A 265,471-nucleotide genomic window follows, 5' to 3' on the forward strand; every position below is an offset into this window, starting at 1 on the left:
TAATAGAACTAATAAAGACAACAACCAAACCTCATTGTTACCACATTTGTGTTACGACCCTAGGCTGAATGATAGGAGATGATAGGACAGCACACGTGTAGGGCCATAACATAGTCCCAGAACGGCCCTGGCAATAAGTTACTGTTGATTTCATCACAGGATTGCCGCCTTCCCAGGAATCTGACTCTATCCTTGTCATTGTCGACAGATTCACAAAGATGGCCGTGTTCATCCCGACAACATCACGTATCACGTCTGCCAACTTTTCAAATCTTTTCTTCCAATTCGTATATTGTCGATATGGTCTTCCAGAGACTTTGACGACCGACCGCGGAAAAGAATTTGATGCTAGTTTCTGGCAGACATTAGCTCAATTATAGGAATCGTGTTGGAATCTAGTGATCCAATTGTTAACAAGGTCACGTGAAACTTTATAACATTATCCTTATTGTTATACATATGTCAGAACCTTGGAATTATGACATGGAATATAGCCACTAAATAATAATGTAACGTAGATTGCATTATTGTGACCTTTTGGTACAGAGCGTGGATATTAATTATTGGTAATATTCATGACAGTCCTTCAGCCACGTTCCAGTTTAACCAACTATACTATTTCCTCTGCACACACAGTATCCTGTGTTCTTATATCCTTTCCTTGTACATAATCCTGACACTCCGCTGTGTTGTATAGCTTGTTGTAGGTCTGGCTCTGTCCATTATATTATTCAACCCGGAACACAAGCGTTCCCTGAGCAGTAGAAGAGATATATAAGGAGGAATATTATAATCTGTCTTTTCTTTAGACAGTTATTTCTATGTATCGACCAGTGATAGATTTGCTGTTCTCTGAACTTCAACTGTCATAGCTATACCATATTTATATCTGGTATACCTAGAATATATAGGCAACAAACGCAGTGTGACACCAAGTTGTCAAGACTAGGTTGTTGAAAATAATACGTTATTTAACCGTCCAACGCAATAGTTAATTAACCTCCTTTACTGTGTATATAGTTGGACTCACCATATATATACTGTCACATAATTTTAGATTAAAATACGTCTCTCTTATTCTTCTTTCTGCATTTTCAACATAGGTCACTCGGGAGGTTACAGTGCTTATGCCCTTGGGATGAGATATTACTTAGTAGTTAGGTTATGATATATAATGACAGAAAGCTAGATTCATTCTCTGGGGTTGTGTCTCTGACACAAGTGCTTTCAATGAGCTATCTAATTAGACGTGCCAGTCATCAAGTGCCTACCTATTATTTGTTACTTATGTGTAGACACAGAAGTGCCTCACTGAGTTGTTGATGATAATGACTATGCAAGAACATTATATATTGATGAAATTCCGAAAACAGCAAAACTAGTACTGGTTGTATGCATAGAAATAAGGTATCTAAAGAAAAGATGAATTATAATAAACCCATTCATATATATGTTTTTCTGTCCTCAGAGAACGCTTGTGATCTTTGTTGGATAATCACATTGGACAAAGTTAAATCTAAAACAAGAGGCAGTGTAGAATGCTAAGGCACTTACATTATTCTTTGAAAGTAGTGAGTAGGATGAATAATATGTTTTTGGGAGACAAGGAAATTTATTTATTCCTCCCCATAAACCCTCTTCATTTTTCGTTTTTTTATCATTCATCTTATGTTAACTCTTTCGACAAGATTCTTATGTGAGTACAACACTTTTTCTATGCTATGCTCTCCTTACGTATGATTATTCTACAAACAACTATAATCTGTCAATCCACGGAACAGACGCTTTCCTCCCTGGAGGGTCGACAGCCTTGGCCGAGAATGTTTGACCACATGATATCTCATTTCATACATCACATTCGTTGTTAATGAAGGATGATGTGGCTAACTCATCCACACAGCGTGTCTCATCCTTCCTTCTCAAATAATTAATTCAAATCATAGTAGATATACGCAATGAATCAGCCCAATAGGATTGACTCTTGGTTATTGCAAGACGATGAAAAGCCGTGGGTTTTATTACTAATCAATGGTAATTCTGTTAGCTTATATCTATTGCTTCAGGTTGACAATCACTGAAGACCCCAAGCTTTCCAATGCATCTACAATTGTGTTGCGAAGACAAGATCACACTCTAGGCAACATGCTTCGAGCGTAAGTAGACAGATACTCAGTCACCAATGATTTACACTAAGCTGGTTTTTTAGTCAACTGCTTCTTGATCCTACAGTCATGTTTGCTGGCTACAAAGTCCCTCATCCCCTTGAAAACGACATTGTCTTGAAAATACAAACAGACGAACGCTCAAATCCTGCCGATGCGCTGAAACGTGCCTGCCATCTTCTCATTCGTCAAACGATGCATATAAAGACTCAATTCCAACAGCAGGCTAAGAATATTGAGATAGGTATGGACCCGGAGCAACGAATTGCTCCCACGGGGGTTGAGACGAGGTACGATCCATATGGTGATGGATTTGGAAGAGATGGTAACATCGTGGTGGGAACTGGACAAATTAGAGAGAATGTGCAAGACGTGTATGACTTCTAGAAAAATTGCAAGTTACAAGCTCAATGTTTAGGCCCAATTGTTGTATCTATATATGTATCAACGGTATACGATCACTATGTTCAGAATGAATCATACCTAATTATTAAGGAATTGTCTAAATGACGCAAAATTACTCATCTTTCGTCTACAAAATTGAGAGGCATGGCTGTTTCAGTTATACATTAGCATGCAGACAGACCGCTGAATCTGATAGAGTTTAACTTACATGCAAGGTCTCTCTCGTCTATAGACTTAATGAGGTCTTGTCGGTTCATGCTACCAGTTGTGAGCACAAACTACACACTTAAGAGACTTCGTCATGATTATCACGTACTAAAAGCAGGCACTTCTCAAATTGTTCCAAAGAGATTCAGTAGTAACACCTTTTGCCCTTTTCCCATCTGTCTCGAATCCATATGCCTCACTTGCATCTGCATGTTGTAGTCGTAAAGCATCTATAATAGCCTGAGCTGCTGCAGGATATTGACCGAGATTCATGTAAGAAATGCCGAGATTGAAACTAATAGTCGATATGAACTTAATTGATATCATCACATGAACAGACATACCGAGCACGGACAAAGTTTGGATGCAAAAGAAGGGCTTTGTTATAATAATGTATAGCTTCATTAGACCGTCCGCTATTAGCCCGTGTTGCGCCAAGACGATTGAACAAGAGCCAGTCCTATAGACCTACACATCAGCACCGAGTCTTTGATAATTTGACAGAGATACGCACATTTGGCCTGACAGCCAATGCTGCCGAGAAACAATCTTCAGCCTTCATGTAGTCCTCGCCGCCCACCATATTAAATAATACGCCCAAAGCGACTTGTACATCTGCATCAATTTGACTCGGGTTTCTTCTGGCAATGTTGATCAGTCGTTCAATCAAGGCACTTCTACTATCAGGCTCCGTTATTGCTTCGAATTGTTGATCATTTTGACCAAGATTGATCCAGCGATCCAGCATGGTACAAGCCGCCTCGCCTTCATTCTCATTTGTGTAACTCACGGCCAGCGCCAAATATGCAGGGCGGAAAGTAGGCTCTATTTGAATGACCTTGGAGAGGGCTAGAATGGCTTGGTCTTCACGTTCGTTTTCCTGCTGTTTGAGGCCCAATGTGTACCATGCTTCATGTGATGTGGGGATCTCTTGGACTCTTGCTTCGAGCTCCAATACACTCTATATATAATCAGCCCCGAGAGTTACAACAAGGGGGACTACAATTGACTTGCCTTTATGGTCGGCGAATCATGTATCAACATTTCATGAATCACCTCATTCCTGTTAGCTGCGTATGGATTTTTCGCATGGAACAGATATCTTTCAGAATTCTCTCTCAGCCTCATTCCTCTCAATTGCGGTTTCGTTGGTGTATTTTTGTATAACTGCTCCTCACCATTTTGCAGCTGAGCCCATTCCTCGTGCTTTCCCACACCTCCACCCATGTCACTATGTGCGTAATTAATCTGTCCATTGAAATGAGCAAACACTTCTTCATCAATGTCGTCTGTGAGTCCAGCTTCACTCCAGCCCCAACCAGAGCCCGGAATACTTGTATTGGAAGCCAAAGCTTCTTCTAGCTTATCTGGCACGGTGCTGCGTTCTTTGTCTAATGTTGAATGTGCGAAATGGACTGATTTTTGTTTATCATACTCAGTAGCGGCTTGGACCTCTTCACGGGTAGATATAGTCGATTGAACGATCGCTTCTTGATCGCGAAACTGCTCCTCCCAAACCTTGTTATTGTTTGTAGAATTACCGTTTTGGAATGATGGTATATATGGAGAAGGGGAAGCATTTGACATTAAAGGCGCCCAAGAGCTGAGAGCAGGATAATTCTTTTCCCCTTGGGGATAAGGGGAGGACTGGTAGTTCACTCGAACATGTGTATGAGATGGTGTCCCGGAAGCTGGCTTTGTGTCTTGTTTCTCTGCCGTTTCGTTCCTGAACTGCTCTAGCCATAATCCATTCTCTTCTCTCTTAACAAAGCTAATATCTGACACAATATCTTCGTTTTGCGTCAGAGGGCGCTCCTGCATAACGATGTTCCCATTTCCGATACCTCTGACCAAAGACATGAATTTACTTTGCTTGAGTTTAGGGTTTTGAGAGAGAACAGTAGAATCATTATCCATGGTTTCAGCAAAAGAGCGAGCGGTGAGAGCTAGAAGATCTTGCGGCTCGGAAAAGTTTTCTGAATTTGTTGAAGAATTTTTTCCGTTGTCAGCGACTGCGAATCCCTGTGGATGTTCATTAACGTGTCGCTGAAATGGTGGGTGATCTATGCTCGAAGTGAGGTGATCAAATGGTACATTGACATAATTTTGTGGTCTTTGTTGGCGTTGAAGGTGAGAGGTTTCCCATGGTGCAGGCCCTGCCGCTTGTGTCGATATCGCCTGTTCTCTGGTCTTAGGAGGGGGGGTATGACCTGCGAACTCGTTTATCCAGTTTGGGGAGCTGTTTGACAGCCGGTCCTGTGCATGAAACTGTTGAGGAAATTCTTGAGCCCATGGGACGGTTCTGTTGTGAGACTGACTGGTACCTGGAACAGAGGACAAGGTTGGAGAGAGATGTTGCTTTAGGGAGGATAGGTCAAATGGTTCTGATAACGTCGGCTGAGCATGTTGAATAACCAAAGAGTGCTTATGAGTATGGGAAGTGAAAGGCTTGAGGCTGTCAGGTTTATTGTCCATGGCTGTTTCTGTGCACACTCACTGACTTTGAAGCGCTTGCTCCATGACTGGACACCAAACGATCCTAGTACTGGATGAGCAAGGCATTATCATATTATAGCCCTCTACTTACCTGCTGTATTGCCCTATCCACATCCGTCTTCCTCGCCAGAGCTTTTACGGCGTTGGAAGGCCCGCATTCCATCGCTGCTCCAGAAAAGAAAGTTTCCATGATAAAAATAAGATGAATAAAGCAAAAAGATTTCTTAGTCGGATATTTGGTTATAGCCGGGTAGCGGCAATGGCCCTCCTGCGAGGTCAGGAACAATCTTAATAATCTCTTTGTGGTGACGTAAATAATTTTTTATTCTATTTTCCGTCATCTTTGTTTCCAACCACTTTTCATGTCTATATCGATAATTTTATTCTTTTGGCGAAAAATAGAAGAGACGTTGCTGAACGGACATGCCTGCGAGCCAATCCCGCCGCGTCTCAGAGGTTACGGACACCCAAAGACTCTCTTTCAAGCATTTAGCGGAAGACGAGCCTTCCATTGAAAACCAGAGGGAGCAGCCATCGACCTCGCTATCATTAAAATCTCTCTTTAGGGGGCGAAAGGCTAGCATTGACGGCGACAAAGGGGAAAACTCTAAGAAAAAAGCAGCAAGAGCATCTATGCTTTCAAAACGAGACCTAGGCTTCCAAGCGAATACTCAATTTCGCGCAAGCAAGCCCGTAACCACACAACAAACAAATGCGGATAGAGATATCATTTTGGCCAAGTACCAAGAACCCAAACTTTGGACATCAGAACATGCAAAGCAGATTGCCTCATCAGCACTGTTTTCGGGAAAATCTAGTCCTGCAGCTACTATTTCTCTAGAGGCCCATCAAGACTCAGTTCAACAATCTGTTAAAAAGGGCAAAAAACAGTCACAATCGCAATCATGGCAGCCAACGTATCCTATTGTAATTGCTGAGCGAGATAATTCTGTTGTAGGCATGGACGTAATTGAGCCTCCCATAACCAGTGGCGCTATAGCTGGAGTAGCTGGGAATGAAAACATGAAGCGTCGATCGACAATTATCTCTAGTTGTGAAGGAGAAAAAGGCAATATGACACAGCCATCATCGGAACACAATGCCCATGGTGGTGTATCAAATCTCCCAGACAAAGAAAGAATGGACCATTTGAACTGGAAGGAGAAGACTATGAAAGTCGAACAGGCTGAGCTTGCTCCTACTGTCCCAACTTTCGTATTCAGCCAAAGCTCTAATAGACCAAACACTGGCGATCACGCTCCCCCTGATAATATTCGCCATGCTCCCATGCCTTCTAGTGGTCCCGTGTATACTGCTGTTTCCTTTCCAATGCTTACACCTTCGTCATCATCTTCTAGAATACAACCTAGTACCCATCTGCGAAAAGCCACTGTGATACACTCCCCACCTATGCCGCAGCCCATCAAAAATCTCCCCACACTCACCAATCTTGCGGGCTTAGCTGACAGCCACTGTGGCGAGTCAGTCTCCACTCCTGGTTGGGGCGATTTAGCCAGAGAAGGTGGGCCCAAAACTCCTGGAGGGAGTGTGGGATCTCCTTTTTGGAATGGGCCACGATCACCGAGCTGCAATGGGCCAAGAACTCCAGGGATCAGCAACTTTACCTTACATTTACCGTCGCCCAAAGCAAAAAAAATCCCTATGACAGAGAAAGAAGCTAGGAAGGCGAGAAAAGCAATGGTGGGCTCTTATATCTGCTATAATGCTGTCCCGCTCACATACTGCAACCATAGCCTGTTATGTTGCGTCAGCCGACTAACACAGATGAACAAGAACGAGATGGCGAAGTCGGAGAAGCAGGGGATGATGAAAATGTAGACTCTGATGATGGGGAGGCCTCAGAAGGAAATTCTGATGATGAGACAGAAACAAAAAGAATCAACCCCAGTGCAGAAAATAGTTCCGCAGGATTCATGACAAGGCTGCTTGGGCAAGCGAAGCCGAAAGAAACAGAGATGCCGTCGATAACAAGCAATATAGGGAACAGTACGATGAAAGAAAATGGTAAGTTTTTTCTATAAATGCCGCATCACTAACGTATTATTACAAAGACATAGTCACATCTTGTGAAGAAGATACCCTAGTTAGCCGGCGACAAATCACTTCACCTCCCCTACCCAACTTCCAGACTGTTCCCAGCCCAATAGTTCTTCCCAAAGCTAATGGAAAATCGCTTTGGTCTCTCGAAACACCTTCAGAAAGAACGCAAAATGCACCATGGGCTCACTTCACCTGCGAGACTCCAAAAGCTACCTCTAGGTATGACATCCAGTCAGAGGCAAAACCGACAAAAAATAAAGCCATTGATGTAGCCATAACTACGATAGTTTCCACGGAACGGTTGCCTTATTGCAGTGAGGTTACAACACCACAGAGCGTTTCCGGTTACTTTGACAGCCAACCCACTTCATCAACGACTAGTATCTCTACCTCTCCTAGACCTACTGATACGTTGAGAGACCAAGCCAGTGAAGCGCTGTCCGTAGGAAATTACAATGCAAGGACGGAGATTACGAAGAATGAACAAGCGAACCAGGAGAATATTACCGAGGAACCCGCAAGAAGCATATCAGGGGAAAGCGGAGACGAAGACGACAGAATGGATGAGTATGGCGGGAATAGCAACACAAATGAATTTTCAGCTTTAGCTGAAAATTCTAGTATTGGGGCGAATAAGCAAGTACCGCTAGCCCTCCGCCCTGTAGCTAGTCCTTCTACGGTGACTCAGTGTTCAACACTTCTTGGTCGCCCCTCGCTATATAGTCAGACATCAATTTCTATGATCAACCTACCATCAACCGCTTCTACTTCCAGTACTCAAAGTAATCTCTCGAATCGTGCGCCAGTGGAACCAATCTTTGAGACAGTGAAATCAGGTCAGCGAATCCCTTTCCGTATCAACCTACCACCAAAGCAGCCGTTGACTGCCCATGGTCTTGTGAGCCCTACTGAATGGGCGAAACCTCCTCCAACGCCTGCCGCAGGTTTAAACAACTTCAATCTTCTTTCATCGTGCAAACAAAAAGGGATCGAGTTGAAAAGAAGAAGATCAGCAGATGATTTGGTAGTGCTGCCCCCCAAATATGAGTCATTGGATCACCCTTTTTCTACAGCCTTTGCGCCTAAGCCGAGAGAGGAGGAAGGGCGAGAGGATTTGCCTAGATACTGGTGTGCGGTGAGCATCCCATCCATTGCTTTTTAAATCGTTTCTTGACTTAAAGATATTTACAGGTTCATATTGAAGGAATGCTGCAACGAAAGATGGAGTTTATGGCGGAACGTAAACTAGGTGTAGATCCCACTAACGGAAAGCAGCGTATTGAAAAAATTCAGGCTCGAGATCGCAGTTGGAAACGCCTGTATTTCATCCTTCATGGTACAACTCTCCTAGTGTACAAATTCGATCCGCATCGATTCCCGCTTAAACCCACTGCACCAGTGCCTACCATAGAAGAAGAAGATCCGGAAGAATTTTTACATGTCCATCCACCTCCTGATCGAAAATCGAGAGGATCATTAAGTGGCACTATAGGTGCTGGAAGTAGAAGAAGTTCAATCATAGAGGAGAGAAGGGCATCTGCTACGTGCCTAGATAACCGGCTTGGATCTGAGGAGGGTTTAAGCTTGGGTATTACAAATAGAAGATTATCCGAAGAGCGGCCCTCGACCCTTAGTATCCCTGCTTCTAGTGGACAAATTTCAGAGTCTAGTCACACCAGTATTGAAGCAGGATACAGGCGTAGCTCGCTATCTACGGTGCACAATTCTGGTGGAGAATCCAATGTCAAAGACCCAGCTCTGTTTGGATTGAGTAGACAAAAGAGGAACTCAAACGCTGGTTCAAACAATCAGCCTCTGTCAACTATTCATGGGTCAATAACGACTCCTTTATCAAGTCATTTCCAACATAATGTTCTTGTCAAACAATACTCATTGAATAAGACAGAAAGCGGACTAGCCGCGGACTACCACAAAAGGAACAATGTAGTTCGGATCCGGGCAGACGGCGAACAGTTTCTGCTGCAGACTGAAAGTGCTAGAGATACGATTGACTGGGTCGAGGCAAGTCTTTTGCATTCTTCTGACTATTTATAATTGTTGATCGAAAATATAGGCGTTCCAGGCTGCTACAAACGTGGCCAAAGACCTTGATGAGCGTCTCATGCCTAAAATTATTACATTGCCTAGACGTCGTAGAAGACGTAACCCCAATAACAATGAGAACAGTGCGACAACCAACAACACTGAGTCGGCAAGGGATGCTACTGCCGCTGAGCGTGATAGAGAGAGGATGCTGCGAGAAGATCAAGAGGCTGTAGCGACATGAGTTCTACTGTATTAATAGAGATAACCAACAAAAGGGGGAAACAGATGTAATCTCGATTTTGAGACACTTTCTGGAATGAAAGTAGGTTGAATCTATAAAACATTTACTGCATTTTGTTATCAACTATCATACAAGTACGAATACTACGATAGTTAAAGCTTTCGGAGCCTCGCTGGAGTTTTAGGTTTATGACTTCTTGTTAAGTGACCTTTCCCATCCCCAAAAACGATAACCCACCAACCCCATGCTGCTACGAAGGCATTTCCTCCGCCAACAAATATACCCAAGCCACCAAGGCCACCTGCGTTCCAAAGCACTCCGCCAGAAATAGTTGTCAAACCCACGAGAACGCCCAATAGAGGACCTCGGGATGGATTTGGGGTAGGTGGGGTATAGGTGGGTACAAGGATAAAAACAGATATTAGGGCAGTTGCGATGAGACCTAATGAAAGAGAGAGACAGAGCGTATATTCGAGGGGAGTAAGTGCATCATAATGATTATCTCTCAAAGCTGCCATATTGGTCGCATAAGCGGTAGTCGGAGGTGTTTGGGAAAAGAAGATGAGAATTCTAGGAAATAAGAGGAGTGGTAAAGCAAGGATGACGAACCTGTGATCCTCAGTGATGAACATTGAATCCAAAGTCAATACAGGAGGCTTACCAAGAGGAAAGCACAATGCCCCATATAGAAGTGGCATCCATTCCGCCTTCTTGTAAATACATCATTGCTTTCGCTTTCTCTTCAGCCACTCTATAAGCCTGACCCAGAGAACTTGTAGGGACAGCATTGGCTGTTGTTGAATGCCGAGGAGGAATGGGAGGGACTGATCCTCCGAGAGGTTGCATCTCTATGGGGTCTGACATATCAATTGTGTGGTTGTTGAAGTTAAGTTTTGAAAAGTAGCATTACTGTGAATGTAGAATCTTTTGTTGCTAACATGATATTACGTCATATATCCGGAGTATATCTTATCTCCGATGTTGCTGTTATTTCTAACCATGGTTTCCAAAATGTGTAGTAAAATCACATGCATTATCGGTGACGGAGCACCATAGCATAACAAAGGGTACAGCCTGTCAAGCAACAGACCTGATTGCATACATGGAGACGAGCTCAAGAATAATGTTCCATAAAGCAGACGCTCCAGTGTTTACAATGTACTCCTCTCCAACCACGGCCTTTCCTGCCATGATGCTCTGATGTAGGCTCCTCGTCGTCTTTCTCGTTCCATCAAAGCCAACGCTTACACACCAAGCGCTGGATCAAGTTCCTGACTGACACTATGTTCTGAAGCAGTGCGGCCATGCTGTCCAGGGAAACTCAAGGTTCCACCTCCTATTATGGGCAGACCGTTTGATCCAAGCATCATCCCATTATGCATTCTAGTAGAGCTAGGAGGGTGGGCATGAAGAGCTGAAGTCTGTGAAGGATTAAAAGAAGGAAGGGACGCGAGAAGGGCAGGATTAAAAGCTGGGGCTACTTGAATGTTAGCAGGCGCCGGAGCCGACGGTCTTGTAGAGATATTCTGTGCAGATTGGTGAATGGCATGTGAGCGCGAGAGTGGTCGTGGTGGTGCTCCGGGGACGGGAAGAGGTTGGGTAACCATATAGTCATTAGAGAACGAGGAAGCAGAGTTTGATGGGTTGTCGCTTGAAGTAGGACGACCATGAGAAATGTGGCTGGTGTTAGTGATTGGAATCGTTGGTATGGATGGAGCATTCTGTACAAATGGTGCATTTGTTTGGTCAACATGAGTGTGACGTTGTTCTCGCGTGTCTGATGAACGAGAAATTCGGTCGACACTCGCATTGCCTTGCCTCATTGTCGTCTCTCTGGTCGAAATTTTTCGCTTTTTCGTAGTAGGACTTGGCGGTGGACTCTGTCCGTGTGTGTAATAGTCTTTTGATCTACGATCATAGAGATGTTGTTGCGTAGAATAGTCCCACTGCGGTCCTCTAGCCTTGCGTGCTTGAACGAGAAGAGAATTCCTATAACGTGTTAGAAAAAAGAAACAAAAAACGTTGCATTCCACTGACCAGTAACTAGCACTTGATTCTATACTCTCTCTCTCCTTCAGATTTAATGATTTCTCTTCCCTTGGCATTTGAGAAAGAATCTCTTGTGACGATGGCTCTGAGGGTGTTATGCCATTACCCAGCATCTCCTGTTCCCGCGCAATCTCTGCGAGCCGTTTTTGACGTTGCTTCCAATGTAGATGCGAGAGGTCAGAATGGATTGTTTTCCGTGATATTGCTGGACTTGAGGAAGGCATTTCTGCGGTTGAATAGTAATAATAATAAAAGCAAATGAAAAATAGTTGAGGTGGAATTTAATTAATTATTAGTCCTTCTGCATTTCCATCTTCAACTTGAATTTTTATACTATGCCATGCTTTTTTTCTTTTTGTCATTCACAATCTTACTCTCATTATCCAGAGGACAATCAATCGTGGTTCCCTCTACCTCAACATTGCTGCTCAATGCTTCTCAACCACAGCTCTCTCTCACAGTCCCTGCCATGGATGCCCCAGTCCACATGGTTTTCTCCATCTGCCAGCTGTCAAAGAACACATCAATAACACCGACGGCCTTAGTTGCTGTTGGAGATCGCCCATCGTTCCTCCCTACCGCCAAGCTGACTCGAGATGGATATTCGGGGGGTGTATCAGTGACAGCAGGAGGATTGGGATACAACAAGAGAGCTATAAAAGACAGCAGTACCTGGCTGCTGCAGTGGAGCTATGGTTTTGCAAATTGGACAGCAAACTCAACGGAGAGCGATATCTTCATACTACTTGGTCTCAACGTTGACAGCCAAGGGAATTCCGTGACATTAGATATTCCATCTGGAAACGTCGTCGTACAACTCGCAATCTCGCAAGGTGAGTAGTCTACCAGGGGCGGTTGACATTTGCTGATTAGTATAGACCCGATTTATTCTCTGTCAGCAGCATATCCTACGCTTGGAGATACAACTTCTTCTTCTGCCCTCATCTTTTCTCCATTACTGTATTCTTCTCCTCAGACACAACCCTCCTACCCCAATTATACCCTTCCTGGCGCCCAACTGGTTATTCCCTCTGCCTCCTCATTAATGTCGGAGTCTCTAAACAGCAGTCTCACAACAGACCTTTCACTCATCCTCATACCTACAAATTCTTCTCCTACCTCACTTGGACTCGACAATTCCGTTTGCGCCATCAACGCAGCCTTGAACCAAAGCAGCATTTCAGGTGTAAACAACACCATCTATCAAAGCAGCGAACCAGAATGGATGGCGATAGAAGGGAGAGAAGGATTCAGAAAAACGTGGGTATTGGAGGGATTGCAAAGCGGCACAAATTATACCGCCTGGCTGAAAGACGGCCGAGGGGTGCTAAGTCGACCGGCATGGCTTGTGACTAAACAAGGTATATTCAAACCAAAGAATCAAGCTTAATAGACTAATTGCAATCACAGAGGGTTTTGCCTGCCAGTTAGTCATGCCCAGTTCCATTTGCCCAGGTATAGGTTATGCCGCTCCATTGCCAGCAAATTATACGACTACAGCCACTACAGCAGGCCAGACATATAATGTATCGCTCATAAGATCTTTGCCAGACAACCTAGCAACTGTAATCACTAACAATCTTGACGCTTTTTCTACCAGCCTGCTTTCAAAGGCTTGTGGCAGAGACCTCTACTCGCACGTGTCGTCTTGCTTGGATTGCTACAATGCGTATAGGGATTGGCTATGCCGCATGGTGATCCCTCAATGCGGTGTATCGGACTCGCCTTCTGCGAACATTACTTCTACCGTCACCGGATCCAGTATATCCACCATCTTTCCCTCTCCGTCAACCATACACCGTACTTCTTCAAATCCTCGTAACCCATCACTACCTGCGCCCTCCTATGATTATGACGAACTACTTCCCTGCATGTCTACTTGCAATAAAGCAGACCGCACATGCCCTGTATGGCTAGGTGTCAGATGTCCCAAAAGAAAAGTAAATGCAGCAAAGAGTTATGCGTTTGTGGGAGATGATCATTCATTTGGAGACGGCAGCGAAGATCAAGGCGTCATTGCGGCAGACAGATGGGGGAGAAGATGGTGCAATGGATAAAGCATGGAATGAAGATGCATATTACATTAGGGTTTTTTTTTTTTTGAATGTTGTATCAATACAATGCATGTCCAGTTTCACATTATGTCCGGACATTCTTGCCACTGGGACTCACAACAACCTCCACTTCACTTTCCATATTCATCATTTGACTAGTAAGTCATTCGTGGGTTTATATATCAACTTTTGTCTTTTTCCTTTTAACTCGCAGAATGACAAGCTGTCAAACCACTGCACCTTCCCCGTCCATTAGCGTACCTCGGCCACCAGCTCTACCTGAAGAGAACCCTTGTCTTTCTCCCCCCTCTCTCCAAATGTCGCCCAACGCCCCTTCAGTTCCTCCACCAGCTAACTTCACAGTCCACGGCGGCGCGGTTGGTACAAGAACAGTGGCAGAAGCATATGCCGACGCTCATTCCCATCCAGGTAAGTCTTTTAACATTTCCAAGGCGTTAATTGAGTGTTTGTCATTCAGCCAACTGTAATACCTTCCATGCTAATTTCGAAGGTGGCATTTTGATTAACAACTCCAAGGAAAAAGAGAAGAAGCCTATCTTCGACTGGATAACGCGAAAGCTCAATGCGCGACGCGCGACAGTCAGCGAGGGCCCGCATCGCGCCAAACAACCTAGATCTCGACTGGCTTCCATGCCTAAAGCGCGTGGATTAGGTCTTTCTAATGGAAATGGCAACAATGCGAATGGTCGTCCAGATAATCGTTTACCGCCTATTGGCCGAGCGGATACCTTTCGGTCGGTATCATTCTCTGTATCGAGCGCTGCAAACACATTTGAAAGGGATCGACGAAGAGAGGCCAACAACCCATACCCATCCCTTCCGCTTGGCCCAGCAGGTCGCCATAAGCAGCTAATGGATGAATCTGCTATTCAGAGCGGGACGATTGGTACCAGTGCGAGTGGAGATGGACATAGTCGAGAAGGGAGTGGAAGAATATGGAGCAGAAGGTCCAGTAGAAGCAAGAGTATAGAAGGCGGCGAAGGAGAGGATAGCAGAGCAGACGATGATGCTTCACTAAGGCCTTTTCCGCCTTCGGTGAGGGCTTCTCCAACCCAATCATCTTTTAGGTCGAGATCGGCATCGATGCTCTATCCAAATACTGCTCTTCAACGCCCGCAAACTACATTCTCGACATCGTCGGGGACAGGTCATGAAGAAGCGAGTGAAAACGGGAGCGCGGGGGACGATGAAGATGACGAAGAAAGAAGGAGAGAAGGCTCGATTAGCACCAAACTCACAACCTGCATCAGCTTTGATTCCAGTTCAGGTGTAGCGCACATTGCGCAAGCGCCACTTCAACGCCATTCATCTTCAGAGCTTTCATCTCCTCAACATGAAGCATCAGCTGTCTTGCATGCTAATGCAGGAACTTTGACTCCACCAATTTCACCAATAATCCCTGATGCTTCCGCGACAGCGCCTGTAGTCGCCCCCAGTTCTATACGTAATTTGGTACAGGCGCCAAAACACTCTAAACCTCATCCCTGCTACAATCCTCGACCATCATCTCCTCCAGAACGGAACGCGTCGACCCTCACACTTGCTTCTTCTACATTTGCCATCGCCTCTCCTGGACAAATTCACCGTCCACCTAGCCTTATCACTTCACCCAGTTTCGTCGCTTGGGCTGGTCCATCGACGCCGTCTTCTCCTCCGAATTTGGTTGACAGAGACCGTGAATATCCAGGGTCTACTTATACTTCTCATTCATACACTCATTCCTATGGTGGCGGTCATTTGTCAATTGGTGCGCCTTCGGTTAGTCTAAGTGTCCGAGGTATCAGGAGCAGTGGAGTTGACGGAAGGGCAGATAAGGATGCTAGCGTCAAAGCAGTGAGGAGAAAAGGTAGCTGGGAGAGTTATGAGAGCGGATGGAGTTGGCGTGGTGCAGGGACTGGTCCTCCAGCAAGTGGTAGCATCATGTCTACACACCAAGTTCCAGGAGCAACATTGGCCGCCGAGAAAGGGAACTTGACTGAAGGGAAAGACATGGGAAAGATACCAGACAAGCCATTAGTCATTGCTATCAATTAACAAGACTGCCATTAAATATCCAATGGAGGAAATTTGTATGTAAAATGAGCGCATTTTTTGAAACATTTGTTATGTGGTATGTAACAGTCAGTGGTTTGGAGCAAATCATACAACAAAAGATACCAAATTTAATCTAAATACCCCACCACAGACTTCCGACTCCCTTAGCATATCCTACAATTTCATTCCCGCTCAGCTTGGACTCTCCATAGATACGGTCAACGAATGTGATGGGCACCTCGCCTACTGTATAACCTAATGCTCGGGCACGAACAATAATTTCCATTTGAAACACATAGCCTTTGGACGTGCAACGGGATATAATGTCTTTAATGACGGAAACACGATACAACCTATATGCTGTAAACATCTGGCTTCTTTCGCTCTGATGGCGATGGACTTACCTGAAACTGCCAGTGAGATCGCTCACACTTGGTCTCAGCACAGTATCAGCCAAATAATTAGCACCTCTGGAGACAAGTTTCCTCTTGATATCCCAGCCATAAACGCCTCCTGGGCCTAGACCGATAGGAGGGGAACCAGATGTGGGTCTGGGAGAGGGGTGAGAAGAATATCGAGTACCAGTGACAATATCGAGATTATGAAGTTTTTGAAGTTTGATAAACTCTGGAATAAACTTGGGCTATTATCGCCGTTGGTCAATTGTTCAAGACGAAGATGTACAGCAAGATTGACTGGGTTTAAATACGTACATGATGTGAAAAGTCTGCGTCCATGATAATCACAAAGCTCCCCGTACAAAAATTTAACCCGTGAACGTAGGCTGTCCTATATGAAGATCAGCCACTGCAGTGCAACACGAGCACAGAGGACGCCATATTTACCCCAGACCTAATTTACCAGCACGGGGTTTCAAAACCTGGCTTTTGCATCAGCAATATCATGATTTTTCCAATGAGCTCCAACACCTACGACATGATCTTTCCCGTATACACCTGCCAACTGCATTGCAACCTCTTGTGTCCCGTCCGGACTTGCATCATCTACAACGATAACCTCCCACAAAACCCCGCTATATGCACAGTCAGATTCTATCCTAGACACTTTGGTTCCCATACGTTGCCCACAGAACGTTGCAAAGTAAACACTCACGCAGCTTCAAATGTCTTTGCTAGCAGCCACACAATCACAGGAAGGTTCTTGCGCTCATTGTAGGTAGGGAGAATGACCGAATACTTGTCATCAGCTAATAAATGGACCGTGATTCAACTGCTAGTCTTCAAGCCGATCCATAAACCCTAATGTACATACGAGAAGGTTTGGCGGAAGCAGCGGTAGAAGGCATGTTGATAACGTAGGAGCCTGACATCCGACTGGAAATTCCAACTATTGCGACTGACGTTTCTTTAACAAGAAAGATGTAAATGAAAGAAGTGTGGAGATGATTCAATTACGTAACGCAAGGCCTATTAGGATTTTAAAACTAAATATGTAGACACAACTCTGTAATAGATTCAAGATTGAAATTATAAAAGTTTTGTATGTTGATTTGACAGCCACCAAGTATCTATCAAAGACCAGCAACTGATCATAACCCCCTCCGTACGTTCTTGATCTAAACTGAAGCTTGCGAAAAAGCGACATGAAAGTTTTCCGAGTTGTTTTATAGTAAAATCCTATATCATGAACATCTTGGATGAATTTGAATGATGAGATCCGACTTGTTATAGCAGTTGTCTGTGGACTGCGAATCTGTACGGTCAACAATTATTCTTGCAGATATACGGACTTGTATCTCATTCGATTAACAAAACTTGACATGCTTCAGCAATTAACGCTATTTTAGTTACATGTTGAGCACCAGCAATGAAGCGTGGATGCGGCTGTCTCACAAAATGATACATAGCACCCGTCTTTTGCATTATAATGCCTTGAACTCTTACAGAATTGTAACAATTTGCCTTTGGTCTCAAAATCTCGTCCAGAATGTCGTGTACAGATCAATGCTCGCTTTCTTCTTTCTGATGTCGCATGCGTTAATGCACAGACACCGTCGGCTTTCTACTGTTTCGCAAATTCTCTCGTATACTCTCAGGCTCAGTTACTTCCTCGATGGGAGGGACCGATGTAGCATAAGCTATGTGTTTGTTAACATCATGTTTGTGTTTAGATGATTAATCTCACTTGATGCTTTCCTTATGGTCGACCTACTAGGTGGTAATGGATACATCTTTGGATCGATTCCATTCCTGCTATCTATGCTCACGTTGCTTCCGTTTCCCTTGTAACTCTGCCCACTCTGTGGAGCGCCAACTTTGGCTCGCGTTTGCCGAGACGAAGGTCGAGAACGGATTGCATGAGAGTAAATAGGGGGATTGTCTTCGTCCGTTGCAGTCTAAAGATTGCTTAGCATAGCTTCCTTCGGGTAATGGTGATACTTACGGAGACTGTCGTCCTTTGATCATACACAGTCTCTTTTCCGCCAGGGAGTGGCACCTCTCTTGCATATTCAACGGTTTTTACTTCTCTACGAGTCACGTCTGAATTCTCATGAGAAGAGTTATCCGGCGTATAGCTATATGCGGTAGGTGCCACGCTTCTTGTAGCTGGAAGGGGTATGTCATGGGGTTGCCATAAACGTTGATCGCGGCTACGAGATATTCCCTGTGGCTGAGAATGAGACCTTGCGTGTGATCTTGTGCTAGGTGCATGAGTGTAGGAAGTAGGTGCAACACTCCTGGAAGACGGCAATGGAACATTTCGCGGCTCTATTTCGTGCTGTAATTGGCCATGCCCTATATCATGGTTTTGGTGATGAAAAAGCAGATTGTGAGAATGAGAGCGTATGTGCGTCTTTGCTTGCGAATAGGTGGGAGGAGAACGAGGAATATCAACGCTAAAGCGCTCACCTCTTTCCCCAGGAGGAGTGTCAAGTACAATAAGATCTCTCTTTCCTGACGTTATAATAGAGGGCGCAACGATGGTGGTGGCTGGCGTAGGAGTATAGTGGGTTTCTGGTGACATTTGAGATGGCAGAGCAGCCAAAGTTGGATTGTTTGATCGAGATCTTGAAGACTGATTGTTTTAAAAGTCCGTTTATTTTGTTGATAGGCATAATGAGAGTTACAATTAGCATACAATTGGTACATTGGTAAGCTTTGGTCCTTGATCTTGTTTAATGCTGAAGAACGTCGCGGAACCTTGAACGTACAGGTGGTTGAACAGTAATCTGTTGATGTTGATACAGATACATTGCGGGACAATCACAGAAAATCATCAAGAAAACAAGATATTGAGGGATAAATAGAAGCAAGCATTATAGTCCATGTGAGCTGCTACGCATACCAAGACATCCTCTTTCCGCCACCTACAGTTGGTGCTTTCATCCTATTTGATTCTTCACCCCTTTCACTGCCAACGCCACTCAATCCAAGTGCGCTTGTTCGTGCCCCTTGTATATCTTCGACAGCTCCGCTGATGGTTGCAGGTGCCAATTTGGGTGGCACAAACATGTCATGTGACTTTGGAGGATGATACATAGATTCAGGCTCAGGTAGACTGTCGTTTACTCGAGCAGCAGGATCGTTCTGGCGATCATTATAGAGAGCCGATATAGAATTTGGTTGTGGGGGCAGTCGAGGTTGATAATCTGAACGCGCTCGCGGTTGACTTAAAGGCTGCGGCATCACAGGCTATGTAGACTGTGTAAGCTTATACTTAGACTAACTTGTCGCAACTTACATTAACTCGGTGCCTCATATTAGGCATTGAAGGAGCAGGTCTTGGAGGCATTTGAGATGCTCTCGCAGAGCTGGCCATCGCTCCTCGATATGAGATCGGGATCTGTCCCTGTTGTAGTGATGGCGGAGCCTAAATACAATCAGCTGTGCTATAGCACATCGAGATAGAGAGACTGACCTGATTGGCAGGAATCATGCTGACAGGCCTGCTCTCCTCATCAACTTCTTCTATCTCGCCCAATTCAGGCTCCAAATCCAAATCACCTCTTAACGCGCCAGCCATTCGGTTTCTCGAAGATGGAACATTACTGTTTCGCAGTCCTCTTGATGGTGTGTTCATCTCTGAGTTGCGACCTCGGAAATCAGAGTTGGGGGATTGAAAGTTGGATGGGTCCCTTGACCTGAGTTTATCAGCAGTCTTATTTTCATTTTTGGGGCTGTATACTAACGACGGCAATCCTATATTAGCAGGATCTATTCCACCATTCTGGCCTTGCAGAGGGAAAACAGGATATCTGTCACCATCAGGAATCTGAGACATGGGCCGGTGATGGTGATCATAATTGCGTAAACCGTCAGAAAGGCTCATTCTTCGAGGCCGTCTGCTAGACCCATTCGTGCTGGAAGCTTTAGCCGCTGGACGGGTGGTTTGAGAGCGGCCAAGAGGATTTCCATTGCCTGGAGTAAGCGGAGGAAGGGGCTTGTCAACATGAGAGACACTGTCATTGATGTGAGATCGCCCTCCGTTGCCCGCTGGATCAGTCGTAGAGGGAACCATTGATGTATGAATAGTCTTAGATCTGTCTCCGGCCATCATCTTTTTCAGCTCCGGGTCATGCTCTACTCGGTCAAGATAACTGTCATTGAGATGCGGATTAGAAGCAGGTTCTGGCATTGGAAGATGTACAGTCGTAGAAAGAGCAGTTGGAACTCCGATGCCAAGGCTGTTAGGGGGGAACCTGGTAGGCTGGGTTTGGGAGGAGGAAAGCTGTTGAGTCTGTTGTGGTTGCGTGCGAGGTGTGTGGTACACATTAGGCTGGGCTCCCTGGAAAGGAATGCTCATTTGAGATTGTGGCGGCCTGTTTTGTTGAATCATTGGCTGCGTTTGAGACGTTGAGGTCATGAAGGGCAATGTTGCAGGTGGATGCTGCATCCCTTGAGCATATGGTTGGACCTGAGGAGGAGTTGGAGTCTTGTTCAAAAATTGAGCGGCAGCGCCATGTTGCACTGGATCAACTTGTAACGTTTGGGGAGCTGGAGGCCCTGTCTGAATCTGAGGCATATGTTGAGATAGCACGTTCTGTTGCGGAGCCTGTGCTTGAGGTGCTACCTGCTGCTGGGTACCATTATTGCCGTTCAACTGCGGGAATGCTCCAGGATTGTTAGCAAACCACTCCATAAGCTCAGCAATGCTTTGCATCGGTATCTGACTGGAGTTTGGTTGCTGCTGAGATGCCTGTTGGGTTTGCTGAGTGTATGCGGTCTGCTGAGTGTTTTGTTGTTGAGGTGGGTTGGCGATGGGCGATTGGAATTGCGGGGATTGAATGTTGATTGGAAGGTTTGCAGGTGTCTGATGCAAGACCGTTCCTGGGAGTGCTTGTATAGGCTCCACTCCCGGTATAGGGGGAGCACCACCCATCCAACGTTCAGCTTCTTGCCATGCCTGAGACAAAAGTTAGCTAATCATCTGCAGCAATCTATACTGAACTAACCTCAGCCCGTCCTTCTTCCTTTCCTTGAGCTCTAGCTTCACGGACTCTGAGAGCTTCATGATACTTCCAAAGCCTGCGCAATCATTAGAGTTGAAATGTGGCTGAAAGACAGTTGCTCACTTGTCTCTCGCCTCCTCAAAACATCTCTGCAGCCTTCGCTTCTCCTCGTCTGTCTTTTTACCCTCTTCTCTAGCTCTCCTCAGCGCTCTGACGGCACTGGCCCATTCGTTTTGGTAACCTTTCATCTCATCTTCTCTAATGCCCGCCTCTTGTTCAATTTGAGTACGAGCTACTTGTTCTGCAATCAACTTCGCCTGCAAGTCCCGCAGTTGCTTTTCAGCATTCTCAAGTCGAGCGGTGGCAGTTGCCAAAGCTTGAGCATCCGTGATTTGTAAACGTGTAGTCGTCGCCATCACATCATGGTCTCGACGTGCTTCAGCTAATAAACGGTTGCGCATAGCGTGCATGCTGTGACCGCTAATCAACAAATGACGTTAGTTCAAAAATAAACACCCAGCTCGACCTTGGCAGACCAGGACTTACATGTCGCCTCTTGTTCTAACACTCGTAGGGCCTACAGTCATTTGCTCTTCAAATCTGTGTCCCGTACCAGGCGTTCCTTGCGTAATGTTGTCTTGCGACCAGTACGAACCCTCATCCTGGGAATGAACGTCATCATAAACTTCTAGTCCGTTCGTGCGAGTATCGTCACGGTCGAGAGATGCGCCGTCTCTGCGTGCAGAGGCGGCTATCGTTGAAGGCGCCCGAGCAGCAGGGCGATACATACTGACCGAGTCGTTGGGCGCGAGCTCTGGCACAGGGTACAGTCGCTGATAAGGCTGATTGGGGTCAGGTTGGTTGGGATCGAGAAAATAATTTCTGCCACTGGCCCCAGGCTGGGTATTCGAAGTCGGATTAACCTCAATATCGTGACTGGCAGCTAGCCTACTACCAGTCCTTCTTCGAGGATGCGGCGCCTGACCTTGCGCGTTTGGCGTGACAAGTTTTGGCTGATTAGCAGTCGCAAAACTTCCAATAGAATCAAGCTGTTCGTTGAGACCGAGACCTTGGAGACGCTCGTTCAATGCGTTGAGACTAATTTAACAGGATAAAGTCAGCGCGGTGGCAAGAATGCAGAGAATATAACATGCAGAGACGCGGCGGTGGTGCGTCCCCAAAAATCCAAAAACGTTTTCTGGTAATGGCGGTGAGATGTACCCGGGGAATTGTTTTTCGCCCACCACACAAACAAAGTAGGCACGGCGCATACCCTGTTGGTGCTCGAAATTCCCGCTGGCGAGTCCAAATTTTGCCCAGCAGCAGAGAGATGCACTCACTCCAACAGCGCCGTCTGCTTCATGTCCCCGCCGAAGCCTCCTTCAGACATGCTCTTCTCGAAGCCCTGCATCACCGGCATCTGGTACATGAGCCCGTTTGTCGCGTCGTGGTTGCCCATCCGTAGTGGTCTTGTGGTTGCAAACGGGTGCGTGTGCGGCGAGAAATTCCAGTCGTGGACTTGTTGGTGTGAAGGATGCGATTGTGCATCTCTGTCGTTTTGAACACGAGCAGAACCCATAGGCAGGCCGCCTTGGTGTTCCATTGTTCAGTAAAAGGAGCACCCAAAAGCACAAAGGGCAAGAATAAACGAAACCGAAATGGGAATGGAAAGGTAAAAGACAGATTCTTTTGGACGCGTCAATCCCGATTGCTACTATATAAAGTCGTCTTGCTACCCAGTTGCCTTTTTGCCACCCACGTCGCGTCGCCGAATACGGGCAATCCCAACGTCCCATTCCGGCAAAACAGCGAAAGCCCAGCGAGCCTAATGGGGAAATCGACGCGTCGGACAAGAGAATAGTCAAACGCGAACCATCCTTTGGCTTATGTGGCGCCGGAAGCGGAAGTGAAACGGCCCAGCTACCATTATATTATTCCGGCGTAACGGGTGAGGCCATATTACGTAATTTAGTCGGGCGCTGCCATGCGAAGGAACGGGGTATGGTAAAATGGAAGCCAGGCCATGGCATCTTGCATGTGATTCGACTTGTGAGATGGAGTAACACAGGCAAAGTGGAGCCATTGGTGGGTTATCGGTGCTGAGTAGCTTGTGATGTATATGCATGGTGATGACATGAACTGGCGGCGAGTGAGCGTATTCGAGGGAAAGAAGTGCTGAAGAAAGGAAAAAAAAAAAGGATAAAGATACAAAAAGAAGGGCCCAACTGGGAATTGAACCCAGACTACATCCAAACTATGCGACAATTACCGCGGGAGCATCCCGAAGGATGCGTGCGACGATTACACTATTAGGCCTTCTGCGGCGACAGCTGGCTTTATTCTTTTATCAATGAGGCAGTGGATGCATTGTTTTATAATCAAAATATGAGTCATTGTACTTGTCATATTCAATGGTTGACTTTTTGCATCAAATCCATTCTACCAGACCTCGGTCGCTTCTCCACCAACAGTTTTTTTAATACATGTGTTGGATTGTGGAGCGAGTTACTGGTAACTGAGGAAAGTTAAACATTCTGGCACGTATCTATTTTTCTTGTTCAACATATTGTGCTTTACTTTTGTATATCCATTTCGCTGCTTTACATTGCGGTGTATCCCACTAAACACATAACTGTTGACTGTGTGTTGCCCAAGAGGATATATTCGTGCTATGTGGATGGCTCGATAAATGATATCTTGTGCATTGAATCGCCCCTGTGCCCAGGATAAATGATTTTAGTCATCCACCTCTGGCCTCTTGGGCAAGGAAATGTGAGGAGAGCTGAGGATACAGTGTATATGGGCAAAGTGGCGTAAATGAATGAACCAGGATCAGATTAGCCACTGTGGAATTCGAAGGAGATACAAGTACTTTCAATTTGTAGGTATTCAGAGTATGAACGTGGCTGTCTTTGTTTAGCTCAGCCAGAAGAAAAGCTTTGCAAACCTCATCTCGTGCCAAGGCCTTTCAGTCTCATTCCAGACCTTGCCCCAATCCTGGTATTTAATACTATATGTCTTATTTCTGCGACACTGTACCATCTTGGCAGGTGTGTCTTGCTAAAAAATAAGCATTACCGTAGAATATTGGTCTAACCCCGCTGCTCACTGAGCACTTTGTGTTTCACGTTGGGAAGTGGAAAAAACTCGAATCTATTAGTTGTTAAACATGCAGTGGTTACTGATCGAGTCACGATAATAAAGCGAGGTGAACTTGACAGGTGTTTGACAGGAATAGGATGGATTCTCGGGCTTTGGATGGAAGACGTCGGGACGAGAGGTACTGGGACAAGATGTATCTATCTGAAATAGACTCAAACAGCTATCAAGATTCATTCCTTGAGGAACTATGAACCACAATCCCTTCCTTATATCTTGTTTGCTCAATGTCCTTCAGTCAGGTTCTAGTTCAACCAACTATACTATTTCCTCTGCACACACAGTATGCTGCGTTCTTCTATCCGAACCTTGTACATGATCCTGACATTGTTGTGCAAATAGTTAATATGTTCTATAAAATTTTCCCCGCCGCCTTTTTGTGTATACTTTATCACTCAGCAATCCTCGTTCATCTAGACTTCAAAATCACCATAAATTGCTTGTCATGAAATGCCTAATACATCTTATGGTCTCACAAAAATCATTGTATCTCCTCTAACCCTTACTTCTTCTTTATCCTCTCCTTCACCATCCCACACACTTATTCTTGGTATCTTGACCCATCCGCTGCCACCTACATTCACACAATCCAATTGTACGTCCACCTTTTGGTTTGATAGAATTGGGGGGATATGGATTGCGCGATCGCCGACAAATACAAAATTCTCTGCGATTTCGACTGTGACAGTGACTTGAGCGGCTGGATGATTAGGATGTGTGTTGAAAATGGACAGAATAACGGGAAAGGGGATGTTGGCAGAAACTGAAGAAGGAGATGGCAGATGGAGAGTAGAAATCAAAAAAGAGTCAGTAGGTGGTGGAAGCCGAAGAGGTGGTAAAGGATATGTGGTCTTCACGCTTGCACCCAAAGGGTCACTGCATTGGTCACGCCAATCTGTTAGTCTATAGCTATAAGAGCAAAAAAAACTGTTAGAGACGGGCACACCTTTTCCAAGTGAAGGCGAGTTGGGCAGGAATTTCAGTAGGAATGCCTACAGCGCCTCTGTGTCCCTGCGTAACATCAAAGACGACAAAAGCGCCGTAGGATGTTGCCAGATTCCAAGCTGATGATTAAATCAGCGGGCGACCACTCTTTGGCTCAATCAGTCTTACTTTGAGGAAATTCAGAGGTATCCAAGGATGATAAAACTTGTTTGATTTCGTCATCCTTTTCCTTGTAGACCTATATCAGAATGACACCCACACACAACCTGAAGTAGTGCTCACCAATCGTATCAGTTCCAATGATTCAACAATTACCTCCTTGAGTCCGCCTAGCTTAATGTCTATACCTACCATTGCCTTACCCCCCTCCTTTCCTTTATGAGTCCATTTAATGGTAGTTTCCACTATAAATGTTTGAAGAACAGGAATGACGATGGTATGGTTCGTTTCCTCTGTTATTTCCGGTAAAGGTGCATTTGAAGGCGTAGCATTGGCAGGAGGAGAGCGACGAAACGTAGATTGGAGTGAGAAATCAATGATTTTCGTAGAAACTTTGGGCGGCGAACACAGCTGTAGAAATACTGCATGCTTTGAGCCTGTCTCAAGCCGAGGAAGGGGAATACTTTGGATCAAAGTTGCAGAGTGACGATCCTCTACTTTTATTGATGATCCTAAACATCCGTTTAGCCAATTCTATCAGCGATTGACGAACATGACTTACCATCATCGTCCCCGTCTTCTCCTGGCTGCAGAAAGATTGATAGCTGTGCATCAAATCCTCGTTCATCGTTGTTTCGGATTTGAAGCTCAATTGGCAACATGTCGTTAACATAGGTTGAAGGGTGATGAATAGCTTCCAGATGTATACGATGTGGTTGAGGTTTGAAGCTTACTAGTATAAGTATAGCTTATTGTGATTGAAAACACTCACTGAACAAATTCTGAAATGGTGTCTGCTCGTAAAGAACCATTCTTTGTTTGCCATTCACCAATGTTCCCAGGGGTGAAAATTAAGTCAATGGGCCAAGCCCTTTGTACAAGCGACAGCTTTATACCCGAGATAGATACCTCCCCCTCACTATCATTTGTAAGGTAGCCATTGATAACAAGATTTTGACCTGGTCGCCATTGTAGTGGCGCGTACTTGTCTTCTGTGCTAACTATCCGAACGGGGTCATCTTGGAGTTGTTCAGGTTTCTCGATAGAAGGAGTGAGTATTACTGGAAGTCGATTATCTGAGAAGATAATTTCACATGATGCGAATTTCAGATCATTGATGATAACGTTCTCGGGGCAGTGAAGGACAACTTGATATGCAACGGATTTTGAAATGGCAGCTTCAGATTGCCAAAAGCCCACTCGTACATCCACTCGAGAGATGTTAAATTTCAATCGTTAACCGCATAAAATCGCTCACATAAATCCATACCCTCTTCGCCACTCATCTCCATAACAATTGACTCCGTACTTGTGGGAGTGGTCGTCTATGCCAAGCCATCAGCTTGAAAGGCTCTATTTGTCACGCAAGTAAACAAACCTCAAACATTGATAGTAACTCTTCTTGCAGGTTTTTCCTTTCTCGCATATCCATATCACTCCCCCCACACATCATTTCCAAGCTCAGCTTACACACTTCCTCAATGTCACCAGTCTCTTTTGAACATTTGTACCATAAAGCTTTAATTGTCTTGACAATTTCAGTCCATTTGTCTTTCTTGAAGGAAGTGGAAATACGGTCAAAGAACCGGACTGCCATGTCATGCTGATTAGCTTGATGATATGTAGATGCGATACGAAATGCAACATAGAGAGCGAGGCGGTTGAATGGTGGATTATGGTCCTTGAGAAGTAAGTAGGCTTTGGAAAATAGCTATAACACAAATTCAGCCTGTTACGTATCAGAGGCATGAGGACTGTTATACCTCAATCACCAAAGCTGTATGATCAACTTTTTTCTCATTTGCGAACCCTGGGGCTGCGGACACGAAGCCTGAGGTTTTTCCTGATTCTAAATCCAAAGCGTCGCTCTATATATGGTGCTTTAGCGAGCTTGAAGACGAGCATTCGCTCACCTCAACCTCCAAAGCTTCCTTGAACCTTTTGTACCTTTCAATGCTACAGCATGCTGCTGTATAATAGTACATGGCAGGATGCTGTAGCGTTTGAGATGGATTTGTAGAAGAAAGAGGCGTGACAAAATACTCCGGGTCTTGAGAGATGACAGATGAGTTCAGTGTTGGGAAAGAGGGCACAGGTGTACTGGTATGTAGACCATGTGATTGCGCCATTTCCAACAATTCTGCAAAGATACGGTATCTTTATAGACACCAATTAGTTAAGTTTTTCTACATACAAAAGTTACTTGCTGTCGTGCAATCCAGCTCCAATACTCAAATGTTTCTTCACCAATACCCCAGCCTTTCGAGAAATCACCAAAACGCTTAACATGGACATAGAACGATGCTAGGGCACGAGAGCCCTCGGAATCATACAGAGCTAACTTGCAAATCTATGATGTGTTCTTAAGCCACATGCATATTGTAGGCTACGAAGAGGGCTCACTCTTATGGCTACGCAATCGGCTAGAACTTTTGCTTCTGCCCACCTTTTTGTCCGAGGAGAGAGTATCGTTGTTGATGAAAACATTTTGGCTAACTCATTCCAGCAATCTTCATAGTGCCTTTGTAAGGAAAATTTAGCGATTACACTTTTTGAATCGAAATGGAAATGCACCTTCGAGCAACATCAATTTCGCCTCTAACTTCTGCAAACCACCCCATTTTCCAATCATATCTTACTGCCCATCCTTGCGGACTAAGTGCTTTCTGTCCACAGGACGTCGTGATCGGGGAATGTGAAGGTTGACTTGCGGAAGCTCGATTTTTTTTCCGGCGTACTCTTTTTGAATGAGCTGTGTAATACTCAAGAGCTGAATCGTAGAGGGCTTCTTGGATGGAAGAAATAAAATCAGGTAGCTGATCTGCTGCTACCGGCGAAAGAACAAAGAGAGAAGCTTTGGATGAGAGAGACGATGCACGACGGACAAAAGATAACCGCGGGTCAAGCGCAGGTGAGTCAAGTGTCCGAAAACTTGCCATGAGGACAACTGTTAGTTTGATACCTCTTTCCCCCAACCTCCTCCTCCTATCCCCGATCTGTTTGACCAGCAAATCGTCCATTTCTTTTTCCTTCTCTTTTTCTTGCGTTTCTCTCTTCTCCTTCTCCTCGGCTGTTTCCAGTCCTTTGGGTATAGGTGGTGACTCATACAGTCGCAAAAAGAGGATGAGGACAGATGGAACAAGCTCTGCGTGTTTACGAACCCACACCGGGGCAATCAGGCCGTCTGGGTAGAGCGGCGAGGAGGAAATGAGAGGGGATAATGGCGAGTGAGGCGAAGACAATGCGTCAGGAGTAGCCGAGCTGTCTGAGGGCTGTATCTTTCTCATGGGCAAGCGAACTGCCTTGTCTACAAGGATGATACAAAAATCCTTTCTCTCTCTCTGACGCAGCCATATCTTGGGATCTGGCTTTAAGCTTGAGAATACCGTGCGTAAGTTACTTATGAGTTGCGTAAATTGACTATCTGAATTGTTCATGTCATCATTGTCAATAAGAGTATCACAGTCAGTGTCGCTGCTCTGGTCCAGACCAGCCACAAACATGAGTGGCCGTGGATGGGCCAGAAACTAGATTGTATTGAGATTGAGCTCATAAGTACAAACAATCCGAGTCCTTACTCACTTCTATGGGATAAGAATTCATTTTGGTGCTTGAAAGATGAGATGAAAGAGGTAATAGAATTGTTAATAACTAAAAACACTTATGTTACGTAATCATTGCAACATGTCTTGCATAAACATCACCTTCATCTTGACTTTTATGCACAGACCTCTGCTTCACTACATTAATTACCATGTTGGGCGATAAAAACCTCGACGCGCCGCAGCCAGTCCGGTCAACCACGATATATAATTACCAGATGCGTTTGCTCAATCGAAATTCACCACCAGCAACTCCTATAAAAAGGGCAGTCGCTAAAATGCTCATTGATACTTCTTCCTCTTCTTCTTCAACGCCGCAAAAACAACAACCATCTCATGTCAGAGGAGCAAAGAGCGTGGACATTGCTAGGTTGCAATGGGAGGCAAAAATTGCGGAGTCACAGCCAACCAAGTCCGCTGCCCAGGATGATCGGATACCTGTAGAGCAAACAGAGGACAAACACTCCGCTTCGTCTACGGCAAGAAAGGTTGCCAAGAGAGCTACTGTCTATGGCTTCAGTGAACACGACAGCAACAGTAACATACCTATGGCTGCCTCTGCAACTTTTGCCCATCCGGATCAGGAGCAGCCTTATACGTTGCTTGAATCGACCGATTCTTACATTTCGCCTACTGTTGATGGAGAAAGCTTGAAAAGCGTGACGCCTTCGTCCAGGTCTCAATCTATTGAAGAGAGGCTTGCCGTTGCCAAAGCAAACGCACTTAAAAGAAGGCAACTCAGACAACAAGAGAAAACGGTTTGCGACACTCAATCATCCATAGAAAGCTCTGCTACTTTATCTCAATCACAGAGTTTGGTTATTGAAACACGACCAGATAATCTTGATTCTCTCACCCAATTGGAGAAAAACGATACTAAAGTCAGAAGGATGAAAGATCAAGCTGAGAGCAAGAAACTGCGAGAGAGCGTGGATACGAATTCACAAAGAGGGAACAAAGACATGAAATCTATGAAAGCACTGGACATACAGAAGCCTACGGTTTTAGGTACCACAATTGAAGATGAGAGGAGAGTATTTGCCACTAGAGATCAGGAGAACCTAGAGAACAAGTCAATACAGCGTGCTCCTCTAACTCCTTTAGCTTCAAAGATCGCTTCATCTCCCTTTGCTGACCTCTTTACGCCAACCCGAGCCCCCCTCGCCGGTCCAAGTACCCCCAATACTGCCTCTACACCTGTATCCCGATCTTCTTTACGGTCCATTGTTACACCACCTAGTGCAGCTCCTATGCGTTATGTACCTTCTGGCCTCTCATCCTCAGTCACTCAACCTTTATCGGAATCTGTTGCCAAACCCAACGATGGTGCAAGGAAATATGGCTTAATAAGTCGTACAGATAGAAGGAAGCTAGGAAGACATTTGCCCAGGATAGCATCAGGAGAAAAGGGGTGGAATAATACCGGATTACAAGGCCATGTTCAAGATACATTGGAGGGAGAAAGGATGTCGGCTACTATGAGGAAGGCTCTTGCTTTGACAGGGAGTAATGAAGAGAAGAATTTGTCTTCATCAATTCCAGCAACTAGAGTGACTATAAAAGAATTGCCATCTTCAATTGCACCGGGTTTGAAAACTTCTATCTCTCGAGCCACTCGTCCTCGTGACATTGTCTTGGCCCCTTCTCAGGCAGATAATCACCTATCCGGCAACGCAGCACCGTCTACGCCGTCAAAACGACGATCGCAATATATGCCATACACTCCAAAATCTTCAATACCAAGCGCTATTGGTCCCATGTCCCCTCGTCCTGAACTAACAAGTGAAGACATGAAGGGACTGATGTCTGCCGTTGGAAATCTACCGGCACGAGGAACTGCCCAGGAAGAAGATGACGGAGTCACGGGGATGTCAAATCGTCTTCGCTTGAATAAATCTCGCCTTCCTCCCTCTGCTTCATCTCGTGATCTTGCTCCCGCACCTCTCCCTTCAAAACGGCTAGTTCAAACAAATTGGATGGACAAACATCGGCATGCTTTGGGGAGTTATGAGTATCTTTGTCATGTTGGTGAGGCGCAGCAATGGATTGAAGGGTGTCTGGGAGAAGAATTGCCTTTTGGGGTCACAGAAATGGAGGAACGGCTGAGAGATGGAGTAGTATTGGCGAAATTGGCCAAAGTGTACGAGGGTGAGGAGGTTGTGAGAAAAATTTGGATGGTGAGCACGCATCAAACTCGGATGAGTCATTGTTGCTAATGACCGTGAAGGAGACAAAACATAGGTACAAGCAGTCGGATAATATCAATCATTTTCTCAATTTTGTTAGAAACGTTGGGATGCCAGAAGTTGGTTCTTTATGTCTTGTATTGCAATACTGCATTCAATACTAACTCTCCTGCAGACGTTCATCTTCGAGCTTACAGATCTTTATGATAAGAAGAATATACCTAAAGTCATTTTTTGCATTCACATCTTGAGGCAAGCGTACTCGAAACATGCCAATTACTATATGCTGATTTCTTACAGTCATTTACTTGCTTGTCTAGGCAGAGCAGAGCGTATTGGAAATCTGGTTGGACAGTTTGAATTCACCAGTATGTCGTCTGATTATTTCGTATTGGACATCAGCTGACATGCTACCAGATGAGCAGATCGCTGCGGCGCAAAGAGGGCTGCAAGGTGTGGCAATGCCTAATTTTGGTGATGTCAGCAACACTCTTGCCAAAGAAGCAAGCTGGGCGCCCACAGAGCCTGAAGAGACAGAAGAAGAATGTACGTGACCTGATAGGCTTTGAACAAAACGCGCTGACAGAGATAGCTCGTGACCGCTTGTTATTGGAATGTGAGGGTTCAGTCATTGGCCTTCAATGTTATCTTCGCGGTCACTTAGTTCGCATGTCTACTTCCCGCACCCAAGCTAAGTTGGAGCTTGCCGAGCCCATCACAAGACGGTTTCAAGCCCGCGCACGCGGTGCGCTTTGTCGAAGAAGGCTTTTGGAAGAAATTAGAGAGCGGAGATCGCTCCATAACGTGGCCAAATCAATACAAGCATCAGCAAGGGGCCTTATGGTAAGGCAACAATGGAGGACGAAAATGATAGAAGTACAAAAATTGGCAGGTGTAGCAACCAGGATGCAAGCCCAGATCCAAGGAGCAATGACCAGAATGAGGCTTGGTATCATCAAAAAGAGATTACGACAGTTTACGAAGAGCATTGTTGGTTTTCAAGGACACTGTCGCAGTTGTCTTGATCGGAGGGTCAAAAGGAACCATTGGGCTGTTATGGCTGAACCGCACATGGTGTATTCGATCAAATCTGTCCAAGCTCTCTTGCGAGGTCATCTCTACCGCCAGACGCTTGCTGCTCAGCAATGCAGGATGTTTGCTCATGTTACAACATTCACGTCTCTGCAATCACATCTCCGAGGAGTTCTAGTACGTCGCTACATGCGCACACAAGAGCAGAAAATGGACAATGCTGCTGATTGCATTGTGGCCATTCAAAGTGTTGCACGAAGCGTTTTATGCCGTAGGCGAAAACGTCATCTTATGACCACTCTTCAGCAGACGTCGCCAGCAACTGTTTCTTTCCAATCTCTTGCTCGTGCTCGTCTTGCAAGGCAGTCACATAAAAACATGCAGAAAGCTTTGGCCAAAGTTGAAGTGGCAGGATCTGTTGGGGGATTGCAAGCCTTTCTGAGAACTCGTCTCGCCAAGAAACAAACGACGGAGCAAAAGAAGAAGCTTGAGTTCGTACAACCGGATGTTATAGGTTTCCAAGCTGTTGCTCGAGGATACATTGCCAGGGAAGACTATAGATTTTGGAGAGATTATCTCCACGACCCAAAGACTCTTGGCGCGCTTGTATTCCTTCAATCTCTTATGCGAGGATTTAACGCCAGGAGACGGCTCTTCTTGAGAACAACTTATATTCATCGAAATATTGACAAAATTATCAAGATCCAAGCCCTCTGGCGTGGCCGACAACAGCGCCAATCTTACGACAAGCTCATGACTGGTGTCGATGTCGATGTATCAACCATTCAAAGCTATATGCATCTCTTAGATGACACAGAGTCTGACTTTGCTGACCAAGTCCGCATTGAAGCCCTCCGAGGTCAAGTTGTAGATTTGATTAGGGAAAACCAAAACCTCGAGACAGAAGTAAAAGATTTGGATACAAAGATCGCCTTGATCATCAATAACCAGATGTCTTTCCAAGAGCTCGCTCGTGCAAAGCGAAGAACCGAACCAGTGACGTATCAGACTCCCTCGAATGATCCGTTCTCCGGGGGCGTTCACCTGGATAGAACGATGCAGCGCAAACTTGAGCTATATGAACAGCTTTTCTTCATGCTGCAAACAAAACCCGAATACTTATCAAGGTTACTCAGAGTTCTTAGTAGTGGCGGGGAGAGTGCAGAGAAGAACAAACGAATGATTGAGGGTGTAACGATGATTCTATTCGCTTTTGGGCACGAAAGAAGGGAAGAATATCTTTTTCACAAGCTCCTTCAAGTAAGCTTTTTGTTTGGTTTGGTTTGTCAATGCTGAAGATTTTTCAAGCTGGCCGCTCATGAAGAGATCTTACGAGCCCAATCTCTCGTTAATCTTGTCCATTCCCGATTCACAATCATCTCTGTCACAACACAATATGTTAAGCCTTCTCTTGCCGGTTTCATTCGTGATGTTATTGCCCCTCACATTATGAGGATCATCAGTGCTCCCGACTTAGACTTGTGTTCAGATCCTGTGAAAGTAAGTCGTTTGTATATACTCCGTATGACGCTTTGGATAATTGACACCTTTAGATTTATATGCGAATGATTAGCGCAGAGGAGACACAGACAGGCATGCCCTCGACTTTGCCGAAAGACAGAAATGCCGATCAAATTTTACAAGAACATGCAATGACGCGTGCTATATTTATCAGGAGTGAGTCATCGATTCCAGATATGTTTTGCAATGAAGTTGAACATCACCTTAGATTTGCAAGAACTAAGAAATTTAACAGACATGTTACTTGAAGATATGTTACAAGTTCCTGAGAAGCTTCCATATACAATTCGATTGCTTGCTCGAGAGGCATTACTTGCTTTGCAGGCAGGCCACCTTTTCTAGCACTGCAAACATCTACTGACATTTACACAGAGAAAATTTCCAGAAGCAACAGATGATGAACTTGTTCCTGTTGTGTCTCGTATCGTCATATTACCTTTCATTCTTCCTGTTGTCATGTGAGTGTAGATTCCAGAACCTATCACTGATATGCTGACTGAGGCTCGCGTAGAGCGCCAGAACAATATGGTATAGCTCCTGATGGTGTTGGCACTGTTGAGCGCGGTAATCTATCTGAACTTGCTAATCTTTTCAATCACGTTGCAAGCCAAGAGTACATGAACACACCGGATCAGAGGTTATTGAGGACTCCACTTGAGGCTTTCATTACCGCAATGGCTATACCTTGGAGGGAATGGGTCTTGGATGGTAAGTGGGTCTTTTCTTGACGGAAAGCTGCCTACCTGATGTTTCTAGTTGCCAATGTGGAGCATGCTGAAGGCCATTTCCAAGCTCACGAATTGTTTGAATCGACTATCGAGGCAAAACCTATCAAGATCACAAGGGCTGATATCTACGGCACATTGAGCTGCCTGATCCAAGATGTTGATTACTTGACAGCCGAAAATAGGAAGGATCCAATCGTACCCATTCTGGAGGAGCTGGAAGGCCCGCCTATTGATTACGATCGGAGCAAAAACCCTGTCAATCTTCGTTTGACAAATCGCCTTGCTAAACCTCAATGTTGGTTGTCTTTAGATTCTTTTCAGGCGTCTTGCTGATGCACACAAACAGCTGGTGGCCCGAATGCTACTGAAAAGGCTGATTGGATTCAGGCTAAACGACATGTTCTCGCTGTATTGCGTGTTCAGACAGGTAAAACCTTGTTTGACGTGCTTGTCGCTCGCCCAGAAGAATGTCATGAACAAATGTGGGTTGAAGAAGTTCTGCGAGATATCGCTCTTGAGAACACAAGGAAGGCCCAACATGGTTTGCCACCTACGCCCGTGGAACAAGAATATCAAATTGAAAGCATTCGATCGTGAGTTTGTGTATTTTACATCAAAATTCGGCTAATAGCACACCAGATTACCATTTCACGAAGTCAAGTCTCGTGCCATCGAATTTTGTATGAAGCTCGAACGTTCCGGAAAACTTTCAAGAGAAGATCATCTTCAAGGATTATTAGTATCTGTAGCCTCAGATATTCGTCAAAAGCATCATCTTCGAAAAATACGTAAAGACAATCTTGCTGGAATGGTAAAGGCACACGAAGATATGACCAAGAAGAGGGCAGAGTACGGGACACAGGTCAAGGCATACCATGACTATATTGATGGTGCCATGGCCGAATTGCAAGCTAAGGGGTGCACTCTATTACTGTTATTGCAGACCAACGGCGTTGACGAATCATATAGCAAAAAGAAGCCGATATTCATGAGTAAACAGTATAGGCACCAAATGTCTCAGAAAAGACATGGTAAACAAGCCAAATTCGGATCTTACAAATATAATGCTGCAGAGCTATACGAAAAACGTAAGGATTTCCGTTTCGCTTATTCGCAACCTGTTCATATCTATATAGGCATTCTTCTTTCCGTAAATCAGTTCTCTCCCCGACAGTTTGACAAGCTTTTCATAATTATTTCCTCTAATGAGGTCGGCGTGTTTAGCCTTGAACTTTCACACCCAACCTCTACAACTGCCGCTGGAGGATTATTGGGAGAAGATGAAGTTCGAATGGAGGACTTGTTAGGAGCACAGTATGAGAATAAGGAGCGATTGGACATGTTTGAAGGACAAGCGACGTTTGCATTAAATATGCTGATTCACCAGATTAATAAGAGTATGTCAATGAAGACAGATGAAAAATTGTGTGCTAACCACTCTAAAGAATTCTACAGCTCGTAAAGTTACGCATTGCGGAATTCTATTGTATTGATGCTATTAGGGACTTTTTGGATTTCTATGGATGTAATGAATCGACAACTTGTTACATTTAAGTATGCACTCGTATAGCCTTTTTATGTTGGGCTTCTGTCAATTCGATTTAGAAAGCCGTCAGCTCATATCCGATCACTGAGCGTGTAAATGGCCAGCAAGCATTGCTCAACCATGTAAAGACAGATAGGGTATCGAATAGACCAGTCACAAGATGAAAGACACAGTTGGATCATGATGAACCAGATGTCGATATTGTTACATTATTATGACTCTACGTATTGCGCATTTTGTCATCTATATGTTACGAATATAAGACGTTCCCCTAGCCTTCGTCACTAAAATTTGAACCATTCAATATAGCAATCCTACTCTTCTCTTAATTTCTTGTTGGCATCTACCACGTTGCTTCCCTCCACCTCCTCACTCTCTGGCCGTTGTCCAAATACCAATAGCCCATCTTGGATGGCCCTCTCAAGTACTTCTCTCAGCCTATCGTCGGGTTCAACTCCTTCTTGCGCACACTGTTCCATGATCTTTTGTGCTTCTTCCATTAAGGCAGCAGACTGGGCAGTAGTGTAATTATCCAAAGCGAATTGTGATATCTGTAGCTCCGACGACAATCCCCGCTCCCGAACACCCGCTCCTATTCTTCCATTATTATCGCCTGGTCCTGTCAGTTCGCCCGTCAATTCTTCCAAGAGTTGAGCCACCTCAGGATGATCTTCTTTCAACTGTTGAGCTGCTGTCAAACCATCATTGTTTTTCCACTTGGCATCTGCTCCTCGCTCGACAAGAAACTTGGCGACGCACACAGATTCAACCACATACAGAGGCGTTTCGCCATCATCATCCGTAAGGTTGATATTGCCGCCTTTAGAGAGAAGATATTCGAGGAGAGGAAGGTGAGCGTATGACGCTGCAGCGTGCCTACATGGTAGGCTCTGGTCAGTTCTTGAAATTGAAGAGACAAAAGAGGGGATACGTACATGGGGGAGTAAGAGTTCTCATCCTTGTCGTTTGGGGTATATCCTTCATGTTCAATGAGGTACTATGAACGTGTGCAAGTCAGTCGAGTATGTGAGTGAAATGGCTTGATCCGAACGGGGCCGGAATCGAGAAAGAACGTAGACACGCACTTGAACACGTTCGAGGTCACCATCGGACGAAGCCACCCATAAGTTTTTACCTGTAGTTTGAACCATCTTGAGTTTGCTGAAAGCGAGCAGGAAGAAGAAGCAAAATAAATAAAAAAAGTTTCAAGTTTATGTGATATATACCAAAACAAAAACTTGTTTCTTTGAGTGGAGGTTACGGAGGTTGATGAATACTCCGTCGACTTCAAAGACAATTACGACGAAGTGACCACCAAACTAACTTCTTTACGCCTGATTCTGAAAGTTGTTGGATACTCACTTGTGCGCTTCATTCCTGTGCACTCGCAATATCGAAAGATTCTGCTATAATATATCATGGGGTTGCAAAGTTCTTTCGAGATTGTTGGACAAAAGTCCCATTCTATTTCGAGTGATCTATTTGGTTCTAATGGCGGTAAAAGATACTCATAATAATCATACACGAGTTGCCCAATAAATATCTGTGGTAGACAAAGACAGTTGAATTCGAATCCATTTTTTGTCTTGATACGGAAGAGTCGAGAAGAAAAGTCGTTTCAACAGGAGATAACTAGCCTTGAATCATGTGCCGTCCTCCGCATTCATCATCATATGACTCGTGGCGTTTTTGCCTATAGAATAAAACGTATTTCCCAGACTTGAGGCAGATTGCAAGTACAGGCCAATGGTCGCTCAATGTATCCGGATGGCTTTGCTCCCTTTTACTTGTCTTTTTCCAAAAATTCAAAGTAACCACAACCCTTATGTTGTGCGGTAAGCTTAGTTTGCTGCCTATTCAGATGAATCGAGCGATCTTGCTTGCCTTTCGCACACAATGAATGCGCTAGTTCTTGAGCAATACTGCATGATACATGGCTATAAGTTACATGCTCGCAAACAGAGTCTGGTTATTTGGAACTCTGGTTTTCAGTATGAGTTTAACTATGGATCAACCGTCAGCAGCCCGTTCGTTATTAGAAAGAGTTTAAGAGGAGAACGGTAGGATAAGGTATCAGTGAACCTGGAAACAGCACAATTATCCCTGTTTTGGGATGAGCTCAGACGACTCTTCCTATTATTCAGGATATGTTCATCATATAACGGGAAAAAGAAAGAGATCAGATTGGACGAATATGGTACTTACACTGTGACTATAAATTAAAAATTTGAATATCGTTTGTTGCTGAGTTAAAAGAAAAAGAGTTGAAGTGGAAAGAAAATTTGTGTAAAAGCTGAGTCAAGAAAGCCACGTCATCCTTACATTTACTGCTTGGCAACACTAGATACCATGCAAATGCTGCATCAACTTTTTGCGCCAAAAAAGGACATATCCGAGATAACAGAACAAAATCTATACACATTTCTATTGCCATTTGCTCTTTTCTAAATCATGCTTATCTTTCCTGTCATGCGATTTCTTTCCCTATCCTGCTGTTCATATTAACTGTCTCGTCAAATTTTATCAGTCATTTTGTTTCCTCCAAAAGAGTTTCTAAAGCTTCGACAACTTCTTCAGGACAGGTTACATGCCAGCTAGCAAGAGTCTTTTTGGCGGGAGGACCGACAGTGGTTGCAAACACGTCGTGGGGGCGAATGGCAAGTTCAACGTCGGCAAGTTCGGCAGCCTCTTCGGGTTCCATTGTTGAGGTGACTGCCACGGGGGGTTTCATGATGACTGGCTTGTCATCATCAACCCCGCCTGGCGGGAAGATGGTCCGAAGGGCACGGAACATATCTTCATCCGTCTATACACGGCCTCAGCACAACGATTGCGAAAAGGTGAGAAAGATAGTTACCTTGTCATCCCCTGCACAGAAAATCAAGTCCGCATCTGGATTCTCGTACATTAACCTTCTCACAATCTCGCCCTTGTTGACAGCCAAAGGTCGAACCTCAAGATTCTTTTTTCCGACAAGCACTGCGAAGGGTTAACCAATTAGACAATGCTGACGACACGACTCACCCTCGATAGGTCTTCTGGGTGCTAGTGAGCTCTCTAACAGATCAAGACACTGTTTACATTGGAATTCTCCAAAGTCGGGGTCAGAGTTCCGGTAATGCCAAGTGATTGAAGCCTTCTTGACTTCAATTGTGCTTCCAGTTGTCCTCTGAGTCTGTTGTCAGCTTGATCAACTAGTCCTGATAATTGTTATGCTGACCTCTGTATAATATCTAAAGATCTCCTCCACTTCATTCATCCAGCTCATATCTAAAGCTTCAGTCATGTTGATAAACTCATCTTCTCCTGGCGGTCGAACAAAGCTCCCATGTTCTGCGGACATTCCCAGATTCGTTAAGTGACCCCAATGTTCATCAAGGAATTCACCGTCACGGCCCGAGATGAGGTACACTAGATTCTTGGGGTCATTAGCCAATGCAGCGATTGCATCAAGAGTGCGTTCGGTGGGGACAGCATGCGAGGGAACCTTGACGATAGGAGTAAGTGTGCCGTCATAGTCAAAGAGAAGCAGTCTCTTCTTTGCCTTCTTGTAAGCTTCCTCAAATTTGTTGACCTCCAGAGCAGGAGTTTGATGCGCCGTGTGTTCTCCGCCAACATTTTCGAGTAGCTGTTTAAGGATAGTAGCCGCCCAAGTATGGGATGTATGACCAACAACACCTTGGAGCAAATTGGCGTGTCTCTCTGTTTTCTCTTCAATACCCATAGTAAGACCCTTGTTGATTGCGCGAGCGACATCAAGGAGATCATGAGGGTTGATTAGCAAAGCGGAAGCAAATGTCGGCGCAGTACCCATAAATTCAGATACGACGAGAGGAGACTTGGAGGTTTTGTCTTGACAAAGGATAAACTCCATTGAAGTGGTATTCATGCCATCTCGAAGCGATGTGATCAAGGCCAGATCAGCAACAGAGAGCAAGCCGAAATACTCGTCTTTTTCAAGTGCTTGGTGACTACATGTCGTCAGCAGCGATCGGCAGATGGGATCGGCTCGCTTACTAGTGATGAACAGGAGTAAAGTCCAAAGATCCATATGTGCCGTTAATATGGCTGACTAATTCTGCAGTCATCCTTTCTAATTTAGGGCTTTCAGAGAGCGCCGGCGTAGTCACTTGAATCAATACGACCTTGTTTCTCCACTCGGGATACACTTGCAAAAACTTTTCAAATGCCTGGAGCTTGTTGTATACACCTTTAGCCACATCGAGCTTTTCCCTACCGACAATAATCTTTTTGTCCTTGTAGAGTGCACGAAGAGCCTCCATCCGAGGAATAACACCAGGCTGATCTCGATCGTGAACGACGCGTTTGATGTCAATGCCGATAGGACAATACCCAACAGCCGTTACTTGCCCATTGGCATCCACGCCACCAGGAGTAGATTCGTAGCCACAAACACGTATACACGTGGACACAAAGTGGCGAGAGTAAGAGTATGTTTGGAATGAGACTAGGTTGGCGCCAAGCATTCCATCAAGAATTACCTTGCGTGCTGCCATCACATCAGTCAAGACATATGTTATCAGAAAACAACATACTAGGGAGGCACCTGAAAATTTCTGAACTAGGCCAGGGAGTGTGCATAAACATTCCAATCATTATTTCGACTGGTTGCCCATGTTCCATAACACCGAGATGGTGTCCTAGCGCATTACCAACTTGATTCAAAAGTCCGCCCAGCTTCTCAGACTTTGATCGATCCGCTATAGGAGTTTGTTGGTCACTTTCCCAATCAAAGCCTTTCCTGGCTGCATGATGCAAGGATGGTGAGGGATGAGTGGTTCCCCATCCAGCATTGGGATGGAAGGCTTGGCCGAGAGCCTCTCGAATCATCTTTGGGGCAAGGAGAAGATGGTAGTCATGACAGATGATCAAATCACCAGGACAGTAAACCTGAGCAACACGCCGTGCAAACATCTCGTTTGTCTTGTGATAGGCAAGCCATGAAGGATCAGGAGATGGAACGGTAGCAGTAGAGTCGAGCCAGAGAAGGTAATGAAATAACGGCCACAGCGCTTGGATGTATTAGCCAAAGTCAAACTCAGAATCTCTCACTCACTCTTCTTACAGAAACCCTCATAGTGTCCCTTGGAGACGTCTGGAGGGAGGAACACGGGTATGTACTTGACCTTTCCACCCTTTTCCAAGCCCGCTTCAACTTCTGAAAACTTGTCCAGCTGTTTTTCAATCTCCTTTTGGTCAAAACTATTGAATTCACCGCCAAACACCATCAATGGAGCTTCTTGAAGGGGCTGAGATTGCTGCTTGGTATTATTAGAGCCTAAAGGGTTTACGGGTGCGAGGAGCTTGCTTGCGATGGAGGGAAAGACGGCTTGTGATTGTTGCTGAGAAGAGATGGTGGTGTCTGGTTGAAGGAGAACTTCACCTGTCCAAGCTACCAGTATCTGGTCGTGGGTGTCTGAGAGACTTTTGATACCACTGACCAGTGCAGGATGAGCCGTCCTCGCGTGGATCCTCCATTTTGCGTCGGCGCTTTCAAATGTTGCCTCTGCGTCCTCTGGCTTAAACTCGGGCGTCATTGGGGGTGAGAGAACACCACCGCCTGTAGCATCCAGCACGTCTTGCGGCAAAATCCGGACAATCTCCACTGGGAGATGGTGCATGACATGGATAATGCGTCCAGAGAGCGCAAGCCCTTTCTCCTTGTGGGAAGCTTCTAGGCGTGCGACCTGAGCCTTCAGGTCTGGTAAGGATGGTGGTATCGCTGGTGTTGGGTCTGGGTGCATAGAGTCCATGTTGAGTCGTGAATGTGTGGCGAGCTTATTGTAAAGGAAAGAAACAATAGAAAAGAAAGAAGTCTTGACTTTAGAAAAAAATCGTCTGGCCACAAAGGGAGTCGGATAAAGAACGGAAGATATGTCAAATTACGTAACATATGCTATGAACAAGGGTACAACGAGGAATGATGTAACTACAAAGACACTTTTCTGACTAGAAACTTACCGGAAATGGTAATTTATTTACATTTATATTTTGTAACTGTTGTTTTAAAACACATTTGTATCTCCCACGTTTACTCTTTCAACATCAATTCTGTCTTTCTTGTCCCCAAAAGCAATGCCGTCAATGAGCATAGGGGCAGTCGAGAAGGATGGATGGAATGCCGAAGCTGAGGCATCCTCAACCCTTTTTGCAGCTTGCGTATGGCGACGACGACGAGCGAGAGGGTGGAGGATAAAGTAGAGAATGGTCACGATACCGTCAAGGACAATGACAGGGGCGTGTGACACCTGGCTAGGTTAACAGAGGAACAGGGTATACGAAACGCACTCACAAAGGCAGCAACGTCCAGGTGTTATCTGAAAAACAAGCCGGAAAAGGAATAGGCGCCCCCAAGAATGTCAACCAAGACAGCAGTGAGATACTAGTGGCTTTGTGTTTGTGAATTTCCCAATATTGCGTTCTACGTATTCATGCGTGAGATGATGTCAGTTTCACAAAAGCAGCGCAAACAACAAAGCGTCAGTCAAGAGGATAGCACTAGTTTACCCATACAATGATATCGGCCTATCCATTCTCCATCTTTGTCCAGCCTGAGCACTTGTCGATACTCATCTACGCAGTATACAAGGAGAGGCTTACCTAAATAGTATAGGCGCTGCCCGTTTCAAAGCCTGCAGAGGCACAGCAAAATGAGAAGATGGCCCAAACAATCTTGACAGAACATTTCCTTCCATAATGAAGACACTGACGCCAAAAGATGATTACCAAAACACCAAATGCTTGTGGCTAAACTTGAAGAGGGATAGAAAGCTTTTGAGCAACGATATAGGCACCTAGAAAAACAGATGCCAGAGCCTATAAACTACGGCAGTTCAGTCTGAGCAATATTAAGGTATAAACTCCGAAATATACCACATAAGAGTTACTGAGAGCCCTTTAGCTGTTTTTTTTCTATGCGATTTGAGAATTTGCAGCAAGATTTGTGTCATCCAAAGCATTGCTCCTATTGTACTGAGAGCACTCTCAGTGGCACAATCCTCCTTCATTGCCGCTCAGTGGGTATCTTCTATGCACTGTATGACCCTAGTGTGACTTCCAAAAAACAACAGTAGTTATAGAATTATAAGCAATGGATTTCATTGACATCCTAGAAAGAATAAAAACTGCCAAATGAGATGGCCAAAAGAGAGTCTGATATAATAATGAATATGTGACGTTAACTCACCAATCGCGTTAACTAAGCACGGAGTATATGCAATCTCCGTCTGTGCCTTGTCATAACATTTTCTTATCATCTTTTGACATTTTCAATAAAAAAAGTAAAAAGATATTAAAACAACAATTAAAAAGATGGGGAAGCATGACAAAAAGTCTGCCAAAGGCCGTCTGGACAAATTCTATCGGCTCGCCAAAGAACAAGGTTATAGAGCACGATCAGCCTTGTGAGTGGATAGAGCCAAAATGGGTCTGATCTCTTCCTAGCAAATTGGTTCATCTGAATCGTAAATATGACTTGCTTTCGAAAGCCAAATGTTGTATAGACCTGTGTGCTGCTCCCGGCAGCTGGCTACAAGTTGCTGAGAAGTACATGCCCAAAGGTTCTTTAATCATCGGTGTCGATCTGAATCCTATCAAGCCTCTTCCACATGCTACAACTTTTGTATCTGATATCACAACACCGCACTGTCGGCAAACACTGAAGCAGCACATGCACGACTGGAAAGCTGATCTTGTGCTTCACGACGGTGCTCCAAATGTTGGTTCGGCATGGGTTCAAGATGCCTTTACGCAAAACGAGTTGGTGCTGCAAAGTTTAAAGCTCGCAACCGAATTTTTGACTAAGGGAGGATCATTTGTGACAAAAGTCTTTCGAAGCCAGGATTACAACAACTTGATGTGGGTGTTTGGTCAGCTCTTCAAGAGTGTTGAAGCCACCAAGCCGCCCTCTTCTCGGTAAGCCAGATTGATTTTTTTGTCATGCAGTAAGCTAATGAGACTTGTCCAGTAATGTTTCGGCAGAAATCTTTGTAGTCTGTCAAGATTTCATCGCACCCAAGCACATCGACCCTAAATTCCTTGACCCCAAACATGTTTTCAAGGATATTGCCCCCCTTCCTGCTTCAATTACTGAGCCCGTCTCTTCCGTCACCCTCACGTCTTCGGCTACTGCTTCTGCCGCATCAGCTGCTGCTCGTCTTGCGGCAAATTCTCATGCACACAGCAATGTTTATGCTCCAGAAAAGAAAAGGAGAAATAGGGATGGTTATGCTGAAGGCGACTATACCTTGTATCATACAGCTAGTGCAACTGACTTCGTCAGAGGGCAGGATCCGGTGTTGCTGTTGGGAGGAATGAATAAGATTGAGTTCCGAACCGAAGAAGAGAAGAGGTTTGTTCAAGTGAGGTCTTGGGGGCACAATTATTGACTTTTGAATAGTTGGTTGAAGTCACGCCACACCACACCAGATGTTGTATCTAATCTAGAAGATCTAAAAGTTCTAGGTAAAGGGGATTTTAAAGCATTGATGAAGTGGCGTTTGGCCATTCGTCTCGAGATCGGCCTAGACGTTAAGGCAGACGCAACAGCAGATGCAACAGAGGAAATTACAATTGAGCCAATGGACGAAGAAGAACAAATCACGGAAGAGGTGTGTTTATTTCAATTATTGAAAAGAAGATCAGCTGATGATGTGACAGCTCAAAAAACTACATCAATCAAAACTCGCCAAATCCAAAAGAGAGCGTAAGCGTGCCAACGAAAAAAAGGCGCGTGAGCTGCTCAAGCTTCAGCTCAATATGACTGCTCCTGAAGATCTTGATCAAAATGATTTGGCTCTGCAGGGCGAAGAAGAAATCTTTGATTTGGAAGAGGGGGAGAATCAGGCTAGGCGAAGAGGACATGGAGGTCTGAGGGCAGTTTTGGATGAACAAGGAATGGAAATTGGGACTGCATCCGAGGATGAAATCGATAGCGATGAAGATGATGATGATGAGATACTCGATTCGGATGAAGAACGCGAGCGAAAGACTGTTGCGCTCGAAAGCCAGCTGGATGGTCTGTATGAATCATATACAGAGCGCAAGCAAGAACGAGACGCTAAATGGAAAGTCAAACAAGATCGTCTCAAAGACAAGAATTTTGATGCTTGGCACGGTATACAAGAGAAGAGTGACGAAGAAGGAAGCGATGATGAAAAAGTTGTTGAAGAAGGTGGCTGGGACGTGATTACTAAGAAAAAGGCGGAATATGGGGAAGATGACTCATCTGATTCAAGCGGAGAGTCTGACGAAGAGAAGGAGCCGGCCAAGTCCAGCATGAAATCCAGACGTGAAAGACATAAACCTGAACAGCCCCGTTCCCTTATGGCTAGCTTGCGTGAGCCAGAAAAGAGAGCCGAACAGAGCCGACAAGCTCAAGTTTGGTTTGACCAATCTGTCTTCAAGGAGGTTGACCTGGCAGCTTTGGATGGCGAAGAGGCAGAAGATGAGGATGAGGCAGAGAATGAGGATGACGACCAGGAAGATGGGGATGAGGACGACGTAGAGGACGAGGATGTTGAAATGGACGACGCTACTTCTTCTACTCTTGAAGGAGACGATGATTTCGAAATAGTACCTCAAGACCCCAATGATGATGGTCCAGAATGGGATGTGTATGATGAGGATCAGGATGAAGTAAAAAAGCAGATAATCAAAGGCAAGTCCGAAATATACAACACACTGTGCTGTGATTAATGCGCTCATAGACAAGGGTCTTCTCACTGCTGAGGCTGTCACCCTCGCTACAGCTTTAGTCAATCGTCAAACTACCGCCGACAAGTTGATTGATCAAGGGTTTAACCGCCTGACCGCTCATCATAAAGATGGTTTACCTTCTTGGTTCCTCGACGATGAGTCCAAGTTCTACAAACCCAATATACCTATTACCAAAGAAGCCGTCGATGCACTTAAAGCTCGTCAGCGTGCTCTCGATGCGCGGCCGATCAAAAAGATTGCTGAGGCCAAGGGCAGAAAGAAGATGAAAGCGATGCAGAGGATGGAAAAAGCCAAGAAGAAGGCTGATGGAGTGATGGAGTCGGATGAGATGGGTGATGCTGAAAAGTCGAGACAAGTAAGACGAATGTTGGCCAAAGCGGCTCGAGGCAAGGAAAAAGCCAAAGAGAAAAAGATTGTGGTGGCCCGTGGAACAAACAAGGGGATCAAGGGAAGGCCCAGGGGCGTCAAGGGCAAATACAAAATTGTAGATGCAAGAATGAGAAAAGAGGTGAGGGCGCTCAAGAGGATTGACAAGTCCAAAAATAAGAGATAGATGCTACGTTTCTTTTGCGTATCTCATACGATTCGATATCTGTACTTTTATACCTTTGCGATGTATATGATGTTTTCTACTGTGCGGGTATGATATGCCTCTAGCAAAAGGTGTACATACTTTACTTTTCCAGACAGCCAGAGATTGGAATTCTTCAGAGTAACTTTCCCACGGTGTTTCATCTCTTCCTTTTCTTTTCAACAAAGACTTACAACAAAGTAAAAGAAGACCAATTTATTATTATTCATTCAAGATAATACATTCCTTTTTCGCAATTTTCGCATTCCCTCTACTATAATCAGCGCATTGGCTCTGCATAGCTCAACCCACAGTGGACGCGCGCTCTCTTTGCCCCATCAACCATGGCTGAACAGGAACAAGCCATACCCGATGCAGCAGTAATAATTGACCAGCTCCAGTCAATTGACAACGTCGAGGCAAACCTGGCAGATATTGCAGCGACAGTCGTAGTATCAAAAAGCCAAGACAGTACTGAAGATAGTGGCGTGACGGAGGCAGAGCGAAAAGACCAGACTCAAGCGGATTTATTGGATAATGCAGAAGCATTGGAAACTATACTCGAGGCTGCTATACCCTCTGCTCCTGCTCCTGCTCCTGCTCCTGTTGTTCCTGCTCCTGCTGTTCCTGTTGCTACTGCTGCTATGAGTGCGTCTCAGGATCAAGCTCCCGTATTAGAACCTACTACATCTGATGTTGTACATGAGGTTGCGTTCCCGCTTCACAAAGACGAGGGAATCTCGGTTGTAGATAAAACAGCTGTTCCTCCGGAAGGTAGCATGGAAGAAGTACCTGAAACGACTGAGCAGCTCTCTGCTCCGCCTGTTGCCTCGATTATCCCTCCTGCTGCCAATGGATTAGCAGAAGAGTCTTCTCGCGCTATCCATGCTGTTCAACAAGCTAATAGAAACTCCCCTCTTATTGCCCAAGTGGTAGCAGACTCTGCTACTGGTACCGCCGCCTGGGCTCCGCCGCCTGCTCCTGTCTCGGCTACGCTTCTTCCCCTGGGTTTGACTGAAAACTCATTGAGTGTAAAGCAAAATACAGATCTAATACAAATTTGGCAGGCTGGTAGGACATTTTCCAATTTATTAACGCTCTTTGCTGGTAATCTGACATGCTTTTGCAGATCCAAAGAATCCCGAACTAATATTGGCTCTTTTCAACTGGTCAGTTGAAAAAACTGAGGTTGAAGATGCAAGGGTGTGGTATAGTGTTTTGGCTGCAGACAATCCTACCGCTAGCCAGCCGCTTCTCGCACTCATCAATTTGGAACTTGCACTGTCCAATTTCAACGAGGTGGAGACTATCTTTTCCAACACGTTGAAAGGTAACGGAGGAATCACGACAGCGACCGACGTTAGCATCTGGATGGCTTATCTCCATTATATCAGACGACAAAACCCTTTATCAGGTGGTGCTGCCAATGATACAGTGCGGACTACCATCTCACAGGCATATGAATTTGCCTTGCAGGAGTGCGGCTTCGATAGAGAGAGCGGTGAGATTTGGGATGAGTATATCAAGTTTATAGCTAGTGGTCCTGTGAGTCAAGCTCCTTCGGGATGAAGCGGAATTGTTCCAATTCTGATTCCACCATAGGCAACCAACCAGTGGGAAACCCAAGCAAAAAATGATAACCTTCGTAAAGTCTATCGTCGCGCTGTAGTTATTCCGCTCAACAACATCGAAGCCCTGTGGAAGTCTTATGACACGTTTGAAACAACGCTGAGCAAACTCACATCCAAGAAATTTCTCGCTGAAAAGTCCCCTGCATACATGACTGCACGAACAGCGCTTCGCGAGCTGCGTATCTTGACAGACCGAATACCTAAACGAACCATACCCCCGCGACCCACATTTACAGAACAGGATAGACAATCTGTTGGTGCTTGGAAAGCCTATCTCAAATGGGAGGAGAATAACCCATTAGTCATTGAAGAACCAGCCGTTTTAGAGTCAAGGATTGGTTACGCTTTGAAAAAGTGTCTTTCTGATATGAGACATTTCCCAGAGCTTTGGTACTACGCATCGGCGTATTACTCCAAGATTGGCAAAAACGACCAGGCCGTGGAAATCCTCAAGCATGGTGTTGAAGCATGCCCCAAGAGTTTTCTTCTAACTTTTGCACTCGCCGAAGCTGAAGAAAACCATAAAAATTACTCAGCATGCCATTCACTCTATACTTCTCTTATTGATCGCCTCAATCCTGATGTAGATGAACTTCGAAACAAAATTGCGCGCGAGGTCCAAGCCGCCCAAGGGCCTCCTATTCCAGGCGCTGAAAACGCTGTAGTGGGAAAAATAGGAAATTTAGACGAAGATAGCAATGAAGCTCAGCAAATCCAAGTATTGGTAGAAGAGAGAGAAAAGAGGGGCCAGCTGGTAGCTGAGGCAAGAGCAAAGGACGTGGAAGAATTAATGATCAGTATCAGTGTGGTGTGGAACATGTACATGAGGTTTGCGAGGAGAGCGGAAGGTATCAAATCTGCTAGGAGTGTTTTTGGGAAGGCGAGAAGATCGGCTCATCTCACTTGGCATGTCTTTGAGGCATCTGGTGAGTATGCATAATACCCAACCCGTAATGCTGATGATGTGTAGCTTTGGTGGAGTACCATTCTAACAAAGATTCCGCTGTCGCCATTAGAATATTCGAACTCGGCCTTAAACAGTTCTCGGAGGATGCAGACTATGTAATCAAATATTTGCAGTTTTTGCTATCCATCAACGACGATAATAGTGTGTTAGATGTGTATAGTCTGAGAAATATCTAACTGTTGTCTATAGACGCTCGTGCTCTATTTGAAAGATCAGCTAGCAAGCTTCTTGCGGGCAAGGCTCGTCCTTTATGGGATTTTTGGGCCACTTACGAGTATACATATGGCGACCTCTCGGCCGTACATAAACTTGAGAATCGTTTTGCTGAAGTCTTCCCCAACGACGCCCCTCTCAAGAGATTCGCACAAAGATGGACTTATAATGGAATCGACGAAATCGCTATCCGTGATTTAGGTTTCAATCGTGCTCGAGCAGCTCAATCTGTAACAACTACCGCGCCACCTGCGCCCATGTCTTCACTTCCATCGACCATTCCACCTCAACTACCCATTGCATCGACACCACCGATGATAATGAGCGGTTCTCAAGAATCACATAAACGTGCAGCTCCTGATACCGACCCTCGTCCTATCGATCCTGTAGCTTCTCGGTCACCCAAGCGTCTCCGAGGTCCTTCGCCCCGAAGATTTGATCGTGAGAGAGATGATAGAGCGCCTTCTACTCGATATTCTCGCGACCCTCCTACCAAGCGTTCTCTCACACCAGGTAATAATATTTCGGTACAGTACGGTTCCCCTTCGACGTACCAGATTCCTGCTAGCGACAGGGATCCAAGTGGACTAGAAAAACCTTTAACGTGGTTTATGTCGCAATTGCCTCATGCTAGAGCATTCAATGGTATGTGATAGTCTATGAGAAACGGAGGTTCACTGAAAATATCAAAATAGGCCCTATCTTTAAAGCGGATGATATCATGAATGTCTTCAACTCCGTTTCAATTCCAAATGGAAGTGTTCCTGCAGTACCAGCACGCGGGTTGCCGCCACCACACCTTGTGCATCCAACAAGGAACTACCATGAGCGTTAGTGTCTCTTCTCAAAAGACATTTTGTTTTCGCGACTGATTGTCAATGTAGCGGAAAGGGATACAAGATATGGAGGGCCTCCAAGAGGAAGATATTGAGAAATGAGAGTAATGTGTTACTGCGTAAACCTTGCCTAGTGAAATAACAAAATGCATCACCATTAATACATAAAACATGTTTTTACAGCATGTCTGTTTTTCATATATGAAACACCTCTGTATACTTGGCGAGACGGTCAACGCCAACACTCTAATCGCCGCCTGAGAACTCTCTGTAACTCATCCCTGCCTACATCGATTCCTAATTTTCTCTCAAAATCATCGAGTCCCACTGTCTCCCCCCACGCCACCGCCATTGCCTGAGCAAAGGTTGGTTCTTCATTTCCTGATTCCGGAGTCAGGGATGAGGATGTGGGAAGTGAGAGTATGCGAGCAACATGGACAAGTTTAGTCCATGGAGCATCATACGGCACATTCCATATTCCTTCCGTAAAATAACCAACAAAGACCTGCCTTGTCGCTTCCACCCATTCAGTGATCTCCTCTTTAAATTCCAAACCACCTCTTTCGCTAAACTTTGACCATCCAGCATAAACCGCCCTTTGCATGATATGCCTCGACAAGTTGTTGACAATTCGACGATAGATACGAGAGGTTACAAGAGAAGGGAAGATCGATAAGAGTGTGGATAAATGGGAGATATATGTCGTCAATGCTGCTAGTAGATGAGAGGATGGATCTGATGGGCCAGATGAAGGTGGTTGATTCCACTGCCTATGGAAGTGTGTTAGCATTGCTTACATTCGATGGGACTGAGAGTACCTTGTAAGATGCTGTCTAAGTTGATTTTCTACTTCGACTGTAACGAGTTTGACAATCATATCTTCCGCTCGCTGACATATTCTTTGAGATTGCTGAATTAATACATCAAACACTGTGGTCTTTTCTTCTATCGTAGACGATTTGATAGACTGTGGGAGGAGGGGTTCTGATTGTATTTTCCATTTCAATACCACTGAAGTTTGCAAGTTTCGAGTCATCTCCGCAAAAAACTGGACGCATTTAGATTTGTATTGAAGGACTAGGCTGAAGAGACACGCACCGTACTGTCACCCCAGCTTTCCATCACTTGTTCCATCCATTTGGACGCTAGGTATGCCTTAATAAGCTTGTCCAGACCAGCCTTACCACTTGTCAAGCTTCTTTGATCGATAGTTGCTCCACTCATTGTGTTTCCTGCACCTGTCAATGCTCCCGGCACAGTCTTCATGAAAGCCGATGAAACGTTTTCAAAAGCCTCAAGAGAGCTGGATATACGAGCAAGGTAATTGGCCAATATAGGAAGTTGAATAGTCAGGAGAAAAGGAAGTTTATATGATAGATCAGGCAAGGGAGAATACCGGTCGACAATCTGTTCTACGAGTCCCTTGACTTGACGAGCGCTGACAACTGAGCGAAGGTCTTCACCTTCTCTTTCATCGCTGACAAACCACGCGTCAGGAGAGGAAATAATCTCGTTCAATCGAGTAGTAGCGACTTGTATTGCGATTAGCGGCCTATTTTAGTGTCTGCAAGACTTACACTGCTTTTCCCCAGAGAGCCAGCTTTCAAACCAGTTTTCTTCCCGCAATACTGCTCCAACAAGTCCTTCCCACAGTGGAGCCTCTTTTTCCTCATAAAGGCTTGTATCTTTCAGGTCAAATGCTTGTAATCTTATTGCGTCGTCGAATACCGCAGTCTGGTAGATTGTGTGTGCAAGTAAAGATGGATGGCCTAATAATCGAGGTATCCGGGTGCGAAGGAGCGACAGTAATATGGGAAAGAGTACGAGGGTAAACTCTGAAGTAATAGAAATGGAGTAGCCGCTAGAGCTTGCAAGTTTTTGCAGGTAGGTAGCGAGAAATTGGTTGTGTGTATATATTTGATCGAGGATGTTGGCAAACGCCCATTCAGGCTGAGTCTGATTAGAAAAAGACTTGGTTGAAGAAGCTTACCTTGTCAACCCGATTGGTACCTCTAGCTCCCATAAAATGGTACTTGAATCGTAATTCAATGGGTTTAGCCATGGCTTGCAAGGCGTAAAGACCCTTTCCAGACGTCCAATGAGGGCTACGAAGGTTTTCTCCAAAACCATCCTCCCTAATTATCGTTAGTGCGAAAGCCTGTGGATGTCCAAGGACATACTCGGATTGGAGATAGAGGAGGTCTTGGAAAGCTTGTTCAAACGCAAGCCGTCGCTGAGCTGGTACCTCTTCGTAGATCACTTTTTTTGGCCATCCGATGCCTTCGCACGCATCTATGAGCTTCCTGTATTGCATAAGAGACAGCTGATCAGTCGGCTGCAGACTCACTGCGATAGAATACTTTTCAATCCCTCCCATGCGTGTTCCCGTACTCTGACTACGGCAGCGACAAGCCCCATATCATGAGGAAGTGTTGATTCAATGCTTTTCACTAAGTGATACAGCTCTCTGTGCTTTGGCAATACGCTCAACGGGAATGGACGGTGGTTAGCTGGGTCCAAGATTGCTTCTCTATAAACCATCAGGATTGCTCAAATCTTACCCACTAACCCAAGGATGACAGTCTTTTCCAGTATCGTCACCCACGACAATCCTGCCTCTAGGTCGGCAAGCTCATCTTGCAGCGCATCCAGTTTAGCCAAAGCGGACTGCCCTTGAGCGCTTTCTGTCTCCGAGGTATCACGGATGAGAACTGCAAGCTTGTCGGCAGAGGTATGACGATCCAACGACAGCTTTTGCGCCGATGATAAGAGATCCTGCAGTGCATCCCGAGTATCTTGCAGTAAATCCGGCAAGGCCTCTGTCGTTCTCTCAAGCTACAAAAGTAAGCAATCATCTTGTTTTTAGGATACAAACCTCTTTCTTTGCTTTGCTTTCTCTCGCTTCCCATACTGCAATCTCCTCTCCCAACTGTCTACTTCTGCCTGAGCGAATTTGAGTGCTACTTTCAGCACGGTAGAGCGCTTGTGCGTCTGGATATTGCGAGTTGAGACGAGACCGTATCTGCGATGCGATGGTATCTATTGCATGTGACTGCACCAGATCATGTATTTGCGCTGCCAACGAACTCATTTGCGAGGACACTGTATCCAGCTCTCAATTTTGTAGGTTGCTGCGAGTTCAGTTTCGTAAATAAAACGTTTAAATAGAAATTATAATTGGTCGTTTCTATTCAAATATTCCAAAGTCTTGACCAAATATATTGGAAGAAATGATGCAGAATGATGACATCACAACAAAAAACCTTTATAATTCACAACAACTTTTAAAAACCACTCTGCTTCCATACTCATAATCAAATTACCATTCTTAAGCATCCAAACCCAAGCATACATGCAAATATCCAGTAAATTAAGTCTCCTTCGATTATAAATCCCATGAAAACTAATACACTCAAAGGGCAAGCACCGCACCGCTCTCCTAGACTTGCATCTCGTTGGCAGCATGCGTAGCAGGTAGTCCTTCCTCTTCGCCGATCTTTTCCTTTTGCGTAACATCCATCTTTTCATGTTGGTGGTGCATCTCCGCAGCAAAGGTAGAGTGAGGCTTCCAACCGCTAGATCTCCTGGGCGAACCGCATTCTTCCATCATACGGTCAACTTGCTCGAGAGTCAACGACTTGGTCTCTGTGACAGACGTGAGTATTGCCCTTTATCAGCCTCACTAATTGACTCACCCCAGACGAAGAAGTAAGCGTAGAGGAAGCAGAGAACACAGGTAGAACCCCAGATGAAAAAGACACGAGAGCCAAGATTCTACGGTTGTCAACCAAGCTTCTCGAATAAATCAACAGACTTACACCCTTGTCAGTGCCAACCATGTAGGGGGTAATGACGGCAATGATACAGTTCCAGAACCAGTTGGAGGCGGTGGAGAGACCCACACCACGAGATCGGATAGGAATCGGGAAAATTTCACCAATGCAAACCCAAGCACCGGGGCCCCAAGTGGAGGCAAAGAAGAAGATGTAGATACAGATAAAGGAGATTTGCGCCTTGACGACTTGAGAGTCGTGCGGCTTGGCGACTCCAATGATACCAACGATAAATTCGCAGATAAACATACCAAGAGCACCGTAGATCAAGAGAGGTCGACGACCGAAACGCTCAATGGTCCAAAAAGAGATGGGTGTTGAGCAAACATTAACAAGAGTGGTGATCAGAGAGATGAAGAAGGGATTGGAAATTGTTCCGAGGTCGGTGAAGAATGTGGTACCAAAGTAAAAGATGAAGCTAAAACTGTTAGTCGGGAGAGAGCAACTAGACAAAGAACGTACTTAACACCTGTCCACTGTTGCATCATTTGCAAGGTGATACCCAACACTGTACGACGGAGGTTCGACTGGGGGTTTCGGAAACCGCCAGAGAAACAAGCAGCCCAGGAAGAAAAGTAGGTTTCTGAAGGAATGAGCTCCGTCTCGTACTCGTGGTTCGCCACGATTTCGTCAATTTCGTCCTTGATATAGTCAGACTCGACAGGCTGGCCTCTGACACGAGACAGCGCTGCCCTCGCATCCTCGATCTTTCCGTGCTTGACATACCAACGAGGAGACTCGGGAAGACAGAAAAGGCCGCCACCGAGGATGATACTGCATACATCAGCAAGAGTCAAACGAATACAAACTTACGCCCAAGCAAATTGAACAGCGATAGGAATCCGGTAAGAACCACTGTCGGTCCGGTTCTGAGTGGCATAGCAGACACAAGAAGCAAGAAGGAGACCGATCGTGATGCAAAACTGGTAGCCAGAGACGATGGCACCTCGCACTTTTCGCGGAGCAATCTCAGACATGTACAGGATGATAATAGCAGAAATGAAGCCGACACCGAAACCAGAGATGAGTCGACCAGCGACCAACTGCTTCGTCAGCAAATACCTCATACTCTCCACTCACCAAGCCAAGACCCGAAGAAGCCGTCTGCAGGATACAACCGACGATAAAGATACCACAGCCGCTAATAATGGTGATTCTCCGTCCAAAGTAGTCGGCCAAGTCGCCCGCGATGATGGCCCCAAAGAAAGTACCAGCAGAAAGAATCGAAGTGATCAAAGACTTTTCCCAAGAACGCAACGTGAACGCGTCCTTGGTCGCCTTGTCGGCATTGTGAGGAGGAATGGGCAGGCCCGTCATCATGTTGATGAAATAGTTCATGCCGAGCACACCATTCATGTAACCCGAATCAAAACTGCCCGCCGTCAGCTCAGCCCACCCACAAGCACGCCACCTACCCGAAAAAGATACCGCCAAACGACGCAAACACACAGAGAAGGTAAGCCTTGACCGTGACGGGGGCCTCCACCCTGTCTGGCGAGATTGGCGCTGTTGCCATAACGTGACTGCCTGGCACTATCGCTCGTCAACTATCGCTCCACAACCAGCACGTACTGTTGATAGTTCAAGTCGATATAAAAAGGCAGTCTTAAAGACACAACGGGGGAAAAGACATTCTCTCCAGAAAGCTCCTCCCTTTTATAGACACAAAGCGGAAGCGTTGGACGCACGGACCCATCGAAGCGTCTCAAACGAGAGGCTGTGCCTAACCAGGCACGATTCCTGGAGAACCGCGGGGCCGATCCTGTCACCTCGTGCGACCGCGCTCGGGCCGCCGTACGATCGACACTCAAAGTCGTGGGTATTACATAATAATGCCATAATTCACGTGACATTCAAGGAATCCGAACTGTTTCGGAAAGGGTTTCACGTGGCCGAATCTCGGTAAACATCTGTCGGTGATCGCCGGTGTTCAGGGTAGGGCCAAAGATAATTACTTTTTTTTTCTTTTTTCGGATCTTTACGTGTTGATGTTCCAAAACTTCTTTTTTTACCGGCGGCTTGGGACGACCCTGTGTCCGGACACAAAAGAACCTTTCTGTTTCTGCAGGGTTTCAGCGTACGACCACTAAAGGAAATGCATGGGCAATAGCAAGTTATGCAGGGAGAATGGCGGCGACGGTCATCCGACATTATAGGAGCAAGCGGGATGTGTTTGTGTTGAGATCGTTGAGGCTGTATGGGTGGTGGCTAGGTGGTGGCTAGGTGGTGGCTAGGTGGATGGCCAGTGGCAGGTTGTTTGGTTCCAGAGCAGCGGGAGAGGGAGAAGCGTCGAGCTTGGCCTTTGGAGGAGTCGTGGTTGAGAAGCAGCGTACGAGCGATGGTGCGCCTCTCAAGACGGAATGGGAAGCTGAAAAGGGTTTGGGTTTGGAGATGCAGGGCTGCGGAACGCTGTTGCGGAAAAAACGCTGCCACATGGGACTCTGGTAATGCGGTTGTGTCGGGATAGATGTGCGTTTGTGTATTGTGATTTGCTTGCAGCTGGGTGGAAAGGTTGTATACGCCGTGCTGGATGTCGAAAGCGGTGTGAAGGTGAGGCTGTGGGAGACAACGGCGACGGGTCAGCAGCCGTCAGGTTGGTTCGGCTCGGTATGGACGTACCCAGTGTGGATGCTAAAGATGGCTGGGCTCGATGGAGAGAAGCAAGGCGATAGAGCAGCCAGGAGAGTCCGGACAAGTTGGGTAGATAGGCGACTGACACACCAGACAAGGGACGACTCTCTTATGCAGCCCTCACGCCATTGCCTTGGCCATAGACATGTAGATAATGGTTCCATTTTTCCAGCGCAGACAGAAGCAAAGCTCGCTCATTGACGGCGAGTGTCATGGCCAAGCGTAGTCGCCTGTCTTTTTCGCCATCCAAAGACTACAGGCAGTTAGTCTTTGCTCGGATTATGGCGGCAACCTACGTCGCGTGCGTCTATAATGTCTGTTTGAAAAGTCTCAGGACGGTACATGCTTTGTAACCGGTTCTCGACAAGACGTCGGATCAAGACAGCCACCTTGACCAGTCTCGAGCGATTCGGGTCTGTAGGCGAAACCACGACGCTCATCGTCTGAATGTCGTTCCAATTGGATTCAACAAGCCGAATATCATCCGCAATAGAGCGGGTCCAACTCTCCGGAATATCTGTTCTCAACGTTGGCTCCTCTTGAAGAGCAATTTGGACCCAAAAGACAAAAAACACGTTGACAGACACTCGTCCGTTCTGATCCAGGTTGAGCAGATTGGGACAAGAGAGCACAGGTGGGCAGAGTATACTGTCGTCAAAAGTGTCGAGCTTGCTGGCGGATATCCAATGGAGCAGTTGGCTGAAAAGCTTTTCCCAATCCACCGAATCGACCAAGGGCGCTTGCATGACCGTCTTAACATCCTCCACATACCACGTCAGGCCATGGTCAGCAAACTCTTCCCCGATAAACCCCCATTCTGTCAGTAAACGTCCATCCCCGACTTGGCCATAGGTGTTGAATACTTCTTCACCCTTTTCCACTCTTCTCTCTACCCGCATGTCTATAGTATCCTCTTCCTCGCCCAGTTTTATAATCTCTGTCTCGCTGAGATGTCTCAGCCGCGGTGGCAAAGTCTCATCGTTGGCAAAGTCATGCTTACATTGCGGTAAAGATCCACATTGCTCGCAGACAAAATCGTCAGAGGAGAGGCAAGTATGGGGCGAAGAGGAATGGTTGAAAATGTCAGCAAATGGACAGAGGGCTGTGAGGTGGTAATCATCCACGGCAAACGCTCTTGAAGAGACGATACAATAAGCGTGGGCAAACGCAGAAAAGGGCGGAGGTGAGGAGAGAGGAAGCCAATGTTTGGCAGAGTCGTAAAATGCTTGTATATCTTTCTATCATGCCTGTCAGTAAGCTGGGTAGACGACAATAGCTCAAGATAGGAGATGACATACAAGACCCATTCCTGCCTTTTCCTTCTTGATCATTTCTCTTGCAGCCTCGGTTCCTCTCAGCCATTTTAGCGCTTCATGGCCGTCTTGCCATTCATCTCCATTTATCGCATCCCAAAAGACGGGCAACCCTACGCCTAGAGTTCTTGGTAAGCTCTGAAGGTAGCCATAGAATGTTGAACGTCGTTCGAGTTCAAATTCGTACACAAGACATAGTGAGAGAGGGAGAATAGTATGGGATAATTTGAATTGGGATTCTGGGACAATGCTTGATAAAGACGACGTGCGGATGGAAAATATACACTTCTTGCTCATGGAGAGTACTGTTTGATGATCAGGCAGGAGCTGTTTGTGACGATGCACTGCCTACAAAGTTGTCCTATTTTCAGATCCTCTTGGGCTACAATCCTCCATCCTTGATCATCCTCCATGCTGTCGATGGATATCCCATGCTCCCGATATATCCCTCTGGCATCAGTCCATTGGAGAAGAAGCTCACGACTGGGTGGTTGATGATTTTTGTATACTTGAAAAGGCATTCTATAAAGAATGTTTATGCAATCAAAATGAGTTTGAGTAGCACAAAATTCTTTTATTTGGTTCCATCGTTCCTTGGCCTTTTTTTCTATTCTTCATATTCATCTTTGGCAACGAAGCCGTGAAACTTGTCAATAACCTTTAATCTCATCTCATAATATATATCCCTTCCTGTTACTATTCTACGCCCAAGATACTCAAACAACAAAAATTGCGCACACAAGTCCAATTAACCATGCGCTCCCTTTTACATCCCATTTACCACCAAGTATCAAACGACACACCAGCACTATTCTTGTCTTGCTGTTCAGCACCAGTACCGCTGAATTGTGGATCCACTAGACGGTTGTCCACGTCCTGAGGTAGAAAGAACTGTTCCAAGCCAACATATGGAGCCGTATCTGTCGGTCCAGCCGAGGCGCCCAGAGATTGGCCATCAAGAAATCTTTCAAATGCAAGTTAATCATACAATCAAACATCTCCAGACTTACAATGGTAATTGATTATTCTCTCCTAGTGGTATACCAGCCTTCTCCAACGTTTCATGCGCAAACATTGAGTCAAACTCAAATAATTCCGCCGAAGATGGCGAGTCATTGATGATTTGGTTCGTTGCGTTTAAAAGAATTGAAGGGCTTGGCGAAAGTTGTGTGGTAGCGCTCATGTTCCCCATGGCGCCAGGGTAAAATGCCGAATTGACAAGTTGAGAGGGAGAGAAGGGAGTCATGGCTGATCCAGGTGTCTCAGCTGGTTTTGACACTACCGGAAGCGAAATGTTTTGTTTGTTGGGCGAGGGGATAGCACTTGGAGCAGGAATCACTTTTTGTCGACGAGCCTTGCGAAGAATGAGTCGAAGTGAACGGGCATATCGTCCGGCAGGTACTGTACTACTTGAGTTGTGTGATACACCGACAGATCAGATTTACATACTTTCAGCCAAGATAGAGGCGAGTTCCTCAATATCTTTAGCAGTCTTTCTCAAATTTAGTTCGTATGGAAACAGACGGGCAATACGAATCAAGAAAGATGCTGCAAAGGCTGCGCAAACATCTAGCAGTTGTCAATGAAAGCAACACAAGGGCATCTCAAGATACTTACGGGTATAATGCACGGCATATCGAAGACCATTACGATACTTAATTCATTATTAGCTGAATAGAAGAGATGACCATCGCTTGTATTCTCACATTCTCACCGTGCAAGCATGTGTCGAGGCACTTTTGAGCATTCCTCATTGCTCTTATCGCCAAAGCTCTCTTTTCCACTGGCATCCCTACCACGTCCGATGGTTCCTTAATCCCTCGCAGTAGCTGCGAATTTACAAAAAGTCTACAAAAGGTATTAATCCATACAATCAGAAGCAAATTCGCCATGTACGTACTCTGCATATTGCCGCTGTACTACCAAGGATTCCCGAAAGAAATCACCTTTGTCCTTTCTAAATCGATCCGCTAATTTGTGTTAGTTCGCACTGGAGAGGGAAAAAAACGATACAATTCACTGAGTACTCTGTCCCAATACCTCTCCCAAGCGTCAAAATCTTGAGTTGCTTGTTTCAATCTTCGTAGAGTACTTTCAGTTATTGGAATATCTGGAGCGGCAGTGAGCTCAATATGTAGAGGTGCTAACAAATATAAATAAGCATTCAAAAAACAAGTGGCTAAAGACGCTTACAGCGTAGGGCAGTTAGCTCAACCGTAGAAACGAGTCTGACGTCGGATGTTATTGACAGAGGATGATCGAGCAATCGTCGACATTGATGAATTGTTTCGTCCTCCCGAATGATGGCAGGCCTTCCGGTGCCATATGCCATTCTAATATGTTCAAATAATGTACGCAAACTGATACAAAAACTCACTGATGTTCCATGAGATACAGCTGTAAAGTGCGGTCATTACTATAGTCAAATATGGAATAGCTTCACTCACCCCAAACCAGACTCTTGAATGAATAACCAATGCCCTCTCTTCTTCCAATTCCTCTTTTGATTTCCCTCTGCCCATACCTGTTCTTAGTAGATGAATAAAGGATCGATTAATTCCCATATCTATGGCCATCCTCACTGCATGCCCTCCAGGTAACCAGCCATTATCTTGAAACGCAGAAATCAGGATCATGCCTTGAATTGCCTCAATGCGGTGAACAGGATTGAACAACGTTCCCTTGGCTAAAGATGATCAGATATGAGCGAATATTTTATTCTGTGAAAATCAAATCTTACCGATTGTTTCTGCATGAGCTCGACAAGCTTTTTGAACTTCGCTGTAAGGCCCTCCACCATCCCGGACCCGTGCGCCTACCCAGATTATGGCCGTGATAGAGAAAGGTGAACGTTCCCTCAACCTGCTCTTGTCAGAAATGACTTTCGAGTATATAAAAGCGTTGACCTACGACTCCCATGTATCGACGGCGGGATCATAACATGGTATAAAGTTGGACGATCCAGAGTAGAATCTAGACACAAGGCGTCAAACGCAAACGAAACAAAAACTAGCACAACGTACACTTTCATCAGCTCTTTTCCCTCCCTTTCGGTGACATATCCAGCGGCAACGGCATCAGGATAAGCATGTTGGTGCAGTTTTTTGGGCATTGGAGACTGTCCCGGTAGAATTGCTTTTGGGGGCAAATTTTGGTATTCCAAAACAGTTTGGCTCCCAGTGTCAGGAGACAAAACCCTTGCACGCTTGATTGACTTCTTGCTGTCGTCGGACATGGTGATTTCCATGTCTATTATTTCTCGCTTGCCAGCCGCTGTGACATTCGAGACGGTAGTATCACTGATCCTTTTAGCTGCTTGCTCTTCTCGTGCCCGTTCTACAGCAGCTTCAACCAGACCAGCCATGTTGGACATTTCACCAAGGGGGTTTATTATCTCTTCAGGCCCAAATATATCTGGCGGACCCACTGACCCTGCTCTTGAAGGAGGAAGAGACATGTGTTTGGTTGGGTGCTGAGGACCTTGAGAGGAAGCACTTGACGTAGAGGTAGACCACTTGTTTCCCGCTTGACCCGCCGAATAACTCTTACGTCTGCTTTCTTCAAACTGCATTGGACGATGAGAAGAATTGTTCACTGGATGGCCCTCTTCAGACAGGCCCAAGGGCTGAATGCGGGCGTTCGATGTATAGGGAGAGTAGCTATTAGAAGATGAGAAGAAAGAGGCAGACGTGGGCGGACCCATCGTGTTTGTATGCGTTCCTGATTGTTGCTGTTGAAAAGGAGCATTCGGATCGATTGTACCGCTCGGTATTGAAGGCGATGCTCCTGATGAACCCATAATCATACCTGTCAAGCCTGTATGTAACGAGGCTCCGCTCACTGGCGCATAGTCTGATGTCGTACTTGGCATTCCTGTTGGTGTATAGCGAGATCCATCAGTCGCCGCCGCAGAGGACATCCCCGCCCGAAGAGTGGTTACGAGATCTGATAGAGTGTGTTGAATGGCCGATACTTGAGATTCCAGAGATCGTATCCGACTAGAGAATTCGTCAACATCTTGCCCCATTGACACACGGCTTTCTGCCTTACTCTTCACCGACATTCGCATCACCGCCACTAGTGGATTTGCCTGGTTTCTCCATAATGCAGTCAAGACCGCTGTTCTTGCATCGCTTGCATGGCGGCTCCTCCGCTCCTACACAACGCATCTTCATGCGCCTACAGTTGTTCTGGCAGTATAGTGAGTTCATCCGTTCAGCGGTTGGCTTGTTCAACACTCACACATGCTCCTGCTCATGGTCAGTAAAGCACCGTCTATTTGCGACATCACATACTATTGACACGATTAATCGCCGCCTTCTTCTCACTCTTCCCCTCCTCCTTCTTGTCCCTGTTCTTGCCGCTCCCTATCTGGTCTTTGCGGATGTCAACTTCGCTCTCATCCAGAGAATTATCCGCGTTGTTATACTCGGCTTTCATTATATGCTGCAGAACGAGCAGAATGGCTGCAATAGTTGCCAAATATTATCCCAACACGACGTAATTTGTTGTTTGATGAAATAAATTCAGCTGAAAAAGTCAAGGTTAAAAGTTCAGCGTCCTCATATTATCTCGGAATCAAACGGACCGATTACCGTGACAAAGAGCAGCTTCGGCGATCGCCGCTTTTACTGATTTTCCTCTTACTCAATGCATTAGTATTTTTAAGTATACGCAAATATCCGACTCCAAATTCGTACTAACAAGACTATAGCAAAGATTTCTGATTATAAGGTGCTACATAAAAGAGTATTTAAGATAAGAATAATTCAATGATATAACAAAGAAAATAGAATCAGATGTGAGGCCAACCACATGTCAATTTTTACAGATTCGCAACTAGCTATGGGCAGGACTTTTGAGGGCTAGGATTTTGACCTCTCGCTCACGGTCATCTGCTGCTTTTTGCGCTCTGAGATCATCGAGGTCTTGGGTCTGTGAAAACATAAGCGTAAAGCAATTTCAAACACATTAGTCACTTACCTTTTCAGCTACCTGAGCGGTCAGCCCAGCAGCATGGTCCCGTCTCTCCTCATAGTCATTCTCGGCGTTCCTCAATTCCCCTTCTACCCTTTCATATATCTCCTTTTCTTTCAAGAAACGCAGCCTGGCTTTGTGTTCTTTAGCAACCCATTTAGACAAGCGCATCTGCGATTTACGCTCTGCACGAGCTGCTTCTTTCTGAAGTTTGGCAATGCGTTCAAGTTCCTTGATTGAGCCTTGGACAGCCTTGGCCTCAGCTCTGGCTTCTTTCTTAATAACCTTGGTCAAGCGTCGGGCGTCTTTCTTCTCTACATGGATGTCAGTGAGTGACAAATACCAAAGTCAATTCCGACGAACCCATATTTGACAATCGCCGGAGGGTGGCATCGCCTAGGATACGCTCAGATAGCTCAGCACGAGCATGAATATCACTACACACATTAGAGATTGATTCGGCAAATCTGCGAGCAGACTTACTCGCGTCCAAGCACCTCTTCTGGTTGTGTTCCAATACTGGCGCCAGCACCTCTACCAAAAGCGCCTCGGCGACTGCCAATTGTTCCGCCATTAGCGCCTCGAGACAACGTGCCATTTCTGCCAAGTGTATTTGCCCTGCTCAGGACGGTCCCACTTCTACCAAGCACTCCCGCCCTAGAGTCCATACCATCCTGAGGCTCGCCATTCACCTCATTGATAGCCCTCAACTGAGGTTGAGGTCGGTGTCCAAAAGCTGAGTGAGGACGAGGAGACATAGTACGGCCGATAGACGGATTGGGTTGGTTCGCATAATGCTGAGCATCCTCATAGGTCGCTGCATGGGGAACGGGACCGTCATCATGAAGAGACACACGACTGTGGCGTCGAGAGCCTCTGTTGCTCTGTAGCTCTCGTTGTCGCTCCGGCGAGGCAAATTCTCCAACCGCAAATGTACTAGCTTCTACCGCAGCGTCATCTTCCAGTTCCTTCTTACGAGCAGAAGCAGTTTGAGAGAGAGGTCGCAAACGTCGAGACTCATGGCCGTTTGCATGGTTGTCAATGAAAAAGTGGCCGTCACTGGAATGCAATGAACCAGTTTTGGACGATGCGCGCTTTACACTTCGAGTCTTGCCTGGAGATCCACCATCTATAGAGGCGGTCCTGGAAGTAGTCTTCACGACGGGCGCACGTGTGGATTCAGCTACAGATTTGCTCTTATTGGCAATGGGAAGCTCTGGCTCATAGGTAGTGACAATAGGTACAGATGGGTGGATATAAGATCGCGAAGGATGCTCACTGATTCTGGTATACTTTTCAGTGCAATCCACAATCGAATCATTGCGACTTACATTGGTCGTTCCAGCTTCTCCTCATAAGGTTTTTGCTTGAAATCATTAGGATCACTGTTCAGAGCCGAAATGAGCCCCGTCTTGTTACCACCTTGATCCTCAAAATACTGTTCGTCGCCGTCTTCGCTAATAATATGGGCGGGAATAACTACAGGCGTCCCATAAACAGGCTGTTCGGGCAAGGCATTCCATACCCCGGCACCTGCACCTCCATTTGTCATATTGCCAGCAGTGCGGTCCGTGCGTTGAGTTGCACGGCTCATAGGAGGGTCATTCAAATCCAAAGCTGCTGCTTTGTTGGCCAACGCCGTATCATTACCAAGTGGCTGAGAGTTGACGACAGCCATGTCTCTGTTTGTTTCTATAGGATAGGATGTATGGTCTTGCTCGATTAACGGTTGCGTTGCGGGCTTGGGTAAAGTCTGCAGGTTTGTCTGATGTCTGACAGACGGCTGTGGAAACTCAAGACTGAGAAATTGAGTCTCTTCAGTGTCCCGCTTTCGAGGATTAGTAAAAGCGGGATCCAACTGTGGCTTTATATTTGCAGGTAAAAGTACAGGTGGACCTGCAGAGGTCTTAAGAGATTTTGTAACTGAAAGGTGAGACGTAGAGCCTGTGGATACTGGCGAGACTTCCTCTTGCGGAACAGGCCTATCCTGGTCTTGCTGCTCTGAGAGAGCTTGCGGTTGAGAAGTAGAAATCACCCGCTCAGAGGGAAAAACTGCTTTGATCACTGGCCGCGTGAGGAGGCCAACTAGGCCAAGTTGTACCGTTTCGGACGCCGTGATGGGCTGTTTTAGATAGTTGGAGTTGCACTTCGGCTAGATTGTTATGAAAATTCGAGAGCCAACGAGAAAGAGAAGGGACGAAAGAAAACGAGTGAAAAGGGGTAATATACAAAGGAGAAATGACGAAGTAACTCATCTACTGTTACTAAAATGGGTAATGTAATGACGTCACAACGTCATCAAAATAATTACATTTAATTAAACGGTAACAATGTATTACAAATCTCAATTTAACGTAATAGTAATGTCAATGTAGGCTTGAGTGCCTCACTGTAATTACAAGTTTTATTACTTAAGGTTCTCGTAGAAACGCTTAAGGTCGAATACCGCAAAACTAGCACTGGTGGTGCATATGAAATGAAGTATGAAAAAGAAACTATTCTATCTACAATTATGTATTCTACGTTGACGGACTTATCCGGGTTTTCTCATGTGGCAGCGTGAAGTGCTATTCACTTACAGTCAAAGGTTTAATAATGTTAACTTGGAGTGAATACACTCATAGCATTTATTCTAGTCATAAAATACTATTTATCAAGATATACCCTTTGCAATAAATCATCTTAGCATGCAACATCTTCCTCCTGCTGTCACAAACGTTCTTGAAGGCCGTATAGTAAGTGTATTGCTTTTGTCAGTATAAAAAGTTTGTACTGACCCGTGTTCAAGGATCCTCGCTCACAACAACTCATCACTTCAAGCTCACAAACGGTCTTTATCGTCCTGACCGTATGACACATTTTGAGATAAAGAGCATGATACTGATACGGGGTGTTAGCTTCTATCATTTATACTTTCCTACTCTTCAAAGTCGGTCTTGCTTGGATTAGAAGGCTTTGCAGCAGGCTTCCTCCTGATCTGTATTGTGAGTTTCCTCTATAATAGCCCAACTGCAAAGCATCTTGGCTCATCAGCCCATGCGAAGGCTGTTGTTCCACCTTGGCCCTTTCTCAACAGACACCCTGTCAAGTTTCTCCCCGTTCGCAAACTTCACACTTTATAATACATATTACCAGTGTCACGCATGTCTAGGACTTGATTATTATGTCTATGCATGTTGTGCAACAATCCAAATAGACTCTGTGGCATGACAGACATGTTGTTATGAGGTATTGGCTGGATTGTTTCTCTCCTATATGTGGCCCGAAACAAAGTATACAGAAAGGGAAACCATAACCAAGCTCGCATCCCAAAAACCTAGATACTTGGCTATGCCATGTAATCACAGCTTCCTTGCATCCAACGCCTTCTTGGCTTGTAAGGCAGTCAGAGCAGCTACAAAAAATTAGCTTCCGATCGCACTATTGAGTGGTAGAACTTACCCCCAACACCACTTCCATCTTTGGCCAAACCCATCCTAATCCGAGCGGCCCCTTCAACACCCAGTAATACCTCCAATGCAGTCCTCACTCTCTCGTTAAAACGCGGCAAAAACTCAACCACGCTTCCGTCCATACCAACATCCACTCCTTTGTCGACGCTTCTATCAGGAGCTTTGTCATTGCCAGTGTGTTGGACTACAGCAGCAATCGCACAAGCGGAAAGCTTGCATGCTCGATCTGAGACTACTCTGCACGCCAGGCGTACAATTTCTAAGCACTCCTCGGTAATGTGACAAGAATCAACGTCAAGGAAATGAATGATGTGAGATTTGACTTCATCGTTAGTGGTAGCGCCTTCCACTGCAGAGACAAACGAGGTATCGAAGCCATAATGGGTTTCTAAGATTGTACTGGAGTAGCCGTTAAAGAGGATGTTGGAGTCAATCATGTATAAAAGAATGTTGCGTGTAATCTCGCCCAGGTCTGCGAATCAGTCAGCTCCGGTTGTTTGGCAGCGCATTGTTTGTTGACTGACACATTCCAGATATCATCTTCTCAAATGCTTGTTTTCGCCTGTCCCTTCAATCAGATGGATCTGTCTGTAAGTTTTCAACGAGACATACGGGTTGATACTCTCTCTGTCCAACTTATTGTCGAATATAGAAATCGGCAAGCACCGTCTCTATATTTTTCATTAAATCATATTTATATATTGCCAAAGCTACTCGCCTTGTTGTCAAAAGCACCCCATTCTGTGTTGACTACCATATACTTTCCAGCGTGCTCTCCAAGAGCTTCCTCCTCTCTGATCCTTTCTTCACCAAGTTTCCGAATAGTTTGGGTCTTATCAATAAAAGCACCATTGGTTCCAGTGCCAAAAATGGCACCAATAAGGGCGGGGCCATTCTGATAAGATCTGGAAAGAAGAGTACCGACAGTCTACAATGGACTAAATCAGCAAAATCGGAGGAGGATACGTCTTGAAAGCTCACATCATTCACCAATGCACTGCAGCGGACATGCATGTGCTTTCTGTCAAAAGCATCCTGTAGGAGACGCACCACGTCATGTCCAACAGCGTTCTTCGCATTGAATCCTTTCGTCCAAGTGAGAAGCGCGCCAGCGTCAATCGCTGTTTGCTCAACCGGAAAACTAGGAAAATACATGAGCAACCATTGCCATACTAGCATCTGCCTCCCACCTGAAGGTAAAGCCCAAATGCATAGACTCGCTCGAGGCAAAGATAGGAATCTCATCTTGAGCCTGCACGTCGGTCAGAAAAGCATCTACAGACTCTGCGATATAATCTACATTATGTCAGTACACTGGCAGACGCAAAGAAGAAACATGCTATAACGCTTACCGAAAAGTTCTCTAGATTCTCCTTCCTTGAGGGCTTGGGACACTTTATACTTTTGCTGTTTGATTTGAAACTTATGATTGCCTTGCAAGAGGACTAGACAGACTCGTCTATAATGCCGTCAGATATTGAATTAACTTGACCGCCCTCCCTGCTGCCCTTCACAGAAGTAGCTCAGGAGTTAGTAAGTAAATGAGGAGCTCACAAATTTGTACCTCCCAAATCCAAAGCCAAGAACGCTCTACAATACACATTAAGCATAGCAATAGAACCAACTGAAAAAGATCGACATGGACTTACCCCTCCTCAGAGCCGTCAGGAACGCCAGTTACGAACGCAGGAATCATGGCCATATCATGACCATAATTGGCTAAACCCTCTTCCATCTCTAAGCGAAAACAGCGAACGATCTCTTGCAATTTTTCATCTGTCAATAGAAAATATGGCTCAAATTGCTTGAAAACGTCCAAAGCTGTCATGGTGGTGGATAGAACTGATGATTATGAGATGAAAGATTCGCAGATGAACAATTTTGAAGTTGAAAAAGCTCCGGGAACCACAAAAGGAAAAGGCGAACTGCAAGTTACGCTGAGTACTGACTGAGTACATGCCATGAGGCAGTATCGAAGCAACTCACAATTCAAAATAAATGTATTGAGAGAAAAGTAATATAGAACAAGTTGTACAAGTCATAGAATTATCTATCCGCGACAGAACCGAGATGAAATGACATTCCCGAATTCGTTTACCACATGGCAAAGGTTCCGCCTTAGCCGGAACTTCATTTCCGCTTGATTGACTTTATTTATTTGCATAAGAGAGCTAGTAGTAATATTTTCCCAATTACTATTATGTATGAATGTACATATAGCATGTTGCGACACTTGAATGACCACTAAGATATATCGTGGACCTGTTGCTGAATCCTTTGTCACTCGGCATACTATTACAAGGGTTAACCAATTAAAATCTCTAAAATGTAACATCGCTCATTCACTCACCTTTCTCAAGTCAAGCGTTAATACCCGAGAGCTGTTTTCCTCCTGCTCTCTATAGACGCCCACAAGGCCATCTGCTTTTTCGTACCTGTAAATTTTCAGCTTGGGATGGAACTCTCAAAGTGAACTGAGACTTACAGAGTGCTCTTCAACGAGATAATCAAGAATTGCACGTTCTTATCTGCTTGACTTCGCACGTATCTGGCGAGTTTCATTACGTTAGTAGCATCCAAAGCAGCATCTATTTCATCAAGCACAAAGAAAGGCGCGGGATGGAAACTGTTCAGATCAGCGAGACTACCAAATGATGAGCAAAGTTTACTCGCCTATGAATTGCAAACAAGAGAGCAAGAGCTGCCATTGTCTTTTCACCACCAGACAACTGCTCCATCTCAGCGAACCGTTTGCCAGGGGGCATGGTACTAAAATTAACACCACTGAGATATGGTTCTTCGGCTTCTTCCAAAGTGAACCAAGCTGTACCTCCAACTTGGTTTTGACTTTTTGTCAAGTCCTTATAAATCTTGTCGATGACATCGGACATATGATTGTAAGCCTTGTTGAAAAGATCACACCTGTTCATGTCAATCTCGGAAGGTTAATGCTTCCAATATTCACTGACCTTTTCTTCTTAATGGCCAAGAACTCATCTCTTGCCTTTTTACTCTCTTTTCTCGTTTCTTCTGCCTCTCGTTCCGCACCATCCAATTCTTTTTCAACTTCATCTAGTCTGTCCACTGCTTTCATGTTAGGGGCGAGCTGCTCGATATCTGCTTTCATTTTTGCGATTTGCGATTCAAATTCCCTTCCAACTTCTTCGCCTTCGTTCTAACAAAACAGGCTTAGTTAAGGCCTGTGATAGTCTTGCTCATTTGACCTACTTCTTTGTCCTCATCTTCTAGCTTGCTGAAATCAGGTTCCACTCCATAGTCATCCACTTGTATAGGTCTTTGAGTTGCATCTTCATCTTCCATCTCAACATCCTCATCCTTCGTCGGCTAAAAGCAAATTGAGTATCCAAAGTAAGAGGAAAAATGAGACAAGCTTTACCTCTTCGATAGGCACTTTATCTAGTTTACCTCTCATCAAAGGCAACTCAACCTCTTCTAGTCTACACTTTCTATAAATCGCATGCCTTTCCGACGAGAGCTTGGCTATTTCGTCGTTCCATGAAGCAATTTCTTTCATCACTTTGTCTAGTGCTTTCTGGCTTGATCTCGCTCGGCTACGACTCTTTTCTACTCGTGCCAGGATGTCATTATAGGAATCGTTAGCCTTGGTAAGTTTTGACTTTTGATGATCAATCTCGGATTTGAGAGCTTCCAGCTCCATCTGTATAGTTTCACGTTGCTTTCGCAAGTCAGTCAGATTGGTTTCTTCCTTGCTTGCTACTTGTCGCAGAGCGGCTAGACGCTCTCGAGTATTTTTAAGCTGTGTGCTTTCGAAGTCGATCCTACACCATGTTAACTTCAATTCGTATACTAGCACATAAGGATGTTTACTGGTGTTTGACTCTAGCTTGTTGAGCAGCAAAGGCCTCCATAGCCTCATTAGCCTCCTTGGCAATTCGAAGTTGCACATCTTCATAGTCTCTAATACTGGCGACTCCAATTCGCCGACAGAACGGTCCAAATACTTTATCATCCGCTTTACGAATGATTTTATCTAATTTGGTCAACTTTTCTTCAGCAGCGGAGACAGCTTGGGAACGGGTTTGCACTTCAGGATCGAGCTGATCAATTGTCGAGTTGACATGCTCAAATTCTTCGCGTAAACCACGAAGACGAACTTGAATAGCATTCTGATGGGATAAGATGAGCCATTATTCAACGCCAGATTAAAGAACTTACAAGATCATCCTTGGCGATGGCTGTTTCTGCGTCGAGACGAGCAAGATTCCCAAGAAGATCCTCATCGTCTTTTTCTTTTGGCTTGGATCGATGAAGTTCTTCAAGTCGGCTGATATAAGTCTCTTTCAGCTTTTTGAGCCCTTCAATTTCTTTATCATCAAACTTCCTGCCGTTGGTGGACCCTTGACCGCCAGTAATCAAACCACTTTTGTGGATGACAGTGCCCTCGAGCGTAACCGCTAAGCTTAACATCAGTCTATAATATTGGTCATGGAGATATTGCAAACGTACCTTTAACTTCTTGACCTCTTTCATAACAAATGTATTTGGCCACATCCATGGAGTCACAAATCAGAGAGCTATTACAAGCATGTTGCATGGCTCGTTCAACTGCAGGATCATACTCAATACAATCAATGGCAAGGCGGGCCCCTTTCGCAAAATTGCGCAATTTTTCGGGTATGGGCTTGACTTGAATAGTGTCAAGAGGAATAAAAGTGGCTTGGCCAGCGCGTTGGTTTTTCATATACTATCGCTTGTATCAGCATATCGTACAAAATTATCGCTGGCAAGTCATACCTCAATACAGTCAATTGCGACTTTTTCATGTTCAACCACCACAGCATCAATATTTCGACCCAGAACAGTCATAACCGCTGTATCATACTTCCTTGTCACAGGTTTACAAAGGTCTACCATTCGGCCATGGACACCAGGAAACACACGCTTGAGGCCAGCAAGAGCCTCTTTGAGCTTGATCTCTCTCTCGCTCTCTCGTTTATCTACTCCAGCTTGAAGAAGTTTATGGTATGTATCTTGAAGTCTTTCGTTAATCTCAGTCTCTCGCATACTACAGGCAGCAAGATCAGCCAAGAACAGAAGAATAGTAGAAGGCCGTTGACTTGATTCTGCGCCTTTCATCCTGGGCGTGATCAAGCCTGCCCTTTATTTTCTCTCTTTTTTCGTCCATTTCGTTGATTTTGGCAGACACCTACGACTTCAGCTATCGAATTTTGACACAGTACTTACAGTTTCATTACGTTCTGCAAGAGATTCTATCTCGCCAGCAAGTTTTTCTCGCTGTCGGTGGGCTTGCTGTGACTTGTCTTCGACTGAAGCCGACAGGTCTCGCAAAGTTTTTTGCTCACGACGAAACCCTTCAAGTTGTTGGCGCTCTTGGACAGCTTGTAGATTGGCAGAAGCACGTCTGCAAGCTGTAGTAAGAATTGTATATAGTTAGACTAGATAAATCTTACAATTTGCGATACTCTTCGAGATCGACTCTCGAAAGAGTCACCCCTGATGCTTGACTTCGTTGCCTTTGTTGTTCTAAACTCAATCAGACATGCCTCAAAAAGATCTCTATCCACTTACCGCCTGCCTCTTCCATTCTTCTACTAATCTGATCCAAGCCCTGTTCAAGAGTTTTCAAATCTTCCGCTTGTCTCTCTTCGTCTTTCTTGACTCGCTTTTCCATATTATGCGCATTTTCTCTCTTCTTCTCTGAATGACTAATTTGCGTATCAATCGCGACTAAGTTGGGCTTCTACAATGAATTTATATGAGCACTGGGTTCGTCCATAGAGTTGATACCGACTTTGTCGTCATACGCCTTCTCGGCCTTTTTGACATTACCCTCCCTTTTCCGAACATTCAGTTGAACTTTTGCTTGCTCTTTTCTAATCTCGGCCAGCTCCTGTGCAGTTTCCGCCTTCGTTGCGCTCATTAGCTTGTAGCATAATCGAAGCGGTGATTAAAAAGACTTGCATTGGCATTGCGCAGATCGTTCAAACTTGTGTTAGCCTCTTCAATGGAATGTACAGATTTATCAATCTTCTTTGTAATATGATGAAGTTTCCATAAAACATGCCGCTGTATGAGAGCATTCTACATGGCTATTAGCTATGTATTTCTTAAGTTTGATATGGATAACCAACCTTGGCATCGTTCAGTTTCTCCCATTGTCTGATTTCTTCTTGTTGCTCCCTGAAGTGCCTCACTTCTGTAAGCATACTCCGTTTTTTAGAGTAATTGGAAGTTGAGGCTTCTGTGGCTTTCTCTTGTATTGCTTTGGCAGCCTCGTATGCAGGAGCAAGATCGAGGGATCCACTGACACGATCAATGAGCCGAGCAAGAGCCTTGCTGTCTTGGCTTGCAACACCCTCAACATCGCCTTGAAAAACTAGAAAGTTTTTAGCCTTGACAAGAATGTTGAATTTGGCAAGTTGACTATTGTAGTCTTTCCAGGCGACGACTTTTGTGTTGAGAAAATAAGAGGATGATCCCGACATGGAGATACTGTGCATAACGTTAAACTTTCTCACCACTCTCATTGCTACAACTTACCTTCTGCGAAAAGTCCATTCCTTCTCGTTTTCATCAATGTACACAGCCATCACCCAAGCACTTTTGGCATCATTTGTGCCTTGTTCTTCAACTGGCGTCTCTTCATCACCAACAGATTCTTCACTGGCAAGGGCTGCTCTTCTTCCACGGTAGACCAAATCCTTCAATTGGGTAGAGCGTAATTGAGCAGACTTAACTCCAAGCACAAATGATATTGCGTCCATCAAGTTGGACTTGCCTGCTCCATTTGGGCCAATGATGGAAATGAAGGGGGCATCGCCAAATGATATAACCTAAGGATGGTGAGATAAATGTCAATATTTGTAAAAGACCTGCCTGTTTGCCTCTGTATGACTTGAAGTTGTACAGCTCTAATCTCTGTAATGGCATATTCAATGTTTCATAGATGAAAAAGCAAACAAAAGTAAACTTAACGATCAACTTGTCTGACGCGACTTTAATTCCTAGTAATGTTTTGTACGCGTCGTTACAGAAAATTATATGATCCTTCCATTTAGCCCTCTCGGAAATCCTTCTCACAAAAAGTCTTTTAAGTTCTACTTTTGTAATTATTCAATGGCAACACTATTATTATCGATTTGAGAGCGATTGAACCCTTTAGCCATAACCTTTCGCCTATCAACGAAACCAGCAATTTCCCCATCTCTGAATTGCCGCCTTACTTCATCTTACTTACTACTACCTTATCCTGCCATGGACATTGACGGACGTTCGGTCGATGAGCGGTCAGTGGATGAGCATATGGAGGACATCGTCGATTGGAGAGACCCTGAAACTCAATATCAGGATGGTGATCAGGTCATGGAAGAAGACAATAACAGTGCAATTGTGTACGAAGAAGTCGTTATGGACGCTCCTACGCCTAAAGCCGAATTACCTGAATTGACTATCTCTACCTCTGCCATATCCTCTTTTGGCGTGCCATCGGTTCTGAAGGCAATACACAGCTCGCCACATACACCAGAGCTGGAAATGCGAGCCGCCACTCCGGCAAAGGATGCTGTCATCTCGCCACCAAACGAAATTTCCGAGACAAAGCCAGCCCAGGAATTAGTGGCACATTTGTCTCCAAAACACAACGTCTCTGCAGATACAGTACACGAAACAAACGCGATGACAGAAACTTCTGCTGAAATTGTTCAAGGCGAAGAAGATGTGAACACATCTGCAAGTAAGCCACCTTTCACGGCTGCAACCGGTGATTCGCAACAAAAGACGGAAGAGCTTGTACCTTCGGGATTGGATCTTGAGTCCCATGCTCATAAAACAGCCGAAACAGGTGATGTGGTGGCTGACCGACATGCTGAGGCCGTTTCATCAACAAGATCTCAAGAACCTGACGTAGTTGCCGCCGATCTTCAATCTGACAACTCTGCTAGCAAAAAGGTTTTGGAAGAAGATGACGAGTATGGAGATGAAGATTATTATGATGACGAGCCTCTTACTGCTGAAACTCTTCCAGTGATTATTCTTCACCTTCCACAAGATTGCTCCTCCCCCTCTTCTCCTGCACGAGCACTTTTTGTGCCAGTAGACAATGACCAGGAATCACTTGTGGTTTGGCTTAAAGATCGTCAGATGGATTTAGCCGAAGCAAACTTGGCTGATGTTTGGGGCGCTATTCGCGCAGAATGCGCAAGAGAAGGTCTCGTGCAGTGCGCAAGTGATGAATTGGTTATCTTTGAAAAACTCATGAATTTGAAAATGTCCGAGGTAAGTTTCTATGATCTTGGCATGCCGGATCGATGTATTAATGTCACTAAGGATGATGTCAATCTACAATCAATTACGTTCCTTGAATTGCTCCAACTTCATCGAGGATGTGACTTGCCTGAACCTGTCCAGTTGTACTTGACGTGGGAGCCTTCGAGGTTTATTACGAGATTTAATGCTATCCAGTCAGAGTTACAGATAATCAAGGAGAAAAGTGCAAGTGCAGACGGTCAAGAAGAGTCCATAGGCGAATATCAGGATGAAAGCATCCAGATGCTAGAAGGCGAAGAAGCGTATGACGAAGACGAAGGTTTTGACGACGATCAATATGGTTATCAGGAAGACGACCGAGATCAAGGACAGGTTGATCAGTTGATATTACCAAGCAAGCTTGAAACGACAGACCCCGACACCAATGACGGCGATATCGAAAACAACGACGAGCACCGGTCTGATGCGATTGGGACGTCAAAGCGTAAGTTGCCTGTTGCTGTTGTATGACTACAGCTCATGTGTATTAGCTGCCCAAGAACATAGTCAAGACGCCACTCCCCAATCTAGCCGATCTCTGCATGGGCAATCGGTGCATGGTGAGTCTATGCCCGCCTTATGTCATCATATTTACTAATTCATCAAATGTGTAGGCGATCATTCTCAGGAAGAAAATGTGGACAATGACAACAACAACGCTGAAGATGCAAAATACGATGAAGAACCAAAGGACGGTGAGAACGAAGAACGCTATGTCACTAAAAGTACGCTTTCTATCTCCAAAGATGTATTGCTTACAATGTTACAGATAACACTGATGACAAGGTGGAACTGACCAGCGAAGAGTTATCAGATTCAGGCCAGATTGAAGAGCAAGCGTTTGTTGGTGTTGATAACGGTATCAGCAACAAAAGCGATTTACAGGATGAGATAGTCGATGAAGACGATACTGATACTATCACCAAGGATGGAGATGATGTTGATGAGTTTGCCATCCCTCTACCTGGCACAGAGACTCCTGCACAGATTGTTTCTACTCAAGAAAGTGTATCTGAAAAGAATATTTTAGATACAGAAACTCACGAGAGTGAAGTGGTACAAACAAGCACGCGTGCCGTGCATATTTCAAAGCCTGAACCACTTGTCAATACCGAGCACGATGAAGGCGTCAAAGATATCAACGCAGAGTCAACCCTTGCGGATGACGATGCGCAACGCAACTCGGTTGATGGCGAAGGGCAGGATGAAGGTACGTGTGTTTTACGTACGCTCTTACTGATATTACTGCAGAAGGATATGTTGACCGCGAGTACAATGTGTCAGCTGGTGACGCAGAGTCTGTTTTGTCGAACGAAAAAGAGGACGAAGATGAAACGTATCCGAATGAAGAGGGTTACGAATCCAACCAAGATACGTTGGATGAGGATGAAGGTTTAGAGGAAGACCCAGAAGCCCTTGATCAAGCTGAGCCCACGATAGAAGATAATGGCGCACAAGTAGGTCTAGAAGGGCCATCGACGACGTCAAAACGCTTGCACGACGATGATAAAAGAGAAGACGCAGGCGAGACGAAGCGAAAGAGATTATAGCTTCGTGAGCGAGACGCTGCCAAGTTGAACATTTGGCTGATACCCTGTCAGCCAATACGTCGAGATGGTTTGTCGGAACCTCGCGGCCTCCGACATGTGTCAGTGGCGCTCAGTTGTCAGTCTGCCTACCCTCCAATCTTGTACTCTGTCAATCGGCTCATAAAAATGCTCCTCAATAACGTCTTTGACCAGCATTGCGTCTTCCTTCACTAACGAGTCTGGCTGCTCGGTACAGCTGCCATGTGTTGAGGTAAGTGAACTAGGTATGTCTACTAATTTCTCTCTCTCTCCTTGACCTCGGATGAACCCTCTCGTGGACGACCCGTTGCAAAGTCCACAGCTATAGTCGGCGATGATCACTGTTGAAAGTCTTGCTTGCCATGAGCTGGCTACGATAGCATGCATACGTTTGTATCAAACACTAACCATTAACCAGAACCGAAAACCAGGCGATGGTCTTGATGCATACACACAGGACAAACACGCCTCTCTCTCTGCTGAGCAAGCACCCTGAGCCTACTGTCACCTTTTCCGACACAAAGCACCGTCACTGCCCACAACATGATGCATGCAAACAGACTCCACCTATTAAAAATAGGGAAACATCTACAAAAACATTTCACGTAACATCGACCTCCACTCCCCCTAAAAGCCACACATTCGCCGGTGATTCCATCAAAACCTCAACACCTTTTTTTTTTTTCTGGATCAAGTTGGTATTTTACATCTCTATCTCCATCTATACATCCATCTCCATCCGTCCATCCTACGACACGTATCGCAATAATGTCCTTCAGACTCTCTCTCCTCCGCGCACCTCTCCCACCGCGTCTCCTCTCTCGCTCAGCGGCTCTTTCGACGTGTACCCATCGCGTCCCTGCTGCCACCGTCGCCGCCACCCAGCGTCCCGTTTTGGCACGCTTTCTCAACACCTCCTCTGTCGCGCGTCTCGACGCGACGCAGCCTGTAGGTGACGGTGGTGTTGAAGTGCCACCCAACTATGGCATTAACGTCGACAAGTCGATGCGGATGGACACGTGAGTGGGTTGGTATGCTTGGCTGTGGATGCTCGCTGACTGGGTCTCTCTCTCTCGCTTACTCCAAACTCGACTTTCGACGTGTTCCCTTCCTACTGGCGCTCTACGGATCAAACTTTTATGTTGCGACACCCTGAAACTGTTTCTATCGTTGGCTCTGGAAAAAATAATATTATCCATTGAATTTTCTATTCGGCGGCGAACGCCGTCATATGACTCGTCTTGACCCGAAAAAAAATAATTAAAAATTTATTCGAAACAATTTACGACGTTGCTCCGTGGGTCCCCATGGTGACCCCGCGCACACTCTCGGATTTCTTCGCAACGTTACATCGCAATGGAATAAAACAATGCCGACACTCTTTTGTTCTCTCTCCATTCTCCTTCCTTCTTTTATCGGTATTCCATTCTGTCGTTCGCCTTTCGCTGACCGTCCCTACGGACAAAACCTCCTGGACGTCTCATTCCTCCCTTTGGACCCGCAACTTTGCCGAAAATATATACGCCGGGTCCCCTTTGGGTCTGGATATATAAACCTGGGGCACTCGAAACGAATCCCGCAAATTTTTCTCTATTCTTCTTGTTTATCTTGTATTTGTTGATTCGCCATGCACCCAAACCTTTTCGCCATCGCCCGACCAACACTACCACCTCTTGTCCGTCTTGGCCCTTTGCGGACCTATGTACGTCCGTCGGTGTACCGACGGTCCTCTTCGCGACCTCTGTCGACGTCGACGACGTTGCTTCCCCGACATGGTTTTGTGCACCCGTCTCAATCGCGTGGCATCGCTGTGACGGCCATGACACCGGACGCCATGTTTAGACACCCACCTCCCGAGCCAGGAGCAGATTTTAACGTGGTCATGATTGGTGCAGGGGTGAGTCGATAGGTTTCGGCGGGGCTGACAGGTTTAGAATATCATGTTTGGGTCAGATGAGGGACCTTGGAAGTGAGTATGAGAAGTGGTGGCTGTACTGATTCTGTTCAGCCACTCTTTTCGTTTCGAACACAAGCTCGGTCCTCGACTCAAGGTGACGGCTCTTATTGACCCTTCAATTGGGCGAGCCGAAAAAGTTTTGGAGGGAAAGCGACAGTCATTTGTTGAGTCTGCGTACAAGAACACCCAGGTGTTTAGGACGATTGAAGATTATTATGCCGCACTGAAAGCCCAGGGGGGAGGGGATCCACAGTGAGTCGGCGGTTTTTTTTTGGAGTGTCACTGATTGCAATCTAGTGCGATTGTGGTCGGCTGTCCTCCTGCGTACCGTGGAGGTACAACAAAGGGAACAGACTTGGAGATCAACTTACTCAAGCTCTTTCCCAGGACGGCTTACTTTGTTGAAAAGGTGAGGGTTTGGATACGATGGTCAAACTGACGGTTTTGCAGCCGGTTGGTACGGGTACTGTCGAGGCTGCCAAGGAAGTTACCCAAAAGCTCATCCAAAATGGCAATATTGTTTCCGTCGGTTACATGCTTCGTTATCTCCGATGTGTCCAAAAGATGAAACAAATCATCCACGAAAACCACCTCACCGTCATGGCCACCAATGCCCGTTATTCTTGTGCCTATGAGGCTATTGCCAAGCCTGCTTGGTGGAACAAGGCTATCGACATGGGTCCTGTCATTGAGCAGGGAACCCACTTTTGTGATTTGTCGCGATACTTTGGTGGTGATGTTGACATCAGCAGCGTCATGTGAGTCGAATAGGCTGTTGCAAGGATTGGCTAAAATTTTCTAGTGCTCGCTCTGTCGAGTGGTACGAGACTCCTGGTCAACTTACCAAGATTCCTATCGATGAGTCCAAAATTGATGAAGAATATCGAATTCCTCGTCTTACCAGTGCCATCTGGAAGTATAACAATGGCGCTGTTGGTTCTTTCCAGCATGCTGTTGCCCTTCAAGGTCACGATTACTCTTGTGAGCTAGAAGTTTGGGCTGATGGTGAGTGCTTGTGTGTTTGAGGGTTGAGACATCCCTGACTTGGCAAAGGCTACCACATGAGATTGGTTGACCCTTACAATGCACCATGTCTCTACGTCCGACGTCCCGGAGGTAAGACGCTGCCTGTCACATCAATGACGGTCGCTGAAAACAGTTTTAGACGATCATGAGGAACGACACAGCTTTACTGATGACGACCCCTTCTTTTCTGAAGTATCTTCATTCATTGACTGTATCGAGGGCGGTCCCGATCCTCACATTCTCTCCTCCTTTGAGGATGCCACCAAGACCTATGAGTGAGGATGCTGGTCCTAATGTAACGCTATTGCTGACCAGGCTACAGACTTACTTGGGCTATTCGTATCGCTTCCGAGGCTGCCCGACAACCCAAGAACTAGGTGATAGTGGCAATTTAAAGAGCACAACAATCATTATGCATATCCAAAATGTGGCAAGACGCTTCATGTCTCTACAAAAGATTAAGTTGATTTGATATACGGCGAGGAAGGTACATATTTTGTGGATACATGTAATCAACCGACTAGGAGTGGAGTAGTTTAATATGTGCATGATGTAAACTTTAACGATCAGTATTTATCTCTGTGATTCAGCAAAGAGATGTGTTTATCACATAATAGTAATCTTTATCTGACGGGTACAGCACATGACCGAAAGACAAGGCGAGGGAAAAATGACAAGTTGAGATTTAGATTTAGAAAGACAATGAAACGGCGAATCTTTCAAGATTCGTACTTATGAACCGTATATATACAACCTTCTGCCTGTAGAATAGTTTGCTGGAGAGTGATGATAAAGCTCAGATGTCATATGGGCAAGCAGTTAGCATTGGGTTGTGCTTGTGAATGATGGTAGTAGATGAAGTTGACTTTGACAGTTCTCTGTTACATGATACCCAGCCAGAAAACATCATCAATAACAAACTCAAAAGATTCCCTATGGTATGACACTCAAACCAGAGATGGAAAAAGCAATACACAAGGGAAAAGAATTGCGTAAAGGCTGCATCCTTCAAACCCTGTTTATAAAGTACAACACACATGTCTTGTTAAACGTAGGTGTAGTCATTGACAAGAATCAAGATATCTATATCGCCCACCGTGGTAATAGGTGCTGTTTGAGTTTGTCAGATCCAATCTTAATCATAAAAGACAACCAGGACTTACCTGACGTCTCGTTCCCTACTCATACCCGCCTCTTGAGCCATGTTCAAACTGTAAAATACGATTAGCTCAATGTCAAGAGATGCTTTGGAAATTACGCATACTATCCTAGGCTGCTGTATTGTGGTCCAGACTTGTTTCTTTTCCTACTACTAGAGTTATCTGCCCAAGGAGATCGGCACCATACACACGTAACGTTCTTATTGAAATTTCTCTGGTAAATGAAGAATAAGAATCTCAAGGAGTAAGAAAGCTCTAATGTATCAGAGCTTACCGCGGAGAGAGCCCACATCTTGAAACACTGAGTATGTAGAGCTAGACACAGATTAGTTTGCTCAATTTGACCCGCCGTCAACTTACGCCGCCCACATCCACCAAGGGATTCATCATAAACAAGATTCTTCTTGTCTTCATCCGCTTGAGTCATTTCTTCATAGCAACTGTGATCATTTGTATCAACTCAACGTGCGTCAAAAACTTGCGAGATACGTACACTGGACAATCTTCACCAATTGCAAATTTTCTTTGAGAACCAGACGATCCCGCCTGAATAGAACCACTCTCGGCTTCTAACGCGTCCTCTGACAAAGCACCAGTGGCTTTGAGGTATGCTCTGTGTACACTTGCGTTGACAGCGATAGATCCAGGAGGAGCTGCAGGGGCGTTTGAAAAGATGCGTTGAAGCTCCACAGGCTTAACCATTCTCTTTGTCAGCAAGACTATGAGAGATTTCTCTATATGTGCACTCACGGTAAGGCCTTTCTGGTACCACAGCGCGCTACTGCGGGGTATTTTGAGAATCTTGAGACTACGCAGTAGAAGATGAGCGGGGTAGACAAGAGCGCTCAAAACCGACTCACAAGACGAAAATGATGTGTTTACAAGGCAAATTACCTTTGGTACAATCTGGACAGTCGCAATCGGGCTTGGGACCCATCGTGACAGTCTTTCAAAGTATACTTTAGCTTTGTTTCTTGATTTGCAGCAGTTGTCTCACATAGACATTTCCAGTGGACCCAAGCTAGGCATATGAGCGTCAACGGCATGAAAAAGTACCCAGTTAAAGCCGCTCACAACCTTGAACTGGTCGATCTTAACTGGATCAGTTTGACAAGATATTCGTTGTATCATAAACATGCGTTGAGACACAGCGCGCACGCCTATCATCATTTCAGCTCATGTTGCCGACAAATTATCAATTTCGCAGATGTACATCTATCTTGTATGGCATTTGGACACTTGACCCGTTCTCTATTTTCTTGTCAACGTCTGGCCTGATGAAAAACAAATGCAAGATAGGAGATTCACCTGGCTGGCCGTAGGTGCGTCGGGTCGACAAAAGACTCTGCTTTTCCTTTTCCTTTTCCGGGAAAAGTGTTACTTCTAGTTACACCAGTGCCTGTACGTGTGCTTGTGACTCGCTTCCTGGCACACTGAGGTAAAGTCTACAATACACATTTTAGACATGTTATATTGAGAAGAGATTACCCACCTGGGCACTTGACTGGTTGTTCGCATGAAGAGTCCGTTGCTCTTTCAGTCGTGAGGACGAACTTGTTGTGAATAGCATATCACTACTTTTCCGGGCTCGTTTCACCCTGATAGAACTAATCGTTGCAGCAAGATCAAGCGCTTTCTGCTTTTTGGGTACTGAAGGGAATAGCTTCGCATGGGCACAAGATGCCTGCCTTGAAGTGTGGTTCTCATTGCCCTTTACCAAAGATTCTGCTCTGCTTCCCCGAGTTGGATAAGTATGCGTAGCCGCCGTACTCGACAGCGAAATAACTGTCGATGTGTCTGTAGAGACTGCAGGCGGAGCCTGGGAAGGATCTGTTTCCTGGTTATAGCTAGATATAGATAATGGCGGAGCCATTTCTGGCTCTGTTTTGTAAAGGTCTTTGGACATTTTTTTAATTTATTGAAAGATGAAAAGAAAGTTACGATAAGATAAAAGAAAAAGCAAGTGGAGTAATGTTCCTACATTCCGACGGAACAGAAAACATAAAGAGTGGTTACAAACAAAAATTATAAAACAGTACATCTATTTGAAGCAATATAGAATTTTGTTGTCTATTTGGAGTGCTTCTCTGGATCATCAGTAGTCACGTCTTCGTATTCTCCAAAGTCATCATCTTGCGTCGCGCTCTCTGGACGGCTCATAGCGTGGCCATCATCCTCTTCGTGTATATCTCGTTCTTCTTCCCCTAATAGCCCTCTTCGCTCTCCTGATCCGCCTCTGATACCGCCAACTCCCTTTCCCTTGCCTTCTGCTTCATGCTCAGTATCTGAATCATCACCAACACTTCCCACCTCCCACAACACATTTTCCCTACTCGTTGAGAGTCCTGTCCTGTTATCATTACCCAGTGAATCAGCCTGACCCGCTTCTGCATCTTGTCCCAGCTTGGTCTTGGTTTGAGTTGGTCTGAGCCGCATATTTATTGACGAGGGTTCAGTTGAGATGGTATACGGATCAGCAGCTGTTTTGGTGGAAGATTTGAGCGAAAGCAGGACCACGCCAGAGATGAGTATCGCTATAGAGAGGAATACTGCTATGAGCACCCAGCGTGCATATTGACCCACTTCATCATAGAATATTAATGAGTTGATGAAGCCAAGAACGGTGTATCCAGCGTAGAAAAGGGGCACGACAACGACAGTGTCGGCGCACACGAGTGCCTTGTTGAGACATATGATTTGGAGGATGGCAGTGATAATTACGGACAAGAGACTTATAAGTGCGGAAGGATGTACAAGCTATGATCCATCAGCTTATGTTTTGCAATGAAGAACTAATCCTACAGGGTGCCCTGGAAGCCAAAATATTTTGACTACGGCTTTGGTGAAAACCAGGCAAAGACCAGCAAGACTGCCACCGGCAACGGCCCATCCAATACCTTGTAACCATGTCAATCTTTCGTCACCAGTTCTTGAGAATAGAATTTCCATCCTATCTAGAGCGAGCTTTCGAAACCTGGCCCAAATACTTCTGATAGTACGATAAACACTGACGACTTTTCCTGGGCTGGAAGGACGTGAAGCGGGTAGTTCTAGAGAAGGTGATGGTAAAGGAGAAAACGAAGCCCTGGAGCTTACCAAAGCTCCTAGGAAGGAAGAAGTAAGATAAGTCACAGATGTAAAAGCTACAATCAAGATAAGGTAGGCAATCCATGCCGGACGACTCCATAAACCGTTTAGACTAGTAACAAAAGGTCAGCCCATGGCCAAAGATGAACTATTGGTGTGTACCGATGAATGCTCAAGCCTTGTATCAATCCATGATTAATACTAGAGAACACAATAATGAGGATGACACCTAGTATAATGATAGCAGTTCCGCGAATGTCAGTAGTTGTGACCGCTAATGCGGTAAGACGTCAGTTGGCCAACAGATGCACACAATACAAGCTCACGCGTTCCAACAAGCCAGTATGCAAACATAAAATTGAAGACCAGGGATGACGAGCCGAGAGGTGCTACCCAATCTGGTCGAAGGTATTTAAGGGCTAATGGTGATCCCACTACGACCATTCAATTTCTCTACTTTGACGTATAGAATCCTATAGCACATACAAACTTGTGATGCACTAATATAAACCCAATATCAATGACCTCTCAAAAGTATACGACGGCAAACTTACATATACATGCCCATGCCCGATAGCCACAATAGTCTCATATACTCCTTCTTTCGCTGTCTTTTCGGAATGGCCTGTTGTTGGACATGATCCAGCTTTGTTAAATTCAACCCCAGAGCGTTGAACACTGAAGCTGTTAAGACTATCAATAGTCCTACCAGTGTGTTCTATATGAGCGCATCGCGCCTCAAGTGTCAGTCTGTAAACCTACAATTACAAACAAAACAAACCAAGATGTAATTCCCGTCGTCAAGTTCTGCGTCTGGAGTTGCCATGCCTCCCCCATCGAATACAGCTGAGTTATTATCTATTGACCCTAATCCCTCAAAGCTAAAGCTACTTCCGCTTGTGACTGAGATGAGAGAAGAGGTAATGGCGCTGACGAGGCTGGATGTGGAAGTTGCAGCGATAATGTCATTGTATGCTGACGATGAGTTTTGTACATTTTCCATAATGGATTGAAGTCTTGTTGACAAATGTAAAATAAAAAGGTGAGGTGCGAATAATGAAACGGAAACACTCAGGATGTTGGAGGCTATAAGGTGGAGGCCAGTTAAAAGACTTTTTTCTTTTACCTAGAATCACAGTTATGATTTATACTAACAAGGGTTGCAACCTCGTCTACCTACGTATACGACGCCATGTAATGACCAAAATGAGCCAAAGTACTACAATAATGTTGCATAATGGCTGATTTTAAGCAATAATTGATTTCTCACTATTACCATCTTCAACGCTCTGCTCAAACCCAAAGTCATCTGCTCCCAACACATCGCCCGTGAACCAGTCTACAGCGCCTCCTTCCATTACAAGCCACCTGTACTTGAGGATGTCATACACATGTGCCTCATCTGCAGACAAGACTTCAACGCCTGGTATGTTGCGAACGACACGGATAAATTCTGTAACATCGGCTTCAGGTTTGAAGGGAGAGTAGAGGAAAAGGATGGAAAGGTCCTTGGCAGAACCGAATCGTGGTATCAAGGCAGGTTTAACTTCGATTGGGGCAGAGTCAATAACGGTACCTTGCTCTTCATTCACTTTTTCCTCTGCTTGTACTGTGTTCTGGTTGACAACCGACACATCCTCGGCCGTGGATTTGGAATCTTCCTCGCTTCGAGGATATATCCAAGCATCCGCCAAAGCTCTCTTTGCCTCATTAGTCCCATTCCACCCAGCTTCGTTCAAATCTTGAACCACCCGCAATAAACCGGATTCGAGTTTTGTAGATAGCGAGATGCGCATTCCAAGTTCTCGGATCTTGCGGGGGAGTAATTGCGCCCAATTTTTTGGATAAATGGGATGGATAGGGGCGCCTCCCCGTCGAACGCCGGACGAAGCATCACCAGCTCGCGCCTTACCGGTACCCTTTTGCGGGATGAGTTTACGGCCAGAGTAGTTGACTGTAGAGCGAGACTTGGTCATCTTTGTCCCCTGGTTGTGTAAATTCATCAGCGCTCTTCGCTGTGAAACGAAAAGACAATACCAACACTTCGAAGTTGGGAAAGATACCAAACAACACAACGATGTAGGATATCTTTTCGGATAGGCTGGGCAAACACATCGGGGGGAAGAGCAATGACGATGTCTGAATCAGAGGGAAGCGTAGGTGTGGATGAGGTAAGAGAGGATATTGGAAGAAGGACTGGTTCATATCTGCCAGAACTGGTAGGAAACCATGTATCGAGTTCGGCTATACAAAGATTAATAAAAATAGTTTAAATCGGACTGGAGATATACCATCTCTTTGAAGCAAAGCACGTTCTATCTCTTCATCAGCCTCCTCTGATATCCCTTCAAAAGACACATTTGTTGGTAAATCTTCAGCCTGTGGTTCAGCTTGGGCGGTAGATGATGTGGTGGTGGATGCGAATCTGAGTGATAGAAGGGCGATACCTGGTCCCGTAAATGGACGATAAGCAGGAAAAGGAGTTGGTAGAATTGGGCGAGATTGGAATGCAACTGCGATTAAACGAGTCGCTCGTTTCATTCTGTAGTTGAGTTGAGAACGTAAAAGAAAGTAAAAGACAAAAGTTAAAAGAAAGTGACGGAAGCAAATATAACTGGCTGTGACAGTGATGATATTTGAAAATTGCCAAGTAGTAATATAGAAAGAGTTATATAGATGCATGGCCAAGTTCAGTTTCTTTTGGATGGTTATATACAGCTTCAGCAGAGCGACCTGGCAACATTCTTCTTTTATATGATAGCTCGCGAACGACCCTCTACTGTCTCATTCCATATATTCAGGAGTCTGGTCCAGTTATGCGGATATGGTTCATGTGCAACAAAGTAAATGAGGTAGGAAGCTGCGTTGATATGATGTAGATGTAGCCGCTCCTCGGACATAGCTCTGCAAATTCAAGTGGTGTACCTACAAAGCAACTTGGTGAATGAAAGCCTGCCTGAACTTTGTTCTACCCAAGTAGGATAAAACTGGATAAGGCGCTTAAAATGGCGTTTTTCAAACAAGAAATTCTCCAAATGACAACAAGTCGCGGTCGCGCATTCAAGAGTAATTGCCAGTCGAATCTTGATTTACGGCACATCGTGGTTCCAGTCATCCATTACAATGACACAAGTGCTGTTATCTAGTTTGAGAGATGGAAGGACGTAGAACATTATAAAAAGAATGTATTGAAACGATTGTAGGTACAATTGGGTACAAGCACAATCACCTTCGAGAATATGTAGAAAGTTGATAAAAACAGATGACAGATACATTGAACAAAAACAAAAAAATATGTACAAAAAGGACAAGCCAGGAACAATCGTCTACATCGGACATAAACTTATAACACCGAATGCTATTGCCGAAAATAGTCCCGTCGTGGAGGCGGTCTGCAAGGTTTCTTTGTTGAATGGACGGATGGTCAAGTCTTTATACCGCAAGAAGAAAATGTCCTCTGTGCAGACATTTGGCAAAAAAAAGGTGAGAAGAGGTATACATGAGAGAGAAGAGACAGTGCTAAAGGGCATACAGACTGCCACCGCTGTGGCCCACGTCACTCCCGGTCGAGGTCTCATCCGACTCAACGGTTCCCCTATCCACCTTGTCGAGCCGTGAGTAGTTGTCTAGCTAAAACTATGGACTGGGAGGAGATTTATTGCGAGAACTGTCAGAAAGGGAAATTGAAGGAAACCGAAGAGACGGACGATGGGGACTGGGAATGAGAATGGAATGGTCAAGGAACTTAAACTAATGATAATGTCCAGTGTTGTTCTCCGATACAAGGTTTATGAGCCTGTTCTTGTTGTCGGCCCTGAGCGACTTGCCAACCTCGATATCCGTCTCCGAGTCAAGGGTGGTGGTCATGTTTCTCAGCTTTATGCTCTCCGACAGGCAATCGCCAAGGGCATTGTTGCGTGAGTGGCAATGCCAGTCTACACATCATTCTAGTCTAATTAAGAGTATAGTTTCTATGCCAAGAATGAGGACGCCGCTTCCGCCATCGAGTTGAAGAAGACTCTTGTTGCTTACGACCGTACTCTCCTCGTTGCTGACCCTAGAAGGATGGAGCCCAAGAAATTTGGTGGCCGTGGTGCTCGTGCCAGGAGGCAAAAGGTGGGTATTTTACTACTCATCGCTTGAAACGCAGGCACTGACGCAACAACAGTCTTACCGATAAACTATTCACTGGAGTTTGGAAGTCACTTCTGCAGACATGGCTGCTCTTTCTGGCTGGAGAGTTGTGTCTTTGGGAGTGGGCCGACTAGTAGTTTATTTGGGAAGATGTATATCATGACAAAACACTATAGGTGCATGCGCATTCTGCTGTTTTGAAGATGTGTCGATGTATGACCCAACTTTTTAAATAAATTCTATCAACGTAATTAACATCATAATAACAATTTTTAAGATTAATGATTGTTTCATTTATAACAAGACCAAACACGCCATTGTATTCATAATCTTATTATACTTTTTCACAAACTTTTTTAGTCCATGGAGGCAATGCCGCCACGTCGAGCAGCTCCAGTAGTCTCGCCTGCTCGTAGCACACGAAGCACCAACCGCGGAAGAGAGGACGATGCTGAGTACGAAGGCTTTGAGGGAGAAAATATCGCGAGGTGTGCTAAATTCAATGCCACAAGCATAAAGACTTTTGCTTACGCACAGCAGCGCTAGAATACTGAGCAAACCTATGTCAAAAACAAGCAAGGCTGGCAATAGCATAGGATTCAAAGACACAAGTATCAAGTATGGTCACGACCTGGTAACTGTAGGTTATAGACTAACCCTCATCTCGTAGTATCGCTGCTGCATTCCGAGCAGCACAAACTGGGCATTTGCCTCCACCATCATCTCTTCTTCCACCACAGCAGCCTACAAACAGCTATAATAACCCTATGAGCTCCAATAGCCATTCTGCTTCAACTCAATTGAAATCACCTCACGCCATGTCTCCTGCCGAACAATTAGCCCAATCTGCCCGCGCCTTATCTCCTGTCAGGTTCTTTCTTCGGCCAGCAGACGAAGACGGCGACGAAGTCAACAGCTTCTCTAGTTTGGCAACTCCCAATACAAGTACCAGTTTTAGTACGAATGGCGATGGCGATAGTTATGATTATCATCAAGAAGAAGAGTTTGTCAAACAAGCACGACAGACTCAAAATATCAAAACAAAAGCACATATATCTGCGAGCGATATAAGAAAAAGGCGTCTTAAAGCATCTGAAGGCGATTTGCCTTACCGTCCGGCAGAAGAAGATAACATATCTTTAGCTTCAGATGATTCGGGAGGAGAAGGAGAGGGGATCGTCAAGTCTGGCGCTTTGCAAGGAAGAGCTAATACTCGAGGGAAACGAGTAGAGAGAGGTGAAGGATACCTTGGCATGGGTCTCGGAATACAACCCAAACGAAGAAAATCGCGAAAAAGTGGGACAGGGACTGACGACGAAAGTGAGGAAGGAACACCTGGTCCTAACCGGAGATGGACACCGGCCGATAGTCTTTACAGGCATTCGCCAACGCCTGCTCAACTACTCAGAGCGTTGAGTCCCAAGCCGCCTGAAAGAAATTCTACGGGACTCTCAACATTGGGAACATATCAACCACGCCGACGTCCTTCAAATCTCCGCGTCATTTTGACAAATATTCTTCACGGTACCGTCATCGGCCTTCAATTTATTGTCGAACTCAGTATACATCTTGTTTGTCGATTTATCATCTCTCCAGCTCGACTGCTTTACGGTTTCTCCAAAAAATTGATTTGTCGACTTCGGGGAAATTGGTGGAAATGGATAGGCTTTATGTTTGGATTATCTCTAGCCCTACGATCGCTTGACAATACTTGGCGTTCAAGAGGTTTTTTCATTGCCCCCAAAGCTCCCCCTGCAACCATCAATGAGCTATCTGGCCGTCTCACATCTCTCGAGTCGGCTACTGCAACTCTTTCTGATCTATTGCGTGTTTTCAGCGAAAGCGATCGTGATATACAAAAATCTGCTGTGCTATTAAACGATAAGGTGCAGAATATCGAGCATGCTGTGATTACGGAGCGTAAAAAGGCTAATGCCATGAAGGATGAGTGGACCAACGAGAAAGGTCGCATATTAACAGATTTCAACATTTTCCGTAAACAAATTGAGTTACTTACGAGCCAAGTTGACAGGTATCCAGCTTCTGTGTCATCGGATATGCCTGATACCAGGAGAATGGTAGCACTCGAGAAAGAAATATCGGAGCTCAAGGGGCGTATGGGACGTGTTGAGCAAAGTGTTCAGGCAGTGCTGGACGACGGACGGCTAGTTAGTGTCTTGGAGAGAGTTTTGCCGCCTTATATGCCAGTTCGTAAGGACGAACGAGGCGAACTTCATGTGGAGCCGATATTCTGGGCCGAGATGAAGAAAGTCATGTTAGGTAAAGGAGAAATAGAGACTATTGTAAAGCGACTGATTGGCGAAGCTGGTAACACGACGAAAAAAGAGAAACAGCCTGCTTTAACTATTGACGAGAAGAAGGTGGAAGAGTGGATGGACAAGGCCTTTGACAAAAGGGTACATCAATCGCACTGGGTGTCGAAAGATCTCTTTACGGATATGCTCAACAAGAAGCTTCAAGAGTTTAATCAAGAGCTTCATGTACGTAGACAATCCAGCCCGAGTACAGTCACCATCAAATCCTCCAAGGGAGATGACCTCACATCATTTTTCAATTCGCTTATCGATACTGCTCTCCTCAAATACTCTAAAGATACTCTTGCTCGCACAGACTACGCACTCTTTACAGCCGGCGCCCGTGTGATTCCCCATCTAACATCAGATACGCTTACTCTTCGAACTGCGTCGTCCTTGGGCAAATGGGCTTGGGGCAGTAAAGACGTACAAGGTAGACCGCCGGCTACAGCTTTACATCCTGACATCTCTGTGGGCAGCTGTTGGCCTTTTCGAGGACAAGAGGGAAGTTTAGGAGTCATGTTGGTAGACAGGATTGTGATCGGCGATGTGACGATTGAGCATGCGCCAAAAGATCTTGCGGTTGATGTTACGACAGCACCAAGAACTATCAAAGTTGTAAGTGCTATCTCGAAGCGTTAAATTATAACTGACAAAGCATAGCTGGGCTTGGTTGATTATGATGCAGGAAAAGATAAACTTGCCGATTACTGGGCTACTGTCATGTATGTGTATATAGAAGAGTACAAAAATAAAGGGCTGATTTCTCGACTTGTAGGAATGATAGTGTATCTGAGGAAGACAAAGACTACCTTCCTCTAGGGTCATTCACATATGACCCTTCCGCCCAATCGCATATTCAGACATTCCCTGTTCCGCCTGATGTTGTTGATTTGGGTATCAGCGTTGGGGTAGTGGTTTTCAAAATAGAGAGCAATTGGGGTGGAGACTTTACTTGTCTCTATAGAGTATGTTTGAATACTTTCTTTTTGCTAAGTATTAACTGACGTTGCTGTGCAGATTCGAGTGCATAGTCAATAGCACGTTTTATAAGGATGGATACTTGGCATATGTTGGTACGTTTGTATAGAGTGATTAGGCTGAAATCGAACTCTTGATGAACTTGCATGTAACTAGTATTTTTGAGCCAAAGCTACTAATCTTTTGTCGGTCAGATGTAGTGACTTTAGACGAGAGATATGACCTTGCATGAAAATACTATAAGGAACGTTTTGCATATATTCATCAAACCAAGACGTGCAAAACTCCAAGAAAGCTCCATACTCTGGCGTGACGGTGCCTAATGAAGCCAGCCCAGATGACAATCACAATACCGACAGTCAAAGCAGCTACTCTAGGGTTGGTTCTAGTGAGGAAGGCCCCAGAGGTGGTAGCGGAGGTTGTGGCGGAATGTGATGAATGATAAGTAATGACTTCTTTTATCTGTGCACGCAACTAATGTTTCCTCTGCCAGATTCACTTTGTTCTTCTACTACGCTGGTTTATCTTGTTGTCTGTTTCATTCCTTGTACAGCTTTAGCATAGATATATAATATAGAACATTTCCATAGCCTTTCCCTCAGAAATGAATCATACGTCTTACCGATAACCTACCAATCACTTTCACTTCTTTCTATTACCTTAAGGACCAACCTTATCAAATCCATCTGCCAATACTCCAAGGCCAGAGACACTCTCTTCATCTATCTACCTCTTCTCTATCTATCTATTCTATCTCCTGGTGTTGAAATTAAGCTTAATTAAGGCGTCCTACGCTTTAATACGATTTAGTTAATTAAGACGGATCCAAATTCCTGTAGCGATTTAAAGTTGTTATTCAACTTTCTCGAATGCATCTCTTCTTGCTCAAAAATCTCAATCAACAACACCTGGGACGTCCCATCGTATCCCTTCCTGACAGTATTCATCTCATCCGAGGCGTAGGTTTTGGGCTGTACCTTGAATAACGGTATTGCATCTTAGAAAGAAGAGTGATACGTCGTCCCTACGTCCACTGAAAGGTGCAGGAAGGGCGATTTTTGGTTCTTTGATAGAAGGAGCTGGTGTCTCTGTTGACGCGATAGGAGTTGTGTGAGCTGCAAGCTGGGCACGGGCGGTTTTCAACTCCTCCATGCCGGTCATGCGGTCCACCATGTCCTGTAAGAAGTTCTGGAACTCGGGAGTGGCGTTTCCGTCTTGGAAGATTCTTTGCGTTTGGTCAGACATGGTTGAGAAATAAGTCCAATAAGAGAGTAGTGGAAGTAACCGATAATCCAGGGCGAGGACACAAGGTAGAGATGAATACTGTCAAGAAGGGGTACGATGGGACGTCCCAGGAGATAGAATAGATAGATAGAGAAGAAGCAAATAGATGAAGAGGGTGTCTCTGACCCAGCTCGCCAGGAGTCTCGCCCTGAACAGGGAAGCATTGTAATACTCTGAGTATTTCAGGGGATATAGCCAACAAATAATGATACCATTGCTTGCATCATTGTGACCTTTTTGGTTCAGTGCATGTATACTAATTGTTAGTATTCGATTCATGACACGGAAGCGGTGTTTGGAGACTTTGAACTAACAGTATTGGAAGCACTATTTGAAGCGCTATATGTATTCTTGTTAGCGGCGACAGAGATGAGTAGGGAGAGTAGCTTACACCGAGGAAGAGCTCAAGTCCCTAAATGATGAAACGCAAGATGAGCTAGATCCTGCCTGAATGACGACAGTGGAGGAATATGCAATACTGCCTGCAGCGTCTGTTATCTTGATTGTGCTAAAAGTCGCCAGCATCGAGTTCACTTTTGCTCACCAGATCATTTAATCTGACAAGTCCAGCTTACATAGTGGTGCCAGACGCAACATCAACAGTCCAGACGTAAGGTGGATTGTCGGAAGAATCAATGTCTTCAAGCCAAGGGTCAATGCCAAATCAATTTCAAAACAGAGCTTGTATACCTTGCTTCCCAAAACACAAGATACAAAGAGCCAAAGATGGACACTACCGTCTCTGGCCTGCATAATGACTGCTCAGAAGATGACCGACACAAGCCAGAGGTATGCAAGTGATTGCTGAGCTTGGCATTGCATCCTCCACTGTGTCTGCAGTATCCCCCTGCTTCTTTCCGTCCGAAAGCATCCCTCTTACATACTGCCCTGCCTATAGAAACAAAGGCAGGGTTCGATCAGATTCGAAAAGCTTGAGAAAAAGAAAAGTCTTGTCGCGTCAAACGGCATAGTTACCGTCTCTTCTTGGTTCAAAGGTAAACCGTTCTTCTCTCGACGGCCAGTAGGCTGGCACTGCATGCATGCTCTCCTGCAACATGGCCCATGGATTTATCTGCAATCTATTTCCCTACAAGTCGTCAGCTTTTTTACCCCTTCACTCTATTTCACGGCAATCAACCTGCTTCCTATAGTGTGCTGCTCAATAGTACTGAGCTGCCTGTGTCTGACATACTATGCCCGCTCTCATCGCCCCTCGCAAGCACTCCGTCCCACTTACCTATACGTGCTCATCCATTTTTTGCCTTGTTGAAATGAAACAAAAGAGTTGATGAACAAGGTTGACAACAAGGATTCAAATATAAAATTATCATGTAGTCTACGCACGGACCACCGCGAAAGTGAGAGAAGAGAAGGATGGTGGCAAAGATAAATTTGTCTTTTGCAACTATTACTGACGCCCAGCTGAAAGGCAAGCTTAATGCCAGCGACACATCTCATCGTAGAGGTGGTGGAGGACACGTCCTGCGTGGTGTCTGCGAGAGACAGCAAGAGAGACGGCTCGCTCGTCAGAGCATCTGTCGACCAAGAACGTCCTTCGGTGGACCCAGAGATCAAGGGAATCCCTCAAGGATGGGTGGACGATTTCTCCGTCCCTCTGACAGAGAAGAGGCAAAAGGCTAAGCCGTTCGCTAGCCGAGACGCAAGGCGCAAGAGATTTACAGAAGCACCGCTGCAACGTCCCATGATTGCATTGAAAAGAGATGTGTCAATGATGAGCACCTTTTTCGAGACCAGAAATAAACTCTCGTCATTAAGTGACAAGATGAGAGATGGCAGAAACCGACCGCTCGAAGGACAAAAGCTGTCAAACCCGCCATTTTCTTATTGGCCACAGGAAGACAAACCTTTGTTGGCGTGTCGGACCCTGTTGCAAACCCATGTTACGTCCAAATCTCTGATAGCTGAGGCCGCCAATGTCGAAAATGATGCGCAACCAGTGATGCAGCATCCTGCGTCTATTTCTACAGACGATTCGGATGAATTCTCTGATTTGTTTACACCATCTACCAGCCCCAGAGATTCCCACTTGGCTCCGTCTATCGTTAGTAGCACTCAGTCAGTATCGTCCCACGATAGAGCCATGGCCACCAGCGAAAGAGGTGTGGTCAGCCCTTTAATCTTTGAGACCAAGACTTTTTATCCACCAGACATTTTCAAAATACTGCCTTTTGCTTCGGACTACCCGTTTGCTGCGTGGAAAGGTCCCAAAGCAGAGGATGACCCTGTCGCATTTGCCAGTGAGCCGGGCGAGAGGAGTAAAGGTCGTTTCATGGATGGAATGAGATTCGGTAACAGCACGGAAGATCAAAATTCGGCTCTTTTAGAAGGTTGCAGTGAAGTACTTGACGATAAAGCAGGGGTAATAAGAAAAGATGTTTGGTCAAGTAAAGACAACAAAGTCGACGGACTGTACAGAGTGGGATGGAGCAGAGATGTTTTGGATTTGCAAGTAACTCGGTGTGTTTAGCCAGTTTTGGCTGACTTGATTCAGAGAGGCAAGACTGCACCAGACTATGTTTGAGATAGCTAATGCCCGACATACGTTTGTTGATTTTGACAAGCCTCCCAAGACGGTATTGGACGTGGGTGATTGTTGGGTCTCATCACCCTCAGCTGATGCGAGAAAAGATTGGAACTGGTACAGGGTTATGGCCAATATCACAAGCCATTGCATGGCCAGAGACGACCATCATTGGCATTGACCAGGTTCTTTGCCAGACCAATCTCTCAGCGCTGGTTTCTGCGGAACGTAGCGCGCACGCCACACCTACACAGCCAACTCTGGCAAGAGGCGTATGGGAGAATGTAGAGAGACGGGTCAGGTGGGAGAAGGTTGACTTGTATGTCTTGTTGCTTCCAAATATCATCACACACTAAAGTAAAACAGCCTCAAAGATCTTCCGTATGATACAGGGGTCTTTGATTTCATTCACATCCGATTCGTAGGCCTTGGGGTTCCAGAGTCCAAATGGATCAATGTTCTCGAAGAAGCAGCACGTGTACTGAAACCAGGGGGCAAGATGGAAATTATCGAAACATCCTACGACTTGCCCTCTACCCTTGCCTGTGCAAATTCCTTGCACGAGATATTTTCATCCATCTTGGTCGACCATATGATCCAACCATTACCCTTCCTACCTATCCAATTCTGTCTACCATCACTATCTATCCTTGAACCAGATTCGGTGTCAAATCCTAGCTTGATTAAGACCTGGAGAGACGATGAAATTCCCGGCGCACTTCATGATGCAGCTGAAACATGGGCAACGAGTGCTGTAGAACATCAAGATATCGTGCCATTCACATCGCATAAAGAGAAGAAGCCGCTCTGGATATCAACCAAAATGACTGATGAGTTGGCCAAGGCTGCAAAAGGTAGATGGAAATTTGAAAAGATTGGAGAACCAGCACAAGAAGGTAATACCAGGGAGGTAATGAAGAGAAGAAAAGTCACGTTATGGGTATGGGTTTGTACGAGGAAATAAACATTCGATACTGCTTTGCTGAGGTTTTTAGATATATCTTGTGGTTAGAATACTGTATGCTCGTAGCTTGATGGGTTATGAAGCCAATACAGACATACATTACGTCTACAACATACAAGAAGCACAGCTTACCCACATCCCTCGGGATACTTTTTCTAATACGCTTGCACCTCAGCGGGAAGGTTTTGGCTGTGATAGGACGTTGATTGAGGTATGCTGTTAACAGTTCCTCTAAGGAATGAATGTAAGTCGGGACGAAGAGAAGACGTTGATTGAGGTATGCTGTTAACAGTTCCTCTAAGGAACGAATGTAAGTCGGGACGAAGAGAAGACGTTGATTGAGGTATGCTGTTAACAGTTCCTCTAAGGAACGAATGTAAGTCGGGACGAAGAGAAGACGTTGATTGAGGTATGCTGTTAACAGTTCCTCTAAGGAATGAATGTAAATCGGGACGAAGAGAAGACGTTGATTGAGGTATGCTGTTAACAGTTCCTCTAAGGAACGAATGTAAGTCAGGATGAGGAGAGGACTGTTGAGACGTCCGTAACCGTGACCTTTCCATAAATTCCGATGTTGCGTCAACATTACTGTCGAAGAAGGCATCCCGATCCGAGTCATCAACATTGTGTATGAGGTGTGACACTTTGCTTATCAATTCGTCGGCCTGGTGGTAGGTTTTGTCGTTAATTTTCTTGCCGTCCTTCAAGGCCTTTATGGTTTCGTCGACTATCTTGGTGCCAAACATTGAGGCCTCTTCGGCCGCATCCGGATCCAGGCTCCCTGTTTCAAAAGACATCAGCCACGACAAGACTTGGAAATGGCCAGTCACTCACATCTTTTACACATTATACGACCCGCTTCCATGGCGCTTTCCCACAGTTCCTCTTCAACTTCATGTCTGGGTCGAGAGGACGAAATATTCGCTGACTTCTCAGTCAGCCATTGATCCAACGGCCGTCCGTCCCAGGCAAACATCCGGTTCTTCTTCCCGAGGTCTGCAATGGTGGGAAGCGACGATGAGTCGCAGTGGAACCTTTGCCCTGGTACGTATCCTTCCTCTTTTTGCCATTCTGTATCTACTAATCCCGCCAAGTGGTCCCACTTTTTTATTTTATCCGGTTCGTCTCTGGGGTCGCCTTGTATAATGATGTCTGCAGCCACTCTCTCAGCGGCGTCTCTGCTTAGACAAGGCTGGTTATCTTGATTCAAGACTACCGGCATTGCGAAAAGACATGTCAGCACGAGTCACTACCCGGACGGACGCTCACATTTGTTTCTGACCGCTGTAGTCATCCCTTGTAGTATACTCATGGCGTTGCCCAACGGTCTTCCCTGGGCAATCGAGGAACAGAACTGGTAAGTATTTACCCTACCCTTGGAGTAATCTGGCACCTGTCCCGGCTTGGGCATCGCTACGCTCGAGTCATAGTTGTTATTGTACGACCAGGGAAACAGCTTCGCATTTAACTCGGCGAGCTGTGGCAGACTGCAGACCGATCAGCGCAAGCATCTTTCGCCGGACGATACTCACGATAGTACTTCACGCGAGTTTGGGTCTGTCGGAGGGGGTATTGGGTTTGGGCGAGAGGTGACGTTGGGAGCTGAGCCGTCGTCGCGAGCGGTACCAGCAGGAGGCTGTCTCAGGTAGGTCGCTGCTGAAGTATCTTGGGATAGTCCAGTATTGATCCCAAGGAGCGGTGCTGCAAAGGGACGTTAGGTGTGACGCCTATAGGTAAGAGAGAGAGTCACTCACCGCCATCGAGCTGGCTTATCGTTAACGAAGACTTCTTATTATCTGGGCTGGTGGTATCAAATCTGACAGGACGGTCTTTCCCAATGCCACTTTTCACGACCTCGTCCAAGTCAACATGGACCTCAGTTCTTCCATTCTCGGTATGAATCACTTTGAGGCCACCAAAAGTACCGTCTCCTGCTGAGCTTTGGGCAGAAACATTGACAACGTTCGGTGGTGGTCCAGAGCCTCCTGACGCAAATGGGATAGGGCTGGGTGGGCGAGTCGGTGCGACGCTCGTAGCAGGAGTCGATGCTGGCGTGGATGCAGGCGTGAATATGGAGTTGGATGAGGGAGTGGTTGAGAAAATGGATGAGGGAGCTGAACCATTCGACGCTTCCTGGCTCGCATTGCTATTTGAATCGGTCAGTCCTTGATACGGTGCTGGAGGTTCTTTCGCTATCCACAAGTCAGTCAACGTCTGTCGCGGGTCCCACTACGCACATCGAAACATGTTCCAACTAGGCAGACTAGATTTCCAGCTGTTTGCTCTGCGCCGTAATCCATCCCTCGCCCTCCTCCATGAACTGGTAGATCCCGTGGAAGACGTTTCTGGATCGCTCTGGGAAACACTACGATGTAATATCGATCCCAAACCAGGAAGAGACATGGGAGATCACCGGCGGCTGCTGCAATCGTGACGGCGTAGGTGATGTTGGCGACGGTGATGGGCTTTTTTTCTTATGGGTGATCAGTATAGGTTGGTCGGAGTGGTGAGTGGTGAGTAGTGGTGGCGGCGTGTTGAGAGGTGTCGGTGGTGGGACAGAGAGAGATGGTTGGTAATGTCGATCTGGTTTCCCCCTAAAATCCTCTTGAACGGCAAGGATATCTGTTTCTGTAACGTCAAGTAGGAAAGTGTCAAAGGAAAGGCTGGACAGGTCAAAAGGAAGCCACCCCCTCGCATTACAACTACCGCTCTACGGTAGAGATGGCCATCTTCCACCGCGAGCGGGCGGCAATGGGAGAGCATGCATAGATGGCAATATCACGGCGATAAGAGACTGGATAGAGTGCTGGACGGCATCAGCAGCGACATCGTATCCAAACGAAAACACTTGTCGCTCCAGAGAGGACAGGGATGCGATGGATCGCGAGGATGGGCAACGCACAAGACAAATGGTGACTGAAGGTAATAAAAAGATCGTCATGGCATCTGCCGCTCGTTAGCACAAGTGTTTTGAAACCAAAGGCGACATGAAAGGAAGAAGGGCTCATTGCCGACATGTCCATGCCAGTCATACACGTCCACATTCAATGACTAGAGACCATGCATAATTCATTTCACGCCTATGGCGTGTTTGTCATTAACCACCTACGTGGTCATATCCTCAGCCTCATATGCTAACGTTGATTACCGCTTGAATACTGTACAGATGAATGCTCCGTTGATTATTTCCGGGAAATGGCTAGCGCGTTTGGAGTGGTCAACTCAAGCTTGAGGTTGGCAATGGCTTGCTCCAAGGATGGCGGATCGTTGTGCACATCATTCTTGGGCTCACCGCCATGTCCGGCAGCGGCTGCTTCCACATCACTCGCTTCTCGCTCAGCCCGGCGTTTCTTGGCAGATTTGAAGTCAGGCGCAGGAAGATTGAAAAACACCCAGGGCTGGACACAGCATGTCAAAACAAAGTATACTGTATGGTGGCTATTTACTCACCGGAACACAAGCAGCGACAGCTCGTCGCATTCCTGTCGATAGACATTGAAGGCCAATCTGATAGGCAGCATTCATCCATCCAAAGCCTTCTCTTGGGACGTAATGGAAGTTGATCCCTTGGTTTCCACTACCCAGCAGTCAGACTTGGGTTTATATAAAATGAATGAAAGCTCACTATTCGGCAGTGACTAGATGACTGAGCTCTACCACATCGAATTTTTCAGGTACGATACCATTGAAATCCATAAAGGACAGCGTCATCCTGAAAATAGTTAGCGCACCGAGCAAACTTGTCAAATGAGAAAACACTGACATGTATATCCAACGGTAAGCAAGTCGAGAAGCATCATCAACAAACCCATAGCGCTCCAGACCAACCCAAGCCATGATTTGGTGAGGAGGCCAACCGTAAGGGTAATCTATACCATCCTCAGTGGTCTGCCAGGATTGAAAGTCGTAGAAACTCACCCCATTGTCGATTTGGCCTATCTAGAGAGATGACACCACGGGACTCTTCTGTACCCGATACCAAGCCACCTGCGACCTCCAACTTGGGCAAAGCGTTGCGGCTAAAAGCTGTGAGTGAAATCTGTAAGCTATCTCAAAGACGACTTACACGAGTTTGAGTGCCTGTTCTTCAGATGCGCATCCAGCCCACAAAGGCCATAGAGTAGTCGCTGATTCATAACGAGTTTGCTTTTTGACTTTGGTATCATAGTCAAAGTACATTCCCAATCCCTCATTCCAACAGAGCTCATCCATGGTCTGCTTGCGCTTAGCCGCGCGCTCAAACCAGTGTTGACTAGTTTGAGGGGTTTGGGTAGAGATTTGACGGGTGCTATCTCGGAACGCTTCGGATGTAAGTGGCCAAGGAGACAGTTCAAATTCCTCCTCAAGAAGGAACTCGTCATCGAAAACAACTTGAATGGCAGACGCAATATCATATTCATACTAGAGAGCAATTAGCAGCGTTCATTCAGCTTGACACAAAATGACTGACCTTGTAGAGAAGTGAATTGAGATCGACTGTGGCCAAGTCGGCACATTTCTTGTCCAATCGGTAAGACGTATCGTGTCCAGATTCTCGAACACCTCTATCATGCATGAAATAGTCATCAAGTTCGGGTTCGGGGATGGTGCCATCGTTGTATCCGTCAATATACTCATATACAGAGATACCAAGTTTTTGAGCATATGGCTGAATGATGTGAGTAAAATGCGTGGCCTCAGTTTCCGGAGGAATACCAAGGCCGGCTGGGCGATAACGAGAAAGACCTGTCTCTATATCTAGGGATGGCTCTTGCATCCAGTACCTATGATACTCTTTGATAGCAGCTTGAATGACTCGTTTGAGCCACGCCTTATTTTCCTCGGGCTTGCTGCGATCCAATTGATTATATATCTGGAGGGCAAAGTCGGTTAAATAGGGAGGTTGAGAACGAGAGAGATACTGCAACTTGTCAGCAATACCCGTCATGGCTCGCTACTCACGTATGATCGGTTACCATTGAGGACCTTATTGTAGTACTTGATTTCAAAGATGCAATGTTCAACAATGCTCTTGGCCAAGTCAATACGACCGTCGACAAGCAGACCCAGAGCCATAAAGTACTAATTTGGCGTCAATTCTGTTCAAAGGAAGAGTGTATAAACCTACACTGTCCCATCCATATTTTTCATTGAATCGAGCACCAGGCACCACAAACGGAAGAGCCTCAAGATGAGCTTTGCCATTGGCATCGACCTTTTCCTCCATTGCAAGTGCAAGAATACCCGGTTTGTCGTTTAGTGTTTTGACGAATGCTGGATCGTCACACACTTTGGGCAAGACATCCACTATGAGCCCGAGATCAGGCTTATCCCGTCCTCTAGAACGACGTTAGTAAACAATTGGATACATCTCACACATACATCTGGCGGTAATGCTCAGCCATCTTATCCTCTCCATAGGGGACATAAATTCTAGCACGGGTATGTTGGCTACGATTCTTGGGATCGGCGCAGGCAATCTCTAAACCTTGAGCATCAATACGTCGCGTAAGTGCGTTCCAAAAGGAATTTTTAATCATTCGCGACAGCCTGTCCACTGGGTTTTCAGCAAGGCGCGCCTCGTCAAGGACAATGTGCTTTCGGCCATAATCTCTAGCAAGGGCAAGTTCTTGAAGAAGATTGGAAAGCATATAGGTGCCCTGAGTCGATGTGAGTGGCTAAAACTATAATTATATTTGAACGTACTCGGATATCAAACGTTTTGTGAGCGTTGGAGCTTGCGGTTCCCAAAGACAAGAGCTTTGGACCTGAATCATAAATGGAGATTTGGAGGCTAATGGTCAGCACACATGACTTGCGATAGACTTACTTTCCGTCGGTATCCTCTTGCTCCAAAACAAGTCTCATGGTCTCTTTAACATCAATCAAAAACCGTCTGGGTGCCGAAGGCGTCACCTCATCTACCATGTCAGCCCGTACCCATATTGCCAACAACTCACCATGCGAAAGCCTCCTGTTTCTGGAGATTTTCTCCCCTCCCATCTGCATAGGTCGTCGTCTTGAAGCACCCGCCACATCCACCTAAACACAACTTTAGCACTACTCACCTACAAAAAGCCTTCACAAACATTACTAAACGTTCGAGCTCTGCTCCAGACTTGGGCTCCACCGTAATATTCTGCGGGTTCTGCATTGACATCCGGGAGTTTTGTCTCTACAGGCCCGAGTTGACCGACCCTCGGAGCGCCGCCGTTAGGCGGACTGGTGGACTTTTTAGGCAGCTGATCTTTCAGCGCCTCGGTCAGTTTATCCGCCTGAACCTCTACTGTAGAAGCTGCGAGAGGGTCTGGACACTGTTCAGTAGGAGTGGTCGCAGCCGATGGGGCATTGGACGGAGGGATTTGGTGATCAATAAACAAGACGTTTTTTGGGACAGGCAGCTGCAACAGCTTGTTAGCAACATTATTCCCAGTACACCAACCTTTGCCTTTTCTGCAGGTTGCATAGCCATCCTTGGGGATGGCGGGCTCATCATGTTGGGTTGGCTTTGTTGTGGTGTGGTAAGTTGCACTTGGTCGAGTAGGGGCAGAGTAAAAGTGTAATGGGTTTTGTCAATCTGAAGCTATGCGCGTATCAGCTTTTAGTTGGCGGAATGTTGTAATGTGGGTTTTTGGAGGCGAAAGGGACGACTCCCAGCTGTTATAAGCCTGTCCACCGTCTCACGTGGCATGCGAAGAAGATGTCAGCGGCGACGAGTAAGAAGCCAAGGACGAGGCAAGGGAACCCGCATAGTGACTAGCGAAGATGTCAAAAGGATACTTACAACAAAGGCTGAATGGAGATAGGTATCAAGTTGCAAGTAGAAACGATGAAAGAAGAGAAAGGTCGTCGTCCATGATCCTTTCAGAGTGGAGGCTGTCCAAGGTAGGGCGGCGTTCGCCGCTTTTGGTCTGTTGACGAAATTTCGATACATCTCAAGGGATCTTGTCCACAAATGATTGGAAAGCTTCCATTATACCTGGTTTATCTTCGATTATGGCGGCGATACAAACTACAAACGATGCCGGCATACCATTGTTGCAGTGGATAACCTCAAAAGTGGCCTGTTGTGAGTCGTATCGGCGTTTAAGGCGAGATGGTGTCATTTGGTGTATGTATGGGTTGTAGGAAGAAGCAGCAACGGCGTGGCCGTTGATCATGCAAAAGGATCGAGGTGTATTGAGAAGAGAACGGTAGCAGTTAAGATTTGTAATCTCTATTGATTCACGGTTGCATCTATCATGTTGTAAGAAAATAAAAATAAAAATACAGTACAAATAGTTTTTGTTTTTGTATTTCCATGTCGTCGCAAAATCCTATTTGGTATGTGCTTGTTATTTTGCATGCAGCTCACGTTAGATAGGGAAGCTTTGGAACCTTACTTTGTAAGGCTTGGTCTTTACAAGATCAGCGATCCAAGTCGGTCTTTTCGCTTGGATGCCAGGCGAGGTATCTATCTACTCACACTGACGTTGGTTGTAGCATACGGCCGCTACCTTGGAGAGGTGTATCCACCACATACTCCCTTCATCGGGGATCCAGCGATTACTCATACGTACCGCAGGGTATTTCTCGCTCCATACTCTGACTTTGAATCGCCTCGAGAGGCATATGACAGCACTCGAGTGATTTATGCGGAAGATGTCTGTCATACACCTCAAGAACTGGAGGAAGGGGTGAAGCGTGGCGGGAGGTGGGTGACTTATAGCGTATGGGAGATGAAGAACCCGCCAGAGGAAGGATGGACTCGAGGCGGAAGAGGTCTCGGCAACGACTTGGTCATGGTCCATGGTTAGCAGGTGCCACCTCGAGAGCAAACGTGTTGTTAATCTATCACGCGTAGGACTGGGAGACCATTCTTTGCGTTATCTGCCCCATATCAAGTATTTCCTGCAAGCTGGGTTCAGAGTTATACTGCCAGATCTGCCGTCGGTGAGTGGTGAAGATTGTGGAACGCGCTGATATTGTAGTATGGACGATCCACTGGGTAATCTCAAGAATATCTGTATGAGAGTGATTTGACACGTTGTAGGGTTCACTCTTACCTCCCGTCTCTACTACTTTTGACGTCTGCGCTACATGTTGTATTGGCTGATGTGGTACAAAATGATTTGGCCCACGGCCGGACACAGAGAAAAGTGTTTCTAAGCGGCGCGTGAGTTGCCATATTGCTGTCAGTATATGAGCTAAGTGATGTAGGTCGATGGGTGGTTGGACAGTGTAAGCTACCGTTCAATGAGTGGCAATGGTCGCCAATCATACTTAGCCTTTATTACCTCCTCAAATTTCCTCCAACCTCAAGTGCCGAAACGGTCGCAGCCCAAGCACCTAGAAAAGATGTATCGCCTCCCAAACAAGGCTCTGGCAAAGGATACGATCAAGGCGAACGGCAGTGCAGCAATGAAAAGGTTAGAATACAAGTAGCAGGTGCATTCGTCCTATGTCCCATGGTGGAGGGTACGTACATTCTAGCCAAGTCTGTCTTACATGATACTGTAGTGTCTAAAGATTCTCGACCAAGTCTGATTCTCGAACAGATTGGTCGGGCTATCGTATATTTTGCTGGTACCCTACCGCTGGCGAACGCTGTAAGAGGAAACATATCTGACGATCCAAGAGTTGAAGAAGACTTTTTCGCAGACCGTGAGTAAAGGCACGCGATTCACAACTAAATTCTACCAGCTCTATGCTACCATGGTATGTTGCGTGTCGGCACTGGTCTCGCTGCTCTAGAAGGCATGATTGAACTGCAAAAACGGGCGGGAGAGATCAATGTCCCGATACGCATCGTACATGGCAACAAAGATCGTGCCACCTCGCACATTGGGACACTCCAGCTATTTGACAGACTGCCGAGCCATGACAAGGAGATTGAGATCTACGATGGCTACGAGCATGGCAAGTAAACCTTTTCGAGCGAAGAGTCATTCTGACAAAACACATCTAGTCATGCTCAAGGTAGGGGTGGATGCAGCGGACGATGAGAAGCGACAGAGGGTACTGGCCGATTGGCTTTCATGGATGTTGCAGCGTTGTTAGTGGACTATAGAATAATATGCCACATAGATAATTCCGAAATGCCGCATTGCCAGTGTTGACGCGAAGATGCAACGCGTCCCAACAGGATTCTCTTTTGGCTTGTACTTTTTGGCTTTTTTTCTCCCTGCTTTCCATCTTTTCTGTCCTTATTACTTTTTCTTTATCCAATTCATTCATCTATTCTCCTCGGCGTACTCTCTTAATAGTGAGCCTCTCTTGCCTTGTAAGTCTGCTGCCACACAGAGTGGTCCGTGTAGACACGATCCGTGCTGGTTGGGCCGTCAAACACAATCTTCCGTCTTAATTCTGATAATTGCTTTTGAAAAGTTTTTCTATTGTCAAAACACTTTTATAGTAGAATACCATGCGTGAGGTTATTAGTGTAAGTGATTACAAGTCTCTCTGGACGTCTCTAACGCTCATCCACAGGTCCACGTCGGTCAAGCCGGTGAGTAGAGTGGCGTTGGACATGCGGCTTTGAATCTTATGGTTTACAGGTGTCCAAATTGGTAATGCCTGTTGGGAATTGTACACGCTCGAACATGGGCTCAGCGTAAGTGATAAAACAGGCATTGGCGGCTTGCAGCTGATCGATGACAGCCTGATGGTCGGCTCATGGAGGGCTCTCCTTCCGCGAGCGATGATGGATTTTCCACCTTTTTCTCAGAGACTGGCTCTGGAAAACATGTCCCTAGATCCCTCTATGTGAGCGCAATATGAAAACATTTGTTTTTTTGCGGCTGACAGGCATGCCAGGTCGACCTCGAGCCCAATGTGATTGATGAGGTACGAACAGGTACTTACAGAAGTCTTTTCCACCCCGAGACAATGATTACTGGCAAAGAGGATGCTGCCAACAACTGTGCGTGTGTCTGAGACAGGCGACACATTTGCTGACGCGCATGCAGACGCCCGTGGTCACTACACGATTGGCAAAGACCTTGTTGACAGTGTTCTTGAACAAATTCGTCGTTTGGCCGATAACTGTTCTGGTCTCCAGGGATTCTTTGTCTTCCACTCTTTCGGTGGCGGCACCGGTTCCGGTTTCGGTGCTCTTTTGATGGAGAGGTTGTCTATGGATTATGGCAAAAAGTCCAAGCTCGAATTCTCTGTGTACCCCGCCCCCAAAATGTCTACCTCTGTCGTGGAGCCTTACAACTCTGTTCTCACTACTCATACTACTCTCGAGCACTCTGATTGTTCCTTCATGGTTGACAATGAGGCGTATGTACAGAATGCGAATTGTAGTGAGATCTGACAAGTGTGTAGTATTTACGACATTTGTCGACGAAACTTGGGCATTACTTCTCCATCTTTCACCAACCTCAACCGACTGATTGCTCAAGTTGTCTCTTCCGTCACTGCCTCTCTTCGATTCGACGGTGACCTCAACGTTGACTTGAACGAGTTCCAGACTAACTTGGTCCCGTAAGTCTATTCTATATCACTTGATCACAAAATGCCGACATTATTTTAGCTTCCCTCGTATTCACTTCCCTCTTGCGACATATGCTCCCGTTATTTCTGCTGAAAAAGCGTTCCACGAGTCCAATTCCGTGTATGAGATGACCATATCATCTTTCGAGTCCAATAATCAGATGGTCAAGTGCGACCCTCGACAGGGCAAATACATGGCTTGTTGTATGCTTTACCGAGGCGATGTCGTGCCGAAGGATGTCAATGCTGCCGTTGCCAACATTCGAACCAAGAGAACTATTCAATTTGTCGACTGGTGTCCTACCGGTTTCAAAATTGGTATTTGCAACGAGCCTCCTGCTCTTGTTCCTGGTGGCGATCTTGCCAAGGTTTCTCGATCCTTGTGTATGCTCTCCAACACAACATCTATTGCTACTGCCTGGGCTCGTCTCGACAACAAATTCGACTTGCTTTACTCTAAGCGGGCGTTTGTTCACTGGGTTAGTCTAATCCATCTATTCATGCGCCATGTGCTAATCTCTATATAGTATGTTGGTGAAGGTATGGAAGAAGGTGAATTCTCTGAAGCCCGTGAGGACTTGGCCGCTCTTGAGAAAGATTATGAGGAGGTTGGTCAAGACTCCCTTGAAGTGGAGGAGGAGGGCGAGTATTAGAGAAGGATATGATGGATGACTTTCAAGGGTGTCCTTGAATCGTAAAAAGATCATAAACTGGCTTGTTGAATATAGCTTTTGCTAGTCTTTGCCGTCGACTTTTTTTTTTCTACTAATTCTCCTTCCCTTTATCATGAAAGTATATACGACTGGCGTATGTGTTGCCTGGTGTTTGTAGGCGATTGTGAATCTGAACTCTGAAAATTGCCCGATGAGGAAATACACAAAAACTTGCGCATCTTTCGAATACCGAATATTTGTTTTTGCCAGTTGCTTTCAAGTAAATTGTCCAAGTGAATGGGTTTGAAAATTGTATACACAACAGCAGGCAAGAGGAGCTGATTCACATAGCTGAAAAACACCTGGCGGCCAGAACGGGTTCAACGGCAGTCGTATCAAGGCCTATTTGTCATTTGTGGAGTGGACACAGACGACGACTCTAACCATCAGCTATGCCATTTCCGCCCGTAATGCCCATAGGGCAGCAACCACTATCAATACCATCCTCGTCTTCTGGGACTCACCAGGGGTTTGGGCTCCATACGGCAGGCAATTCGTTTCCTCGCCAAGCAAGTTTTGGTATGCAAGGCGGGCAAGGGAGCATGTCAAAGTGGGAGTCGCATCCGACAATTCCGTCACACGTCCAGTCAAATACGCTCGAAAGCAGTAGCAGCGGCAGCAGTAGCGGTGGCATGGTGAGCGGGCTGAGCGCGCTCATGCGTTCAAAAGGAAATGCAGATTCGGAGTGAGTGGTCATCTTGGTGGTGCGTTTACATGGATGCTGATTAAAGATAGTATGGCTTCGTTCCTTCCCAACGGCGGAGCTCAGTCATCTCTCTCCTCAAACCCTCATGTGGGCTTTCATCCTGCATCCTATGGAGGCGGCAATCTTGGGTTCGCGGCGATGGCTCTTGGTTCATCAGCACAAGGTGTGGCAGGGTCGTATCTTGGATCAAGTAATATGGGTATGAGTATATCACCGCCCCATTGGGGGTCGCTGGGCTCAGGAAGCTTTGTGGGCAGCATGGGAGTGTTTGGCACAAGCTTGATTAAGGAAAGAGAGGGGAGGGAGAGAGAGTTGGAAGCGAGATATGTCAAGGATTTCAGCTGTTGCGGCAAGAAACTAAACGGATTGCATGAGCTGCTGGAGCAGTGAGTTGGAAAAGAGTTGAAGAGCGGCGAAGCTGTCGCTGACATATCGTCTAGTTATGAAGAAGAGCACGCTAATCTCGCTCCAAATATGCGCATGGCAGCGCTCAATGCAACCCAAGGAAACACTCCAAGAAATGTGTCCAATCCGTTTATCCAGACGTCTTGTGCTCCAGCGGCTGTTGTGCCACCTCAACTGCAGGCACCGCAGCCGCCGCTACCGAGCGATGTTCCTCAACCTCCAGGTATGATGGATATCGAGATGGAAGATCCTTCTCCTTACCCACAACCCGTCAATATGGCACAAATTCAACAGCAACCACAGCCGTATGAGATCCGTACGCCTACCTTGGCTGGACAGAGCGGAAGCCCTTGGGCAGTGGCATTTAGGCCACAGATGTTGCCGACCCAGCCCCAATGTGTTCCACCTAGTTTGCTGTCATATGCGCCCCCGACTCCAAGTCATTCAGGCGTACCAACCCCTATATTATCCGCTCCAAGTCCCATGATACTAACTCCAGAACAAGTAGCTGCTAGAGCGGAGCGAAAGGCGCGCAAGAAGGCCGAAAAGGCAGCCAGGGATGAAGGATCGGCGAGCGAGACTGAGGCTGGTTTGGGTCAGCCGGGCGAGAAGAAGTTTCCGTGTCCTATAGAGGGCTGTGACAAGGTGTACAAACAGGCCAACGGACTCAAATATCATTTGACGCGATCAATCAATTCTGGGCATGGGACCATACCGCCTGCACAACTGGCTGCACTGGTGGGAGAAAAGGGTGGAGAGGTAGACTTTTAAGAGCTGAGCCATGATTCTTCTTTGATGGGCTGTGTTGTGCTTTGGCTAAACGCTGTAATTGTGCTTCATTGTGTCTTTGCAGCTTCAAGAAATATTCTTTGTATAGAGGGTATACCACATGGGTCAATGCCATAGTGTATGTATGTACTACATGCAGTTCGTACAGGATTGAAATAGAAATCAACAGAAAAGAAAGAAGCAGCATTAGTCCTCATCCATCTCATTTTCGTTCTCCACGACGTCCAGCTCTTTGCCTTGCACAAAACCTTGATCTTTACTCCACCTAGAACCGAGACATATTCTAAAGTCCTGCGAAAAGGTTAGCGAATAGATTCACTTCGTTCAGAGCTCACTGACCGCCATTTGAATAGCAAGCAGCTTAAGGATTCGACATTGTTCGCTCGAGAGCTTGTTTCCTTTTTTACAGAGAACATGGGAGTTGTTGAGAGAAGGAACGCCACGGACCAAGGTAGTGGTCAAGCCTAAGGCGCGAAGCTGTGGTTCCATGGAGTGCGGAAAATGATCACCAGAAGGAGGATCACTATATGGCGTGAGTATAGGACCTACAAGAAGTTAGAGAAGAACACTGAAAGGGTTAAATGAAACCTACCTGCCGGTAGTATTACATCCATAGTGGCTCTCGCACCCATCCTGGCATACTCTGGTTTATGCCACGATTGAAACCACTCAACGGTCTCGTCAATGGGATGAGAAGTGAAGAAAAGACCAACTTGGCCTTTGAGTCGCTGCCGCCAGGTCAGCCATAGTGATGGGTGCCGTAGAATTACTCACTCTTCCAATCTGGTACAAACCTTCTTGATACTCAGTTTCCGAAGTCTCGCCAAGAGCCTTCGCCATGACCTTTCCTTTTCCGAAAAAAAACCTGCCAGTGCCGCGCCATTGGACTCTGAGCTCCTTGAGGCCTTCATTCCTCATATCACCAACGCTAAACATCCAGCAATGTTCATACTTGTCTACGTTCTCTCTAATTTCGTCGACAAGAGCCTGCTTTGAGGCTTTTGTAGAGCGAGTTGGAGTCTTTGAAAGCGTTGTGATTTTGGATCTTTTTGATTTAGGCATTGTAGGTAGTTTATGGCAACTTTTTTCCAGCTGCTACACTTTATCACTTCAAAAATTATGGCGGTAGCGTCCGCAGGCACACTTCACAACAACGCCACTTGGTCGGGAATTTCGGAAATAGCTGACGTGTGGTTGACTGTGATATGTTAATTGTTTTTGTTTCTGTTTTTGTTTCTGTTTCGTCTTTTCAACTATTCGGGCTCACTGCACAATGTCTGAAACCTCAATCACAGACGTTGCTCCTCCACCTTACCCAGGAAACGACCAATATGATCTGACTCCAACGCCACACACTGCTAATCGTCCAAGGCTTCCTGAAGACAAGCGAAATTCACACCTCATTGATCGTGGGCTATAGGCTTATTGGTCTGGCGTTGGCTGACATATAGCAGTTTCCGATGATGCCAAAATTGTGAAATTCCAAACTATTGTCCGTGAAGGAAAGGAGATTGTTGTGGGCAGAATCAAAGTTCCCACTGTCAGTGGCACCAATAGTGGTATCGTATTCGAAACTCAAGCTATTTCCCAACAGGAAACAAACAGCGGACCTCATCACGCTTTCATTCTTCGTCGATACGATACCAATGCGATTTCCTTGACAACGATGTACAGAGTCGCGTTTCCTGGTGCATCAGAAGAAGACGAAAAACGCGAAATGGACTGGGTAGCGTGTATTTCCTTTTCGCTGAATATTAGCTGTAACATGTGATATAGGTCAAATCTTCCTTTGATATAAGAGGCACAAATGGCGGTCGTGACAGCGATGCTGTTCGACTAGCCGGCCAGTGGGTTTCTCGCAATCTCGCCATTCATATAGCTCCTGCTTACAATCTTACCGACTTGGTGGCGGTGAGTGATTGAGTAAACGTCTCTAGTCCCGTTGATCACTGACATTTGGCAGGCTCTTGCTCGTGCTGTTCCTGATCCTAATGTTGCTTATCGTAAATCACAACGTTCTCAAGCTGCAGCGGAAGAAATTGCTCGTCAGCGTGTTCGAACTGATGCCGAGGCTGAAACCACGACTATCGCCCCCATTTTCAATAGCGTAGAGCCCATGATACAACCATCCGGCGATTCTGCACCATCGCCAATAGTCCCTTCTTTAACCAACGCAGAATCATCGTTGCCTGCATCAAAACGTCGGAGAAAGGGCTCTGTGCCAGAAGAGACACTTGAGGACAACTCGCCTGTGATACCGCAGATTGCGAGTCACTCAGAAGATATTCGCCATGTCACTGTCGAAGCCACTACTACTATCACTTCTCCATCAGGTGCTGTCATCGATATAGACTCGGAGATTGCGCAGGCCAAGCAATTAGTACAAGATCTTCGGCAGGAACTGCAACTTCGTAGCGAAGCTGGCAATGAGCTTGAGGAGCAAGGCATTGCTCTTCCCGAAGATACACGAGGAGTCAAACGTGTAAAGGGTGATGGTGAGGGTGTAGTCATTTCTGGCGGGGCGGGGAAGAGCGATCGGATTGTTCGTACAAACAAACGAGTCTTTCAAAACGCTGCAGGCGATGCCGCCCGATTCGGTTGGGGTGCTCTTGTCTTTAGCGTCGGGCTGGGGGCATCTCTTACGTAAGTATACACTTGTTGCCCAATGATGTAGAGTTGATGTGTATTTAGACTTTTCTCTCAATACGCCTCCTCCCTTCTTTGAGGTGAGCTTCAGTCTCTTCTTTTCGCCAATATCTTCTCCTTTTTTGTCTGCGAAATTGAGTTATGGAAACTGGTTGTCTGCCTGTTCAAATAGTTCGATTTACTAATCTACTCTTTAACCTTTATCTGATCTGTGAGACAGGCGTTGATAGCTTCCATAGACTTTTCTTCGGGGACGTTGTAATGAGTGTCAACTGCTTCAATGGTTCCTTGGGTCTGCTCATATCGTTTGTCAGACTGAACTGTATGAGTAGAGTTATTCTATAGTTTTCTTCCAGATAGCGAGGTAGATTTGATAGCGTTTTATATCGTCTGTAGGTCGCTATAGTCACGTAGTGTATGTACCTAGTTCTAGGGTAGTTTAGAGATTACAGCCACTTGTGGAATCATTGACAATTGCCTTGTGATCAGGTGTATGAATGTCTTGAATGCTTCTACTGAGATGTAGCATTACAAATTTAACTAGTAGCTACCAATCAAAATCGATGTCTCTTGGACTGATTAACCTTTCTGATTTGCAAACTATATACGATACTGAATGAACGGACAAAAATATGTGTTTTTATGCGAGGTTTCCTTCCATGAGATATGAAATGCAATGATAAACCACTTTATTAAGACATTTGGTGGTCAATAAATCAGTTCCCTAAGAATGTATTTTCTGACTAACACAGAGTAACAGCTAAGATCTGCAAAAGAGGATGAATTTGAACGATGTGGAAGTAACATAAATCTATAAACGTGAACTCAGGATGCAACAAAGAAAAGATTCCCAACATTCGACAAAGCAACGTAGTTCATCTATGTTGGCGAAAAAGGGATTAACAATCATATCATAATCTCATCTAAGTGGAGTACTGCCATCTACTTGTTCACCTGTCATTTGCTTGTTGCTTTGGTATGAATGCTTGCCTACCGCGTAGCGCCCTCTGGATATTGACTAGATGAATTCCGCCGTGAAGATACTCGGCTAGAACGACTGTGTAGTAATGTTGATAATTTTGTGCCTTTTGGTGTATGCTGCACGGTAGTGTTAGGGGAATGTGGAGTAGAGGGCTCGGTAATGCTTGTAGGGCTATCATAATCTCCAATGCTCCGACTTCGCGAACGTGCAACGCCGCTGAGAAGTTGTAGCTTCTGTGATATAGTCTTGATACCTTTCCGAAAACGATCGCGGAAACCGGTTGACTTGGTGACAGCGGCTGCAACCTCATCATTCGAGACTGTGACATAAGTTTGCGTATGTGGATCTGTTCTCGATAGCCATGCAGTAGCATCGGACAAGCCTCGTAAGGTGAAGGGGTGGCACTGACTGTCAGTTACGATTGAAGGTTTCGTGACTCACCTTTGCTTGCTCCAACGTGGTTCTCTTTGTTACGTCCTTCTGTAGCAATTTTCCTAGTAAGTCTAGACACTCTTCACTTTCTTCTGTCGCAGGAAGGTTGCCCGTCCCTGTTGGAATCCTGTCTCTGCCCATGAATGGTGGGATAATATATGGATCTGCAGCAATGACTTGCATCAGCAAGTATTCATTAGGTGCGTCGAATGGTGTTTTCCCAAACAGGAGACAGTAGAAAGTAACACCGAGAGCCCAGACATCGATGGCATTCGTGATTGGGGGACGCTCATGTCGCGGAATAGTAGAGCAAGATGAGTGAGATCTGTATGACGAAGGCCGTAGTGGTTTACTAGATTCCTTACTGTTCACCGGTTGCGAAGGAAATGGATATGCCACAAGCGGAGCAGATCCTAGATTATCCCCTTTTGGAAATTCTACATGTGTACCCATAGAAGAAGGAGGTCGAAGGGTAAAAGTGGGGATTTCTTCAGTGGCGATGGGACTAGCATTCCGAGAAGTCAAATCAATTTCTAAACCTGAACAACACATTTCAGGCGCAAAAAAGGCTGGTGACCCAGCCGTTTTGGCAAGCTCGATGTCATCAACATACGCGTCTCCCTCTGGGCCTAACTGAGATGCAGCTACTCGCAAGGCCTCTGAAAAATGTGAACAACCAAAATCCGAAATTTTCACTGTGTCGTCCGCGGCTCGTAATAAATTACTTGGTTTGATATCGCGATGTATAATTCCTTGATGATGAACTGATAACAACAATCAGAATCAAGCGAAAAGATCACAACATACGATATTCTAATCCAAGTAGTGTATCCCGAAAGATCTTGCGAGTTTCTCCTACAGTCAACGCAGGCTGACTCTCTCCGTCTTTCCAGATGATCTCCCCATTTTTGCACCATTCAAGAATCATGTAAATCTTGCTAGATTCTGGGTCATCAATGATTTCTTTCATCCGCACGACATTTGGGTGATTAACTTTTTTGAATATGGCGATTTCTTTGCGAATTCTGGACCGTCAGATACTGTTGTCATATGTCAACACTCACTCGTTTTCATTCAAAAGCTTCGCTCCTCCTGATGATCCTTTGTGTCGACCGAGACCTACCAAGCGCTTTCGTTTAGGATTCCTATCAACAATTTTGATAGCCTTTTAGCACGTCAATATTAGAACAGAGGCAAGAAGAAATATGGACTTGCGTAAAATGAGTTATCTGGAGGGGCCGATGGGCAAAGTTCACCTTCATCGTCTGCTAATGGGATTTCAGTAGTCATATCTTGGCCTAATCTGACCCGACCATGGGTTCCGGATCCAATTTCAGATAAAACTCGATACTGATTTATCATCCATCTTCCGGATCCTTGATCTCGCTGGACCTTAACGGCCCCCGTTTCGATTCTGACAACTTCATGTCAGACAATTCAGAAGTCATTAATTGATAATTACATACACTTCCGTATGACTACTTTCTGCAATTGGACTTCTCCAATCACCATCATGAGTTTGAGGGGACCCTTGCGTCGACTGTTCTGTAACACTTCCATTTCTCGACAGACTGCCAGTCCTCGTTCTTGTAGAATCTTTTCTTGAAAGGATTTTTGGTGTAAAATGTTCTTTGAAACTGTCCTGAGATGACGCTCTAGGAGATGGAACACGAACGGAAAGCTGAGGAGTACGACACGCATTACGGTAGAAGACTGTTTGGGATAGCTCTAGCGGCGTAGTCTGTGAGGGAGTGGGTGAATTGTTTGATGAGTCGTGAAAGGACATAGCTCCAATGAACAGCCAGAGATGAAGTGAAGAGAATGAAATATGGGAGGATGGCTGTTGCAATGAATGCCCAGTCTATATGCTTAGTCTAATGGTTGATGATAAAGTAGAAAGATAAATAATCGAGGATAACAACCACACGACAAAGTCCAAGAATGATGACGAGCCACACGCTTGGAACTACAAAAGCGGCGATGTCCGCCAATGACATAGTGCCTCCACTTCTATCTGCGATAACATTTATCTTTTATATTTGGTTGTCCTATCTCAGTAGTTATATATGAGATTTCCGATACGATTATTCCGTACAGCGACAAGGATAAAGAGAATGACCCCGCCTCTACATCTCAACGACACGGAAACCGCTTTTGTCACTCTTCTAGACAGCTTTGCAAAACAGCAGGACCCTCCAGTAGAATGTCGAATAGCAGGCGGCTGGGTCAGAGATAAAGTCAGTTTTGCTTGTAGGAAACATGGCTTACAATGTAGCTTCTATCTCTTCCCTCTTCAGACCTTGATATTGCTCTGTCTATCCCATCTGGTCACGGGTTTGCAGTTAACTTTGTTGACTTTCTCAAAACCAAAAATATACCGACCGGGTCTGTAGGAAAGGTTGTGGCCAACCCAGATCAGAGCAAGCATCTAGAGACTGGTACAACACGGATAATGGGGCTAGAATGTGACTTTGTAGGGCTGCGAAGCGAAACGTACGCGGAGAGTCGTATTCCACAGGTGGTAGGTGTACTACAAAATATAATGATATTGACATTTAGAAATCAGGTACACCTCTTGAGGATGCGTCCCGCAGAGACCTTACAATCAATGCGCTCTTCTACAATGTTCATACCAAACAGGTGGAAGATTACACTGAGAGAGGTCTTTCAGATTTAGAAAGCAAAATTGCCCGAACACCTCTTGCGCCTCGTCAGACGTTCCACGATGACCCTCTTCGTATCATACGATGTGTCCGGTTCGCGAGCCGTTTTGATTTAACCATTGCTCCAGAAGTTGTGGAAGTGATTCGGCAGGAAGATGTCAAAGTGAGTATGAACCAATATATTACCGGCTAACAGTCAGGCCGGGATCCTGATCAAGGTCTCCAAAGAGCGTATAGGGATTGAGGTAACTAAAATGCTTCACCAAAACCCTTTTGAGGCCATGTGTTTGATTGATTCCTTGGGTTTACATCCCTACATTTTTAATTGCGATGTTGATCCTCCGCGACATGACGCTATTGCTTCTGCTCAAATCTTGAGACATTTGTTAAAAAGAGAAGATGTTGATGATGTTTTGTGGCTCGCCACGGCTGTCACTCCTTTCCGGGGCCTTACAGTAGAAAGAAAAGGGAAACATATACCAGCTTGTGTCGCCGTGATCAGTGAAGGCCTAAAAGTAAGCCGAGCAATGTAATCGAAGCCTTTGCTGAAATGTATTAGCTGTCAACTGAATTAAAATTGTCTGTCGCCAACCTGTTTGAGGCTGCGAAAAGAATAGATCCGGAAGCCACAAAAAGATCAGAAATTGGATCTTGCCTTCAACATCAGACTGTGCGTCCATGGCAGCGATCATTGACTTGGGCCATTGTCATGAATATCTTGCCTATATGGAAAGGGCATTGGAATAATGAAACCGAAATTGTGTATAATAGATATCAGAAATTTAGAGAGAGAATTGTCGCTCAGGGAATCGACGATGCTATTGATAAGCCATTGCTTCTGAACGTGAGTTTCATCCTGTCATCATCTGCTAAATTGCAGGGCAATGACATACAACGATTGCTTTCCATACCACCATCGTCCTTAATCACCACTATCAGGCAATCTCTCAACGCATGGCAGCTTGATAATCCAAATTCAAATAAAGCCGACTGCGAAGCTTGGTTGCAGGGTATGTGGGATGGCGAGGGTAGGGCTCACTGGGAGTTGAATTCGTCTGCCCCGATGCAAAACGGTAGAAAGCACCGGGATAACAAGGGAGAGAAGAGGAAGCGCTAGAAAGATTCATGACAGGTTTGAGTACCAGCAATATCCAGAATGCATATATTTCAGCCTGTTGCGAAAGTGAAAAGGTGATTTGCGATTTGCAAGGCGTGAACGGCAGTGCATTAAAGCCAATAATTTGCTCCGCTTTGTCGCTGTTAGGCACGCGACAAACATTAATTAGGTGCGCGAATCATTTTCAATCTGAAAAGTTACCTTTTTTATATTTCCATCTTGAAGATATCACAATTTTCCACATTCAATTCATCAACAATTATGGGCGCAAAAGCACAAATACTTCGAGACATTAGAAAGAGGTTATCCGCTGAGCAAATGGAGGTGCAGAGAAGAGCATTCCTCTTTGTGGCAAGAAATACAACCTTGCCTGCGCCTGTCCGCCACAAGGCGCAGCTTGGTCTCAACGCTCTGAATGGAGGAGAAGGACGAATGGGTGCAGTAAAGAACCGGTGCTTGGAAACAGGAAGAGGTAGAGGTAAATCTGAATCCTTTGTCATTAGTTAAAATCAGATCTGACCTTGTTGCCAGGTGTTCTGTCAAAGTTCGGTCTTTGTCGGGTAAGCGTCCACTGTATCTTAATATGCTGACCAGGTAGTTCCAATTTCGATTAAAAGCATTAAAAGGGGAGCTTCCAGGTGTCCACAAAGCGAGCTGGTAGATGCATGCAGTATTGTGTATCGTTCTGTGTAATCCGACGAGTAACAGGCTCAGCTCACAAATTGTTTTTTCTTCACAAATCGTTTTATTGTTCTTTTCCTGTCATATCCGATTCAGCAGAAACGAGACAAAGAGGGGCCAAATAAACCACCGATTAGTATCATTGTACCATAGTACAGGGGTCAAGATGAGCTAACACTGCTCAAAAGGTTGATGTTCCTCTTAAGCTTAAGCACACCTTCAATCACGAACATGGAAGTTTGAAGATGAAAGTTGGCCACGTTCTCATACGCGACTCACCAGGATTATGATATTGTATGTCTTTTGAAAGGGAGATCTGATACAAGCATTCAGAGGCGTACTTTTCATTAGCCCTGTCATCAATATTACGAAGATGTAATACAGCTTGGAGTTTTCAACTAGCCAATGGCCACCAGGTCTTTCTTGAAAAGAACCCTCTGTAGTTAGATGGGAGGGGCTACATCAATACACATCCATGATAATACGGAAGGCACCTAAATAGAAAGTAGTGATATACTCATCCACATATTATTGGCATGGCACTGTTCGACAGCATCCATTTCAACGCCTCTTGGTTGAGCTTGTCTCTTGACGAGATTGACTTCGGGTACGCTTTAACAGTGGTAATTCTGTGACTTCCAATACTGGTTTTCTTGCTTCTAAAACGGTTGTTTTACTTTCATTTGATTCTATCATGATAGCTTCAACTTTTGCTTCTTTCTTTATCCTCAAGGTCGGCTTGGAGAGATCGGCTGCGAACATTACAGCTTGACACCATCCTCCCATTTGGAAGCCCCATTGTTTCTCTAAGAACACCTGTGTCTCGTCATACCACTGCTTCGACATGTTCTTGCTCTTTAATCGTGAAGGGAATGAAGGATATCGCGCAGCAATGTTTGCCACATGAGTGTCGATAGGTATGACCGACGGCTATATATGACGCAACAGTGGCGGGTACATGAGCTGTGAGTTTTGTAATCGTCCAAGCGGCTCTGAACATACCTTATCCAAACACATTAGCATCACACAATCTGCCACTTTTCGTCCTACACCTTTTAAAGCCATAAGATTATTCCGGACTTCTGCGATATCCGCAGCCCTCCATTTTTCAAGACCAGCTTCTATACCGCCTTCCAGAGTTCCAAATGTGTTTCGTAACGACTGTAGAGACGACTCAATGAACGAGGCGCGATATCCGAAACCTATCTCACGTAGTGTTGACTCCAGTGTCGTTGAAGGCAAACGATGGGGAGGAGGAAATAGATGGTAAATCACCGCACCCAAGCCTAAAGGATGTTCCAAGCTGAGCAGAGGCTCTGAGAATGCTTGAGAAAACCGGTGCAATAGTGATGTTATGCGGGGTATATGGTTATTGGTCGAAGTAATAAAGCTGGATGATCAGCTCAAGACTTATCAAAGAGACTCACGCGATAAGGCATTCCCAAGGATCCTGCCGAAGCACGCGGACACCAGTCGACTTATCGTGAAGCTCTATACGCCCAAATAGGTATGGATCTTGGTTGCGCCATTTTAAATACAGCGCTTCCAGGTCGGGGAATCTTTCCAGCTGGAAATAGTCGTTGATCCACCGGTTTGTAATGGAATTGTCTTTATCAAAATTAGGTGATACTGTATCAGGATATATTGCAGTGTAGTAAATCCTGGCTGCAGACTGACGCAGACAAACAACCCGTGGGGGGTTATCGATAGCTCTGGAATACTCCTCTGTCGGTAGCGTAGGGTCGATATTAGTAACGAAGGATTGAAGAGGCAGCCTGTGCCAGAGGAAGGATTGTCCCACTGGAAGAGTATTCGCTAAAGTAAGGTTGCTAGGGCTGAGTGGAATCGAGCTCCATTCAGAGGGAAAGAGAGGCCTCCGAAGCATACTTTATGTTACAACTTGCAACTAATCCGAAAGAAATAGGTGTATGGGCGGAATCAAATTTCTTGATAGTTGAAGTGTTGCGTCGCAAATTGTTCAATTCATATTTAACACTCTCCATTTGTATCATTCACTTGTAAAATGAATAGCGACAACTTGGCTATAACCCTTGACCGCCTGAAGTTCTATGTACGCGATGCAGCGCTCACAATTACGCAAGTATGTATCCAAAGTTCCAAGTACATCCGTAGTATCTCATGAAAGCAATTGTAGTGTATCTGCAAGCCGTTAGTATCTCGACTGCATTCTCTCACTAATAATTTAGAGACGCTACTCTCAAGATCAATGGGCGACAATACAAAGTCGAGAAGCTGCTTGGAGAAGGAGGATTTTCATTTGTCTACTTGGTTCGCGACTTGTCTTCAGACAGGTTGTACGCATTGAAAAAGATTCTTGTAACATCTGGGCAGGAAGGAGTGAAAGAGGCTATGAGGGAAGTTGAGGCATACAGACGTTTTCAACATCCAAACATAATACGAATTCTTGGTTCTGCAGTTGTTCAAGACGAATCAGGAGAAGGTACAATCATTTATCTGTCAGTTTAAGCTTTCTGAAATACTCTTGCCTTGACTGAACATACTCAAGATTCCTTCCATACTACTCCCGTGGTAACCTTCAAAACGCAATGGGTGCGGCGTCTGTCACTGGCAACCGTATGTCTGAACGCAAAATACTAGAGCTCTTTCACGGAACTTGCTTGGCGTAAGTTCAACATCTGATTCAATGGATTTTGGCAATGTCCTGACAATGGTTCCAACACATTTCAGCGTTCGAGCTATGCATCATTATCGCCTTCCAAAAGTTCCAGCCACATATCCTCCAACTCAAGAAGACAACTCCATAGTTGGCGAAATGGTATTTGAGCACGATGAAGAATTGTTTAATAGCGACCAAGGTGAACTTGTACCTTATGCTCATCGTGACATCAAGCCTGCGTATGTTTATCAATTAGAAGGGATCGTTTATATCAATATGTTACAGGAACGTCATGATAGACGATGATGGAAAGCCGATTTTAATGGATTTCGGATCCACTATCAAGTAGGTCGAATTTGCGTGATTAAAACTGACAGGCAGAGCTCGCATCAATGTGGAGACCCGGCAACAGGCACTCTTAGAACAAGTGTGTAGATAACGACCATAGCTCGGCTGACAAGTAGGATATTGCTAGTGAACATTCTTCTATGCCATACCGAGCACCCGAATTATTCGATGTCAAAACTGGAATAATGCTTGATGAAAAATGCGACATCTGGGCAAGTCCAGAACAGGGCTTGCGCTGCATGAGCTATGGCTGACCACATTCGCCAGTCTCTCGGGTGTACCCTCTACGCTGTTGTTTATGGCCACTCACCCTTTGAAGTCGAAGGTCAATCCATTGCTATGGCGGCTGGAAGTGGTAGATACCGCCACCCTGAGGGATGTTCTCAAAAAATCGTACATCTCATAGATAGTATGCTTGTCGTGGAGCCAGAGCAACGGCCAGACATACAAAAGGTAAATTCCAGTGATCCATCCCAAGATTTGACCAACATTATTATGTACAGGTCATCGATATAACCGAAGAGCTTCTCAAGGAGCCGTAGCCTGTCTTCGTGATGTGGCTCGCATGACTTCCAACATTCTCATTCTTTCCGCCGCCATACGCTGATATATGTATCTCCTTACATGCTCCGTCGAGGGTGGTCGCGTCGGCCAAGGTGAAGGCGAAGCCATTATGGGGATTGCGTTTGCTTTTGTATCTTGAAGAGTAAAAATCGTTGGAGGGTATGCACCGATCCTTGGCTGCAAGCATACGCATATTAGATAACTATTAAATCTGATTGGGTATTGAGCTCACCGGTACCAAATGATAAGGTTGCATAGCATTCCATTTGCTCCACATGAAGCCTGATGGTACATTCGACGGCCTGTAAAGAGGATGAAACGGGGGTGGTGGAGAATATCTTGGTCTGGATGGATACCGAGAGGAGGCATATGTAAACAGCGGATGCTTATGAGGCATGGAATTGGATCGCAATGGGACAGTATTGGTTGGTTGATGTGGTGGAGGCGGCGGTTGATGAGCTGAGGCAAAGACACCTTCCTCCATGATTTCTTCAAAGCATCCTCCACGTATCCGAGACAGTTTCCTATCGTACATCACTTTCTCTTCGACATCCGACAACACCTCGTATGCCTCTGATATGCATGAGTCAAATCAGGCCAATTTCTCTGGTTTGTGTCCATGCGAACACTCACCCTGCACAAGTTGAAATTCTTCCTTTGCTGAGGGATCATCTGGCCGTTTATCTGGGTGGCACTGGGCAGCTGCTCTGAGATAGGCCTTTCGTACTTGCGAATTGTACTGTCATTACTCGGCCTACAGGCTCAAGAGTACCATTTACTCACTCTCCACAGGTCCTGCATCCTCCTCGATTCCCAAAATGTCGTAGTAAGTTGGAACCAATTGGGTCATGTCGCAACCCGTGATAATCTCTTGAGGGGATAAGCCAGATGTCACAACATGAGAGAGACGTGTTGTGGTGTTGTAGATGCAATAGAAATGATGAAGATGCAATGAAGGACGGAAAAAACGTGTCTATTATACTGAGGCCCTAGGCCTGACCAAACACAATACACAGGGCTTAGAGGGCAACTCTCCGTTTTAGTGGTCCTTTTAGTTTTTAAATTCTCAGCAGGAATTTTTAAACTCCTCCTTTGGACCGGGCAAACGGAAGAATGCTTGCACATTGAGGATGACTGTAAAGGAAATCAGACATGCATGGGTGTTAACACAAAATATGGATACGCTAGTTATGGAAATCATTCTAAACTTTAGATGTTGGTGAACCAAGTTATTTGGGTTCTTCCCATATGAAAGAGCGAGCATCCCTAGGAGCGCTACCATATTGGGATTGAGAATTCTTTCTATTTATCTCAATCTCATTTCGTAGCTGTTGCCACATTTGAGTATTACGTATATCATCAAAGCGTTACTCACCTCTTGATTCTCGCGCTCCAGTCGATCAGTTCGAGACTTGCAATCCTTTAACAGCTCGATATACATGGACAGGTCAATCTTTTGCAATGGCTGAGAGGCAGAGTTGCACTTGGGTGGATGAGATTCAGTAGACGAGGGTGAGAGAGGTGTACTTGAGCTACGAAAGATAGATCAGAACAAGTCGTGCCTCTGTTACGTTTTATTGATTCACTTAATCACATCGTTCTTTCTGGCATTTTCTTGGCGACTGGCCTGTAGCAGATGCTCCAACTAAAAGTCAGTAGACTCTCTTGTTTGTCGTGACCCACTTCGAAACATTTGGATCTCCAGGTCTCCATTCTCTCTTCTGCATCCTTACATCGTTGTAGGTCCTGATCCCTGGTAAAGTCAGTCCTTCTATCTCGACATGTAAGAATAAAATGACCAAAGGCGCTGAGATTCCGTTAACTGTTTGATTCTTATCTCATAATCGTTGATATGGCGAATTTTTGGTTGAGCTTCCATAATTTGATTTTGAAGCTTGGATCTCCTATTTCATATTAGCCAAAAATTAGATTTTTTCAACTTACTCATTCTTTACTTCAGAAAGTTCCCGTTGTTGATTTCTGACAACAGTTCTAATCTCATCCAATTCCCCGCGAATGCGGGCGGCTTCGGTCTGCCAAGTTGCTTTCTCGCTTCTGAAAGAAGAAACCTTATCATGTTGTTGGGCAGCCCACTTTGAATGTCTCTGTTGGGCAAGTGAGGCGTCACAGCGGGCCAGAGAAAGCTGCTCAGTCAGCGCTGTGATCTGTTTCGCTTGTTCTTTCAATCGATTGACCTGATTGTAAGGTGAGTCTTTTAATCAGACGCGAAGCAATAGGGTCTTACAAAACTATGAATTTCTGCTTCGTCATTGTTCAAACGTAGACAGCTCTTGTGAAGACGGCCTATATCTATTTTTGACTTTAGTCATGATATCGTTAAATTTTTAGATTCTAAAACTGACGATGGAGATACTGTTTTTGAATCCGTGACGTGAAACGAGCTTCCATTCGCAAAAACTCGTTCTCTTTCTGGAGCTGCCCTTCACTGGTGGTCACATCCATTGGAAGCATCATAAAGGGATCCTCGTCCACCAGGCTGAGTTGAGATGCATCATTTTGGTCGGCATTGGCCAAAGCACGGGATCGTGCCGTGAACTCTGATGCATTCACCTTGTCCCATCGCTTGTCATCACCCAATTCAGCGCTAGACGTAAAGAGAACAAGTGAAGGGTGTAACCGGAAATCACGAATTAAAGGCTCAATCCTTGTTGCAAGTATTCTTGGTGCCCATATTTTTGTCCATTCAACCGCGTAAAACTGTTCGACGTTCTTGCCCTGAATATAAGCTGCAGGGTCTCGCACAAAAGCAATGACATTTGAAGGCCAGGCGCCATACAAAGTGATGAGATATGATTGGGTTACTGTATGCGGTTCAAAAGCAGCTGGCGGAGGAACAGTAGATTCCATCGTTGATGTTGCGACCCTCCAATTGAGTTTGGAATTCGGAGAAGCGGTTCGAGTGAATTCATCGCCGCCAACAGCTTCGCCATCGATGAATGGTCTATCTCTCCACATTATGGCTCGACCAAGAACAATTGCCATGAGAGGCACTTTGGGTGTGATTGACAGTGGAGTATGGGGTATCGCTTCCATTAACAACCTCAGGCTGAGGCCGAATAGATAATTGCTAGTATCAAGTATCAAGCTGTGAAGAAGCTTCTCAGTAAAACGATGTTCCGCTAATTGTTGCATGTAAGTAGATGAACTAGTATCGGTTGGATTGTAAGGGAGGTCTAAAAGGACATCAATCAAGAGTTGTACCATTGATGTTCGTGATAAAGGGTCGTAGTATACCGTAAGACAAGAATCAAGGAGACACTAACATCATTGATCAGAAATTTGTACGTCGATTTGGATTACTTACACCAAAGTTACGTTTTCCCCATGTAACCAGTGCCGCCTTTAGTCTACTATTTGGATGCGAAACCTCACGAAGTTGATTGAGCCAGTGTTCCGTAGAAAAGACACCAGAAGACAACCCAGAGCCAAGGTAGTCGATAATATCATTCTCGCCTTTTTCGCTTGATATTCTTGGGTTTTTGGCCCATTTCAGGCCGTAAGGTCCGAATTCGGCTTGTGGAGGGAGTAGTGTTGCTGCTTGAAGGACTGTATGTAAGGCTTTGGCTGATTCATTACTCTCGGAGATAATCTTGAGAAGAGAATTCGTATAGGCAGCCTGTTCTTGAATAGGAACCTTGAAGGAATGAGAAATGTCTTCGGGGAAAGTCAGAAGGTATTGAAAAACTATTGAAAGGTTTTCAGCAAATGGTAGTATGACCCGCTAAGGCTAATGGCATGTAGAAGGTGTTTCTCACATTCGTTCATATCTTGAGAGATTCCCCGACACTGTTGCAGCCCTGGTAATCTTTTCCTTATTTCTCTCCTCTTTTCTTATTTAGTTGTGATTGATACAGCTACAAGAAAGTTTCTGTCACTAACTATCAATAATAGCGATATCTCTTCAAAATAAGTCGTGGTCATGAATATCGGACAATGCCGCACCACTTATTGTTGGCACGCCTGATTGTAAAAGGCATCCAACAGGCTTGTCTAATTTTGACCGCCAGACTCAAAATTAAAATCTGGACTTTTAATTATTTTTCAAAACACTGTTATTTTGATGTTTTCCCTTTCACGTAAATAGCAGAATGCTGAGAGCTATCCACTCCCACTACTACAACTTTTGCTTGAATATACTGCGCCGCAATTCTGTTTCATAACGACATATCACGTTAACTCAAACTATCAGCAATCGTTTTACATTCATGCCTTCGCATTTCAATTTTTTGTTATGTGAACTATGAAGATCGACTGACTTCAAGGAGAGTGAGATTCATTTGGTAAACAAAGTCTTCATATTTGATCTGCCTGGGACATTTGCAGCGTCTTCCTTGACTTTTATTAGGGAAAGCCTAGTCAACAGGTTAACGAAGCAAGTCGGGTACGTCAAATATCTCAAGGATACAGGTTGACTTAATAGTATAGCCTTGAAAGATTTATAAAATTATGCCTTAACTACATTTTTATTCGACTAAAATTCTCAAGAATATTGCTGGGTCTATCTGATGTCTATCGAGTGGCCATGCAATTCCTTCTTACGCTTAACGGATGACAAGTTACTGAACCACGGGTACATTATTCGATCATAGCCTAGCCAGGGCTTCTCAGAACCACAACAGCAAGCATGATCAGAAACAATTAGCCACGCGGACTTGAAAGTATCAATTCTTAGACCAAGCTTGTGTAAAGCCGCGTTAAAACAGATAGCGTTGTTTAGCGATGAAGTGCATCCTACTGCATTGTAAGCTCTCAAAACACTATGTTACAGTCCCCATCTTTCATCATGATGCTCTACATTGGAATATCGTTGACCAGGCGTATGCCCCACCGGCCTTTTTGCTTAAGAGAATACCTCCACGCTGTATAAATTACTCGACATCTGTCAGCTTTTGCTCAGAGATGTCAAGGAACTTGACGTACCCTGCTAACACTCTTTGGACTTATCGCTTGTGATAAGGAGTGGTCATGGCGTAGTCTTCCGAGACGTGGCAGACTTCCTCTCAATGATAAGGACCAGAGGAAAGCCATGTTATGTATTGGAAAGAACTTCAAGGCGACTTGAGGCAAAATATGGAATGAAGCAGGAGTGATTTTTACATTCCGACTTTTGGCCGCAAAGCCCAACTTTTATTCTCCAGCTGCGAGCGAAGTCATTATACATACATTGATAATTATCAAGAGGTTTGCTCGAACTGAGTATAATATCTTTTGGGACTAAAAATGAGCCACTTTTACTGACAAGAATTCTAATGAGCTTAAAGATAGAGAAAGATTTTTAAGTCATCCGCCCGACAAGTTAAAAACACTATTCTGCATATGTGCAGTTTGTCAAGCATAAGAAGGGCTGGCGTTAGGTAGCTTGGAATGCCATGAGGTACAACTTCAGATTTCACTCTCATGTTTTGAGGTCAAATAGCTCTGATGCCAACGACGTGTTGTTGAGTCTCCGCCAAAGTTAACAGCGAGACTTATGCGAAAGAAATCTTGATCAAGCGGATGAGTTGATATATCGAGGAACTCGTCAAGGAAGGAAAAGGGTATGTATTGTAGAAGTCAATGCTCCATGTCACAACAGTCAGATTTGCAATGACTTGAGGGGTATATATGTAATTTCCAGATTGAAACAGCTATTTTCTTCTGTAGGGCTTGAAATCACTGTGACTGTTTTGAAATGCTATCAAATGAAAACATTCACGTCCCAAAAACAGAAAAAAATACTTGAGCTGCTGCAGGGACAGATCATGGCACCACAGAATGCGATTTCCTAGAAGACCATTAGGTAGATAATAGAAGATATCTGAGCGAAAGAGAGCAGTCATGATGGATAAGGGTATACGCAGCTAGTCAAGGTCATAGCTAGATTTTACAGGATTGAGTTCGAACATTTTGGTAGCATTCAATATCGTAAATAGTGAACAATGAAGCAGAAAAGAATAGAGTATAGACAAGGAAATGTAAAAACGTGTAGGGAGATTTTGTCATGAATATTACCAATAATTAAGATCCACGCTCTGTACCAAAAGGTCACAATAATGCAATCTACGTTGCATTATTATTGTTTGGCTATATTCCATGGAATAATTCCAAGGTTCTGACAGATACGCTCAAAAATACGTTTACCTCTGCCGATTTGCTGAAGCATTTCGATCCGAATCTTCAGTCTGTGTGTCAAGACTGGGTCACTCGGGTGGTTACAGTGGTTATGCCCTTGGGACGAGATACTACTTAGTAGTTAGGATATGAAATATAGAGACAGAAAGCTAGATTCATTCTCTGGGGTTGTGTCTCTGGGTTGTCTATCCTTATATACATCTTCTCCTGTCCAGTGTATCCAACCCAACACACAACCTCCACCATCCTTGCTTGCTGTGTTCCTGACATTCTCCCCCTCCTAGGACGGCTTCTGTGAAGTCGTATGAAGTGTTGATTGAATAATGAAGATTCATTGAAGAGAGAGATGAAGAAGATGTAATATATTCGCGGAGACAGAGAATGGCTATTGATAATGGATTACGTAAGGGAGTCGGAAGTAAGACGCGTCGAAATGATTGTGGCAAGAGTTTTCTTTTCTCCTTTTTTAATTCATCTTCTTTTATTTTATTTTCCTAGGGTGGATAGTCAACGTTCTAAAATGGTTATAAAGAAAGTAAAGACTCAACCGGATTCTATCGATCGTCTTGATGGACGGAGAGGTCTTCCGTAATGCGAGGTGGGTCCAGTGTGGGTTCGTCTTCTGGCTGATGCTCAATAAGTTCTAGTACCCAGCCTTTTCATCCTCGTGGTATTTTCGGATGACTCGCTTTCGATTTGGTTGGCGTGCTCAAAATTCCCAGGCCAATTCCCTGGCCAATTCCTCTCAACGGTCATCTCCTTGGGCTTGGTTGAGAGAAATCCAGGAGTTGTCGGTTTGTGGTTTACCGAGCCATTTTACCAAGAATTCTTTGTTGTTCTGGGCGGACTGTCTGTCGTCAAGCACGGCCGCAATTTCAAGCAACCTAGGAGCAACTATCATCGTAGGAATGGTATCTATAGGCGGAACAAAACTCGCCGGAGTTGTTTTATCTGCAGAGGACTGGCCAAAGTCCCGACTCTCCCTCTCCACGAAGCGCCAGAGGGCTGTTGCAGGTAGCACGGGATGTATGCGCATGTGTTGGAGAAGTTTGAGACGGAAGGCGTTGTCGTTGACCTGTTGGAGGATCTTGAAGGGACCTATCCAACGGTGGTCTAGCTTCTTCGACGGGCGAACCGTATGAAGATTCTTGGTACTTAGCAATACGAGGTCATCCACCTTGAATGGCACAGGTGAGCGTTTCTTGTCGTAGTGCTTCTTCCAAATCGTTTGTTGCTGACCAAGTTGTAACCGTAGGTATCGATGCAACTTCTTGATCTCTTGTGCTCGGTCGATTGCGGCTGGAGACACACGATGAAGCCTTTGAGCTTCCAGGTCAAACAGGGACAGGGTTGGCTCATAACCAGTCAAAGCTCTAAGAGGCGATATTCCGGTAGAAGCCCTCACGTGGCTGTTATAGCATAGCTCGGCGTGAGCCAGCAGAGAAGTGTCATGATACCAACAATTAAATAATAAGCACTCGGACCAAAAGATCACAATAATGCAAGTGAAATTGCATCATTATTTGTTGGCTATATCCCCTGTAATACCCAGAGTATTATACTTGTCATTGTCGAAAGGTTCACGAAGATGGCCGTATTCGCCCCCACGACGTCACGAATCACCTCCGCCGAATTCTCTGACATTTTCTTTAGAGTTGTCTATTGTCGATATGGTCTTCCGGAGACCTTGACGACCGACCGCGGAAAGGAATTCGACGCTAGCTTCTGGCAGACGTTAGCTCAAATCATGGGAGTCAATCACCGGATGTCTACCTCTTACCACCCGCAAACAGACGGTCAAACGGAGATCGTCAACCAATGGCTGGAACAATATCTGAGACTGTACGTCGACACAGCTCAATCCAACTGGACTACTTGTAATAACTGGGCACTAGGATGACCCGGAGAAGAGGAGATAAGAGTAGGAGAGAACAGGAAGGTGTCTCTGACTTGCGACTATGGTAGAAGGGAAAAGGTGCGTTATTGTAATGAATACAGTTATGTAAGAATACCAAATAACTCGCATCCTAGTTCCTGTATCTGTGTATTGGGTTATTGTATTTGACTTGTGTATAGCATAGCATAGCTTGGACTTTACATATATATAAACAGGAAGTCTTAGACTTACCTTTTCCCTAGAGATGTTTCATACGTCCACATCACTATTGTCTTGTTCCATCTATCTCGTCTCATCACCTTGTCCAAGTACCGAGAACACAGTCAGAGACACCACCCAAATATCCTAAGAGGATCCTCGGTACCAGGATCCTGACAGTTATGTGTAATGAATATCAAGGTTAAGTATCCTTGTTATATTATTGAGAGCTAATTAACTAATTAACTACTTGTAAGATAACTCGCATTCTTTCCTGCACCTGTGTATTGGGTCTTTGTATTTGACTTGTGTATAGTATAGCACAGCTTAGATTTTACATAGATATAAATAAGTAGTCTTAGACTTACCTTTTCCCCAGAGAAGTATCAATTTTCTCACCTTGAAAATAAACAATCCAAGTCTCTAAATCTCCCAAGTCTTACTACTCCTATCTACCAGTCAGAGGCACTCTCCTCTAATAATCTAGCGGTCAGCCCTTCCTAGCGGTATTCTGATATTATGATTGATAGTTGTGTTGAGATCTACTTGTGATACATCTGAGGAGAAGACTATGAAATGTTCTATCTTATATATATATTTTACAACTGTGTAACGAAAATAAGTACATAACAGGATAAACCAACTTTGCAAACAGCAAGGCAAACCTGACCGAATGAAACATTAGTTGCGTACCTCAAATAAGAAAGTCACAGCTTATCATTCATGACAGGAGTTCTCTCTCTAAGAGCGAAGTCCTCTGAACCTTTGACAATGGATTAGTTGGTTCTCTTGGACTTATGTTTCTTTGTCGGAAAATGGTGATGAGAATTCCTATTCTCTTTTTGGAATTTCTTGAAGGCAGTTGTAAGGTGGATTCCCACTCAAGGCTCCCATGAATTGTGTTCACTCGAGAAGTCTTTCCATTGCACCAAGTACTCACAATTGTTTGACTTTGTGTTGACGCGAGAGCCGAGAATCCTATCTACCCACCACCACTGTTCGCCTTGAACTTCGATAGGCAGCGGCATATCTTATGTTTGAGACTCATGACCTGGGCGTAAAGGTTCAAGTAGGCTGACATGAAATACTGGGTGTTTTCCCATCGATGCTGGAAGATCTAGCTTGAAAGCTGGTGGCGATGGTGTAGTGCTAATGATCTTGAAGGGGCCTAGAAGACTTTGATCAAGCTTCGCCGAAGGGCAAAGCGAAGTAATATTATTTGCACTCAAGTAGACTTGATCACCTACCTTAAACACGGGTTGGCCTGTAGGCTTGGATATTTTCTTCCGATACTTGTCGTAATGCCGGGCTTGGTTGGCTTAGGTCTCTTTGAGGTTTGATACTAATTGTTCGTGGACGGCCTTCAACTTGTCAACTTGATCCTTGGCCGCTGGAACAGTGATAGTAGGAGAATCGCGGATAGAAGTAGAACTAGGCACAGCAGTTAGCGAAAATGGACTATACGGGTGGTACCCATGGTTATCCTCAAAAGGCGAGAGTTTGTCGAAGTATGGACCGAATTGTTGTAAGCAAACTCCGCTAGGTCGAGCATTGGAGACCAGTCATCCTGGTTGAAGTTGCAGAAGACCCGTAGAAATTGCTCCAGTATCTGGTTTACTCACTCTGTTTGTCCATCCGACTGGGAATGGAAAGCAGTCGAGAAGTTGGGTTTGGTTCCTAACCCATCGAGGAACGCTCGCCAGAAGTTGAAAGTGAATATCGTACCTCTATCTGAAACTATGTCAGCCGGTATACCAGGTAAACGCATTATGTTCTGTCGAAAGACCATCACCGAGTCGAAGCCTGACGATGTTGGGAGTTTTACGATGGCATCCATAGAAATAGAATGCTAGAGACGCGAAGGGATCAGTAAGGACTGTAGCGATCCATAAGGACGGTGCTGGGGGGGTTTTGTTACGTGCACATTTATGGCAACCTGCGACATATTTGTTAGTAAATGCTCTCATTCCGGAAAGAAGTAATATCTAGATAACAGGTCGAAAGTCTTGCTTTGACCGATATGTCCTGAAGCAGATGTATTGTAGGCTTGATAATATAAGTCGAGTTTTAATTGTTGGTTATCCGGAATATTCACTTTGTTAAAGAAGATTGTCTCATCTTGTAGAGAGGAGGCAATTTTGGTTGCAATGTCCAAAGTTCGCCTCTTGGGTGTGTTTTCGAGACAGGGGATTATATCTTGAACTACCAGGTCTTGTCATTGAAATGTTTCAATTTGAGTTTCCATATCTGAGCTGGTATTATCTACAATGGAGTCAATAGCAGCAAGGATGAACTGATATGGCTTCAGGAGTGTCCTAGGAGGTGCATCGGCAGCTCTAGTCCCCCCTGAAGGTCTTGACGGAACGTCAAGACATCCAGTTTGCCCATCTGAGCGCCAGAGCGGTAGATGATCTTGAAATTGAAATTGGTGAGTAACTCTGTCCATTGAGCCTGGCGACGATTTAGCACCTTGGAAGTTGTAAAGTACTCAAGGTTCTCGTGGTCTGTATAGACCGTGATCTCCTTTGCTCCTTCCAAATAAGCCCGCCAATGCTTAAAGGCTTCCACGATTGCCAGCATCTCCTTATCGTAGATCTCGTAGTTGAGTTCGGCTGGTTGAAGTTTTCGCGAGTAGAAAGCGACTGGATGTAGTCAATTTTGATCGTGTGGATGCGACAAGACGCCTGCTATGGCATAATCTGATGCATCCGTTTCAATCATGATAGGTTGATTCGTCATAAAGCGTGAAAGAATCGGAGCGAAAGTGATTGAATGTTTGAGAGATGTGAATGCCTGTAGTGCAGCATCCAGTCTATTCAAAAGGACATCCTTACGTAACAGTCTTGTCAAAGATGCTGCAATCTTGGAATAACTCTTTATAAATTGCCTGTAGAAATTAACAAACCCGAGAAATACCTGTATATCATGCACGCTCTTTGGTGCAGGCCAATTGCGCACTGCCTCCACCTTCTTCGGGTCCATCTCGACACCATCTTTCGATACGATGTAGCCCAGGAGGTCCACGTCTTGTTGAAAAGACGCGCATTTCTCCGCGTTTGCCCAAAGTGAATGTTTTTCTAATCTTTCTAATACTCGCATGACATGTTTTTCATGCTCTTTACGCGTTTTGCTAAAAAATAGAAGGCCATCGAGATATACGATCACTGACCGGTAAAGGAAATCTCGGAGAACATCGTTGATCAAATTCTGGAACGACGCTGGAGCATTAGTAAGTCCAAATGGCATTGCCTGGTACTCATAATGTCCATAGCGCGTCCTGAACGCAGTCTTTCATCCGTCGACTTGCTTGATGCGAATCAAGTTATACGCCTCACGAAGGTAGATCTTGGTAAACCATGGTGCCTCTTTGAGACGGTCGAGGGATTCTTGTATAAGGGGGAGTGGATATCGATTCTTCCTTATGATCTTGTTCAATTGACGATAGTCTACGCAGGGTCTTAGCGATCCGTCTGAATTTTTCATAAATAAGATCGGTGATCCCACCGGCCTGGTACTTGGCCTAATGAAGCCTTTCCGTAAGTTGTCTTTTAAGTATTCATCCAATGCCTTCAGTTCAACTTCTGATAAGCCGTAGATGGGACCGAACTTCGGTTCTGCACCGTCCTCGAGAGCAATAGCATGGCCCTAACGTCCATGATTCGGAAGTTTGTCGGAGTTGGCCGTGTTAAAGACGGAAAGGAAAGAGTGGAATCAGGAGGAATGATTTTTTGTAAGTCCCCTGTGGGTGGAACGTGTTCGTCGTCGTCCTCTACCGTAGGAGGATCAATGAGGCCGGAAGAACTGGGAGTGGAGATATCGGAACTACAGATGGAATTGGAATTGGAGCAGGAGTGAGACCCGGATTGAGAGTTGGACAGGATTTTGGATATCTGTGGGAAAGAGTTTTTGGGACTGGCAGAAAGGTCAGCACTCTCACGAGTTGAACAAACCTTGAGAACTGAGGAAACTGATGGAACAGTTTTGGGAACAAAGCATTGCTTCTTGCAAGGAAGAGAAGAGAATTTTAATTTGTGATTTGACCAGTTTATTCTGGGATTGTGGGTGGAGAGCCATGGAAGACCTAAGATGATTGGGTAAGTACCAATAGAAGTAATATCAAAAGAAATGATTCCTTGGTGCTCTTGAATGAACGTTTTGACTGGTGTAATTTGGTGAGTAACGACGCCGGATTTAACAGGTCGACCGTCAATGACTTGGAGTTGGAGTTGTGTCGGGTGTTCTTTCTGGACCATGGAGACTTTAGCGGATAGTTGGAAGGAAGAATTGATGAAGTTGCTTGTCGCTCCGGAGTCGATTATGGCGTAGGTTTTGTACGTTTCGTTGTCATATTGAATAGTGACTGGGAGACATAGATGGTCTCCTGAGTAGGGAATATCAACAACGGATGAAAGAGTGGTGGACAATTGACTATAAAAAGACTTATCAATGTGCATTTTTTCAATAGACTGTTTGGATTGCCCCTGTGACTCCCAAGCAGGACTTCCTACTATGCTTGGGGCCCTCCATTTTTTAAATCCTCCCTAGGTACAGTATTTGCAACATCTACTCGTCCCTGCCACTGACGGCTTCCCTGCATAGCTCTACAATCCTCTACACTATGTCCAGCCTTTCCACAATAAACGCAAAGGTTGTTTCTGCGCCCATATTCTTTCTCCTCTGCCGTAAGGGACCCCGATACTGGTAACAGCGTCAATTTCCATCGGTGTGTATCCGCGCTGGACTTGTGCAGGCGCACGATTGTAGGTAGGTTCAGTAAGGGGTCTGTGGACATACGAAGGTTGATGGGGTCGCGTAGAGTATCTCTCAATCTTTTCAGGACTCGAATACAGGTTGTGTCGAGATAGGAGATTGTCCCAAGTGAGAAACTCATCGATGAGTTTGTTAATGGAGGAAAAACGCGTACTGCTCAGTAAGCGTTCTTTGATTTCTTTCTTGAGACCCGTAAAGTACGTATGTCTCTGCGTTCCATCACTATTGTCCGTATATGCAACTAGTCTTCGGAACTCAGCAGCGTAATCCGAGACAGGACCCGTCTGTCGAAGCTCTAGAAGCTTGTCTCGCGCTAGTTCCTCTGTGTCCCTCTCTCCAAAGACATTTATAAGCTCTTCTTGGAGCCCATGTGTCACGGTCTGCCTAGTTTCTGGAACTTGGGATGCAGATTGGGAAAGTGTTCTAGGTTTTCCTTGATAATTTCTAAGGTTTCTGGGTGCAAGGTTGTTGTTATGTATTTTATTCAATGACAGACCTGAGTGCTTTTACTCAAGGACTTGCATCGAGATAAAGATAAAGAAGAAACTATATTACAATACAAAATAGCTAAGTACACCATCCTCAGATCTCGGACATTCTCTGAACTCCGCGCTTGTCACAGTAAACTGTAACAACTCTGTAGTGATCGAATTCCATGAAAATTCGTCTCGCTGTTTGAGACTTTTGGCGAATGTTTTGTAGTTTCCCCAAGGCTACGTCACTGTTCTTCGGATTCCCCCAGCCGTCAACTAAAAACTTTGCAAAGGCTTCAAAATCGTTTTTCCAAGCGCACGCCTCTTCCTCTAAATATGAAACCACTGTTTCTGCTACAGGTCCAGCTAGGAAGTTCGCTGCAAACTGTACCTTAGACTCTTCGGTTTGATAATTTGCGACGTTTAGTGAAAATTCACTTCTACATTGGAATAAGAAGTGTTTTAACGATGCCGGATTTTTGCCATCAAAACGTTCAGGTGTGATATAGCGCTTTCCAGCTGTTGGAATAACGTTTCTTGGTGGCTCGGCGAAGCTTTCGTCTTTCTTTTCTAGTTTTTCTCCAGAGTCCTGTGTCACGGCTGTCACGGCCTGCTCGACGATTGTTGGTGCAGGCTGGGAGAGTGTGTATGCGATTCTGGGTTTCGTGTTTATGGCTCAATGTATTATATTATCTTCAACAGGCCTAGAGCTTTTCTCCTGGACTTGCATAAATAATACTATGAAAGAAGAAAAGAAAAGAGCTAAGTTAAATAAACTATATACACCACTCTCCTGTTACAGTTTACTGTAACAAGCACGGAGTTCAGAGAATGTCCGAGAGCGGAGGATGGTGTACTTAGCTATTTTGTATTGTAATATAGTTTCTTCTTTATCTTTATCTTGATGCAAGTCCTTGAGTAAAAGCACTCAGGTCTGTCATTGAATAAAATACATAACAACAACCTTGCACCCAGAAACCTTAGAAATTATCAAGGAAAACCTAGAACACTTTCCCGACCTGCTTGTTACAGTCTGTAACAACAGTATATAGGCAGTTGTTACGACCCAACCATGGCTGTCCTATTGAACACCTTGTTCAGCCAGGGTGTTAGGCCTTGGTAGCTGGGAGCTAAACCAAGGTGGACGATGAAGATTTGTTGTAGAATTGGTAAGGATAATGACGATTCGCGAGCAGAGTACTCTGGGCGAAGCGTAATGTTAATAACCGGTTTAAGTATACGGTTAGAAAATGAATAATGATAATGATGATAATAATAGATGCAATGGATCTAACGTATGATTTTGGATCCTCTCAAGGATCCAATTCTAATCTACAATATTATATATACAAAGATAAAGGGCACTCGCGACAAAGCCTCGTGGGTAACACGTTCTGGTGTTACGACCCTGGCTGAACAAGGTGTTCAATAGGACAGCCATGGTTGGGTCGTAACACAGCGAGTCAGTCGACCCACTTGCCTTAACAGAAGACCCAAATACTTGGGGCCAATTTGCCTACGCTATTGTTACAGTCTTACTGTAACCCCTGCGGAGATGGAGGGATGTCCGGCGGTGGAGGCTGGTGTATATAGTTTACATTACTTGTATCTTTGTTCTTTTCTTTATATTTCTATTAATGCAAGTTCTTGAGTTTTAACTACTCAGGCCTGTAATAGAATAAACCTAGACAACTGCATCACCTAGAAAACCTAGACAACCGAGAAAACCTAGAAACCTAGAAAACCTTGAACAACCCACCAACCTGCGCTACAGAGGAATTGGGACAGGCCGTAACAGCAACCCAGCCGCTTTAACCCATTTCCTTTTTCAATGTCGTAGCGAATTCTTGCAAAACTCTTCCAGTTACCCATCCGAAGAGTCAAAGGTCCATTTCGCAACCAATCACTTGGCCGGATCAGTCGCAGAGACCGTGGTGATATACCTACAAGGGGACGCTTGTCCTTGGGAAAGCGACTTCGACGCCTTTGCAAAATTCTTGGTGAACGGCTGGGGAAACCCTATAAAGCGCCAGTTGGCCCGACAGAAACTCCAGAATATCCGCCAAAATGCTCGAACGGCAAAAGAATTCTTCTTGGAATTTGATAAGTACAGAGCGATGGTGAGTGATTGCCCGCTGGATATCATAATTGGATTTGCAGAGAAGGCGTTGAGGGTGGAGGTTTTGGAAAACATGGCTATAAAGGAAGCTGAGGATTGGGAAACCTTTGAGGAGTTCCGAGAAGAGGCTATAAAAGTGGATGAGCATCGTAGAAAAATAGAAAACCTGAAAAAGAGAATTACGGTAGGTATCCGGTCAACCGCCCTGTGCTACCTAAACAAAACTCCTCTGGTATGTACACCACGCCAGCGATAACTCCTGGTGAGCCGCCAGTTGAGTGGTTCAATGGACAGCTATCGGTGGGTGAAAAAGCGTGGAGGAAGAACAACAACCGTTGTTTAAGGTGCAGAGCACCTGGTCATATCGCCCAGTTTTGTCCAAGTGCGATGAACCAGGTGAGACACGTGCAACTGGAAAAGGGTGAGGAACAAGATGTAGAAGTGAGTAAACGTACTCGTTCCCTCCCAAGCCTTAAGCCATCAACACCTTTTCTCCTGGATCTCTACCATTGTCACGAACTAACAAGCAACCAGAAGTAAAAATGCTTCTGAGTAGCGATAGAAATGTGTACAAAAATGTGATCGCGTTATTGGATACCGGGTCCAGTGGCTGTTTCATTCAGCCTTCGAGTGCGCTATTGAAATCAGCAAAGATTACCCAACATAAGACGAAAGTAATAATGAAGTATCTTGATGGCCATCAAAAACAGTTCGACAACCTCAGTTTTACTGAATTATGGATAGAAGTTCACCCAAATGAACCAGCCATCCAAGTCCAAGCGGATATCATAGCATTCAACGGCCCAGAAATGTTGTTGGGCGACGAATTCATGGCTAAGAATGGTTTGAAGATTGATTATGACAAGCTTACAGTGACATTTAGAAAACCAAGTTCGTTCGGTACCAGTGTAAATGCTATTAAAATAGAAAAGCATAAGTGGAAAAACTCGATGCTGTATGTAAGAAGAAGTGAAATAAGAAATGCTGGAGAAAACAAATTAAGTAAAAGTGAAGAGGAAAAAGAAACAAAAGAAATTAAGCAAGTTGTTCCTTTGCCATTTCATGAGTTCCTTGACTTGTTTAGAGAAAGCAGAAGTAAAACACTTCCACCTTCTCGAGCAAAATATGACTTGCCAATTGAATTGGTCCCGAACGCGGAAGTCAAGAAAACGGGCATATACCCAATGTCACGTCCTGAAGAAGATTTTCTTCGACAATGGATAAGAGACGGACTTGCCAGTGGTCATCTACAAAAATCCCAGTCACCCTATGGTGCTCCTGTCTTCTTAATTCCCAAACAAGGTAAAGTACCATACCGTGTGGTGACTGATTACAGAGCAATCAACAACAAAACAATAAAAAGCAGTTATCCGATTCCCCGCCTAGATGCTTTAATTGAACGTCTTCAGACGGGTCATGTGTTCACAAAGCTCGACTTGAAAGGCGCATACCAACTGTTGCGCATCAGAGAAGGAGATGAGAACAAAGCGGCACTGAAGACGAGGTATGGTACGTACAATTCTCTGGTCGTTCGTGACGGGTTGTGCAATGCTCCTGCAAGCTTTCAATATTTCCTCAATGATATCTTTGAGGATCTACTGGATGAAGGAGTAGTGGTTTATATTGATGACATTGTTGTTTATGCAAACACAAAGAAAGAACTTACTGCCTTAGTTTACGAAGTACTACGTCGCCTGTGGGAAAATAAATTAGTGGTGAACGCAACAAAGTGTGAGTGGGAACAGGAAGAAATAACATTCTTAGGTCACAAGGTATCACACGGTAAAACACATCTACCTAGCGATAAGATCAAAGCAGTAGTAGACTGGCCAACTCCAAAGACGATGAAGCAATTAAGAAAATTTCTTGGGTTCTCCAGTTGGTGTCGAAGATTCATTAAAGACTATGCTCACATAACAGGACCATTATCAAAACTTCTACGCAAAAACGCTGAGTGGGAATGGGATATTGATTGTCAAAAAGCATTTGAAACATTACGAAACGCATTTGTATCTGATCCGATAATGAAATTATACGATAACTCCCAACAAGTCATTCTTGAAACAGATGCGTCGGATTGTGCGGTAGGTGCGGTAGCCTTTCAATACTTTCGAAACACAGAAACAGGGATTTTACACAAGCATGCTGTGGCTTATTGGTCACGACTTATGTCTGATACTGAACGTCGTTATTCGGTAGGTGAAAAAGAGTTACTAGCAATCGTAGATGCACTCAAGGAATGGAGAACTTGGCTATTAAGTTGCCCAGGGCCAATTCAAATCATCACGGATCACAAGAACCTCGAATACTTTATGGAGAAGCGTCAACTAGGACGTAGACAAGGAAGATGGCTTGATGAATTAGCTGAGTTCAATTTCCAAATATATTATCGACCAGGACATGAAAACGATGCTGCTGATGCTCTATCGCGTAGACCAGATTACCACATAGGCAAAGGCGTATCAATAGACGAAGCAACAAACCCATCTAGCTTCGCACAATTGTTACCTACGATGAAAGAGTGGAATGAAGAAAAAGAAGTAGAAAGGCATATTAGAGGAGTCAGAGTGAGCACAAGTTGTAATGAGAAAAACCTTTCATTGCGAGAAAAACTTATCAGAGGCATCATGATCGATGAAAACTTGGCCAAGATGCGTGCTAGTGGACTTCAGATGGTACCTTATGGGCAAACATCGACAAATCATTGCAAACTTGTTGGCTGGACAGTAGACGGATTACTAACATTCAAGGATCGTATAGTAGTTCCAGAGTATGAAGGCGCAAGACTCGATATTTTGCGTATGCGGCATGATTCAAAGTTCACTGGCCATCCCGGTAGAGATCGAACTCTTGGGATGATAAAAGGGATTATCACTGGGATCAAATGAAAAAGACGGTTACTGCCTACGTCAAGTCATGCCATGAGTGTGCTCGACATAAACCAAAACGGCATGCTCCTTACGGTCTACTACAACCTCTACCAGTTCCATCTCGTCCATGGACAGAGATTTCGATGGACATGATCGGCCCATTGCCCAAGTCTGAGGGCTACGATGCTGTATTAGTCGTAGTAGATCGATTCTCGAAAATGGCTCACTTCATTCCTGTCACAACGAGCCTTACGTCGGCTACGCTTGCTCAGCTTTTTGTCCAACATGTCTTCTCAAAACATGGAATTCCAGAAAAGGTGGTATCCGACCGAGGTTCTATATTTATTTCTCAATGGTGGCGCGAGTTTGCTAAGCTTGCAGGAATGAGTAATGTATACTCTTCGCCGTATCATCCTCAGACGGATGGTCAAACTGAGAGAACAAACCAACATCTTGAGCAGTATTTGAGTATCTATACATCTTATCAAATGGATGACTGGAGTAATCTTTTACCTTGGGCTGAATTTGCTTACAACAATTCTCCTAGCCACAGCACCGGACTGTCCCCATTTGAAGCCTTATACGGCTGTAACGTTCGATTCGACATTGACGCAATCGAAGGAAGACTCGAAGCAGCAAAGGAAAATCGAGTAGATGTTAATACATTCGAAAGGTACAAGGGAATAGAAGAGTGCATAAAGCAGGCGAATAAACGATCAGCAAAGCAATACGACAAAAAACACATACCGGCGCCAAAAATGGAGATAGGAAGCGAGGTCTTCCTGAGCACCAAGAACTTGTCAACAGAAAGACCTTCTGCCAAGTTGGAGGCTCGCTACATTGGACCGTACAAGTTGACAGCATTTGTAGGCAAAAACGCTGTCAAGCTGGACCTCCCTACAAATGTCAATACTAGCCCGATCGTTCATATCTCTCGTATCGAACCTGCCTACCCGAATAAACTCCCTGGCCGTGTACAACCGCCGCCGCCGCCTGTTAATGTTAACGGTGAAGAAGAGTTTGTGGTAGAGAGGATTGTGGACTCGAGAAGACAGAGAAAGAGGGTAGAGTATAGAGTTGAATGGAGAGGGTACACCGGGCCGGAGCAGTACGACTGGTTGCCTTCAGAAGAAGTGCAGAAACTGGTGGCCTTGGATGAATTCCATCGACTATATCCGGAGAAGCCAGGAGGACCAGCGGAAGAGCTTGAGACTGGGAAGAGGAAAAGGCGTCCGAAAAGACGGTAAAATAAACTCGAGGGAAGTGTTGTAAAGTAAACGATGTGTACTGATAAGTTCGTCGCACAGGAGTGCTTCAATTTTTCGGTGGGAGAAAGTCAGACTGTTACAGTCTTACTGTAACCCCTGCGGAGATGGAGGGATGTCCGGCGGTGGAGGCTGGTGTATATAGTTTACATTACTTGTATCTTTGTTCTTTTCCTTATATTTCTATTAATGCAAGTTCTTGAGTTTTAACTACTCAGGCCTGTAATAGAATAAACCTAGACAACTGCATCACCTAGAAAACCTAGACAACCGAGAAAACCTAGAAACCTAGAAAACCTTGAACAACCCACCAACCTGCGCTACAGAGGAATTGGGACAGGCCGTAACACCAGGGTCATTCTGAGACCATCTCTTTTGATATTACATCGATAGGAGCTTACCCTATTATCTTGGGTATTCCATGGCTTACAAAGCACAATCCCAGTATAAGCTGGGCGACCAAGAAGCTGGTATTTGCGTCCGCTTACTGTAATGAGCAGTGCCATGATGACAATATTGTTCCTTTGGATAACCTTGTAGGTGAAGAACAGAAAATTGCTGAAATTTTTGCCAGTTACCATCTTGCTCATGACAAAAGCACACCGAATGCAACCGGTTTTATCGATCCTCTACCAAGAGAAGAGGAAGAAGAAGAAGTCCCTGACATAGATCAGCTTAAGAAAATCGTCCCAACAGAGTTTCACTCATTCTTATCCGTATTCGACGAGGCAAACTCCGACAAACTTCCTGATCATGGACCATACGACCATGCTATACCTATCAAGGAGGGGACGCAACCGAAGTTCGGTCCAGTCTACAGACTGTCAGAGGTGGAATTGAAAACGCTAGACGGATACTTGAAGAACAACTTACGGAATGGATTTATTAGACCAAGTACCAGTCCTGCTGGATCCCCAATTCTTTTCGTGAAAAAATCAGATGGATCGCTGAGACTCTGTGTAGACTATCGCAACCTGAACGACATTACCACCAAGAATCGTTATCCACTTCCATTGATAGGCGAATCCCTTGACAGACTCTCAGAAGCTTCCTGGTTTTCGAAGATCGACCTTCGCGCCGCATATCACTTAATTCGTATCAAAAAGGAGACGAATGGAAGACAGCGTTTAGAACACGATACGGACTGTACGAGTATCAGGTTATGCCGTTTGGACTTACCAACGCTCCTGCCTCGTTCCAAAATCTAATAAACGACGTACTCCGTGAATACCTGGACTTATCGGTAATTGTATACTTGGACGATATACTGATCTTCAGTAAAACCCGAGAAGAGCATGTCGTACATGTGAACCAAGTACTGAAAAAGCTAAAAGAAAATCAATTATGGGCGAATGCCAGCAAATGTCAATTTTTTCAAAGTGAAATCGGTTTCCTGGGATTCATCGCGTCGAAAGACGGCATCAAAATGGATCCAAAAAAGGTGGAGGCTATCACCGACTGGAAAACTCCGAGGAATGTCAAAGGCGTTCAGTCCTTTTTGGGCTTTGCAAACTTCTATCGTCGTTTTATCAAGTCATATTCCAAGATTGCAACGCCATTAACGGCTTTGACAAAGAAAGATGTGATGTTTGAATGGACAGAAGCGGCCGAGGATGCATTCCTGACTCTGAAGAAAGCTTTTACGACCGCGCCAATCCTCCAGCACTTCTCTCCCAGTCAACCCATAGTTATCGAGACTGATGCTTCTGACTACGCCATTGCAGGTATCATATCCCATCCAGACGAACGAAACCAACTTAGGCCTATCGCATTCTATTCCAGGAAGCTCACGGACGTCGAACTAAACTATGAGATATATGATAAGGAAATGCTGGCAATCGTTTGGGCTTTTAAGGAATGGCGAGCATATCTAGAAGGATCAAAAGAAATCACGGTTTATACAGACCATAAGAATCTTGAGTATTTTACCACTTCGAAGGTGCTGAATCGTCGTCAGGCTCGCTGGGCAGAAGTACTCGCCTGTTAGCGCCTGCTCAACTCTGTCTTTGTCGCAGGTCGGGTATGGCGGCTTAGTTCTAGGTTCTTGGTTCTTGGTTCTTGGTTCTCGGTTTCTGGGTTCTTGGTTCCCGGTTTCTGGGTTCTAGGTTGCACAAGAGTATGTATTATATCAGAACAGGCGTAGAGCAAATTACTCTCCAACTTGCATTAATATAATTATAAAAGAAAAAGAGAAAACAGAGATACAAATATAAACTATATACACAACCTCCACCAGCGGGCTTCCTTCCATCTTCGCAAGGTTACAGTAAGGACTGTAACATCGCCAACTATGATTTCAAGATCGTGTATCGCTCTGGCGCTCAGATGGGCAAGGCAGATGCCTTGACGAGACGTCAAGACCTGCAAGGGGGGAGTAGAGCTGCCGATGCACCTCCCCGAGCGCTCTTAAAGCCAGGTCAGTTCGTGATCTCTGCCACTGACACTATCACAGAGGATACCATCTCAGATACAATAAAGCGAATCGAAACGTTACAACGAGAAGACCCAGCCATCCGAGAATTATTGCCGTATTTACAAGATCCAAACAAACCCCGAACTTCGGATATCAACACCAAGATTGCTCTACATACAATACAGGATAATGTCGTCTATTACAACAAGAAAATACTCATTCCACAAGACCACCAACTAAAGCTAGATATATGTCATCAAGCACACAACGCGCCTACAGCTGGACACCTGGGACAAAGCAAGACTTTTAGTCTTATATCTAGATATTGTTTCTTCCCAGGCATGAGAGGTTTTATTAACAAATACGTAGCTGGTTGCCACACATGTGCAAGGAACAAACCCGCACGACATAAACCATACGGTCCCCTCCAGTCCTTACCAATTCCCCCTCGCCCATGGCACTCCATATCGATGGATGCCATAGTCAAACTGCCTTTATCGTCAGGTTTCGACGCAATTATGGTATTCGTGGATCGCTTCTCCAAGCAGGCACATTTTGCACCCTACAAGGAGGATGGTTTTGGTGCTACCGAGCTGGCTGTGATGTTTCGACAAAATATTATGAGACTTCACGGTATTCCCGCAGACATCGTATCAGATAGGGGTACTATCTTTACTTCCAACTTCTGGCGAGCGTTCCTGGAAAGCTTAGGTACCAAGCCAAACTTCTCAACTGCTTTTCATCCTCAAACGGATGGACAAACAGAACGGGTAAATCAAATCTTGGAGCAATACTTACGGACCTTCTGCAGTTATAACCAAGACGATTGGACTACGCTACTAGACCTAGCGGAGTTCACATACAATAACGCCATTCATACGTCTACTGGACTATCGCCGTTCGAGGCGAACCATGGGTATCATCCGTATAGTCCGTTTTCGCTAACAACTATGCCTAGTACGATACCGAATACGAATACATCCCCAACATCAGTCCCTGCGGCAACAGATCAGGTCAACAAACTCAAGGAAACACATACCAAGCTAGCAGAGAATATGAAGAAAGCTCAGGAGAACCAAGCAAAGTATTATGATAGGAAAAGAAAAGACATAGGTTCGGCAGGAAACACCCCGTTATTCAAAGTAGGTGATCAAGTCTTTCTCAACACAAAGAATATTACTTCGCTTCGCCCTTCTGCGAAGCTTGATCAGAAATTCCTAGGACCTTTTACTATCATCGAAAACACTCCCTCGCCTCTGTCATTCAAGCTCGACCTTCCGGCATCCATGAACATCCATCCGGTATTCCACGTGACATGTCTAGAGCCAGTACGACCAGGTCATGAGGCGCAGAGCCAAGAACTGCCACTGCCTGTCATCGTAGACGGTGAAGAGGAATGGTTTGTCGATGACATCTTAGACTCAAGATATAATGAAGACACGGAAACTTGTGAGTATCTCGTAAAATGGAGAGGCTTTTCGGAGGAACACAATTCGTGGGAACCTTGGGAAGCTGTCAAACTTACCACTTCGTTTGCAAAATTCAGAAGAAAATATAGGAACTCTGACCATCACTTTCCTGCCATTACTCCTACGAGAAGAGTAATCAAAAGAACTCGCAAATCAAGGCAGCAGAGCTAACCTCGATACTCTCTGATGCTCAGAGGACTTCGCCCTTGAAGAGGGAGCTCCTGTAATGAATACAGTTGTGTAAGAATATCAAGTTAAGTATCCTGGTTATGCTATCGGGAGTTAATTAACTAATTAATTACTTGTAAGATAACTCGCATCCTAGTTCCTGTATCTGTGTATTGGGTTATTGTATTTGACTTGTGTATAGCATAGCATAGCTTGGACTTTACATATATATAAACAGGAAGTCTTAAACTTACCTTTCCCCAGAGATGTATCACACGTCTACATCACTATTACCTTGTCTCATCTATCTTGTTTCATCCACCTTGTCCCAGTAACGAGAACACAGTCAGAGACACTACTCACATACCAAACTACGGATCCTCATCACTGAGATCCTGACAGTATGCTTTGCGGCGAATTTCTTAGCTGGACCAGTAGCCGAGACGGTGGTTGCGTACATGGAGGAGGATTCCTGTGTGTGGAGAAATAACTTCGAAGCCTTCGCGAAGTTCCTGACTGAAGGCTGGGGAGATCCAAAAAAGCGCCAGACGGCATTAGAAAAGCTAGAGAATATCCGTCAAAATTCTCAGACAGCACGCCAAATGTTCCTGGAATTTGATCGTTACCGAGCCGTAGTTAGCGATTACCCAGCGCCTATCATTATTAGGTTGGCAGAAAAGGCTTTGAGGATTGAAGTATTGGAAAGAATGGAGTTGAAAGAAGCAGAGGAGTGGACAGATTTTGAGGAGTTTAGATCCGAGGCTATAAAAAAGGACGAACTCTGGAGGAAACTGGAGAAAATAAAAAAGGAAACATACCGTCAAAACTCTGAGAACCGTCATGTATCTTTCAAAGCAAAGCCATCGGGTACTTACACCACCCCAGCAATGATTCCGGGTGATCCACCAGTAGAATGGATTGATGGGCAGCTGGCGGACAAGGAAAAGAAATGGAGAAGGATGAATCACCGCTGTCTAAGATGCAGAGCCCCGGGTCACATAGCAGAGCATTGCAAGACTGGGAAAAAGATGGTTAGGCAGGTGCAGATGGAAGTGGAGGAGGAAGATGAAACAGAGGAAGTGAGTAAACTTCCTTACCCTTCATCCAATTCTGAGCCACCGACACGTCTATCTCCTGGGTTTTTACCGTTGTCGCGTACTAATAAACAACCAGAGGTAGAAATACGTCTGAGTAGTGACAAAATAGTTTACAAAAATGTTATTGCGCTGTTAGATACCGGTTCCAGTGGCTGTTTCATCCAACCAACAAGTGCACTATTGAAATCGGCACAGATATCCTGCTATAAGTCGAAAGTAACGATGAAATACAGTGGGCGCCAAAATGTTTCAATGTTTTCTTATTTTGGATTGGATCACCAATAACTTCCGAACGATTGCAGCGGTAGCTATCGAATCACGATGCAAGGTACGACTACTCCTTAGCTCTACAACGCATCTTCAATGACGTCATAGACTGTCTCTATTGCTGAGCTATGCGGCTTTGAAAACAGAGGCAACATTGAAACATTTTGGCACTTTTTTTTTTGAAAATACAAAACTCGTTATAGCTCCATCAACACGGCCCTGAATGACGTCACCTCTTCAATACGTCATTCCGCATGTAGCGTCATCCCGCATCAGTAGTGCGATGGTATAAAAAGGGAGACGTTTGTGCTCAGCTGCCTGAACAATAATCATGCGCGCTATTTCTACTACCCAAGTCAACAAAGCGATCTCATTGCTACATACCCGCCGTTCGTACCGGCAAATAGCCTTAGAACTAGGCCTAAGCGCCAGTACTATCAGCCGCATCCACTTTAAGCACTTTCCGTCGGATACTCCAAGAGCTAGAGGCCGCCAATCGAAATTATCCCAATCTGAAATTGATTCGGTAGCCTCTTTAATCCAACGTAACAAGGCAAAAGATGCTGTAGAACTAACAAAGATGGCCAACACCATAACCGGCAACAACGCATCTGTAAATACAATTAGACGGTGCCTGAAAAACGCTGGGTTTAAAAACGTTACGAAGAAAAAAAAGCCACTCCTCAAATCACAACACAGGCGTGCAAGAATGGAGTTTGCAGAACAGCACAAAGACTGGACTGTGGATGACTGGAAACGGGTCATATGGTCAGACGAGACCAAGATCAATCGCCTAGGCCCAGATGGAAACAACAGGGCGTGGATTAGTAGTGGATCTGGCTTGGATGAGAAATCGGTCGTTGGAACAATGAAGTTTGGTGGTGGAAGTGTCATGATTTGGGGATGTATGACATGGTACGGAGTGGGCTATGCAGCCAAGATTGAGGGAAAGATGGATGCGGACCTCTATTGTGCAATATTGGAGGACGAACTACAACAAACCATCGAATACTATGCCCTCAACCGCTCCAAGATCATTTTTCAACATGACAATGATCCTAAACATACGAGCAAAAAAGCTAGCGAGTGGCTTCAAAGTTGCAACATGAGTACTTTGCGGTGGCCCGCTCAGTCTCCCGACCTCAACCCCATCGAGCACTTATGGCATTACCTCAAAAAAGAGCTCAAAAGGGAGGAAAATGAGCCCAAAGGCATGTTAGAACTTTGGGAGAGGATTGAAAAGGTTTGGGATAAGATACCGGTCTCAGTCTGCCAAAGCCTTATAGAGAGTATGCCACGGAGGATACAGGCGGTTCTTCGTGCCAAGGGAGGCTATACAAAGTATTAAAAACATGAATTTATGTTCTCAAAAAAAAAGTGCCAAAATGTTTCAATGTTGCCTCTGTCTTCCGAGCCGCGTAGCTCAGCGATAAATACAGTCTATGACGTCATTGAAGATGCGTTGTAGAGCTAAGGAGTAGTCGTACCTTGCATCGTGATTCGATAGCTACCGCTGCAATCGTTCGGAAGTTATTGGTGATCCAATCCAAAATAAGAAAACATTGAAACATTTTGGCGCCCACTGTATCTGGATGGTCACCAAAAACAATTTGACAGTCTTAGGTTTACCGAATTATGGATAAATATCGATTCGAGCAAACCACCCATTCCAGTTAGAGCCGACATCTTACCATTTAATGGCCCAGAGATGTTATTGGGTGACGATTTTATGTCGAAAAATGGTTTAAAGATTGACTATGACACACTTACAGTGACTTTTAGGCAACCAAGTTCCCTAGTCACAGGTGCAAATGCGATTACATTGAAGAAAAACAATTGGAAGTCTTCGATTCGCATTGTACGATCAAATAAAACAGAGTGGATACATGAAAGTAAAACAAATACAAAGCAAAGAGACAAAGAATTGGAAGAAATCAAGCAAGTTGTTTCATTTCCATTCCATGAGTTCCTTGACTTGTTTAGGGAAAGCAGAAGTAAAGCACTTCCACCCAGCCGGCCAAAATATGACTTGAAAATCGAATTGATCCCGGACGCGGAAGTTAAGAAGACAGGCATTTATCCAATGTCGCGTCCTGAAGAAGATTTCCTCCGGCAATGGATAAAAGATGGACTTGCTAGTGGCCAATTGCGAAAGTCTCAATCACCATATGGCTCTCCTGTCTTCTTGATCCCAAAACAAGGTAAAGTACCGTACCGTGTGGTGACAGATTACAGGGCAATCAACAACAAGACAATCAAGAGCAGTTATCCGATACCTCGCTCAGATGCCCTAGTCGAACGTCTTCAAACTGGCCGAGTATTTACAAAGCTTGATTTGAAAGGCGCATACCAACTGTTGCGCATCAGAGAGGGAGATGAGATCAAGGCGGCGCTGAAGACGAGGTATGGTACGTACGATTCTCTTGTTGTTCGAGACGGGTTGTGCAATGCCCCCGCTAGTTTTCAGTATTTTCTCAATGATATCTTTGAGGACTTATTGGATGAAGGCGTGGTTGTTTATGTGGATGACATTGTTGTCTATGCAGACACAATGAAGGAGCTTACTGCCTTAGTTTACGAAGTGCTGCGTCGCCTGTGGGAAAACAAGCTTGTGGTAAATGCAACAAAATGTGAGTGGCAGCAGGAAGAAATAACCTTTCTAGGTCATAGGGTATCACACGGCAAGACACAGTTGCCTGATAACAAGATCAAAGCGGTAGTAGAATGGCCAACCCCAAAGACACAGAAGCAGCTACGAAAGTTCCTTGGATTCTCCAGTTGGTGCCGAAGATTTATCAAAGACTATGCTCACATGGCAGGTCCTATGTCAAGACTCCTACGTAAAAATGTTGAATGGGAATGGTCAGACGATTGCCAGAGATCATTTGAAGTGCTGCGAAATGCATTTACAGTTGATCCGGTCATGAAATTATACGATAACTCGCAGCAAGTCATACTCGAAACGGATGCGTCGGATTGTGCGGTAGGTGCTGTTGCCTTTCAATATTTCGAAAATGCACATACGGGAAGTTTGACAAAACATGCGGTGGCTTATTGGTCACGCATTATGTCTGATACTGAACGCCGATATTCTGTAGGTGAAAAAGAACTACTAGCAATTGTAGATGCTCTTAGAGAATGGCGCCATTGGCTGCTGAGCTGTCCGGGACCGATTCAAGTCATTACGGACCACAAAAACCTCGAATACTTCATGGTGAAGCTATTACGGTATTAACCAGTGCATCAATTAACCCAAAAGGGATTGTTGACCTGCTCAATTGGTCAACTTATGCACTGCCTATATACTGTTGTTACAGACTGTAACAGAAGCGTCAACTAGGACGCAGACAAGGAAGATGGCTGGATGAACTTGCTGAGTTCAATTTCCAAATATACTATCGACCGGGTCGTGAAAACGATGCTGCTGACGCACTTTCACGCAGACCAGATTACCACATAGGTAAAGGCGTATCGATGGATGAAGCAACTAACCCTTCTAGTTTTGCACAACTGTTACCTGTTATGGAGGAGTGGAAAGAGAAAGAAGTAGAAAAGTGTATAAGAGGAGTCACAGTGAGCACGATGTTACAGTCTGTAACAACAGTATATAGGCAGTGCATAAGTTGACCAATTGAGCAGGTCAACAATCCCTTTTGGGTTAATTGATGCACTGGTTAATACCGTAATAAATTGACCTGCTCACCCTTGGTAGGAATCCTGGGTTCAAATCCCAGCGGGGTGAAAAGATATTCCACTTTTCATGGCTCAGCCCCGAACCTAGATGACGTAGTTGTCTTTGTCCTAGGAACCCACCTCCAAGGCATTTTACCTTCACCCTTGCGTGGACGGCACCTTGCTAATAGTGATCATCCAGGGAGTGGTTGCTTAGAGCTGCGGCAGTTACAACGAAGGTTAAATGGGGGACCTTATAGACCGAAGTTCTGGCTCTTCAGTGGACTTGGCCCTCTGGTGAGGGAAGTCAGACTGTTACAGTCTGTAACAACAGTATATAGGCAGTGCATAAGTTGACCAATTGAGCAGGTCAACAATCCCTTTTGGGTTAATTGATGCACTGGTTAATACCGTAATACACGAATCCTGTTCAGAGAAACCTTTCATTGCGTGAAAAGATCATGGAGGGCATGATGATCGATGAGAAGTTGATCAAAATGCGCGCTCGTGGACTGCAAGTAGTAATCTACGGACGTGTAACGGTTTAACCAATGCATCAATTACCCGCAAAAGGATTGTTAATGGTGCTCGAACACCAACTTATGCATTGCTTATAACCTATTGTTACAGAACTGTAACAGTCTGACTTCCTTCACTCTGGAAGGACGAGCCTCCTGGTGAGTCACAACGCTAGGTCATAAGGTCCTCCGTTCAACCTCCATGGGACTTTCGGCAGGTCTAGATAGCCACTCCTTTCGATGACTACCCTTAGAGGTGCCTGTCCACTCGCTGAAGGTCAAACACCCTGGACGAGACGCGGGTTCCTAGGTTTACTAGATCACTCGATACTAGAAGGTGATACGTCACCTGGATTCGGGGTCGAACACGAAAGTGCAAAATCTTTCACCCCATCTACGGTTTGAACCCACGAGCGTCTGCCAAGGCTGAGCACCATTAATTTGTAACGGTTTAACCAATGCATCAATTACCCGCAAAAGGATTGTTAATGGTGCTCGAACACCAACTTATGCATTGCTTATAACCTATTGTTACAGAACTGTAACAAGTCTGTTACAGTCTGTAACAACAGTACAGTGGGGAGCAAAATGTTTCAATGTTTTTTTTTTTTGGATTGGATCACCAATAACTTCCGAACGATAGCAACAGCAGCTATTGAATCTCGATGCAAGGTACAGTTATTTCTTAGCTCTACAACGCATCTTCAGTGACGTCATTAACTGTATTTATGGCTGAGCTATGCGGCTTTGAAAACAGAGGCCACATTGAAACATTTTGCTCCCTGTTTTTTGAGAACATAAATTCATGTTTCTAATACTTTGTATAGCCTCCCTTGGCACGAAGAACTGCCTGTATCCTCCGTGGCATACTCTCTATAAGGCTCTGGCAGATTGAGACCGGTATCTCATCCCAAACCTTTTCAATCCTCTCCCAAAGTTCTAACATGCCCTGGGGCTCATTTTCCTCCCTTTTCAGTTCTTTCTTGAGGTAATGCCATAAATGCTCGATAGGGTTGATGTCAGGATCTCAGTGATGAGGATCCGTAGTTTGGTATGTGAGTAGTGTCTCTGACTGTGTTCTCGTTACTGGGACAAGGTGGATGAAACAAGATAGATGAGACAAGGTAATAGTGATGTAGACGTGTGATACATCTCTGGGGAAAGGTAAGTTTAAGACTTCCTGTTTATATATATGTAAAGTCCAAGCTATGCTATGCTATACACAAGTCAAATACAATAACCCAATACACAGATACAGGAACTAGGATGCGAGTTATCTTACAAGTAATTAATTAGTTAATTAACTCCCGATAGCATAACCAGGATACTTAACTTGATATTCTTACACAACTGTATTCATTACACATACCTTCGACTCTTCTGACGTATAACCGATTGGGTTTTGAGCAAATTCGCTGCGACACTGGAAGAGAAAATAACTCAACGAGGTCGAATTGCTACCGTCAAAACGTTCTGGAGTTACGAAGCGTTTTTCGGCTTTCACGAAGGGAGTTTTGTAAACTTCCTTGTTATCTTGATTTTCTTGTTTGACATTGATATTGTTGTTAGCGCCTGCTCAACTCTGTCTTTGTCGCAGGTCGGGTATGGCGGCTTAGTTCTAGGTTCTTGGTTCTTGGTTCTTGGTTCTCGGTTTCTGGGTTCTTGGTTCCCGGTTTCTGGGTTCTAGGTTGCACAAGAGTATGTATTATATCAGAACAGGCGTAGAGCAAATTACTCTCCAACTTGCATTAATATAATTATAAAAGAAAAAGAGAAAACAGAGATACAAATATAAACTATATACACAACCTCCACCAGCGGGCTTCCTTCCATCTTCGCAAGGTTACAGTAAGGACTGTAACATACACACTCCTCCCTGTCGGACTTCCACCCATCTCCGTGGGGTTACAGTGGAACTGTAACATTTGCCTTGTCTTGCCTTGTCGTGTCCTGCCTTGCCTTGCCTCACCTTGTCTTGCCTCGTCCTGCCAACACGATTATCAAAACCAGCGGCACCCACTTCATCTCATAAGGATCCAACCTACGGATTCTGACAGTCACCGTATATGGTTGAAACCATGTGAAGGCTGCATCTCGAAGAAGGGAACCTGTGTAGAAGATCTTATCTGTCTCGGTGATGAAGCGTGAGGGTTGGAGGGTAATTACCAACTTTACCTGGGTTAAGAATCTAACAAGCTGATCACGTTGACCAGAGTAGAACTCCGGCTGAGCGACATTTGGCTCTGCGCGTCGTTCGGTGGCTGGGTTCGAGGCTGATCTAATCTTCTGATCTTCTTCTTGGAGTTTTGCGATGCTAACTTGGTATAGCTGTTCTCGCAAATTGTAATACTCTGGGTATTTCAGGGGATATAGCCAACAAATAATGATGCAATTCCGCTTGCATCGTTGTGACCTTTTTGGTTCAATGCATGTTATATAATTGTTGGTATTTAATTCATGGCACAAATCGTCATTCTCTTGACGAAGCGTTGTGATTTCTTTATCCTGTTCGCTCTGGTGATGGAGAAGGCTCGCCACCTGTTCTTCTAGGGCGGTGTTACAGTCTGTAACAACAGTATATAGGCAGTGCATAAGTTGACCAATTGAGCAGGTCAACAATCCCTTTTGGGTTAATTGATGCACTGGTTAATACCGTAATAGTAACATTGCTAGAGCAGAAGGAAAAGCCATCGACATCTTGGAAGGCCAAAAAGCTTTAATTGAATGAACCTGAGAATGTCATTGTTAGAACCATAATTATCAGGAGTAGCATCCTCAGTGACGTACCGTCTACATGGACAACGATTAAACCTTCAAGCCGGAAAGCAAACTTTCTACTATGCTTACGATAGGAAGTGTTCTTGATCGCACAAGTGCCTTCAGGACGGAGTAGGACTGCGCTGGGGGCATTAGCACGAATACATTTCCGATAAGTTCGAGTTGTTACGGGGGTCATGTCAGTCGCGTTGTCAGCCTATGCGTGCCATACTATGTCAGTCAATTGACATTTGCAAGACAACGTAGACCAACCTTGGTGCCATGGTCCAACACACTGCATATCCTACTGTGAATGATCGAAGTGATCGACCCAACTGCGTTGAAGAATTGGGCCATGGCTCTAGAAGTCGACAGCAGTAACACCGCAAGTATCGTCAACATATTGACGTTGGCAACAGAAAGAAGTGATTAGAAGGGGAGGAGAGGTCACAAAAGAGTGCCACTTGGATTGAGCTGAAATTACAACCTGAATTTCCGGTTAACATACAGTCCATTTAAATAGGCATGACATAGCATCAAAACCAGAAGAAACAACTGACGGCGTATGGGGAAGGATTCGGCTGACTGCTGAGTGTAAGAGATTTATGGGCAGGTACCAAGGCTGTTTTTTTCTGGCAAAGACAATCTCTCGTTCCGGCTTGTCATCATGGAAGCGGTCGAATGGCCCAAGGCTAAGCTTGGAATCGAAGTAGACAATGAGAAAGAAAGAGGAGCTGAAAAGGGTATTGGAAAAGCGACTAAATGAGAGAAAGGAAAAGGGAGGATGTTTGCTAGTTGAAGGATTCTTTGGGAACGTGTCAATGATTTGATCCCGTTTACATATAGCATGTATATGAGAATATATAAAAACGGTAATGAGAATTTCTCTGGAATACTAACTACGATGTAAGTGCCTCAGCACTCTACACTGCCACTGGTAAAGACTGGAGATAAATCCGCCAACGAAGAGCCAATAAGGATGAAGAAATGGGTATTTATATAGACAAGACCGTAGAATACTTTTACTGTGGATACATCATTTTCTATGCGAGATCCGTGCTAGATTTGCTGTATCAGAACACGAATTGTCATAGGCATGCCATATTTACATCTGGTATACCTAGAATATATAAGCAACAAGCGCAGTGTGGCACTAAGTGCTTTCATGCGAACTATACAATTAGGCGTTCCAGTCATCCGCATGCCTATCCACAAACTGTTTTGTGCCAATCCATCACTCATTTTTCAACAGGTTTTCGCTTCCACATATCCTATATATAATTGGATTGCTCTTATTCCGACATTTTCAACACATTTATCAATATCAAGAACATCTAAGACCATAACCGCCGTCGACGACATACGAGTCTTGCTCATTACCTTACAGCTCAACACTGTAAGTAACCATCATCGTCCTCCTGTTCCGGGTTCCAAGGCTTCCAGCGATGGGATTGTAACTTCCATTGACAGGGTAAATGCGAAATTAGAAAAGTTTACTAGGGAGAGATGATTCTCCCTTTCATGCTTCAGACTTTCCTCAATAAATACACTCAGACTGTCTTCGTTTTTTCCTTAATTAGTAGAAGGGAGTGGACAGTATGTGGAGATGGTAGCAGGTATGCGCGAAGATAAATAAGGCATAATGCGTAATGAGTGGTGTTGTGCTCTAGATGGTAGTTCAACGAACAAGATGGCAACGGAGGGCGGCAACAACACAACCTCCAGCACAAACAGCCTAGATAGTATTATCAAAAGTGTTACTCGACGGCCCTACGGAGTTGAGCCAGAGGACGAGCTAACGTACATCATCGGCCAGAGTGTTGAAGAAAAAGCGTCGTTACATCAATCCTCAGGACGTCTTTGTCTTATGTTTTACATGGTGGGAGCTGTCCAATTTTGCTGCAACTCAAAGTTAACCGTTGTGAGCAAAGACACCCAAGAGACTATAGCTGGTTTTAACAAGAGTTAGAAGGAGAAATACAGGAAAAAACTTGATGATGAAGCCTACAGAAACCACTTTTCAAAGCAGAGCGAACTCGCCTAAATTCATAAGCGCAAGGCATAGACTTGGGAAGAATAAACAGTGAATGCCTGCAGTTAGGGGCTGATCTCGCAACGGAAGCAGCAGAAAAAGCTTATTCTGCATCTAAAGCACCAGGCCACATATCTGTTAGGATCGTGGATCTTCAAAGGTTTACGGATAGGGGGGGAGAAGTTTATCATTGATGATCAGTATGAGATTGACCAAGAGTAAGAACTGTATGAGAGGAAGCATACTTTGTTTATACTATGTTTTGAGAATGTACACTCAATTATTAAGAAGATATATAGAGTTGATAAAAATGTACAGATAAAAAAGAAAACAGACCTAACGGGCAAATGAATCATAGACTACGACGAAAACAAGCACGATGGCAAGAACCCAAATAAACTCGAAAGGCAACACATTCTCTGTTCACGACAAGCAGAACTCGATTGGAGGAATCATCGATAGGGAAAAGTCATAAAAGCTGAGGATAAAATGTATTTTGACGAAGTGGGATCGTCTAATAACCGTTGTAGAATCCAAGATATAAGGAGGTACTTTTGAAGCATTGTCAGCTCATAGCTCCCTGTAAAAGGATTTGAATAGCTGTCTTCGTCTATTCTAGTTATGTAATTGTCAGCCAAATCAATCTCGTTCCAAGGTCCTCCAGTTCCATTGTCAGCCTTACCACTCTACCACTTTCCTGACAGGTTGCTTCATATTCAGCGTTGGCGTGTGACTTTGTCACTATTTGTTAAAACTACAACCCAAGTTGCGAGAAGCCACCCATAAGCTATGAGTTGTGAGCAGGTTGTGAGTTGCGAGATGTAAGACAAAAGCAAATGTTGACATCCAGCTGTGTCTTGGCGATGTGTATTACAGTTGGTGTAGCTTGTGCAGAGAATCCAAGCCTAATTACAACTCCAGTTACCTATCAAGTCAATCAAATCATCAAACGCGAACCATAAGTCCCGACCAAGGAGTTGGTTACAACGATGTATGTACCGTTTCATCGTCAAGAGCTATCGAGTTATGCAAAAATAGTTCTTTGAGGGAATACTTGTGCAAAATAGCCTAAGCACACGAAGAAGTAAACCAGCTGAGGGGCGGAACATTGATCCCTCGTCTTGGTAGAAACGCTCGTACAGCTGAATAGACCATCAGTAATCGCCTGCTCGGAATATTGAGACTGCTCATATAAACGATTGTTGATTTTTGAAAATCACATACATCTGGTATGTTATAGGGGACTAGATGTGCAGACGTGCAAAACTCAAAGTCTTCACCAAGAGCGATCCAACAACCGTCTCAAGCAAGGAGTGGAGTGGGGTGCGAAAACTGAACTAATAGTCTTGCCAACATACGCATACTGTTGGTGACCATCTCGAAATTTGAAGATACCACTTGAATGACGTTGGACCGCCTAGAGTCTGATCGGATGGATATGCTACCGACGGGGTTTGGTGCTCTGCAACGAGAAAAGCACTCCAGGTCAGGCGAAAAGGCGATTTCCGAATGAGAATCTAAGCGCAAAAAGTCAGATCGTCAATACTGGTCTGCGACATAGAGGTAAAACACATGCCTTTAACGTGAAAGTGAAAATATCTCACATAGGGCTTCATTCAAGTCTAGTTCAACGCCATCTTCGTCTTGTAGTTGGCCCAATTAGCCAGGTTCGAGTTTGACGAGTTGGCGGACAACATACGGGAAGCATGGCCATGTGTTGTCGCCTCCTCAACGAACAACAACTGAGCTAGAGTGTTGCCAAAGATTTGTTGCGAGTGGGTGCATTTTTTTGTCTGAGGTAGCAGAGTTGTTCAAAGAGTCGGATGGCATTGTTAAGTGCTGAGTGATTGAAAGTGACGATACCTGATGACCATCAAACTTTACAGTATGTTCACTCTGCTGATGTACGCGTTGACAAGATGCTGAGGTAGATGTCGTTCAATCATCAATATTTGGGTTTCGGAGTGCTGGTAATATTGTTACATTGTTATAACGACTGTTGTACAAAAGCTGCATAATACCGCTGGCCACAGCGGACTTACATCGAATCTCCGCCAACTCTTATCCTCGTTGGTGACTTGTGGGCGGACAACGCCAATTTTCCTGAGCAACTTGTTCATCTCTTGCCATTATCTAAAAATATATCCACCGCTGAAGCATGGGCACGCTACTGCATGCTAAGTTGTCAGGTGCGGTGGAATGAATGGCATGATTTGGATCGACAAGAGCACGATACGCCGCTGAGACACAAGACACAAGAGCAACCCACCCATCATGAGACCGGTTCCAGGAGTGTATTACTATGGTGCATGGCTACTGGGTGACAATCATCCGAGGAAGCGTCCTGTTTGACAGACGAGGGACAGCACAAGTGCGTGAACGAGAGTGACTGTTACGAATACAACGAAAGAGAACAACAGTGTACATAGCAAGCAAGCATTACTCGCTTACTCATTATCCAGACTACTGCCAGCCATCTCGCTCAATGATCATCGCTTCAGCTCGCAGGAGCTCATTACTTTTGAAGGAGGTATGCTGTTTCCAATGTGAATATGCTGTTCAGTACATGATATATAAATAATGTTCATGTGATAATTAATTCACTTCGAGAATTTATTAACATCTGTTTTACCACTAAACCTTATCATTTGTTATACATTCAACACTAAAAATTATTCAAGCCGATGTCACTATCGACTCTTGCACGAGTTTCCACTACTACCTTATAGCCGTGCCTGTAAGCCAATCTTCACCATCCTTCTGCTCCAAATCCAAAACCTCCGCGATAGGGTCGTAACAATCATTCCTGTTGGGTCTTCTCCTTCTGCTGCAAAACTTTTCCAGATTTGTTGCAGTAACTTCGCTTACCTGGTGTCCACAGTAATTGATTATTGATTCTTTAATTCATCCCATAAAAGCACAGAATTCGGATTAGGGAATGAGTGATTAGACAGAGAAAGAAAGGATTGAGCCTTGATGGAAAGAGACATGGAAAATGATACCAAGAGTTTTCTTGGTCTCATGAGAGCTACTGCCTCTTTCTAAATAAGAGTCCTGTCTGAAGAGATGCACGGTGGTTCTTTAGTTTTCAAACCTCTAACAGCCAGTAGAGCCACGAGAGGATACTCGCAATCTGCATAGTTCTCCGACCCTTGCAAGAGTACCACATGGTCGCGATTGATTGAGACTTTGTCTGGCACGGCTCAGTTTGTTTTGGAACAAGATATGAAGGGCGGTAAAGCAGAAAAAATAAAGGCCTAAAAGGTGAAAAACTAGTTCTTTATAATTGAATAAGTGATGATTTTCGTTAGAACTTAGCAGTGCGTAATACAAGTTTGCTTCTTTCTCTTGGGGTGCAGGGACTTGTAACTGGGTACTCCCAGATTCTCTCACCACTCTTGTTATAAAGAGCAGGACCTGTGACACTTGAAAAAGTATGCAAGACTTTGCTTCCAGTTGTAAACTGGGTGTTCGTCGCTTTATTACTGATGTAGCGCTGTAGGCGTTGTTTGCGATGTCTATATTGTCTGCCGCTAAGCGGCGAGGCTCATGGCCTGTTAATGCTAGGTTAATTGTGGTATAATTACATGTATATGGAAACAATAAAAACAATATATGGAGGCTACAAAGTAGACGTGAGTCATTATCAGAAACACAGCAAGTGAGGATGGTGAAGATTGTGTGTTGGGTTGGATACACTGGACAGGAGAAGATGTATATAAGGATAGACAACGCAGAGACATAACCCCCGAAAATGAATCTAGCTTTCTGTCTCTATATATCATAACCTAACTACTAAGTAGTATCGAGTCCCAAGGGCATAAGCACTGTAACCACCCGAGTGACCTAGTCTTGACAAGATCCTCAGCGAATGAATCCTACTAACTGTCTTCATCTATTCCAGATAGATACATCTTGTCCCAGCACCTCCCGTCCCAAGGCCTTCCGTTCAGTGTCCGAGGATTCATCCTATTCCTGACAAGAATATGATTCTACCTTGCTTTCTGCATGACATCACGCAAGAAACGAGCAAGTTGAAAGTCAGGTACTTTAGCAGCTTAGGCTTTCATCTATTTGGAAAGACAAAACAATTACTTATTGCTAACATTGTGACAACTTGCTCAATATCACGACCGGTTTGCCACGAATTACAGGTCCTTGGAGCTATGTTTGCCATTCGTATGAAGAAACGGACAGTATAATGTCAGGATCATGTACAAGGAAAGAATATAAGAACAAAGTATACTGTGTATGTAGAGGAAATAGTATAGTTGGTTGAACGGGAACCTGACTGAAGGACGTAGAACAAAGATATAAGGAAGGGATTGTGGTTAATAGTTCCCCAAGGAATGAATCTTGATAGCTGTCTTCATCTATTTGAGACAGATATTCATAGATACGTCACTCGTCCCAAGGACTCCTAGACCAAGCCCAAGAATAACCTTACTCCTGACACATAAGCATCTGTGTAATTTAATCACATTTTTAGCCATTAGATATTAAACCAAATATCTTGTGGCTTACAGATTTAAAAGGGCTAACTATAGGGGTAGTATCGAATCAGTTTGCTTTCATTCGCTTTTCAAGAAAAGACTCACCAGATTGAAAACTCCTGTTGTACTATGATCCGAGATTAATTTGAGCGTAACTAGAAAAATAACACTCACTTGGCCATTTCCAAGGCATTTACTAACGAGTTGTTGTGTTATTTCTCCAGCTTCATGGAACAAGCCATGGTGCTCATCCGATAATGAAGCAAAATCTCTTCGATTGCGGACTTCATGGAGTACATATGAGTTCGCACCAAGACTAGCGGGGATTCAAAATCCGCTAAATATAGGTGACATTCCGAAGCTTACAATGTCCCAGCACAGCCTGTAACAACTGCGCATAAACGTAAGCAAAACGGCACTGGAGTTCATGAGCCTTTATTTTACGTGTTTCTCTTAGAAAGTGATCTGTTGGTATGTCCCGCCTAGCTGCGATAGGGAATTAGTGAGCTGGTTGTGTCTAAAATTAGTATATGGTAACACTTACCATATACACTATTCCAATAATCATACTACTCCTTAAGTGTTCCGTTACATCGCCTCAAGAGGCGATCTAGCTCGTAATTCATCTCAATAGATGTTTTTGATGACAATGTCAAATGACGATGGACAGGCCCTGTTGATTGTTGGAGATCTAATAACATTGATGTAAATCATAGATTTACTCCGAAGTGCAGCAATCATACATGTAGATACTAGGTGAATATCTGTCGATATGGAAAGGGGATGATTCAGGAGCTGTCGTACATTAGTGATGATTTCCCAATGCAAAATTACTGGGTGTCCAAATGCGAAGGACATTCTAGTCACTTAATGACAGTCATTGAGGTATTTGTGAAAGTATGTCTCATTCGAACTTGAACAGCTTTAGTGGTATGCCTGGTTAGCTAAGAGTTTTCAGAGATATACAGAGTATCGCAAGCATCTCACAGTGAACCATGTTCCCGTCCCCATCGCCACAGGCCGTTCATCGACCAAGACTACAGGATATTCACCAGATCTTATACCTTTCTCAATGAGATAAGGAAGGCACCGGTAAAGACACAGATCCATTGCCATGCGAACAGCGTGACCTAGATCAAGCACTTTCAGCATTAGCGAACCATTACGCATTGCGATCTTGTAAAAAAGCTCACCTGCAGGTCGCCAAAATATTTCGCCCCACGATACCAGTATTGCTGAGGCGTAATCAGAACAATAACCAACTAATTTAAGTACATCATGAGCCACTCATAATTTGTACAATTCCGTTGCGAGCCACAAAAGTATATAGTATATCCATGGCTATTAAGTATTAGTTACCATCTTTATAACTATATTAGTGTGCATACCAATCTTTTCTGCTTGTCCTTGTACTTTAAGTTGGGTGCTATTGGTTGGACCTATGCGATACAAGCTAGTATATAGCCAACCACGGGAATACAGATCCTACCACCGGCTTCTTCACATTTCAAAGCCACAAAAAGTGATGGCTGCTACTGAAACAGCAGATTGATGTTTCAAGCTAGCAGAGTTTTGGCAAAGAACTAACGTAATATCATATAACATATCTTTCCCAGTGTCGTCATCTGGATCAAAGCAAGACATGTATGGGACGCGTTTTTCGAAAAACCTAGATTTATAGAAGCCGTTTTAGTAAACTGTTCTCTAAAATCGGCGGAACTCAAGCACTGACGATACAAAGAACTTTTTGCCTCTAGACGGCGATATTCAACCTATGTGCGCTCTTTTACGCGGTCTTTCAAGAGTATAATCAAATGAATGTGCTGACGTTTGGCGTTTAGGCTGTCATTCTAGTGTCTTACCGTGGTGGCTTTGTGGTCACGCAATGTCAGCTTCCCATTGCAAGCACAAGAGCTCGTCAAGACTTTCTTGGATTGTCCCAATTTAAGCTTTCACAAATCAAAGACGGCTACGATTTATTTAACAATGTCATCTCGACTAAGGATTGCTCACTCTTCGACTTTTGATGACTTTGTCTTCGGAGCTCCATCATATGCACAAATCTTATTGCCATACCGACAGTGAATGCATGTCTAATCTGTCTTGTCTTTAGTGCATTTCACCTTGAGACGGCGACACTCGTCCTGGATGACCTCGATTAGCAATGTCAAATCTGGACACGTACGCCAACTACTCACACATGCGCCTGATTCCACGAGACCACGAGAAAGCAATGTGAGCAAACTTCAAGACATCCTGGACAGACCAAAACCAGTTACTGACGGATATTAGATCTCAACAACAAGGAGTGAATGAAAAAGCTATAAATGTCTCAAATCAGCAACTTATGAGCACAGTTAGACCTGTTGTCAAGACCAGAGATTTCTTCTGTACTTTGGGCATCCTCATCAGCGGAAGAAGGATATTTTCATTCTGTTGCAGTTGACAGGCCGTTCATGTCTGAGTCTTGTCAAGATATTTGAAAGAAATGAGTTTGTGAGGGAATGGCCAAATAGTGGTCGTTCACCAGTCAAAGTCGGACGGCATTTTACGTAATATACTATCTCGGAAGTCTTTGAGGCAAGGGCAAATGTGGGACAGTCGTTTTAAGGGAGATTCATGACGAGGGTCAGAGAAACCAAGGGGATCACAGTCCGTCGTATCACTCTCGTGCAAAGAGCCGTAAAGAAATTCATGCCACCTTACTTTCGATGGGCTTCATTGAGTCCTCGTAGCAATCATGACCACATCTGAAGAAGTAGCTGAGCTGTAATATTTCTGATAGAATCATTTTTTGATGGCGACAATCAGCATCTGGTTCTGCTTCTCCATGAACGGTCAACAGCAAATCCTTTCCTCAACAGTCAGGATACCGGTACTGTGGGCATGATGTGCCAGGCGACACAGCTCCGCGGTTGAATTGGCTGTTGACATTCTACTGCTAAGAAGTGTCGTTTCCCGATGCTTCAGAATAAAAATATCATGAAGCATATACAAGTCATACGAATATGCCGAAGAGAAGGCTTAGTGCTGGCTTCATCCTAGAAAGATCAATTCCTCGACATAGGGCATTGCCAAACAAGAGTCAGCTCGCGTGAAATATGAACATATGGCATTCCCTTGGGACAAACTCGCGACCAAAATTCTCTAGATAGCATGTGCTTGAGCTTTTTGAGCTTCCCATTCTCTGTTCTCTCGCTCGCGGTTTTTCAAAAGAACTTCTTTTTTTTGTGCAAGAAGCTCAGTTCTGTTGACGAGATTTGGATAGAGAAGATGATTATACACGGGTAAGATATGGAAAGAGTTTTGGAAAATGGATAGGTATCTGATATCAACAAAGTGCTCACAAAGTTCTGTGAGAGTCATAACACGCACTGTTTCAGCTCAACATGGTACATTCCTGCCCCTAAAATTCCAAACCCAATCATAGAATACACATGGCCGTGGAATGCTACATCAATATCAGCTTGTCAAGCAATATCAAGCACAGATTTCATCTGGTTAGCATATGCTACAGTCGGCGCACCTTCAAAGATAGGTCTTTTCTGTATGCCAAGTTGTAGACATCGTACACCCAGTCCGAAGGCACTGAATCCCAGAATGCTTGTGAGAAGAGTCATGGCGGAAACCTGAAGATGTAAATGAAAAATCGTATTCAGGCTTAAAAGTTTGAAGTTAACGTTGTGGTCAAGGAACGAATCGGAGTTTTCGAGAATGGCGGCTTCGTAGATTGGCCCAATCATCTTTTTCTCTTCGTTCATTTCTATTCCTTTTTCTTTTTCTTTTTCTTCAAATCCATCTGCATACACCTGAAATAGTCATATAATGAGGCCTACCGCCCCCGCACCCTCATCGATGCCAGGACGTAAGTTTGGCTGCTTTTTTATGCATGTCATGGAGTGCGGAAATCTAATGTATCGAGGTTGTAGCCAAGACCTATGTAAGTTTTTGCCAGCAATGATCTTGAGGAGAAAATGGTTACGAATGAGATGCCTGGTGCGCACGATATGGTTGATCTATAGTGGCGAAATGGGAACCAGGATTGGCACATTCGAATGCGGACGAATTTGAGAAGAATTTGAACCTGTCGAGCACAGCGCAAAATAGCAATATTGAGTGGCGCTGATCCGTCTATTTGTAGATAGGTTTATGGGGTGATATGGGAAGCCCCAAACAAAAGGGTATTAAAACATACGGTAAGGCTGTCAGCTAAATTGAGGTCTATGTACTGTCATTTTGCTCATACACATACATGCAGGTATCTCCCCCTACCGCCAGAGGCCTCTTGCTGGCATGCTTAGATCCTACATCTTCAATGGCTCCAAACGGACTATGCAGCATCTCCCTTACGTGGCTCCTCCACTCATGTTCTGTAAGTTGCATATTTCAATCGCTTTCATTACGACACTCGGTTGACATGTTGGCGTGTAGTCTACGGTGTCTATTATTGGGCGAAGCATAAGTACGAATACTATAACTCCAAACAAGGCCATTTTGACCACCTTATTCACGAAGGTGTTATCAAGCCTGGGCAGTACGAGAGGCCTGCTGTAGAGCCTTTGTCTCATTAGATTGTCGTTGTAGATCGATGTACGTGAACGTTGATTCAGATCATAAGCTCCACATTTGTCTGCCTGATACAATTCACCCTACGAGGCGTTTTCATTTGTACGACAGGTGGCAATTTGTTGAGGGTTTCTGGGTTATGCGATTGGCGTTTTCTATGTTGATATAGTTGATAGGTTTTACTGACTTATTTGAAACAAGTGTGCCACTTAATATAATCACCTAATCAGGAACAGTTGATAGACATACCATGAGCAGGTACTGCAGAAATGCAACAACAGAAAATGTGCTTCTTTGCTTAATAGTGTCAACAACATCTCACATTGGCAAATTATGTGCTTTGAATTCCACAGATATCTCTAGGGCAGAAACTGAGCTCCGTTATTGAGAATTTGATTGTGTCCGTACATAAGGCAATCATTTTCGCAAGCTCATGTTGGAACAACGAACAGAGGAAGATATCTGCCATCCTTTCTCTTACCCGTAAAACGCGAAGTTCGTGAATGACCTTACCCATCTTTGCTTCTGCTCATTGACTGAAAGTAGTTTATGAGCTTATGGTGTGGTCTAAAAATAAAAATAAAAAAAGAACGAATACATACTCAAGCAGAGAGAACGCATGTCCACGATGTACTCGGCACTTTCTGTTACGATCAAGGTCAATAGAACGATTTTTAGCAGCCAAACTGACAAAATTTCACTTACTTATCCTAGAATGTAGACCCTTCATGTTTTCAAACAGGCTGTTTTCTCCCAAGAATCACATGATGGATAAAAGCTAAGAAAAAGGCAAGGTTTCATCCCATATGAGAAGTTGTACTCATTCTTTCGCCTGTTAGATTAGCTGCAGAATGTGCGAAGGCGAAGACTGCGTTTAGTTTGGGCTACTTAAGGATTCTTGAGGCCCATAAGGCAGACATCATCTTGTCCATGTCTTTGCTAGGTTTTAAAACTGTTAATCTTGTCTCCGTCTTCTGCAACAACTATGCGAATGATACCCATCCCATGCCTGTCATTTTCTTGTAATCATATCTGAATCTGCTTCTACTGTTCTCATCTGTTATCTGCTCTAATGGCGCGTGCTGCTCTTCATCCAAGCATTAAAAATTACAGTGAATATACCGCCAATGGAAGCTTACGCAAGAGTATTATAATTCTGAGAAAAGGTTGATCCTATGTAAATGAGTTTTGTGAGTCATTGTATGTATGCCTGGATGGTCTAAACCGACTCGTTGATATATAAGACCAGATCAGGAGATTGATTGAAAATATCTGTAGCAGATTGACGAAAACACTATGCTCTAAAGGAGTACAAAGTTGGTCAACATGTTGGCTCTGCCTGCAAACTGGGAATTTTTTACATCTAAAGGTTACTTTCTGTATATGCCAGAAGAGCCACTCAACATACTAAACAGATATTTGGGATTCACTTTTGCTAATGTATACCACGTTACTGATTTGACGCGACCTGATCAACCTTTAATACTGAGATAAAAGGTCGAGATTCGCGATGTGAGAGTAGAACAGCATTGCAGGTTTCTTGTCGAGACGGTGAAAGTCTTGATGGATAAATTGAAGTACCTTATAAGATGATCTATGTATATGCATGAGATATCGAGTAAGGAATGGTACAATAGGTACTATGATATACAACAGATCCCCGCATTAGATCTACGATCGACTGTTAGCTTTATAAAGATGTTCAGAGTATGGGTCATGACTGACTAGGGACAGTTCCAAAGTCCACACCCGCCTTGCCCAAACCTTGACATTAACAGTCTCTTTGCTTTTGCCATCGGCTTTTGTAGAAACACAAATTTCTACTGAATCCCACCAACATTTCCTCTGTTGTGTTTGCTTTAGCTGTTATTGTCATAAAAAGGTCTATTGAGGACATACCGCAGGCTTTCTCCAGAATAATAACAATTTTTGAGCTGTGCTCATTTGAACTGGATCAATTTCAGGCGGTCCCTCTTTTGAAGGATCATGATTGATGCCTGTTTTGAGCAAGACAAGAGCCATTGAAAAAATGACATTGCGTTGAGGCTCGCACGCTCGGTGGCCCCATTCGTCATCGCGACTAAACCCACTGTGATACAAGCGTTAGAAGAATCAAGCACTGAAAGTTGAATGACTCACCTGACACACAGCATATCAATAAGATGCCTCTCTGCAGCGTTTGAAGAGTTGTCGACATTCCTCTCCAAGGCAGCAAAGATTGCTCTTTTAGATTCCAAAGCTTTGCCACAATTTCGTTTAAGAGCTCTCAAGTTCTCATTTGCTGCCTCTGTTGAGATGGATGTCCGAGCAGTTGCGCCGGGCTTAACGACAGAAAAGAATTCGAGCTCTTCGCGGAGGACAATTATCGCTTGTTTTGACAAGAGAGGGTTCTGCGAATGGTCGGAGAGAGCATCGACACTGGGAATGAGTTGCTGCGCATGATAGAGGCCAGGGACTGAAGCATTGCCATAGAAGGAGCTTTGGGCGCTGGACCAAAAGTTGATGATGTAGCGAAAGCAATTGGGATCAAACTAAGAAAAATCAACTGTCAGCATAAGATACTTCTCTTCAAAGGACGTGATTACAGTACGTACGTCAACGGTAAAAATGCCATCATCTGCGCCCTCCCAGCTGGCGGGCTTACTCAATATTAATCCCTGTGGGAACAGCCCAAGTAAAACACTCTCTGGTAGCAGCATCAGCATTTCTCGGTCTACTGGAAAGATTGTGCCTCTCAGGTCGAGGTTGAGACGGCTCAGTAGCTGAGGGTTTGCTGCTGAGGGATACAGTGGGTTGGAAACATGGGTGGCAGGCACAGCTGAGGTGATTGGATTAGACGAAGGAACGGCTGATGTTATCGGGTTCGTTGATGCTCGGATTGCCATCTTGCAACTTTTGAAGATGAAAAGAGAAAAGAGATAGTGAAATCACTTGAAAGGTCAGAGCGCGTTGTTTTTTTTGGCGGGGTCGAGCAGCGGCGAACTCCGCCATTTTCATAATGATTTTGCATTCCAATCCTTTCTTTATCTTTGACTCATCTTATTCTTTACTATAAAAACTTTAAGAAAAATTCACTCAATGCCACTGTAAAAGCTGACACTTGGATTCTTACCACTTCTAGTAGCCGATAAGCATGTCCAGATAAGCTTGGTTTCCGGTCTCGATCGGTCAAACGGCATCACTAGCATTTTGTCAAGAGAGAGCTTGATTGACCTAGCAACAAGGGGCATCAGAAAGTGCTTACTGTTTGTCTTAGCATATGATGTGACAGACTATCTAGGGCTTTTAAGATTTATCTGACGGCTTGCTACATTATCTTGTCCACCTCAAGCAACTTTCAGGCTGTCTCGTACTATACAAAAGGGGAGAATTCTGTCAACATACACTTTCTAAGCAGAGTGCTGTCTACCTCTGCATAGCATGCTTAGCCGAATTGGGCTCTTGTGCATACTGAGAAGCTAGTTCCTTTTGACTCCAGATGGCTGTCTTCACATCATATCCGATTTGTAAATGCCTATGTTTATCATCTCTCAAGTAGGTCGGTTCTCTCGACCAAATATACTTTTTGATAAAGGTCTCTCTAATACGTCTTATTATTAGCAACCCAAAAGTATTTGGTTCTTCGTCTATTCTTATGGATTTGAATTTTCGTACCACAAGGCCTTTCAACAGACGATTGTCTCTTTTGCATTGTCTCTGTTTTTTTGAACAAGCAAATTCCACTGTCAAAGCATCCAACATGTTTTGGGCAAAGGTTAATATATGTCCATATCTTAACAATGTCTGCTTTTCGCCAACTAGCTCTGAAAACATTTGTCACACGAGTGCCTCTCAATTTTTTACATCAAATTATCATGTAGGACTGCTTGTGAGCTAGAAAGCTTTTTTACTCACAACACGCTAAGACCAAGATTGTTAGTCATCTTGAAATAGTAGAGGATTTGAATGTGTTTGAGATATCCCATAATCTTGCCGATATACTTGCTATAACCTCGGGCATCACTATCGCGAAAAGCATAACAATGATTGTATAAGATTTAATGTTTCTGTTCTTATTATAATACTCCGAATTTCGGCAAAATCTCATTGATAGCAGCTTTGTACATTGTCTAAAAGATGCAGAAGGGCGTTATTCTGTTCCTCGTATTTTCAGCTTTCAGCTTCTTCCTCCTTCGTTCCAGCCCATCACCCTAATATTCTCGGCAGCGGCATCAGAGTATATAAATATTCTTGGGTCAGCCGTCAATTCCGGTAGTCGCCATCAGAGTGACTCAGCTCGGATGTTCCTAGGATCGGGTGGAAGGTGGAAAACAAAAGAGCCTGGAGTTCAGAATAGGGAAACTTGAACAGAAGGATTCCTTCTCCCTGCTTGCCCCTATTTCCTTGCATCAACGAGGCAAACTCATGTTCTATTCATCAGCCGGTGTTTGTTTCTCGCTTTTCAAAGCCGTGTGCGCTAATGTGTCTGGAAATGTCAAAAGACCCTACTTTGGACATATCGCTGAAAACTCCAATACTACAGATAACGAGCACCTCATGTTAAGGGCGGCATTTTATACAGGACGATAGGTTTTACCGATTGCCTATACACACCTTTCAACTATGTTCAGAGTGGAGCCGGTATACATGCTCACTGGTTGCTAGCAGACGCATGTCGTACGCATGGCCTACCGATTGTCCGGCTTCAGGGCAGTAAAAGCGCTATCCTGTCGACATTGTAAACGCGCAAAGTACAGAGCATTTTCTTCTCATTGATCCAGCCAAATGGTCAAGGAAACGAGCAGAAAAGAGGTACTAGGCAGCTATTACATATCATGATTGAGCATTAACCATCATACATTTGTATGAAGGACCGTGATATTCTCCCAAGCAGGGATTCCAATAAGCTCATAGAGTAAGGCGACCAGCCATGTTGAGTTTCGAATGCCATAATTGAGTTGTAATCGTCGCCTTCTTCTCTATAGTATGTGACTATATTGAGTAAGAATAAGTACTGTCTCGTTGAAATGAAAAGTACAAGGCTCCGCAACTCACTAACTATTCCGGTAGATGAGCTTAATCTCCATAGTCCATCAGCAAGAGCTGCTTGGAACGAATAGTACGAATCTTGAGGACCAAACGTTATAGCATATCGAACAGTATGCTATTTGATATATTATTGACGGATCTTCAAATGTCTTTTGCCTTTCTTTACTCACGTTGAAAGACATGGCATTAGACCAAGACATCGTGTATGTAGTCTTTGATCAATGGTACTGTCTGTACAAGTTTTGACTTGTAAATTTTTATAGTAAAACTCAAGTTCCCCGTTCCGCGTTTAATGTCTCATATGTTTCCATGAATTCAACATCACTCAATCCGTCAGGCAGGCAACTTCTGGAAGTCACCTCCATGATCTGTGAGCTGCGTCTATCTCGCCCTGGCAAAAACAAAAAAAATCTTGGTTGATCAAAAGAAGCAGACAAACTTGATACCAGTAACGCAGACCGCGTCACCATCAGGTGAACCTTGAGTATTGTGGTTACTGTTTTGCAGTACACTTCTCCATCAATCGTGTCTAGGTGGGTGCGAGACATTCACGGTAACCAAATCCATGTAAACTTCAAAGTGACGATATCGAAAGAAGGGGGTTTGCTGGCGAGTAAAAAGCAAAGTAAGTCGCACATTAACCCGGATCACAACACATGTTGGAGTCTTAGGTCTGTGCATACAGGGAAGACCTTTGAACTGGAGTCAAAAATCTATGATACACCACCTACACGTGGATCAGGTAGTAAGAGAGCGTGGTCAGTGGTTAAATTTCCTTATATTTCGTAAATGCGTGACATTCGTTTGCGGGAAAAACCGGCTGTCAAACACATGTCCCAGTACACCATCCTGTTACCATGCCACCTACTTGATCTTTCTGTTTAGACGTGAGGAGCGGAGTTGATGTCAAAAGGGGGCTTCTGTTAAGGCCATTCCCCATATAACACTTCCAGATGACTCTGTGACTCATAATTCGATATCTCTTCAGCATGCTCTTGCGCTTATGTGAATTCTTCTGGGGACGTAGATTTGATCTAGTTATGTCTCTTGCAGAAGATCTTGTTGAATCGCTTGAGGATATAGCCGATAGGTATTCATTGTGAGAACTTTACTTGTTGTCACAAAGGGTCAGTGTATGCTCACTACTTTTGTACAAGTTATCATACACTAGGTGGTTTTCGGCACGTCAATTGTGTAGCGAGATTTTCGGCTTGTATGTAACAAAGATGGGAAGATATTGCGCCCAAATGTTTGATCCATCGTCTGTTTACTATTTTTGTATGAGGTAAGTGTTTCCGCGGGAAAATACCTATAATAGCTTTGCTCCGAAGAGTGTTTGACTTATGATGGATTGGGTGGACGGGATAATATGTTTGCGCCTGCGTCATAGCAGTAGATAGGTCGTCGCAGTTATAACGGACGACAGTCGAGCTGTGTCGACTTTGCGGCATGGCAAATGTTCAATTGGAACAGCCGATCCTGGGATGGTTTTTTGGTTTTTGTAGGGGCATGCTATGAGAGCTGAGTCTTTTGCCAATACACTGCCTGATGTCCAATCAAAGTTGAGGACAAAGTTGGTATCGGTCAACACTCCAACATATACGCTCTTTTCCACGCCTTTTCACTTATATTGTGAGGCATTACAAGCGTAGCGAGAGTCTTAAAGCCGTATGAATTCGCGTCAAGGTCTGCAGTATTCCAATTAGCCATAAGTCAACATAGAAAAGAATCAAGTGAGTCAAATTTATAATGGCATGACTTGGCCGAGTCGTCGTCAGAACAATAATTTTGAGTTCCAAACGCACAAGAAAGTCATTTCATCGCGCTCATTATGGTTGGGCTAGAGCGTTAGGGTGATTGACATGCACAACATACCTCGAAAAGTTTCGTTGAAGCTATTTGAGTATGAATCTCAAAATATATTCCAGCCATATGTGGACATTTTCGACATAGCTTAGGCGCCTATCTGATGATTTAAGAAAATTGAAAAATCAAGTTAGGCTCGCGACAACCTATCCTCTCGTTTCTGCCTTTTACAATTGAAAAAAGAATAATGCGCTCTTGATCTAGAGAAAAAACCAAACAAAATAGAATAAAATATATGAGTCGCCGTCAGCTTACAACTTCGGCAACTGCTCTCGCAAGCAGAGGAGCAGCTAATCCAACAGGTCTTTCAGCTCGAGCAAGACCATGGTCTTACAAAAATACCCCCAAGTTTGGTTATGACGATACGACAAGCTTGGGATGGTTGAGAATGTTTAGGATACAAGACGCCGAAGGACTTGTCAAAAAGGTTGTAGAAGACAAAGAAGTCTTGAGAGGTGGGTCACCCAACCAGACCAAAAGCTGCTGACTGACTGTTTTTTTGCAGCTGCCAACAAATTCAAATTTACTCCTCCAACTGCTCCAATTCGTCTTACAACCACACTTGATCTCTCCAAGCCTACTTCTCGTTTCCAAACGAAATCCGTGTTGCTCATTCCTGTAGCATCTCTTCCCTTACCTACACCCGAAGCCTTACACAGGATCAAACTTCTCGCTGGGCCACGATGGACCCCTGGGAGACCGGGGAAGAACGAGTTTTATAAAGACGAAGAGCCATTGGGTAAGGAAGGCTGGATTAAGATCAGTGAAGAGAGGTTTGAGAACGCTCAGCAGAACAGGAGGTCTGCGTCAGATATGCTGGAAAGGCTGGTGGAAGCTGCCAGCGTACGTTTTCTGCCAATGTTGGTGACCTGTCAACAAAAGTTAATCAGTATGATTAGGATTCTAAATCTCCTTTACCTGCCGATATTCCAATAGACACTCGCCACCTTATCGCTCGGCATAGAAAAAAGCGTTCTCGTCAAAACCCATTTTTTTGGACCTCAGGACAGATGTTCTTGCCCCGCCTACCAACTGTCGGTGGCATCAAGGGCTTTCCTGTTGAATGGCTACCTGAAGAAATTCGAGAAAAGGCTGTCAAGGCTTAATGATTCACGAGATGTATTCTTTTCATCTTACGTCGTGGTTTGAGTATATATGACAAAAATCTCAGACCAACAGTCTTGACCCGATAAACAAGCCACATAGTCGTAAACCTATGCATCATTACGTTCGTAATCACAGGGACGCACAAAAAGCGAGCAGAAATCTGACACTAAACGAGAAAAACAGAGCCATCACTTTGAAGGCTGCGTAAATGAGAAAGAAATTGAAAAAATGCGCAATCACAGCCTCAGACATAAAATCTCAACCGCTTATAAAAATAAAAATTCACGCGCAAAGTGAGAAATGAATAGGTTGAGCCAGAGGTGCAAAAAGCTCCATATTAAGGGTTTCAAATTAAAAGGTAATATATAAACAAGGAAACAAAACAACTGAGACTACAATCAAGCGGACGAAGTGACTGTAGGGGCAGCGATTGGTTGAGCAGATGCAGTCTTTGGCTGAAAAGAAAACATTTGTTAGCAAGCGGCAATAACCGCAACTCAACTCACGTCCTCGAGCTTCAATGGCTCAGTCGCAATAGGCTTTTCCAATTTGGGAGCTTCAGTGGCAACACCAGAAGTCTCCTCAGCAACGGGTGCAGGAAGATCTTCTCTGGGAGCCTCGTCCTTGGGGCTAGAAACACCTTCCTTCTTTTTGGGCTTGAAAATGTCGCCAATTCGAGCAGAAAGTCGTCGGTGAGCCTTAAGATTGGGCTTGGAAGCCTTTGTAAAATGTTAACGACTGTTTCACTATAACGGACTGTTACAAACCTCTTTGTGCTCCTCTTTCTCTTCCTTCTTTTCCTCGACTTTGGTCGCCTCAGCGGCGGGCGCAGTCTCAGCAACAGGAGCTTCAACAGTGGGCTCAACCTCACTAAATCAAAGATCAGCTACATGGACAAATGTATTTCAAAGCATTTGACTCACGCCACCTTTGGAGCTTCAACTGGGGCAGTCTCCACAGGGGCCTCGGTGACAACAGGAGCCTCAGGGGCAGCCTCGACGGGTGCAACGGCGATAGCCTGCGCAGGAGTGGCCTCGGTGGCAATAGGGTCAGCCTTCTCAGTCTACACCATTTGGTCAGTGCTCGGTTGTTTTCGACGCTAAAATCTGAATAAGCTAACCTTGGGGGTCTTCTTCTCCTTCTTGGCAGGTTTGTCTTTGTTTCCAAAGAACCTGGAGAAGAAACCCTTGCCTTCAGATTTGGTCTTCTCGACCTTCTCCTGTTAAAATATTAGCGATGCCTAATATCCACTGAATGTGACTGACCTTGATGGCATTCTTCTTATCTTCCTTCTTCTCCTTTGTCTCGGTAGGCTTAGTCGTCTCCTCGCTGGGTTTGGCAGTCTCTTCAACTAGCTTGTCGGCTTGAGTGCCGTCAGCCTTGGTAGCAGGCTCAGCGTCAGTGTGAGCAGTACCGGCCTCGGCGTGGGTGACAGTGGGTTGCTTGTTCACCTGAGTATGCTTAGCCTATGACTACGCATAAAGAAAGAAAATACACACATCATCAGCAAGCGGTTCAGTAACGGTGGTGGCGGCAATGTCTTCAACGGCAGGGGCGTCAACCTTGAAAGCTTCTTTAACCTCCTCGGGGGAAGGAACGTCCTCGGTAGCAGGAGCTGCAGGGATCTCGGCAGGCTGTTTGCCAGAATCAGTCATGGGTGTTTGAGTCGAGGCGTCCAAAGATGGCATATTGAGTGTGGGTGACGGGTGGCAAAAAAGCGGATTGAGTGGTCCGTGCACAACAATGGGTCGATTTTGGCAGTTTAATGATCAGAAAATGCGGCGAAAAAGAGCAACCGTTGTCAGCAGCGTTTTATCATAGAGACAGGAATAAAAAGAAAAGAAATAGAAATAAATAGTATTTTTATATACAAAGGATTTCAAAGTGAATTCACCCGCAACAAAGGAAGAGGGATACTTTTGCCGCTTTCGTATACTTTGGCGAGCCAGACGGCTGCGGAACACAAAGGTAGCTAGACAAGCACTACAGGTCCGTACCATCGTCGTTCCAAGCGACGGTTTTGTACCGGTTTGAGCACTTCGAGTGGTACTGCCGCAAGAGCCCAGCAATACCACCAAGATGTACACATACCATTGACATAGACTAGAATCATCCATTATGGACATTCTAGACACGCCAAAGACCCATGCAAGCACGGCAGGTCGAGAAGAGAAACAGTGGCTACAAACGGAAAGAAGACATACCTTGACGGCTTGTTCGGCGGCAGACATGGTTCAGATTATTTAACGTGAAGGTGATGGAAGGAGTGTGAGATACTAGCTATAAAAGTGTGGATTGAAGACAACAAAATGGACAAGATAGAAAAGAGAAAGAGAAATTAAAATGGAGAAATGAATTAAAATTGAAAATATTAGTCTTGTTTCAACTACCATGCCCAGAAAGGAAGGAGGGAGGACGAGAGCGAGCTCAGACCGGGTGCACGGTGTTTTAGTCGCAATTCACATCCCGCTCAGCACACAACCGTTGCCCCTTGTACTCGCTCGAGCCTACAGCGGCGTTCGCCGCCTCATCCACTGCCGTAGCCTCTCACACTCTCTATACACACTCATGAAGCACAAAAAGCGACGACCTGCCGAAAGTTTATCCCAGAAAACCCACCACTATGCATTGGAAAACTATAGGATGAGTGGCAAAAGAGTCGCATACCCCTGAGCCATTAGTAGGGCTGGGTGTATCGCAACCGTGCCTAAGCTCCTGAGTGCGGCGGCGGTAGCCGACATGTGTCCCTAAGACCGGATTTAGATGCTCAAAGTCGAGTGTGGCAGCGTTAGGCGTTATCTTTAAGCTAGGTAGCTGGTGCCCTATGACAATATTCTCTAGCGGCGACTAAGCTCGTGTGGATCTTTGCAAGCTAACAGAGCATTGGGTACAAATCATACAGCAATGAATTGCGTGCTTTGATTTTGATTTTGATTTTGCCTTTGTTTCGTATTTAATCATATCATGTCCATACATCTTGTCATTCAGTTGGCAAGATTTCGACCCGTTTGGAGACCAAGGTTGTAACTCTTCAAGCGACTGGAACGAGACCGTCAAGACAAACACAAGAGTCGCTTTTCGACAGGACTATTCAGAAAAGTACCTGCCGTTGGCTAGAGATATGCTGAATGCGGACAACGCCGCTTTAAAAGGAGCCCTGTTTACGTAATTTGCCACCTCATCTCAGACCGCCGGTGTACGTGCCAGTATTTATACTGCGAGTCATTGCCTCCACTTTATTCATCCCCACCACTTCGTCGCGCACGGATCCTCTCACAGTTCAACCACTTAACTTGCCTCCACAGCCAACGCTCCCAGGCGTGCTCGGACCGCCCATTGCTTACGTACTTTAGACTTCATGCCCATATCGGACCATGTCGAGCATGAGAAGCGACTGGCTCCTGGTGGCAAGGCGGACATCGCCGCCCGGTTGCGGCGTGGTGTTGGTGAGCTCATTTCTCGACGACTATCGCTCTGTGTCTGATTATGGTATGCGTCAGTTTTAGACGTTGAGTGGGTGAATCGACGGTGGTAGGAGCGGCGCTGACTTTTAGGGGCAGGAGTAGTACAAACAGCTCTCTTTTGTCGCCCATTGTGAATCACTTTTCGTCATTTTCAGGTTTGAATTTGAAAGGGTTGTTGCCTACTTCTCCTACAAAACAGTCGGGCGCTGTGCTCAAGCACCTTGCGGAGGGCAGCAAGGCTGTATGGCAGGAAGGTGATCTCGGCGACGGCCGAGGTGTTGTGTAGGTGATTCGTGGCTTTACGGTTCACTGATGTTGGGCAATCCAGACCGCTGCTGCTCGTCACTTCTCATGCCAATGCTCTTCAAATATTCACGTTGGCTCCGTCGACCTTGCCGCAAGATGACAACGCTCCAGAGACATTTGCAGCACCAAAAGAAGTCTTTGTCATGCCGAATGTTAGCTACGATGACGACATCAAGAAGTTGGCATTGCCTGGTGTTGACTCGTCTTTACAAAAGCAAACAGCTCGCGAAATTGTTACGAGCGTTTCGTTGTTGCAGGGTCAAAAGGTGGCGCTGACGACATTTACCCCTCGAAGAAAGGCACTGGGATTGCTCGCTCTGGTTATAGTCAATCTCAAGACCGGTAAAGGTGAAACGAAGGTGGAGCTTGGAGTTGGGACCACTGCGCAGGTATACAGCTCTCCGAGAACCATCGCTGTGGTAGGTCTGAATCTCGACTTACAAAGCTAATTACATTTACAGGCAGTGTCACACCCAACACCATCCATTCATCTGCTAGACCCGATAACGCTTACACTGCAATCTTCAATTACAGATTTACTGGCAAACCGACTCACGCATCTTCCAGTTGTTGCGCTGTCGGGACGCCTTTTGGCTTACATAGTCTCAAAACCTCCTCATTCGTTTCGATCAGATGATATGGGCACTTTTGTCGATTCTTCTTCCATCACTGCGCTTAACGCGACATCGTCGACCTCATGCCCAAGACACGGGCGTTTGTCAGAAGCTAGCCAAGGAGCATTACTCAGCTCAGCGGCCAAGGTCGGCGGCGGGGTTGCTCGGAATGTATGGGCTGGTATCAAACATGGAGCGAGAGCTGCCAGTGCTGCCACCCGCTCCACACACGAAAGACTGGCACGAAGTGCGCCGGATGACACTACATTTTCTTCAGGCAGAGATATGGAAAGCAATGGAGAAATTGAAAGTCGCTCTTTGGAAGAGGAGAGTGTCTTTGAAGAGTCTTTAGTGCCAGGTTCTGCTGAAGAGGAGGTGCAAGGTGATGATTGGGTCAAAATCGTTGATCTTTTTCCAAAGAAAGGCCCTATCAAAACGGATCTTGCATCTAGCGCCTCTCGACCGACGTGTGAACAAACCTATACAGTGATTGCTCATTTTAGACTTCCATGTACGAAAACTCTTCCCATCGAAACGTCCCATCAACATGGCACACATCTTCAACGCGTTAGCTTTCTTTCTTTTTCTCCCTCCGGGACTCACATCTTGGTTGCCCCTGTTGATGGACGAAGTTTTCACATTTTAGAGATTCATTCTGTGGGAAGTTTGCAGGCAAGCGTCCAAGGAGCAGTCAAAGGTCAAGTTTGGCATCTGTATGAACTAAAGAGAGGCCACACCGCTGCGACCGTCACTAGTGTCGCTTGGGATAAGATGGGAAGATGGGTGGGTGTGAGCACAGGAAAGGGGACCGTTCGTGAGTCTCTCTACTCTTGACGGATGCACAAAGAGCAGTGCTGAAGGCTACTAGATGTATTCTCCATCAATCCTAATGGAGGTCCCCCATCTGCTTTTACGCATGTGTGCAATAGTTTTAGAAACCCTTCACAATTCTACCCTCTTTCTACAACTCTCTATCCAGTGGCTCGTTTCCGCCCTGGTCGAGTTTCGTCAGAAAACTTCTCTCCTGAGAAGTCAAGTCACCCCAATTTTGAAAATGTGTTTCATTCTGGCACTGCCCTTGCCTTTCTGTGTTTCCGCTCCGACTCTTCCTTCAAAAGGACATTCATGCAAGATATCGGGATTCATCGACCCGATACAGGCGTGCTCGATTTGGCCAGATTGTCTATCTACAAAAGACGACAGAACCTAGGGTCAAATGCTGAAGAACAGAACAATGATACATCATCACAAGGACCAGGAAGCGCACTTTCACATATGATGCGCATCAAACCATTTGGAGAACAGAGTGATTTGGCCGTTGATGGCACCATTGAGATTTGCTGGATGTTGCCCGGTGCTGCCGAAGAAGCATTGAAATTATCTGATACTTCGTCCTTATCCAAAGCCATGAAGAAGAAAAACAATTCTGCTGAAATGGGCTATATTGCCCATGTGGAGATCTGCACTCATCACTCTAGTCCACGCATTCTTCCACGTTCCATCTATTTGTCCCGCCAAATCGACTTCTTCTCCGCACAACCCATCGATGACTACACGCCTTTATCCATGCTTGATGTGGAAGCGCGTACACGGAAGCTGATTTTTCGATACGAAGTTGAAGCAAAGTCGCCTCTAAACAAATTGAATGAAAGCTTCTCCGAAAAAACGTCGGTTTCATTCAACGAGCCACTTCTATCTGCATTGCACGACATCATTGAGTCAACTTCAGAAAGACAAATTCCAGGCTTGCCAAATGGTTATAATAGATCTGGAAGGTGGCCGGCAATCCCTATTAGATCAGTCAAAGCAGGTTTAAATGAAGGAGTGGACAGGGTTCGAAGGGAGTACATACGTGCACAACATTTAAGGGAGCAACGAAAATTGACGAAATACAACGGCCAATCTCAAAAAGACCAAGCGAATTTGAGATTTGAAAACGACACAGTTCTTGCTCCAGATGATGGTACCACAAATGCAACGCAACCATCTGCTCTTCCTCCATCCGCATCTATTTCTGTGTCCAGCACAAGCTCGGCTACTGCGCCCACCCGTGGAGCTCTACCTATCAAGATGGTATCTACTGATGGAGAGATAGACGGTGATAGTAGTTGGGGAGAAAGTTGGGAAGAAGAATATCAGAAAGCTGTGGAGGATGATGGTGGACCTGAAGATCTTGTCTTAGGTCTCATGGACGAAGAAGAAGAGGAGAGGAGAAAATGGAATAGAAAAGTTTGGGCCGCAAAAGAAGGTTATCAGATCTAGGTCTATTGCGAAAGATTTATACAGTCACGCATAATTGTATTTAACATAATACCATTAGCCATCAGTGCTGTGGTACAGATAGAAACAGTTTGCAGTAAAGCTACTTCATGTTGTATGATGTTTATATGCATTGATATTACATATCCACAAACAATCTTTATCCACGCTTTGCTCATTGTTGAACCCGTACTTTATGTTTACTGTGTGACACTGCGTAAACCTCGTTGCAACAGATTCCTAGCATTTTTGCTCCGGTACTTGGGTCAAAAGTCCCTTGCCAGACAGAGCAGAAATGAGATTGTCCAAAACAAGAAGCTCCATCTATTTCTTCTCAGTTAATACGACAAACGGAGAAGAAATCGGTACAGACCTTCTTTTGGCTATCACGAGTTTCAGTCCCCATATGAGGAAGAAGAGTTATGTTGTCCATAGCAATAAGCTCAGGATTGACATTAGGCTCATCGGGATAGACATCGATACCGGCGCTTGCAAGCTAGAAATTATAAGCGTAATCAGTCAGAAAGTATTTTCAAAAAGCCGTCAGCAATATCACATACCTTCCCACACTTCAAAGCCTCAATGAAAGCTTTTTCATTGACGACTGCTCCTCTTGCTGTGTTCACCAACACGCTTCCTTCTTTCATCAAATCAAACTCTCTTTTTCCAAAACTTTCTTTGGTTTTCTCATTCAGAGGAAGATTAAGAGACACGACGTCTGCTTGTCTGAGAAGTTCGTCAATAGACGAGATATATGTACAGGGGAAGTTTGGAGGAGGTTGTATGGGTCGACGGTTGTAATAGATGACTTTCATGTCAAAAGCCAACAATCTGCGTGCAAGTGCTGACCCAATGCCGCCCATGCCAATGATACCCAAAGTCTTGCCTTCCGGATCGCGAGCAGGAGATAGGCCCGCCTTCCACTTGCCTGACCGAACATTAACTTCTGCTCGCCAAAATTGTCTCATTGCAGAGATGGCAAGGAAAGCGCCGACAGTAGCTGTCGCATCATCCACAGCCTGTGGTGTATGAGAGACCTGAATACCACGGGCTGTACACGCATCTATGTCGACTTTGAAAGATAATCAGCGGCCTTGGCGCTCAAAATGAGTAGACAAACAAGCTCACTTTGGTCATAACCAGCACCATTGTGACAGATATACTTCACGCTCCCAGAAAGTTTTTCAATTAGTTCTTTGTCAAAGAGGCCAACCGAAGTAGCTGAATCATTGTGACGGTAGATGCCAACGATGTTCGAGTACTTGCCGCCAGAAGCAAAACCTTGGAAGAATTGAGATCGTGAGGTTGACCCAAGTTCCTGTCGTGAAAGTCAGAAAAGAAGGCAGGTTAAGCCATAAAGTAACATTCACCAAGACTTCAGCAACAGCGCCCAACTTTGAGTTCTGTTCTTCTTTGGACCATACAATGCCATTCTGGGGGTTGGCTGCAAGATAGGTGAGTGACAGGAACTTCAAACCGCATAACTGACAAATACTGACCGACGATAAGTACCTGTGGTTTAGACATGGTTGTGCCAGGAGGTGCCAAGAAGAGAAATTAAATAAAGTCATTGGGAAATAAAACAGAAAGAGGTATCTTAAATAGATATTAAGCCGGCAATAGACGGTATCTAATTTAGCAATAAGCAGCTTCTTTGTAGCCGGACCGGTCTCCGTGGTCCACCTTGATAGCTTTATGGGGGTTGCAGCAAACTCCGTTGTTGTTGTGGTCTACAAAACGTTCTCTGATATAAATACTACGACGTTAAGCAAAGTCAGCTCTATTGAAGAATGTTTGTTATCATAACATTTTCTGGGATCATGACGAAAAGCAATGCCTCAGTATCTAAAGAATCCAGCGAACAGACCAAAAGAGTTCATAGTAATAAGACGAGAGAGAAACTGATTCGCAGTGTTACTACGGATAAATTAGGGGAGGCGTTGAGTAGCAGTTAATGACAATGATTCATGCATGCATACATATGGTAATCTAAAAATGACAAAACATGTGATAATAAATACGATGAAAAAAGGAACAATATTAGACATTTAGATCTTTCAGAGTTTTTGACCAGGCAGCTACTTTATGATGAGCCATAACCTAACATGATATATCAGCTCGCTCAATGTATCAGGTTCACTAAACTGACTCTTTCCGCTGTGAAAGCAGTAACTTGAAGCCCTTCCAAGGATATTGCGCGCGAGAGTGCCACATACGCTTGACCCTTCTCAAAGACTTTTCCCAGATCAACTTTGACTCGTTCAAGTGTCTGCCCCTGTGACTTGTGTATTGACATCGCCCATGCTAGAATCAACGGTAGCTTCGCTTTGATTTAGCCTGGTTATAATGTAACAGCTGTATTGATGCACATACCTGTGACCGTTGCGCTTGAACCTCTCCATTGGGCAATTCCGCTTTGAATGAGTCCATTTCAATTAACAAATCCCTGGTCCCGCCGCCTCCTGCCACCTTAAATCGTACCACGGGTAGTGGTGACGCCCCGCTAGCTTGGAATTTCTGCCTCAAGACATTTCTCAAGGATAATTTTTTTGCTCTCTCTTCTTCATCCAGTTCCTCAAGATCCGCATCAGGAGCCCATCTCCCCATCGAGTCACAGCTAAACATGCTTTTGAAGGTGAAGCCAATGACTTTCCCCATCGATCCATTAACAAGAGTTTCGTCGATGTTTTTTATCAGCATGACTTGGGCATCGATCTTGAGTTCTATTGATCTTGGTGCCATAAAACTAGACAGTAGTTTTTCCCTTTGCTTTGGTTCGGCTTTACCGGTATCAATCGCAGGATAAGTATAACCAGTAGTTTCGAGCTGATTTAGTCGACAAAGATTGGCACGGTCAACATCTTCTCGTCTAGGAAAAAGCACAGTGGGCTCGATGCCATCATCAAATTTCAGTGGGCGGGCAAGTGCTTTGAACGAAGCAATTGATTGTGGAGAGAGGCGTCCAAATCGCATTTCATTGAGCATATCAACGAAGTCTGTCAGAATTTGTCAGTTACGGCAAAAGTGGCAAGAATCACATACGCTGATCTTTTTGTCTAAAGACTTTGGTAAGATTTACAGACACACCAATCGTTTCGTTCCACATTTCTGCTTCGAAGGCAAACTTGGGTGCAATGCCTGTCTTTGTTACAGGAGGAAGTTGGAAAAAATCACCAGTGACGATAACCTGTATACCTCCCCAAGGTCGTGGGTTTTTCCTGATCAGTTGCCCAAGTTTGCAAAATTTGTCGAACATTGTGCCATCTACCATCGAAACTAGATTCCATTCATCCGGTTAGTTCAACGAAAGTTTTTTTATAGGTCAGACAGAGAAATTACCTTCATCGATGATAAGGACTCGTGTTTTTGTCCATCTGCCTGAAGCTTTCTTGTTCAGCCTCAATTTCTTGAGCAGAATTTCAGGTTCTTCGTTGGCAAGTCCAACGCCACCAAACGAATGCAAGGTTACGCCGCCAATGTTGCAGGCCGCTATGCCTGTCGAGGCGGTAACAGCTACCGCGTCGGGATTCCGGGCATACTTTCTCCTGAGGCTTGTTATAATTTCTCGCAAAAGAACAGATTTCCCAGTACCTGAGTTGAATCAGCAACAGAGTTTACAGAATGGTCATGCTAATAAGACTGACCCGCACTGCCTGTGAAGAATACGCTCTTCCCCTCATCAACAACTAATGACAAAACTCTTTGTTGCTCATTACTGAGAGCAACTTTTTGTTTAATGTTTATCTTGGTGGTCCTGGTATTTGGCTTGAGGACCTCTATCTTTTTGGCTAAGGACTCATTTGTTGTTATTGCTTTTTTGTTCGAGGATCTGCTTGAGCATGAGCTTCCATCGGCGGACGTCTAGATAGTATCATGTCTTACATGGTCTCTTCTTCCCATGGCAACGGTCTTTTAATCATAGATGAAAACTCCGGTTTTTGCTGTATATAAGGTGTCTGGCTTAAAGGAGATGGTATATGATTGGAAGGCGGTTTAGAACCTGGTGTGGGCGCACAATGTTCTCTATTTTCATTCAGAGCAGCGAGAATCGCCCGGCGCCGTCTCTGGGAAGGAGTCTCATCCTCCGAGTTAATAGAAGCTGCTGCTAATACGGGCTGTGCCGAATCTGGTGCTGATCGAATATTACTTTTCCTTCGAGCACTATTTCAAGATGAGATACATAATATATGAATAAGAGACTGTACGTACCCTGTTGGACTTTGGTTATAATTTTTAGTCTCTCCGGATGGGGTGCAAACCTGCTCTTGGTCTCCCCAATCTCGCTTGAAAGAATTAACACGGGAAAAAGAACTCGATGGGTTTATATTAGAGCTTGAAGCGGTACCCGCCGTGATGATAGGCATCCCGCAAGTTACTGGAGAAGCGAAGTATTAAATTGAATAATAAAGATTAAAATTGCAGATATAAAACAAAAGTCGCGTATCATTAACATTACTTTTAACGTAACGCTTGTTTCATCCCCCCATTTAAAATTTCCAATGTTCAATTCCACATTTTGTACCAAGCACGATTCTAAACTCATCTAACAATTTACTACATTACAGCAATAAAAATGCCCAAAGATACAAAAATAAAAAATGCTTTCAAGCGCTCGGAGATACATAGAAAAGCAAAGCGCGAAAAAGAGCAGGCTAAACTACAGAGACGCCTTGAGGTATCTACTCATTTTTTTTTTTAGTTGATCGCAACTTATTCCATTTTTCTTAGATAAAGAAAGCGGAAAAAGACAAAGTCAGCGGCATGCAGCTCAAAAAAGAGAGACTTTCTAAGAATATCCCAGTGACTCTGGATAATACTCGTGTTTTTGACTCAAGCTCTTATCTCACAGCCGATCCAGCAACCTTGCATAATATGGAAAGAAAGATAATAGAGGCCAGTCAAGCGGTCAACGCGAAAACACCAGAATCAGAAACCTATGAAAATGCTATTGATAACGATCGCAATATGAAAGCGTTACAAGCAGGGCCTTCAACAATTCGCCCAGCAAAGATCTCAAAAGACGAAAATGAGGGCGAAGAAGTAGAAAATGATGAAGAAGACGAGAATAGCGAAGAGGAAAATCCAAGTGAATCTCAGGAAAACGCACACTTACAGCCTCCTCAAGATGTGTCTTTAACTACTCCTCCTCGAATTTTGATTACCACATCTCACTCACCATGCAAATTCACCTATCAATTCTGCGAAGACCTTAAAAATGTTTTTCCAGGTGGCGAGTTCTTCAAAAGACCTAGAGGAAAAGGATTCGAGATTGGAAGAGTGGCAAGATGGGCAGCAAAGAGGGGTTATGGGGCACTGATAGTTGTCAATGAGGATCACAAGAAACCTAGTAAGCAAATCAATGAAATTGTGTTGCTCTTTCAACTCAAATCTATAGATGCTGTTACTCTTATCAATCTTCCCGCAGGACCAACTGCCTATTTTAAATTGAGCAGCATAGTTCTCAGCCACGATATCTATGTAAGTCCTCAATAAGATGCTTTTCATTGTGGTTTGACACAGGACCTTTAGAATCATGCTCGACCAACACCTCATTCTCGTGAGTTGAACTTTCTTCCACCTCACGAGACGCCGTATGCTAACAATCATAATCTGGCTAGCTGAACTCATCCTGAACAATTTTACTACCCTTTTGGGCAATAGTGTTGGTAGATTGTTTGGCTCTCTTTTCCCTCCTCAACCACAATTTCGTGGCCGTCAGGTAGTCACCCTACATAACCAGCGAGACTATCTGTTCTTCCGTCGTCATCGGTCAGTCAACTGTCTATCAGTGTTGTTTTTGCGGATCGAGCTTTTGCTGACTTGGAATATGACAAAAAGATATATGTTTGTTTCTGGTACTTCTACCAAGTTACAGGAAATTGGCCCACGTTTCACCCTCAAACTGCGTTGGCTTCGTAAAGGCCTTCCTTCTGTTACTGCTTCTGATGGACGCACAACAACTAGTGGAGATCCAGAGGAAATGTCAGAGTCGGAGGACGATAATAACCAAACAGATTTGCATCGACGAGAGAAAGAAGTTCAAGATGTGATCATGAATAACACTAGTCAGTCTATCAAGGAAAGGATACCAGAAGCGATCACAGTACCTGCCTCGGATGAAGAGCAAGAATATGAGTGGAATTGGAAGGTGAGTTTTCCCATTCTGATTGCTAGCTATTTTTCGCTGACTTGATTACACAGCCAAAAATGGAGATTTCCAGAAGGACATTTTTTCTGTAATTCCAAGTCCCAAATTCGTATTGTTCCCCTTTATACATTAGCTTCTTGTCTGGCTACGCATGGATTGGGCTGTAGAGGCTGTTTTGTAACCGGGCAAACCTTACCTGTTTACGACAAGTATCACGGCCTCGTTGTACTACACATTAGAAGCTGGATTCGCTTATTGGCTATATATTTAAGGCTGCTGATAGTACTTGGGCTGCTATTTGACAATGCGCTCTTGACCATATGATTTATAGTTCATTCCAGTGGCTAATAAAAGTATGATGCATCCAAGGAGGGGTTTTACATGCTTCTTTCTAATTTTTCCTTTTGGCAGTAACATATATAACTATAATCACTGATAGTTTCTAGGTTATGATAAACGGACTTGTCCGACGTATCATCTTTTCTTTATTTGTACCAATTCTTCCTTTTGTCAAAAATCATCTTGCATCGCTAGAGAATATTATCTTCTATTATTACTTACATCAATCAATTGCGAATCGCCTCAAACCATTGAAACTGTCTACCTTGTTCTTCTTGGATTTGTCATGGCTGATCAAGTTTGTCACAAGGTTGTTATTATGAGATTTGCTTATTTTGTCAATCATAGCTCATCAATCGACTTGTACCTCAAATACGAGAGATACTAGCAACGAGTGATCTTTCCACCATGTGAGCAGCATTTCAGTTTCTACGTCAGTATATCTTGAGTAATTTAGTACTGACAGCTATTTTGGTAGTTCTGCCAAAGCCATCCGCAAGCAGCTTTTATCTCGAGGCGAGAACGAGAACGAAATCAAGTCGTCACGAGCAGCCATAGACGAAAAGGCATGCTTAGTCTCCTTGTGGCATTTGTCTTTTTTCTAATATGTCTGCGTAGATCAGTGAGATATATGATGGCTTAATTGGCGATGATTCCTTTTCCGTTGCATCTTCGCCAGAGGGCCACCAAGGTTCTCAAACCAACAAACATCTCTCTTCACCCTCTAAACCATCCTCAAAGCCAAACAATAGGAAGAAACGTCCCGCAAGTAAGATCGAAACGGATGAGCAAATGGCCAAACGTCTACAACAAGAATATGACTCTGGGATCCTTGAAAGGCCTAGAAGGACAGGAAATGCTGCGAAGCCTGCCAAAAAGAGAAAGATCAAGGGTAGAGAACAAGCAAAAAATGAAGAAGAAAGTGCCAGTGGAGATGACAACAGGAAGACCAGCAGAGGAGGAGGATTCCACAAGGAATTGCTATTAAGGTAAAGAAAGTCCATACATCTCAGAGCCTATGAATAAGCTAATCTGTATCAGTGAGCCTCTCACAGACCTCGTAGGTAGCTCCCGTCTTTCTCGGCCACAAGTGGTGAAGCAGATTTGGGATTATGTCAAAGGGCATGAGTTGCAAGATCAGACTGATAAGAGATACATTCTTTGTGATGAGAAACTCAAAAGGGTATTTTACACTGATCGGTTACACATGTTCACGTACGTGCGGCATTCAAATTATTAATCGATGAATTAAGGATTCTATACTGACGACATGTCTCCAGAATGAACAAGTTGCTAGTTGACCATTTGCGAGACCCAGAGGATGTTATTTAGAATATAATTTGTATGACTTAATCAGGAGGATTTCTAATACATGTATTGGGTTATAAGACGACTGACGCTGATAAGCGTATTTTGCCTCTATACATCTGACCGTTGTGTATTATTTGCTTCAGTAAAACATGGATTAGTTTAAAGACTTTTCACAGATAAACAATGACAAATTGCATATATGCCATCATTTACTTCTTTTTACCTTTGCTCTTTGCTTTTACTGGATTCCTTTGTCTTTCTGATATCTTCTCTTCCTCCGCGCTCTCGCTCATCCAATCCAAATCATCCAAAGTGAAGGTATCTGCTTGAGCCACCTCTTCATTATCGTTGACGCCTGCGACATTTCCTCCTAAATCTTCATACTTCCTTTTAAATTTGCCCACTCTTCCTTCATCGCTCCCGCCTAAACCCTTCTTTTCGCTTGCAGGTATCCAAAGAGGATTATTGTTTACATCTCGAGTAAGTTTTTTTGTGGAAGGGGTAGGGGCAGTAGTATACGCAGTGAAAGAAGATCCGTCTGAAAGAATAACTTTCATGGGATAAGTAGGTATGACAGGAGGTGGAACAGTTGGTTGGAGCTTAAGGTGGTTGCGAGAAATCCAGAGAGAAGAAGGAGAAGCGCGATGTGTTTTCGTTCGAATTTGGAGAATGGTTTGACGTGTAGGAAGCAGATGAGGAAGGCATGTTTTGGGAAGGATAGACATTGTAAACCGCTGTTGTTGGTCCAGTCCAACGTGAATTTCAGTAACAATTGGAATGTTCTTTGTGTAAAGATTTTTTCAAAAGTTTTCTTTTTTTCTTTCAATTCAAAAAGAAATCTGAGGTTTAATAGCGATATCATTGTTGCGCGCCTTTCAAAAAAAGGCGCCTCTTGGGTTCTAAAAGAAATCTCTTGACAAGATTAGAAATGAATAGTTGTTTCTTTTTACTTTTATCCTTGGAAGTAATCAATAATTGCAAAACAATTATATCAACCAGTTCAAATCTGCTGAGAAGGGAAGCTTGTTCGCACTCAATCAACCGCTATGTCTTTACAAGTGAAATGAGAAAAGCAAGCATGGAAAAGACTGAAGACTGTCTGGAATTGATTGAAAATTGTTATCATGTCCAGCGTTGAATTCAGATCTCTAAGAAATTGAGTGGTTTTCTTTTATCATACTCTTATCTCATCTTTAAATGGTTATAACGGTACATCAGTTGGGATTGGAGAGATTGGGCAAGGTGCTGATTCGAGCTTGGCTCAAAGGCGCCGCAATTTCGTTTGGTCGATCAACGGTATACCGTTTTACAGCAATTGTTACGGTATCAACAATGGCCATAGCTGATTGCGAGCCTCCTGCGCATCTGAATGGGGTTATATCAAAGCCTCATACTCAGACACTTTTGTTGTTGGGTGGATGACAAGGACATGTTTCGCAGCAATGGTACCCTAAATATAGGCTACAAGTATGACTGCATGAACATGATTGAGAACTATAATGGGCCTGGTGGACATTTATTCCTGATGCGCATTCGTGATCTGATTGTAGGTTTAGGGTCACCTTACCGGTGTATGAAGGCGTTTATCTGCTTGGCCTCTCTCGCTCACCATCCTTTCTGGACCGCAGAGGAATTACCATGGCCAAATGATTTGTTCCTCTCTCATGAAAGCCCTTCTGATCTTTTACACCTTATGTGCAGACAAGGAGGGCATATTTTCCTCCTGCCCTCAAGTCAAAGTCCTCATTATGCCATGCATCATGGACCTGCCAGATATTGCAAATTTTCATATTCTTCGATCTTTGGGTTCTCATGTCCCACTGGCAATATGGATCTTGGCCAACTGGTAAGTGATTCTATGCTTGCCCCACAAGTCTCTCCATCTCCCTTGTCTATGCTATCTGAGATATCTTTGAGAGTTCGTAGAAAGCCTTTGGACGCCAAAGTTGTAGGGAGGGGCACTGAATGGGTCCACCTCCATTCAAAATGGAAACCTTGGAAAGATGTGGTGGTTGAAACTTGACTAATCCCTACTCAGGTGGAGTCTCAGATTTGGTACCTCCGTGTACACAAAATTAGCCCCAAAAGGAAATTGCCCTCCTCAGAGAGAGGCTGGGCTGTTCATGGACAGGGAGCAGATGGCAGGGCTCTCGTACGAAATTTCTCTGGGCCCATGAGCGCTGGCGGTGACCAAGAGATTAGCTGGGTCCGCACAGTCACTGCTGGTGGAGCTGTTGGACTTTTCGATATCCCTTGCAGAGGATCGTTTGGCAAGCGAGAAGGCCAGCTAATCCAGGCAGGCCCCAACTCCAATGTGATTTTTTCAAGAAGTATTCTTCTCAGTCTTCTGGACGAAATTGAGCCCAGTGAATCATGGCTTGCAACGGCAATCATCGGAAAACCTCCTGTCAACAATGCTAGCCAAGGATGGTAGGATGAATGGAATGGATTACCAAAGACACCTGCTTGAACTGTATAGCGCAAAAGAGTTTGTTGAGATATAAATGTAACAATGTTTATAAAAACTGAAAGTATATGATGGTAGTCGACGAGTCACGTGATGGAGGTCTGGCAATGTTTGATATGATGTAATTGCATCATTATCACATTTACTTTTCTTTACTTTTACTTTTACTTTTTTTGGCTTTTATAAACGAGGAGAAACACAGAGGAAATAGCAACAGCCAAGCGATTAAGTGTTATGTGTATACGCCTTTTCTACATCGGTCAGCTAATACCTTCTATAGCTTGTGAACGTATACATATCCAGGCTTCTTTCCTTGTTATTAGCACGATTGTCCTGGGTTTCAGTAACTCTCCCAACGATAAGAATGAGCTCTGGCTTCCCATCCGGCATCAACCTGAAACTTCTTCTCATTGGTAACTCTAGTGTGGGTGAGTGAGCCAGTTCTGAAAGGCCTTGACGATATTGTGGTCCTATGGGTGTTTGAAAGTCTTTACAGTGGCCGTATGAAGAAACTAATACTTTAGGGATTGAATAGGAAAGTCTTCGCTTTTATTGCGGTTTACCGACGATGAATTTCTATCAGATGAGGAAACTATTGCAACCATTGGTGTCGACTTTAAACTCAAGTGTATAGAACTTGATGGTAAGAAGTATAGACTTTCTATATGGGTGAGTGAATCGTATATCCCAAAGTGTCATGACTGACAAGTCTCGCTCCGGATAGGATACGGCAGGTCAAGAGAGGTTCAGAACCCTTACTGCAAGCTATTACCGAGGGGCTCAAGGGGTGATTCTCGGTACATCTCAACACCATTTATCTTGATTATCTAGATACTGATAAAGTTCTAGTTTATGATGTTTCTTCACGGCAATCATTTGAAGAGCTGTTAAAATGGGTGAAAGAGGTTGATACTTATTGCGACGAAGCTATAAGTAAGGTGATTATTGGCAACAAAGTGGACAAGGTACGTAATGTGTTGGACGCTTACGAGTGGGGTTTTCCAACGCAAAAACATAATTCTAACATGACATGCAGGAATTTTCTCGGCAAGTCTCCTTTTCAGAAGGCCAAGAGTTTGCCCAGCGTATGGATGCTCTCTTCGTTGGTGAGCAATCGCAGATCGACAAGATTCTGGGGATGCTAATTGATCATATAGAATGCTCTGCAAAGACAAGTGTACGGGTTGGCGATGCATTTGAAGAGCTCGTCAGGAGGGTAAGTCATCCTTGCCTATTCATGTCTGCGAGCCTCTAGCTAATTATTCAGATCCTGGCCACATCCTCACTCCTGCCCAAGGACAATGACCGGCTCAACGTAGGAAATGTTCACCTGAATACAGACGCCCAGTTAAGTAACAGGGCATGTAGCTGTTAACGGATCTAATAATGAGGTGCAATGTCATATTATGAGTATACATGGATTTGTCATTATAAACTTGATAGTAAGGTGAATTATATTGAAGATTACACCTATCAGTCTAGTGCTTTACAGCAATAGGATGACCTTGTTCGGCAATTTCATAAACAGAGTTTCGTTTACTCGTAAACTTAAACTTGTCCAACATGACCCAAAAGAGCCCAATGACAGAGAGAGCAACTAGGCACAATGTCAGCCATAAACATATAACTCAGCAATACATGAATTTACACATCGCCCAAGCAAGGCCAGAAATGGCAGTAACCCTTGAACAATCCCCGACAAAAGGCCTGTATTCCGCGGGGAAGCGATTCAGATCCCAAGTGTGTCGGCATTGAAGACCGTGACCAAAAGGAGTAGCTTCAAGAATACCAGCACCAGTACCAAACCAAGCAGCGAAGGCAAGGAATATTGGGAGGTACATCACCAGCGGCAAAGCCCAGTGAAAGATGCCAAAGAGCAAACCAATAATAGTCGAGAAGAGGAGCAAACCCATAGCATGTTGGTACTTGCCATTGGGCCAGTTGCCTTGACTTCGACCATGCCTGTGGATCTGTTGGGAAACAAGACCAAGGAGGGCGATGTCAATGGCAATCCACAAGGCAAAGTGGATCACATAGATAATGTGACGGGTAGAGCTAAACAGATTTCGAGCTGAGAATCGTCTGTGGGAAGTTGTACTCTCTGCCGAAAGATTGGTCAGTCGTAACCTAACCCCTCCATAAGCCACTCACCGGGATCAGTAGGAGACATTGTGTTGCAATTTCAAACGATTTGTAGAGGTCCAACTCTTGTTACTGATGACAATTAACGTTTTCTTTCTTCAACAGAAGATCACCGGGGTTTTATAGCCATCTTTTTATCTCGATCCTGTCGATGTATGACGCATGCTGACCTCACAAAATCCCTCATTATAGCATGAAGCAGAAGGACAGACAGAATAGGAAGGCGGGAGGGTCGCAAGTAATAGTCTACGTCACTATCTTGGTATTCGTCTTTTGTCATTAGATCATATCATCCCTAAAGGGCAATTGATAACATTTATGTTTGCCATTATATTTCCTATTGCTGGATTTTCCTATTGCTGGATTTTCCTTTTGCTGAAGCTCAGAGGAGACAACGTATGCCATGGATGTCTTTTTTTGCCTTTTCGCTGTACTAAAAGGTTGTCCAGAACAAACAGGGATGTTTGTTTAGTCAGTGATTTTGGATAATAAGGATTGTAATAAGATTGTAGTAAGGTTGAAATAAGATTATAATATGGACTGAAGACAGATCAAGATATTTAAAGAATTCCACTGTGTAGATTATTGGATGAGAAATTAATTATTTTTAATTAACTATTTGATTATTTATTTAGTTTGAAAACACTTTATTCTAAATTAGTTTGTCGCCTTTATTCAAACACAAACATTAAAACTACAACGCCTTTCAATATATTCAAATTGCGAGAGCAAACTGTGGATTTTCAAGCCACTGTCGAAGTCATACATATCAGGAAATGGAGAGAGAGATTCAAGAATTTAAGGATTATAACAAACCCACAAAGGCCACAGAATCAGCAACACAGTGATGTCTTTGAGAGACCTTGCTTCGATGAGCCGCTCCTAGAAACAGCCATTGACTTCTTTTCCATCGATGCCACGGTACTTGTAATTCATTTATGGAAGAGAAGAAATAAATAACAAAGATTTAGAATTATAGATTTGTTGTAGTACCTGCTCTATGCAACATTTTAGATAACCCCATTAAGCCACAGACGCATCCTTCTGGCTAGGCTCAACAGACTCATCTACACTACCCCTCTTGCCCTCGAGATCGTTCCCTTCAACCAATACCATCTCATGACTACCCTCGAGTTCTGAAAGGACAATCCATGTTGGCGTGATGCTGATGAGAAGGATACCGAAATTGAGCCCGATGCTAACGAAATGATTGGCATTGCCTTCGGATTGCATCCTACAGAATAACGTTGATTAGCTTGGAAGCAAGAGTTGGTAACAAGTGAATACCACTCACGCCCAAGCGACAGTCTGGCCGAGAGCCTCCATACCTCGTAAGAGACCTGTGTGGTGAGAGAGCGATGAGATATCAGTGGCGTACTGGCCAATAAGCCAGTACAAAAACTGTTGGAAAGCTTGTCCGGCAAACGTCCAGAAGAACACCACGCCGTAAGCTTTGCCGAATCCGCCTTTGAACCAGTCAAAAACGGGAGCAATATCAGCATCATAGAATTGTTTTTGGAGGATGATTGCCCATATCCACGTGCCGATAAGAATGATCACGACGGAGGCCTGCGAAGCCGTGAGCGATCACAAAGGTTGGCGTCAGGTATGATCAGAACCTACAAAGGCAATTTTTCCCCGAGTCTTGATAAAAATTCTTTGAGAATCGAGCAAAGTTCTGCGACAAATTCAGCTGACATTACTAGCATGTTTAACAATGACATGTACCCAATGATAAAAGAACTGAATATTCCAGCAAAGTTGGTGAAGAAGGACGAAAAAGCTCGAGATCGTACAGTCTGTGCAACTGTTAGTATGGACAAAACAGCAAAGAATGATACTCACAAAGTATTTAGTCAACCAAGTGCTCAAAAAACCATTGTAAAAATAGCTTTTGACAGTGTCAGCACAACATCCAATCCAAAATGAAAGCATCTAACCTGATGAAGAAGGCAGGCATGAGCAACAAAATTCGTCGACTTATGGCAAGTTTCAAGACTGCTTGAAATTCCTTTTTCCAAGATTCTTGCTTCTGAACGACTACTCGTGTACCATCTGCTCGATGGACTAAATCATGGCCTCAGTATACCATCGCTGGTCATTTCATCCAACAAAACAAACCTTTCTGAGCTGGACTCAAAAGACAAGCAATCGGCAATCCCAAGCACATGATGACGATGAAAACGAGATAGGTCGCTGAGCCGACCGAACCTGCTGTTTTACGCCCAGCGTTGATGCCCAGATTAATTGCACCGCCAACAATGGGGCCAGAGGCTTTTGCAGTTTGCCATATAGCCAGATAAAATCCACGATCTTTTGGGCTGGGATAACCAATGATTATGGCCGCTTCCCTACGTTGCTTCTTGGTAAGTATGAGTGACCAATGGGGAGTGAAAACACAACGTACGCTGCCCAGAAAAAACCTGCAGAGATGCCGCACATTGCACTTCCAAAGAGCATGAAGCCGGTATGGGATGTATGATTGTTGACATAGAGACCAGCGCCGTAAAGAGGATACCCGATGGCGCTAGAAGATGGAATCAACCCACAGCGTTGACGCGGTGAGCGACTAGAAGCATACGCACCCAATAGCAAGTCCCCATTTTAATTCAATCCTGTTGTTGATCGCACCAGCTGCAATGCACACGATCGCAAAGAGCTACATATGGATACCCGTGAGACCATGACTGTAAGCGACTTTTAAGCTTACACCATAGACAAGAGCATTTGCTGCAGAGACTGCATAAGGCTCAGCAGCACCACCTGCTCCGAGACCGCCCCTCTTATCTGGTTAACCATGCAGTTGCCAAACGGCACTCGACTCACAAGGCGTCCCACTATGTCAAAGATCAGCCTCGGCGTATCCACTATTACAGTACGACACTGACCATTCCGGGGGCTGTAAAGCTGACTGCACATGCTATTGCAATCTGGAAGGGAACCGACCTATAGACTGGAGATTCATGTATCAGTGCCGTCCACTCAACCACCAGACTCACAAGGAAATCCATGGGCGGGACTATTTTCTATCACAGAATTCGATGATTGTATGGGTAGGTTGACCATGTTGGTTTATCTTCTTCCTCATCTCAATCTACTGCTTCCTTCTTATATATCTTGACGGAAATGAAAAATCATATAAAGTCGAAAATGGCGTGACTTTTAGAAAATCTCGCTTGTCCGAAAAAAATGGCAATTATGATATGTACCTGGCTGTTATCTCCACGTGGTTTTTCTTGGATTCCGGTCAACAGTTGAACCGGAAAAAAATATGTTAATAATGAATTATTAATTCTTTTTGAATGTTACAAATTTCAGTTTTACATCTACGCATGTGAGCCAATGCCAAATAGAATAAATGCTATCAGGTCTCTTTACCTTTGTCGCTGTACATGTCAAGCAGTCTGGAATGTGGATCAGTTGCAAGACAGAGGATACAGCCCTCTCATCAGTAGGTTGACAGGCAAAACTGTCACAACCAGAGGTGTGGTTGGACAGCATCTGAAGAAGCCATTATCTCAGCTTTGGCAGAGAAAGAGGACACACCCGGCGTTTGAAGTATATGGAGGTGAATTTGGTCTGATCGTGTCATGCCAGTAAGCCATTTTGTCATAAGGATCAAGGTAATTGCACATGTTTTGGACGAGGACCAGTTCATGGCCAAGGGAAAGGGTGTTTTCCTTGCTTGGCGAGAAGATACCTTGCTTTTTTCAGGATTGAAGCATGGCTGCGATTTGACTTGGTAAACAAATCCCCAGAATGTCTTGCATTGCTTTCCTGCAGTCCCAATCAGACCAGCTCTCAAAGTGTCCTCTTCAAGGTTTTCATTCCAGCATTGCCGCATGCTCAGCATACAAAATATTCGTGGAATTCATTGTCTTTCTCTGGATGAGTTGTAATAGTCCTGTCGTCCAGATCAGCTCGTATCGTACAACATAACCTATATGCGTTTCGTTCAAGTCAATCACACGAACTTGTCCATCCTTGGGCGGATCCAAGATGAATCTGAATGGAACAAGTGTGGGAGTGTTTGTGAAGTGTATGTTTCCAAAAAAAATCTTAGAGAACATAAACGTCGAGCAAATATTTTGTCTGTTATTTGTTAGAGACATATATAAATACGTCTTAAGATTGTTAATTAACATCCTCTGGATCAGCGTATATAGTTTTATTCATTACACTTATTTTGATAAAAACTCATCTCTCTTTTGCTTTTATTATCGTATTCCCAACAGATGAAGAGTCATGTACTACGACACCATTAAAGCCAGGTGTATCTTGGATAGATTCTCATAGGATGACAACTGTCCATGGGTGAATGGCCGAGTTGGTCTCGCCTCTCAAGATCGTTTCCTCCCGTCCTACGCCGAAAGCATTTCGTTACCGAAAAGATACTCAACAAAAGGATGCCGTCACCTTCCATAGGCGTCACTGCCAGAAAGAGCAACTGTAGCCTTGAAGAGGTCGTCGGATATGCTTAGAGTGGGCAATGGCGTTCTATCGCGACTTTGTCATCTAGGGTTTATGATTATGGGCATTGACGGTTGAGGTGAAGGTCCAATCCATGATTTAAAATACTAGAATTGAGATGTAGAATAGCATGTTTTATAGGCAAGTTGCGAGATGTAAAACTAGTTAGACTCGCAAGTAGACGTGACAGCTAATTCTTTTCCATCCTGCGCGCCTACTACTCTAGCTTGCCATTGTCCTTCTTGGTCGCTTCCTTCTTCTCCTCCTCTTCCTTTCTAGCATCTTCCTCCTCCTATATGCAGCTGTCAATCAAGATCGATTAGAGTATAAAGTGACACACCTTTTCTTGCTCAGCTTCATCTTCAATGAGCTCTTGCTGTTGTTGCAACACTTCAAGCTTCTGCTTGTAGGTGGCTTCGTCCGAGACGTTCAATTCAGCCTCGTTAAGCTGTCATAATTATCAATGTCATGATATAGGCCACAGGCGTTCTTGCGACGTACCAAGTTTTCAGGTAAGCTACTTAAAGTAGTCACCAGACTTTCCATGACATCATCTCCTACTTGCTCAAAGTTGAATGCTCGACTTAAAACGAGCAAAACACTAGAGATGCCGTTGGTATAATGGAGCTCAATCCATTGATCAAGTTCTTCACGTAAACGGGCCGGAGAGACGCCCTGGAAACGGATGCCTCGAGACTGACAAGCTTGCTGTAACTCTTTGGTCGAGAGGGAATCCACACCCTCGGCGTGAATCATCTACGCATTCGCTTAGCTTATGCAGACATGTAATCCGGCTTACGTACCATGTCGTCAATTCTAACCTGCTCTAGCTTACTTCGGATTTGGTGTTTTAAAAAATTGTCGGTACCAAAGGCGTTGATATTCATATATTTGCACATAGATACAAGTTGAGGTCGGGACAGGTTGTCTAGGGTAATGTCATCGTGAAAGAGTTTGGCTACTCGAACAACATCTGTCTGGTCAGGAGTCTCGCCTGTAGACCGGACTTTTCGAAAGAACTCTTTGAATTCGGCGCTTCGAACCACACTGTCGGCCTTGAGACCAGATTCTTTGACAGTTTCTTGCAAAAATTTGCCCATCTCAATTCTCAGACGCAAGAGTTTCCTCTGTTTTTTACTCTGCCTAATGTCAGTGGATGTAAAACTGGTACTCAAACGAAACGGCTCACTGCAGCAGCCTCTCCTTCAAAAGTACTGGGAAGCATATTAGGAAAGAGCTTTAGGGCCACGGGCAGCAACAGTTCCATAAAGGGAACGATGAGAAACACAGAGAAAGGTAAGAGACGCAACAAGTCGGTCGTCGTTCTTCGCAGCTGCCTACTTTCTCTTCTCGTCAATGTTGCACCATTGAGCACTTTCCACTGTAATTTGGAGCTAATTTTGATTTCCTGGCCCAGTAACTTTGTTCCTGCCCAATAGTGTGCCGCCTCTTTTTTCACCGTAGCCCATACTCTTGCAGGCAATGGTCCAGTCGGCTTTTTCTTTTCTTCCTTTCTCTCTAATGCCTTTTCTTCTTCCGCTGCTGCAACGTCGGTGATCTTTGGGGGAAGAGAATTCTGAGGCGCAGGAGGTAATGGTGCAGGTGTGCCTATCACTGGCTCCTGGGAAGCTGCCTTTGCAGGAGGCTGAGGAGACGAGGGAATAGGAAGAGGTGCAGGACTGGGTGGTTGTGGCTGAGATTGGGTAGTCATGTACCGAGCGAGAGCAAGTGTGAGAGGTTGGAGTGGCAACCGAGTTGGACGAGACAATGGCTGGAGAGGGATGCACATTGGTAGGCTAGATAACCGTGTGGAGAGGGCACCGTCTAATGCAGCAACATAGTAGCGCTCATCTTGTCACTTTGTATCAGTTATGCTCTTACGAAACTTGCTCACTCACTTCTTATAGCCAATTGGCCCAAATCTCGCTGTAGGAGTATACCTCCCATTGCATTCCTCCTGACTGCTGCTCCAGAAGCAATGCCTCTTGGAGCTGAAAGTGTGCTCCTAAGCATGCTGAAAGAAAAAAGAAAAAAGAAATAAAGAAATAAAGATGAAAGATATAAAAAGGATAAAAATCGATAATTTATAGAGGAAAATAAAAATAAATACATAAAAAGAAAAAGAATAGAAAATGCCAAAGCCGACGCAATGACTAACATTCTGCCACGTCCTATCTTTTTTTTTCTTCTCTTTTTTCAATATTTCTAAAGTACATTTCATGCAAACATCAATCTCAATATGAGTCTCGAAAACCCTCTCAATTTGCTACTGGTACCTCCCATACTCTTCCTCGTCTATCGAATCTTTATACCAGCCAAAATTACCCCAGAGCCACCAGCTACCCAGTATACCGGACACGAGTACAATTGGATGCCAGCAAAGTACCCAGAGGTATTGTGTCACAAGGAATATACCGCAAAACAACTGGCAGAATACGACGGCACCAAGGGCGAGAGAATACTGCTGTCCATCATGAGGGTTGGCCCGGATGGAAAGTTGAATTCCAAGGGTGAAAGGACAGTCTTTGACGTCTCTGCTGGCAGGACGTTTTATGGACCGGGTAAGCTGGCAAAAAGTCTGTCGGGTTGCTAAACGTCTCTGCAGATGGAGTCTATGGTAATTTTGCTGGTCGCGATGCTTCACGAGGCATGGCAAAACAGTCGTTTGAGCCAGGTGCGTTGGTTCTACGATGACCAATGATAAAAGTTGATTGTATGCCAGACGTACTCACTCCTATTGACCAACCTCTTGATACTCTTACTGACCTGACACCTTCAGAGATGTGAGCTTGCCCTATTAGCCACGTCGGCGTGCTGACGCAAATATAGCGAGAATATGCGCGGATGGCATCAACATTTCGAGGGAAAATACATCGTCTGCGGGCAGCTAGTGGATACAGATGCCTCTGCGTAGCGCATCCTACATGCATGGTCAACCATTCGCTGCAAAAATTCGAATAACATTGCTGTAGTAAGAGTATAGACTGACATGTGGCAATAAGTGGGGGATCAACTAATTTCTCATCGGATGCTCCTAATGACTATTCCAGGATCAACTATTCCAAACGATTGAATTGCGAATATTCAGCGCAAGAAGGGTTTATTAGGTGGATGACAACTACGAATAGAATGTTTATCGTCAAACCTCGACGATTGCGATCGAGTGGTTATAATGCAGACTGGGCAAGGATCTTTTTATGGTACAGTAAAACCAGTCATTGCCATGTGTCTATCGTATGAGGCATCGAATGGAAGGTCCTCGACTTGTATGAAGGATGCCGAAAGAGTTGCAGATGAAGTAGATGTGACGACACGTACCGCTTCTGATACTCCTCACAACGCAATGGGCTGTTTGAACCTCGAAACGGTTTATCGGCCATACCTCAACATGTTTACTGATGGTTCGTCGCAAGGATGAAACACGCGGTACTCCATTTCTCGCCGTCATTTTCCGTGCGATGGGGGGGGGGGGGGATAATTACAGCTATTCTGAAACATTCTGTGACTGGGTTGGGTTGGGGACTCTGCCTATGAGCCTCATCACGATAGCTGTATGTGATATTCTGCAAACCTTTGGAATCTACTGACTCTGCAGAATATGGTTGCGTTTGTTTGTGTCTGGTGGACGTAAGGGTTGGGCCAAACTTGTTGTAGGCGTTTGGTGAAATAGACGTCGTCTTTTCCATCTTGAACAACCTGAGTATGATCCATCTCATGTAGACTACCCGTCGACTATCCCATGGTCTGTCGGCTGAGCTGTTGCAGGTTTACCCGCCAGGCCAACAGCTTTAAGCCGAGACACAGTTCTGCCAACAGCAGATGCCATCTGTGCTGGCAGGGTTATAAAATCAACAAAGCTTGACAGATCTAGGATAGCTTTTTCACATTAGCAACTCGTCTAGAGCTACCCAACAAATGTAATTTATCTGTATAGAAACGTGTATAGTATACTATACTATTCTATTATAAATCTTAGTTGAGAATGGCGTCTAAGAATTATGATTGCAAGCGGTGGAGGTGATTTTGTGTTTGCGAATCCAATTTAATTCTCTCAACAATACATTTATTACCATCATTATACATTCATATCATCTGCCATGGTTCAGCTTGAAAAGCTCTCCGTAAACAGAGTATCCACAGGCTATCTTACAAAATACAAATTCCCATCTACCTCTCTCTCTCTCTCAACCCAATTCAACATCTTTATCCCCTCTTCTGCCTCCAGCTCTTCGCCAGTACCCGTCCTATTCTACCTCGCTGGTTTGACATGTAATGAAGACACTGGAGCGCAAAAGGGCGGTTTCTTCAACAAGGCTGGCGAAGAAGGCATTGCCCTAGTCTTTCCAGACACAAGCCCAAGAGGATCTGGCATTGAAGGCGAGGACGATGACTGGCAATTGGGTACCGGTGCTAGCTTTTACATCAATGCCAACACAGAGAAATGGAAGAAGCATTACAAAATGTATGACTTGATTGTGAAGGAGCTGCCGCAAGTTTTAAAAGATGCTGATCTGGGTTTGGTAAGTCGTCTCATCCAGCTGTTGGACATTCTTTCAAGTTGACCCAGAGCCATAGGACTTTTCGAGATGGTCTATCATGGGCCACTCTATGGGAGGTCGGTATAGACCTGTTCAAATCTTGCCATTTGTGGTTTGACAAGGTGCAGGTCATGGTGCTCTATCCATCTATCTCAAGAATCCTGGTCTTTTCAAGTCGGCCTCGGCCTTTGCTCCCATCTGGCAAGTGACCTCTGCCATTTAGCAATACGTTCACTGATATACGGTTTCAACTGCAGCAACCCGTCTGTAGTTCCTTGGGGTATAAACGCCTTCTCAAACTATATTGTTACCAGAACTCGCAGCTTACCTCCCATGGAGTGGATGGAACATGATTCTTACTTTTTGTTCCACCAATACCAAGGAGATATCAATATTCTGGTTGATGTTGGAACTGACGACCAATTCCTGAAAGCCGGTCAGCTTACTCCAGAAGTTTTTGAACAGCTAGGCAAGGAGGGAGTGCAAGTGAGAAGGCAGGAAGGGTTTGATCATTCCTACTACTTCGCAAGTGCTTTCGTCCTTCAGCAAACATTTACTAACATATGAAAAGATTTCCACTTTTGCTCCAGAGCACATTGCTTTCCATGCCAAACACCTCAAAGCCCAAGTTCCTGGAGCAGCACCAAGAGTGTGCAGTACAGAGTATGAAGATTGAAATGCATCAAGATGTAACAAAGGTGCATCTGGCTCAGCCAGGGAAAACTACCCCGAAGCTTTGTGATTGTAATCAATAATATTACAGACATTGTTGAGCACTATTGCTCCTATCGTGATGTAACATGCAGTCCTCTTCATGCTGGTTTCAAAACCCAAAGCACTCTTGTTCAAACTCAATCTCGCCCACACCGATCCTCTTGTCAGAACTCAACTTTCTTACAGCCATCATTGTCCCATGCACCAGACCATGTGGCCCAGAGACAGCTACATACATTCCACTGGGATCCGTCATGTTTCTGCCATGGTGTATAATGGTCTCTCGTGCAATGTTGTCTAGTAAATTGTCGAGATTTGGGCGAGCAGGATTGGCAGTGATCATGGAATATGGAAGATTCTTGCGAATTTTGGCCGTCATTGTAGAGGCGGCAGACGGGTTGCGAGCCAAATAAGATGCTTTTTCTTCATTTGCGGTTGAGGGTTGATGTCTCAAATTAGCCTTATCTTCAATAATATAGTCCTCTTGAAAATCAAAGAAACCAGTCTCGTTGGGGATCAAATTGAGCGGGGAGGAGACTGGGCAACGAGTGACAAAGATTCTGGCTCGAAGGGCAGTAGGCTGTATGTAACTTTCGTCTCTTCTACTGCTTTCTATGCAAGCCATCTCGTGTTTTCTGGCATCGCCAACAAGCTCGAGCAAAGTCGCCATAAGAGGTTTTGCTTCCTGCTCAGTTTTTACCATCCACACCAAATCAACAAGTCGAGCCCGGACACATCCCGTAGGTGAACGAGTCACAAGGTCATGAGCAATAGTCAAGGCATGAGAGATACCAGAACCTCCAGCTACTAGGACAACAGAGGAAAAGGAAGGAACAATTGTATTTCCAAGACCTCCCCAAGGCCCTTCCAGGATGACCGTGACACTTTTGTTTCTGCCAGATTCTGAGCCAGGCGCACCCGATTTAAGGTCTTTTGCAAATTCGAGCAAGTTTTTTGTCCAGTCCCCAGTTCCTTTGCACATCAGAACCATGCCTTCCCCGTTGGGGGCCGAAGCGATGGTGAATGGGTGTGCCTCAAAGCCATAGCGAAGGCCAAGACCTGGGACGCGGATACGGACGTGTTGGCCAGCTCGCCATCCAGTGCGAAGGGCGGGAATGGTCACTATGGTTGTTTCACTTCTGGGAAGTGCGTGAAGTTCGGCTGTAGCAAGTCGAGTTTTGGCGAGAGAGCAAACGATTGAGACCAAGTAAAAAACCAAGGCAGTGATACTAGATGTAGGCTTAGATTTGAACAGTATCAGACAGGATAGACTCACCAAAAAGGTACAGCCTTGTCAACATGCCAAGCCATACCTACAAGAGTCCCAATCATGCCAACAAAGTGGCAAATCTTGAAGATACCGTAGAACGCTTTACGGAACCATGGCAGAGAGGAAATGATGATAAGAAGAAAAGCGGTATAGGTGAGGATGCCATAAATGACAAACTGCCTTGTCGCGGACGCCTTAAAAGTGCCTTTAGAAACCCATGAATACACTAAACACCATTAGTGAGATAATGCCAAATTTACAAAAGACGCTTACCGTAACTCCAAACGTGAACAGAAGCCGCGGCAAACATAACTCTACCCACAACTTTATGATAAAGTTTTAGCCTCTCATACCCCTTACCTATGCAGAGTCCAATGATGTTTCCTCTCACTCCAAGCGCAATGACCAGAGGCATTTGGACCATGGCAACAGTGCCAGAACGTTTAAAATCTGAGCCATAACCTGAACCCTTCACTGGATCAGAGAGGTCCGAACGCCAAACAAGAGCGAAAACAATGAGGATGAGATAGCCCACGATAACGTAGAGTTTACTGAGGGTCAAGAGAGACTTGAAGATGCCGGGAAGACAATAAAGAGGCGTAAACAAGAGAGACGAAGAAAACGGCAGATAAGACAGGAGAGGGATAATATGAGGCGGTGGAGAAAGGAAGGGGTGGGGCGGCGGGGGAAGAAACATGTGCTGTCTCTCATCATTGGGAGAGACGAGCTCGAGAGGTTTTGCCGCACCAGATGTACATGGCGAAACCAACTCAATGTTTTTTTCGCTGCCCTTTTTCAAAATCCAACCCTCACGGAGGTCACCACCTCCAACGGCTCGACCACCATTTTCTTGAGACTTGCTGAGCAAACGATACCCCAGAGAAGGTCTAGTACGAGACCGAGGACAGGTTTGAGAGGGAATGGAGGCAAATAAACGTGCAAGAAAGCGCGGGTGGCTGATGATCATGACAATCAAAACGACACCTCCAAAGGCAAGATACATGATTCGAGGCAATGTCGCTTTTCCCGTTCAGCACCCGTAATCAACAGCTACCGTCATACTCACTGTTCATGGAAAGCTGGTTGGCCTCTTGCTCCGCCACGACCTGTGTTTGATTGACCGCAGGAGCAGCCGTCGAGATCGCTGCGTGGACCGCAAAAGAGACAGAGGGACCATAGAGAAGGAAGGCGAGACTGGGGTCGCCTACGAGAGGCATTGTAGGTGAAAAGAAGAAAAAAAAAGAGTGGAACAGTACTCTGACGCCTGCGTCAGAAACCAAAAGTTTTGTGGAAAAAGAGAAGAAAAAAAAAGAGATGAGGGTTTATAAAGAAATCTAAAACCGGTCCGTGCGGAACAGAATAATTGATTGAGGTAGTTCCTTTGAATGATCTGCGCCACCAAGGGGGAATTCTATGTAAAGCACAGTGGAACGGAATCAAATAGTTTTGGACAAGACGAGATGGATGCACAATTGGCTTCTAAAGAAAGACAGGCGCTGCAGCTATAAGCAACCTGAAGCTCAGCGAGGGTAGGCTGAGGAGATTGGATGAGTTGTGGCTGGGAGAGATGCTTGAAATAAAGGCGTCTTACCCTGGCAACTGTATCAACGTTTCATCTTCATTTGGCGTGACGAGAATAGAAGATGCAAGTGCATGATGCGAAAATAACAATAAACATGGCGAAACCAGCGGTACAGACTGTACAATGGCTAGTGGATACAACCCGGATGCTATGATACAAGTGTTGATGGAAATGCAATATCTATTATGAGCGCTCAGTGGTTATTCTCTTGGTGCCAAAGTAACGCCACAGTGTCATCACACCATGGCCAATGGTGGTTTCCCGTGAGCATGTATCTGCACATCAAAAGTAAGCTCTTGGTCAAGAGTCGAGACATATGCTTACCCAATCATAACCTACTGGACCTTAAACCTTTCTTTTTACCACCTTCTGCAGGATCTATTCTCTCTCTCGAGTTGCCTCTCGATCCAAGTGCCATCTCCGCTAAATTTTTCCCTAGATTACTGGACCGAGTCCGTATCTGTCGCTTGACTTGTTTTCTCGCGATCGAACTCCCTTCTGATATAGTCGTATATCCACTTGAGACAGACTTTTGCTCTGCATCATCAGAAATCTCAGAATCCACCCTCGACTTGTCCGATAATGAAGTAGATCGCGATCGTGTACCAGTCGTGCTAGATAAGGCTGGTGAATTTGACTTGGTGTCCAGTTCCCGGTAGTCTGTGCGCTTACTGTTCAGTGAAGCAGCAAGAGATCCCGGCTCACAAAGCATGTCTTCTACGCGTTTGTCACTGGATACCTCACTAGCATCTTCGGCATCAAAGTTGACCTCCTCTAGCAAAATCTCGACAGCTTCTCCAAGATTTCCTTTGACACGAGCGAGAACGTCTTGGGCTTGCTCAAGTGTGACGTTGTGTCTTGCAGGTAAAGAAGCCATAACCTGAGATACAAGTGCTTGCGACGGTTTCTTGGTGCTAGATTCATCCAACAACTCGCCCCGTGCACGACGAGCAGCTTCAGATGTATCTTTTTCGTGGGGAATTGCTAGTCGATCCTCTATACCAGCTGAGCCATTCTCTTTATCTCCAAGACGACGAATACTTTGAAAGTGTTCGGCCTGGGAGAAAAGGGCGAGCCATAACATTGTTCGACCATCAATAGGGGAAGGTATACTATCGGGGATGTCGTCAACAGAGTCGCGCCGGTGTGTGTGGCCATGCTTCCGAGCAACATGTAGAGAGGGTGATTCCGCATACCAAGGAATCGTGAATGACGCCTATTGCAATCAGCCTCAGAAGCCTGTGGCTTAGTATACACACAGTAGACATGACAACTCTTATATCTCTTTTGAATATACGAGCTGCCGCCTGAATCTCAATATGACTACCAAATTGCTCTTTTTCTCGTCAGCCCGTCCTTGCATAGCAACAGCCAGACCTACTCGATTGCCTCATTCTCTCGACATAACCGTCATACTCTTCGCCCTCTCTCATGAATGGAACAACAAACCCTTGCATGGTATCTTTATGTAAATACAAGTAATCACATACGAGTTTACGCATTTCCAGATGGTGTTTCTTGGCATACATCAGCATTTGCCAGACAAAATATTCTCAGATCTACTCACTTCGGTTCCATAAAGCTGATCGGACAGACACCTGAAAAGACAATTGCCATCCCCTTGCACGTCTCTCAAAGTTAAACCAAGCCGCGTAATTTCCGACTTGACAGACACGTCTTCCAGCTTAATTTCCTCGAGAGAAGTAATAATCACATCTGATGGTGAGCCAGCCCTACGCGCCTTGGACCGCGTCGTTCTCCGAGAGTTTTGTAATGTTTGGGGTTGGTAAACTGTGTTATCCGTATGATTGCGTTTCGCGCGTGATTTCTGTGGACGACCCCCTCCTCGAAGGGAAAACGCAGTGTACTCTCCATTCAAGTCTGCGTTTCGACGCTTGCGTTTGCGAACTATTATCCGTGGGCTGTCCAACATGTTTGTACTTCCCGAAGCACCAGGCGAGACCTCATGCAAGACCAAAGACGACCATTTGACCTTTTCATCTGGCAGAATGCGCAGTGGCCGTGCGGTATGATCCTTGACAACCAACTTTGTATGAGAACGAATATGCGGCATCGCTGCCGATAACGGAGAGATGCTGTTTGTGGGCGGCGGGAGCGTGGCCGACGTAGAAGGTGATGGACCTGGAGAAAGGCGGTCCATTGTGATGTTAGAGGGTCCAACAACGATGTCAAGATTCGTCCTGTAGACGCTAATAAATTGCGCTATTCCGTTGAAAACCCTCCAATGGTAGCTTCACGACACCACGATGGTTACACGTCCCGCTGAAGCTGGTCTTGATGCTGGAGATGAAGGTTAGGGATGACAATTAGGGACGCCGTTTGCCACCTACACAAACTACAAAAGCGCAAAAAGTACCTGTTTGCAGCCTGAAACTGGCGTCTTTGAGGAGAGAGACGACTTGTAGGTGTTTATGGAGAGCTGTGAGAGAGTGAGAGGAAAAAAAAATGAGAGTAAAATGTTGGAGAGTGATAGAGATAACGTGAAAATTAAAACAGTATGTTTGATTAAAAAAAAAATACTCAAGGGTCCGTGCACAAAAAGGCCGCGGATATACAACTACTCAACTCTGTGTTTATTATTTTTTATTTGTAGGATTTAAAAAAAAATCTTTGTAAAAATGTAAATTATCAACTATCTTTATTTCATCCTAGTAAGTCACTAATAAGATGAGCCTACAAACATGATAATGCTGACTTGAATAGTTTGTTTAACCTGGCGAGAGTGTTGCTGATAGACTCCAGCATGTCCGTGATAGGCTCAGAAAGCCTGGGTAATTCGTTTGAGTGAATTAGCAAGCAAAATCTAGAGGCTGGGAGCGATTCTGCTGGTACAGCCAGTATTGGGTCTCATCTCCAAGATAAGATTGCATCGTATAAAGGCAGCGGTTCCCATACAGCAATGTCTCTAAGCGTGCAAGCACCCCTGACCACCTTGTGATTGTCATAGATGACGAAATGGCGTTTCCCTTGGATGAAATTGGCGGATAGGAATATGCCTGGTGGAAGGTTTTGAGAACAATGTGGCTATTAGCAATCACGCTTGATAAGTAAAGATTTATTAAAAGGTATGTTTGTATTTATCCTGTTCTCGCTCACTGGCCAGTTTGCATGTCAGATGCCTGAAAGAACCACTTGACCTCTCCATGCGACTCGGTTTATCTGTACCATCAAGCCCAGAGATCGGCCATCGCTTGACGGCTTCTTCCTAGAGCATCTTTTCGTCGCCTGCATCCTATACAGTGTTGAAACCTTGACAAGCCTTGTCTGAAATCTATGTCAATTTCGCTTGCAAGTCGAATAGTATACGCACAAGAGGCCAATCTACGAGAATAAAGGCTTTGTATGGTTCCAGTTCAGTCTCTGAGAATTCGACCCATTCTCGCCGCAGGCACAGCTAATTTCAAGAAGGCAAGGGGATGCAAGGTTTTGCCGAACAAATCAGTCTCATCATGGAAAGACTGCTGGCCGCTATCAATAACATCCAGGCCGTCTACAGATAACGCAAGGCCTATCCATATTATGTCATTGAAATCTTTGTATTCCTTGGAAAACGGGCGCTGGATGACTCTGAAGCTTTTCTCAGTTCAGCTTCAGGTCCCTCTATTATTACAATTCATAACTGCGCTGCCGATATATTACGACAAGGACATAACTAGATGGAGTATATATTGAGTGGGCGATATGTTATCAATAAGCGTTCCTGAAAATCGCACAGATAACCAGGCTGCTGATAAGATAAAGAAGCAAAAGATGGAGAAAAGTTGAAGATGCTCAGAGTCGATTCGTATTCTTTACATATTTTTACTTGTATTATACTTGATTTTGCTTTAAATGGCTTGAGGAGTGCCACATGAAAGCAACAATTCCGAAGAATATCAACGATTAAATATAGTTCAATGCCGGGATACACAAATAACAATTTTTCCATAGACATCAATTTACTTTTCTTTTTATATAATTCACCAGCTTTTTCAAAAACTATCATTCCAATATAAAGAATGACATTCACGCCTGTCGAGACATTTGTAGGAGGCCTCTTTCTCCATCTTGCGACTTCTGAGCTTCTCACAACTACAGGCAGAGTTTTTGGCGTTTCTGGTATCGTTGATGGTGCGGTGAATGGTGAACGAGAGGGATGGAAATGGGCTATTGTTGGAGGACTGATGGCAGGCCCAGTGGTAGGATCCATGGCAGGAATGACAAATCTTTTATCAAAAGATGCTCTGGCCACCACAGGATCTATAGGTATCCAAAGATTAACATTGGCAGGAGCTCTGGTGGGCCTAGGAAGTAAAGTAAGTTGGCTCCAACCTGATCCAGCTCTCTACAAAGATGGCTACTGACTTGAGTAGCTGGGCTCAGGTTGTACAAGCGGACATATGCTCTGCGGTCTTTCTAGACTTTCTCCTCGTTCAATCATTGCTACAGCTGTATTCTTTGCCACTGCCGTGGTCACGACCAACTTATTTCCTGTATTCCCTTCTCCCGATACACCAGCATATACTCTTCAATTGCCGTCTTTTGAAAAGACACTCGGTCTTCTGGGGTTATTAGTAACATTTAAAGTTATCAATATGGTTACAGCTGCCGCCATCACCCATAGCTCTTCCGAAATTGCCCGTCTTACACCCTACTTTGTGTCTGGATTGACATTTTCTCTTGGCCTTGGTATCTCTGGCATGACAGATCCGAGTAAAGTTGTCGGCTTTCTCTGCTTCTCCTCGCCGCAATCATTCGATCCTTCGCTGGCCCTTGTCATGCTAGGAGGTGTTCTGCCGAATGCCATACACTATGCTTCGTTAGTTAATAAAGCCAACGGGGAACCTAAGCCAAAATTTTCGTGGGAGAAATGGAGAGTGCCAACCAACAGAAACGTTAGCTGGAGATTACTGGGAGGCGCAACGATCTTTGGAATAGGTTGGGGACTGGCAGGAATATGCCCTGGTCCTGCGTTGGTCAGCATCGGCGAGAGTATACCCTTGATTGGGCACGACAGCTTCGATAGCTTATTCTCAAAATTGGGAGCTTTTATCGGGAGTATGCTTGCAGGCATGTTTGTTGCTGGCCGTATATAATTGCCATATAATACATGGAAACCGATGCTGGGTGATTGAATACTACAATTTGGAATCAAAAGTCAACCTTGGTCTTGTCAGCCCAAGTCCCTCTTGCCTCCCACTCCTTTGCTCCAGTTATGAGCCTTTCTTCTTCCAACTCTGTCTCGGTTTTGCTATCTTCTACCCTACCCCATCCGCCTCCCCCTGGTGTATGCAGTACTAAGCAATCACCGACGCCAAATTGCATCGTCCCCTTTCCTCCTACATTGATAGTCCTCGCCTTGCCTCTGCTTGCTTCATCGCGAGGTTGCTTAATCCAAAGGTTAAGTCCTGGAGCGCCATGCGATCCACCTTCTAATCCATACGGAGCGCGAGCACGTCGTTCGGATAGAATTGAGACCTGAAGAGGCTGCAGGAACTGAAGAGACCGTATGCAGCCCTCGCCGCCTTTATATCTACCGCTACCACCAGAGTTTGAGCGGAAACCAAACTGATGAAGGATGACCGCTATATGTTGATCAGAATGGGAAAATTACAAAGACAAGGTAACTTACGGTACCGCCTTTCCAAGATCTCTGGGTCTGTGATTCTCTAACGAGATGAAGCGTTACCATACTGGATTCAAGAGCCAAATACACACACTCACAGTGTTGGTCATATGGCAGTGGACACCAGATGTGCCATGCCACCCATCTCCTGCACCACTTCCCCCGGCAATAGTCTCATAGTAGCCCCACCCATCAACCACTTCTCCAGTCACTGGATCCTTTCCTCCCGCACCGAAAGTCAGACTACACATAATGCTCAGTTCAGTCAACGGTGTTCAACGAATCAATACCTACTTGTTACAACATCCTTGACTAGCAGCACAAGCCTTGAAAGCAAGAAGAACAACGTCAGTGATACGTTGGCTAGTCATAACATTTCCTCCACAAACAGCGCTTTCTGGAGATGAGGAAAGCAAAGAGCCTTCTGGGATACGAATTTCAATAGGAACAAGGCAACCTGCGTTGAGTGGAATGTCTTCTCCAATCATGGAACGCATGCTTTCGACTGTCAGTTGGAGCATAAAAATGTTGAGCCCATACGTACCAATATATGACGGCTGCATGTACCACGCATATAGGAGCGTTAAGATTGCCTCTCAGCTCCGGACCGGTTCCTTCAAAGTCAAAAACAGCTGAACCATTGCTCCGGTCAATAGTGATTGTAAGGGCAATAGGGGATCCATCATCAAGATAGTCGACAGCCTGGTGGACTATTGTTTAGTCGATGAGAAATTTTATGTGGCGAAGACTCACACGGAGGACATTTGTTCCTGCCTTATCGGCTGCTTCGATAAGCATCTTTCGGACTGCTTGCTCGGCGTTGCTTGAGGTAAAGCTTTAACCAAAACACTCTAAGCCGACAAGGGTCTCAACGTACTTTCTGATGTACTCCATATACCGATGAACTGTCTCTAAATCGTATTCGGCTACTAAAGCCCTCAACAATGAGCTTCCCTTGTTATTGGCCGCAATCTGAGCCTTCACATCCGACTCTACGTCTCTGAAATTCCTACAACCCGAGCAGCCAGGATACTTGGAGGGCTCCTCAACCATGACTCGATAAAGCCCGTCGTGATCATAATAGCCGTTGGAAACAATTTTTAGAGAGTGAATGTTGGCACCTTCCTCATAGATTGTAGTAGAAGTTGGAGGCATGCTACCTGGAAGAATACCGCCAATATCACTGACGAGTGTTAGTTTTTGTACAAGGATGCAATTTGTGGCGACAAACCTGTGATCTACCCAATATCAACCTCGACTCTTAGTTCATCTTGTTCTAACCATCTAAAGACACTCACGACCACGGGAAGCCGTGAAGAAAATTATTCTGGTTGGGTCATTTTCATCGAAGCAAGGGGTGATAACAGTCAGATCCGGCAAATGACTACTCATTTGTTTAGCTGAAACAGGCTACACCAGTTGGAAAGTGGATACCTTCCACCAGCCGTTGGAGAGTTTGTCAATAACACGTCTCCATCTTTGAGATTATTTCCATGCAGCCGTAGCTGATACTTGACAGACCAGCTCATAGACCCAAGGTGGACTGGGACAAAAGGTGCGTTTGCAACTAGGTCACCACTTGGAGAGAATACGGCGCACGAGAAATCCAAGCGTTCTTTGATATTAGTGCTTATTGCAGTCTGCTTCAAGGAACGACCCATAGCTTCAGCAATACACATGAAGCGATTAGAGCTGATTAGACATTAACGGGCCGCCTTTCCATAAGATTTACTCACAATAGAGACAATGTAATGGGATCATAGTCATTCGCAGTGGGCTTTGTGTCCCTGACCACCATGCTCGTGATTATAGGTCTGCTTGGAGAGTCGAGATGGCTGTGATATAGGTTTATTTTACAATAGCGCTCGCTGACAAACCCCAATGAAACCAAAGTCGATATAATAATAGAATTGAAATGCAACCACAATCATATCTTATCTCGGTTTTTTCCGTCGGATTATTTACGTAATCAAATCATTTTCAGGAACATTGATAACTATTTATCATTCTGATATCATTTTCTGACTTTTTTAGTTTTCAACAACTTTTATAAGAACTGATCTTTATCTTGAGGAAATCAAGGATTAAATCAACATCGAAAGAGGTGTACTACTCTGAAAGAGGTAAAGGGTTTCGATATCACGCTGGACTCTACTGAGTGAATCATCTCGACAAGGACTTGTAGCGAGGGATTTTGCGATATATCGCTAGCAAGTTAGTCAAAACCTGAGAAAGCAATCGACATTAGAACAAAAGTACGCAAATGGAGGCTCATACTATCCCAGGTCGCAGCATACGTATCTCTATCGATCGCGTAAGTAGCTCTCCACCATGCGAAAGCTAATTGATTTAATTGAAACATCACCAATAGGGAGGTACTTTTACGGATGTACACGCATCCGTACCCTGCTGCGGAGACTCAAATAAAAGAGAGGAATTCATTTTGAAACTCTTATCCCAAGATCCATCCAACTATAAAGATGCTCCAACTGAAGGCATTCGCCGAGTACTGGAAAAAGTGACTGGCCAGCAGATTGAACGGGGCAGGGCATTACCTGTCAACAAGCTTGGTAAGCTATCTGCAGCTCTTAAAGGTACTGGGTTTACTCACTCGTATATTAGAGTATGTCAGATTGTCCACCACTGTGGCAACGAATGCTTTATTAGAGCGGAAGGGTCAAAAACATGCTCTGCTCATCACCAAAGGATTCAAAGACTTGCTTGAGATTGGTAACCAAGCCCGTCCAAGAATTTTTGACCTTAACATTAAAAGGCCCAGACCTTTGTACTCCAAAACTGTCGAGGTAGATGAACGAGTAACTTTGGGTAAGTACTTTCCCCTTTGGTCAAAGTGATTCGCCAACGGGCTTTGTAGTCGGCTTTTCATCAGATCCCAAATATGAACAAAACTCTTTGCTCTTCAATGTTGACGGATCAATTAAGAAACCTTATACTGGAGTCGCCGCAGAAGAAGTGGAATCCATCCTCCCAGGAAAGATTGTGCGTGGACTGTCAGGCGAAGCGGTCAAGATTCTAAAAAGACCAGGTATGTCCTCGAATTAACTGCCAGCTAAAGGAATGACCTGTTTTTAGATTTGGAGTGTATCAGGAATGACCTTAAATCTCTCTTTGATGAAGGATACAGATCTATAGCTGTCTGTCTCGCTCATTCCTACACCTTCAATGATCATGAGTTGGCCATTGGCAAAGTAGCAGAAGAAGTTGGCTTTCCTCACATATCTCTTTCTTCACAGCTCCTTCCCATGATCAAAATGACTCCTCGTGGACAATCCACTACTGCAAACGCCTACTTGACGCCAGTATTACAAGATTATCTTGAAGGTTTTTACTCTGGATTTGAAGGTGGTAAAAAAGGAGGGATGCACGTGGAATTTATGGGGTCAGATGGGGGTCTGGTGGATTTGCAGGTGGGCTGCCCTTGCCCCAAAGCGTACTTGGGGATTTGACAAAACTCTTAGAATTTCTCTGGTCTCAAATCGATTCTATCGGGTCCTGCCGGTGGAGTTGTGGGATGTGCTTTAACCAGCTGGGATGAGAAAGAGAAAACGCCAGTCATTGGGTTAGGCGTTGATTACATAGCACTGACATCATGCTAACATATTATTCAGACTTGATGTAGGAGGTACAAGTACTGATGTTTCGCGCTATGCCGGCCGCTACAAGTCTGTATATGAGACGACCACAGCCGGAATCTCAATTAGTACCCTTCAACTTGACATTAACACAGTGAGTACCAACGTATCTAGCCATATGCGTGCACTAATTCGGCTGCCAGGTTGCCGCTGGCGGCGGTAGCTGCTTGACATATAGAAATGGTCTGTTTAGAGCAGGGCCAGAATCAGCTGGCGCCCATCCTGGCCCTGCATGTTACAGAAAAGGAGGTCCTCTGGCGCTCACAGATGCCAATCTTTTCTTGGGGCGTCTTGTCCCAAAATAGTGAGTTGTGAGGGCCACCCTCTACGCTGGGTATCCTATTGATTTCCATTCAGTTTTCCAAAGTGTTTTGGACCAAATGAAGACGAAGATTTGGATCTGGAAGCTTCTCGCATCAAGTTTGAAACTCTTGCAGAAAAAATCCGTGGAGAAACTGGGACAGACAAGACTATTGATGAAATTGTATGTGCTCTTACGATTGTTCTTCCTTGCCTTCCTCATTTTAATATTAGGTCTATGGTTTTGTGAAAGTTGCCAACGAGACCATGGCTCGACCCATTAGAACATTGACGGAAGCAAGGGGCTTCAAGACTGAGAGACATGTATTAGCCTCTTTTGGAGGAGCCGGAGGGCAGCATGCTTGCGAAATAGCAGAGGTAAGCAGCTATACAATATGATCAAATTAGATGTTGACATCTGTCTAGCTATTGGGTATTAAAAGGGTTCTCATACACAAATACTCCTCCATTTTGTCTGCTTATGGTCTTGCCCTTGCCGACCGGTAACTGCCGACACTCTTTCTGAGGACGTAGCTCATGTCGCTCTAGAGTTTATGAGCTACAAGAACCGGCATCTGACAGCTATTCCTCCAATTCTAAACCTATGCTTCTAAGTCGCCTTGATAAGCTTGGTGAAAGAGTCTCTAAAGTTCTTATCGATGCTGGTTTCTCAAAAGATAAAATCAAGCTAGAGAGAATTCTGAACATGCGATTTGATGGAAGTGATACCGCTCTGATGATTTCTGATGACGGAAATAGTGATTATGAAGACGAGTTCAAGAAGACCTACAAGGAGGAGTTTGGTTTCTTGTTGAACAAGAGCATCATAGTTGATGATGTCAAAGTACGTTTGCATTAATATCTTTTTCACTCATAATTACTCGCTGAGACCGACTACAGGTTAGAGGCATTGGCAGAACGTTTGACTCTCTGGGCCCGTCGGTTTTCGAAGAAGTAAGGTCTCTGAAATTTACGAGCTTGGGCAGTGAAAAGGAGAGTTTCCATCAAGAGTGTTATGTATGGTATGGGAGTACTGGAAGGAGGCAGCAGGTTTCAGTTTTTGAATTAGGGCACTTGGAGACTGGAGACCAGGTCAATGGACCGGCGATGGTGATTGATGATACTCAAACAATATTCGTCAACCAGTGAGTCATTTCCATCCGATAATCAGATTTGAGATTTGACTGATGGAAAATGCCTTATAAAGAGGCTGGACTGCTGTTTCAATGAGCAATCATCTTCTTATAGAGCAAGAGAAGCTTCAAGATGACTCTAAGCCTGTTTAAAATGTGCATCCAGGCAAGGACACTCTTTGTGGGTTTGGATAATGGTGGAGTGGGTTTGACAGCTGTGTATTGCAGATCTTCAGGTGTTTGTCAACGATAGAATAGCGATATGACTAGGTGTGTCATGAATACATTGGACAATTCAAGTCGAGCTTTTTATTAAAGCATTGAATTGAATAACACATGGTTGCAGCTTATCCACGGATTATACATAAACAAAATTAACCAAGATATTCGAGATGTATTTGAAGACTCTCAGGCTATAGACAGTACAGACGCTAAATATAGGTTATCGAGTATTCGCTGGCCGCACTACCAGTGTATCAACAGCAAAGCAGGGAACATTACTGTCCCAAGTCAGCAAACATTACTTGTATTCAAATGGACATAATAATATATGGGAATTATCAGTTGGTCAACATTGCTAGATATACGTTGAGCAGATAGTACATAGTTGTTCTAGTAATCATATATACTCTTACCTACACTGAAATATCGATTTATCTCTCTTTTATCTTTATCATTGTATTTCTAACAGCAGCTGGTCCAAGGATTGCTGTAGCTTTGAGCGTCGACGCTAAAAAAAGGGAATGTTATGTTGAAAACTCGAGTATCATCAGACAAGGTTATGGCGCAATGAAATGGCTGAGCTGCTCTTTTGTGTCATTATGGAATTGGAAAGTTGAGAGTCTGATGAGGCATCATGATCTGGAAAGAAACTGACACTCGACAGTTGAACGATTATAGATTCATAAAACCGTCTTTGCAAGATAAACAACACGTTCAACAAAACACCCATCAGAATACAAGGTTGTCTCAAGGCCTTTCCTCCTCGATCTTGTAGATGTCCGTCAGACGCATATGGACATAGGCTCCAGCTGTCATTATCTCGTACCGAGCCGGTCTCTTGTCGGAATCAGTGGCACATCATGGTCGCATCCAAAGAAGAGTGGGATCGAATATCGATCCTTTGAGAGTGCAGCAAGTACATGATGTCTTGTCGAGACAAAGATATCACCTAGGGAAAGTCAGAACACCCCAAGCAAGACACGCACTCGTCCAAGGAGCAAACTGGTCGCCAATGTTGATAACAAAAGTGTCGAGAATGTATGGCGCATCGATCCCTACAAGCGTTGCTGGTTAGTATTGGTTGCTTGGAGTCATGTTGAAAGTATAACTCACATTCTCCTTTTCGGTTTTGAACTTGAAGAGCTGAGGGCGTATCATCCTGTCTGAGAAAGGTAAAGCATTCAAAATCAGTGTGAGCCTGGTAGCAAGCTTTACATCAGCTTCTAAAGGCTGCACACTGAAAAAACTTGCTCCTATGCCGGGCAAAAGTTCACCCACTTGACGTTCTCTCAATGCTGGTTAGAAAAGGATGCGCATGATGGCAGCAGGATGCTTTATCTATTGACAAAGTGAGCAAGTCTCGTTTAGAGCTCTTTAAATCTCCATACTTTATCATTGAAGAAATCTTCAGGCAAGTCAAGAGCCAATGCAAAAAGAGGGAAAAGTAATTGTCCTAGCTTCAGCACTTCTTTGCTGATAGCATATCAGCGGTTGCATACTAGTAATTCAGATTGGCTTGTCTCTTTCATGACATTAGCCTTCCACACTAAAGCACCTTGTAGAACGCACAAAGACAGGTACTCCTTTCCAAAGCTTTTCCTCGGGCCACAGGTTTTCCGAGTGTCGCAGTTCACCCTCTTTAACGTCTTGGGAAAAAGAAGCAGGGTCTAGGGAAGGATCAAGACCTATGTTAAATGCTTCGTGCATGTCACCCTTGTTCGCTCTGGCTGGCTCTTCAGCTATGGCAATCATGGAGATTGGTACTCACGGATCATTGTTCTCGGTCAAAAGACCCATGTAGCCTCTAAAGTTGCCTCCTGATTTGGATATATCCACCTAGTAGACAAAAACCCAACATCAATTGGGCATCTGAAAGTAGCCTGCCTGAACCTTACCGATCTCTTCAGTTCAACAGATTGCTCAAAAAAATTCTTGGACTGTTGAAAAGTCTTATCGACGACTTCAAGGGGTACATCATGGTTTTTTACTACAAACCGTCAAACTTGGACTCTGATCAACTCAACCAACCGTAGAAAAACCCAGCGTTCAGACAGGCATCTCTGATACTGGCAGCAACCGCCTTGCGCTTATCCAAAGACGTTGATGTGCATCCGTCAGATCGCTGTGGAAAACAAAGTCAGACAATTTGCAGGCGAAATGTGACCAAACCTTGGAAATCTGACGAGTTAGACAGACATGGTGGGAATCGACGTAAAGTCTGTTGATGCCAGAGTGTCTGAGAGGGCTGTAAGGGTTGACATTTGATATGTATACTTGGTAAAGACGGAGAGGAATGAGCGAGAGAAAATGTAAAAGAATGATCAAGACAAGATGGAAAAAGGACAAACGGTTTTTGCTTATCTTTCTTTTTCTTATCTCGGCTATTTACAATCTCGGCAAAATTCGGATAGGAGGTCCGTGTTATCACATTAACAGCCATCTTATCTTTTCGGTGAATGCCGAATGATTTGGCTGCACTCGCCCAGCAATTCGTCTTGGTCGAGGTTTTGTATAGACAAGTGTCTTGTAGCTTGGGTTTTTGATTAATACGACAGTTGTGCTTTTTATCTTGTACATTACATACGCTGTGAATACGACTGGATATCATAGTTGATGTAGGAGGATCTCTTGCTCAGGACTGAGGCTGCGAGACAGAATGAGTGGTATTGTCTATGAGTAAGACCTATCTCCCTCGCTAACTGCTCCAGTGACCAGACCCAACTGTCGCTCCATCTCGGCAGCAAGACAAACGCTGTCTACAGCGATAGACACCATGTCGAAGCCTTGGTCAAGACGTTTGCGGGCAATTTCGCCATTTGAGCCTGGTAATTAAGTATCAGCGTGGGCGAATGCACCCATACAGACAGACAGAGACGCACAAAAAATTGCAGCAATTTTGCCAGCGCCATGGGTTGCTTTAAGTGTTTTGGAAATGGCAGATTCGTGTTCTTCGCCCCCGAATGGGACATTCATCTGTTTCGCAAGGTCAAAGGGTCCTGATAATCAGTCAGTGACAGTTTTCCAACACCTGGGACATGGCACAAACCGATGAAAAGGCAGTCAAGACCTTTGACCTTTGCGATCTCCTCGACATTTTCAATACCTTGACGAGACTCAATCTGCACAATAACAAGAAGATGTTTATCCGCTCCGGTATCATACTCTGAGCTTTTGCAGCCAAATATAGGTGGGCAAAACATGGGCCCGTAGCCTCTGCTACCGAGAGGAGGATACTTGGAGTAAGAGACTATTCTACGAGCATCCTCCTATTGATGAACGGCTATCAGAACGATCAAACATTCGAGCTCTCAGACGCTTACGGCGGAGTGACACATGGGCGTCATGACACCTTGTGCCCCAGCGTCCAGAGCACGCTTGATCATCCATTCCTCATTCCAGGGTACACGGATAATTGGAGAAGCGCCTTTGGCAGTGATAGCTTGTACGAGCTGATAACAAAGGTCAGTGAGATTCTCGTAATTATTGTCCTTTCGGGCAAATGCCTCTATCCGCCGTTAACTCACCTCAAAGTAATCCTTGTCAGTAATCATTCCATGTTCGGCGTCAATCAAAGTCCAGTTGAAGCCTCCTGTAGAGAGTACAGTGGAGACAGTAGATGCTCCAGGAAGTCTAATAATTTTCAACATCTCGACAGGGTTGTAGACGTTTTTAAACGAAAAAGTACTACTTACGTGCACCAAAACCCAAGACCAGGATTCTTCTGAGCAAGAGCGTTTTTGAGATAAAGTCGAGCTTCCATGATACTTGGTTGGTGCTTGATGATGGCAGAAAACCAGAATAATTGAGTCAAAGTAACTCCAAAGCTTCTTTCAACGTTTATGTAAATATTCTTTCAACATTTAAAGAAAAGACTTTATTGCTTCTCACTGGTCATGGATTCGGCATAATCTTTTGCCGAAAGTTGATTCGGATGTTTACCGGGTAAGCCGAGCGGTTTGGGACATGCCGAGTTTTATATGGACTTCGTATTTTGTAATCGCATGATATTAACTCTTGTATTGTAGCTATTATCGCTCATCTCAGAAATAAAACAGTATGAAGCTTTCAAGAAGCGCTTACTCACTGCTGCGTAGACAAAAAACGAGGATAGGCGGTCGAGGTCAGATGCAACAGCGGCAATGACTGCTTCCACATACATCTCCACGCACACATCTAGTTTTCGTATGTGAAAGAATAGACGTGTGGCCGCCAACCGCAATACATCATCGTCTCTACAGCCGGTGAGGTTATTATGCATGACACATACCAATGCAGAACGTCATAAAGTTTTCTACCCTTGCCTGTCGATTAACCGAGGTAAGAGAAATATTGTGCTCAATTTAGATGCTGTGCCGCACCTCATGTCTATGGTTCTTCTGGTTCTCTTTCTCTCTCTTCTTGCCGAACTTTTTCTTTTGCGAGGATCTGATGCATATCGACTTCTCGTATTCCCAGTCCAGACAAGAACGTGATTGCGCCCATTACTACCACACAGATAAAGACGGCATGGAGAGCTTTGCCATAGGAAAAAATAGCGATAGATTTGAGAGGCTCCTTAAGATAACGAATAGACGATGAAGACCCTCGGATGGAAGCAATGATCTAATAAGATTGTTGAGCAAGGACATCAATAAACGAGGACGAATGATTGAAATTCACCTTTTGGGTATCAGGACCTTGAATTCTTTTGCCAAGTTCCTTTTCTAATACTGCCTGAGTCAGTGCGCCTGATAGTGACACACCCAAAACCTGGCCGATAGTTCTAAAGACATACGATACTATACGTTTATCAGTCATATCACTCATAATTTATCCAGACACTCACAGCTTGTGGCAACTGCAACATGATCAGGACCAACATCTGCAATAAGTGCCACTATGGTAAGGGTAGTGACCGATCCCATCGAAAAGCTTCCAAAAGCCATATTGGTCCAAAGCATCCACTCTGGTGTATTGGCATCCCATGTAGCGACAAGAATGGTCCCTGTCAAGCCAACCAGCGTAGAGAATGCATTGAGCCAGTAGTATTTCTTGGTGTGGCGTACGATAAGACCAGAACCGAGGGAGCCCACCATGGCTGTTACTGAGCTCGGCATCATGTGGGCGCCAGCATTGGCGGCTGACATTTGGCGGACCGTTGTAAAGAACAAGGGGATAGTGTATAACTATTAAAGCAGATCAGCAGCTTCTATGGGAGCTACATAGATAATTCTACACACTGTAGCAAAATGTTGCACTGACAAAACCAAGTTATTGATAGCCACTGCCACTGGTGTTCTGCTGACTAGGAGCTCAAACGGCATGACCGGCTCAACTGCCCATCTGAGTTCTACAAATAGAAAAAGGACAAACAGGACAGCGCTGCTGGTTAAGAGGGTCAACAACAATGGGTCGGACCACTTGTAAGCGTTTGTGGAGGTGGAATTTGTTTTTAGCGATATGGCAATCAGAGCCGAGCCGAGCCATCCAGCAAGAAGCAGACAACCTAGAAAATCGATCCGTCTAAATATTTGGAAAGGTGTCTTCTTTGGTGTACCCTCTGTATCATGGGTTTCCAAATCTGGCAGTGCAGGGACGGTATAGCGAACATTGGAATGCACCAAAAAGGCACCAAGGACTAGAATCGGAATCTGGATTGATGTTGGCATTAGAAAACAAGGTGTGTCAGTGTACTTACCTGAATCCAAAAGACCCATCTCCAACTGAGATAGTCGTTTATTATGCCTCCCATTGGCGCTCCAAGACTAGATATGTGAAAAACATCCTTTCAACCGATCGTCTCGACTCACCCCATTCCACTTCCAAAAGCAAGGTTCGCAAGTCCTTGGAAGATGCCTCGATGCGTACTATAGTCCATCAGCGACTGGTAGACATATGGGATAAAGTTGCACACATTGGAACAGTGTCACTCATGATTGTACTTCCCACTGAGTATATACCGAGTCATCATTTAATACGATTCATCCAAGACATTACATACCTGTACCGAGACCTCCACCTCCCATTCCGGCTATAGCTCTTGCAACAATGAGCGCTTCCATATTTGGTGCTATGGCACATAACAAGTTTCCGAGAGCTGATGCACCAAACACATCAGTGGTTTTCATTAACCGATAAATGTTACTTACTGAATAGGAACAACGCAAGTAACATCGAGTTTTGTCTCCCAACGATGTTGCAAAGACGTCCATAGATGGGTGTGAAGCAGCAGACCGACAACATGCTTTACAACATTAATTTCTGAATTGTTCAACACACATAACTTACTATGAAGTGCCGAGCCATGAAGCCATATTGGTTGCTTTGAAAGTCGATGAGATGGGTCCCATTAGAGTTGCAACTTCATCCTTCGTCAGACAGAGAGCATATACCCCCTGAGACCGCGCCGCAATGACTTACCGACGCTACCATCGAATGCGTTTAGAAATGTGCACACCCACATTGAAACGCACTGTTTCGTGTCTTGCATAAGAACCATTGTTTGACTCTCAGAAACATGAAAAGGCTCACAAGGATCCAAAACTTCCTAGGGCTTAGTCCGACTCGGTTGAAGCTCAGTAAAGTCTCCTCTTGAGACAGGCTTTCTAGTTGCTCGTCTCGCGGCTCATCCGTATAAAGAGTCTCAGCTGCGCCTGTGGAAGGTGGCTGGAGCAGAGGAGAAGTCTCTGTGTCTTCCCTTGCCATCTTGAGAGTATCGCAAAAGGCGAATGGTTGAGTTTGTTGATATTTAAAGATAACAAATTTCTAAAAGTTGTCAACGTCTTGCGATAAAAATCACCGTCGGACATGGGTCGATCGATATGTTACGTAATAATGTATACTTTATCTCGGCGGATGAGTCCGCCTGTCGTTCCTGAAAGACTTTTACAACTTTGAAGTGATTTCATGACGTCATAATCTTTTCTATCATTAATTTCGATGATGACTATAAAAGGGCAAGGCGGATTGCCCATTCCTCATCTTTTACAACTTTCATCTTTTTCACCTAGAATCGTAATCAAGCATAAATCTACAGATAACATGGGAATATTTGGATCTTCAGACCCCGTAAAACAAGCTGAAAAGGCTCTTGCTAAAGGTGCGTGGCAAGTTTGAATAGTCAAGAGTTGGACAATATTTTGATAGTAAAAGTGTATAGAGGCAAAATCTGAAGAAAAGAGCATTCAACAGACCACCCAAAGCTTGATTCACGCAGAAAAGACGGAAAGCAAGTTGGCCAAGGCCGAGAAAAAGGCGGAGAAGGTAGGTGATTTGTTGTAGAGAACAGCTGCTCATTCACTCCAAGAATCATGAAAAAGCAGTCAAACTAGAGGAACAGGCTGCAAATATTCTTCACAAGGCTGAGGGCCGTAAGTTGGGAGGTTACGTGGTTGGTTGTTCTAATCATTCCTATAGAGCATGAGAATGCCGTTCACAAAGAGAACCAAGCCGCTTCCGAAGTCGACCAGAAGCACCGTGCTCACAGCACCGTCGTTCGGGAAGTAGAGCAGAAGAAGGCTCAGTTGGAAAGCTTACAACATAAAGTCAGTCATCAACAGAGTTTTCTTTAGGCGTTACCTGATGTCTTTGTACAGCACCAGGCGAATGAACAAGCTCGCGAGGCAAAGTTGCGTGAAGCTACTGCGACGACCGCAGGAGCCGACACTGCCAATCATCACCACGCTGGTGAGGCCGCCATGGGAACTGCTGGTGTTGCGGGAGCAAGCGGTATGGCTAACCATCACTTCAATAAGGAGTCTACTGCAACTGGTACAACTGCCAGTTCTGGTACGGGTGTAGCCCCAGCGCAACATGGGCAACAGTATGCTGCAGGTAATGGATTGCATTCTGGAGCCGCGTATGCCCAGCCAGCTCAAGCTGGTAATACTGTTGGAGGAGGGCATGTCACTTCGGGACTTTCTCAGGACAATGGCACTGTCACTGGAAATCCTGGAGTTGGCACACAAGATTTTGTTACACACGGTGCTGGACAACCAATCGGCGGCCATGCTCAAGGCCCGACTAGAGCCGGCCCTGGTTATCCAACTTCTGGTGGTGTTGACGGACACAGCGGCATCACGCAAGAAGGCTCTCAAGGAGTACATGAGGGGCAAAGAGTTGCCAACGCTGTTCGCCATATGTAAATGAGCTTATGGTATCGGTTCTCCAAATTGTAATTTGAAATATACGTTTTGTAGCTGATAATTTGGTTGATGAAAGTCTTGGGACTGGCATGATACATTCACAAAGCTCGGCTTTGTCTAGGAGCTACTCTGTTCGTGGTAGAAATGGTCAAGAGTGACTGACAATAAATATCCTTAAAAAGGTATTAGGAAGAACATACATGTTGAATTCATCTTGCCAGACTTTTCCATTACCTACGCTGCGCAACCAATCTGTGTATGGCTGTCTTGCGAGTAATGCTTATAGGACATCCAGAGAAATAAGCCATCAGCATAACCGACATCTTTTCCCTCTCAGAAATAAAATGTATCTGCCCCCACTAGCCTGGCCACGACTGGATTTTATTTTATTTTGATTTTTTTTGGTTTCACGCAACTGTCATCATGGCAAGGATTATTGACCGAAACATTTACAGACGCACATCACTTTACAGTAAATTTTATCCACGTCCACTATGAACTTCTTTTCGTTATTACATTTTCATCTAGCGTCGACAGTTTGACTTGTAGAAGGACTGCGTTTGCGCAAGGCAGTAGTTGTTGGTTTCCTTCCTGGTTCATGAATAAGATGTGAGTGACGGGGCCCCTATCCATGTTGACCGCCTTATTCTCCAAAGAATAATTATTCATGCGATTTGCCGGTTTCTCGTGTTTTCTCGTCCGCATTCGATGCTGTGGATTATGGACCATGGGCCGTCGACTTCCAGGCTGCCGGCCGAGTAAGTAGGATATAATGAATACTTTTTGCCGATGAATACACACGAATGAAGGATATAAAACATCTGTGTACAGTTGCTGGATAAAGTAAGTTGCGACGTCGGAACAAGGTCCAAGATATTGAAAGGTATCGTTTATCAGATCCTATCTGTCCGTTTCTTAGCAGGCCATAGATCCAGTAGAGTGAGATAGACAAGGACCATATGTGGACAGGCCATGTTATGAAAGCTGAGAGCTTTCCAACCTGTCTCTGGAAATCCACTAGCCCTCCTCCTATAATTGATTTCTTCACGCTCTTTACCAGTTGGCTTATTTGTCAGTTTTTGCCACACCTTTTGTTCACATGTCTGTCGAGATACTGAACTTGTCATCTAGCAGAAGCGGTGAAAATGTTCTTTTCGAGTGTCATTGGGGTAGCCTTATTTTCTCAAGTCACACTTGTCTTTGCCATTCCCATCTCTCCCACTGTCGATAGTGAGGCCCTCGTCAAGCATTGTTTTGAGGAAGTAGGCGGCATCATCCCAGCTCTGGCAGCAATACTCACCCTTTCGCCTCCGCTAGTGGCGTCAAGAGTACACCTATAACGTTTTTCTGTTCTAAATAACTCAACGCGAGGGTTTCTTTTGCTTTGGAACTGATAGGTGTTTGCAGAAACAGACTCATATTACCATTTTGCTTGCTCTTGGCGCCCCCACAGACCTCTCATGATGTCTCATTGACCAGGTGACTTGTTCTATCATCCTCATGACTGAGAATGAGCTTGCCGTTACTAAGAGTGAGGCTTCTTAGGAATGGTAAGTCGATGTGATGGTTGAGTAGCCAGAGACATGGTTTGACAACTACATTGTCAATTCTCTTGAAGATTTGTACTCTTGCGGTGGTTGCGCTACTTTGGGACAAGTTGGATTACCACTTTCTGATACTACCACATAAATTTGGGAGCAGTACTAGTTTCGACTGTACAACCATTACTAGTGTCGACTCTGTCTCGTGCCGGGCCGGTACTTGCCAAGGACAGCTGTCTTTTTCAGACACAGATAGAGCAAAACTGATGGAAAGTCTGGTTCGTTCTTTTCAGGCTGAATTTTTCTTCACCAGCAGCTTGCAGAATCACGCTCTCGTATCTAAAGACAGCTTTACTGCCAGTGCCAACTTTGCTGTTACCCAATCCATCACTTTTGCTGCAACCGCCTAATTCTTGACATTTATACAATCAAGGAAAAGGCACTGTAGTGTTGAACGGGCGACTCGACAAGGATACCAAGGTTAATAATGAGCTGGAGACAATGCTTGGTCTGCGACTTATCCCTTCGCCTGCGAGTCTTTCGCTTTTCTCTCGCTACTTTTCCTAGTTCCTTGAGTAGTATCCCGCTCTATACAAGCGTTAAAAGTTCCATGGGTAACGATCAATTGCTCTTGTTTGTTCCTGTGGCCCTTCTCTTGTTTGTTCCTGTGGCCCTTCTCTTGTTTGTTCCTGTGGCCCTTCTCTTGTATGTACAAGTCTTTTTTTTTCCTGCAAAAGTTTTAAAAGTCAATAATAAATAATGTTTAAAGATTATATGGTCATCAAAAAAACGAAGTCGAATCAACCAAATCCCATTTGATTCCGGACTTTTGCCCCGGATTAGCCGAAACCATTCACCAATTAATTGTTATAAAGAATATTTGAATCTATTTATATTTTGAACATTTACATAAGTTAAAAAAGACAACTTCTTAACGCCATGTCTTTAGAACCTAAGAAACCAGTCCGTACGTAGCGAACAACTAAAGTGTCAATTTGAGCTGAGGAAATTGCAGCTCTTCCGTTTGCCTACACCTTTGCGTCAGGTGCCATTGCAGGTAAGAACGACTTGATATCTCTGCTGTTGAATTGTTGAGCTTGGCGTTGACACTTTGAAAAGGATGTACCGAGCTACTCGTGCGTGTTTTGTCCTAATCATACGATCCTTGCTCATCGATATAGCTACTCTACCCCTTGGATGTAGTCAAGACTCGTCAACAGCTCGAGACTGGCAAGAATGTCAATATGATTCAAGTCTTTAAGAACATCATTGCTCAAGAGGGGTACATTCAACAGCATTAAAATGTCGTGACTATCACGTTAATCTCTAGGAACTTTCTAGTCCTGGCCGTTTATATAGAGGTATCCTCCCTCCTCTCATGTTGGAAGCTCCGAAGCGAGCTGTCAAGTGTATGTGGCTTTGCTAGCTACTTAAATACCTGCTCAAACCTTTTAGTTGCCGCCAACGGCTCTTGGGGCGCTTTCTTTACTAATAATGGCCAACGTCAAAACACGCAATCTATTGCTATCCTCACTGGTTGCTGTGCAGGTGCAACGGAGTCGGTGGTGGTTACCCCATTTGAACTGGTCAAGATCAGGCTGCAAGACAAAAGCTCAACTTTCAAGGGGCCTATGGAAGTTGTCAAGTATGTGCTCAACAAGAGCGGACCGCTTGGGCTATATCAGGGCATGGAATCTACTTTCTGGAGACACTGGTGGTGGTAAGCTTTCAGTCATTTGCAGGGATTCACTTCATGTGCGCTGTAGGAATGGTGGCTACTTTGGCTCTATCTTTGCTGTAAAGGGTCTTCTCCCTAAGGCTACTGTGAGTGTGGATAGTAAACGGGTGGGATGCCTTGCTTAATGACCTTCAGACCAAAAAACAAGAGTTTATTAATAACCTGACTGCCGGTACTGTGGGCGGCTTCGTTGGTACCTCCATAAACACACCTTGTCTGTAAAGTCTTGAACTTCAAATGTTTGCTGCTAACCTGTTTCCAGTCGATGTCGTCAAATCTCGTATTCAACTCCATGGAACCGGTGAATGGGCTTATCCTGCTCTCATCAAAGTTGCCAAGCAAGAAGGTATGGCCGGCTTATATAAAGGCTTTGCTCCCAAGGTGTTACGTCTTGCTCCCGGAGGTGGTGTTTTATTGTTGGGTATGTTTGTCCTTATATTTTACAATTGGTTATTAATCCACCACGACTAGTCGTTGAGGCGCTGTCCACTGTGTTTAGAAACTATCTCGGTCCTCCTTATGTTTAAGCGTCTGCGGTGTCTGTTAAAAAGGAAAACATGTAATAGTGTCACAAGTCCACAAACGGATCTGTTTGGTGACATTCTCGGCCGTTTTTGTCAATCACTCCAACGGTACCAACAGCCACTGTAACTTTTCAATGCTTATTGTATTTTATTCCGGACAACTCTAACGTTATTTTTTGCTTATTTCTCGTTCGCTGTCTACCTGCTAGCGTCTAGGCTTGACATTGCTTAATTATGGTAGGAAACTACACAAGACTACTTTCAAGCCGTTACATGACCATGCTACACGGCAATGACATCTCAATCTCAAATCCTTTTTTCTCTACTTTCTGTGACTGAATGGGAATATCCATGGCTCAAAGATAAATAATATTGATGTACCATGGTTATTAGCAACTTTATCAACCGCTTCATCAATACAACAGCTATATCCCAGAAACCATCTTCCCGACTTCGAAACCACATCATCCAGACAATCGGCAAAGCAACAAAACAACCACCGAGACGACCTCACGTCTTCCTCTCTGACTAGTCAATGAAGAAAACATCTCAACAATCCTATAGTCATTAACCGAGTCAAGTTTCGTTTCATCAAAAACCCAAGTAATCAATGTTTGTTTTCTTGTGAATCTGACCAAAACTCCTCAAACCAAAATTTTCTCCTTAATGTCGAGCCTTAACGTCCTAAATCATACATATTGATGGCTAATCAATCCAGTTCCATACATCACAATAGTATGATATAAGGATTGTGATATATCGTGTTCCAAAGAAAAGCCACAGCCTACATCAACATTTATATGAAGAATTATTAAATGTACGAACAAGCAGATATTCGCAATACAGAAGAATCGGCGGAATCCCAGGATCCCTGCATAGAAATGTATCTACTACTATGTACATAGAGCTTTCAAAACCCATCTTTTGAATGTCTTTTCTGTCCACAGTAAAAAATAGCTTAGTTCAAACATTAAGAAAAGCAAGTTCGCCAATTTAGACTATGCCGATACGAAGCTCTGTTCCGACCTATGTATGGATACGTATAGACCATGACAGCTGCTGCGATAGCCACCTATAGCCATGGTTGACGATACGTTCCAAGATATGTGTGGGATGACTAAGTCAGGACGATCATGCCAATACAGCAACAGAAGACACTTGCGCTCTGTCGTATCATTCAACTGTAGGCGTTGGATGACATCGCTTATCGATACAGACTGAAGATCACCAACGAGCCTCCTCTTGTGACATTTCCACAAGTAACGACTACCAGACAGAATAGTACCCTTCACTCTGACCGCCTAATCAAGCTTACAATTCAGCGATTCTTGATTAAAGCATTGGGGAGCTCCATGTCAGAGAAATTATTCAAAATCTGAGACCACTAGAATTTCTTTTCCCAATATAGGATTTACGAGAAAGGCTGGTCTATTGGCATTGTGAGGCTATTGAAAGAGCTCGGATGCGGATGCCAATAAGCAGGTTGGTGTCAGAACCTTGGAATTATGACATGGAATATAGCCAATAAATAATAATGCAACGTAGATTGCATTATTGTGACCTTTTGGTACAGAGCGTGGATATTAATTATTGGTAATATTCATGACAGTTGGACCCGATTATTGAACCTTACCCTTTAACTTGTCCTTTTGAAAGTGGAATTCAATCTTGGGATAAGAATTTTCGATAATCAGTGAGTGACGAGAATAGAAGCCTGTTAAAACTTGCCATTAATCGCAAGCACACCACAATTCCGACACACCTTATGGCTTGATTATACAATGATCGTTTTGAATGCTCTCAAAAGAAAAAGAGACCGGAAAGAGCTATAGAAGGCCCATCAGTCGCCCTCTTTATCTTCAGCCTGGGCTGTTTTGGAGAGCGACGAGAGGGTCACATTCTAGAGGAAATCGGTAGTTTGCTATGTTGCAAGAAAGACATCAATATTTGAAGAGTACTCATGCTTCAGAAAGATTGGCAATTATCATCAGAGAGTTGTCAAGAGCTTCTTTGTCCCTTCTCCAAAGAACACGCTTGCTGTTGAAGATCCAGATTACACTTGAAAAATTGGTGAAGACGAAAGTCAACGTAAAGTCAGCAACCTGTCATTCTTCAGCTTCTATTATCATTTCAAACATATACCGGAAATTCCAAAAACTACACTTTGATGCAAACTTTATGATGAGGCTGCAAAGCTTATCTTCCAGCACGAATGTGTTTTCATCGATGAGAATCTCAGTGAAACGTCATTGTCAAGCAAAGATCGAGAACGACAAGCGCAGACATTCGTCAATACAGCCATCTTGGAGCCACAAGAGAATGACAACCAATGTCCTGAGCTGAGTCGTAAGTCTGACTTTATGCATTCATCTTTCTTACAACAAACTACTGTTTTGTTTCCTTTCTTTTCTGCCAGAGCCAAGTCATTACAAACTCGTTCAATCATTAACGTTGAGTAGAGGCACGGCTTGGACCAGTTCGAAGCTGTTTGCAATGGCTCGTCAGCGGTAGGCTGCAGATAACAATAAACCTGTATAGTCAAACGCACATCACCAGTATAGACTAGAGAGATGACATCAGCACGCGTCACATTTGTTATACAATCATGGCACAAAACTCACGCTGCCTGCCAATAGCGATACCGGCACCGACACAAGCGGCAGCCACAACGAATGCCATGGGGTAAAGTTCTACGGGAATGTCTGAAGAAATATGTTGTCAGGTTTCGTCGTGATGTGGAAAGACACTGTGATCTCTTGAACTTACCTCGAAGGCCAAATCTAAAAATCTAGAGGATGTCAGCTAGAGTACATAGCAACGGCATAATCAAAGTCTTGCGTTCGCCAAAGACATTCATCCATGCTCCGGCTCCATGCTAATAGCACATCCTGTGCAAGACACTTACCAGCTTGGACTTTCCACCCCTCTGGTCTTGGGTGTTCCACCTTCTCCCAGCCACACCCAAGCCCAAAGGCGAGATTGAGCTTTGAGGTCTGGCTCCTATGGCTACTGGTCGACGAAAAGCAGGACGGAAGACGGCAGATGTGTTTCTGAGAGCGATGCTAGTTGAAATCATGCTGATAGATATATAATTGATATGGAAATAACTGAGAAAGTGGATAAGAAATTGTAAAGGCGATTTAAATTCTTTGTTATATGGGAATTGCTCTAGACTCGGTAATTGAATTGTCCATATGACGTCATCCGAAGGGATATTGGCTTTCTACAAAATGTGGAATAATAAGAGTAATCCAGGTTATATATTTGCATACATAGATTTCGGCATATCTGCCAAGTTCTAAGCAATAATCCAGACGTTCAAAAATGCGTTGATAATAGATTCATGGCCCGTGGATAGGCAAGAAGGTATCGAGATGGCATAGTTGAACACTCTGAAAGATCGTCACAATTTGTAAGAAAGTTTTACTTGAAGTTGGGTCCCTTGTTTTTATCTTGTACCTCAGGAAGCGGATTTTTCAGGATTGTTATCATGCCTCGCATGAGCAAGTACTTCCTTGATGAGCCTCATGTACACACCATCATCGCCGTCACCTCCTTCAACTTCTCCTTCAGTTTGATCATTGACTGCCTTCTCGACAAATTCCCACTGTTCCCTTTCGTCCTTGTGTTTTTCTATCCAGAGCGCGTACTCGGCCTCTGTCCATCCGTGTATCTCATGTGGTAATCGTAAGGGTGATCGAACAATAATGTGGTGAAGAACAATTAAAGGTGGAATATGAGCTGTTTCTGTCGGATGGGCTAGAGACTTGAGATCGGCAAATAAGAGTGTCCTGTAACCAGATCAGCCTAGGGTAGTAGTACATGATGGATGGAGTCACCGAAAGGATCTCAATGCCAGATACTCGTCGCCTACCACTTCAACTCTCACTACACTCTTTGCACCCTGAACCTTGCCAGTATTTAGCAGAATGGTGACACTCATTTCCAGCTCCGTCATATCTCCTGTCAACTTGAGAGAACCACTCTCACCCATTGGCCGTGCTATACTTGCATGTAATAGGAATGTCCTGATGATAAATTTGCTCAATGATAACACCCTGGAATAGCAACCATCAATTTCAGTCTTGTATTGCGAAAAATAAGATCACGCGCCAGTTTTTCATGAATTCGCCCAGCCCCATGCGCCCAAGTATTTCTCCCTTTACGTATCCTAATTTGTCAATCAGATCTTGCATGTATGGGCTCCCACCGCCAGAGTCCATGCCCATTGACATTGGGTCAACAGGCTTAGCAAAGTCTACTCGGTGTATTCGAGAGAGGATGGAGGCTATTTCTTTACGAATGGCCACATCCAAAGAATCTGTCACGCGATTGAAGGTTGACTCGATCAACTAAGACAGAGAGGTGAGCGTCTTTGGTATAGTGGTATTAGCGATAACTAACATCGATCGAAGGATTGATGATTTCCCAGACTTTGCCCACGAATTCTTGTTTCACGTACCACAGATTTAGCCAACACTGGTAAAGACATCCGACGAGCTGAGCATTAACGTGTTGAGCAGGTGTGGCGTTTGGTCCAATGAGACTTGTCGCTGTAAAGTCTTTTATCAACTAGACAGAGCTTAGTAATAAAACTAAGAGATAACGAAAACATTCCGTGACTGACCATTCCTTCCATCTTCTTCATAAAGTCTGTTAAGACTCTATTAGCATTTCTCGCCACACTTCTGACTAGAAGAGGATCGAATCTCGCCGAATCTAGCTCGTTTGTGATTGTTCTCGCAATGCTCACACCTTCTCCCGGTCCTGGTGGGTGACCCCGAGCAGAAAGATATTGACTGATAGCAGAAGTGACTATGTCATTCATGCGAGTAGTAGAGCGAGTAAGATATTGGCTTTCCAAAGTAGAAACAGAGCGAAGCACAAGCACCGTTTCAGGACTATAGGGTATTGTAAGCATTAATCTCATCAAACATCGAAGAGAAAGATACCTCTGATGTTCGCGTGTATAGACAGTGTCTGTATGAACCGCTATTTTGGAAAAGAAGTCGTGAAAAAGCCTAAGTAAACGAGGATAGCCTGTACTCAGTGCCTGTTGAAGCCATCCAGATGCTTTTGAAAGTCAGTACCACGTCTATCTGCATACTATACGCCCAACTTTTTGTCACTTCCTTTGACTGAGCCTCAAACGTTTTTGCAAGCGTTGTCCAAAAGGTAAAACTTGGCTTTTCATCTAGTTTCTAAAAATTTATCAGGCAATTTCAATCCACTGTTTGGATATGCACAAACCTTCATAACTTCATCCATGAATTCGGTTTGAGTGACACTATCTTTCTTAGCTCTCAAAACCTTTTCCAACGTGTACACCTTAATGCAACAATTTGCCACATCGTCAATGACGGCCTCTAATCTTTTCCAGAGAATGTTAATCCACAGCTGGGTAGTGGAAGAAGTTGGTTCTGTGGAGAAACGGCTTCTTGACGGAAACTTGAGGGTACTGTAAGATCCTCCGTCTTGGACCAGTCTTCAACGATCAATCTTTTTGTATTGAGATGGCTCACCTTTTGCAGCAGCTTCCTTGCATATTGCAGCGGAATCAAATGCTCTAGTCACTCGAAGAGTGACGGCATCGTTGAGATCTGCTAACAAGTTTTCCACAAGATCGGGTAACAGTCGAAGATTATGAGCTGTTTGCAGCGCCGACGCTAAAAGTGTTTGATTCTACAGACAATGTTAGTATTAGATGCTCGCCTGAGATCCTTAACCCACTAATTCCTGGAGGCCTACAATCACCATGCTTTCCATTTCTTCTATGATAGTTTCTCTTGATTGCTTGATCAATGGCAGATATGTCTTCACAAAATTAAGTTCTAACAGTGGTATTTGCTGGTCTTCATCATCTTCATTATTATCCCTCTCCTTCAATATCGCATCTATTTCCGCACAGCTCAAAGCTGCTTTAGCCAGCTCTCGCTTCTTTTCCGACTCCCCATTTTCTTGTCCAATTCGATATTCCACTCCCTTCATAGGTTCGAGCTGACCTTCTAGACGACGAGCTAGAACGACAAAGCGGCTCGCACGACGTGCCAACTCATTAAGTTGATGAAGCATCTGTTGGCGCTTTACTAACGTGCACATCTGAGTGTAGGGTGTGTGTATCTTGGTGTGTAGGCGGTCGATGGACGTGGAGAGAGATGTCAGTGAAGAACGTATGGGTGCGAGATGGGAAGACAGTGATAGAGAAGTGGTTAGATGATTGAGCAATAGATGATGCGAGCTTATGACCTGTATTGCTATATTATTAATCGACTACCCTCATGTAACATAACAAGCCAATATCTACCTCTTGTCTGAGCTGTTTGGTAACATCCTCCTACCAAAACGTCAGGTTATGTCGGATGTCCTCAATCATTCCAACACACAATTCCATAATTGAGTCTTGCGAGCTCAGCTCCAACATCAGCGTCGCCTCTATCCTTGTCTTCCTTCTTGTTTGTCCCATCAGGTTCGTCAGGCCTATATACCTGCCCTTTAAGAATGGCATTCGTATAGGCGTGAACATTGAATGCGTCAGATAGAAATGGCTTGTGATCTTTTCCCAGTCAGCTTGAAGTTCACATATATACAGGGCTTACCTAAGAACTTTTCATTGACCATGCTGATAGTCCTAATTCAATTTAAAAATTGATCTTCTTGAATTACTCTGTCAACCATTAACTTGTCCATACAATTCCCAAAAAAGCCAATGTTATCAAAACTTATTTGAACGGCCGTTAAGATTTCGCCCAGGCACGATATCTTCTGATGATTGTTTTCAGAAATCTTAAAAAGTTATCAAAACATTTTTCAAAAACAATATTTAGAGCATTATGCCTAAAGAACAAGCCAGAAAACGAGGAAAAAGAAAGGCAAAGGTTCAAGAAGAAGGAAATGATCAGCCAACGAGCCATGTCATTGAACCGGAGCCCTCAACTTCTGCCGGTATCCATCCTGCCAGGGCAGCCATGCTCGCAGGTAGGCCTATCCCTGTAGAACCAGTGCCAGAAGCTCAAGAGTGGAATGAGGATATGGGAGGTCTACAAGAAGAAGGCCAGGCAGACTGGACTAGAGGACCCAGGACTGAATCAGAATTTCCATTTGGGGTCTTAGATCCGGATGTGAAAGCATATTTTAAGAATATTGAAGAGCAGATTAAAGATTGGGAGGGCGTTTCCTCTGAAGGAGAAGAGCGAGAAGGTACATCTCCTTGGGAATTTGTGTATTGATATGGGCTGACAGCATATAATTTGTAGACCGACAGATTTTTCTCTCCTCTATCCTTTCAGAACTTCGCGGTCACGAACTATCAGCATCAACAGACCCCGAGACTTCTATCGTTCTGGAACGATTGCTGCCATCTCTTAGCGACTGGGGCCGAAGGGTGATTGGCGATTCTTTTGGAGATAAATGGGAACAGCTTTTGAAGCACCGATTTGGAAGTCATGTTGTGCAGACTTGGATGACACTGGCTGCTGATACGCTGGATCGCGAAGCTCGAGATATCTGGCCTCCTCAACAAGCCAAGCAAGACCCCAAGGTTGGCCAGCTACCGACCATGACATCTCTCTTTTCACTTCTTTTATCAAATCTGCTGCCTTGCCTCCCACAGCTCATATCATCTCCTCACGCATCGCCTCCAATTCGTCTTCTTATGCTTGTGCTAACTCCGAAAAGAACACTTCCTGCTTTAGGCGAGGGTAGAGATGATACCGGCTTGATTCGAAGCAAACGATCAGGTAAATGGAGAAAAGGTCAGGGTGTCAAGGGTAAATCGATTTTGGGTGAAGATGAATCTATCAACAACTCCAAGGCGTCCAAGCGAAAATTGCCAAGCCAACTAGAAAATTCAAGGAGAGAAATCCGAAACATTCTCATGAAAAATATCGATAAAGAGGAGTGGAAGGCCATGGGTGTGGATGCCGTTGGTTCTGCAATAGTACAACTTTTGTTGGAATTTGAGGTTAACGAAAATGATGCAGAGAGAGAGGAATCACTATTTGATATTATTACTGAAGGATTAGTATCTAAACTCGCTTCCCGCAATGAGAATAAGCTTGAAGCAAAGCCATATGTTTCGTCATTGCTTTCTTTCCAAACCGGCACTCGACTCTTTGAGTCTCTTCTTCATCTCGCGCCCTCTTCGACTTTTATCGCTTTATGGGAAACGTACTTTGAAGGCAAGCTGGGGAAATTAGCTGGCCATCCGTATGCCAATTTTGTTGTGGCTAAAGGTGTGGCAAGATTGGATAAGGAAAAAGTAGTGAAATTAATTGAGGAAGTGAAAGGAAACAGTGGCGGCAGAGGATTAATTAGTAAGTCATGTCGTCCAGACGCGAGATACAAGCTTAAGGTTGTGATAGAGGCGGCAAGAACCAGTGTTATCCAAGCACTTGTAGATCGATCATTGATTATTAAAGAATTTCAAAGCGATGTCTTACAACTAATTTCCTCATGCCTCGAGCTTCCTGCTCATCTAACTTCTGTCCTTGTCCCGTGTCTCATGACTCTCAGAACTTATCCTGTGGGTCGTGTTATAGAATACAATCAGAATGCTGATATCTCATAGATATATCGATTGTTGTTGACTGGTGCACCATTACCCACAGAAGACCCATTACTAGAGAGTTCAGACAACATTGATGTCACTGCTGAAGCTGAAACTGCTGCGGCTGCTCGCCTGGCTGCATGGCAAAATCGAAGACAAGTCAAACACAAAGACGATTTGACGCCCAACATCCAAGGGTGTTTGATATTACAGGGTATGGTGGGAATGGAAAATATCAATGAGGCTGTCCTTGATAGGTGAAGCTACTCAAATCTGGCAATAGACAAAGAGAGTTGACGAGTAACAGTCTGACATCCCTTCCGACTGAAACACTTCTAGCTTACGCAAAATCCCCCATTGCTTCCCGTTTTCTGGATAGAGTGTTCATCGAATCTACTGTACCACTGAAATACAGAAAGAAGTTGATGTTGGTATTTATGAAGAGTTATAAAGAGTTGGTCCAAGACAAGTTAGGAAGTCGCGTTGTCGATACCATTTGGGAGAAAGCTGATGGTTATATGAAGGTATGTTGCATCAATATCAGGGTAATATACTAATTTGAGGGCAGGAAAAAATTGCTCGATCTCTGGTTCCATATGTAACTGAGCTCGGAGGTTCACAGTATGGGAAATATTTCCTTCGTCGAGCAGATATAGTGCTCCTTGATCGTAGGCCTGAAGAATGGAGAGAGAAAATTTTGTCTGTAAAGCATCATTTTGCTCACCAAAAGACCGCTTCCATAGCTCCTCCCTCTAAGCCAACAGCAATCTTGAAAGAGCAAAATCAAGTTGAAAATGACATGAAGAGGAAAAAGGAAAAGAGGGATGAAATTGATGAGTTGTTTGAGGGAGTGGAGAAGAAGAGAAAAATCAAAGCATAGAGCAACATTGAACCACTTTAGATACATCAGTGGTATATCTATGCATGATTTAGAGCATTACAACAATGAGCTGAGTGTATCTAAAAGATTATTTGATCATATCTCCCTAAACAAGATGTCAGATTTAATCGCAGCAACAAAACTTACTCCTTAGGTGGGCTTCGCAACCACCAATCAATGGCTGCAGAGAATACGGAAAAGGCAGCACCACCACCAAGCATAGCTGTAGGTCCAGCATTCCGGGCTAGAATGGCACCTGTGATAAAGCCAGCGGATATGCCATTGTACATGTCATTTCGCGCTCGATACTAAAGGGCAAGTGAATGAGTAAAAGATTTTGAGCAAAAAATGCAGAGCACCTACACCTTCAATACAACATTCCACTCCAGAGTAAAGCATACCGACTTTGGCAAACCCTCTTCCGCTGGACCACATGTTCCTTCCCATCTCCTTGAATACAAAAGCCGTTTGTTGTCTGGTGGAAAGCTGAGAGGATGCCCTAGATAAAGGGTCTTCATATGCAAAAGTCGCAGACATGAGGGAGAAGAAACCACCAAGAGCGAGACCTGCATGCCGTTTAGAGTAGATTTATACAACATTGATACCACCCACCACCGACACCTGCAATAGCCACTTTTAATGGGCAACTTTCCATCACCATCCCCATATATCTTTGATATTTCAAAGCCGTTTGCAGCTCCTGTCTCTCCCACTCTGTAGTTCCAGGAGGAAGAGGCTCCTGACCAGGCAGATATATAGGTGGGAGTAGGGGCATTGTGTTTGGAAGTGGAATTGACATGGTAGCTGGTTGACCAGACTCTTTTTATCTTGCGTCTGGTGTTATAGATGCATTTGAACTTTTTTTTTCTGTGAAAACCATCTATCAGGATTATCAACGGAGTAGAATCGACCTCCGCTCAGCACAAATCGGTCTGTGCGCGACGCGTTCCATTTCATCTGAATGTGTTGATTGTACTTTATTTTCTTTTCTTTTTGCAACTTAACTTCACAACGATTTCAATGTACTGACCGTAGGCGTATCTGCAGAGACTGGGAGCTCTTGTATATTTAATCTCTTCTCCCTTCATACTATTGGGCTGTCGTCTATGGCCGGCCGACGAGATGAGCAGCAATTCTCTCTCAAAAAGACGCTCAAAACAACAGGCAGAGAATTGGGACGATGATTTCGAATTCTCTCTTCCAACACCAAAGAGGTCAAATTTGGCCAAAGAAGGTAGTCTTGAAGACGAATGGGACGAGGATTGGGATAAATCGCCTCTCTTTCCACCTGCAGCTGCAGTCGGGTCACGCTCCACGCGTGGGTTATCCTTCTCGCGAGGATTTTCAAAGATACCATCCCCTTTAAATGTTCTACCAAATTCTTGCGAGCCCCTGCGACACTCTTCCTCATATTCCAAGGATTTACCTCCCTCTCCTTCACCAATCCCTTCATCGAGTCAGACGCCACATCGACCTCTTCTCTCAATGAAGTCAAGCTCTTCTCTTACAGGGGAACAAGAACAAAAGTCTCGACTTAGGTCCGGGTCTACAGCAACAGATACCGATATCACCCCTCGCAAGAAACTCGTCAAACGTCAGCCCTCTGCACCATTCATGCCTATACTGAGCAGTCGAAGAAAAGTCAAAATATCAGCCTCTGCGCTGTCATGTTCTTCTGATCACCGGGAGGGTGAATGCTATGATCCCCACTGTCTATCTGAATCGGCTTCAATACCTGGGTATTCAAGATCCTCGACTCTTACTACATGGCCACTTATGGGATCTCCAACCAAGTCAAAAGTAAAACTTACCCCGTTAAGCACTTCAACAGGAGACGCTGGAGGTAATAATAGCTTTGCATCTACTGTGAAAAGGCTTGGGTCTTTGTCTAGAAAGCACGGGCGTAGAATTTCTGGTGGCTGGAAATTTGGTACTCAATCGTCCAGCTCATCGTCTAATTCTGGTGTGGGAGGAAGTGTCAATGTTGGGTCAATGTTGACGCAACCAAAGGAAGGGAAACCATTGCCTCTCGCGACTGTTATTGGTTCGCCTGTCAAGGAAGATACAGATCAGGTAAGCAAGACCAATGACCTGACAGACTCGCCTGTAGTGGTAGACCATCCCACACAGCCTCAGCAGCAACAACAAAAGTCAAATCATCGCCCTCAACCTTCGGACCAATGGGATCAAGATTTCCCTATTTCTTCGACTATGCTCTTAAAGCTCGATCAGGTTGAGAAATCCGCGGCTCACGAAAAGACATTATTAGCAGAGGCAGAGAAAAAGAAAAAAGAGGATAAACAGAGACGACGACAAAGTTGGAATGATTTTGTGATTCCGAGGAATGTCATGGAGAAGCAAAAGGATTTAAAGGAAGGTATTAGTGCTGTCAGGCAGTTCGCGGGTGGTTTAGACAGTCAGTACAAAGTCGTCTCATACGGGATGATTGCGCGTTATTTATGGTGATTAAATAGCTCTCAAAAACCTTGTATCGATCCATTCCGAATTGTGTAATCACATCTACTCTGCCGGTTCAGTCAACCAAACCTTAAAATTCGATGCTCTGGAAGCCGAATTCGCTCAATGGTGGGAGATGGCTGTCGTTCTTATTGAAGTTGGCTCCACGGGCAAAGATGGGGGGTTCGTTGCATCTGTGGAGAGCCCAAAAAGAGAACGCAGAGTGACATTAGCTACTGAAGAAGCAAGATCTGCTGGAGAAGTTTTAAAGCAGGTTGTTCCCCCTTCTCCTTCATCGTCCTATCTGCTTCTTCCATCAAGCTTTGCAACAACTTTGCAAATTATATCTTCGACCCGAAAAATTTCCTTACCTGATCCAGAGGGCTCGCCTTCATTGAATGGTCCCCCACGTGCTTCGCCACCTCCTGAACAATGGCGTGCCTCGACAGGCCGTCAGGATCTTTCCAGGCGCCAATTAGAAGTACTCAAGACAATGCTCAAAACACCAGTATCCAATAAATCTAGCTTGAGTAGAAGTGCTGGACGTCCAACCATGATGCGAGGCACAACTACGTTATCAGTGCGAACTGGATTAACGGAAAGATTTGAGCAGACTGCCGAACCAGAGATTGATCAAACCCAACAGCTGAATCGCACGTTAATGCTTCGTGATCAAACTCAACTTCGCATCAATACTTCCTCTCCTCAAATTTCAGATACTGATGTCGTATTGGCATCGAGTAAACTCAAGGACAGTAGAAGAATGAGCAAGGCTGGCCTTGCCGGACTTAAAGAATTTTTAAGGTCTTTGAAGAGAGAGAAATACGATAGTGAAAACGGGGAAAAGAGACCTGCACCCAGACGAATCAAGTCTCGTTCGAAAGTACGAGAAGGCATTGTTTTTACAGAAGTGGATCAAGGCAAAATTAAATCTAGCACGTCTCCCATTCGTCCAAAATCGCCAACCAAGATAAGTGGCTGGTCAAGAAACCCTCAGTCTCCTTCTGCTGCGTCCTCGTTGGCCGAAGATCAAGACCAAACTTCGCGCAGTGCATTTGCTGCTCTCGGACCTAGCTCTTCTCCTTTCTCGACACCTGGTACAGTTCTCGCCTTACAATCGCAGCTATCATCTTCTCGCATCACATCTCAATCTCCTGTCCCCGTTGTCACTCCATCAAAACCAGCAGCAATACCCAAGCGACCCAACATACGCAACATCTTTCGAACAAGTTCTGGTAATTGGGGTGATTTAGTAGGCGTATCCAATAGTTCGCCATCTTCAGTAGGTAGTGGGAAAGATGGCTCCCATAGTCTGCGTAAAAGAGGTAGCACACAGCTTCTCGAGCAGAAAAGCGGAAGATTGACCAAAGACAAGGATGAAGTAATAGATGACAAAAGACGAACGCGAAAAGAAAAAGCGCGACCGCAAACTGCGGGATCTTTGAGCGGACAAATTGCTGGTGTAACTAGAAATAGCATATCTGTCAGCGATCCTTTACCTCATCTACACAGAGGACATTCTGCTACTGAAATAGAAATCACAATAACCGAAAAGGGAGTAGCTGAGAGTGATATGACTCTTAAGCCCAAAAGAAGGAGCTGTAATACCTCCACCAAACTAGGTATAGGGTGGCCAGAGAAAAAGACGGATGAAGATACACACAGCCCAGCTTCACAGCTTATCCCCGACGGGCTTCATGCAGCTAGTACATCTACAAGCAATGCAGTTAACATAGCTGGCGAGACGGGTCGAGAGACAGAGGACGAAGAAGAAATTGTAGTAGCGCTTACACCAGAAAATCTGCCTGCGTTATTGGAATATTTGAGACAGTGCGAGGCAAAACTTGAAGAATGGAAAGAGAGAATGACGAGGGAAGGCTTAATAGGTATGATGGACAGACAAGTATCGCGTGTAAATGGTTAGTCGTTTTAATATACCAAGAAAACAGACCATTGATAATTGTTAGGCTTTCAAACAGAAAAGTAGATCTGGGGAGAGCAAATTGTCTTCTTGAATGGCATTGTATTACTGGTATATTTCAACATTGCATTTAACACAGCATGTAATCTTGATGCATTCGTTATGTTCATCAAGTCTCTTTTTATCCACTAATCACTGCCCGATCTGCTTCACTCTCCATGACAAGCACCCGTTTCAACACACCCAGCACTGCTCTACAAGCCCTTGTCCATCCTTCTTCAGCACTAGTATCCGTACTCGGACTGGCTTTGTCGGCTGTATTGGTCAAGGATGCTACGCTTCCCAACCCCATTATAGACATCGATGGAAGGCCCAATGGCATGGACGATATACCTGGTAAACGGATTGAATGGCCAGAGATTTTATCTTTATGAATCCTGTTTTTCATATTAGCACGCTTCTCTTCACTTTTTTGAAAGACATACTCAATGTTACCCGTTGCCCATCCTTTTCCTTCTTTCTTACCAAACTCTATCAATTGCCTGAGACAGTCTAGGAAGGCAATGATTGCGTGATTGAATCGCCTGTTCTGCAACAGGCGAGCAGGGGTGATATCTGACGAAGCATAGAGTTCATAGGATGATTTAGAAGGCGGTAATTCATCTATGCGAGAGGATGAACCTAGTGGGACAATTTTATAACTAAGATGTATGTTGGTAACGTTCATTAGCCATAGATATACGTACTTGTCGAAAACACAGCCCACTTTGTCCGCTATTCTATGTAAGCAAAGCGCCACAAGCCCCCAGGCTGCATTGATCTCTTCCCATTCAACCACAGGTCTCCCACCTAGTCTCAGCCCATTAATCGTACCCACTGTCGTGTTTGAAGCTGAAGAAGGTGAAAGAGGAACGTGTCCAATCTGAAAAGCATCGTTATAGACATTGGTTGATTCGAGATGGGCGAGAAGGGAACGAGACAAAAGGAGAGATGTTTGTGATGTGTTGAGTGCAGAAGTAAGGTGAGCGATGCGTGCTGAAAGAGAAGCATGGGAGAGAAGGAACCTGTAACGGGGTAAGAGATGGCGCCATTCAAACACTCGAGTCACATACTCATTTTCTTCCCTCTCGACTTGTTCTTCGTCGGCTTTGACTCGCATTTCTTCTTGCCGTACTTGGTCCAACTCCTTTTCCTTTTCCTCCAAAATAGTCTTCAGCTTCGCTTCCTCAATCTTCAATTCTTCCTTTCTCTTTAGCAGAAACTCCCATTCCTCGGGCGATCCTTCGATATCATCCTCTCCCAAACCTTCGTCACTGTAATCTCTTTGTGCACGTTTTGATTTGGATTTCATCCGTTCCCTATTTCTCAGTATGCCTTGCTCAAAACCTATGTAAGCGTCCCTTTCTCTCCCGAGCTCTTCGGCCTTTTTCTGGAACTCCAAAGTCAAGAGTGCCGTGCATTCCGTGCACAGAGGATGCGAGATGGGAGTATTGGCAGACAGAATGGCGTGCAAGTGAGCCGTCAAATTAGCCACATGTGGCGGCGAGAAAGATTGCGTGTTTGGTGTCTTCAATGATGGGTACATGACCGACTCTGATAGCAATACAAAACTCTCAGCCACACTCCGGCCACCTACTTTGCTTGGTCCAGCACCAGGCGATGACAGTCCATTTGCTTCTGCCCATATCCTGGCAGCTTCACGGGAAGACGGTGGCAGGGCAGCAAGCTTGTCTGCGGGACGAACCGGATCTGTAGGTGACGAGGCTGAGGTTGAAGGGAGCGAGGAAGTCACGAGAGCGTATTGAGCTTGCGAAAGCCCAGAGACGGAAGGATCCAAAACGAGTTGCTCATGCGGATCTCAGTCATCGACACAAATGCCAAGTCATCCTCTTACCTGGTTACACCTTTGGCATAATTCAATTTCTTTAGCCTTATCCGGACTCATAATGGTAAAAAATAAGAAATAAATAAACCATTGACAGATCCGCTAAAGTTGAGAAATGAGATTAGATATGATAAGATGAAATAGGAAAAACCGCTTGTGAAATTTGATTCCGTCCATGCCTTTGGTCGGCACTGCCTCCACTTCCGAGAATCGCTCCATTTCCGCCAAATGATGACGGGAAGAATGAGTCTTCTTTGCATTCACAACAGTGAATTGGGAAAAAACTTGATGTTTTAGAGTCCAACATTATACTATATCCCATCCACTTCCGCAAACAGAAGCTTTCGGGCGAGAAAGAGTCGCAAACAGGTGGAGTGGATGGGTGGTTATAAAAAGCAGCTAGGTGTCCCTCTCTTGTCATCATTCCTATCGTTCTTGTTGAATTATAGAAAGAAAAAATTGTGGTAGGCAAATAATTTTTCTATTGATCTGCTCAAACTCAACTGTATTGCAGACATACGTCTCTCACATCAGTCAACATGATCCTCTTTCCTCTCACGCTGCTCTGGCTTGGCAGCTCTTTCACAGCTCAGAGTCACGCTCTGTCATTGAGAGCCACAGCGGACAATGAAACGTCAAGCTCAGCTGCCAGCAATGACTCTGTTTCGGCCTCATACAGCATGACCAACAGTCCCACCTGGAGTGAAAGTGCTACAGCGTCTGCCCAAGACACTGCATCTCCTACACCAAGCAGTTCTACTTCTGACGGGAAAACCATCTCTTCAAGTCATACTTCAGACATCACCTACATCTCGCCTCAGATACCGGCGCCTCTCAACGCTTCCTATGTCTACTCTTCCCCCAAATGGGTTGAGGCTCACAGCAAGGCCAAGGAATACCTCCAAGACTGGACTATTGAGGAGAAGGTCACGTTGACGACAGGTGTGGGATGGCAGATTGGTAGATGTGTGGGCAACATTGCAGCCATTCCCAACAGAAACTTTTCTGGTTTATGTCTGCAAGACAGTCCTCTGGGTGTTCGATTTACAGACCACGTTTCTGCTTTCCCTGCTGGTATCAATGTAGCTTCGACGTGAGTTGAATATTATGCTTGCTTGCAAATAGCTAATCAGCGTATAGGTTTGACAAAGATCTCATTTACGCTCGAGGCTATGCCATGGGTAAAGAGTTCAAAGGAAAAGGTGTAAATGTAGCTCTTGGGCCTATGACCAACATGGGTCGTGTCGCAGCTGGAGGCAGGAACTGGGAAGGTTTTGGGGCCGATCCCTATCTGAGTGGCTGGGCTACCGAGATGACCATTCGGGGTATGCAGGACGCTGGAGTTCAAGCTTGGTTAGTCTTATGCCCGTCTCAAAAGACGAAATGCTTATTCCATGCTCAGTGTCAAACACTATGTCGGCAATGAGCAAGAACGCAACCGAACTACCTCTTCCTCCAACATTGACGACCGAACCCTTCATGAAATCTACACTCACCCCTTCCTCCGAGCTGTCCAAGCCGATGTGGCCTCTGTCATGTGTTCTTACAATCTTATCAATGGGTCATGGGCTTGTGAAGATCCGAAAACACTCAACGGCATTCTCAAAACGGAATATGGTTTCCGAGGCTATGTGATGTCTGACTGGAGCGCCCAGCATTCCGGAGTACTCTCTGCCAATACTGGCTTGGACATGTCCATGCCGGGCGATATTGAAATGGGAAGCTTGACCAGCTATTGGGGTTTAAATCTGACAGAATCCGTAAAGAATGGAAGTGTCAGTGAAGAAAGATTAGACGATATGGCTGAGAGAATTATGGCTGCTTATTTCTTGGTGGGTCAAGACAAGGGCTATCCTGAGGTCAACTTCGATTCCTGGAAACCTGCTGGATCCAACAATAGTCATGTGGATGTCCAAGATAACCATTGGGAGTGAGTTTTCGCCTTGATCCCTACGCTCACCATCTCTGACGAGGCTTGTAGAATCATTCAACATATCGGTGCATCTTCTACTGTACTCCTCAAGAATGAAAACAACGCTCTTCCGCTCAAGAGACCTCGCAGTATTGCCCTCATCGGTTCTGACCTTGGCCCTTCCCTCCGAGGACCAAACGGTTTTGCTGACCGCGGAGGGCTTTCGGGCACTCTTGCTATGGGTTGGGGCTCAGGTACTGTTAATTTCCCATATCTCGTCGACCCCATTTCTGCCATTTCTCTTCAGGCCAAGAAAGACAAGACTTCCCTTAATTGGTGGCTTGATGATTGGAACCTCTCCGGTGCAAGTTACTGGGCCACCGATGCTGAGGTAGCTATTGTTGGTATTGCAAGTGATTCTGGAGAGGGATATATCACGGTTGACGGAAATGAGGGCGACAGAAACAACCTCACAGCTTGGAACCAAGGCGATGAGCTCGTCAAGGCCGTCGCAGCTGTCAACAACAACACTATCGTCGTTGTTCATTCTGTCGGCCCCATGTTAATGGAAGAGTGGATTGACCATCCAAATGTTACTGCTGTCCTCTGGGCAGGTTTACCGGGACAAGAGTCTGGTAATTCTTTGGTTGATGTCCTCTATGGGGCTTACAACCCCTCCGGTCGACTTCCATACACGATTGCCAAGAAACGGTCTGACTATTCAGCTGATATCGTGTACACGGATACCAACGAGCCCAAAATTACTCAAGTTGATTATACTGAAGGTCTGTTTATTGACTATCGACACTTTTTGGCGAAAAACATTACACCACGGTTTGAATTCGGTTTTGGGTTGACTTATACAAAGTTTGAATTCGGAGAAGTGAGCTTGCAGGCCATAGAAGGAAAGAGAAATGTACACGAGGAAAACCCGAAGGTTGATGAAAACACGAATGGCACTGTGGAAGCAGGACATTCGCTACTTGATTAGTAAGTATTTAATTTCCTCTGTCTGATTATTTGTTGATGGTTCAAATAGCCTTCACAAACCTAAATGGACAGTTTCTGTTGATGTGAGTAATGTCGGTGATGTCAACGGATGCGAGATTCCCCAACTTTATCTTGTCTTTCCTCCAGAATCTGGAGAACCGCCAAAGGTCTTGCGTGACTTTGCCCGAGTTAACCTTGATCCTGGGGCCACTCAGAAAATATCCTTTAATCTTTCACAATACGATGTCTCTATATGGGATGTTGAGAAACAAAAATGGGTTGTTCCAAATGGAGAGTTTGGTATCGAGATTGGAAAGAGCAGTATGGACAAAGATGCCAAGAAGAGCTCTTTTTGTCCTCAAAGCTTCTGATTCCCTTAGTTTTCCGTTATAATCAGTGTGAATAGGCTAGAATAGACAACTTATGGTATAAATATGCATTTATATTGTTGATAAACATGAGCGGCATACTAAGCGCTTTGAATGACCTATGCAAACTTCAACAGCCCTTGGTCACAATGAGAGGATCATTGTAGGATGCGTCATTGTCTGTATACGCGTGCACCAGGTCGATGAATGCCAGCTCAGATGGATTCTGATGCGCATGGAATAGCAAAAGTAGATTGATTTGTCTTTGTCGACACAATCAAGGTCTGCTTTCCGACTCTTCCATTTGACTTTGCTCTTCGCACTCCATTTTCTCTTCCGCTTGACATTCTCGAGACGTTGGTTCAAGGTTTTCCTCAAAACCTCTCGGCCTATATATATTAGCGAATTATCAGGAAATTCAAGTCAAGATTTAAAGCTTACCAATTTTCAGATTTCTTCCATTCTTTCACATCGCCTTTATCAAGGATATGCAAAATTTCCCCCACAAGTCTTGTCTTTTCATCCGCAACAGTAGGAAAGAGATTGATCACCGCAAAATCACCTGTGATTCGGTCAAGTTGCAACACATTGTAGTCTTGAAAGATCATACCTCGCATGATGAACAGCATCTTGTTTCTTTTGAGAGGCTTAGATACTTCTACCAATCGTTCAATCCCTTCAGCGTCAACGCAGAGATAGTTGTTTGACCCTTGAGGAGCTCCAAGTCGGACAAGATGATGAGATGATGGAAGGGGTGGGCCATATGAAGGAGTAGATTGTTGTTTTCGTGCCATACTGATAGTATTGATTCAATAATCGACGGATAGCTTGAACTAACTAGTTGGTTAAGAAAGCTAGACTTTGTTGTTGTAATTTGAATGTAAAGAAAAATTGTAAAAGAAAATAATCCAATTTTTCAATTAAAGATAAATTAGCTGAACAACTCTATGAAAGTTTTTGACGTTTCAATTAGCTAAAATTACAAAAACTTATTAATCTCTGAATAATGTATTAAAAATCTTTCAAACCACATCAAAACTGCATGCTATGATAAATTAAAAATACAGATATTGTTGTTTTTCAACTCGTTACAAGACAATTGTTTCCGCAAACCTCTATACCTTCTCTGTATTACACTTTTCAACTTAATCAACTTCTTCAACAGATGGTCCTTCATCTTTAGCAGCTCCGGCACCCGCACCAGCACCTGGGAAGCCACCAGGAGCACCACCCTGAGCACCGTAGAACTTGGTCATGATTGGGTTGGCAACACTCTCAAGCTCCTTTTGCAATGACTCAAACTCCTCCTTCGAGGCAGACTGCATCGTGTCCAGAGCGCTGATGACCTCGTCTACCTTCTTGGAGAGCGTCTCGTGGTCCGCAGAGTCAAACTTGTCCTTGTTGTCCGAAAGTGTAGTCTTGAGAGAGTACGAGTAAGACTCCAGAGCGTTCTTCGCCTGGACAACAGCAGCAGCAGCCTCATCCTCCGCCTTGTACTTCTCCGCATCCGCAAGCATCTTCTCGATCTCCTCCTTGGATAATCGGCCCTTGTCGTTGGTGATGGTGATCTTGTTGCTCTTCCCGGTAGACTTGTCAGCAGCGTTGACGTTCAGGATACCGTTGGCGTCGACGTCAAATGAGACCTCGATCTGAGGAACACCCCGAGGAGCAGGAGGGATACCAGAGAGCTCAAACTTCCCAAGCAAGTTGCAGTCCGTAGTCTTCGCACGTTCACCCTCATACACCTGGATCAACACACCGGGCTGGTTGTCAGAGTAGGTGGAGAAGACCTCAGACTTCTTGGTGGGAACAGTGGTGTTTCGCTTGATCAGCGGCGTCATGATGCCACCAGCAGTCTCGATACCCATGGAGAGAGGAGCAACGTCGAGCAAGAGAAGGTCTTTGGTAGCGTCAGAAGTGTCGCCAGTAAGAATTGCAGCTTGGACAGCGGCACCGTACGCGACGGCTTCATCCGGGTTGATAGACCTGTTGGGCTCCCTGCCGGAAAACATGTCGGAAACGAGCTTCTGGATCTTGGGGATACGGGTGGAACCACCGACGAGAACGATCTCGTTGACGGAGGACTTGTCGATTTTGGAGTCCCGGAGGACCTTCTCGACAGGTTCCATCGTCGATCGGAAAAGGTCTTGACAGAGCTCCTCGAATCGGGCTCGGGTGATGGAAGTGTAAAAGTCGATACCGTCAAAGAGAGAGTCAATCTCGATAGAGGTCTGAGCGGCAGACGATAGTGTTCGCTTCGCACGCTCACAAGCGGTTCGAAGTCGTCGGAGAGCACGAGCATTGGAGGAAAGATCTATAGAATATCAGCAAGCATTCACAAACTAGTCAACACAAGACATACCCTTCTTGTTCTTTCGCTTGAACTCCTGGACAAAGTGGTTGACAAGTCGGTTGTCAAAGTCCTCACCACCAAGGTGAGTGTCACCAGCAGTCGCCTTGACCTCAAAGATACCCTCTTCGATGGTAAGGAGGGAGACATCGAAAGTACCACCACCAAGGTCAAAGATCAATACATTCTTCTCGCCCTCAGACTTCTTGTCGAGACCGTAGGCAATGGCGGCAGCAGTAGGTTCGTTGATGATTCGGAGAACATCAAGGCCAGCAATAGTACCAGCGTCCTTGGTAGCCTGACGTTGAGAGTCATTGAAGTAGGCGGGGACGGTGACGACAGCCTTGGAGACGGTGCCGCCAAGATATGCCTCGGCAGTCTCCTTCATCTTGATAAGAACCATGGAGGAGATTTCTTCAGGAGACTGGTGTTTAATGTCAGTAGGTGATTCATTTCCAGCCAAGTAAGCTACTTACAAATTTTTTTACTTCGCCCTTGTACTCAACCTGAATAACTGGTTTCCCACCATCGCTGATAACCTTAAAAGGCCAGTGTTTCATGTCTGCTTGGACCTCAACATCATCAAACTTGCGTCCAATGAGTCTCTTTGCATCAAACACAGTGTTGTGCGGGTTCATTGCTACTTGGTTCTTGGCAGCATCGCCAATAAGTCGTTCAGAGTCATTGAAAGCGACATATGATGGGGTGGTTCGGTTGCCTTGATCATTGGCTACACCATCTATTAGCTGATGCTGCCACCATCAACCTGTAAGTTACTTACCAATAATTTCTACTCCATTATTTCGCCAAACGGCAACACAAGAGTAGGTAGTACCGAGATCGATACCAATAGCTTTTGTCATGTTGGGATATGTAGTCAATTAATAAATGTGGTCAAGTGTGTAAACAGTATGGCTGGAATGTTAAAAGTTGAAAAATCTGGGCCAAGATGCAGAAAATGTGCTCGTTATATATCTTGTTAAATTCATGGGAAAGTTGGAGAACTCACAAGAAATATCTACGTCATGTTGAAGACGACTACTGTAGAACAGTCAGGAACTTTCTTGAAAGGTGGAGGCAATTGGGAGATAGGCGCTTAAGAACGTGCTCGAACATTCCGAACTGCGCGCCTTTATCTATTAGGCTCCACCAAAGGGACCTTTGTCCCTGAATTTTATCTTATCGCAAAGGTACTGATATCAAGGTAACGTACATAGATCGGGACACAATCGTTTTGACCCGAGATTCAGACTAACCTTGTCTATACTGTGTATATTGATAACATTTGAGCGTAAAGTGTTTTCTTATCAATGTTTTCTTTCTTTCTTTTTTTTCTTTCTCACAGTAATAGTTATTATTAGACAAGTTGCATGCTAGCTCTCTTGGATCATGCGTGTTTTCTAAAAGCAAAACAGTAGAGTGGTTATTACTTGAAGTAGCACGCGATAATACATCCAAAACATAGGAAGTGAGATTCTGCATTTTAGTACAATGTTTTCACTATGACACCAATTGTCATGAGCATACAATACAGATCTATAAATCTTGTCATGAAAACTGGAATCGATGATACAAGGATACCATTAACAAACCCTTCTGGATTCTCTAAAATCCCAAGCACCCATATCGTACTCTCCCGTCACAATTTAATGTACAGGACCGATAATATTGACTGGCCTGCCGTGCTCGTCCGTATCAAATAACTTTTGATAACACAACTTGCCTGGCGTGTTGAAATGCTTGTATGGATCACTAGGTTTGATCGACTCGCCACATCTGTAACAGAAATGGGCATTACATCGACCGCATGTCATATGATTACACCCATGGCTGCACATCGTCAGATCAACAATGATTGTGTTAATATGAGCTCACCTTTTCTCAACACGTACGCCGCATCCAGCGCAAGCCCTTGTCATTTGCTCCAACCACTGCTTGTTCATTTCGTCCTCTCTCCATTTGGCGACCGCTTTCTCTATATACGCTTTACCTCTCCTTCTTTCCATCGTAAGCCTCTCAGCGCTTCCTTCAGGATAACTCAGATACTCTTGGACTAGGACGGAAGTTTGTGGCAGAGCGCAGACAGTGTGAGGGCCATGCCATGTGGAGGAGCAATAGAGGCAAAAGGAAAAGTTGCAATTGGGACAGAGGCGATAAGATACCCATCGATCTTCGGTAGAGGCTGCAGGAAGGGTGGGTGTTGCAAGAGAAGATTGAGAAGAGGTAAGGCTTAAGCTTATATCAGAAAGTCGTAGTATTTTGGTATTGGATGTGGTAGCAGAGGTTGAAGGTGTGGATGATGATTCTGGCGGAGGTACAGCGGCTTGACAGCTAGGACGCGGACATATGCAATAAGAGGGATCAATCTCCACTATCCGCCGTTCCCTCAGTTCTTCCCATCTCCACCTCGCCTCAGCACCTACTACACTCTCAATCATATTTCCATCAATTTCTGTCTTCAATATATCTCTTGGATCATCCATGACTCTACGCTTCACACATGCTGCGCTGGGACAGGCGACTGACTCTAAAGTGCCCTCTGCGATGGCCAAAGTCCAACAATCACTGAGGCAGTCAGTGCAACTATGAAACGTTAGATCGAATTGGTATGTAGATGACTAGCACTCACAACACGCACCCGCAAACGGGCACCTGTACACATCTTAAACCTTTTTTGTTCTCCCAACATATTGAACATAAGAATACGCTTTTTTCAAAGTCTGAGTAGATTTGCTTTGCATTGTATGATTTCAAGGCAGCAAGAAACGCTGAATGACTCAGTATTGAAGGTTTTGTCAGACTTGTTAATTATCATGAGTAATTTTTCCAGGAAAATAAGAAACACCAACTTCAATGTTGTATCATTCACTAAACCCTCGTCAGATAAAAACTCGCCATTAGTAATCCATTCCCACCATTTCCAAACAACTCCTTGCCCTTCGCCCACTGACTGCCTTTCTTCTTCCCACATCTCCGCTGGTCTGCATCCTAATTTTTTGAGCAACTGTTCAGGGAGCCAGCTCTCATTTTCATAGGGATAACCGGCCAGCGGCGCTTTGAGGATAATGACATGAGGCGGACTCTTCAAAGGATACAGAGGAGGAAGATGAAGGCGAAGCGTCAGTGGAGGAAGGTGTGTGACAGCTGGTAATGGAGCTGAGGGATCAGCATTGTCTGCATTGTTACCTGGCGTAAACAAGTGCACAACCAAGGGTCTAAAAAGTGTTACGGGTAGAGCCAATTCGAGTAATTTTCCAGTTACAGAGCTTTGAGCCGGATGGATGACAGTTTGTCCAGGATAGATGGACTGACGTAGGTCAATCACACTTCTTCATTGAATACGAATTTAGCTTACTTCTAAAACTGTCAGTTCATCGTTTTGCAGAGTTACACATTCGTTTTCAATATATCTTGACTCATCCTCTGGCATTGTTATCTCCAGATGACAAGACGTTTAAAAATCACAGACAATAAAATATTTTGAAAGTTGACGAAATATCTTCAAATTGGAGCCAAACATCGTTGTAATTGGTGGAGGCAGAGAACAGAACTACCCATTCATTTTGATTACATAAGTTCATAGAAATAAAAAGTTAGCTTACTAAAATATATAGCTTTCCCTTTAAGATTTCATTGTATAAAATACTTTTCAATATACAGATAGCGATCCATCACAAAAACAAAAAGGGAAATGCCATAGAAACCTAGACGAGAATGGTTACTTAAGACACGTACATGTCTAACGTATATCCTGCCTTGTCAAGATCAGTGCAAGTAAATCGTTCTAAAGCCAAACAGTGAGGCTTGAATTGGGAAGGATGCAGAGAATTGTCAAAAAAAGGAAACCTCGGCACCCAGGATTCCCAGGTGGTCCCCCACCCTGGTACTAACTGAGCGATAAGCGACTTATCTAAGCGGATCTGACGGGACGCTGAGCTTCACACTTTCTATGGCCGAGGATGGTTATAAAGTGATTCAATAAATATATATTAGATCTGCGCATTGCAGAAAGAAAGAGAGTAGGTTTTTATGCCAATCATTTTCCTAATGTTTCACAAAAGACTCCATGAATATCATTGCATTCTATATAAGATGTGAGAAAAAATTGGCATAAAAACCTACTCTCTTTCTTTCTGCAATGCGCAGATCTAATATATATTTATTGAATCACTTTATAACCATCCTCGGCCATAGAAAGTGTGAAGCTCAGCGTCCCGTCAGATCCGCTTAGATAAGTCGCTTATCGCTCAGTTAGTACCAGGGTGGGGGACCACCCAGGAATCCTGGGTGCCGAGGTTTCCTTTTTTTGACAATTCCTCGCCGAGTTTTTATGAATGTTGCGATTAAGTAAAAAAATATTCTTTGGCAATTCCAACGCCTGCACCGACATCCACCTAAAGAAGATTTTGTTAATGGTCTTCAGCAGATTGCCTTGATTGACTTTGTCAAGCGTTACTTCTAGATCTGCAGCGTATTTCCGGCCCAAACGAAAAAGCAACAACGAAAACAGAAAACGAACTGGATTATCGACTCTTAGGTAAGTTCATAGCCAGAAAATGAACATCGAGTATCCATATCTTACGTGTCTACGATAGGCGTAGTCTGAGCAATCTAATCGTGTTCAAGGCTGGAAGCTAATCGATAAGCGCTGACGGTTGATTGTCGTAAAGCAAAATAATGAGATAAATGTAAAAGATGAATTGCAATTACCTTTTTATCACTAATGTAATATGTTACGCGTCAAAGTGGAGGTCGTGTCTGATACATGGGTAAAAACTTGAATATGTGATGGCCGTTTTCATTTTTCTTTCCAATTTACCATTACAAGTTTCATTTCTCTTTAAGTACGAAAACAATTGGTTGGTCTTGTTTAGTAGCTTGTAGTTATGCAATGGGCGGGATAATCAAAGGTATGGATATTGGATTATAGACATTGACTGACAGTCTTGTAGCTTTGGAGATTTCCTCAATACACAAGATACATTCTGGTCAGATAGTATTAGACTTGCAAAGTGCAATCAAAGAGCTCGTGGAGAACAGTCTGGATGCAGGAGCTACTAACATAGGTTGGTTGAAACATGTGTCAAGAAACCTAACAAATCGATCAGATGTTCGCATCAAGGACAATGGATTAGAGAGTGTTGAAGTTTCGGATAATGGCTCAGGAATAGGAGACAAAGACTGGGAACATGTAGGCAAGTGGTTCTAATTCGACTTTTGCTCTTTCAGTGAGTTTATGCTCGTATTCCTAGCGTTGAGACATCATACGTCCAAACTTCCTTCTTTTGAAGATCTCCATAAAGTGACCACCTTTGGTTTTCGGGGTGAGGCTCTTTCGGCTCTTTGCGCTCTGTGCGATACAGTTGTAATTAGTACCGCAACCAAGGAAACGGCACCCATGGCTGCTGTGATAAAGCTAGGAAGGGACGGGAAAGTCGTCGATAAGAGCGGCAGAATTGCAAGACCTGTACGTCTTTTGAGGTGATCGTTACGCTGCAAAATGCTTATAGGAATAGCGAGGAACAACAATCACGCTGAATGGGCTGTTTGTACCGCTACCTGTCCGCAGAAAAGAATTTGAACGTACTGCTAAGAAAGAGCTTACAAAAGCCTTGAATCTCTTGACAGCGTATGCACTTTTTCCAGCTAGCTCTTCACTGCAAGATGGAAGGAAAGGAGTAAGATTAAAGGTGGAAGTTATTGGAGGCGGTCGTGCTGCGTGAAGTTTCATTTATCCCTTCAATTTCTACTCTGATGCAATGCTCAGTAAGAGAAACACACAATTGTCTACGGACGGAAAAGGTTCACTACGTGCTTCGGTAGGCGCGATATGGGGCCCACGAGCTTTGGACGGAGTCAAAGATATAGAGCTGGATCTTGATGTGGAGATTGATCGAGTTATGGCGAAACGAGAAGGAATTATTGAAACGTAAGCTTTAAACGATGTAAACATACTGATACTTCAAGCACACAGCACGTAGAGGTTCGAGGGCTCATTTCATCAGCCCAGTGGGGCCAGGGGCGATCGGGTACAGACAGGCAATTCTTCTACATCAACGGCCGACCCTGCAATCTCATGAAAGTGGCAAAAGCTATTAATGAGGTGTACAGGAGCTTTAATACTCATCAAGTGCCCTTAGCTATCCTCAATTTTCACATTCCGCTTCGTAAGCAACTTAATGCCAATGATACACACCTATGTTCATGCCCCGGTTGATTAGAAAGCCTTGATATCAACGTCAGTCCTGATAAGCGGACGATATTCGTCCATAGTGAAGACCGTCTAATAGAATCACTCAAGGTACATTTTATGTTTTGTCTTAACACCATGGCTTTTATGTCTGACTAGACCATAGACCGCATTAGAAGCTTTCTTTGAACCTGCCAGAAATACTTTTGCCGTCGAGGGTGCAACTCAGACAGTAAAAACTATTAGGCACGTGCAATCACAGTTATCGCTGGCAAAAACTGCAAGCAGCTATAACCCCGAGTCAGAAGTTGAAGAAACAGTGAATGAGAAGGACAACCGACAGAATGGACAAGACAATCAAAGTAATGACTATTCAAAGTGGGGTTCTCAAGCAAGACCATATGGAAGTACTAGCCGATCTACAATTCCAGTAGCCTCAGATAAGGATGCTCCTGTAGAAATACATATGACTCCGGTAACCATATCATCCCCGCTGAATTCATATCGCTCTCCTCGACGCCCTCTGACACCTCCTACATCTCAGCCGTCTCAAACCCGAAAAGTGCGACAGACATTAGATACCTCGTCAGCCTCTTGGAGTCCTGACAAAGCTTCCGCAACCCAAAGAGGCAAAGAAGCCTCAACCAAGGATCCAAGATTAAGTCTAAGGAAGAGGTTAGAGGTATATGCAAGCCAGAGACCGTTTGTGCCAAATGTAAGTGATGACGATGAAGAACAGTCAAAAGGGGAAAAGAAGAAGGCAGGAAACCAGGAAGGTGATGAAAACAGGGAGGATACTCAAAGCAATGATAGTGAAGACGTGACAGTATTGAGAGAGACCAAATCTGATAATCAAAGTGGTGGGAAAAGGGAGATAAGAAGCAAAAGGGGAGAAGGTGAACCTAAATCAGTAAACCAATCACCTTTGGACATGGAGCGCAAACATGCAAAGAACCGAGAGATATCCACAGAGAACGCATCGGCCGCAAGGCGTCGACGGCACAGAGAAGAGCCTATCTTCGAAGACGAAAGTCACGTCGATGAGCAATCAATGTCACCTTCACCAGGTTTAGCTTCCAATCATTCACTTGCAATAGAATCCGGTTCACAAAGGGCGCCTATATCTTGTCATAGACCTCCAAACCTTCAAGAATCAGAGCCTACATCTGAAGAAGGCACTTCGTCCACACAAATGGATGTCAATGTAGAATTCATCACCCCGAGGCTCAGATACGCACAGGAAAATCAGAATTTAGCCATTGCTGAGTCGAGGTTATCGAGTAGAATCTTTTCAGATAACACTTATCGAGATGAAATTCCCTCAACTGCTGGTCAAGGTGAGGTGACTATGCACTTCAACTTCCCACGTTTATTTACTAGGTATCATGTACGAGTTCAAAGACGATTATCCAGTTCTAAAAGAGACGACGTCTCTGCAGTATTTGCAGAGAATGCTCTAGCAAAAGCAGCTGGAATAACCAACAAGAATGACGACCTTGTTGAAGAGGTACTATCGCGTGTAATCTCAAAAGCTGATTTTGAGAGGATGGAGGTTCTGGGACAATTTAACAAGGGCTTCATCATTGCTAGACTAAAATCAGGCGAAGGCAAAAAGAAAAACGATGACCTTTTCATCATTGATCAGCATGCTTCAGACGAGAAATATAATTTTGAAACCCTGCAACAAACTACTAGGATCAAAGGACAAACTCTCATCCGGTCCGTGACCATTACATGTGGTCTAGATTAATTACTCATTTGTTTACTAGGCCGCGACCACTTCATTTGACAGCAGGTGATGAAATCATCGCCATGGAAAACCTTGATATCTTGAATGCCAACGGCTTCAATGTTCAGATCGACAATGATAAGCCTGCTGGAAGAGGAGAAAAGATCAGCTTAGTGGCAATGCCAGTTAGCAAGGAAACTACATTCGATTTCAAAGGTTTTTTGATTGCATTGTTTTGATATACAGAACAGGAGGACTGACAAAAAGATATCGGTTGCAGATCTTGAGCAGCTTCTTCATCTCTTGTCAGACGGATCAAGACCAGCAGGCCAAATGGTACGATGTACGAAAGCAAGGTCAATGTTTGCAAGCAGAGCATGTAGGAAAAGTGTGATGATTGGAAAGGCTTTGACTAAGGGCCAAATGGCTCAGGTAAGCTTATCAGATGCCTGTCATTATAACGTTGAACCTCTGACCAGTAACGATAGCTTTTGCGTAATATGGGGACAATTGATCAACCCTGGGTGACTATGCTCATCGTACCGCGCTTACACTTACTGACTAACCGCAGAATTGTCCGCATGGCCGGCCTACTGTAAGGCATTTAACAACACTGGGAACTTTTGTAAAAGCCCAACGAAGGAGGCGTCAGTTTGATTGGAATAAATGGAAAAATTCTTTAGCTTGATCAACGAGACGCTTTTTGCACTACATACTTTGTCAACATTATTTAATATCATTCAATAAGACAGTGGGAGTGTCAGAATTGAGATTGGTCTTGGAACTTGGGGTTTGACCTTGGGACGAGGTTTAGCTTGGGTGAGAATTGTCTAGCTGGAATAGACGAAAACAAGTATCAAGATTGATTCTGTAGGGAAACTATCGACAGCAGGTCCTTCCTTATATCTTCTCGGGTTTCGCTCATCTCGGCCAGGTCCAGGTTGATTCGACTGTATCCATTTACGAGCCACGCATATTGTCCTCAGCTCGACTGACCTTTTCTTGCCATGATCCTGACAGGGAATCAAAGTCTGCTCTTGTAGTTTTTATAATACATTGAAATGCAAACACTCTTATTTTATAGCAGTATCCATATCTGTATGCTCATGTAAAATCAACAACGATGATGAAGAACTATTAAGAAATGGGGAAATGATCCAATTTCGACCGATTTTGTGACAAATGCTTCCTCTTAGGTGTGCTAAAGTTTCACCTGAGATGTTCGATACAAACTCTTGAGCCACAAGCTCTATAACAAACTAGTTGTGTTCATTTAAAGGGAACTCTACAATACCTTGGTTACTCGAGTGCAATCCTATGGAAATGCTAATTGATACGTTACAAATTCGTTAATAGGTCATAGTTAGACTTGTCTTTGGTAGTACTCTTTTTGTAATTGATGGCCAATAAAACCAGCCATGGTCTCGTAAAATGAAACACTGAATAGATAAAAGAGAAGATTTATCAATAACATTTCCACTAAGAAAAAGTCATTCTGGTGTATTTATAACAAAACATAGAATGTGCGTTAGATGCACTTATCACATTGATCTGTTTGCATGGGTGTATTACAAGGTCTATGGGTTGCTTGTAAATTGTTTTTGGACGAGATTGAAATCGAGCCCTATTAAGATTGAGAGAAGAATTCATGTCATTTACAAAATTAATTGTTGACACGAATCAAGTCATGTACAAATATGCAGTGCACATTAAGGAAGATGATTCTTGTGATACGAATGCAGGGTATTGCGCATTAAGCTTTGAAAAATGTTATCCAGAGGATATCATGGATTTAAGGAAATCATCAACTTGGCTAGGCAAGGTTAATCTTTTATTTTGGTAGCCAGAGTCTTCGCCCATGCTTCCAAGTCTTGCTGACTTATTTTTGAGTTTAATACCCAATCAGAGGCCTAGCATATGATTAGTTCTATCTGCAACGTTCGATATCCAAAGCCACACTCACCAAAAGCTGCTGCGGACTTGCCCTATCTGCTGGGTCTTTCAACAAGCAATTCTCCACAAACACCACTGCCTCTTTCGGAAAAGTCATGCGCCGACTCATCAATCTCGGCGCTGGTTCGTTAACGATATGTTGTAATAAATCCAAGATGGAAAATTGGGGCCCATTACCACCGCCAAGGCCAACACTGTTCTTCGCACGGCGTTCCGAGTCGACGTTAGGTCTTTGGACAGATCGAGGGAGAGTAGGATCTGGATCGAAATCCTCGACAGTGGGAGATAGATCATCGTCAGGATTATCCGAAAAGGGGAATCGACCTGTTGTCAATTCAATGAGAGAGATTCCAAGAGACCATACATCTGACTTGATGGTATAGGGAGCGCCCTGTATTCGCTCAGGCTATAGTCACGATATCAGCATCTCAAACCAACACTAGATACTATCAAGAGCCAAACCAACGCTCATATAGGTGCTGGTGCCAACAAAAGTATTTGCAATAGAGTTGATAAGCTCTCCCGAGACACCAAAATCACATATCTTGATCTGCCCTGAAGAGTTTGCTAAAATGTTGGAAGGCTTAATGTCTGCCCAAAAAGTCAGTATGCGCACACATATACAGACGGCCACGTGGCGATAGGTGCATAAACGTGATCGACGAATGAAAATCTCTTACCTCGGTGTATAATTCTATGCTCGTCATAGAGATAGATGAGCCCTCGCAATACAGCTTCAGCTACTTTGCCAACAATGGCAATGTCAATGGGACCATTGTGTCTATATATGTGGTCAAGAGAGCTGAGCAGCGACAAAGGGTCAGTCCTGCCATAGACCACGCAGCAGTACGTACCCAGCGTCCATATATTCCATAACAATGCCTACATGGACATCCACAGGGAAGCAGCCATAATATCCAACAATGTACGGCGAGTTACAATCGTTCATGATTTGCAGTTCTCGAAGAATCTGTTTTCTTATGGACGGTTTTGCGTCCACCAAGATAAGCTAAAGACAGGATGTGTCAGTCCTTTTCACCACATTTGGGCAATTTACCTTTTTCGCCATGATACACTGTCTTTTCTTATTCCAAACCTTTATGACGGTTCCTCCATTACCTGCACCCAGATCATGCAAGACCTCGAGGTCTTCGTCTTTCACTAGGTCTTCCCCATCTTTATCCTTGTGCTTCTTTTTCCTTTTCTCCTTGCCATCCTTGTCTCTGATCTTTTCCTTCTTGGTGTGTCCTGATGCAGCAGAGCTATCGCTGTGTGCCGCTACAGGGGATTCGGGTACTTCCATAGAGTGTGATGAGCCGGTAGATCTGCTCGAAAGCTGTAGATTGGCAATATCATCGCGAAGCTTGTCTGCTTCAGAAACAAAGTTGGTGGGGGTAAGACCATTTGAAGAGAGCCCTGATGTTATAGAGTCAGGGCGACGGATGGAGTTTGTGATACTCAGCCCTGGTGGTTTTTTTCGTGAGATTGATGATGTGGGAAGAGAAAAGGTGGACAGTTTGGGCTCTGTGGACGGTGTTAACGGTATAGGTTTCGCAGGGATAGAAGAATGACTGGGGCGGAGAGTATCCATGTCGAAATGTAGATTTACAAGAACAGAATTTTTATTAAAGAAAGAAGAAAGAAATGAGAAAAGAAAAATTCAAGACATCACTTTTAATTGTCCTCAAAAACTCGGACCACCTAGACGCGTCGCTTCCGTTATCCTCCATAGAAAAACAATTACGTAATGATATTCCTTTCTTCTAACACGATACAATGATAACACTGCTCTTAGGGATACAAATCGTATGAACACAAAAGTTTACCATCCTTATTGAGTATTCAGAGTATAAGGAAGGATATGTTGAAAGTCATTTCTTTCTTTCTGTTTTTAACTCTGGATTGTGAGTGTATGCATACAATAAGGGAGACGTCTACTGGATACAACATAATGGGTTGTCCTCTGGAGGAGGATCTTTCTTTGGTTCTGACTTCTTGACCACCGACACCTATACAAAGTCATAGAGTCATCCCTTGTCTATAGCATTCAGATGAGGTCGTCACTTACGGGAAGGAGAAATCCACCGGGAACTTTTGTGCCTTTCTATCGTTGAACTATTAGTAGAAATGTTTTGGAAAGACATTCTCTAATGGTACTTACGGGAAAGTAAAGGCCAAAATCTATAGTAGATTGCATCGCAAAACTTGCGCCTTTTGGTAAGAGTGTTCCTGCCGGCAGGCTATGAAAATGTTAGCGATTTATCCAACATAATTATGGGAATCCCTTACAAGACGCCTTCAGTTCTTGTTGATGTTCCTGATCAGAAATGCTATCCTCAACGAAACAAAGGAGAGGCTTACAGAGTATGCTGAGGGATATGTTAATATGAAGAACATTGTCTCTGAATGAGTAACTTACATACGCTCCAAACCTTTTGACCTAATATACCCAGATGCCGTCAGCTTCATACGTTTAAATTCTACATCCAACTATATGCTCACATATCCTGGTATCTCATCCTCTTTAGGCTAACCAGTTCAGATCAGCAAGTATTTGAATAAATGTATGGTATGTCTACTTACGTCCAGCGGAGGAGGAGTGATCACAAAAGGATTGAGAGGGCCGTTAATGCCATCTGCGCCACCGTGACTACTGGATGGAGCTTGCATTATGTACTTTCCGTGCACGCAAGGTGTTATGCAACAGGTTGTGAAGGTTTAAAGTACAAATGCCGCTTCATTGAGGTGGGTCTTCATGAGCTTTGGTAAAAGGATTGCTCAATGACCAAAAACAAAGGATCCTTACAATTGATATATGCCGGCCTTAACGCGACCTTCAAAGGGATGGTGACTTCAAGCTTGCGATATCCAATGGATGATTGACTCCATACGTCTCGTGAGTTGGTATTGTTGTAGGCATCCTATCGCCAGCCTGATTCCGCCTTTCTTCAAACGGTAGCACTGGATCACGGGCAGGGCAGATACACCAAGTACAACTAGCTCTCAAGCTGACTTGTCAACATATGTTTTATGTCTTGGATAAGTCTAAACAATTGTTTCTCTCCGTTCATGTTATGCTTCTCCAGTCGCGGATCCCAAGTCCGCCTTCCAACTCCATCGGCCTTTTCCATTGATTCTATCCTTCACAAGCGGCCCATGAAACGAATAGAAGAGACAATTGACATAGTTTCGGAGGTAACCCACAGCCGAGGGATCAATACCCTCACAATAATCAATATTGAGCCACTTTATGTTAGAAAGTGGGGATGAAGATGTCTGTTGGGCAGACGGATGGTGAGGGTTGAGCGAAGAAGAGCTCTGATTGGTTATGGAATTTGTTCTAGAGGACGGTTTGGTAGGGCGTCCAAAAGCGATTTTGTTCGACTTGAAAGTTGTGCTCGATTTTTTGTGTTGGTGAAGAGGCTGTGATTCACTTTCATCGCTCAAACTCAATGGCAGCCTCACTTGAGAGACATCCTGGCAGGCTCTACTGACGATGAACTTGGTTAATGGCCCACCTGTGATCTCGGCATTGCGCGCGATGGACAAAGCAACCAGGCTGGGCACCAAAGTGTCTTTCTCATGATTTCTTTTGATCAAGGCTTCTAGGAAAGTATTGGTCAGGGTACAAGCAGTAACGTTGAGAAACTGAAGAGCTGGGATAGATCTGAGAGCAACGATAACTTCGCCATCCGTAAGCGGGGTATCACTCAGATTAAGCGCGCGAAGCTGAGAAAGTGAGGCAATAAAGCCCGGTGCAGATAGAAAAGTTGTCATGGACGGTATACGGAGAGAAGGAACTTCAAGATCTTTCAAAGAAGGGACAGCAATTGAGTCAAATATATTTGCGGAGTCATGCTGTACGTAATACGTATGAAGGAAAGGCAATTCATCGATAGTTGCATGGCAAGGGCCGGAAAGGCTGTCAAAGGTTACGTCGTCAATTTCGATAATTCTTGCTTGAGGTAAGTGAGAAACAAAAGTTTTGATTTCGTCACATGTAGTCTCCTCCTTGATAGTTATAATACATGATCGAACACGTATAGTTTGCACAGATGCCAAGAATGACGCTGGATTTCTTGCAGGTAAGTAGAGTCGGCTATGTGAGATATCGAGATGACGAAGGGAAGCATGGGATTGGCAAAATAGTCTTGAAATGACATTGACTTTAGGAAGAGGAACGTCCGTTTTCGTGTTCACCACTCGAAGGCTCTCAATATTTGAAAGCAGTCCATACCAATGCTCAAGCATTGATAATGACACATCATGCGATAGAACAATGTCTAAATGACGAAGATGGGGCACATATGGTTGCAAGAGCAGACCAAGCTGAGTCACAAAATGATGATCATCCAGACCGACAATTTTAAGATCTAAGATTCTTCCTCTTGATCTTTTGATGACAGCTTCTAGCTTCTGGATTATCCGCTTCCTGCCATTGAGCACAACAGCGCTCCAAAGGCCTGGTTGGTTCAAAAGAATCTCCCTCCAGGCCTTACAGACCCCAGCCATCCTAAAGATGAACCCCGGATTCTCTGCTAAACCTTGTTGGGCAATGACCAATAAAACGTCCCGGGACAATAGATGGGTATAGTTGATCTTTGCTTTCCTTAATAAGATTCGAGCTTCTTGTTGCCTATTTGCCTCTTTGGAATCATTCTCTGCTCTGTTCTGATCGGTCTTAATCTTTTGCATAGTGATGGCTGCACGAAGTTCCTGTATAGATCGAAACTGTTTTTCATTCTGAGATTGTTTGGGCCCGAGTTCAACCGCTCTGGCAATAGCTTTGAGCGCGTAATCATATGCTTTCATAGAATAGAGGACTGAAGCTTGACGGTAGTACCCCTGGTTTTATATCAGCGCGTCTACCAACTCACATGTCAAGCAAAGTGATCCTTACTTTAAAGTCCTTGGGCCATTTAGTAATCATGTCTTTAGTTATTTGTAGAGCCTTGTCCCTCCATGCAGGGCTCTTGTTCATTGCCGCTGCTTTACAATCAAGCAAAACGGGGTTTATGCCACCAAAATTGATTGCCTGTTGTATGAACTGATGAGCCATTCCTCGGGATATTGTGGAACGCATACCTTGTCGAAATTCTTCCATGCCTCTTCATAGTCATCATTAGACATACACTTGAGTCCCAGTTCATAGTGTTGCTTGACTAATTCGTAATTCTTTCTCATTCTTACTTGACTGTTTCTTACAAATAAATGCGAAACATTACAATTGACTTTGACGCGTTATACGAGTCACGTGACTTGGCCATCGCTGACGTCTGTTTAATCATCAACTTCATCTTTCTATTACAACTTGTACTTTTTTCCATTGCGATTTGCTAGAAAATAAGTTAAAAAGTATATCAGGGGACTTGATAATATAGTGGCTACGTTCAATTTTATTGTCACATCATGGTATGTTGGACAACTTGGGCACTGCCGCTTACTCTTATTGTAGTTGCTTAGAATTCGTTCGCCAGCGGGTACAGCCCGTATCACCGTAACAAACGAAACGAGCGGAGAGGATTTCGCGCAAATGATGATCGATACCATACCAAAATCAGATCCGCCGCCAGATTTGGCTACTTTAAGTTTGAGTAATCAACCCGGAGCTGGTGGAGAGACCGTATCGTTTGAAGCTTTGAAGGGAAGGTCCATAGGCGATATGGGCTTCAAGTGAGTTTCGATAGACTGATTTATAAGCGCTCTTCTGACTCAGATAGCCATGGTGATTTGTTGTTTCTATCTTATAAGCCACAGACAGTAGATCCCGATTCTTACCCCACGACACAAGCAACTGTTGCCCATGTTCATCCTACCCAGCCTGATCCATCACATCCTCACACTCATATGGATCCACCTTTACCTAATACCATATCATTAAGGGATTTGTCTTCGATAGAGGAGCACGAAATAGACAGATATTGGGCCACTCAGAACGGCAAAATTGAACGAAAAAGGGACGTAACATTTTGTAGACACGGAGAAAAGGGAATGTGCGATTACTGTATGCCTTTAGAGGTAAGTGTTTTCCAAAATTTAGTGATAAAAATTAACAGGTACATAGCCATATGACCCAAGATACCAAAGTGAGCACCAAATTAAACATCTCTCCTTCCACGCATATCTACGCAAACTTCTTTCCTCAAAATTGCCCTCGTCGTCGTCAGCCACAGATCTTCCTCCTCTTACGCCTACTTCTTTGTCAGTAGTGACGCCTTGTCCAACCGGTTCTCATATGCCTTTTCCAGAGGGTATCTGTTCTTCTTGCCAGCCTTCCGCTGTCACACTCCAATCTCAATCGTTCAGAATGGTAGACCATGTTGAGTTTTCCACGCCTAATATAATTGAAGGGCTTCTTACCGCTTGGCGCCGAACAGGCACACAACGTATCGCTTTTCTCATTGGTCGGGAAGACAAGTATGAAAAAGTGCCTATGGGGATTAAAGTAGTTATTGAAGCGTTATGGGAACCCAAGCAAGAAGGTGAAGTGGATGGATTGACGGTCGAGACACCTTGGGAAGAAGAACCTCGCATAGAAGAGATTGCTGGATGGTGCGAAAAGGGCCTGGGTGTTGTAGGCATGATCTACACTGATCTCAATCCTTCATCCGAGGATGTCACGAAAACATTATACAAACGTCATGCTCAATCATACACTACATCTTCCCTTGAAATGCTTCTTTCCGCTGCCTATCAACTTTCGCATCCTCTTCCTACACGTATGTCTCCGACAGGCCACTACTCATCCCGTTTTGTCACTTGCTGTCTTACAGGCGACAAAGATGGCGGTGTAGATATTCTGGCGTGGCAAGCTAGTGAACATGCAGAGGCAATGGTCAAGGCAGGTATTATAGAGGCTAGTGTTGACCCAGGGATTGTGAGAGTAAGAAAACCTGGAGAAGGGGAATATGTGCCAGAAGTCTTTTACAGTTTCAAGAATGAGTATGGATTGCAAGTTAAGATGCCAGCCAAACCAACATTTCCTGTGGAATATCTTTATGTAAATGTACGTTCCTTATCTTCTTACATGAGTACGCTGAGCGAGCATTGGTTTAGATTACACATGGTTTCCCTGTCTCACCATCTCCTCTGTTTCTTTCAAATTCTTTCCCTACAGAGAATCGACCAGGATTGCATGACCAATCAATGCAAGTAATTGTTTCACAATTGTCATCTATCATTGCCAGCAGTGATGCCAAAATCAGTGACACTGGCACTTGGCCTGAAAGGATAAAAAAGGATGTTGAGAAATGGTTGAGCGATTGGCATCTTATCACTTTCCTCTGTATGCAGGGTTTGTTTTCCTTAGTGAGTGATCTTTCAGAGTTGATTTCACAGAATGCGGCAAGAGCTGATGCCGGATTGTTGAGCAGAAGGAGCAAAGGATACTTTGTCGCGTGGCAACCGCTCATACCCATACCAACGATGTCAACGCTGTTGAAGAACTATTTGCTTCAAGCGGCTGGCAAACCTTACTTACCATTATTGATTCTGAAGCGACCGGTAAGCTACTCGTTTCTATTTGCACTTTGTGATGTAGAGACCTTGACATGTTATTTTACAGATAATATTCGTTCGAATCCACCACCAACATCTTCATTCAACAACTTAGGTATTGATTCAACTCCAGAACCACTGGCCTCTGGCTCTTCTACTGCCCCCTCTAGGCTGCCTTCTAGGCCTGAATCGACAGGTGCTGAAGAGAGCTATGTACTCGAGAGGGTTTGTCCGCATTGCACATTTGTCAACGAAAATGGTGGAAATGATTGTGAAATTTGTGGATTGCCACTTGATGATTAAGAACATTTGAGGATGGACATGCATGGGATGGGCGAGTGACATCTGCGAACGGAACAGACAAAGGTGTATGAATAGATAATGCATCACTATTAAAACGAGATGAACACAATAGTATGACCTTGAGCTGGTTTCATATGATT

General features: G+C 44.6%; 93 protein-coding genes and 1 non-coding gene across 94 annotated transcripts; 39 read left to right on the forward strand and 55 right to left on the reverse strand.

Annotated features, from left to right (window-relative positions):
* Positions 1-1,955: 1,955 nt before the first annotated feature.
* Positions 1,956-2,549, forward strand: L203_100445 (uncharacterized protein; the record flags this gene model as incomplete). The annotated part of the gene is made up of 3 exons (XM_066209904.1): positions 1,956-2,008; positions 2,064-2,153; positions 2,207-2,549. 3 exons carry the CDS (start codon positions 1,956-1,958, stop codon positions 2,547-2,549), a joined length of 486 nt encoding a protein of 161 aa, XP_066066001.1.
* Positions 2,550-2,683: 134 nt separating this feature from the next.
* On the reverse strand, positions 2,684-5,460 carry L203_100446 (uncharacterized protein; the record flags this gene model as incomplete). Its single annotated transcript, XM_066209905.1, has 8 exons — positions 2,684-2,715; positions 2,776-2,825; positions 2,884-3,069; positions 3,119-3,234; positions 3,289-3,735; positions 3,789-5,222; positions 5,272-5,313; positions 5,362-5,460. 8 exons carry the CDS (start codon positions 5,458-5,460, stop codon positions 2,684-2,686), a joined length of 2,406 nt encoding a protein of 801 aa, XP_066066002.1.
* A 233-nt stretch (positions 5,461-5,693) lies between these two features.
* L203_100447 (uncharacterized protein) lies at positions 5,694-9,618 on the forward strand (the record flags this gene model as incomplete). Its single annotated transcript, XM_066209906.1, has 5 exons — positions 5,694-6,971; positions 7,025-7,295; positions 7,343-8,466; positions 8,523-9,353; positions 9,406-9,618. The coding sequence occupies 5 exons, from the start codon at positions 5,694-5,696 to the stop codon at positions 9,616-9,618; spliced, it is 3,717 nt and encodes a 1,238-aa protein (XP_066066003.1).
* A 152-nt stretch (positions 9,619-9,770) lies between these two features.
* On the reverse strand, positions 9,771-10,482 carry L203_100448 (uncharacterized protein; the record flags this gene model as incomplete). Its single annotated transcript, XM_066209907.1, has 2 exons — positions 9,771-10,227; positions 10,280-10,482. The coding sequence occupies 2 exons, from the start codon at positions 10,480-10,482 to the stop codon at positions 9,771-9,773; spliced, it is 660 nt and encodes a 219-aa protein (XP_066066004.1).
* Positions 10,483-10,862: 380 nt separating this feature from the next.
* On the reverse strand, positions 10,863-11,891 carry L203_100449 (uncharacterized protein; the record flags this gene model as incomplete). The annotated part of the gene is made up of 2 exons (XM_066209908.1): positions 10,863-11,607; positions 11,656-11,891. The coding sequence occupies 2 exons, from the start codon at positions 11,889-11,891 to the stop codon at positions 10,863-10,865; spliced, it is 981 nt and encodes a 326-aa protein (XP_066066005.1).
* Positions 11,892-12,136: 245 nt separating this feature from the next.
* L203_100450 (uncharacterized protein) lies at positions 12,137-13,724 on the forward strand (the record flags this gene model as incomplete). The annotated part of the gene is made up of 3 exons (XM_066209909.1): positions 12,137-12,500; positions 12,546-13,028; positions 13,078-13,724. 3 exons carry the CDS (start codon positions 12,137-12,139, stop codon positions 13,722-13,724), a joined length of 1,494 nt encoding a protein of 497 aa, XP_066066006.1.
* Positions 13,725-13,936: 212 nt separating this feature from the next.
* Positions 13,937-15,776, forward strand: L203_100451 (uncharacterized protein; the record flags this gene model as incomplete). The annotated part of the gene is made up of 2 exons (XM_066209910.1): positions 13,937-14,150; positions 14,200-15,776. 2 exons carry the CDS (start codon positions 13,937-13,939, stop codon positions 15,774-15,776), a joined length of 1,791 nt encoding a protein of 596 aa, XP_066066007.1.
* Positions 15,777-15,909: 133 nt separating this feature from the next.
* Positions 15,910-17,082, reverse strand: L203_100452 (uncharacterized protein; the record flags this gene model as incomplete). Its single annotated transcript, XM_066209911.1, has 7 exons — positions 15,910-16,129; positions 16,181-16,419; positions 16,490-16,565; positions 16,622-16,656; positions 16,710-16,809; positions 16,890-16,983; positions 17,049-17,082. 7 exons carry the CDS (start codon positions 17,080-17,082, stop codon positions 15,910-15,912), a joined length of 798 nt encoding a protein of 265 aa, XP_066066008.1.
* Positions 17,083-17,773: 691 nt separating this feature from the next.
* On the reverse strand, positions 17,774-22,789 carry L203_100453 (uncharacterized protein; the record flags this gene model as incomplete). The annotated part of the gene is made up of 12 exons (XM_066209912.1): positions 17,774-17,874; positions 17,922-18,132; positions 18,180-18,812; positions 18,949-18,966; positions 19,109-19,429; positions 19,479-19,607; positions 19,656-19,878; positions 19,927-21,140; positions 21,190-21,262; positions 21,310-21,666; positions 21,733-22,284; positions 22,527-22,789. The coding sequence occupies 12 exons, from the start codon at positions 22,787-22,789 to the stop codon at positions 17,774-17,776; spliced, it is 4,095 nt and encodes a 1,364-aa protein (XP_066066009.1).
* A 2,020-nt stretch (positions 22,790-24,809) lies between these two features.
* Positions 24,810-29,052, reverse strand: L203_100454 (uncharacterized protein; the record flags this gene model as incomplete). The annotated part of the gene is made up of 14 exons (XM_066209913.1): positions 24,810-25,221; positions 25,292-25,409; positions 25,459-25,519; positions 25,573-25,961; positions 26,012-26,178; positions 26,222-26,660; positions 26,708-26,774; positions 26,828-27,160; positions 27,213-27,317; positions 27,363-27,606; positions 27,657-27,799; positions 27,853-27,970; positions 28,024-28,976; positions 29,032-29,052. The coding sequence occupies 14 exons, from the start codon at positions 29,050-29,052 to the stop codon at positions 24,810-24,812; spliced, it is 3,570 nt and encodes a 1,189-aa protein (XP_066066010.1).
* A 217-nt stretch (positions 29,053-29,269) lies between these two features.
* On the forward strand, positions 29,270-35,980 carry L203_100455 (uncharacterized protein; the record flags this gene model as incomplete). Its single annotated transcript, XM_066209914.1, has 17 exons — positions 29,270-31,228; positions 31,279-31,356; positions 31,413-31,489; positions 31,538-31,605; positions 31,655-31,783; positions 31,830-33,529; positions 33,578-33,769; positions 33,823-33,946; positions 33,999-34,114; positions 34,163-34,248; positions 34,302-34,498; positions 34,547-34,813; positions 34,865-35,111; positions 35,158-35,436; positions 35,488-35,606; positions 35,655-35,915; positions 35,964-35,980. 17 exons carry the CDS (start codon positions 29,270-29,272, stop codon positions 35,978-35,980), a joined length of 5,916 nt encoding a protein of 1,971 aa, XP_066066011.1.
* Positions 35,981-36,378: 398 nt separating this feature from the next.
* L203_100456 (uncharacterized protein) lies at positions 36,379-37,215 on the reverse strand (the record flags this gene model as incomplete). Its single annotated transcript, XM_066209915.1, has 3 exons — positions 36,379-36,940; positions 37,000-37,061; positions 37,150-37,215. 3 exons carry the CDS (start codon positions 37,213-37,215, stop codon positions 36,379-36,381), a joined length of 690 nt encoding a protein of 229 aa, XP_066066012.1.
* Positions 37,216-38,591: 1,376 nt separating this feature from the next.
* Positions 38,592-41,838, reverse strand: L203_100457 (trehalose-phosphatase; the record flags this gene model as incomplete). Its single annotated transcript, XM_066209916.1, has 7 exons — positions 38,592-38,870; positions 38,922-39,043; positions 39,089-39,233; positions 39,285-40,035; positions 40,082-40,574; positions 40,621-41,097; positions 41,142-41,838. The coding sequence occupies 7 exons, from the start codon at positions 41,836-41,838 to the stop codon at positions 38,592-38,594; spliced, it is 2,964 nt and encodes a 987-aa protein (XP_066066013.1).
* A 455-nt stretch (positions 41,839-42,293) lies between these two features.
* On the reverse strand, positions 42,294-42,780 carry L203_100458 (uncharacterized protein; the record flags this gene model as incomplete). Its single annotated transcript, XM_066209917.1, has 3 exons — positions 42,294-42,333; positions 42,378-42,506; positions 42,686-42,780. The coding sequence occupies 3 exons, from the start codon at positions 42,778-42,780 to the stop codon at positions 42,294-42,296; spliced, it is 264 nt and encodes an 87-aa protein (XP_066066014.1).
* Positions 42,781-43,396: 616 nt separating this feature from the next.
* On the forward strand, positions 43,397-46,355 carry L203_100459 (AdoMet-dependent rRNA methyltransferase SPB1; the record flags this gene model as incomplete). Its single annotated transcript, XM_066209918.1, has 6 exons — positions 43,397-43,488; positions 43,610-43,999; positions 44,052-44,435; positions 44,484-44,694; positions 44,744-45,743; positions 45,793-46,355. 6 exons carry the CDS (start codon positions 43,397-43,399, stop codon positions 46,353-46,355), a joined length of 2,640 nt encoding a protein of 879 aa, XP_066066015.1.
* A 362-nt stretch (positions 46,356-46,717) lies between these two features.
* Positions 46,718-50,115, forward strand: L203_100460 (uncharacterized protein; the record flags this gene model as incomplete). Its single annotated transcript, XM_066209919.1, has 7 exons — positions 46,718-47,444; positions 47,503-47,918; positions 47,976-48,930; positions 48,975-49,112; positions 49,161-49,829; positions 49,880-50,014; positions 50,069-50,115. 7 exons carry the CDS (start codon positions 46,718-46,720, stop codon positions 50,113-50,115), a joined length of 3,087 nt encoding a protein of 1,028 aa, XP_066066016.1.
* Positions 50,116-50,252: 137 nt separating this feature from the next.
* Positions 50,253-53,111, reverse strand: L203_100461 (uncharacterized protein; the record flags this gene model as incomplete). The annotated part of the gene is made up of 9 exons (XM_066209920.1): positions 50,253-50,790; positions 50,839-51,068; positions 51,119-51,552; positions 51,598-51,970; positions 52,020-52,155; positions 52,201-52,323; positions 52,368-52,550; positions 52,626-52,849; positions 52,896-53,111. 9 exons carry the CDS (start codon positions 53,109-53,111, stop codon positions 50,253-50,255), a joined length of 2,457 nt encoding a protein of 818 aa, XP_066066017.1.
* A 348-nt stretch (positions 53,112-53,459) lies between these two features.
* On the reverse strand, positions 53,460-55,369 carry L203_100462 (uncharacterized protein; the record flags this gene model as incomplete). Its single annotated transcript, XM_066209921.1, has 6 exons — positions 53,460-53,665; positions 53,716-53,794; positions 53,839-54,271; positions 54,316-54,627; positions 54,923-55,225; positions 55,269-55,369. The coding sequence occupies 6 exons, from the start codon at positions 55,367-55,369 to the stop codon at positions 53,460-53,462; spliced, it is 1,434 nt and encodes a 477-aa protein (XP_066066018.1).
* A 692-nt stretch (positions 55,370-56,061) lies between these two features.
* Positions 56,062-58,318, reverse strand: L203_100463 (uncharacterized protein; the record flags this gene model as incomplete). The annotated part of the gene is made up of 6 exons (XM_066209922.1): positions 56,062-56,409; positions 56,473-56,484; positions 56,609-56,737; positions 56,781-57,722; positions 57,783-58,102; positions 58,150-58,318. The coding sequence occupies 6 exons, from the start codon at positions 58,316-58,318 to the stop codon at positions 56,062-56,064; spliced, it is 1,920 nt and encodes a 639-aa protein (XP_066066019.1).
* Positions 58,319-58,574: 256 nt separating this feature from the next.
* On the reverse strand, positions 58,575-62,237 carry L203_100464 (uncharacterized protein; the record flags this gene model as incomplete). Its single annotated transcript, XM_066209923.1, has 16 exons — positions 58,575-58,761; positions 58,808-59,198; positions 59,247-59,366; positions 59,415-59,451; positions 59,504-59,645; positions 59,698-59,767; positions 59,818-59,940; positions 59,991-60,130; positions 60,175-60,194; positions 60,245-60,483; positions 60,538-60,659; positions 60,708-60,770; positions 60,821-61,795; positions 61,848-61,987; positions 62,040-62,047; positions 62,093-62,237. The coding sequence occupies 16 exons, from the start codon at positions 62,235-62,237 to the stop codon at positions 58,575-58,577; spliced, it is 2,922 nt and encodes a 973-aa protein (XP_066066020.1).
* Positions 62,238-62,636: 399 nt separating this feature from the next.
* On the reverse strand, positions 62,637-65,029 carry L203_100465 (uncharacterized protein; the record flags this gene model as incomplete). The annotated part of the gene is made up of 7 exons (XM_066209924.1): positions 62,637-62,732; positions 62,781-62,908; positions 62,957-63,088; positions 63,138-63,211; positions 63,258-64,058; positions 64,106-64,829; positions 64,876-65,029. 7 exons carry the CDS (start codon positions 65,027-65,029, stop codon positions 62,637-62,639), a joined length of 2,109 nt encoding a protein of 702 aa, XP_066066021.1.
* A 432-nt stretch (positions 65,030-65,461) lies between these two features.
* On the forward strand, positions 65,462-65,896 carry L203_100466 (uncharacterized protein; the record flags this gene model as incomplete). The annotated part of the gene is made up of 4 exons (XM_066209925.1): positions 65,462-65,509; positions 65,563-65,622; positions 65,672-65,758; positions 65,819-65,896. The coding sequence occupies 4 exons, from the start codon at positions 65,462-65,464 to the stop codon at positions 65,894-65,896; spliced, it is 273 nt and encodes a 90-aa protein (XP_066066022.1).
* A 219-nt stretch (positions 65,897-66,115) lies between these two features.
* Positions 66,116-68,054, reverse strand: L203_100467 (uncharacterized protein; the record flags this gene model as incomplete). Its single annotated transcript, XM_066209926.1, has 10 exons — positions 66,116-66,168; positions 66,216-66,698; positions 66,751-66,788; positions 66,839-66,897; positions 66,945-67,154; positions 67,208-67,367; positions 67,417-67,522; positions 67,579-67,685; positions 67,781-67,816; positions 67,876-68,054. 10 exons carry the CDS (start codon positions 68,052-68,054, stop codon positions 66,116-66,118), a joined length of 1,431 nt encoding a protein of 476 aa, XP_066066023.1.
* A 452-nt stretch (positions 68,055-68,506) lies between these two features.
* L203_100468 (uncharacterized protein) lies at positions 68,507-73,159 on the reverse strand (the record flags this gene model as incomplete). Its single annotated transcript, XM_066209927.1, has 20 exons — positions 68,507-68,518; positions 68,577-68,661; positions 68,712-68,852; positions 68,900-69,148; positions 69,196-69,401; positions 69,455-69,571; positions 69,624-70,026; positions 70,076-70,374; positions 70,424-70,662; positions 70,715-70,952; positions 71,003-71,273; positions 71,326-71,345; positions 71,453-71,630; positions 71,680-71,752; positions 71,798-71,969; positions 72,021-72,134; positions 72,191-72,310; positions 72,361-72,721; positions 72,770-73,062; positions 73,106-73,159. 20 exons carry the CDS (start codon positions 73,157-73,159, stop codon positions 68,507-68,509), a joined length of 3,645 nt encoding a protein of 1,214 aa, XP_066066024.1.
* A 324-nt stretch (positions 73,160-73,483) lies between these two features.
* Positions 73,484-76,337, forward strand: L203_100469 (uncharacterized protein; the record flags this gene model as incomplete). Its single annotated transcript, XM_066209928.1, has 10 exons — positions 73,484-74,503; positions 74,555-74,978; positions 75,025-75,093; positions 75,148-75,258; positions 75,303-75,539; positions 75,588-75,743; positions 75,788-75,990; positions 76,058-76,087; positions 76,135-76,198; positions 76,276-76,337. 10 exons carry the CDS (start codon positions 73,484-73,486, stop codon positions 76,335-76,337), a joined length of 2,376 nt encoding a protein of 791 aa, XP_066066025.1.
* A 532-nt stretch (positions 76,338-76,869) lies between these two features.
* On the forward strand, positions 76,870-79,461 carry L203_100470 (uncharacterized protein; the record flags this gene model as incomplete). The annotated part of the gene is made up of 9 exons (XM_066209929.1): positions 76,870-77,120; positions 77,944-77,998; positions 78,135-78,310; positions 78,356-78,467; positions 78,509-78,816; positions 78,861-79,063; positions 79,112-79,174; positions 79,224-79,359; positions 79,407-79,461. 9 exons carry the CDS (start codon positions 76,870-76,872, stop codon positions 79,459-79,461), a joined length of 1,359 nt encoding a protein of 452 aa, XP_066066026.1.
* Positions 79,462-80,145: 684 nt separating this feature from the next.
* L203_100471 (uncharacterized protein) lies at positions 80,146-82,150 on the reverse strand (the record flags this gene model as incomplete). The annotated part of the gene is made up of 13 exons (XM_066209930.1): positions 80,146-80,194; positions 80,248-80,295; positions 80,349-80,458; positions 80,519-80,559; positions 80,605-80,684; positions 80,738-80,937; positions 80,995-81,052; positions 81,105-81,190; positions 81,242-81,265; positions 81,319-81,404; positions 81,458-81,495; positions 81,553-81,689; positions 81,737-82,150. The coding sequence occupies 13 exons, from the start codon at positions 82,148-82,150 to the stop codon at positions 80,146-80,148; spliced, it is 1,371 nt and encodes a 456-aa protein (XP_066066027.1).
* A 164-nt stretch (positions 82,151-82,314) lies between these two features.
* On the reverse strand, positions 82,315-84,334 carry L203_100472 (uncharacterized protein; the record flags this gene model as incomplete). Its single annotated transcript, XM_066209931.1, has 7 exons — positions 82,315-83,001; positions 83,047-83,443; positions 83,494-83,605; positions 83,658-83,765; positions 83,818-83,831; positions 83,886-84,049; positions 84,113-84,334. The coding sequence occupies 7 exons, from the start codon at positions 84,332-84,334 to the stop codon at positions 82,315-82,317; spliced, it is 1,704 nt and encodes a 567-aa protein (XP_066066028.1).
* A 244-nt stretch (positions 84,335-84,578) lies between these two features.
* On the reverse strand, positions 84,579-85,872 carry L203_100473 (50S ribosomal protein L4; the record flags this gene model as incomplete). Its single annotated transcript, XM_066209932.1, has 3 exons — positions 84,579-85,316; positions 85,373-85,575; positions 85,623-85,872. 3 exons carry the CDS (start codon positions 85,870-85,872, stop codon positions 84,579-84,581), a joined length of 1,191 nt encoding a protein of 396 aa, XP_066066029.1.
* A 753-nt stretch (positions 85,873-86,625) lies between these two features.
* L203_100474 (40S ribosomal protein S16) lies at positions 86,626-87,511 on the forward strand (the record flags this gene model as incomplete). Its single annotated transcript, XM_066209933.1, has 5 exons — positions 86,626-86,814; positions 86,866-86,945; positions 87,099-87,248; positions 87,300-87,447; positions 87,500-87,511. 5 exons carry the CDS (start codon positions 86,626-86,628, stop codon positions 87,509-87,511), a joined length of 579 nt encoding a protein of 192 aa, XP_066066030.1.
* Positions 87,512-87,828: 317 nt separating this feature from the next.
* On the forward strand, positions 87,829-90,821 carry L203_100475 (uncharacterized protein; the record flags this gene model as incomplete). The annotated part of the gene is made up of 6 exons (XM_066209934.1): positions 87,829-87,953; positions 88,006-88,083; positions 88,136-90,398; positions 90,444-90,505; positions 90,559-90,748; positions 90,801-90,821. The coding sequence occupies 6 exons, from the start codon at positions 87,829-87,831 to the stop codon at positions 90,819-90,821; spliced, it is 2,739 nt and encodes a 912-aa protein (XP_066066031.1).
* A 1,499-nt stretch (positions 90,822-92,320) lies between these two features.
* L203_100476 (uncharacterized protein) lies at positions 92,321-92,798 on the reverse strand (the record flags this gene model as incomplete). The annotated part of the gene is made up of 4 exons (XM_066209935.1): positions 92,321-92,384; positions 92,437-92,578; positions 92,621-92,684; positions 92,736-92,798. 4 exons carry the CDS (start codon positions 92,796-92,798, stop codon positions 92,321-92,323), a joined length of 333 nt encoding a protein of 110 aa, XP_066066032.1.
* A 685-nt stretch (positions 92,799-93,483) lies between these two features.
* On the forward strand, positions 93,484-95,551 carry L203_100477 (uncharacterized protein; the record flags this gene model as incomplete). Its single annotated transcript, XM_066209936.1, has 4 exons — positions 93,484-94,515; positions 94,562-94,648; positions 94,695-94,906; positions 94,954-95,551. The coding sequence occupies 4 exons, from the start codon at positions 93,484-93,486 to the stop codon at positions 95,549-95,551; spliced, it is 1,929 nt and encodes a 642-aa protein (XP_066066033.1).
* Positions 95,552-95,706: 155 nt separating this feature from the next.
* L203_100478 (uncharacterized protein) lies at positions 95,707-98,314 on the reverse strand (the record flags this gene model as incomplete). The annotated part of the gene is made up of 8 exons (XM_066209937.1): positions 95,707-96,332; positions 96,386-96,763; positions 96,821-97,038; positions 97,084-97,252; positions 97,306-97,743; positions 97,789-97,871; positions 97,921-98,179; positions 98,239-98,314. The coding sequence occupies 8 exons, from the start codon at positions 98,312-98,314 to the stop codon at positions 95,707-95,709; spliced, it is 2,247 nt and encodes a 748-aa protein (XP_066066034.1).
* A 419-nt stretch (positions 98,315-98,733) lies between these two features.
* L203_100479 (uncharacterized protein) lies at positions 98,734-102,464 on the reverse strand (the record flags this gene model as incomplete). Its single annotated transcript, XM_066209938.1, has 15 exons — positions 98,734-98,949; positions 99,002-99,128; positions 99,177-99,263; positions 99,315-99,420; positions 99,470-99,570; positions 99,618-99,952; positions 100,002-100,451; positions 100,517-100,612; positions 100,659-100,869; positions 100,913-101,190; positions 101,237-101,267; positions 101,361-101,572; positions 101,620-101,844; positions 101,973-102,113; positions 102,315-102,464. 15 exons carry the CDS (start codon positions 102,462-102,464, stop codon positions 98,734-98,736), a joined length of 2,766 nt encoding a protein of 921 aa, XP_066066035.1.
* A 409-nt stretch (positions 102,465-102,873) lies between these two features.
* On the forward strand, positions 102,874-104,569 carry L203_100480 (uncharacterized protein; the record flags this gene model as incomplete). The annotated part of the gene is made up of 10 exons (XM_066209939.1): positions 102,874-102,949; positions 103,013-103,321; positions 103,374-103,438; positions 103,501-103,517; positions 103,563-103,685; positions 103,730-103,750; positions 103,797-103,987; positions 104,030-104,173; positions 104,264-104,428; positions 104,478-104,569. The coding sequence occupies 10 exons, from the start codon at positions 102,874-102,876 to the stop codon at positions 104,567-104,569; spliced, it is 1,203 nt and encodes a 400-aa protein (XP_066066036.1).
* A 364-nt stretch (positions 104,570-104,933) lies between these two features.
* L203_100481 (tubulin alpha-1A chain) lies at positions 104,934-106,659 on the forward strand (the record flags this gene model as incomplete). Its single annotated transcript, XM_066209940.1, has 9 exons — positions 104,934-104,951; positions 104,999-105,017; positions 105,067-105,122; positions 105,170-105,274; positions 105,326-105,431; positions 105,478-105,793; positions 105,839-105,997; positions 106,047-106,485; positions 106,534-106,659. 9 exons carry the CDS (start codon positions 104,934-104,936, stop codon positions 106,657-106,659), a joined length of 1,344 nt encoding a protein of 447 aa, XP_066066037.1.
* Positions 106,660-107,111: 452 nt separating this feature from the next.
* On the forward strand, positions 107,112-108,601 carry L203_100482 (uncharacterized protein; the record flags this gene model as incomplete). Its single annotated transcript, XM_066209941.1, has 3 exons — positions 107,112-107,404; positions 107,455-107,811; positions 107,866-108,601. 3 exons carry the CDS (start codon positions 107,112-107,114, stop codon positions 108,599-108,601), a joined length of 1,386 nt encoding a protein of 461 aa, XP_066066038.1.
* Positions 108,602-108,805: 204 nt separating this feature from the next.
* On the reverse strand, positions 108,806-109,681 carry L203_100483 (uncharacterized protein; the record flags this gene model as incomplete). The annotated part of the gene is made up of 4 exons (XM_066209942.1): positions 108,806-108,910; positions 108,959-109,164; positions 109,212-109,347; positions 109,394-109,681. The coding sequence occupies 4 exons, from the start codon at positions 109,679-109,681 to the stop codon at positions 108,806-108,808; spliced, it is 735 nt and encodes a 244-aa protein (XP_066066039.1).
* A 211-nt stretch (positions 109,682-109,892) lies between these two features.
* Positions 109,893-111,597, forward strand: L203_100484 (uncharacterized protein; the record flags this gene model as incomplete). The annotated part of the gene is made up of 8 exons (XM_066209943.1): positions 109,893-110,028; positions 110,074-110,159; positions 110,214-110,345; positions 110,396-110,530; positions 110,583-111,114; positions 111,239-111,262; positions 111,311-111,345; positions 111,505-111,597. 8 exons carry the CDS (start codon positions 109,893-109,895, stop codon positions 111,595-111,597), a joined length of 1,173 nt encoding a protein of 390 aa, XP_066066040.1.
* Positions 111,598-112,188: 591 nt separating this feature from the next.
* L203_100485 (uncharacterized protein) lies at positions 112,189-114,465 on the reverse strand (the record flags this gene model as incomplete). Its single annotated transcript, XM_066209944.1, has 7 exons — positions 112,189-112,210; positions 112,260-112,651; positions 112,722-113,443; positions 113,487-113,617; positions 113,744-113,844; positions 113,895-114,093; positions 114,146-114,465. The coding sequence occupies 7 exons, from the start codon at positions 114,463-114,465 to the stop codon at positions 112,189-112,191; spliced, it is 1,887 nt and encodes a 628-aa protein (XP_066066041.1).
* Positions 114,466-114,793: 328 nt separating this feature from the next.
* On the forward strand, positions 114,794-116,459 carry L203_100486 (uncharacterized protein; the record flags this gene model as incomplete). Its single annotated transcript, XM_066209945.1, has 5 exons — positions 114,794-114,904; positions 114,955-115,152; positions 115,239-115,505; positions 115,561-115,857; positions 115,902-116,459. The coding sequence occupies 5 exons, from the start codon at positions 114,794-114,796 to the stop codon at positions 116,457-116,459; spliced, it is 1,431 nt and encodes a 476-aa protein (XP_066066042.1).
* Positions 116,460-116,720: 261 nt separating this feature from the next.
* On the forward strand, positions 116,721-117,430 carry L203_100487 (uncharacterized protein; the record flags this gene model as incomplete). The annotated part of the gene is made up of 3 exons (XM_066209946.1): positions 116,721-116,937; positions 116,991-117,019; positions 117,329-117,430. The coding sequence occupies 3 exons, from the start codon at positions 116,721-116,723 to the stop codon at positions 117,428-117,430; spliced, it is 348 nt and encodes a 115-aa protein (XP_066066043.1).
* A 271-nt stretch (positions 117,431-117,701) lies between these two features.
* On the reverse strand, positions 117,702-119,025 carry L203_100488 (uncharacterized protein; the record flags this gene model as incomplete). The annotated part of the gene is made up of 3 exons (XM_066209947.1): positions 117,702-118,070; positions 118,143-118,443; positions 118,568-119,025. The coding sequence occupies 3 exons, from the start codon at positions 119,023-119,025 to the stop codon at positions 117,702-117,704; spliced, it is 1,128 nt and encodes a 375-aa protein (XP_066066044.1).
* A 193-nt stretch (positions 119,026-119,218) lies between these two features.
* Positions 119,219-120,642, forward strand: L203_100489 (uncharacterized protein; the record flags this gene model as incomplete). The annotated part of the gene is made up of 10 exons (XM_066209948.1): positions 119,219-119,241; positions 119,296-119,309; positions 119,386-119,617; positions 119,668-119,784; positions 119,850-120,017; positions 120,064-120,123; positions 120,254-120,338; positions 120,394-120,519; positions 120,569-120,579; positions 120,630-120,642. The coding sequence occupies 10 exons, from the start codon at positions 119,219-119,221 to the stop codon at positions 120,640-120,642; spliced, it is 849 nt and encodes a 282-aa protein (XP_066066045.1).
* A 12-nt stretch (positions 120,643-120,654) lies between these two features.
* Positions 120,655-121,540, reverse strand: L203_100490 (uncharacterized protein; the record flags this gene model as incomplete). Its single annotated transcript, XM_066209949.1, has 4 exons — positions 120,655-120,867; positions 120,923-121,263; positions 121,324-121,416; positions 121,474-121,540. 4 exons carry the CDS (start codon positions 121,538-121,540, stop codon positions 120,655-120,657), a joined length of 714 nt encoding a protein of 237 aa, XP_066066046.1.
* A 379-nt stretch (positions 121,541-121,919) lies between these two features.
* L203_100491 (uncharacterized protein) lies at positions 121,920-124,476 on the reverse strand (the record flags this gene model as incomplete). Its single annotated transcript, XM_066209950.1, has 10 exons — positions 121,920-122,018; positions 122,066-122,222; positions 122,277-122,317; positions 122,374-122,443; positions 122,490-122,584; positions 122,646-122,885; positions 122,936-123,000; positions 123,054-123,969; positions 124,016-124,395; positions 124,467-124,476. 10 exons carry the CDS (start codon positions 124,474-124,476, stop codon positions 121,920-121,922), a joined length of 2,073 nt encoding a protein of 690 aa, XP_066066047.1.
* Positions 124,477-124,916: 440 nt separating this feature from the next.
* On the forward strand, positions 124,917-125,263 carry L203_100492 (uncharacterized protein; the record flags this gene model as incomplete). The annotated part of the gene is made up of 3 exons (XM_066209951.1): positions 124,917-124,944; positions 125,002-125,092; positions 125,137-125,263. The coding sequence occupies 3 exons, from the start codon at positions 124,917-124,919 to the stop codon at positions 125,261-125,263; spliced, it is 246 nt and encodes an 81-aa protein (XP_066066048.1).
* A 33,987-nt stretch (positions 125,264-159,250) lies between these two features.
* Positions 159,251-161,350, reverse strand: L203_100493 (uncharacterized protein; the record flags this gene model as incomplete). Its single annotated transcript, XM_066209952.1, has 19 exons — positions 159,251-159,271; positions 159,332-159,348; positions 159,406-159,427; positions 159,475-159,616; positions 159,667-159,691; positions 159,745-159,786; positions 159,845-159,852; positions 159,949-159,991; positions 160,044-160,159; positions 160,215-160,222; positions 160,288-160,430; positions 160,494-160,535; positions 160,588-160,641; positions 160,689-160,739; positions 160,790-160,832; positions 160,885-160,969; positions 161,033-161,053; positions 161,257-161,269; positions 161,314-161,350. The coding sequence occupies 19 exons, from the start codon at positions 161,348-161,350 to the stop codon at positions 159,251-159,253; spliced, it is 933 nt and encodes a 310-aa protein (XP_066066049.1).
* Positions 161,351-162,447: 1,097 nt separating this feature from the next.
* On the reverse strand, positions 162,448-162,920 carry L203_100494 (uncharacterized protein; the record flags this gene model as incomplete). The annotated part of the gene is made up of 3 exons (XM_066209953.1): positions 162,448-162,547; positions 162,676-162,751; positions 162,827-162,920. 3 exons carry the CDS (start codon positions 162,918-162,920, stop codon positions 162,448-162,450), a joined length of 270 nt encoding a protein of 89 aa, XP_066066050.1.
* A 205-nt stretch (positions 162,921-163,125) lies between these two features.
* On the forward strand, positions 163,126-163,871 carry L203_100495 (uncharacterized protein; the record flags this gene model as incomplete). The annotated part of the gene is made up of 5 exons (XM_066209954.1): positions 163,126-163,165; positions 163,230-163,240; positions 163,442-163,496; positions 163,559-163,672; positions 163,732-163,871. 5 exons carry the CDS (start codon positions 163,126-163,128, stop codon positions 163,869-163,871), a joined length of 360 nt encoding a protein of 119 aa, XP_066066051.1.
* A 1,660-nt stretch (positions 163,872-165,531) lies between these two features.
* On the reverse strand, positions 165,532-166,751 carry L203_100496 (uncharacterized protein; the record flags this gene model as incomplete). Its single annotated transcript, XM_066209955.1, has 5 exons — positions 165,532-165,537; positions 165,592-165,711; positions 165,766-165,955; positions 166,006-166,397; positions 166,461-166,751. The coding sequence occupies 5 exons, from the start codon at positions 166,749-166,751 to the stop codon at positions 165,532-165,534; spliced, it is 999 nt and encodes a 332-aa protein (XP_066066052.1).
* Positions 166,752-168,400: 1,649 nt separating this feature from the next.
* Positions 168,401-169,094, reverse strand: L203_100497 (uncharacterized protein; the record flags this gene model as incomplete). The annotated part of the gene is made up of 5 exons (XM_066209956.1): positions 168,401-168,449; positions 168,501-168,533; positions 168,705-168,837; positions 168,901-169,009; positions 169,065-169,094. 5 exons carry the CDS (start codon positions 169,092-169,094, stop codon positions 168,401-168,403), a joined length of 354 nt encoding a protein of 117 aa, XP_066066053.1.
* A 1,901-nt stretch (positions 169,095-170,995) lies between these two features.
* Positions 170,996-171,866, forward strand: L203_100498 (uncharacterized protein; the record flags this gene model as incomplete). The annotated part of the gene is made up of 3 exons (XM_066209957.1): positions 170,996-171,215; positions 171,266-171,603; positions 171,660-171,866. 3 exons carry the CDS (start codon positions 170,996-170,998, stop codon positions 171,864-171,866), a joined length of 765 nt encoding a protein of 254 aa, XP_066066054.1.
* A 399-nt stretch (positions 171,867-172,265) lies between these two features.
* On the reverse strand, positions 172,266-174,098 carry L203_100499 (uncharacterized protein; the record flags this gene model as incomplete). Its single annotated transcript, XM_066209958.1, has 8 exons — positions 172,266-172,322; positions 172,374-172,586; positions 172,635-172,737; positions 172,791-172,930; positions 172,988-173,086; positions 173,133-173,318; positions 173,367-173,501; positions 174,072-174,098. The coding sequence occupies 8 exons, from the start codon at positions 174,096-174,098 to the stop codon at positions 172,266-172,268; spliced, it is 960 nt and encodes a 319-aa protein (XP_066066055.1).
* A 1,127-nt stretch (positions 174,099-175,225) lies between these two features.
* On the forward strand, positions 175,226-178,513 carry L203_100500 (uncharacterized protein; the record flags this gene model as incomplete). Its single annotated transcript, XM_066209959.1, has 6 exons — positions 175,226-175,313; positions 175,368-175,380; positions 175,428-175,613; positions 175,660-176,056; positions 176,099-177,065; positions 177,120-178,513. The coding sequence occupies 6 exons, from the start codon at positions 175,226-175,228 to the stop codon at positions 178,511-178,513; spliced, it is 3,045 nt and encodes a 1,014-aa protein (XP_066066056.1).
* A 237-nt stretch (positions 178,514-178,750) lies between these two features.
* Positions 178,751-180,037, reverse strand: L203_100501 (uncharacterized protein; the record flags this gene model as incomplete). Its single annotated transcript, XM_066209960.1, has 6 exons — positions 178,751-178,834; positions 178,884-179,006; positions 179,071-179,582; positions 179,639-179,828; positions 179,881-179,954; positions 180,010-180,037. 6 exons carry the CDS (start codon positions 180,035-180,037, stop codon positions 178,751-178,753), a joined length of 1,011 nt encoding a protein of 336 aa, XP_066066057.1.
* A 513-nt stretch (positions 180,038-180,550) lies between these two features.
* L203_100502 (uncharacterized protein) lies at positions 180,551-182,874 on the reverse strand (the record flags this gene model as incomplete). Its single annotated transcript, XM_066209961.1, has 8 exons — positions 180,551-180,610; positions 180,660-180,830; positions 180,884-181,506; positions 181,553-181,786; positions 181,850-182,101; positions 182,155-182,339; positions 182,393-182,671; positions 182,720-182,874. The coding sequence occupies 8 exons, from the start codon at positions 182,872-182,874 to the stop codon at positions 180,551-180,553; spliced, it is 1,959 nt and encodes a 652-aa protein (XP_066066058.1).
* A 209-nt stretch (positions 182,875-183,083) lies between these two features.
* On the forward strand, positions 183,084-184,750 carry L203_100503 (uncharacterized protein; the record flags this gene model as incomplete). Its single annotated transcript, XM_066209962.1, has 7 exons — positions 183,084-183,185; positions 183,239-183,857; positions 183,906-183,988; positions 184,040-184,067; positions 184,129-184,279; positions 184,349-184,658; positions 184,712-184,750. 7 exons carry the CDS (start codon positions 183,084-183,086, stop codon positions 184,748-184,750), a joined length of 1,332 nt encoding a protein of 443 aa, XP_066066059.1.
* Positions 184,751-185,283: 533 nt separating this feature from the next.
* On the forward strand, positions 185,284-186,329 carry L203_100504 (uncharacterized protein; the record flags this gene model as incomplete). Its single annotated transcript, XM_066209963.1, has 6 exons — positions 185,284-185,295; positions 185,346-185,407; positions 185,476-185,563; positions 185,616-185,986; positions 186,039-186,212; positions 186,278-186,329. The coding sequence occupies 6 exons, from the start codon at positions 185,284-185,286 to the stop codon at positions 186,327-186,329; spliced, it is 759 nt and encodes a 252-aa protein (XP_066066060.1).
* Positions 186,330-186,517: 188 nt separating this feature from the next.
* L203_100505 (uncharacterized protein) lies at positions 186,518-187,033 on the reverse strand (the record flags this gene model as incomplete). Its single annotated transcript, XM_066209964.1, has 1 exon — positions 186,518-187,033. The coding sequence occupies one exon, from the start codon at positions 187,031-187,033 to the stop codon at positions 186,518-186,520; it is 516 nt and encodes a 171-aa protein (XP_066066061.1).
* Positions 187,034-187,505: 472 nt separating this feature from the next.
* On the forward strand, positions 187,506-188,742 carry L203_100506 (uncharacterized protein; the record flags this gene model as incomplete). The annotated part of the gene is made up of 4 exons (XM_066209965.1): positions 187,506-187,722; positions 187,769-187,816; positions 187,865-188,154; positions 188,347-188,742. 4 exons carry the CDS (start codon positions 187,506-187,508, stop codon positions 188,740-188,742), a joined length of 951 nt encoding a protein of 316 aa, XP_066066062.1.
* A 397-nt stretch (positions 188,743-189,139) lies between these two features.
* Positions 189,140-190,150, forward strand: L203_100507 (uncharacterized protein; the record flags this gene model as incomplete). The annotated part of the gene is made up of 7 exons (XM_066209966.1): positions 189,140-189,203; positions 189,311-189,444; positions 189,500-189,572; positions 189,625-189,740; positions 189,812-189,881; positions 189,933-189,991; positions 190,043-190,150. 7 exons carry the CDS (start codon positions 189,140-189,142, stop codon positions 190,148-190,150), a joined length of 624 nt encoding a protein of 207 aa, XP_066066063.1.
* A 103-nt stretch (positions 190,151-190,253) lies between these two features.
* L203_100508 (uncharacterized protein) lies at positions 190,254-190,945 on the reverse strand (the record flags this gene model as incomplete). The annotated part of the gene is made up of 3 exons (XM_066209967.1): positions 190,254-190,372; positions 190,424-190,876; positions 190,927-190,945. The coding sequence occupies 3 exons, from the start codon at positions 190,943-190,945 to the stop codon at positions 190,254-190,256; spliced, it is 591 nt and encodes a 196-aa protein (XP_066066064.1).
* Positions 190,946-191,940: 995 nt separating this feature from the next.
* L203_100509 (uncharacterized protein) lies at positions 191,941-193,983 on the reverse strand (the record flags this gene model as incomplete). Its single annotated transcript, XM_066209968.1, has 13 exons — positions 191,941-192,151; positions 192,212-192,486; positions 192,541-192,595; positions 192,646-192,716; positions 192,763-192,808; positions 192,858-192,984; positions 193,039-193,268; positions 193,325-193,444; positions 193,503-193,576; positions 193,628-193,697; positions 193,744-193,754; positions 193,806-193,870; positions 193,917-193,983. The coding sequence occupies 13 exons, from the start codon at positions 193,981-193,983 to the stop codon at positions 191,941-191,943; spliced, it is 1,422 nt and encodes a 473-aa protein (XP_066066065.1).
* A 1,621-nt stretch (positions 193,984-195,604) lies between these two features.
* On the reverse strand, positions 195,605-197,400 carry L203_100510 (uncharacterized protein; the record flags this gene model as incomplete). Its single annotated transcript, XM_066209969.1, has 6 exons — positions 195,605-195,679; positions 195,728-195,835; positions 195,889-196,143; positions 196,191-196,526; positions 196,577-197,238; positions 197,286-197,400. The coding sequence occupies 6 exons, from the start codon at positions 197,398-197,400 to the stop codon at positions 195,605-195,607; spliced, it is 1,551 nt and encodes a 516-aa protein (XP_066066066.1).
* A 226-nt stretch (positions 197,401-197,626) lies between these two features.
* On the forward strand, positions 197,627-199,277 carry L203_100511 (uncharacterized protein; the record flags this gene model as incomplete). Its single annotated transcript, XM_066209970.1, has 11 exons — positions 197,627-197,948; positions 197,993-198,061; positions 198,110-198,170; positions 198,217-198,297; positions 198,371-198,388; positions 198,438-198,587; positions 198,643-198,754; positions 198,801-198,938; positions 198,983-198,997; positions 199,042-199,087; positions 199,153-199,277. The coding sequence occupies 11 exons, from the start codon at positions 197,627-197,629 to the stop codon at positions 199,275-199,277; spliced, it is 1,137 nt and encodes a 378-aa protein (XP_066066067.1).
* Positions 199,278-199,484: 207 nt separating this feature from the next.
* Positions 199,485-200,601, forward strand: L203_100512 (S-formylglutathione hydrolase; the record flags this gene model as incomplete). The annotated part of the gene is made up of 5 exons (XM_066209971.1): positions 199,485-199,907; positions 199,963-200,002; positions 200,054-200,126; positions 200,183-200,450; positions 200,497-200,601. The coding sequence occupies 5 exons, from the start codon at positions 199,485-199,487 to the stop codon at positions 200,599-200,601; spliced, it is 909 nt and encodes a 302-aa protein (XP_066066068.1).
* Positions 200,602-200,748: 147 nt separating this feature from the next.
* On the reverse strand, positions 200,749-203,126 carry L203_100513 (uncharacterized protein; the record flags this gene model as incomplete). The annotated part of the gene is made up of 4 exons (XM_066209972.1): positions 200,749-201,868; positions 201,916-202,135; positions 202,183-202,929; positions 202,976-203,126. 4 exons carry the CDS (start codon positions 203,124-203,126, stop codon positions 200,749-200,751), a joined length of 2,238 nt encoding a protein of 745 aa, XP_066066069.1.
* Positions 203,127-203,727: 601 nt separating this feature from the next.
* On the reverse strand, positions 203,728-205,652 carry L203_100514 (uncharacterized protein; the record flags this gene model as incomplete). Its single annotated transcript, XM_066209973.1, has 7 exons — positions 203,728-203,766; positions 203,816-203,826; positions 203,936-204,115; positions 204,164-204,707; positions 204,751-204,827; positions 204,873-205,008; positions 205,059-205,652. 7 exons carry the CDS (start codon positions 205,650-205,652, stop codon positions 203,728-203,730), a joined length of 1,581 nt encoding a protein of 526 aa, XP_066066070.1.
* A 1,858-nt stretch (positions 205,653-207,510) lies between these two features.
* L203_100515 (uncharacterized protein) lies at positions 207,511-208,587 on the forward strand (the record flags this gene model as incomplete). The annotated part of the gene is made up of 2 exons (XM_066209974.1): positions 207,511-207,807; positions 207,865-208,587. The coding sequence occupies 2 exons, from the start codon at positions 207,511-207,513 to the stop codon at positions 208,585-208,587; spliced, it is 1,020 nt and encodes a 339-aa protein (XP_066066071.1).
* A 55-nt stretch (positions 208,588-208,642) lies between these two features.
* Positions 208,643-210,915, reverse strand: L203_100516 (uncharacterized protein; the record flags this gene model as incomplete). The annotated part of the gene is made up of 11 exons (XM_066209975.1): positions 208,643-209,076; positions 209,124-209,160; positions 209,216-209,360; positions 209,412-209,615; positions 209,662-209,819; positions 209,871-209,940; positions 209,995-210,300; positions 210,349-210,355; positions 210,416-210,501; positions 210,552-210,809; positions 210,854-210,915. The coding sequence occupies 11 exons, from the start codon at positions 210,913-210,915 to the stop codon at positions 208,643-208,645; spliced, it is 1,767 nt and encodes a 588-aa protein (XP_066066072.1).
* Positions 210,916-211,380: 465 nt separating this feature from the next.
* On the forward strand, positions 211,381-214,356 carry L203_100517 (uncharacterized protein; the record flags this gene model as incomplete). The annotated part of the gene is made up of 14 exons (XM_066209976.1): positions 211,381-211,431; positions 211,489-211,687; positions 211,740-211,943; positions 211,993-212,163; positions 212,211-212,545; positions 212,597-212,697; positions 212,747-212,864; positions 212,914-213,074; positions 213,128-213,254; positions 213,305-213,448; positions 213,497-213,573; positions 213,620-213,914; positions 213,971-214,215; positions 214,278-214,356. The coding sequence occupies 14 exons, from the start codon at positions 211,381-211,383 to the stop codon at positions 214,354-214,356; spliced, it is 2,307 nt and encodes a 768-aa protein (XP_066066073.1).
* A 1,567-nt stretch (positions 214,357-215,923) lies between these two features.
* On the reverse strand, positions 215,924-217,033 carry L203_100518 (uncharacterized protein; the record flags this gene model as incomplete). Its single annotated transcript, XM_066209977.1, has 8 exons — positions 215,924-215,947; positions 215,995-216,148; positions 216,194-216,261; positions 216,321-216,412; positions 216,454-216,547; positions 216,622-216,661; positions 216,774-216,955; positions 217,010-217,033. 8 exons carry the CDS (start codon positions 217,031-217,033, stop codon positions 215,924-215,926), a joined length of 678 nt encoding a protein of 225 aa, XP_066066074.1.
* Positions 217,034-217,095: 62 nt separating this feature from the next.
* L203_100519 (uncharacterized protein) lies at positions 217,096-218,185 on the reverse strand (the record flags this gene model as incomplete). Its single annotated transcript, XM_066209978.1, has 6 exons — positions 217,096-217,247; positions 217,305-217,421; positions 217,472-217,691; positions 217,746-217,874; positions 217,950-218,055; positions 218,118-218,185. 6 exons carry the CDS (start codon positions 218,183-218,185, stop codon positions 217,096-217,098), a joined length of 792 nt encoding a protein of 263 aa, XP_066066075.1.
* A 605-nt stretch (positions 218,186-218,790) lies between these two features.
* On the reverse strand, positions 218,791-221,109 carry L203_100520 (uncharacterized protein; the record flags this gene model as incomplete). Its single annotated transcript, XM_066209979.1, has 12 exons — positions 218,791-219,027; positions 219,085-219,203; positions 219,251-219,590; positions 219,645-220,055; positions 220,103-220,169; positions 220,215-220,271; positions 220,319-220,352; positions 220,406-220,501; positions 220,554-220,648; positions 220,693-220,765; positions 220,825-220,876; positions 220,936-221,109. 12 exons carry the CDS (start codon positions 221,107-221,109, stop codon positions 218,791-218,793), a joined length of 1,755 nt encoding a protein of 584 aa, XP_066066076.1.
* A 336-nt stretch (positions 221,110-221,445) lies between these two features.
* L203_100521 (uncharacterized protein) lies at positions 221,446-222,548 on the forward strand (the record flags this gene model as incomplete). The annotated part of the gene is made up of 5 exons (XM_066209980.1): positions 221,446-221,503; positions 221,564-221,667; positions 221,711-221,774; positions 221,821-221,948; positions 222,000-222,548. 5 exons carry the CDS (start codon positions 221,446-221,448, stop codon positions 222,546-222,548), a joined length of 903 nt encoding a protein of 300 aa, XP_066066077.1.
* A 2,480-nt stretch (positions 222,549-225,028) lies between these two features.
* Positions 225,029-226,354, forward strand: L203_100522 (uncharacterized protein; the record flags this gene model as incomplete). Its single annotated transcript, XM_066209981.1, has 10 exons — positions 225,029-225,056; positions 225,105-225,146; positions 225,209-225,225; positions 225,271-225,371; positions 225,431-225,498; positions 225,545-225,809; positions 225,856-225,913; positions 225,963-226,041; positions 226,090-226,248; positions 226,299-226,354. 10 exons carry the CDS (start codon positions 225,029-225,031, stop codon positions 226,352-226,354), a joined length of 873 nt encoding a protein of 290 aa, XP_066066078.1.
* Positions 226,355-228,796: 2,442 nt separating this feature from the next.
* On the reverse strand, positions 228,797-229,427 carry L203_100523 (uncharacterized protein; the record flags this gene model as incomplete). Its single annotated transcript, XM_066209982.1, has 5 exons — positions 228,797-228,835; positions 228,900-228,913; positions 228,973-229,053; positions 229,118-229,139; positions 229,257-229,427. 5 exons carry the CDS (start codon positions 229,425-229,427, stop codon positions 228,797-228,799), a joined length of 327 nt encoding a protein of 108 aa, XP_066066079.1.
* A 384-nt stretch (positions 229,428-229,811) lies between these two features.
* Positions 229,812-232,969, reverse strand: L203_100524 (uncharacterized protein; the record flags this gene model as incomplete). The annotated part of the gene is made up of 13 exons (XM_066209983.1): positions 229,812-230,142; positions 230,191-230,409; positions 230,465-230,703; positions 230,756-230,923; positions 230,979-231,252; positions 231,304-231,424; positions 231,471-231,552; positions 231,602-231,825; positions 231,874-232,033; positions 232,082-232,597; positions 232,656-232,685; positions 232,735-232,904; positions 232,948-232,969. The coding sequence occupies 13 exons, from the start codon at positions 232,967-232,969 to the stop codon at positions 229,812-229,814; spliced, it is 2,556 nt and encodes an 851-aa protein (XP_066066080.1).
* Positions 232,970-233,181: 212 nt separating this feature from the next.
* On the forward strand, positions 233,182-235,776 carry L203_100525 (uncharacterized protein; the record flags this gene model as incomplete). Its single annotated transcript, XM_066209984.1, has 6 exons — positions 233,182-233,548; positions 233,605-234,663; positions 234,712-234,872; positions 234,918-235,153; positions 235,204-235,420; positions 235,465-235,776. The coding sequence occupies 6 exons, from the start codon at positions 233,182-233,184 to the stop codon at positions 235,774-235,776; spliced, it is 2,352 nt and encodes a 783-aa protein (XP_066066081.1).
* Positions 235,777-235,919: 143 nt separating this feature from the next.
* L203_100526 (mitochondrial import inner membrane translocase subunit TIM22) lies at positions 235,920-236,551 on the reverse strand (the record flags this gene model as incomplete). Its single annotated transcript, XM_066209985.1, has 3 exons — positions 235,920-236,084; positions 236,140-236,342; positions 236,389-236,551. 3 exons carry the CDS (start codon positions 236,549-236,551, stop codon positions 235,920-235,922), a joined length of 531 nt encoding a protein of 176 aa, XP_066066082.1.
* Positions 236,552-236,898: 347 nt separating this feature from the next.
* Positions 236,899-240,220, forward strand: L203_100527 (uncharacterized protein; the record flags this gene model as incomplete). The annotated part of the gene is made up of 3 exons (XM_066209986.1): positions 236,899-238,192; positions 238,251-240,152; positions 240,201-240,220. 3 exons carry the CDS (start codon positions 236,899-236,901, stop codon positions 240,218-240,220), a joined length of 3,216 nt encoding a protein of 1,071 aa, XP_066066083.1.
* A 115-nt stretch (positions 240,221-240,335) lies between these two features.
* Positions 240,336-242,099, reverse strand: L203_100528 (uncharacterized protein; the record flags this gene model as incomplete). The annotated part of the gene is made up of 5 exons (XM_066209987.1): positions 240,336-240,591; positions 240,640-240,855; positions 240,901-241,218; positions 241,267-242,000; positions 242,049-242,099. The coding sequence occupies 5 exons, from the start codon at positions 242,097-242,099 to the stop codon at positions 240,336-240,338; spliced, it is 1,575 nt and encodes a 524-aa protein (XP_066066084.1).
* Positions 242,100-242,578: 479 nt separating this feature from the next.
* L203_100529 (uncharacterized protein) lies at positions 242,579-245,312 on the forward strand (the record flags this gene model as incomplete). Its single annotated transcript, XM_066209988.1, has 5 exons — positions 242,579-243,132; positions 243,180-243,392; positions 243,442-243,969; positions 244,021-244,941; positions 244,991-245,312. 5 exons carry the CDS (start codon positions 242,579-242,581, stop codon positions 245,310-245,312), a joined length of 2,538 nt encoding a protein of 845 aa, XP_066066085.1.
* A 274-nt stretch (positions 245,313-245,586) lies between these two features.
* On the reverse strand, positions 245,587-246,103 carry L203_100530 (uncharacterized protein; the record flags this gene model as incomplete). Its single annotated transcript, XM_066209989.1, has 3 exons — positions 245,587-245,698; positions 245,751-245,871; positions 245,920-246,103. 3 exons carry the CDS (start codon positions 246,101-246,103, stop codon positions 245,587-245,589), a joined length of 417 nt encoding a protein of 138 aa, XP_066066086.1.
* Positions 246,104-246,454: 351 nt separating this feature from the next.
* Positions 246,455-248,522, reverse strand: L203_100531 (heat shock protein HSS1; the record flags this gene model as incomplete). Its single annotated transcript, XM_066209990.1, has 4 exons — positions 246,455-247,623; positions 247,672-248,083; positions 248,136-248,389; positions 248,441-248,522. 4 exons carry the CDS (start codon positions 248,520-248,522, stop codon positions 246,455-246,457), a joined length of 1,917 nt encoding a protein of 638 aa, XP_066066087.1.
* Positions 248,523-249,305: 783 nt separating this feature from the next.
* L203_100532 (uncharacterized protein) lies at positions 249,306-251,089 on the reverse strand (the record flags this gene model as incomplete). The annotated part of the gene is made up of 5 exons (XM_066209991.1): positions 249,306-249,489; positions 249,535-250,242; positions 250,289-250,459; positions 250,509-250,966; positions 251,015-251,089. The coding sequence occupies 5 exons, from the start codon at positions 251,087-251,089 to the stop codon at positions 249,306-249,308; spliced, it is 1,596 nt and encodes a 531-aa protein (XP_066066088.1).
* A 414-nt stretch (positions 251,090-251,503) lies between these two features.
* On the reverse strand, positions 251,504-251,617 carry L203_100533. Its single transcript, XR_010725521.1, has one exon. It is a non-coding gene; the product is annotated as a 5S ribosomal RNA (ribosomal RNA).
* Positions 251,618-252,550: 933 nt separating this feature from the next.
* On the forward strand, positions 252,551-256,266 carry L203_100534 (uncharacterized protein; the record flags this gene model as incomplete). Its single annotated transcript, XM_066209992.1, has 13 exons — positions 252,551-252,569; positions 252,612-252,725; positions 252,768-252,854; positions 252,912-253,126; positions 253,176-253,378; positions 253,427-253,588; positions 253,771-253,826; positions 253,881-253,960; positions 254,016-255,568; positions 255,619-255,794; positions 255,859-256,010; positions 256,067-256,102; positions 256,150-256,266. The coding sequence occupies 13 exons, from the start codon at positions 252,551-252,553 to the stop codon at positions 256,264-256,266; spliced, it is 2,970 nt and encodes a 989-aa protein (XP_066066089.1).
* A 1,135-nt stretch (positions 256,267-257,401) lies between these two features.
* Positions 257,402-259,122, reverse strand: L203_100535 (uncharacterized protein; the record flags this gene model as incomplete). Its single annotated transcript, XM_066209993.1, has 6 exons — positions 257,402-257,488; positions 257,542-257,937; positions 257,998-258,122; positions 258,212-258,333; positions 258,386-258,540; positions 258,589-259,122. The coding sequence occupies 6 exons, from the start codon at positions 259,120-259,122 to the stop codon at positions 257,402-257,404; spliced, it is 1,419 nt and encodes a 472-aa protein (XP_066066090.1).
* Positions 259,123-259,465: 343 nt separating this feature from the next.
* Positions 259,466-260,201, reverse strand: L203_100536 (uncharacterized protein; the record flags this gene model as incomplete). The annotated part of the gene is made up of 8 exons (XM_066209994.1): positions 259,466-259,540; positions 259,600-259,635; positions 259,693-259,771; positions 259,821-259,835; positions 259,893-259,900; positions 259,951-259,971; positions 260,034-260,060; positions 260,115-260,201. The coding sequence occupies 8 exons, from the start codon at positions 260,199-260,201 to the stop codon at positions 259,466-259,468; spliced, it is 348 nt and encodes a 115-aa protein (XP_066066091.1).
* A 402-nt stretch (positions 260,202-260,603) lies between these two features.
* Positions 260,604-262,715, reverse strand: L203_100537 (uncharacterized protein; the record flags this gene model as incomplete). Its single annotated transcript, XM_066209995.1, has 3 exons — positions 260,604-262,376; positions 262,432-262,566; positions 262,617-262,715. The coding sequence occupies 3 exons, from the start codon at positions 262,713-262,715 to the stop codon at positions 260,604-260,606; spliced, it is 2,007 nt and encodes a 668-aa protein (XP_066066092.1).
* Positions 262,716-262,940: 225 nt separating this feature from the next.
* On the forward strand, positions 262,941-265,331 carry L203_100538 (nuclear protein localization protein 4; the record flags this gene model as incomplete). Its single annotated transcript, XM_066209996.1, has 7 exons — positions 262,941-262,943; positions 262,987-263,204; positions 263,252-263,549; positions 263,596-264,537; positions 264,588-264,839; positions 264,905-265,034; positions 265,096-265,331. The coding sequence occupies 7 exons, from the start codon at positions 262,941-262,943 to the stop codon at positions 265,329-265,331; spliced, it is 2,079 nt and encodes a 692-aa protein (XP_066066093.1).
* Positions 265,332-265,471: the final 140 nt, after the last annotated feature.

Source organism: Cryptococcus depauperatus, chromosome 1 (assembly GCF_001720195.1).
Source record: "Cryptococcus depauperatus CBS 7841 chromosome 1, complete sequence".
Lineage (NCBI taxonomy): Eukaryota > Fungi > Basidiomycota > Tremellomycetes > Tremellales > Cryptococcaceae > Cryptococcus > Cryptococcus depauperatus.